The sequence below is a fragment of the Sceloporus occidentalis genome, unplaced genomic scaffold (genome assembly GCF_023333645.1).
Source record: "Sceloporus occidentalis isolate IW3139 unplaced genomic scaffold, rSceOcc1.0.p SCAF_222, whole genome shotgun sequence".
NCBI lineage: Eukaryota > Metazoa > Chordata > Lepidosauria > Squamata > Phrynosomatidae > Sceloporus > Sceloporus occidentalis.
Window position 1 is genome coordinate 525,680 of NW_028317202.1, and position 288,358 is coordinate 814,037.

The following is a 288,358-nucleotide window of genomic DNA, read 5'->3' on the forward strand; positions in this document are numbered from 1 at the left end:
AGCTACTGAATCTCCCCCTGGCGGCAATCCTGTTAATGGGATTAGTTTACACAATGGAGTTCCTGCCTGTGCTATCTTTCTTTGGCAGCCAGGCTGGAGCCATCTCTGACTACCTTGGGGCCCTGTATGACAGGTCATTCTGTCACACTAACCGTCAAACATTATGGTGGTAGTGTGATGGTCTGGGGTGCTTTGCTGTTTCAGTATCTGGGCAACCTGCCCTAATTGATGGAACCATGAATTTTGGTCTCTACCAGAAAAATCCTAAAGGAGAATGTCCAGCCAGCAGTTTGTGCCTTAAAGCTCAAGTGCAGTTGGGTTATGCAACCCAATGAGCCCAAGCCAACAAGCAAGTCCATCTCTGAATGGCTCAAAAGAAACAAAATAAAGTTTTTGGAGTGGTCTAGTCAAATGACTGACGTGAATTGGATTGAGATGCTGTGGCATGACCTTAAAAGGCAGTTCATGCTCAAAAATCCCTCCAGTGGGTCTAAATTCCTCCATAGCAAAAAATATAATTGCCAGTTATCACAAACATTTAATTGTAGTTAGGTTTAGGGGGATAATTACTTTCTCACAAGGGTGATATGGGTTTTTATTAACTCGTTACCCTCAATAAATGAAATGGTCATTTAAAAGCTGCATTTTGTGTTTACTCATGTTGTCTTTGTCATGTTAAAATTAGATGATCAGAAACATTCAACCCCTTAACGACCTATGACGGTCCAAGCACGTCACGCAAAAATTGACTGTTTTAACACTTTTGCGGTGCTCCTGTTTAGCTGTAATTTTCTCCTTACCCATTTAATTTAATGCCATGACGTGCCAGGCACGTCATTGGTTGTTAACGGACCATTTTTGCGTGACGTGCCTGGCACGTCATGGCATTAAACTAAATAGGTGAGAAGAAACTTACAGCTAAACACAAGCAGTGCAAAAGTGTTAAAACAGCCTTGGTCACAAAGGGTACAAAAAAAAAATAGCCTGGTCCTTAAGGAGTTAAATATGATAATAAGCAAAAATAGAATAAATCAGGAAGGGGCAAATTATTTTCCACAGCCCTGTGCACTCTTATGTGCAACCTTTTATGATAGTTATTGCTGCTACAGTGTAGCAGATGAAAAACTCTTATGTGCTGCTAACTTCTGGATCAAGAATAAGTGGTGTTTCTGTCCTTGGTGGACTGAGCATTAAAAAATAAAAAGAAAGGGTGGCATAATAGCATTTCATAATCGTTACCTGGGCACTTTAAATATCAGCTGAACTCATGACTCTTTAATCACCAATTAATAGTAAATCTCAATGGTGACTGAAACAGTTCTAATAATAGTCCTTATGAAAACTATTATTTACCAAGAGATATTTTGAGTTTAGTCCTTTTATATGACAGCAAGGATACCAGGGAAAAAAAATCTATTTTGGATACTCCAATATAATTAAACCAGAGTAGAATATAAAGAAACATGATCTAGACTTTGTGAATTTGAATAAACCACTTGTGTAAAACACTTTCATTTAGGATGCACATGCTTAGTATGTTAGTAGCAGCAACAACTAAAAGAAGTGGTACATTAAAATAAAAATGGCAATGTATGTAAGAATTAAAAGTATACATGACTCCTCCTGTAACCAATTAAATTATTAATGATATTAAGAGCAATAAAGGGCTATATAGAGCAATGGTAGATCTAGCTACCACAGAAGTTTAATGTATGCTGGTAAAAATGATAACCTAACAGACAGATAATACAAGCATAAGTGCTCTAGTTAATCTTTTAATTAATACATTAATTAGTTCATCTTGAAAACAGCAAGACTGATAGCAAGTAACATACAACAACTGATTTGTATGCTTTATTAATTAATGTACATTTCTTACAGTTAATAAGTCTGCTTTAGCTAGACAATATGTGATAATGGTTGAAACCATATGCTGGCATGAATCTTTGCTGCATTGTTGACCTTATGACAAATTCCAAATATTGTGTTTTGTCTTAATGCAAATGTAATATAATACATTTGTTACAAAAGGCTGTTAAAGGAGGGGGCAACTCTATAATGCCCATGGTTTTTAAATGTGATGTACAACAAGCTCCATGGGCGTAGGAACCGGGGGGGACAGATCCCCCCCAGTAACTCATGTGGGGGGGACCGATAATGAAGAAATCCCCCCCAGGGCCGTAGGAACCCCCCCAATAGAAAAGACCTCGAGGTGCGGCAGATGGCTGCCGATCTTACGCAGTCCGCACCTCGAGCCCTGCTACAACAAGAGCCCTGCTACTTACCTGTGGGAGGGTCTTCTGTACTGCACAGAGGAAGCGGAACCCAGCAGAGTTCACGTGACATCACATCATGCTTCCTCTGTGCAGTACCAGAGAACGCAGAGGGAGCGGCATCGAGGGGCTGCAGTGCAGGTAAGGGGGTGGGGCGGGTGTTTGAATCAGTATGCGTGATTGAGGGAATGAATCTGTGAAAGAATGAGTATATGAATGAATGAGTGTGTGTGTGATAGCATGGATGTGTAAGTGCTGTACTGGCTGACTTGGCATGATAGGAGTGTGATTGCTAACAGCAATCACAGTCCCATCATGCCTAGGTTCCAGCATTTACTGGTTGGATGTGTAAGTGCTGGAACCTAGGCATGATGGGACTGTGATTGCTGTTAGCAATCACACTCCTATCATGCCAAGTCAGCCAGTACATGCTGAAACCTAGCTAGCTGCCCTCCTTGTGTATTGATTCTGCCAGCAATATGGGGTCTGCACATCACTTACAGCCACCCTGTACCAGCATGTACTGGCTGCCTGGGTATGATAGGAGTGTGATTGCTTTTTGCAATCACACTCCTATCATGCCAAGTCATATTGCTATTTTTTTTGTCCAATTGTGGTGTGTTGCTTTTATTAAAACTCTGAGTTTTTATTATTATTTTTAAAGGTGGGGGGTTATTTTTGGTTTTGGCTAAGTGAACCGTGAATGTTTTGGTCCAGAATTTTCATTTTGGTGCATCCCTAGAATAAATAGAACTAGGGCTGCAACTAACGATTATTTTAATAATCGATTAGTTGGCCGATTATTTTTTCGATTTATCGGATAAAAAAAAACCAATATACAAACTTTTGTTTATTTAAAATTTAATGAACTGGATGTTAAAAAACAACTTAAAATTTACATTAACATTCGTATTTTGTTACGAGAACCCAAACACAATATTTATCAAACTAGTTTTAATACCTAAACCACTCACTTTGCCCCGGCACTTTGCACCCTGCACTTTGCACCCTGCACCCAGCACTTTGCACCCAGCACCCAACACTTTGCACCCAGCACTTTGCACCCAGCACCCAGCACCCAACACTTTGCACCCTGCACCCAGCACTTTGCACCCTGCACCCAACACTTTGCACCCTGCACCCAGCACTTTGCACCCAGCACCCAGTCTCCCACTCTACCCTGCACCCACACTCACACTCTGCCCTCCACCCCCACCCTGCACCTACACTCACACCCTGCCCTGCACCCACACTCACACCCTGCCCTGCACCCAGTCTCCCATTCTGCTCTGCACCCTGCCCTGCACCCAGTCTCCCACTCTGCTCTGCACCCACACTCGCACCCTGCCCTGCCCTGCACCCACACCCCACCCTGCACCCAGTCTCCCACTCTGCCCTGAACCCAGTCTCCCACTCTGCCCTGACCCCACACTCTGCCCTGCACCCCCACTCCCACCCAGCCCTGCACCCAGTCTCCCACTCTGACACTCTCACACATAGGCATTCACACATAGAGAATCACTTACCTCAGCTATGGACTCGTTCCATTTCCAATCTTCAAGAAGTCAAAAACTTCCGTTATCGATTATTATCGATTTTATCGATTCGTTGTTTCCGCCCTAAATAGAACTATTTCATTTTTAATTATCCTGAGACCTGAATTTGTAGTCACAAAACTTTCTAGGCCCAGAAATCAGTGAGAGGAAAAGTAAAGGTTTTGTGTCATTTACTTTATTTTAATCTGCATATTTTATTAAAGGCCATATTTTCTCACAGTGAAAAATAAGTGTGGCCCGCGCACGTATACAATTCTGATTAAGTGGCCCACTGCAGAAAAAACTTGGACACCCCTGGGGTAGACAGTGAGAAGGGGGGGTAGGGAGAGGGTAGCTAGTGAGAACGGGGTAGGGAGAGGGTAGCTAGTGAGAAGGGGGGGTAGGGAGAGGGTAGCTAGTGAGAAGGGGGGTAGGGAGAGGGTAGCTGGTGAGAAGAGGGGGTAGGGAGAGTGTAGCTAGTGTGAAGGGGCGTTAGGGAGAGGGTAGCTAGTGAGAGAGGGCGATAGGGAGAAGGTAGCTAGTGAAAAGGGAGGGTAGGGAGAGGGTAGCTAGTGAGAAGGGGGGTAGGGAGAGGGTAGATAGTGTGAGAAGGGGGGTAGGGAGAGGGTAGATAGTGTGAGAAGGGAGGGTAGGGAGAGGGTAGATAGTAAGAAAGTGTGAGAAGGTGGAGAGGGGGTAGATAGTGTGAGAGATGGGGAGAAAGTGGGGATCTGATGGGGGAAAATACTGCCCCCCCCCAGATTTTTAGGGGTTCCTACGCCCATGACAAGCTCATATAGGTGTTTGGTCAACATGTATTATTAAATTCCTACAAATTGGCACATTCTCTTAAACTGTGGCTGCAATTCTTTTTGTCATTGAGGGTTCATAGTCTGTTTAGTTGTTTTGGTTTGTTTTTGCTCTAACAAAGAATCTCTTTCCTCCTCTCTGCAAATTGCATGAGCATGGGCAACAATGCATCAGTGGATAGCCTGCAGCACTGCAGAACTCACTGGTGTCATAATGGCCTCTGTTTACAAGAGACCATGATTATGTAGGCTCTGTCTGAAGAAGTGATCAATGAAACCTTTCCTTGTTTTTATGGTCCCATTGGGCATATTCTTTCTGGAGTCATTACATAAAGGTACATTCTTTGTGTTCTATCTTTCTGACATTTTTTTTCTAGATGCTAAATCAGTGTAATGCCTTTTGCTTATGAATCCCTTTAGTAATATCCCTGTAATGCCTAAGGTAGATATCTATTATTGTGGTCCATTCTTATTCTGTTTTACCGTAGGTCAACATGTGAACTGCTCACCCACTTTTCTCATACACAACACATTTGCATTATTATTTTAGTAGTACAGTAAAGTATGTTTATGGACATAAAAATGTGCACATTTTGGATGCTTTAATGTATGTTTTATAACGCTATATACATTTATGCTTTCAATTTAGTCTGTAAATGTAAGAAAAACAGAATTTTTGGAGAGACTCATTATGCGAATATTTGGACACGACTCTTGGCTAAGACTAAATAGCAGTGGAAGGCATCAGACAGGACAAAATAATTTATTGCCGGACCACTTCAACAATTGTTATTTCATTCAGTGTCTCAGCCGGCTGTTATTAGCCTTGTTTTTCATCTCTGTGGATTAAATTTTTGCCCGTTCTTCTTGGCAGAATGGTTTTACTTAAGCCATATTACAGGGTTTTCAAGCATGAACTCTGCCTCTCCCTTTACGGTGATGCCACAGCATCTAAGTTGGAGTCAAGTCAGACCTTTGACTAGGCCGCTCCAACACCTTGATTTTGTTCCTTTTGAGCCATTCATAGGTGGCCTTGCTTGTGTTCTTTAAAATCATTGTCCTGCTGGATAACCCAGCTGTGCTTGACCTTTAGGTGACCAACTGCTGGCTGGACATTCTCCTTTAGGATTTTCTGGTAGAGAGCAAAATTCATTATACGCAATTATGACAGGTCCCCCATGTACTGAAGCAACCAGAATATCACACTACATTCACCATGTTTGTCTATTGGTATGATGTTCTTATTGTGGAATTCTGTGTTAGTTCTACTCCAAATCAGGGGGAGGACGTCACTGAAAGCACCATCATTTTGTCTTAACGTGAACTCAGGGCAATATGGTGGTCTGTCTAGTGATGGCCTCTTCCTGATCATCCAATCGTACTTCAAGTTATGGCAAAATGATTGGGGTATAGGATGCCACTTTTGTCACAAGTCAGTTTGTCAAATGTCTGCCCTGTTCGATCCTACCCCATCTACTGTAAGTCCTGTTTTTGTGAAGTGAAAGAGTTAAGGGATAACAGTGGAGCTGTATCATGTAGAGTGCTAAAAATCACCTTACGTCCACATATTTTTTGGTCATATAGTGTATATGCATTTATAAGAGTGTTTTAAACTGAGAGAAGGATAAACAGATAAATGAGACATAGCCCCAGTAGAAAATGTCAACAAATGAGCATAAGCGCTGTGGAAAAAAGCATAGGAAATTAATATTACAGCTAATTTTGGCAGAGATTGGTGGTCAAATGCTGCATGACAAATGTAAAAAAGCCTCTTGCAAAGTACAACCAATTCCAACATGAACTATGTCACTGAGACTTCATTATAGTCATTATAGAAATTGTGCAATAATGTTTAACTAACATTTATACTTAATTATTAATGTATTACTCATTCAGATTATCTGACGTTATTAAAGTAAACAAGGAGTTAATCACTCTAGTTGGGTCGACAATCATGTAATTGTTCTCATTGAATCAGGGAGTGTATCTCTGGTGAAGGGGCTTCATTAACAGTGGTCAATATCGTGATATTACCTAGGTCTCTGGTAGAAGACGTGCCAATTATAGTAGTTTAAAATTAAATATTAGAAAAGTAAAATCAGTCTCAGACCGGCACAATGAATGTATAAAGTCCAGTAATTCTAATTACATTGAATTACATATGGCCATTAGGCACACCTGTATCCAAGCATCGTCTCGGATTGCTGATTATTGCTGATTATTTCACCAATTGATCTCCTGAAGAAGCCCAAGAGGCGAAACGCGTTGAAAGATTCAATTGGACTTTATTACATCCTACCTTTTGGTGGACTTTTATACCAAACGCCTGCATATGCACTTGTGTGCATGAAAAATTGTGAGTGCATTCTTATTTTGTACACCTATACCTTGAGATATTGCACCATTTTTAGTTTGTTTTCTAGATTTATATGAAGAACATTAAAGATTTTACATAGTCCATGCTGATGAGTTTGAATCACCTTCTTTATTTGTGAGTGTAACATATCACTTCATCACTATATTGGACATACCATCTACACTATATTGTGTTGTTTCTTTTTTCCCTTTATATGTACCTGCGCCCCATACAATTTTGGTTCGTTTATACTTTTACACTGTGAGGAGAGTGTCTTCTGGGCAGCTGCGGTCATTTTTGGAAAGTATCATTTTGCATATTGATTTATTTATTATTCACCACATTTCACTATAGTAGCATGTCATTTTTGGTTTATTCACGGTGTTATTGCTAAGCAAATAGACCTGATCTAATTTATCATCTTACTATCATTTTATTTAATCACATAAAAAAAAAAAAACTTTTAAGAAGCCTTTTCAGTTTCTGACAACAGTTTCTCTGTGCCTGCTTTTGTGTCACATGAAAATTAAGTGTTCCTGTCCAAAATGATGAATGAGACCTTTAGGGAAAACCACCTCTTTAGTATAAGGTAGGGGTTTAGTTATAGTCTTAATTGTTAATTGTCCGGGGTCTTTTTTGTAATTTTTAAATTGCGCAGAGAAAGTGATGAAGTGTATATGGGGTGAGTATGCAGTCTGGGATATTCATGGGTTTAGCAGTGAGCATTAGGTATGCAAATACATCCCTAACCACCCTCTTCATTTCTTTCACGACTTGCCTCTCCCTTCTATTGTCATTACCTCTTCTCACTCCTGTACTTAGGATTTCATATGTGCTGTACTCCATCAGATCTTCTCCCTCCCAAAACCACTCTGAAAACCCACCTTTTTGACGTGAAGCATTCAACCTTTCTTCCTAACGCTCAGGCAGTATCCTAATTAAGCCATCTGAATAACCAACAACCTCTACAGATCGTCCTGACTCCATCAACTCATGCCAGTCCAAGCACTTTCATATTGTTTTGCTTGCCCCTCGATGACTAGATTGTAAGCTTGCAAGAACAGGGCCCTCTTCTCCTTTTGTACCAGTTTGTTATTGTGTGTGATTTCAAATTATTCCACTGACTGTAACAACGCTACGGAATCTGCTTGCACTATAAAAATAAATGTAATGTAATGTTATGGTAATGGTTAGTCTGTCGGGATTATTCATACTTATTATACCGCAATCAAAATATCTGTACTACAGGGCAGTGCACCAGGGAGCACAGGTGGGTGCACCAGGGAGCGGAGGAGAGGGTCGCTCATGAAAACAGTTTCAGCTGTTCGGCACCTCTCTGTCTCGTCCACTCCCTCCCACCAGCCGCCTTGTGCTGCACTAATTGTGGAAGCGTGAGGCCTCTGTCTCTGTGTCGGTGCATCATGCTGAGCACTGGAATATGACTGCGGCAACGCAGCGAGAAAGAGGCTTTGGGCTCCCACCGCAGGGCTTCAGCGCGGTAAGTGAATTACACAGGAGGGAGAAGGTGGTAGATAGTGACAAGGGGGGAGAGGGGGTTGATAGTGAGAAAAGGGGGGGCAATCTGGGTGCCACAGCTGGCCTTGGGTGTGCAACCATGAATACTAATGTATCTGTTTGGTTTTTTTATTCTTTATTAACACCATAAAAATTGAATTTGTAGTAGTTTCTTCTAGCTGGTCCTTTTTATATACTTAAACTGGCCCTTAATAATGTATCATTGTCGGACACAATACAGCTACTTGGTGTAAAAACTAGGAAAGCTCGAACCATTGGCCCAGCACACAAAATTACACAGTGATATTAATATACTGATGTGAAATTGGGAGTTATGCTGTACCACCGTCAGTATCTGGTTCATGATATAGTGATGGAAGCTTGGATGTATTACCGTCATTGTTTGGCTCGGTATATAGTGATGGGAGAAATGCCGTACCAGTGTCTATCTTGCTATAATGATAAGAGATATACTGTATTCCCCTCACCGTCTGGATCACTATATAAAATTGGAGTTATACTGTTTTGGTTGTGGTGATGAAAGTTGTACTGTACCACTGTCAGGATCAGTATATATTGATCAGAGGCTGCCACCCTCAAAATGAGAATAAATCACTGGAATGTTTTACTATTATTTGTTTTAACGTTTTGCAGTTCTAATATCATAAGTTTTCTTGTTATTTATTCATCTACTTTTCTCAAAATAACCTCTGTATAGATATAGTAGGGGCACAATTTTCCGTTCTTGCCTCAGACGCAAAAATAGCTAGCTTTACCCCTCTTACCCAGCTACTTCTTTAAAGTCAGAGCGACGGATGTCACTGACGCATTTAGTGTAATCCTGTTTTGGGGGTAAAGGTATCACTGACGACTTGTTTGGGCCCAAAATGGCACTGACAAGCTGTTTGGGGTCCAAGCTGGCACTGTGGGAAGTGAGTGACATGTTAGATGATGAAGTCAGGGGCCAAAAGAGGTGGAGAATGGGTGTGGTTAGAGGGCTTATGTTTGTTAAAGGGAGGGGTTAGCAATATAGCCACACCTACCTGGGGGCAGCAAAAAAATTGCACCCAGATGTCAGTGACCCTAGGCTCGGCCCTGGCAAACTACAAAGTTGAGTACACCAAAAAAATAGATCACTGCATCACACACCTTCCCCTTAAAAGGAAGCTTGTTCTTCCTAACAATCACTTCTGCACGATGACCTGCATTTTGGCGTTCCCTGCTGACCAATGCCTGATAGAGACTCAAAATGGTTGCAGAGGTAGATACTATCCAGTTATTCTAGCATGTTTATCTTGATCAAGGTCAGAGGACGATGATCGGTTACCAATATGAATTCCCTTCCCAGCAAATGGTATTGCAACACCTCCAATGCCCATTTAATTGCTAACCTTTCTCTCTGATTTAAGTACACATTATACATAGCTCTGCCTGGAGCAGAAACTCACTTGGGGGCTGACCTTTATAATGTGTATTGACGTGAAGGAGCTAAAATACAACTCTCCAACAAAGCCTTTTGTTAACCCTACCTTTGGTGACAAAATCATTGGGAGGTTTTATGAGTTTCATAATTATGAATAAGGTTTTTGCGTACAAAAATTCCTTGACCATCTAACTCAGGGGCGTCCAAGTTTTTTCTGCAGTGGGCCACTTCATCAGAATTGTATACGTGCGCGGGCCACACTCATTTTTCACTGTGAGAAAATATGGCCTTTAATAAGATATGCAGATTAAAAAAAAGTAAATGACACAAAGCCTTTACTTTTCCTCTCACTGATTTCTGGGCCTAGAAAGTTTTGTGACTACAAATTCAGGATTCTGGATAAGTAAAAATAAAATAGTTCTATTTATTTTAGCGATGCACTAAAATGAAAATTCTGGACCAAAACCGAAAATTCAGGTTCACTTAGCCGAAACTGAAAATGACCCCCCCCCCAACATACTTTTAATAAAAGTAAGTTGCACACCAAAATTGTATAAAAAATGATATATTATGGTTGTTAACAGCAATCTCAGGCATACCCAGATTCCAGCATGTACTGGTTGGCTGGGCATTGTACCGGTATTTTTTGTCCAATTTTAGTGTGTAACCATGCTTTTATTAAAAGTAACACACCACAATTGGACAAAAAAAATCAACAATATGACTTGGCATGATAGGAGTGTGATTGCTAACAGCAAACACACTCTTTTTATACCCAGGCAACCAGTAAATGCTGGAACCTAGGCATGATGGGACTGTGATTGCTGTTAGCAGATTGCTGTTAGCTGTTAGCAATCACACTCCTATCATCCCAAGTCAGCCAGTACACGCTGGTACAGGGTGGCTGTAAGTGCAGACCCCATACTGCTGGCAGCATCAATACACAAGGGGGGCAGCTAGCCAGGTTTCAGCATGTACTGGTTGACTTGGCATGATAGGAGTGGGATTGTTAACAGCAATCACAGTCCCATCATGCCTAGGTTCCAGCACTTACACATCCATGCTATCACACACACACACAAATTCATTCATTCACAGATTCATTCCCTCAATCACTGACAATCAGGCATACTCATTCAAACACCCTCCCCCACCCCCTTACCTGCACTACAGCTCTCTCAATGCCGATCACAGACTTCAGCAGGGGGCACGGCCTCCCTCGTTCTCCCCACAGAGGAGGCAGGACTGGAGCAGAGAATAGACCCTCCCACAAGTAAGCAGCAGGGCTCTTGTGATCCTGGCTGCCGATCTCACGCGAGGTCCCGCGGGCCAAATGTTGGACGCCCCTGATTTAACCGCTTACATGAGCAAATTACACAGTTTAAACCATTTGTGACATATGGGTACAATGCCTGTTTCCCAAAGTATGACAGCGTGAGACATGATCGCATTTCATAAATCCTTCAAGAAATTGTTTACGTATTTAATTATGACAAATACAACTTCATCAGTACTGCACAATTAAACTTCAAAACATGTCCATAACACAGCACAATTAATGAATAGAACATTTAAATTCCATAATGCGTGCAGCAGTACAATCTGCTATTGTCTGTGTTATGTAGTATGTATACATGGCATTGTGAAAATGTTTGTCCAAAGTATTTAGACTAAAGGTTCATAAATATATGAGCTGTCCTGTCCTGTTTGACACAACATTCTGTAATTACCATTAAAGAAACAAACTGTTTAGAAGTTTAGAAGGAACAACTAAAATAGTAATGAAATAGCGCAGTCAACGTTAAACTTTTCATTTCAGAAAAAATACCCGAATAAATTTGCTCAGTATCTTATTGACCTGAATAAAATACCTTCCTTCCTGTGTTTATCGACCAAAATAACTACAGCTACAATGTCAAAAACATCTTCAATTCTCATATTATCAGCCCCTTGGTTGTATGACCTACTTTCAGGCTTCGTGCAGCACATTGATTTTCATTAGCACACAGTTTTTTATTAAACGTCTATGCCTGTAAACCTCAGACATGATTGTATGAAACACTGCAATGATCATTTTTAAATACCGTATTGGCTCGAATATAGGCCGCACTTTTTCCCCCCACTTTAAGTCTTTAAAGTGGGGGTCCGGCCTATATTCGGGGTCTAGCGCCCGACGCCCGGGACATGCAGTCCCGGGCGCCGGGCAGGCAGCGGGGTTAGGATACAGATCCCCCGCAGCGGTGCAGGGGACCTGCATCCTACTCCCCGATATGCTCAGACAGCCTCCCCTGCCAGCACTTCCCACGGGAGGTTGTCTGAGCGCATCGTGCGGACCGTCCGCACAATGCGTTTTACCTCTGCCCCCCCCCCCGACTTACCGGAGCAGACTCCTGAGTGTCTTGCGGGGCCGGCGGGGGACATCTACGCAATACGCGTATACAACTTCCGGTGCTGGCACATCCGCTGGGTGCCGGCACCGGAAGTTGTATACGCGTATTGCGTAGATGTCCCCCGCCGGCCCCGCAAGACACCCGGGAGTCTGCTCCGGTAAGTCGGGGGGGGGGGGGCAGAGGAGGACAGTGGCAGCATATTCCGGGGGGGGGGGGGAGGACAGTGGCAGCATATCTCGGGGAGGGAGGACAGTGGCAGCATATCTCGGGGGGAGGACAGTGGCAGCATATCTCGGGGGGGGGGAGGAGGACAGTGGTAGCATATCTCGGGGGGGGAGGAGGACAGTGGTAGCATATCTCGGGGGGGGGAGGAGGACAGTGGCAGCATATCTTGGGGGGGGAGGACAGTGGCAGCATATCTCGGGGGGGGAGGACAGTGGTAGCATATCTCGGGGAGGGAGGACAGTGGCAGCATATCTCGGGGGGGGGGGGGACAGAATGGCAGCATGTTTTTTTTGGTGCTTTTTTAAAGAAAAAAACTTTTTCTTTAAAAAAGCACCAAACTTTTAGGGTGCGGCCTATATACGGGGGCGGCCTATATCCGAGCCAATACCGTATATAGGTGATTGTGTGATGCACATAAGTCAGCTATTACGGTATTCAGAGAAGCCACGTGACCTGCAGGCATGAAGTTTGCTTTGTATTTCAATACTAGTAGAGAAAATTCTCTGCTTTTATATGCTGCTGTGTTTCTGTCCACAGTACTTAATACGATAATGTGTATTACCTCTATTATCTCCAGGTTTGCTGCTGCTGTCCAGGATGGGTCTCAGTATTTTGTCCTCCTGATTATCACAGATGGTGTCATCTCTGACATGTCACAAACAAAAGAGGCCATTGTTAATGTGAGTACAAAAATGACACTGGTTAAAAAAAAAGTGTGGTATTCATGTAAGGGCAATCCATAAAGAGTGGCATTCTGCCATTGCTGCATGATTTAGAATTGGGTGCAGAGGGCTACTTCCATGTCAGATCTTGGTTGGGTTCTTGATTACTGACAATTATGTGGTCAGATAAAAAAAAATGTGGAATCCGATGTTGATCTCTTGTTTTAACTCTTACGCTTTCTTTTTTTTTTTGTCATGCAGGCAGCTAAACTACCGATGTCTATAATAATTGTTGGTGTAGGCCAAGCAGAGTTTGATGGTAAGGTGCTTACTAGTTAGTAAACATGGGCCGAGGTTTTTTCACTCTGTTCGAACTCCTCACTTTAATAATATTGCAGATATCACAGAAATACAGAATGATTGAACTTAAGGGACACCAGGGACCAGATTAATTGGAAGGCTTTAGATGTTTAGCAGGAGAGATGATTAAAAACCACATATTTAATGCCTGCTGGCTGGGGCAGCATCCCACACATGAGATAAAATGATTAGGAATGTAGAATATTTATCAAAATCAGTGAATTACTTGCACAGTACTTGTGAGGTTCTGTTGGATCTTTCCTATTCAAAAAATCAATCCTACTTAAAAAAAAACTTGCCTCACAACTTCCATAATTCCAAATTAAATCATTAAAAAAGAATGCCTTTTTGACATTTTCCAACAAAGCTTTTTTTAAATACAGTATTATATTATATAGTAATACAGAAAATCATTCAGACTTCTCGGTTTAATAGTCTTTCCTTCAGGATCACACATAAACACAAGTAGATAAGTTATGCGACAGGAGTCTGAGTCCCCATCAGTGGCATGGCTGCAAAGTATATATAATGAAGCCCAGATTGATCTATGGGATGGCATAGCTGTAACAGCTACTGGTTCTCATTGTTTTCATTCTTTTGTAGCCATGGTGGAATTAGATGGTGATGATATCAGAATCTCATCACGAGGAAAACTTGCAGAAAGAGATATTGTACAGGTATGTAGTTACAACTCTGTATAAATTATTGTGTGTTCTGCAGATGATTGATTGCTGTTTAGGGGTTATTAAGGGAAAAAAGCCCAAATCAAAAATTTTATATGTTATGTGACAGGAACCAGGGCTGCAATTTTTAAACCCTGGTTGTTATTGCTGGCTATCCCTCTTCAGTGGTTGCAGGGAAGCTCTGCTGCTGCCTGCTGCCTGCTGCTGCTGCGTAGAAGTAATATAGCTCTTTGTGAGTATTTGTATTGCGGTGCTAAAGGTCACTCACAAGATATGGTGGCACATTGATAGAAAATGTGCAAAAACACTTAGTTCAAGTTTCAAGGAAATGTGTTTCGCCGTTAAAATGCTCTGCAAAATCAGTGATTTTCATAGTGAGGAGGAGTAGTGTATCTGAAGACAGGGCTCAACAAAACCCTGGGCACCAGGTCACAGTGGTGACTAGAGACCACTTCCTGGTTTATAGGGACAAGGGATTAAAAACTGACCAGGGCTACCATTGTTGTGAATCTGGCACCCTGTGCTTTCCTGCGGGAGGGGGCATGGTAAAAGTGGGTGCCGTGCCGTCATGCACTTTATGTGACCCTGCTGGGCGTCTCATGGCCACAGGAGGCGGTGAAGAGGGTGCCGTGATTCACAATTGTACCCCTGGCCAGTATTTAACTCTTTATCCCTCAAAGTCCTGGGTCTCTAGTCCTGTGCCCAGGGTTTATCGAGCACTGTCTTATGCATATTCCTAGGAATCTTCTTGGCCTTGCACTTTATTTCTATCCCTTCTGGAAGGCTTTTGTGGAACAAGCACAGGTAGTAGTGAATACTAGACTTGGGCGCCGGCCAACTCTTTGTGTTCGTCTTCATGGGGGAAAAAATCTTGGTATTCCACGAATATTCGCCCGTTCCTGTGTTCGGTTTGGGCAAATATTCGTGTACATTCATTGTGTTCATTTTTTTTCGTTGTTTTCTGCCGTTTTTTGTAGAAGGGGCTAATACGGGGTTAACGTGGTACGCACTACGCAGCAGCTTTGGCGCCAAGATTTTAAATGTCCATACGAGCAACTCTATTGGTCAGCGGCAGGGGCCTCCTCTGCCATCAACTATGAAGTGCACCTGTACTTTATTGATTGATGGCAGACAAGCCCCCTGCTGGCGACCAATAGAGTCGCTCATACAGACTTTTAAAATCCTGGTGCCGCAACTTGGCCAGGAGAGACCACTGGTCTCCTCGCTCCAAGAGTTAAAGGTCCGTACGAACGACCAATAGAGTCGCTTGCACGGCCCTTTAACTCCTGACGGCGCAACTGGCCCTGCTCCTAAGCGAGTGCACCCCCCTGGTTAAGGCAACCTAGGTGGCTGTCTGGGTCATTTGGCACTAAAACCAGCTCTCGTGGTACCTAAGTGCACCATTCCCACCCACCATAGCACGGCCCTACCCTACACCCGCAACTACCGATTTCCTGGGATATGTATTGTATTAAGCGCTGTGTAAATTGTTGGCGCTATATAAATAAAAGATAATCATAATAATATATCCCGGGGCACTGAAAATACCGGCTCCCAAATCCCGGGACTGTCCCGAGAAAAACGAGCAGGATGAAGACGTAGGTTAGATATGCCAGCAGTACCTAACTAAATTACATATGGACTAGGGCCATTTAACAACAACGTTGGTAGGTGTCTTCATAATGTTGATGGAGGGGACACAAGTTGATGTTGGTGTGAGAGCATTCTAAGATGCAGATGAAGCCAACAGACCATTCAAGAAAGTTAGTCGGTATTCAAACCATGCAATGGCCCTTTTCTAAAGTCACCATGTGTTACAGCTGCCATAATAAGTTGACATCTATTAAAAACTATTGTACAATTTGCATATTCATAAGGGTATTGCATTTTTATCATTTTGCAAGCAGTGTGTGTGCAGTGTGTGCAGGGAATGCTGTGTCTAGGATTAGGCATCAGCTTTCTGACTGGATTCCAGCAGTGTTATTTAAGAGGCAGCTTTACCCATGTGCTTGTCAGTCCTGTAATAAAAATATCTTGGGTATGTTTGAATAATGCGGAAGGACCTTTTTGTAGTGGGATTCATCAGTAATGTGTTCTTTGCCATAATTATATAATCAGCTCCTTGTGCTTGGGTTGAAAAATGTTTATAAGAGAAATAAGTAACTGCATCATTATGGGGCATTAGTTTACATGAACAAACTGCATATTTTATTTATTTAATTTTATAAAAATAATGTTGAAATGTATGTAGTAACCTCATATAACTACCAATTGGCATTAAAAGTTGAACAATTAAATATAACTTGGAGAAATTAAACAAATCATCCCAGCGAATTATGTACTCGCACAAGCAGCAGCTTTGTTGGTGGCAAAATTATCCCTTAGAACACTTAGGTTCCCATAGCTCATGACTTTAGATTTAGGATTAGGATTTAGGTTCATTGCTCATGCAGGGTTATCAATAAAAGGTGATTGTCTCCACCTAATGTATCGGTTTGTCTTAGTCTGCCCATTCTCGTCTTGTCATACCCCTTGAATATATGTATTGTATTAAGCGCTGTGTAAATTGTCGGCACTATATAAATAAAAGATAATAATTACAATATTGGCTCGAATATAGGTTGCACTTTCCCCCCCCACTTTAAGTCTTTAAAATGGGGGTGTGGCCTATATTCGGGGTCTAGCGTCCGACGCCCGGGACATGCAGTTCCGGGCGCCGGGCAGGCAGCAGAGTTAGGATATAGATCCCCCGCAGCGGTGCAGGGGACCTGCATCCTACTCTCTGATACGCTCAGACAGCCTCCCCTGCCAGCACTTCCCACGGGGGGAGTGCCGGCACGGGAGGTTGTCTAAGCGCATCGTGCAGACGTTCACTGGCAGCAGCGATGCGCGTAAACAGCCTCCGCTGCCGGCACGTCTGCACAATGTGCTTTAACAATCTCCCTTGCCGGGAATTCGTCGGGGGGCACGACAGTGGCAGCATATCTCGGGGGGGGGGAGGGAGGAGGACAGTGGCAGCATATCTCGGGGGGAACAGTGGCAGCATATCTCGGGGGGAAAGAGTGGCAGCATATCTCGGGGAGGGGACAGAGTGGCAGCATGTCTATGAAAAAAACTTTTTCTTTAAAAAAGCACCAAACTTTTAGGGTGCGGCCTATATACGGGGGCGGCCTATATCCAAGCCAATACGGTATAATAATTGTGGCACAATGTTTGGTAAGCGGTCTTTTTACTGAATTGGATGATTCGAGCTATTGCTATGGTGCAACGCTTTCCAAACTTTATACCACAATCACTATTTTAGTTGCTATTTCAGTCAAGAACCAACTCTCTAAAAAAACTCTCCAGATATAACAAACAGATGTGACAATGTGGAAACCTTAGGAACCACCTATTAATTAACAACAAACTCAGTAAGAGGAGGAGACACAAGGAGCTTCACTTTGAGACCAATTGCTGGAGCAGCCCTTGAGATAAGATTCCAGAAAACAATTCCTGTCAAAAATTTCCTAGGTTTGCCCATTAGGAGGAAGGATAGAGACTATACCATTTCCTTGCTATAGCTAGCTTGGTAGCCAAGAAGAATTGCCTTAAGTAAGAAAAGGAATGGAGACCTACTAGTTAAGGCTGAGGCCTATAAGCAAGCAAAGTGTTTTGCACTAACGTGGTTATTCTTGCCCAGACTAACTGACTCTTAGGAATCAACCAACATAAATGCAGTCACATTTTTGTCTACAACCCCTTAAGCATTGACTTGAAGGCACCATAAAGATCACAGGCAATCTTTTTTGCAACTCAGTCCCTTTCATGTCACCCTTTTCATTTGTTCCCCTGCCTTATGCAACTGGTCAGAAGAGAGGATGGTACAGTGTAGGACACTCTCTCCTCACAAGAGAAAGCCCAATTGCTCTCAGAATAGTTCTTCACCCTCCAACTGATTGACCATTTTGGGTTCAAGCGGCCATATAACTTTCTGATGATCCTCCAAGACCAGAGACAAACTTGCCTCAGCAATTTCCTTGTCAAACAAGCTACAAACGGTGTTCCCTGTCAGAGACAATATATGTTGACAGGCCATGCAGACATTTTAGTTATGTGATTATCAATATGCCACTCTATTCTGCTATAACATTGGAAATGCAAACATCCATCCATCTTAGAGACATCAGCTATGGTTTGGAGCATGTAACTATGTGGTGAGATTTCCGAGCTGAAATAGAGGATGGAGATGAGCATGCTGCATGTATGCTGTGTAACATCACAAGTGAATTTGTGATATGTATTTCATAAAATACACAATGTGTATGGGTCAGCAGAAACTTAGATGCAGGAATAATGAGAGTTTAGCTTTGGAGGAAAAGTGAAATTCTGGTGCATGGAGATGAGTAAATTGTTTTAAAATCAGTTCTAGTTAACCCCCAATAATTTTCTCTATTTTCTACTTCTTGCCTGGTGTTTTCAATTAGCCTCAAGTAGCTCCTGCATGGTGGCTACGAAACTGCTTATCCAAGGTCCTAGGTCCAAAAGGCTTGTGCACCACGAGCATGGCCATACCTAAAACAACCAGAGCAACAACAGCCATAAACACGCCACAGCCAATATATGCAACCCTTCAAACCGCCATTGCTCTTTCAATTCCCGACTGCACCACCAGGGCCCAAATGTCCAGACAAATATCAGCCTCCAAATTCCTATGCCGGACTACAATACCCTCCTGAAAGACCAAGACCTCTGACTTAGTTATTCGGCCCCTAACCACAATCAATCCATCTTTATCACCCGCAGCCACGCATAAATGGGAACCTGGCATAAGTCATTAAAGGTGTACTACCAATGAAAAAGCAGATATATCCCAGTACCTCACTGTTAACTTAGCATCAATTAGGGGTGTGTTTTCCTGTAAGTGTTAAAAATAAATCAACACTACCAATACCTGGGGAACCCACGTGAATACCCGAAAAACATCCAAATTCCCTATGAAACTGATTCCATCGCTAAACCCATTCCAACTAACCGAAAACCACTCAGGATGAAAGTAAAGATACCACCCAATAAACACATGAGTTTATCACACGGACTAAACCTAAAATAACAAAAACAGCCAAATTTCACCAATTGAGACAAATAACACCACATTGCTACCACCAATATTCGTACAACAACTGTTCACGCACATAGATAAGAAACCTTGCTGATCCCATCTTCCTATCCCCCAAATGACAATATCCCCGGGACTCCTCAGTAGCTGCACCTATTAGAAAAAAATTGTATGGAATATCTTGGCAATTTCACAATATATAATTACATAATTTTATGGTTGGGGGTCACCACAACATGAGGCACTGTATTAAAGGGTTGCGGCATTAGGAAGGTTGAGAACCACTGATCTAGAGCATATGTCGTTTAATTTGCCTATATCTGTGGGAAGTTTCTCAACAACATTTCCAGCACCAAACACTTAATTTGTATGTATGACTAAATGTTTATAGAGTATAGAAGTACATGCATTTCTGTGATAGCTTGGACTACATGTGTGTGGTTAAAAGATTTGATCCCTTTTATAAACTGTCCAATCACTTTTAGTTCAGTTATGTATATGGATTCCTTGTGGACATGGTAACTCATGCGTGAGTGAGTGAATTTGAATTTATGCAAATTGGAATTACACACAGCTACTGCTCGCCATTATATAACAAATATGTTCATTAACATGATATAGGTACTCAGCATTTTTGTACTATGCACTGTAATCCGCACCAAGATACTCAGCTTGATTACATTGAACAGTGTTCATTAAGAGTGTTTGAATAAACTGAAACATTTTGGATGCTTAAACTCAGAAGTAGATACTTATCACCATTGTACAGTATGCTTTATCTGCCAATAGACACTCAGTGTAATTCCATGGCGCGGTGTGCTCATAACCTAATTAAAAATAATAATTGTACCAAGGAACGAAAAGAATTATAATTATGCTGAACAGTAACCAGTATTGTCCTTTTTCTTTCAGTTTGTGCCCTTCCGGGATTATGTTGACCGTACAGGGAATCATGTACTTAGCATGGCACGCCTTGCGAAAGATGTCCTTGCTGAAATCCCAGATCAGCTGATTTCTTATATGAAGAGTCGAGGTATCAAACCCAGTTCTGCCCCTCCTCCATACACTCCACCAGGACTTCAGTCTCAAATCTGATGGTGTGGGCAACTGAAGGAATCTACACATCATGGTGTACAACACTGAGCAGAAGCTGTGCCATTACGCTGAGTGGGACCCTGGGAAGAAATCCACATTTTCTGTCTGTCAGCTGGCTACCTCGGCGTTACCTTGCCTACATTTTGTCACTCTTTCTTATCCAGTTGATGGTGGGATACAGGGATAGAATGAATTGTCTTGTAGGCTTGAGGACAGAGAACTTCAAATATTAAACGGGTTAAGAACTGGTGGAGGACCTAATATCTTCCCTATTGTCATTACACAATGTTAGATTGTAATTAACAATATATTTTATTTGTAACTAATGAATTTTTTGCCCTAGGTAAGGTTATGATTTATTAAGACAGTTCTAACTTTTTAAAAGGATTTAATATACTATATGTGGGCAAAAATTCCATTATACTGTGGATGGTGTGACAGAAATTCAATATGGTCTTTGTTTTCAATACTTATCCATGAGATGATGTTATCAATTCATTAGCATATAACAATTCATAAACTTACAATGCAAGACTGGTCTTCCTAGTGGTTAGCATGACACTGTGCTGTGATTATGGGCCCCATGCATGCTGGCGCCACATCATGTGACCCACCATATTTGTTCTTTCTTATTTATTAAGGGTTGGTGGAAGACGATAGCCAAGATTTTTTACACAGTGATATTATGTTGATTTTATAAATGCAAGTGAACACTTATTTTTTAATGGGAGAAAACAGAAGACATAACCTGTTTTCCTACAGTATTTAATGAATACTACTCAATGTTTAGCTACAATGCTTCCTGTAATCTTTTCAAACACAAGAATATAGTCACTTTCGGGGAAATGTAAACATTTCAAGTTTAATATGTAACACAAAATAATTCTCAGTTCCTTGGGCCCCAGCACTAATGAAAAATAGAACAAGCTGTAGACCAATGACCCCAGTATCACCAGAATCGCTTTATGAAATATACATCATCAAAATCATACTCTGCAGAATACCTAATTAACTCGGTCTTCAAAGCAAGTTAGAAAACATGAGAGCAGCGTATTGCTCGTCTTTGTAGATCCTTACTTCAATCTCAATTGGGACGTGAAAAACATACTTTATCATTTACATCGAGAAGGTCCATTTGTAGTACATGCTTGGAGGTCTACATTAGGTTTATGGTATTATGACGCACTATATGGGTCATCCTTATTTGCATTGTGTCATTTTAAATTATAGTGTGCACATTCTAAATGCTTTGGTGCCAATGGAATTGTTCTATTTAGACTTTAAATTACTGTTCAAATTACATTGTAATATTTACAGTGTCTTATCACCCAAGATCCCATCTTAATTCTAAGGTCTCAGATGGTTCTTATTGTCTATCAACTTCTGTATTTGTATATCGGTAGAAATAATGCTTGAACTATGTACGTGACACAAGAATTCAGGCTATTTAGAATTTAAAGAAGTGCCATGTTTTCAGCATGCATTCATTTTTTAATGATCTTTTTTGTCAACAAGGAGACTATTACTATTACTAAAGTAGTAGCGCTACCTGTTCTCAGTCAGTGCTGACAGGAACATGCTGTGTCCCACCACAAATTTTTATGTACCTTTCCAATGCAATTTCATTATAACATGCACTTTGCTAAGAACATACCTGTAATATAACACACTGCATACTCTGCCGCTTGCTTTTGGGCTCATCATGGTGAACCCACGTTTTATCACCAGTGACTATCTTCTGAAGAAAATCATCACCTTCTTCAGGGCATAGGCAGATCCAACACTCACATTCATCTTTCCTGCACCTCTTCAACTGAGCACACATGCAAAGATTATTTTGTGCTCCTACACTCCTGCCCACAAAAACCGCATGACCGAAGGCTGTTCCTCTTTGGTGCAATTTATAGGTTTCGCAGCCATTTTCACCCCAGGGTCTGTCTGGCAAGCTGACTGCCCTTGTACAAAAATTCAAGGGCAGTCAGCTTGCCAGACAGAAGTAGTCATATGACATGCTAAGGCACGACCAATTACTACTACTCCCGCCTTCACCTTTTCCAACAAAAACATAAAAGTGCGGAAACATTTGAACGTCCCTCGTTTATGACAGAAAGTATGTAGACCTCCTAATTATTGAGTTTAGGTGTTTCAGCCAGACTCATTTCTAACAGTTATATAAAATCAAGTACATAGGCAGCTGTCTCCATAGACAGACATTGGCAGTAGAATCCTTTGTAGCTTTATTCACTACAGAGCTTTATTATTTTTTAATGGGAGAAAACAGAAGACATAACCTGTTTTCCTACAGTATTTAATGATTATTGTTAAAAACATACTACTCAATGTTTAGCTTAGATTTTTGCTACAACGCTTTCTGTAATCTCTTCAAACACGAGAATATAGTCACTCACTTTCGGGGAAGCAACATCAGCACAAGTACTGTGCGTTGGGGCCTTCGTGAAATGGGTTTCCATGGCTGAGCAGCCACTGTAAGTAATGCCAAGCGTTGGCTGGAGTGATATAAAGCACACTGCTGCTGCACTATGGAGTAGTTTAAAAGTTCTCTAGATTTATGAATCACTCTTGAATCAATCAATCTGGAAGTCTGATAGCAGAATCTGGGTTTTCCAACAAGCTAGAGTCAGGTAACCACATACCTAAAACACATAGTGTGTACATGAAAGGAATACATCGATGCTTACCGGTTCGGGTTTCACAGAGACCAGTTGAAATTCCTGCTGACTGATGTTCCACAAATGAGTATGTACAATATAGCAAAGCATACAGTAGAAAATGATTTCTCTCTCTCTTGACAAGGAATCATTAGGAGGGAAGCTTCTTAACATACCTTATTTGTATTTACTTAGCCTCGTTGATGGGGTTTATCTAAACAAATAATTAAGACTACTAAAAAGTACAGTATGGGTATATGTTAGGCCCCTATAAGATAATTCCAAACAACCATTTGAAAATGGCAAGATGTCTAGTCATAACGTTGTCCGAAAATCTGGTGTTTATTTAAAATTGTGTAAGTCTGTTGGACAAATCCAGGCACATTCTTCTCCATCTTCTCCATTGAGTAATTATAACTTGTATTGTACTCCATGATTTATATTTTCTCCACCCTTTTTTAAATTTTTATTCTCACTTGTGTACTGTTCTTTCAGGTTTATCCTGTTTCTGCTACCGATTTGATATTTCTCTGTATTTTACTATGTATAATCACTTCAATTTCTCTTGGGTATCCTTTCCAGACTCTTCCTCTACTTCTGCATGAGTCAAGTCTTCCTTACCATGTACTGATATACTATGCTGATATTTGAATTTTCCGAATTTTCTCTGACAGCCTTAAACTTCAGTAAACTCTTTTTTTGTGTAAGTTATGCATCTGAGTCATATATTATTGGATGAAGGATCTGTGTTATTTATTGGTACATTATTTTTTTCAATTACTAAGCATCTCATTATATAATTTATGTGTTGGATTTTGGGTATTGGTATATTTTTCATGAGCACTGTTCTGAAATCCAAATGTTCTTGTACATCTAGCTAACAAAAAAGCTTGTGATAAATATAAATTAAATGAAAATATATGACCATTTTATAAACAGATACCTGCAATCCTATATGTTTAATGTTTTTAGCATTTAACATTTGTTAATGTTTTTTTTTTTTTACAAAGGTTCTCTCTGCACCATTTTAGGGTAAACCATTGATTTATTTTATTTAGAGAAGAAATTCCAGAAGAACCAAAAATAGGGTACAGCGTAAAACACAGTTTATGGTCTGACCGAAGACATATAAAGTGACACGGATTAATCAAATTTGTAATGAAGGAGCTTGTAGAATCATATCCCAACCAATGATGCCTTTCACTGAGGGAGCTGATGTGTCAGAAATATCTATTAAATGTATCAGTCAAGAGTAGAGCTGCATGAAGGAATAGGGAAAAAAGTAAAAAAAGGAAGGAAGAAAAAACAAAAGAGAGAGGGGCTCAATGAGATTTAGGTGAAAGCCATAGGTCTCCCATTTTAGTCACTCGTCTGTAGAAGAGGGCTGACAGGAGGTCCAGCTGTAAATTCCAGCCAGTGGAACCAAGTGTTCTGGTACCCGTCGGCTGCTGTCTCAGCTGAGAGAATCAGCTCATCCAGCACACCCTTGTGCTGCACTCGAAGGACCCTAAGGGTGGGGGGGCTTGGTTGCCCCAATGTAAAAGGAGTAGAGCATTTGCTGCCATCAATAGGTGGCAGATTATTGATTTTTTTGTACCAAGAAATGTAAATGTAGTAGAAGGAACTCCAGCCTGAATGTTATAGTTTTATCTTTGAAATTGGTCCAGAACGGGACTATTCTAGATCAGTGCCACTGTAAGTGCAAGAGGGAGCCTGGGGTTGCCCCACATTCCCAGCATGTGTTTGTTGTGTCAAAATGATTAAGAAGGAGCTTATAAAGCAAGGATAAGCCGTGTGTTGGAAGCGAGGCAGAGGTGCAGAGGTTTTCAATGGATTTAAGGAAGTTATTTAGCCGAAGATGTCTAAAAGGCCTTAAAGGCCTGTTTAGGGCTCATTGGTCTAGTTGTTTGAGACCGTCTGCTGAGAGGAAGTGACGGACTTCAGAGCTCTCCGCCGAAGCAGATAAAAAAGGGTATTGTCCCCAGGCCTGTTGGGAAGTTAGGATCATCTCTGATAGGAGTGAGAGGAGACGGGAGTTCCTCAAACAAGATAGCGCAAAATTTGCAGGGTGAGTTGATGCCTGTCTCCTGGCAGTGCTTGCTGTAAGCCACGTGAGTGCCTGCATCTGGACTCCCACAAGATCTGTCTCCACTCCGATCCACTGCTTCTGTTGAAGATTGTGGGACCACTCCTATATATGGAACAAGTGGCAAACTCTATAATAAGTGCTTGGGCATGGTAACACAAGTCCCCCTTTAGGGTAAATAAATGTACTATATTTCGGGAGTTTGTGAGCCCCAAATAAAACGCAGGAATATTGAAAGAAGAGCAGAGAAAAAGGATAATATGATGTGTATAGGGAGGTTTTGGAACAAATACAAGAGACCAGGCGTTATGTTCACCATGATAGTGTTCTTCCTACCTGACCATGAGATTGCTAATTTGGACCAGGGGAACAGATCTGATTGCTGGGTGGCTAGAAGAGGGGAAAAGCTATATTGATAAAGGTGAGAGAGGTCAGCCATTAACCAAATGCCCAAACATTTCAATCTAGAGTGACACCAGGCAAAAGGAGAGGAGGCGGCTAACTGAGGGTAAGTTAATTAAGGATTTCCAATTTTGAAAAATTAATTTTAAAGTTCGAGAGATCTCTGTATATATGGAACTCTTGAAGGATTACCGGTAGGGTGGTTCTGGGGCATGTAATTGCGAACAAGAGGTCACCTGCGTAACCAAGAATCTGATGATGGATCCCTCCCATGTGAAGACCCACTATATCTTGGTTCAGTCTATTGGCTTGCATAAGTGGCCATGTGGATTTTCGGGATGTGGGTGGGCTTCCGTGATTGGCGGAGAGCTCACACCAGTATTTCCCTGGTTTGTCTGAGTGTTCATGGAACAGAACTTTAGTCCAGAAATAAGCTCTATGCATTTTTTTGTTGAGAATGAATGCTAGCCCCTGACAAAGTAAGATCACTTGTTGGAGGTCACGCTCGCTTAAGAAGATTTTGTGGGATTGTTTGGCAGCTGCTCTGCAGTTACATAGAAATTCCACTTCTCTGTTTTGTTTGGGAGCGTATTTTAATAAAGTGTCCCTGTAGCACGCACTTATGGGCTTCCCATGTTGTGAGCAAGGGTGTCAGGTGTAGAGTTCTCCTTGAAGTACAAGTCACCCCTTGTAGTGAGCGGGGTGGTAACTGAAACACGTCTAAAGCCGTAAATAAACAACAGTAAAAGAGTTAAAACATCTAAACAATCTGGGTGCCGTCACTCATGTTGGTAAAGAGCAACACTGAGTAGCAAGCAATTCAAAAAGAAGTAAATTTTGTTGGGGTTATGCCTAGCACAGGACTTGAACTTGTAACCTCAAATTTACAAGCGGGTCCTCCGTTTTATATGTTACTTGTCAAGCTGTGTGACTCAACCATTTTTTTTGAGGTTAACTACATACTCTCCTGTTTTGTTGTCTGCGCTCTGGATATTTCCACCTGAAGCCAAAGATAGCTGATTGGGGTAAATTTAATGGTGTTTATTCAGCAAAGTGGGGGTTGGCAGGGGGAGTTTTTAACTCAGGGAAAAAAAGCATTTGCCCAGGCTTTCCTTAAGGGCCGAGACAAACTGTTCCTTAACCCCCTCAACAACTTCAAGAAACTGAGGTTGAAAGTTTTCAAAGCACAATAAAGGTATATGGAGTCATCGGCAGAGTCATCTACTATTCTTCCCACCTGAGGGATAGATCAGTAGTGCACAAGCCTCCACTGCACTGTCCTACTATGGGTTCTGGAGCAGGTACGAACGACTATGTGTGGATCCAGTGGTGGATTTTTGCTGGAGGCCTGACAATTATTAAATATGGCCACTTTATCGAGCTACAGTGGTAAAACTTGGCAAGACTGGGACACTGGAGAATGGATACTGCGCATGTATCGAAATCTCGAAACCCACTTCAGAGAAGCATACAGTGTTTGCAGCTAGAACGTATATGCCACTAATACAACCACCACATCTATGGCACTATCTCTCCCCTTTCTCCATACCTTAAGTTTATCTATACCCAATCCCTCCTTAGTGCAAGATTGCAAACAGGGCCCTCTTTATCTAATGTATCGGTTTGTCTTAGTCTGTCAATTCTAGTATTTTCATACCCCTTGAATGTATTGTAAGAAGCGCTGTGCACAGTGTTGGCGCTGTATACATAAAAGATAATGCTAATAATAGAAATCATCACTGAATACCAGAGTAAATTTTTTCTAAACGATACTACTACACTAAAACTAATCCCGCTAATGCAACTCCTAAGAGTGAAGTTGACAGAGCACCATCAGGTGGTCAAGATTGGTACTGAAACTGCAATGTAGAGGGCTGCGCTTGCTAGAATTATCACACAATAATATTTTTTTATTTAACATGTAAGCGTTTGCCAACAACTAACACAATAATAAGTTATGTTGAAAGTACCCAGCAGCCCCAATGCTAGCTTAATTTAGTCTGTTGTGTTTCTAAGCTCCTATGATACTCTTGCTCCTTGTCATTTACAACACTGAGCATCATGGGAGATGTAGTATCATGATAACTGGTTTTGATGGCTGATGAACAGAATATTGCTCAGGTTTACAGCTAATACAAATGCACCATAAAGTGAATGTGATATTTGTTAGAGAAACAAAATATAACCCTTGGTAATTAGTATTACATGAACAAAATTCCGAAGAAGGGTATTTAACACTGTAAGAGCGAATATCAGATCTGAGTTTTTCATAGCATATAATGGTAATTTTTCAATGCAGCATCTGAAAAGCATTGCTATAGTAACTCAATGAGAATTATACCTAGATCCATTTTGTTTAATAGAGCATCTGCATTAAATCACACCACAGCAACCAGCCAAAGTGCCTCACATGCTCAAGGCACTTTCTAATGCTCAACACCACTTCTAGCCCATTCTGCTCTTAGCAATGAAGACAATAGTGATAACACCTATGAAGTGTGTATATGTTACATGATCAAAATAGGTTATAACATCCAGCCGCTACCAAGACCTAACAGGTATTAGCGGTGCAGTGACTTCATAATATTGTGAAATTGTTTTTTCTTCAATCACAACAGAAACACTTCTCATATCCAAAGACATATTGCTTTTTAATTGTATACCAGGAGTATCAAAGAGGGCATAAGAGAAGAGCTAACGATAGGGTGCATATCTTCAATGCATCCCTATTCTCACAGGACAGTTCTCAATTTTTGGACATTGTCCCTCATAGCTGCCCTGCTTTTGTCGACAGAAGGGATCAAGGGCTGTTTGGGGAGATCCTCTGATCTCTCGTGACTGGGCCACGGAGCTGTAAAATCAATGGTGGTCTGTGCTGTTGCAGGACTGGATAGTGCACATTGTGTTAGCGGCCAGATGTGTTTTTCACAACTTAACACTGAGCTACTCGGCTTGACTTATCACTGTCACTATTACGCTGGACTATTAAGGAAGGTCGTCCCCGCAGAAGTTCTTCTGCCCAAACTACTGCTACTGAGAGTGGAGTTCCCGGCAGCAGCAGTCCAGGACTTAGATGATCCCAACAGTGGCCAACCTCCCACCAGCTGGAGATAGGTACTGAGCGGCAGCAGCAGCAGCGGCAAGGCGCAGCACGAGACAGGAGCACAATGCGGGTAGTCAGCCGAGCCAGGGGTCTGATACACAGAGCGGATAGTCAGACGAGCCAGGGGTCAGATACACAGAGCGGGTAGTCAGCCGAGCCAGGGGTCAGATTCACGGAGCGGATATTCAGACGAGCCAGGAGTCAAAACCAGAAGTCACAGGCGAAGGTACAAAATCGTCGCGCAAAAGGGGTATCAGGCAAGCCAAAGGTCAAAACACGAAACTGGTAACACGAGCAGAAATCACTTTAAACTTGAAAGACCACAACAGGGTGTCTGTGAAAGGCACAGCCGGCTATTTAAAACTGGCGCCAATTCACAAGCCCCTCCCGGACCAGAACAAAGACCACGCCTCCCAGCCATCAATCAATCCCCAGACGAGCCGCGAGCCCGGGAGGTGGACCGACGACCGGAGGACGGGTAATCTCCCCCGACGCGTACCTCGGGCGGAGGTTTGTCTGCTGCCCGGGGAGATGTTCTCCCGGGAACCGCGGCTAACCCTCCACCCGCTACTAGCCCCTGTGCAGCGAGCAGAGGACCGCCCGGCTTCCCGAACGGCCGGCGTTCGAGAACCACGGCCGGTTCTCCTCCCGGTGGCGTCTGGAGCCGCCGGGACGGAGACACTGTGACGGTGACAGTCACCAAGCTGAATCGAGCATCTGCAACATGTTTGGCATGCAATTAATCATAATTATAGGACATGCTTATGAACCAATGTAATCATTTTAAGCTGGGTGAAATAGGGTAGCTTATCAAAAAATGCAATTAAAAAGAAAATAGTATCAGAGACTAGCTGATAATCAACATGCACATAATAATCAAAGGGGGGAAAAAACAATCAAATTTAAAGTCATTCACAAAAATATGATGCTCTGTTATGGATCTTGAGCACTCATCTAGTTGATCAACCCAACATCATGATGAAGCACAGGACTGTGAGGACAGTCAGTGTATCTCACAAACACTTCTCATACAATAGCATTCTGATAAGTAGAGCATCCAAATTCGGGAAGATAGAAGTGTAATAGTATACGATAAGATGGCAGTACTTTGCTTAACAGTTGAGCTAGGCTGGACTTTGATGAACACTTGGAGGCTAGGCTAAAAGGTATATTAGTGGTATAGATTCATGGAACTGATACACCAGATGGGTGCACTATTCCCACCTTCTCTCACTCTCTCTTCTTCTATTTGTAGAACACGTTGACAGCGTTCGTCCCTACCTACCACAAGATGCCACTAAGGCTCTTGTCCATGCCCTAATTATCTCCCACCTCAACTATTGTAACTCTGTCTTAGCTGGTCTCCTTCTAACCCACCTTGGCCCTCTAAAATCCACCATAAATGCTGCTGCCAGTAGTGATGTCCGGATCATGAACGAATCGTTCATTTGATCCGGTTCTTTTTAGTGATCCGGATGAATCGGTTCAGTAGACTGAACGATTCATTTGTAGCGGTTCAGTCTGTGAATCGTTCAGCTGTAACCTGATCCTAGAGCTGTGAGTCATCTGCAGAGCACTCAGACAGACTCATAGAGTCAGAGACTCGTTCAAAGATTCGAATGATCCGAAGACTCGAATGATCCGAAGACTCGAATGATTCAATGATTCAAATGATTTGAATCTTACAGGGATCCGGATCTTACAAGGATCCGAATCTTACAGAGATTCGAATCTTACAGAGAATATTACTGATACCATACTTTTATAAATAAATACATTAATAATGTTCACACTGCCCCCAGGATTTAGATTCCCCTAAGTTTGCCCCCCTTTACCTATAAGTGCACCTACAGTTAACTTTATTAAATTAATTAAATTAACCCTCAGTCATCAGCATAAAATTAACCCTTATACCCCATCAACCATAACTGCCCCTGAAATTAACCGTAAAGATCCCATTAACCATAACAGCCCCTGAAATTAACCCTAAAGACCCCATTAACCATAACGGCCCCTGAAATTAACCCTAAATACTCCATTAACCATAACTGCCCCTAAATTAATTGCATGTACTCCAGATAAATTACCTAATAAATTGGTATGGTTGATGGGGTCTTTAGTGTTAATTTACGGGCAGTTATGCTTAATGGGGTGTTTAGGGTTAATTTAGGGGCAGTTATGCTTAATGGGGTCTTTAGTGTTAATTTAGGGGCAGTTATGCTTAATAAGGTGTTTAGGGTTAATTTGGGGGCAGTTATGCTTAATGGGGTCTTTAGTGTTAATTTAGGGGCAGTTATGCTTAATGAGGTGTTTAGGGTTAATTTGGGGGCAGTTATGCTTAATGGGGTGTTTAGGGTTAATTTGGGGGCAGTTATGCTTAATGAGGTCTTTAGTGTTAATTTAGGGGCAGTTATGCTTAATGAGGTGTTTAGGGTTAATTTGGGGGCAGTTATGCTTAATGGGGTGTTTAGGGTTAATTTGGGGGCAGTTATGCTTAATGGGGTGTTAAAGTAATGATTTAAAAAAAAAGTAATGATGGTTTGATGGGGTAAATTGGAGTGGCTGTGCTCAAAGATAGGGCATAGGCATAGACTGATCAAAATAGCAGGGGGGGGGCGCACTTCCCAAATGTGGCCTTTTAACCCCAAACACCAGACAAACCCATGCATGGGGGGTATCACTGTACTCGGGAGATGTTGCTGAACACACATTGGGGTGTTGTTTGATAGTGACGTATACCTGGAGCTATAAATTTACCGTATTTGCTCGATTATAAGACGACCCCCAAAATCTTAATATTAAGAAAAAGAAAAAGCCTGAATATAAGACGAACCTATAGGAAAAAAGTTTTACCAGTAAATGTTAATTCATGTAAACTATGTGAACAATTATTTGTTAATAAAAGCTATGATTGAGAAAAATATTTTGTTTTTATTTCCTTTTTTACAACCTGGGGGGCAGTTATGCACATCTGCCCCCCAGGCTTGCCACTCTGCCCCAGAAATGCCTTATACCCCCTATATGCCACTGTGCCCCATGATATGCCTTTTAACCCTCTAAATGCCACTGTGCCCCATGATACGCCTTTTAACCCTCTATATGTCACTGTGCCCCATGATATGCCTTTTGACCCCATATGTGCCACTCTGCCTCCAGAATTGCCTTATACCCCTATATGCCACTCTGGCATTTAGGGGGTTAAAAGGCATATTATGGGGCAGAGTGGCATATAGGGAGGTATAAGGCATTTCAGGAGGCAGAGTGGCGTATAGAGGGTTAAAAGGCATTTCTGGAGGCAGAGTGGCATTAAGGGGGTTAAAAGGCATTTCACGGAGCACTCTGCCTCCAGAAATGCCTTATGCCCCTCCATTTAACACTCCCTCCCCCTCCCTTCTCCAAACTTACCGGTGCTTCTGAGTCCCCGGTGCTTAGTCCGGGCAGCGTGTAGAGCTCTACGTGATTCGCGTAGAGCTCTACACGCTGCCCAGACTAAGCACCGGGGACTCAGATGCACTGGTAAATTGGGGGGGCATAACACAGGAGGATCCAGGTCCCCTGCATCGCTGCGGGGGATCTGGATCTTAGTCTCATTCTAGTCTGATTATAAGAAGACCCCGATTATAAGACGAGGGGTATTTTTCAGAGCATTTGCTCTGGAAAAAACCTTGTCTTATAATCGAACAAATACGGTATACCCGAAGTACAATTTGTGTGGAAAAAAATACAAAAAAATTACCACAAACATTGGCAAAGGCTGGTGGTAGAATCTCATGCATGCAAAGGGTTAAAACACTAGCATTTGAAATACATTGGGGTGCCTAGTTTTTAAAAATATATGGGGAAAATTGAATTAGCTGGCTTAAAAGATGGCCCTATTAGGACATGGGGGCAGTAGGACCAGATGTAAAAGTTCCAAGTAAAAAAATGTGCACGTCCTAAATGTGGCGTTTTACCTCCCAAACAACCCGACAAACCCATGCATGGGGGGTATCACTGTACTCGGGAGAAATTGCTGAACACATATTGGGGTGTTGTGTGACATGCACCAGGAGCTGTAAATCCATACCTGAAGTGCAATTTTAGTGATAAAAAACCCCAAAATAAATTACTACCACAACGTTTGACAAAGAGTGGTAGTAGAATTAGTGCATGGAAAGGGTTAAAAAATCAGCATTTTAAATACCTTGAGGTGTCTAGTTTTCAAAAATATATGGTTTGATGGGGTAAATTGCATTGGCCGGCTTTAAAGATAACCGAAATAGAATATGGGGCAGAATGACCAGATTTTGAAATAGCAAAACACTACTTGTACTTATTGTACAATAACTTGCAGAAAAAAAGCAAAAAAAAACACAAAAACATTGGGTATTTCTGAACTCAGGATAAATAGTAGAATCTATTTAATAGGTTTTTTCATTAGCTTTTTTGGATGAGTAAAAGATTTTTCAGGTAAAAGTCAGAAAATGTGTTTTTTTTCAACTCAGTTCAATTTCATCATATTTTTTTTTAGGAAATTAGATAATATGAAGAAAGCCCTTCTTGTCCTGAAATAAACTATATACCGTATTGGTTCGGATATAGGCCGCACCCTAAAAGTTTGGTGCTTTTTTTTCTTTAAAAAATCACCAAAAAAACATGCTGCCACTCTGTCTCCCCCCCCGAGATATGCTGCCACTCCCCCCCCAAGATATGCTGCCACTGTCCTCCCCCCCCCGAGATATGCTGCCACTGTCCTCCTCCCCCCCCAGAGATATGCTGCCACTGTCCCCCCCCCGAGATATGCTGCCACTGTCGTCCTCCTCCCCCCCGAGATATGCTGCCACTCTGCGGATATGCCGGCACTGGAAGTTGTATACCCCCGCCGGCCCCGCAAGACACCCGGGAGTCTGCTCTGGTAAGTCTTGGGGGCAGAGGTAAAACGCATCGTGCGGACGGTCACCGGCTGCGGGTAAACAACCTCCGCAGCCGGTGACCGCCCGCACGATGCGCTTAGACAACCTCCCGTGCCGGCACCCCCCCGTGGAAAGTGCTGGCAGGGGAGGCTGTCTGAGCGTATCGGAGAGTAGGATGCAGGTCGGGCGCTAGACCCCGAATATAGGCCGCACCCCCACTTTAAAGACTTAAAGTGGGGGGGAAAAGTGAGGCCTATATTCGAGCCAATACGGTATATCTAATTTAGTGTGGGTACACTAAATTAGCGAGGAAAAAATTACATCTAAACACGAGCACCGCAAAAGTGTTAAACCAGCCTCAGTCCCAAAGGGTACAAAAGATAAAAAAACAGCCTGGTCCTTAAGGGGTTAATAATAATAATAGTAATTATGTTAGGTGCTGCCCTATCCCTATGGAAAGTGACCTCTTTGCTGTGCAATCAGTGAATGGCTGTCGGGTTTGCTTACCTGGTAGCAAGGACCTACAAGAGGCAAGCCCAGTTTGATAGCCCGGAGTATGTCCTGTGGGAAGCCACACAGGGTCTGTGCCCTGGCACCAGTTGATGAAGTTGAGTTGGAGGCCAATGCATTTTTCTGTGGTGCTGGGTCACCAGTTTTATCTTCTTTTTAGTTTTAATTCCCACTACACTTTCCTTTTTTTTTTTTTGCAGATGGGGCAGCCATTTCATAAACCCTAGGCTAATGGGAGTAGGGAGACCAGCATCTGAGAAAACTCAATGAGTTTGATTAGTGGCTGTAAAGAGGCAGCATTGATCCATGCTGCTGGAGACCCCCTGAACCATAGAAATATTGGCTGGATTGTTGACGAACCTGCGACATACAAGACACTCAAGTTTTTATTGTTTCCTCTTTTGTTTGACCCCAGTATTAACATGTTTGTAATGATGTCCTTCTCTGTAATCTCCCTATTGACTCCTTAATGACAGCCAAGACTTTTTGTAGAATGAAAGTAGAAAGAAACTCATGGATATGGAGGGGTAACGTGTGTTAATATAAGCATCTGAGGTACTACACCTAGGGCCTACACCCCAAACACACCCTCATACAATTATCATTTTCAGAAAGGTGCTTCATTGGTACCTTTTATGACCTGCCATTGACAGGCCTCACTTCAGTGGCTTATTATTTAGATATTAATGTTGGGTAAATACTGTGTCAGTAAAGGTATCCAAATATACCTTTGAGGTGTTTTTTTATGTACTGGTCTAAGAATTCGGATAGATACATTATGGGATGTTGTGATAAAACACATTTCATTAGTACAATCAAAATACCGTATTTGCTCGATTATAAGACGACCCCCCAAAATCAAAATATTAATTTAGGAAAAAAAACAAAAAGCCTGAATATAAGACGACCCTATAGGAAAAAAGTTTTACTAGTAAATATTAATTCATGTAGGGCTGCAAGTAACGATTATTTTCATAATCGATTAGTTGGCCGATTATTTTTTCGATTAATCGATTAATCGGATAAAAAAAATGAATGTAAATTTTTCATTTATTTAAAATAATTTAATAAACAAATGATGTTAAATACAAACAGCAGAATAAAAATAACTTTGATAAAATGCATTTCTTGTCTTTATTTCCCAACCAGCCCCCCCAATTTATGCACATTTGAGCCCAGGCTTGCCACGCTGCCTCCCACACACACCACTCCACGCTGCCCCCCACATATGCCACTCCACGCTGCCTCCCACATATACCACTCCACGCTGCCTCCCACATATGCCACTCCACGCTGCCTCCCACATATGCCACTCCACGCTGCCTCCCACATATGCCACTCCACGCTGCCTCCCACATATACCATTCCACGCTGCCTCCCACATATGCCACTCCACGCTGCTTCCCACATATACCATTCCACGCTGCCTCCCACATATGCCATTCCACGCTGCCTCCCACATATGCCACTCCCCGCTGCCTCCCACATATGCCACTCCCCGCTGCCTCCCACATATGCCACTCCACGCTGCTTCCCACATATACCATTCCACGCTGCCTCCCACATCTGCCACTCCACGCTGCCTCCCACATCTGCCACTCCACGCTGCCTCCCACATCTGCCACTCCACGCTGCCTCCCACATCTGCCACTCCACCCCCACATATGCCACTGTGCCTGATACACCTTATACCCCCTGATACACCACTCCATCCTCCCCAGACATGCCACACTACCTCCCAGACATGCCACGCTGCCCTCCCCACATATGCCACTCCAGTCTACCCCCAGATATGCCACTGTGGCCCCAGATATGCCTTATACACCCTGATACACCACTCCGTCCTCCCCAGACATGCCACACTGCCCTCCCCACATATGCCTTATTTAATGTATATGCCTTATACCCCCAGATATGTCACTCCGTCCTCCCCTGATATGCCTTATACCCCCCAGATATCTCATAGTCCCCTCATAGAGTCACAGACCCGTTCACAGCACACTGACACCATACTTTTTTAAATAAGTACTGGGTTAATCTTCACTGCCCCCAGGATTTAGATTCCCCTTAGTTTGCCCCCCTTTACCTCTAACTGCGCCTTAAGTTAACTTTATTAAATTAATCAAATTAACCCTCAGTCCTCATCATTAAATTAACCCTAAACACCCCATTAACCATAACTACCCCTAAATTAACTCTAAATACCCCATCAAAACAACTACCCTAAATTAACCCTAAACAAATTAACCATAACTGCCCCTAAATTAACCCTAAACACCCCATTAACCATAACTGCCCCTAAATTAACCCTAAACACCCCATTAACCACAGCATCCCCAAATTAACCCTAAAGACCCTGTCAACCACAACAGCCCCTAAATTAACCCTAAACATACCATTAACCACAACTGCCTCAAATTAACCCCAAACACCCCATTAACCACAGCTGCTCCTAAATTAACCCTAAACACCCCATTAACCATAGCTGCCCCTAAACACCCCATTAACCATAGCTGCCCCTAAATTAACCCTAAACACCCCATTAACCATAACTGCCCCTAAATTAACCCCCACCTCCCCTAACTTTCAGCAGCCCAAATATTAATTTTATACTTACAGTTAGATGAGTGTCACAGCCATGTGGTTCTGGCCTTCTGGGAGAAGGAAGGGGGCGGGGCCAGTTGTCACAATGATTACAGGGAGGGGCTGGTAAGTAGGAGCTGCTGCTGTGAGTCACTGAAACGGTTTATATAATGAGGGGTATTTTTCAGAGCGTTTGCTCTGAAAAAACCCTCATTTTATAATCGATTCAACTAATCGATAATGAAATTCGTTGGCAACGAATTTCATTATCGATTATTATCGATTTTATCGATTAGTTGTTGCAGCCCTAAATTCATGTAAACTAATTTTCATATTTAATAAAAGCTATGATTGAGAAAAATATATATTTTTTTATTTCCTTTTATTTGCCAACCTGCCCCCCCCAAGTTATGCACATCTGCCCCCAGGCTTGCCACTCTGCCCCAAGAAATGCCTTATACCCCCCTATTTGCCACTCTGCCCCATGATGTGCCTTTTAACCCTCTATATGCCACTCTGCCTCCAGAAATGTCTTATACCCTCCTATATGCCACTGTGCCCCATGATATGCCTTTTAACCCCCTATATGCCCCTCTGCCCCATGATATGCCTCATACCCCTATATGCCACTGGCATATAGGGGGTTAAAAGGCATTTCTGGAGGTATATATATATATATATATATATAACTGTTAACAGCAATCACACTCCTATCAACCCAAGGCAGCCAGTACATGCTGGAATCTGGGGATGATAGTAGTGTGAATACAGCCTCCCTTTACCATGCTACCAACCCCCTTACACATCCATGCTATCACACACACACATTCACAAACATTTAAATACTTATTCATTCCATTAATCACACATACTTCACACATTAATCACAAAAACCCTCCCCCACCCCCTTACCTGAACTGCAGATCTCTCACTCCAAGACTTCTGCAGGGGCCCGGCTGTGCGAGCAACTTCTCTGGCCCCGCCCCCAGAGGAAGGAGGTAGAGTTATGTGAGGACTTTGCTAGCTTCCTGTTCTCCTGCTGCTAATAGCTGAGACGCTGCTCGCAACCAAAGCGTGGTAAGCAGCCTGGCCCCAGCAGAATGAGGTCTGATTAGAAGACGACCTTGATTATAAGACGAATTTCATTATCGATTATTATCGATTTTATCGATTAGTTGTTGCAGCCCTAAATTCATGTAAACTAATTTTCATATTTAATAAAAGCTATGATTGAGAAAAATATATATTTTTTTATTTCCTTTTATTTGCCAACCTGCCCCCCCCAAGTTATGCACATCTGCCCCCAGGCTTGCCACTCTGCCCCAAGAAATGCCTTATACCCCCCTATTTGCCACTCTGCCCCATGATGTGCCTTTTAACCCTCTATATGCCACTCTGCCTCCAGAAATGTCTTATACCCTCCTATATGCCACTGTGCCCCATGATATGCCTTTTAACCCCCTATATGCCCCTCTGCCCCATGATATGCCTCATACCCCTATATGCCACTGGCATATAGGGGGTTAAAAGGCATTTCTGGAGGTATATATATATATATATATAACTGTTAACAGCAATCACACTCCTATCAACCCAAGGCAGCCAGTACATGCTGGAATCTGGGGATGATAGTAGTGTGAATACAGCCTCCCTTTACCATGCTACCAACCCCCTTACACATCCATGCTATCACACACACACATTCACAAACATTTAAATACTTATTCATTCCATTAATCACACATACTTCACACATTAATCACAAAAACCCTCCCCCACCCCCTTACCTGAACTGCAGATCTCTCACTCCAAGACTTCTGCAGGGGCCCGGCTGTGCGAGCAACTTCTCTGGCCCCGCCCCCAGAGGAAGGAGGTAGAGTTATGTGAGGACTTTGCTAGCTTCCTGTTCTCCTGCTGCTAATAGCTGAGATGCTGCTCACAACCAAAGCGTGGTAAGCAGCCTGGCCCCAGCAGAATGAGGTCTGATTAGAAGACGACCTTGATTATAAGACGAGGGGTATTTTTCAGAGCATTTGCTCTGGAAAAAAACTCATCTTATAATCGGGCAAATGCGGTATAAATATATTTTATTTCTTAGTTTGGCGAGTCGTATCTCATTTTTTATAGCTCGCCAAACTTGGGGTTTTTTGAGGTAGTGGCAGTATAAGCAATATTTGGCCACATAGTGTGATGGAATACCCAATATTTAAGACTTAGATATGTGTTTTTTGAATAGTATTCGCTGGGTATGTGCCAAATTCTTGCTTTGTTTTATTAGTACTATTTACCAATTAAGTAAGCATATATATATTCAACAGAAACATCTCGGGGGTGTGGAAGCTTTCCTTCTCCTGTCCTGCAGATTTATTAAAGGCCATGTTAAAAACTATTCACATACTCCCAATAGCTTTGCACTCCAATATAACCATAAACATTGTTGGTCCCAAGGCTCATATGGGTTTGAGGCTGGGTGATTGCTGTTCTAAATATAGAGGAGTGGAGAGCAGGCCATGGTTTCTTGAGGGTTAGACATTTTATAGCTGAGGTTAGGAGAGCATTAGCGGACTTTACCAGAATTCGAATTGGCATCTGCAAGATGACAGCATTTTACTTTTTGTAGTAAAAAAACCCTCATGGATATGGAAGGGTGTCAGGACTCGGGTAAGCAGGTAGGGTAAGAGCCCAGTTGCAGGGCATACTAGGGAGTCTGTCTGTACATCTTGCATCTTGGTAGGTAGGTACAGACAGGCACACAACAGTTCGAAACGCAGGACTGGATGGTAGCTCGGAAGTCCACTGGCGGGACGGATGGCAGGACGCAGGGCTCACGACTTGGACCTCTTAGCACATTGATACAGAGACATCTCCTCAACCAGCTCATGATCTTTACTGCCCACAGTGTATGAAAAATTGGGACAGTCCACCTTATAACATGACAATTTATATAGAAATAGTCATACATTTTCGATTATACCGTATATCTTCATCTGGGTTATCCTCATTGATATACTCTTTAATTATGAAGCTCCTTTTTTCTAATAACTATATGCAGGAAACACCTATTCCATGTTCCAATCATACACTTTTTCCTGTACCCATGCATATTAATGTTAAACACCATGGTATATTTTTATTTTCAACTTTATTGACACTTGAACATTTAACACCTCTCGACAAAATGTAGAAATTGTGCTTTAAATAAACTTATTTAACACTTTGTACAGAAAAAAATGTTCGTTCCAATATGTTTACTGCCAGAATAGCCCCCTTTTGATTTTTTTTATCCTAAGGACATGCAGAAAATGCTAAATGTAGCATCCTAACACCCAGGCCTAGAGGTAGCTTCTTCAGGGTTAAATATGAGGTTCTTGTTAAAGAGTATCTGTCATAGTTTCAAACTAATTCCAGGTCTTCCTACACATACAGCCTCTCAACCTATTTTTGAACAGTTCAGATGTGCTTCTGTGATAGACGCCACCTTTATAAGCTCAGTAAGTGTAGATATCTTTAACAGCCCTTTCTAGTGTCAGTAGGCAACATCTTGTGGATATGCATAGGCAAGATTAAATGTTATTGACTAATAAACAAAACAATGTGACATGCATTTTGAAGCTGCATGTGTTGGCAACTATCCCTGGGGGAAATGTGCAAAGGTGGTTAGACCTTCTGGATCATACGTTATTGAGAGTGTATCTATGTCCTTTACTTTCTATTGTCATAGATGCCAATCCCTCTGTTTATGGTCTATAAACATGTTCATTTAAGTCAGAATGCTAACCATGACAGATCCCCACTGAAATCATAACAATTATCCCTTTTCCGGGATCCATAGCAGGATAGAAGCAGAGTAGTTTTCTACTAGATTTCTAGTAGATCCTAGTGTATTGCTTAGGGCAGGGGCGTCCAACGTGCGGCCCTCCAGCTGCTGCAGGACTACATCTCCCATAATGCTCTTTTGGCTAAGGGGCTGGCTGAGGAGTATGGGAGATGTAGTCCTGCAGCAGCTGGAGGGCCGCACGTTGGACGGCCCTGGCTTAGGGGTTGGTGCATGAGTTGAGATGCACAGTAAGATTTGTTTGGCATCTGGCAGTATGGCGGGTGTGTGAAATTGGAGGTTTTAGAATTTTAAAGGGGACAGTAGAAGGGCAAGCATATGTAATGGGCAGTTCCTAGATGTGGCATGCTAGGACTTGGGCATTATAAAGGCAGCTGTAATTGTATCCAAAAGTTTTAAATAAATTAGGATGGGTCTCATCTTTTTCTCTCTTTGCATGCTTTTCCCCCACCCTCTATCCCACCTTTTCCTCAACTACTTAACGCATATCTTGTTTAGTTGCATTGGGCAGGTAGATCTGCTGTGACGGGGATAACCGGTTGGGTAAATAATGATTATTAAAAAAAAAGGCCCAAACAAGCAACCACCGGTGGATGTGAAGAAGCAAAAAGCTGGTCATGTTCTTCCACTGGACTGTCAGATCTTCCTAATGAGCCAGTGTCAGCCCCCTGGTTGTGCTTAAGGTTTAGGAGTTAAAGGGGTCATGTGATCCGGACAAGACCTCTTCTTCCACTCCACATCTTCACTGTGAGGTCACTGCAGGGTAATAAGTTATGAAATGTTTCTTGGTTTTTCAGTTTTTGTTATATCGTATTTTTGTGTGTGTGTATTTTTATGTCTATACACACACAAAAACACAACAAAAGCTAGGCATGTTTCTTTGTCTGTTATATAGTTACATAGAATGGTTGTTAGAAACTGCTGTTAAAAAGTTGGGGGTCAATTAGACATCTCTATGTTTTTGAAAGAAAAAAATGTTGGCTATTAAAATAAAATCAAATAGTTTAGACATTGTGATGTTGTAAATTACTATTGTATCTTTATAGGGGTAAAGAGGCCTTTTATCAGCAACCATCATTCCTGTGTTCCAATGGCACATTGTGTAAGCTAATCCAAGTATAAGCTTAAAAGGCTAATTGATCATTAGGAAAGCCTTTTGCATGAAAACAGCTCCAAAGTGACTCCAAACTTTTGAACAGTAGTGTATATATTTATGAATATTTATTTAATTGCATGAGTTGTTTTTTTTTAAATATAAATCTATATAAAGATCTATCTCACCTGTCAAATCTCAGTTTACATAGAGGAGAGTGTCCCATACCTCAAATGAAGGGGAACAGGGGTTGATCTTTATAATGGGGGTTGTTAGAGGAACAGTGGGGAGGTGAGAGATGAAGGGCACTATTATGGAAGGCTAGTGGCACGGCCCTTGATCGCCAGCACCCGTCGTGGGAGACATGGAGTAAGGCCAGGAACATACACCCACAGCTTGACCCGGCAGTCACTGAGAGAAAAAGGTAGGGGTACAATAGGAAAGGGGTTGGAAGGGATATTTGGACAGAAACAAAAGAGTGGATATAAGATAGGGGAAATGGGGTTAGAGGAAACAAAGATAGGCATGTTAGTAATAAAGACAGAACAGATAATAGACACAAAAAAACGAGAGGGAAAAATGAAAACAATAGACACCCAAAAACTAAAAATATCTTTCTTATGGTATTGTTCTAACAATCCCTTTGCTTACTGCATCATCCTTTGTCTACATGTCATCACTTCTCACCTGGATGCTGTGAAGACATGACGGCTGTTAGCACACATGGCATTGATGGGGCTTTCATGACCCTTGACTTCTCCAATAGGTGTGAAATTGTCCATATTCCAGACCTTCAGTATACCCCCACGGCAGCCGCTGAGCATCATGGAACGTCCAGGAACAAAGCCCAAAGCGCAAACCCAGTCTCGATGTGCATTAGGCACTTGCTGCACAGATATCACATATTAATTATGTGCACACAACAAAAAAAACACTTCACAAGTAATGCCAACAGGGCAATGGTCCCTCTAAATTGACACATAAAACATTAATAAAATATTTTTTAGCTTGTAATAAGTTCAGGGATAAATCAGCTTTTAAAGGAGACTCGGTTTGTGTTTAGAGTGCCCCATTTTTAGTTGCATTACACCTTTCTGAGCATGTATACATATTTAAAGTCAATTTATGTGTGATAATAAACTATAACTCTACTGTATAAAACATGGTTAGATTAGTGTACACACTTTAATTATTGTTAAATTAGAGATTTTAAGAACAACAAATGCCTGAATGAATTCATGCATATGTGAGATTAGGATATTACAATTATTAATAAGAGGCACAAAGCAATATGTAAGTTTATCAAAAGTATTTAGTCTCTTAGTCCTAAAACGATCACTAAACTAGGCATCTTGTAGTAATATAGCTCAGCTTATGTAGGAATTAATTAAAGAGTATGTAGTGTTTTTGATTAACCCAAATCTTTCTTGTGTACTCAAAAAGAGACCATAGCTGCTCCCTGATATCACTATGGACTACTCTTCTTACAGAGGAAAATCAATGGTGTCTGCCCTTGATAATGTAAAGTAACATCATGGAGTTGAAACACTCAGCTCTTTTTTACAGTCTTATAAAGCTCTGTGGCAGTGTGTGTTGATCTGATTCCGCATTATAAAGTGTTGTATCTAGGTAAACCATATAATCGTGTGGGCATGAATCTATACCTGCCACGTATCATCTCATTAGAAACCTATTGGAAGGAAATTAGAATCTGGCCTAGGAGCAAGGTTGGAACATTCTGCTGAGTTGGGGTAGTTACAGCCCTATTTGTGGTCATGATTGATAAGCTTGAGAAATTACCTGTATGAGTGCATGTTGCTGGAGGTCCCATTTTTTTATACCGTTATCACGGGAGCCACTACAGAGTATACCATTCTGCACAGCCAAGCACTCAATACCATCATAATGTGGAGGCTCAAGGTTATAGGTGGGGGGAACACTCCCTCCCCATCCCGAGTGGAGTTCAAACATCTTGAAATGGAAAGATGAAGGATTTATTATTATTATTATTATTTAAAGCGCCACTTTGCAAGGAAAAAAGAGATTGATGAAATGAATTAACCTAAGCAATTTTCAAAAAGAGAGAACAGTGAGGTAAGAATTAATTTAATATAAAATTTAATATAAAATGATATTAAATATAATTTAATATAAAACACATCAATTCAAAGAATAGATGAGTAAGAAAAAACCTTTCTACCCAGTGGTACAGACATTTTATTGTTTTGCATTTGGTTAAAAAAAATTCTTTTAACTAGTAGGGGCTTAATGGTAAGAAAGAAAAATGTAACACATGAGTGAATGGGATATACCGTATTGGCTCGAATATAGGCCGCACTTTTTCCCCCCACTTTAAGTCTTTAAAGTGGGGGTGCGGCCTATATTCGGGGTCTAGCGCCCGACGCCCGGGACATGCGTCCCGGGCGTCCAAACTTTTAGGGTGCGGCCTATATACGGGGGCGGCCTATATCCGAGCCAATACGGTATGTAGAGGCAGGTTAAATGGTAAATGCATTTGTTAATTAAAGCACATACATTATATAAAAAAGGGGTGAGTTCGGTACCTTGACATAATGGTTCTTGGATCCAGTGATTACAAGGTCTCGGCCACTCTGAGTTTTGCTGACAGTCAAACACATGACGGGAGCCATGTGACCTGTAAGCTTCCCAATAGGCTGCAACCTGTACGAGTATGAGAAACATGACCAAGGTTGCAACAGCCCTAGCATTTTAACAACATACTTATGTATGCTGAGAACGGCCATTTGTGGTAGTCAAATGACAAGAGGTAAAGGAAACTGATACATAAAAAAAAAAATATATATATATATATATTTATACCTGCTTAGCTCCCAAGCCCGTACTGCATTCCCAGCAGCGGTGTACAGGATTGTTCCATCCGGGTTAAGAGCAATCTGATTAACCTGCATTTCCCCCTGGGAGCTACTTGCAGAGCGGAGGCCCAATCCAGAGGAGGGGTCGCCTGATACTACCTGACCTGAAGACCTGAAGGTAAAGACAAGGGAAACAAGTATTGGATAAGAAAATAGAGAATTGTTTCCGATGGAGACGTTAATGGGAAAAACAGTTGATATAGTCTTTACTCACAACAGAGTCCGCACACATCGAGAAGGATCGCGGATATCCCAGACCCGTACACATGAAGCAGATGCAGTGAGCACAAGACCAGAGTTAGGACAATGCTTCAGAGACACCACATTATGGGGATGGCCACGGAGGGAGCCGATCTCTTGGCCTGACACCAAGTTCCACAGCTTGCAGGTACGATCTTGGAGAACAGAAAGAAAACAGAGACAAACACTACTAATAGATCTCTCAATATTTCACAAAACTAAGGGCAAGCGTGAGTGTGTATGGCGAGGCGTGTGTTAGGGCAAGTGTGTACTAGTCTAGTACTACTTCTGTTTTGGGCCTAAAGGTAATAGAATGATTAATTTGAACACATTTTAACCTAGGTAATTTATTAAGTATTGTTTAAATTAAAACAGTCATAGTATCCTTCACTGAATCTGGTAAAATGTCCGCCATGTACCATCTCTGGTCATTATGGTGCTAATGTCACTGTAAGTTTTTCAAATATATCTTTCTGTATGGGGGGAGGGCATTGTTAAAAAATTATTGGTCCCGTGGGGCAAATGCACTAGATACGCCACTGGTTCTTACCCTTTGATCCTGTGAACAGTAGTTCCTCTGTAGCATCCACACAGAGCACTGGCTTTGTATGCCCCTCTGCTATAGCCACACACTGCAAAGGGGCCATTCTAGCTCCTTTAACACCCCCTACAGGGCTAATCACACCCCTGTACAAAGAGAGTTATTTTACACAAATATATCTATATATATATATATATATATATATATATATATATATATATATATATACACACATATATAAACATACGCAAAGTTCTGCCCTTGTAACTTTACTAACTGTAAATATACATTGCCATGCTTGGAATTTACATGCAAATACAATATTTTGTCCATAAATTTACACATAACAATTTATCATGCTATACATGCATCCCCTCAATGTATCTGCACAGCGTAGAAAAGTGGGACGCAAGAGGTTCAAAGCAGTGCTGAGCATTCATATATTACATGATAATGATAGTGAATGTGGGGTTACTAAGTGAAATATGGTTATATGACAACAAATAACAATGAAGATAGGATGAAAAGATCTACAGAAAATCATTAAAGGGGAACTGTCACAGATTATAGCATAACTATAATTATGGCGGATTTTATTTTTTGTACCCTTCATTTTAACATTTCTGCGGTGCTCGTGTTTCTTTCCCGTTTACTGAAGCCACACAAGTTATATATTGGTTTTTTTTTCAGAACAAAATTGGCTTTCTTTAGATGTCATTATTTTGATTGTATCATATCATTTACTATAAAAAAAGTATAAAATATGGTGACAAATTGAAATAAAAGGACTTTTTTTTACTTTTACTTGAAAATTCTTTTACTTATCTATAAAAGCTAATGAAAAAAAACTGCTAAATAAATTCTACTATTTGTCCTGAGATTAGAAATACCCAATGTGTTTATGTTTTTTTGCTTTTTTCTGCACCTTATGGAGCAATAAGTACCAGTAGTGTTTTGATATTTCAAAAACATTTTTTCCAAATCTGGTAATTCTTCCCCCATGTGCCATTTCAGGTATCTTTGTAGCTGGCAAATGCAATTTACCCCATCAAACCATATGAAGACTAGACACCCCAGGGTATTTCAAATGCTGGTATTTAAACTCTTTGCATGCCCACGTTTTACAATCAGCCTTTGTCAAAGTTTGCAGTAGTATTTTTTTGTGTGTATTTTTCCCACACACGTTGTACTTCAGGTATGAATTTACAGCTCCTGGTATATGTCACTGTCACACAACACCACAATATGTGTTCAGCAAAATCTGAGTACAGTGAAGGAAACAAATATTTGAACCCCTGCTGATTTTGTAGGTTTGCCCACTGACAAAGACATGAGCAGTCTGTAATTTTAATGGTAGGTTTATTTGAACAGAATAACTCAAGATCAGCAGGGGATCAAGTATTTTTCCTTCACTGTATTATGGTGCTAATGTCACTTGATGCTGCGCTCTTTTTTAAATATTTCTTTCCATATGGGGGGAGGGCATTGTTAAAAAATGATTGGTCCCGTGGGGCAAATGCAAGAGATACGCCACTGGTTCTTAAATATTTTGATTTTTTTGCCCTTTTTTTTACATTTTTGGAACTGGAAGGTTCCCCTGATGGTGACATCAGTGGGAAATTATTTTTACATGTTCGCATTTTTTTTTTTTTTATCACATTGTGAAGAGAAAGCTGGGCTCCATTGACTTGCATGGTTGGATGCAGTACCTGCATTCAACCTGCAAGTGGAGCCAGAGTTCTCAGGAGGGTCTGAAGAGACCCTTTTGGAAAGTTTGCCAACTCTTTTATTTTTTTAAAGAACGCACCGCCATCTTGCAAGTGGCAAAATCACTGGGGTGGGTGTTCGGTGTCGCTGAATGCCTCGCATATACGTACAGTGTATGGCGGATGTTGATAATTTTGTAGATACTTGGTTTATATCTTAACCAAATGAAAAATCACAGGACCAGTATGTCTGGATGATTTCTTCCTTGTCCAGCAACTTATGAATAGGGCAGAAATGTAATAATGGGAGGACTAATCATGAAGATACAGTATCCTTCCTCATGATATGCACATTACATTACCTATGTAATGTTTGTTTTAATCTGTAACCTGTTAGCTAGGGTGATTTAGTATATAGCGGTGTAACATGTAGGATTTAGGAAAAGGGACAGATCTGTTTGAAAGCACTGAAGAATGGGAACAGGAAATGGAAAAGACAAATTAAAATGTTATAAGACAAAAGTATAAGACAGTATGTACAATGTAACCCTAAATGAGGAATTTTCAGCGAATTTACATTGTTTAGAGCAGGACATGCATGGGATGACATGGGAAGGTGGCACTACTTAGCACATGCTGGGATTGGTGTGGTACCTGAAGGCCTCGGAGAAAGAACTGTCACTCTCCTCACACCTGGAGAGAAAGTTTAAGATTAGAAAGAGAGAGGAAAATGTTACAAGATGGGTAGAAAGGGGGAGACACAAGTGGAGAAAAAACAGTATGACCTGAGAGAACTGGTTAGGAATTAATAGTGTGAAGACTCTTACTTATCTAATGTAGTTCCTGTGCTCTGATTGCTCGTCAGTCTGGAAAAAACATTTTTATCATTTCGGGGACGCATAGGGGGAGATGATGGGGGTGTCAGATTGGAATCCATGGTTCTGAATTGGAAGGACAAAAATAAAAGATATTTATGACAAGAACTGTCCAACATCCTCTCATTTTTTGCCCTATAACTATTTACCTTGAAAGATGCCTCCACCTCTAGTTAATTGTTTTGCTCCCACTGATTCCACCACAACAATAACCATTCCCATTGAATTATCTTCAGTGCTATTTACATACTTTACATACTTGTAAACAATACCTTAAATACGTATATGCTTTACTTACCTGGGTTGTCCTCTATCATAAGATTTTCTGCGTGTCAGGGGGGATGTGTTTGAACCACGTGACTGCCTTGGACTGAAGGGAAGAACAAGAATTGTTAGGTAAACATCAATCATTAATCATTAATTGTAATTCTGACACTGTGCTAAATAAAATATTTAAGTCCAGAAGAAAAGGGATAAATGTCCACAATATACAAAAATATACCTTAGGAAGAGTGATATATATATATATATCACAAAATAACCAAACAGCACTGATACCCATAGGGTGATCATAAAGGGTCAGAGAAACCCCAGAGGAAGTGCCGGCAGCAGCGGAGGTTGTCTGCACATTCACCGGCTGCCAGAGAGGAGTTTCCAGGTCCCCTGCAGCGCTGCGGGGGATCTGGATCTTAGTCTTGTAGTCAGATCTGAGGTCTGATTATAAGACGACCTCGAATATAAGACGATGCTTTTTTTTCAGAGCAAAAAATATGGAATATACTGGCACTCCATAAATAAAATGTTATATAATGTAATGTAGTGATATTTGTTGTGTGATGAATTCAAATATGGTTTTACTCTAGATATACAAATGTGTCAACATGATACAGTACATGTTTCAAAGCTTACTCATAAGCTTTTACAATGCTTGATAAGAAAGTGGTGCTCTTTATGTAGTATATATACACTTACAAAGTGTTTCCTCGGATTGGTAGGGTAAGGCTACGTGACCCCCTTCCCTGTAGAGCTCCACTGGAGAATCCTCCAACATCTTCAAGAATATCAGTCAATGATGCTAGGGATTTGGTGATGTTTTTGGTTGAGGCCTCTAATAATGGGCTCAGGGACTCAGCAGACACAGCCTTCACTTGCCAAGAAAGGCGGGGTTCCCCCTGCATCATTTGAAAGAAACAGCCATTTCAAATGTTGTGTGTGTTGAAGTATACCATGCACGTATAGTGTGCACTTGTATATCACTATGTATCTATTATAAACAACATATTAAAGAGAGGTCCGTTGATCATGGGCAAACATTTGTCCTTTTCAATTCTTAATTTTATCGACATCTTAGATTTTACTCTTGTGGGCAAGCAAATATATTTTTAGTATACAATATATATAGTTGAGTAATAGCCTGGTAAAGCTCTTTTAGTTTTGAGAATTGTTATATTTGGCATTTTTACTGTTAATATTATAATTGGTAGTATTTGTATTCTATTTTGTGATAAGGCTCATGGGTCTCTGAAGTGTCACCATAACTAAATACTTGACACTCCAGGAAAAATAAACAATATCCTGGGCCACATATTAACATACCTAAGACATCACTTACCCTCCACTTAAAGTCATCTTGACTGTTTGATCCTTTCATGCAAAAAGAGATGCTGGGAAAAGAATACACATATTACAACAGAATTAATTGGAAAAGTGAAATAGAAGGAGAAGTACATCATATTCTCACCTTCCATCAGATGCTTGGCTTATTTCTGAAACCTCTTCATCTGTGCTGGCATAGCCATTTTCTGGTAAGAGTGAATGGAGAAGAGTCAAGAGTTGCAGGGTACCATACATATAAATGAATGCAAACTTAAAATAACAATGATCCATGTCAATGTATTTTAGTTTTGGGTGCTTGTTCAGCAACTGTACATAACAATGGAATACTGTCCAGCTGAACAGGCTCATAACTCTTATGACTTATAACTGATAACACAATATCAGTAATGCTCATGCATATCTGTACAGATATGCACAAGCAATCAACTACCAAGTGGGGAAGAGGGACACTATTCAGCACAGCACTGAATTGCACTGCTTCCAAGCAAAGCTAGGCATTGGGTTTTAATTAGACTTGGGCACCAGGGGGCTCTTCGTGTTAGTCTTCGTGCTCGTCTTTGGGGGAAAAAAATCTTCGCATTCCGCGAATATTCGCCCGCTCCTGTCTTCTCTTCGGGCGAATATTCGTGGACATTCTTCGTGCTCGTTTCATCTTCGTTTTTCTCCCGGTTGCCTAGCAGGGGTTAATACGGGGTTAAGAACACATCGGAGCAGCAGCAGCTGCCGTGAAGGTACGTGTGTGCAACTCTATTGGTTGTTTTGGCAGGGGGCTGGTCTGGCATCAACGAATGAATTGCAGAACTGCAGAATGCACTTCATTTGTTGATGGCAGGCGAGCCCCCTGCCGAAAAGACCAATAGAGTGGCACACATGTACTGAGGTGTACTGTACACAATACACATTGCCCGAAACTGAGGGCCACGCTCCTCCGAGCAGTTGTCTTGTCTGAGACCTAGACAAATGCTCCAAGGAACTTGGCCTCCTTTTTATCATACACAGTCACACATCCATAGATGTTTAATAAAAGAATAGGGATTACTTTACATTTTTAAATCGATTTTAGACCACTTGTAATACATGCCTAACATTTGCTACCTATTTATAATGGCATACTTTGCAACAACCCAACTTTTACAGGACAGGACTGGAAAAAAGCAGGACTGTCCCTGAAAAAGTTGGGTCTGTTGGCAGGTATGCGGATGGAAAAATGTGGGACAAGAACTAAAAATAGCTTAGGGTTAATGTACGGTTATGATTAAGAGTAGTAGCAGTGCACTGGTTTGGTTAAAGATGTATTATGTCTAAATAATAATTTCATTTTAATTTTAATGGGTGTTAAAAAAAATAATTAGGGGTTTATTTAATTTTATTTTAAAGTTAGATTTATTATTTACTTTATTATATTTATTTAATGTTTATAGTGCTACCTACCCAGCTATACCTACCTACGTGCATTTGCATACCTAGTTTAGCTAAATTTGATGGGACAGGACTGGAACAAAGCAGTACTGTCCCTGAAAAAGTTGGGTCTGTTGGCAGGTATGTGGATGGAAAAATGTTATAGGGTGAAGTGTGAGTTATAGCGTTAATGTAATGCTAGTAGTGAGTGTAGAAGTGAAGGCCAGGGCAAATAACAGGAGGAAAGGTCCTTGTGATTTGTGCATTGTACGTGTGTGTGTTATGTCACTGTGCTATTGTGTTATGTGTTGTGTGTGTTATGTTTGGTTGGTTGTGTATCAGACGGAAAAAAATGAAATGGAAATGGAAAAGGAAATGGAAAAGGCGAATGAGTGGGCAATTGGCGACCCACTCACCTGTTTCACCCCAGGGCAAAGCATCCAAACAACTGTCAGTCCTAGACGTTTGGCAGCGGACTTCCAGAGCTCAGACACAAGGCCCTAGCGTAAGCTGGCTACTCCGGCAGAGGTAGCAGGCGTTGCCACACCGCAAACAGACGCAGCCAGGGGGGAGAATCTGCCCTTACCATTAGGGAAATTTTGGGCATGACTGTAGCCAGGAAGCGAACTGGCAGAGAAGAGACGCTGGCACCACCACCAGCAGCAGCTGCATTGGGAAAGGCGAATGAGTGGGCAATTGGCGACCCGCTCACCTGTTTCACCCCAGAGCAAAGCATCCAAACACTGTCAGTCCTTGGCGTTTGGGAGCAGACTTACAGAACTCAGACACAAGGCCCTAGCGTAAATTGGCTACACCGGCAGAGGTAGCAGGCGTTGCCACACCGCAAGCAAGTGCAACCAGGGAGAGAAACTACCCTTTTCATTAGGGAAAATTAACTTTCCAAGCTAAGAGCTGGGTAACCCAACTTGGGCAGATTGAATTTAAGAAAGGCAATCTGCTCCATCAGATGAGGTGCCATGCGTGAGCGCTGTGGACTCAGTATGTTTCCAGTCATAGAAAACACGCGCTCACTTTGAACAGTGGTTGGCGGACATGATAGTAGCTGCTGCGCAACCCATGAGAGTGCAGGCCACACACTCTTCTTTTCATCCCAGTAGCTCAGAGGATCAACATTAGGCGCAGAAGGAACTTCACAGAGGTAAAGCTTGACCATTTCGGCAGCACTACTCTCCTTTCTGCTGCTAGCTCTGTCAGATGGTCCAACTATACTCCCAAGTGCCTCTTCCCAAAACGCAGCTGCTCCACTCAGCTGTGTTGTGCTGCTTGTGGCACTGCTGCTGATGCTGCTGCTAGGAGTAGCAGACAACATCATCTCTTCCTCCTCCTGCACCTCTCTCTCCTCGGAAAGCATTCCCATTTCACACTGCCAGTCACGCACCTTCTTAACCAATTGCTCCCGGTAGCTACTGAGAACATTGAATTTCATTGCTAGCTTTCCCTTAATCCTTGGATCGCAAAGGCACGCTAGCATCATTTCGGGACTCTCTTCCATGCGTTTGCGAAGGTGTACTTTTAGCAGATCCTTCAGCTTCCTGACTATGGCTGCTACGTCAGGATGTAGAGTGCCACCTTGAACAGCCTCACGGTTTTCAAGGAACACATCCATCTTGCTGCCTAGATGGGAGAACACTGGGATTACCTCGGCCAGACTGGCAGTGTTTGAGCTTAAATAGTTAGTGGCATCCCTGAATGGTTTAAGGACTGCCACTAGCTGGGCGATCACTGTCCAATCCTCCCTATTCAATGGAGATGTAATCCCAATATTATGCTCTGAGGCAAGATTATGGATTGCCCTCTGCTGCTCCAAAATCCTCTCCAGCATCTCTAAAGTGGAGTTCCACCGCGTACTGACATCCTGTCGTAGGCAGTGTATGGGAAGACCTGCCCTCTCTTGCTCTTCCCTCAAAAGTTGGCTAGCCTTAACACTATGGTGAAAGTGCCCAGTGATCTTTCTGCAGCGGGACAGAACTACTGCTGCTATATTAGTTCCTTCTGACATTGCTGCCTTCACTACAAGATGGATGATGTGGGCTGCACAGCGCACACCATCAATATGACCATCTCGCAGCGCTTTCACCATATTGGCACCTCCGTCAGTTACCACAAGACCAACTTCAACATTGGTGCCCGCCTCTGCTCCCACCCAAAGGCTAAACATTTTCGTCATTGCATGCAGAATATTTTCGGAAGTGTGCTTTTCATCCATCACTTCTGCATGGAGAAGGAATGATCGGTAGCCTGCTGCAGCAGCTTCCTTAGACACACCGGGCTGCCACCAGTGTGCAGTCAAAGAAAGAAAGGCATGCTGGCCGCTAGGTGCACTCCACAAATCTGTTGTGAAATGAACACACTGAGCAGCAGCCTTGGAAAGCTCCGCTTTCACTGCTGAAACACAGGACCTATACAATGAGGGGACAATGTTCCTACTGAAAGTGGAATGTGACGGAACTGTGTATTGTGGAGCCACAGCCGCCATCAATTATTTGAAAGGCTCCCCTTTAATCATGGAGAAGGATGCCCCTCCAACAGCAATGAACTGAGAAATAAGTCGCGTTACTTTATTGGCCTGCTGTTTGGGCATTGTTCTCTTGGAGTGGAATGCCCCAAATTCTTCCAGGGTGGGCTGGGCATGTAGTGCTCCAACCTGCCTTGGTCTCTGGCTGCCAGCACTAGCTGCTGCTGCTATTGGCTCAGAAGCAGCTGTTGGGGTTTTTCCACTCTCTCTGGAGATGGTTCTAGTTGTTGTAGTACTACGGCCACCAGCTATGCTGCCTGCACTACGTTTTACTTCTGCATCTTTCCCCAATAGCACAGCGTTGTGTTGAGTGCTGAGATGATGCTTCATGCTAGCACTGGTAAAATGGCCAGACACTTTCCCTCTGCTTATTAGCTTCCCACAATGTTTGCACTTTCCATAGCGCCCTTCTTTAACATTTTCCAAGTGCTCCCAAATTGGGGCGCGCATAGCCTTGGGGTGTGCCTTGGGTGCTGCTTCTACTGCTCGGGGTGGATGAACAGCGGCAGAACTAGTGGTGGTGGCACTGGTGGTACTACCAGTACTGGCCATAGTGGGACTGCTAATTGCTTTAAGTCTAGCAGATTTGGTAGGTTTTGCTGCTGCTGGTGGTGGTGATGATCATAGCGGAGAAGGTGGAGGCTCAGGGGAAAATTGTGCACTAGTCATTTGTACACTGCTCCCTGAGGAATCTGATTCCTGACCACTCATCTCCTCTACTTCCTCTGGCTCATAGTCTAGTTCTTCATTAGCCAGACCAAATGGAATTCCTGCTAGGCTGGAGCTAAGACTGATATCGTGACTAGTAGTAGTGCGAGCAGGAAGAACAGACTCTGCACTTGGCCTCTCAGTCTTAGGCTCCTCTGGTACCTCGCTAGGTGGAGTTCCACTATGTGTAGCCATCTCTCTAACTCTCTTTACAAAAATATTGTAAGGACTTGGTGGCTTGCTACAGGTGCTAGGAGGACATGGCCTGGCGGTACCAGGGAGAACAGTAGGCGCAGCACTAGTGGTGGTAGAGGCGGTAGTGGTGGTTTTCCCTACGAAGGAATGAGATCGCTTTGGTTTGGGAAAACCCCTCTGAGTCTTGCTGCTAATTTGGCTCTGCTTGGTACCTTGCATGCTGCTCGTGGATGGGGAAGATGCTGCTTGGGGCAAAAGGCACTTCTTTTTACTCACTGGGCTAGTAGAAGTACTAGTTGTGCTACCCTTTAACTTTGAACGTGCTTCTGGTGCTTTAGGCTTTCCGTAAAAAAACATAGAGCTTGTGGGCCTAGCAGCCCTACTACTGCCTGCTTTTGGTGCCTTTCCTTTACTTGATGATCCTTCAAGCAATGCTTCCCCAAATGATAAGCGAGACCTTGGCCTACTTGGCCGACTAGACTGACGCAAAGGCTGCATCTTAGAACTGGTGGTGGTGCTGGTGGTGGTAGATGGAGCTTGTCCCTCCTTAGTCCCAAAAGGAGAATCTATTTCAAATTTTGTGTTGTGTGTGTAGTGTAGTGTTTAAAAAACTATAAAAAAAAAGTTCTCTTCAGTGCTACTGCTTAAAAAGTAAAACTATGCACAACTGCACTGTGCTGTTGTGTGCAATCTGCCAAAGTGCTAAAGCTATTTAAATTATTAACTCAAGATTAACTATTTATATAACTAGCAGTATTTTATTTTTAATTTGAATTTACACGGGCCTAAGAGCTTAGCCTACTACTATGCTAAATCTATATTTCCTTACTATAAGTCTACCTCTAGGCAGACGCTCTCAAGCCCACTAAGCTAAAGTGAGGTTAAATCAGATTCAGTATATGATTTATTAATTAATATTAAGGTATATAATATTAATATATTAGGAAGAATTACTTATATTATGGATTATAGATAGAAAAATATAGATTATGAATTAGAATTTAGAATTAGAATTACTTATATTATAGATTATGAATTAGAATTTATATTATATTATATATTTATAATATATTATAGATTAACCCCTTGATGACAATTGCCGGTCCGGGCACGTCACGGAAATTCAAGTCGATAACGACAAATGACGTGCCAGGACCGGCACGTCTTTGAACGGGTGCAGAAAGCGATCTATTTTCACTTTCTGCACCGAAACGGCGTTGCTGTAATGCCTTGACCTCTGGCCCCTGCCCGGGGCTTCAACATCCGCCATACTTTGAGGACGCCCGTTTTAAAAGCGTTTAGGAGGCGATCAACGATCAGGGGAAGCTTCAAGTTGAAAAAAAATGTTAAAAAAAGGCAAAAAAAAGGCAAAAAAAAAAATATATATATAAAAAATATATTTTTGTGAGCAAGTCCTAAAATTAGCATATTAGCTTAAAACAATTCTCGCATGGAAAGAGTTAAAATACTGGCATATTAAATGCCCATGGGGTGTCTACTTTTAAAAAATGTATGATTTGATGGGGTAAATTGAATTGGCCAGGTTCAACAAGGTCCCAATTAACACGGGGGGAAGGATGGCCACACATCTAATTTCCAATTAGAAAAATGCACACGTACCAAATGTGGCCTTTTAGTTCCCCCCAAAAATGACAAACCCATGCATGTGGGGTATCACTGTACTCCGGAGATGTTGCTGAACACATATTGGGGTGTCGTGTGACAGCGGCATATACCAGGAGCTGTAAATTCATACATAAAGTAGGTGTGTGTGGGAAAAATACACACACAAAAATACTACTGCGAACTTTGAAAAAATGCTGGTGGTAAAATGTGTGCATGCAAAGAGTTAAAATACCAGCATTTAAAATACCCTGTGGTGTCTAGTTTTCAAAAATATATGGTTTTGTTGGGCACACTGAAATGGCCCGGCTCAAAGATGTACCAAATAGGGGATGGGCAGTGGATCCCCAAATGCCAAAGTTCAACATTGAAAAATGTGCATGCCCCAAATGTGGCCCTTTTCCCCCCGAACAGCCAGGCAAAATCATTCATGTGGGGTATCACTGCGCTCAGGAGATGTTGCTGAACACATATTGAGGTGTTTTGTGATAGTGACATATACGAGAAATTTTTAATTCATACCTGAAGTAAAATGTGTGTGACAAAACAAATGCAAAAAAATGACTACCACAAAGTTTGACAAAGACTGGTGGTAGACATGGTGCATGGAAAGAGTTAAAATACTAGCATTTGAAATACCCTGGGGTGTCTAGTTTTCAAAAATATATGGCTTTATTGGGCACACTGAAATGGCCCGGCTCAAAGATGTACCAAATAGGGCATGGGCAGTGGATCCCCAAATGCCAAAGTTCAACATTGAAAATGTGCATGCCCCAAATGTGGCCCTTTTGCCCCCAAACAGCCAGGCAAAATCATTCATGTGAGGTATCGCTGTACTCAGGAGATGTTGCTAAACACATATTGGGGTGTTTTATGATAGTGACATATACCAGAACCTGTTTATTCATACCTAAAGTAAAATGTGTGTGAAACAACAAATGCAAAAAAATTACTACCATAAAGTTTGACAAAGGCTGATGGTAGAATAAGTGCTTGGAAAGGGTTAAAATACTAGCATTTGGAATACCCTGGGCTGTCTAGTTTTCAAAAATATATGATTTGATGGGGTAAATTGCATTGGCCGGGTTCAAAGATACCCGAAATGGCACATGGGGGGAAGAATTACCAGATTTGGAAAAAATGGCTTTGAAATAGCAAAACGCTACCTGTACTTATTGCTCCATAACGTGCAGAAAAAAGCAAAAAAACATAAAAACATTGGGTATTTCTAAACTCAGGACAAATAGTAGAATCTATTTAGCAGGTTTTTTTATTACCTTTTATAGATTAGTAAAAGATTTTTCAACTAAAAGTTAGAAACAGTCATTTTTTTCTAAATTTTTCACCATATTTTATACTTTTTTTAATAGTAAATAATATGATACAATCAAAACAATGTCATCTAAAGAAAGCCCTTCTTGTCCTGAAAAAAACAATATCTAATGTGTGTGGGTTCAGTAAACGGGAAAGAAGAAAATTACAGCTAAACACGAGCAGTGCAGAAATGTTAAAACGGCCATTGTCACGAAGGGTACAAAAAGTAAAATCAGCCTTTGTCATGAAGGGGTTAAGATTAAAGAAGATTAGAATTATTTTAGTACTACAGCTAGTACCTTGAAGCTTTGCTTAGTACAGTTGTTGTCGTCACACAGTCAATCTTTCTTGAAAAGAAATTAGAATAGAAAATAAAATGTAAGAGCAAAACAGTTAGCTTCACTGCTTGCTTAACAAAAACACACAGCACTTATGCGGCTGCACTCACTAGCCCAACAAGTTCACTTCACTGATGGACTGAGGTGAGCAAAACACTAAGGGTACTTTTAATAAAATTAAAATAAAATGTAAAATGAGAAAATCTTTGCAAAACAGTTAACTTCACTGCTTGCTGATCAAAAAAGAACACAGCACTTATGCGGCTGCACTCACTAGCCCAACAAGTTCACTTCACTGATGGACTGGTGAGCAAAACAAATGAAATAAAATTAAATATTATTAATTAAGAAAAATTTACTTGGTCTCTTGCTGTTGCTAAAACAAAGCACAAACTAAAGAGCTGCAGCACCAGTACTAATAAGATTAGCTGAACTATAAGCTAGTAGTAATTAATTTTATTTATAGCTAATTAATAAGCTAACTAAAATGGATTATATATTACTGATTTTAGATTAGACACTAGTAGATGTCTTGAATGTCTACAGTACACTCTACACTAGTATACTATAGTATATATAATATATATATGACTGACATATATAATATTATAATGTACTATTAAATTATTATTTATAAATTCTATTATTTAATTTATCTAAGTGAAGACAGGACAGGCAGTAGGCACTAGTGCCAGCCCAGGGCAAGGGCACCCCAGTGCCAGTGAGGCACTGGGTGCACTGTCAACTCAACAGCACTACACAGTTGATGACAGACAGAAGCACTGAAAAAAAATAAAATAAAAAAATGACTAAATTAATAAAATTATTAATTCAGTAGAACTGAAGTGAGGAAGAGTACACTGTGAGAAATGGCAAGCTGAAGCTCACACAGAACAGAACAATCTCTCTCTGTAATGCTCGGATGCAGCACAGCAGTGTTGCCAAAGCAGTCACAGCGAAAAATGAATGGATCTCTCAGGCAAGCTCTGGTCTTATAAAGGCGATTTCAGAATTAAAAAAACAGCAGCACAGGCATTCGATTCTTCGTGGTTGTGAGTCTTCGTCTTCGCCTATGTTTTGCCTGCACTGTATTCTGTTCTACGTTCCTTCGGAACGGACAAAAAAAGGTCCTCTTCGTGCTCGTTTTCATGTTCGTCCAAAGACGAATGCGCAAGTCTAGTTTTAATCGATGCCCAACTATGTTATTCCTTCGGGGTCATGTTTTCTGTACTTTATAAGGACATCACTATCATTATATGTTAAGGTGTCTGATCTTGGGGTGTATGGATCATTAGTGACATTACACAGAGATGCTGTGTTGTGTAACAAAGTATCAGGAAACCAAGGTCCATGATGAATGAGAGCCTGGTATTTTGAGTACCACTGAAATGCATGTTCTTGGCAGTTTGCATATCACAGAGACAAATTACTATTATTCCTTTTTATGTGCTGCTCACCATTCTGCAGTGTTTGACACTCAGATCTGTCCAATAACAGCTGAGATTGTGCCAAGCCAGCCATGTCTGTCTGTCGTAGGCGGGCTTCCAGAATCCGGATCTGTGCATCCTTCTGAGCTACCTGCAGGCCCTTTAGAAAATTAAGTGAATATCAGTAAGAACCAATTTTTTTCAGTAACACAAACAATTAAATTTCATCCTGTTATAGATAAAATTTTGTACTTCTATAAGGACCCATATGGTTTTGGATTGTCTCTTACCTTGTCTATAGAAGCCCGCAGGAAGTTATCAAGCAGATGCCGTGCTTCAGTAAGCGAGCAAGAGCTAATAACAACCGAGGTATCGGTAGGGTCTAAATCCTCCTACGGTAAATGGATATAAATCTTAATATACATTTTAATATCATTAAAAGCTTTGCAATGTATAGTATGTACCAGTTACAGAAATGTCATGGCTTTTCAAACCTGTTACTCTTGGAAGTGGCAGGTTACAGATGCTCTAGGAATTTTCTGGTTGCGTATGAACCTAGACTAAAACAATCATTTACATTTCCACTGATGTCTGGCTTTGGAGTCTCAGAAGCACCACCTACTAAACTATATTTTGTATACCCCAAACCAGGTATTAAAGAATTAGTCCACTCAGGCACTGTAGAGGAGGCAACAGCAATTGCGGTATATTTACCCAAAATCAAAACACCCACAGGTGCGATCACTCATCTCCTGGCTGAAAGAGCAATATTATACATTCCTCTATAATATTTACATGAGGACTGCCCTCTCCTCAGGACAGGTTGGGGCACGGGGACTCCATAAGTATCGTCAAGTGCTCTGTGGACCCAGCTCATCTCAGAAGATGAGGTTTTTTTAGCTATAAAATCTAAGCAAGCTGGGAAAGCCCTTGCCCAGATGGCTTTCCTTTGAAATATTATAAACTGATTGGTAAGCATCTAATTAAACCCCTTACCGAGATGCTAAATTCCACATGGCAGTGGTCTTTATTAGCACACACTGCTGGTGACAATGACGATGTTGCCAAACAAGGGGAAGCATCCTTTAAAATGCCAGAGACCTTTCTCTTTCCTGAATGTTGATCTCAAAAAATATTTTCCCCTGCTGAGTCATTCCAATCAGACGGGCTTGTGCCCATATAGGAGATTCACGATGGGACAATCAGGGCCTTTAACACCATCCCTGTCACTGTCTTTCATGAAGAGCATGAGATTTGGGGACATAATTAGATCTTGCATCCAGTCCCTGTATTCCTGTCTGTTGGCTAGAATGAAGTTGAATGGCACTCTTAAGGATGTGACTCGACAGAAATGTCCAGTGTTTCCTCTGCTCTTTGTTGTATCTCTAGAATCTCTGCTTCAGGCAATTAGAAACAACCCTGATATCCATGGTCTCTCCTGTAAAGGACATCCGTTTAAAGTTTCTCCTTCTCCTTGCAGTGTCCCAGCTGGCAGTCTCCCTGACAAACATGGGAAAGGACTTGAATGTCTATGGAACTTTTTCCAACTTAGCCCTCCACTAATATTGGCACCCTTCATAACATGAGCAAAGAAGGCTGTGATAATTAGTTTTTATTGTTTAACCTTTTGATCTCATGGATATTAAACAATGGCAAACACAACACAGGTTTATAAAACAATAAATGTTAAATCTATATGTGTGGCACAATTATTGGCACCCTTTTAGTCAACCTCCCTTTGCCAAGATAACAACTGAGTCTTCTATAATGCCTTATGAGTTTTGGAGAATACATGGCAAAGTATCTGAGACCATTCCTCCATACAAAATATACAGAATCCTTCAAGTTTCATGGTCGATGCTGGTGGACTCTCCTCTTCAGTTCATCCCACAGGTTTTCTATGGCGTTCAAGTCAGGGGACTGGGAGGGCCATAGTAGGACCTTGATTTTGTGGTCAGTAAAACATTTTTGTGTTGATTTTGATTGTTGTCCTGCTGGAAGATCCAGCCACGGCCCATTTTAATCTTTCTGGCAGAGGCTGATATTTGAGTCAATGGTGCCATGTATCCTAACAAAATGTCCAGGTCCTCTGGCAGAAAAATAGTCCCAAAACATTAAAGAGCCTCCATCATATTTAACCGTGGACCTGAAGTACTTTTCCATATAGCTAACTCTCTGTGTGCGCCAAACCCACCACTAGTGTTTATTGCCAAAAAGCTCTACTTTGGTTTCATCTGACCATAAAACCCAATCCAATTTGAAGTTCCAGTAGTGTCTGGCAAACTGAAGAAGGTTGTGTTTGGTTTTGAATGAGAGTAGAGGCTTTTTTTCTTGAAACCCTTTCAAACTACTTTTTGAGGTGCGGTAGGGGATGTTGGAATGAAGTTTAGAAGACTTTCTGACCCCAAGACGCAACTAATTTCTGCAATTCTCTAGTTGTGATCCTTGGAGATTCTCTTGCCACACGAACCATCCTCTTCACAGTGTCTTGAGGTAATATAGACACACGGTTGACTGGAACTGAAGGTGGAAATAGGCATTTTCAATGCTCTTGCTATTTCTTATAGCCACTTATAGCCACTCAACAACCTTTTGCTGCACATCACAGCTATATTCCTTGGTCTTACCCATTGTGATGAATGGCTAATGTGCTACCTAAAACTTATACCCCTGTGAAACAGGAAGTCATAGTTGAACAACTGCCTGTTCCTAGTCATCCAGGTGTACATGTATTTGTGTCATACATTTGATATCCATGATAGCAGAGTATTTTTGTGTATTATTTGAAAAAAAGATCAAAAGGTTAAACAATAAAGATAATTTTCACAGCCTTCTTTGTTCCTATTTACTAAGGGTGCCAATATTAGTGGAGGGTACTGTATCCCTTTCAAAGGTAGGGCAGATATAGACTTTTCCAACGGGTCGCATTAAATTCCTGGGTATTTCGATTAAAAGTGACTTCTCCTGGTTATACCGGAAAACTGCTCACTACGCTGCAAGCTGACATGAGCTTTTGGGTCTTGCTACATATTTCCTGGCAGGGAAGAATTAATGTGATTAATTAAGATGAACATTCCTCCTAGGGTACTATACTTGTCTTAGACAATGTCTTTCTTTCCCTGAGGTCTCCGGTCTTCAGATATGTGTGTGGGGGTTGGAGCCTGAGACTAAAACAGTCCCAGATGCCATTGACCCTGCACTCTGGTATATGGCTTAGGCCACAGTTGCTGGGAAATCTGTTGAGGCCGCACCCACTGGCTGAGGCCACAGTCCAGAGGTATGTGGGATTTGCTGTCCTCCTTCCATCTGCCACTGTTATATCTATTGGACAATTTTGACTTTCCCAATGGCAGGGGCAGCCTGGCCCTGGGTTTCCTCCCCTGTTAGGATATTTTGCCTGATGGAGGGGGGTGTGTGAAGCCTTTGCATCAAGTGAGACCAGGTGGTGTCTATACAGGGTTACATAGATTCTGGTATTTCCAAATAACCCACTATATCTCCTCTCCTCCTGGGAGACATAAACTTTCACAAGATCTTACGGACTTTGAGGAATTGTGCTCCCGAAAAACTTTGTCTAGGAGGGGATCTCTCTGTCTTACAAATTGCTTCTGGTGTACCTTGTTTCTGTTGTTCATGGGCAAATGGGACAATATGCTGGACTCATGCTCAATTGCATCTACAGAAAATAGCTTATAAGGTATTTAAGGTGTGGTGGTGATGTGGGCACCTTTCTCCACATTTTGTAGTGCCGTCCACCTATTTAGACCTTCTTAACCCCTTCCGTACCGGCGTTCTTGTACTGCGTCTTCCCTTGAAGACCGCAGTTTTATTTAAATATTTTAATTCTGTGCGCGTGATTCGATTCAAAGCCATCACGTGCACGGAATTGAGGGGGAGTGGCTGCTACGGATCGCTGGGGACACCCAGCAGTCAGTAGCAGCCGCCCCTCGCGTTTCCACCGTCCATAGCAACGCTGGACCGCGCATCATCGATGACGTACCTGATACGTCCCGGTCTGTGGGTGACACCCAACCAGGAAGTACCAGGTACGTCACCGGTACGGAAGAGGCTAAAATCAGTCCATTGGACTTTTCACCCTGGATGTAATGCTCCTACATAAGGCATGCAGGCCTATATAGATCTTCTATCTCAGAGACCTCCTTCTTCTCTTTGCTCTTAAACCAATACCCTTTTCACTCCCCCACTTTTTATTCTTCATTCATGGGGTCTGTTGGTTTCCACCAACATAAGCATAAGTGATACACAGGCTTCATCTTTTATTGGGCGGGTTCTCCCATTGCTTATTTCTGTACTACGTTTTGATTTACCAAAAAAAATTAGTCCACAGAGCACTCCAAATGTCAAATCAATAAAATGCAATCCATTTGAGTAGTAGAAGTAATGCACATTGTGTGGCCATTGATGTATCATATGATTAATTTGATATGCCCCTGTGCCAACTGAATCATCTGTGAACATGTTAGACACTTCCCTATACCCAATCATTGTGATAGCGCCTTAAACAACTCTAGTTTAAGAACTTATTTGAAAACTGTGGATTTTTAACTAGGGTCTGAATCCATTTTACAGCTCTCATATTTTATAGCTCACATACTGCATTGAACCTACAATTATAAATATCCATTACAAATTTCTGGCAATCATAGAGATACCTTAGTTTCTTCCATCTGTACAATCAAAGCTTGGCATTCCCGAATGCTGTCATTGATATAATCAATATTAGCTGTCAATGCCTCCAACTCTTCTGCGACATCCTGTTGCACTGCGTCTTCTCCACTGCTATCTTCTGGGGGGATAACTGTGCGGCTTAGTAATGCCTCTTGCAAGAGGGAGAGCTCTTCACGTTTCTAATAAAGGACAAAGATAACAGTGTGTGTTAGAAAAAGTACAAAAGTAGATGCTGAGATGTGGTGCCAAAACAGTATATGAACAAATACAGAAGAAAATTATATTCCAACATACTGGAAATATCTGGGGGAACAAAATTGGCTAGTTTTGGATTGTTGTTCCAAAACCAGACATATCGGATGGTCAATAACTGAAATCCACATTCTATATTATGGTGTTATATCATTTTAAACAAAATAGCACTTTGTTTATTTAATTGTTTCACATATGTAGTTACACCCTATCATCACACTTCACTCTATCATACCTTGACATTTCACAAAACGTTCACACCTCCACACATCTCTTTACAGTCTTTACTAACAAGAGCTCAGGCACGAAGATGTAGACCATGCGCATTCATAGTGCGGGACATTGATTGCATGATTGCTGAAGCGTGTAGTGTAAAAATCGCCTTTCCACCTATCGCCTTTCCACCTACTATAGGGTTCTAAATTGCCTCTGGTAGCAACATCAGCACCACAACAGTGCATGTGTCCGGAGCTTCCTGAAATGGGTTTCCCCAGCCAAACAGCTGAAGTAGTGGAAATGTACTCTCTAGATTTACGGAACAGGCTTCACTGGAAGCAGTCTGATGAGGTTATCTCGGTTTGGCTTATTCCAGGATAAAGATATCTACGGGGATGCATATTGCCTACTGTAAAAGCTTGGTAGAGGAGGGATAATGATGTAGAGATGTTATTTAATTTTGGGCTAGGCCCTTAGTTCCGGTGAAGGACAATAGCATACAAAGACATTTTAGACAATTTTATGAGTCCACCTTTGTGGCACCAGTTGGAAAGAAGCCCTTTTCTGTGCCTAAAGCAAGTTCCTGTACAAAGCCCTGACCTTAACCCCACTGAAAACCTTTGGGATGAATTGGAAGACCAACAGCGAAGGGCCGGGGCAAATTAAGAGTAGGAGCCAGACGAATGATTGTGAAAATAAAAAAATAAAAAAAAAGTTGTTTGAAGATAATTTTGGCACAGCCTGTCTTGCTGTATTTTAATACGAGTCAGTATTCCCGACAACATAATCACCATCTTCATACCCTTCCCTTAGCGCACACCCCTTCATATTCATACAAACATATTTCTCCCCTCACCTCCCCATCCTGGAGGTCTGCCAGTCTGCCAGTCTGCGGTGCGGTCTTGCTCTGACATCATATCCGTGCTTCAATCAGCACAAATTATCGCGCCCACACTGATAATTGGATGGTCGGCCTCAAGACGGGCCCCAGCGAAGGTAGCCTACAGGGAAATTTCCTGGTAACCCTGTAGGTCAGTCTGGCCCCGCTTACCTTTTGTGCACGCGCACGCAGTTTAGAGGGAACACTGGTTGTGTGTAGCCTATGGAAAAATGGTGGTATAGTAGTTGGCGTGCCTAATTCATCTCACCCGCAGCAGCCTTTCCATGTCATTCTCAAGGTTAAGAAGAGTGAGCCTCTGTAGAACAACTTCATGAACCCTCCTTTCCAGTGTCTGCCATTTCATTCGGGCAGCCTTGCTGAGTGGAAGCCCAGGTCGGACGACTTTTCTCCTGCCAGGCAAAAAGAAGGAATTACAATAGCTGAACAACAGCATCATTCTACCCTGTTTGTCTCAGATCATTTTTCAATTGAATGTGTCAATGTGAATTGTCCTTCTTCCATTATGTGACAGCATTGGTATCACACCTGAGGGAAATGTAGATATCCATGTCACTTATGAGGAAGTATATGTTTCAGTGCTTTTTCACATTGAAAGCACCTAGCTGAATCACCTTGGTGTACGAGTTCCATTAGTCACTGGTGTCGTGTCCATAGTTGCCTTTCTGTTCCACTGTCTGACAATGCTGGAGACAGAGCGTGTGCTGCTGTCTGGTTCTGAAGATGTTGTGCTAGTAGACATCTCTGCTCCAGAGTCTGGAAGGGAGGAAAGGCGGCTGACGGAACGATCAGGTGCTGGTCTAGAGAGCCGCCGTAAAGCAGAGACCTGAAAGGAAAAAGAATGCACAAAAAGGTGGTGGTAGCCGCGAAAAATGTATATCAATATGTTGGGGAAAGAGATATAAATAGCTATTAAATAGAAAATTAGAAAAATAGATTTTTAGGATTTACAACATATTACAAAACACACCCTTCTTGGCACAACTAACCTCCTGTGTCTTGCGCCTCAGCACAATCTCCTGCTGTCTCTTTTGAGATTCTAGTGCCCGGATTTGAAGCTGAGGATGAAAATATGTGGTTACATTGGAAAATCTTGGCATAGTGTCATATCGTAGATATATAAACACTATTATGACTTTTCCCTGCTACACAGTTGTCCTCACTTTAGTACAATACTATTCCTCACAATCAACCTTACCTCTTGTCTGCGCTGTTCTTTCTTCAGCTGAGCAATCTCTCGGTTCCTCTTAGACTCCACAAGTTTTCGCCGCTGTTGCTCCTCCCGCATCTGTTTCATTAGCACTGCCTGGAGAGAAAGGTTTGAGTCATGCAAGGGCTTTCGGTTTCAGGGTATTCAATTGTTTCATGAAAATTTTGTATTGTAGTGATATATCCCGACCTAGGCCAATGAGGCACAGGCCTAGTGCAGTAGTCCCCCTGGTACAAAATCGGGGGGAAGATTGCACTCTCGTGCGATCAAGCTCCCTGGTGCCCTGCTGCACATTGGGCAGGTTACAAGGGAGGTCTTTGATCTCCCCAACTGGCCTATTTACGCTACGGAGGCTGTGTCGGCTCAGCAAAGCCTCCATAGGATGTTTACTTTGTTGTGTGAGTGATTTTAGAATTTAACTATACTTCACAATAACTGTCAAACTCACCACTGCAATCACTGCAGTAGTAGACGAATAGCACCTCCTCTTTAAAGAATTTTAATTTCACTCATTGCTATTGCCACTGTCATTCTTCTATTCATTTACAAATTTGTTTCCCACTGTTCTTTACCTTTGCTTTCTTCATATCACTCAGCTCCCCCTGAAGTTTACGTAGCTCTCGTTCATATCGCGATTGGTTCTTTAACAGTCTCGCATGCTCTCTCTGGGCTAACTGAAGCTTCTGCAGGTCTCGATTCATTTCTCGTAAGCGTTTCTCATAATCTGCACGGATCTTGTTGGCTTTTTCCTCTGTATAACACTCCATAGAGCCTGCATGATGTTATATATATGCAATGTTATTTGGGCTAGCATAGCAATACATTGTAGTATGTTTAAAAGAAGGAATATGAGATAGAATAGCAAGAGGTAAACCAAAAAAAGGAGTGCCTGAGGAATTAGTTACATACTAAGCTCTCTGAGCACTCGATCCCTCTCCATTTGTGTATCACGGATCCGGCTCTGTAGCTGCTGGAGCTTCTCCTCATATTGGAGTTTGAGTGTCTGCAGCCGACGCTGACTCTGCTCCAGTTCTTCTATGAGACGCTGCTTTATTTCAATCTCACATGTTAAATCAGCCAGGTCTCCTCCGAGTGAGCCTGCGGTTGAAGAAAATTAGACAGATAGCTAGAAAAGGGTAAAGGGATGTTGCTTGGGACTTAAACTGTAACTTAAAATGTAATTATCTATGCACATTTAGGCACTAATATGATTTCCATATGTACAATAAAATCAAACATTAAATTCAATAATTTTACTATTTTTGAAACATTTGGTATTGTAGCTACATGGTTTCAAAAAATTGGTTATTAGAAGTGAGTTTATGGTGACAGGAGTACCTCTCCTGCTTCTGCTCTCATTTACCTTTTTCTTCAGGCTCTGAGTCTGTTTCTGCCTCACTCTCCCCACTTTCCTCACTCTCTTCCACATCACCCTCGCTCTCTTCGTGTTCATACTCCTTGGTTCCAAGACACAACACAAAAGAAAAGAGTTATTATATTTCTATGTCAAATAACCATACTATAAAAAAGGGCACCATACCTCCTATTTCCTCTAGCTCTTTTCCTAGTCTCTTAGATTTTCATCTTATCCTTTCCCTCCCTGCCTTCTATTCATCTTCCGCACCAGCTCAGTCTCTCTATTCCTTTTTGACTTCATGTCATGCTTGCCATTTTTTTACTGGCCTCTGACTTTCACTTTAACACCACATGCTTGTTTTTATATTTTCTTTAATACCTCTTCTGCTTCGTTCTCATCTGTTTCCTCACATTTTTCAAATTCATTTTTTGTTCTCTTTTTGTAGCTACCAACATCTGGGCTGTAAAGAGAGGAACAGTTAGTTAAAATACCAAAACATGAGGACTACATGTAGTGTTAAATGTTCGGGTGCAGGAAAAAAAGGAAACAGGAAGTTATAAAATGCTATTTTAAATTATACATGTTTATTTCTACATAGCTCATGTGTAAATCTGGTCATATCATGATTACAGTCAAAAAACAGTTTTCAACTTCTGCTGCAGGAAGAGCTTGGCTGGCCCCCGTATGATATTCAGTTAAACCCTTAATTTTTGTATCCTTCGTGACCATGGCTGTGTCAAAGTTGCTGTTGATCACTGATTACTTCCTAAGCTTGTTCAGGCAGCAGCATACAGCCTTTCAAAATGGCGAATGTGATCGCTCCGGAGAGTGATCACACTGCGCCCTGGAGTCTTTTTGGCATTGCAGCAACATCGGCTGAGCAGTGAAAACAATATTTGATCATTTTCTGCGCTCATTTAACCCCATCAATGGCATGTCAGTGGTCCTTAACGGCTTGTTTTTTTGTGTCGTGTCTGGCACATCATTGGTCGTTAAGGGGTTAAATCAGTGAGATTTCTTCAAAGTCTCCTTACACAAAGAGCAAAAAATGTATTAGTGGCAAACTTTTAAGAAAAGTCTAATACGTTAAGGAACTAAAAGAATATTTCCAATCACTGATTTACCAATAAACAAATGGCTTGAAATAGTCCCAGTATTTAATCAGTGGTGTCCCTCCTGTCGATCCCTCGACTTAGCTATGCAACCACTGTCCTCTCTGATGTCATATCCATCCGCTCCACCTTAAAAGGACCGATAGGGGCTATGCAAAAACAGGCTGCCTGATACTACATTAGGGCAATCTGACCCTTGTTTTTCAGCACAGGGGCTACCACCCCACTGACCTTCAATCCTTGGGTTTAGGCGGCTAAGGTCAGAGTACACCTCTGAGTTAAAATCAGGGCAGCACAACAGTCCATTTTAAAGACTTATAAAGACGATTTGCTTTGTGTGTTTTGTGTACAGTTTCCATATGCTCAGCTAGGTTTCGAGAGTAAAAGCAACTTTAAATAGCATTTGCACCCAGACTGGATCTTCTCTTTACTAGTATTGGGGTTTTCTGTGCAGTTCTTTTTTGTAAATGTATCTTGGACAGGACCAAATGCATTGAGGCATTGTAAGCCAAATATCTTTTTACTTTTCAATTTGACGCAAACTGTGAAATCTGAATCAACCAATATTGTGTTACAATACAGCTTTAGTACACTTTTCTGGATACGGGGTGTCACGGAGGGGGGAACGGGTGGATTCCTGGGGATACTCCTTACCTGCCTGCCCAGTCGCCTCTTATGTCTAAGTAACCCTGTGCTTATTAGGGGGCACAGGGTGAACAGGATACCCCGTCTGGTTTGCCCTAACCAGACTCCCATGAACTAGCCAGGAAACACTCAATACACCTGACCGCAAATTCATGGAACTGTATGGCAGTTAGGAACCACAGCGATGCCCGCCGACAATTGGAACTGCGTCGCTATGGACACCATTTGTCCCACCCCGTCGCTCTTACATTAAGCTTGTGGTGGGCAACACTTGGTGGTGGTTATGGAGAGGGAGCTCATTTGGGAACCCTGGTTCTATTACCAATCTTTAAGGCCGGGCTTTACCCAGCCCCAGCTATGGTACTCTGGCCAGCCTATTCCTGGGGAAGATTCTGACGCTGCCACTTATGGTAGGATCATGTTGCTTTTTTAACCATAACATCTTTGGACCCTGAGCTCTCCATTGGTACCCCGGGATTGACGCCGCTCCCTCGGGATCACCTCGAAAACAGTGACTCTTTGTCGGGTGGGCATTGCTGGCCTAGTGCTTGGGGGAATATGAAGGGTTAATCCCTTGAGCAATTGAGCTTTCAGCGGCAAGGAAGATCTCTATGGCGGAGCTACTCAGTCCGAGTACGGGTCTCCGTCACACGGGCCCCCAATTAAAATTTGCAATGTTTTTAAATGACAATATAGTCAAAATTAAATAAATCACAATAATGTTTAGCGATCCTTTTTAGGGAATTTGAATGTTCATTAGGTGTAGTTTTCGGCGGTGGGATAGAATGCATCTACCGACAGAAAATTCCTAATATTTTACAATGATATTGTCTTACCTAGCCTTTTGCCTCAGACTTTGTACCTCTTCCTTTGCTCTACGAACAACTGCATTGACCTCTGAGTCTAGTGTGGGAGTGGGCTGCGCAGGTCCGGAAACTGCAGTACGTGCATTGGCTCGAGAAAGACTCCGTCTCAACGATTCATTCATTGCCTCACTTTCCACCAACCGGGTCCTATGAATAAAAAGTGTGAAAGCTGACCATTCTTACAAACTCTCAATGGCCAAGAACGAAACACAGGCAAAGAACGAACGCTATTCTAATATGTAAAAACGTATTAAACACAGTGTAAAAAAAGTTTCAGCAAAGCATAAATGATTCAGTGATATGAATCTGACAAAATCCCAACTAATTAATGTAGAGTATAATTTAGGATCCTTGTAGGTTGACCCATTTATCCAACATAGTAAAATCTGTTAAAAGTTTCATTCCAACACAAATTACTTTTAATAAAGCCTAAATTACTTTTTTATTTCTTGATGCAGAAAATCTTTTTTATGAATGTTCTATTCACATCTCTATACATTTATTTTACATGTTATTAACCCTTTAAGGACAATGGGCGGTCCCTAAACCCATTGAAAAGAATGCATTTTGAGCCTGTACATGTACGGGCTTTGTCATTAAGGGGTTAAATATCATCAGGCTTATATAGCTGCACACAAAAGACTGGCTCCTTCCCCAATCTGTACACTCAGCTTTTGGACTTTACGCCATAAAGTCCACGCATACCTCAGCTCTTCAATTTCATGGATATAGTTTTGGATCAGAGCTTGGATTTCTTCGTTGCTTTCACCTACAATGGAAAAAAAGGATGTCAACAGGCAAGATAAAGATGATGAGGTAAAGAGTGTATTACAATTTAGATAGGAACATAAGTGTTGGAAAGCAAAGACATGTTAAAAGATTACGGTATGAACATTCACACATATAGATATACATGAAAGAACATGCTGGTCTTTACCAGCTCTCTGCAGAAGACGGGCTGCCTCTTGTCCGGCCATTCGGGTTACACGGGCGTTGATGGCCTTGATTGCTTCCTGCAAAGCAGTGACCCGAAGTCTCAGGGATGAGTTTTCACTGCGCAGCATGGACAGTTCCTCGCACATGTCGCTCAGTGCATCTGAGCCAGGGACACGGTGACCCTAAGGATACAACCTTAAATCAGAGGGAACCCATAGCATGGACACAGAAGGCTATGTAATGTCTACAGCCTGAGTTAAGGGTATGGTTACAGTGCAATGTTTGAAAGGTCTGAAATATATAATTAACCATATTAAGTGGAGTCATTTAAAATACTTTTTAGTGTTGTCTGATGGAGATTGCTGATATTGTTGATATAGTTGTGACTAAGATTTTATTGAAATGGTACCACCAAAAAATCTGAACTTTGATTTACTGTTTTAAAATTTTCAAAGGTTAAAAAGATAAGTATTAAAAATGAGTGTTTATTACCAGCAGCATTATCACAGTTTTGTTTTTCCACAATGATGTATTTTCATTTAGTGTCAAGTGAAAGCATGATCAGGGCCGGCCCGACAATGGAGCCAAGTGGGGCAGCTGCTCCAGGCGGCACTTTTGAAGGGGCGGCACTTTCCCGCCCCAAGCCCCTTTTTTTTCTTTTTTTTTTTTTTTAAAAGCGAAAGAGAGAGAAAGGGGCGCTGAGTGGTTTTCGCTTACCCGCTCGGCGCCCCTTTCTCTCTCCTCTGCGGCGAGTCTCCCTGTTCGGTCTCGGTGCCGGCTTGTAATGCTGAGTGCCGGAAGATTTCCTCAAACAGGGAGACTCGCCGCAGGACTGCTGAAAGGTAAGTACAAGGGGGGGGGGCGGAGGGAGAGGAAGGGTAGATAATGGGGGGAGGGAGAGGAAGGGTAGATAATGGGGGGGGGGGAGAGGAAGGGTAGATAGGGGGGGGGGGCGGCATTTTAAAATTCGCCCCAGGCGGCATTTTGCCTTGGGCCGGCCCTGAGCATGATGTTCCCCACACCCTATTTTGTACCCTTTTGGCATCCACTTTTTACTGTGGAGGGTTTTTCTTTGATTATTGCTATTTCTCCACTGTTCTTTTTAATATCAAACAAAATTTCCTAATTTCTTCTTTGTTGGTCTCCCTAGTAATTCACAATCCTCACATTTTAAGCTCAATAAGCCCCCCCCCCACACACACACTCTACTTTAGCTCTGCTGGACAGCAACATGTGAACATGATACTTGTCCTGGGGAAAAAAGGTCAATGTAATCACCCTACTGAGAAGAATAAACCAAATTGTGATCATATATGAAACAATCATATATGAACTGATTCGTGAATCATAAGGTTTCATATTGCTAAAACGCTCAGCAAGCCCACGATGGCATGATATTATTTTGTGATTGGATTTGAGATAAAATGATTTGCTACATTAATCTTTATCTTAGTATGTGCAACCTGGGCATGTGCAATATTAATGGGAACAAAAATGGTTAATAGACCCAAAGAGTGTTTTACAGAGAAACACCCTAAAGACCTAATTATGGTTAAAGCAGCTGCAGTTTTTAACCAAAAAACTATTGACATGGCAGTTAGAAGTGTTGCAAGATTACATTATACTCAGGTAAGTGAATTTCTACCAGTTTTATAGCAAGCAGGACAATGTAAAATGTTCTAGATGCAAGGATTAACCTCCCTCTCCTCTTTTTACTTTTCGACCTGAAATACTTATGCTACTATAACAAGCTACTATAAAATGTGTCAAACCTTCCTGGAATACATAGTCATTTGTTTGTGGCTTTACTGTTTCAAAGTTACATATGAATATAAGGACGTTATATTTTTTAATGTCCAATAAAACGTACAGATTTGTACTCCTGCAGTTCCAACCGTAGTCGTGCTAGCTCAGCTCTCAGTGCCTGCACTTGCTGGACACTCTGTTCCTGATTGGCTGTCACACGGTTCTTGATGTTCCGTGCTCGGTTAGCATATTTCAGAGTGTTCAAGGTTTCCATAAAATCACGATCAGATGGAGAGACACAAGCAATCATCATAGTCTGGCTGAAGAGGACAGAAAAAAATGACGGAATCAAGAAAAATAAGATAAGAAAAGGGGAGAATTTGGAGTTAAAAAAAAAAGTGTAACGGCAGCAGGAGAAGATTTGGAGACGCAGTGTGGAACGTTGAATAGGGCTGTGGAGAACAAAACCACAAAGTATGGACAGATAAGTGAAATAATGAAATATACAGATGATGCTGTCTGTTAGAAGGAAATGTGAGGTCTTCATGAAGAGTTTAAGTATAGTGAAATGTATGTAATAGAGAAGTAGTCCTACAGTACCTGTTACCACCAAGCGAGTCTTGCAGCAGACGGGTCAGTTTGGAATCTCTGTACGGAACATGGAGAATCTTCTTACTCTGATCTCCCAGTGCGCTGATCACATTCCCCAATGCCAGCTGCAGGGAGACACAGCTGCACTGCACGCTCTGCCAATTTACCACACACCCTAACAAATGCACGCGCTAGTAACAAACTTGCACACATTTAACAAACTAGACAACACCACACCTTTACTCCGATAGAATTGACAGCATAATGGTACATAAAGACATTCGTTGCTTGACATTCATTCACAATTTGTTAAAGATGCTTGGCTGCTTATTGTTAGGGTTCGATGTTGCTGCCAACTTAAAATGATTTAAAGAAAGTCATCCAAAATCCATGGGCACCTTTGTTTTAGAGGGGAGGGAGTCGTGGCTAGAGGGAAGGACTTTTTATTTGCAGTTCTGACCTATGTGTGGCCATTATAAGGTGTCCCTAACAATAATACATTTTAATTACACAATTTAATATATAAACGCATCTCCTGTTGTCCATAAACACGTTACTTTGAGTTTTAGAACTGCAGAATACTATGATATACTATATATATATATATTTATTCTATGTCTACCAAACATCCTGAGCTCTACAAAAGTACCCCAGGGCATGATAGGGGGATGTGGGTCTAAACACAGAGACACTTAGAAATTATTCAGCGAATGGGTGTCTGTCAGTGCTTTAATGTGCATTCTTCCAAAACAAAAACTATGGTGCAAATTTTTCTTTCTTCTATAATGATTCAAATTTTCATGCAACTGATTGGGTGCTTAGGCTACCAATCACTGGCAGTCAAGTACCTCCAATGAAATCAGTGGGAGTTTTTCTGTCGCTCATTGGCATCTTAAGCAGCCAATAGTGTTAAAACAAATGGGAAGGCTTTACACATGCTCATTGGGGTCTACACAGACTCCTGCATGCAGCATTCAACATATTACATATAGTGTAAGGTTTAGTTTGGTGGGTAAAGGAAATTCTTAACATTAGGGAAGGATGAAAAAATAAATAAACTATATTTGGACTTCCCTTCTCGTAAAAAGCCTGGCACAGTTACAGCTTTGAGTGATGGGGAGCTGCTAGCTCTACATTAGAAAGTGTGAGGCGTGAGCTGCCCGGAACAGAGACAGTTAATATAGGTGGAAACCCGGTATGCAGGTAACTACTTGGAGCACACCACGAAAAATAGGAACGTCAGGAATAGCCGGGGCCTGGTACACGAGAAGGCACGTCAGGAATAGCCGGGGTCTGGTACACGAGAAGGCACGTCAGGAAAAGCCGGGGTCTGGTACACGAAATAGCAGCAAGGGATAACAGAAATACAAGGTATAAGGCACAATAACTGAGCACTGAATGAGTTTCAGTGCTCAGTTTTTAAACTTCCCGCCAGTGATCGTCACGCCCATAGACGTGACGTCACTCGCGCGTGTTCCCCGCCGGCTGCTTAGGAATCATCAGCCGGCCGCGGGACCGTTTACCCGGAGCGGGTAAGTAAAGCCGGCGAGGACCCCGCTGAGGGTTCTGACAGTTCCCCCCCCCCCCAAGGAGAGGCCTCTGGACTCCCGGAGGACCTGGGCGACTAGGATGGTGACGATGAAAAGAGGACACAAGACGAGGAGCATGGACCTCGCAGGCAAACTCCCAAGAGTCTTCGTCAGGGCCATAATCTTTCCAGCAGATGAGATATTGTAAACGTCTCCGAAAAAGACAGGAATCCAAAATGTCCTCACGACGATGAAGGTTGGCAAACAATTTGTAACGGAGTTGGGCCCCACGTAAGGTATTGCGTAAGAGCAGGTAGGTTTTGGTAAGATTCTTGACATGGTCGGTGACTGATGGGACGGAACTGGGAAGTGGAGATCCAGGCAACATCGATGGGTGAAATCCATAGGTAGCATAGAAAGGTGACATCTTAATAGAACGGTGAAAATGGTTATTATAGGCGAATTCCGCCAAAGGTAGATAATGACTCCAGTCGTCTTGTAGGTATGTGGTATAGCAACGAAGATATTGTTCTAGTGTCTGATTAGTTTGTTCCGTCTGACCATTACTTTGTGGATGGAAGGCTGTCGACAAGGAACGTTGAATGCGTAATTGCTTGCAGAAAGCTTTCCAGAAATGTGAAGTGAACTGGGATCCACGGTCAGAAACAATATCTTCTGGTAACCCATGGAGTCGAAAAATGTCTTTAACAAAGGAATGTGCAGTTTCCGTAGCTGAGGGGAGATAATCAAAAGGAAGGAAATGAGCCATTTTAGTAAATCGATCTATTATGACTAATAGAGTGGTAAAACGATTAGATGGTGGGAGGTCTGTAATAAAGTCCATAGAGATACAGGACCACGGTCTAGTTGGGACCGGTAAGGGTTGTAACAGGCCTGCGGGTTTATGATGCGATTCCTTGGATCGTGCACACGTAGAGCAGGAGGATATGGAGTTTTTGACCCCTTCTGTCATATTAGGCCACCAAAAAGAACGTTGAATCAATTCCAGTGTTTGCTTCACCCCTCCGTGTCCAGCAAAAGGGGTGAGTCGTGACAAGCTTGCATAACCTGGATATGATTTTCCGGAGGAACAAATATACGATCTCGGTGATAATAAAATCCTTGTCGAATTTGTAATCCTGGAACATTAGGAGGAGTCATCCGACCGGTAGAATTCCGGAGTCCCATAGTGTATGTGTCCCTGCAATGAAGTGTTGGGATGATAAGACAGTGTCGTGATCCACCCCAGGTGCAGAGGAGTTCTCGTAGATCCCAGACAAGGTATCCGCTTTAGTATTGCGCGATCCCGGACGGTAAGTAATATGGAGTTGAAATCTTGTAAAAAATAGAGCCCATCTTGCCAACCTGGGTTGAAGTCTTTTTTCGGTACGTAAATATTCTAAATTTTTGTGATCAGTATATACCGTAATGGGGTACAAAGCCCCCTCGAGTAAATGTCGCCACTCCTCTAAGGCTAACTTTATCGCTAGTAATTCGCGTTCTCCGATACAATAATTCCTTTCTGCGGGGGATAGAGTCCGTGAAAAATAGGCAACCGGATGTAGGTGACCATCAGAATCTTGCCTTTGTGAAAGAATAGCACCCACAGCTGTGTCAGAAGCATCGACCTCGAGGATGTAAGGTTTGTGGGGAACAGGTAATTCGAGAATGGGTGCAGAAATAAATTTGTTCTTTAAAAATTCAAACGCCTTCTGTGCAGCTGTGGACCAACAAAATTTATTTTTAGTTGAAGTAAGGGCAGTGATAGGACGTATGTGCTTAGAAAAATCACGAATACATTTTCTACAGTAATTAGCGAATCCCATAAATCTTTGTACCCCTTTAGGATCAGTGGGTGGAGGCCAAAGGAGGATAGTGGAGATTTTGCGAGGGTCCATCTGTATACTGGTGGGAGAAAGTATGTATCCCAGGAACTCGACAGTTTGAACTTCAAAAACACATTTTTCCAATTTAGCATTTAATCCATTGGAACGTAGTCTGGATAACACTTGGCACACATGGTCTCGATGAGCCTCCAAAGAGGAAGAGAAAATTAAGATGTCATCTAGGTAGACAATTACAAAACGATCCAGGAAGTCACGAAAAATGTCATTGATAATATGTTGAAAGGTGGCGGGACCATTACATAACCCGAAAGGCATTACTAAGTACTCAAAGTGACCGTAACGGCATCTAAAAGCTGTCTTCCATTCATCCCCTTTTCTTATTCTAAGTTATAAGCACCACGTAAATCGATTTTCGGGAATATGGTGGCTGAACGTACATGATCCAATAATTCTGATATGAGTGGTAGGGGGTATCTGTTCTTAATAGTCACATTATTCAGTTCGCGATAATCAATACAGGGGCGAAGACCCCCATCCTTTTTGTTGACAAAAAATATTCCGGCCCCTGCTGGAGAAGTAGAAGGGCGGATAAACCCTTTAGAGAGGTTTTCATCGATGTATTCTTTAAGTGTAGCCAATTCAGGTTCAGCCAGGGGATATATCCTACCGAAAGGAATAGCAGAACCAGGGAGTAAGTCAATAGGACAGTCATATGGACGAGAAGGAGGAAGTCTATCTGCGCTTCTTTTTTCAAACACGTCTTTGAACCTCCTGTAAGGTATCGGAATATTGTCAGAAATGGAAGCGTCTTGAGGGAGACCAAGTAAAACAGTCTTTAGACAGGTCTGAGTACAGTGCACTGAAGAAAATTTAAAAACACCGGTCTCCCAGTTGATGACAGGATTGTGGATCCTCAACCAGGGGAGTCCGAGAATGATAGGGGATATAGGAGAGGGAACTACGTCGAATCGTAGGCTTTCAACATGGCTGGTTCCTATTCTGATTGTGAGGGTAGTAGTCTCTGTGCGGATTTCAGGGGACTGCCGTCTACCAGCTGTATAGCAACCGGATGTTTCTTGACGGGTAGAGATGAGTAGTGATTTGACGAGGTCAGAATCCATAAAATTGCCGCTGGCTCCGGGTCCTCATAAAGAGCGTCAAGTGCCTGACGAAACGAGGACCAGGAATCCAAGAGAGGGCTGTGACTATGTAACAAATTATGTGCCCATAGTTGAGGTTCGTCAGATAGTAGCGAAATTACAGCATGGACCTTGACATAGTCTGAGAAACAAGTCTGTGGTTTGAGATTAAATAAAATCTGACAAGCGGTGATGAATGTACGGTACTTCTTATACTCTCCAGAGAACCTATCAGGGAGAGGAACTTGAGGTTCCAGAGCAGAGGCCCCTTCCATAGCAGGTTCAGGGGCAGCAGCCGCTTGGTCAGAAGGAGCGTTCTGTTGCATTTGAAGGTGGTGAACTTGTTGCCTTAGTTGACTCTGGCTAGCATGCATCTCTTGCATAGATTGGTTCATCACCGCCATCTGTTGAGTCAGAGCCGTGATGGCTTCAGATAATGGGGCTCAGTTATTATGTGAGGCGTGAGCTGCCCGGAACAGAGACAGTTAATATAGGTGGAAACCCGGTATGCAGGTAACAACTTGGAGCACACCACAAAAAATAGGAACGTCAGGAATAGCCGGGGCCTGGTACACGAGAAGGCACGTCAGGAATAGCCGGGGCCTGGTACACGAGAAGGCACGTCAGGAATAGCCGGGGCCTGGTACACGAGAAGGCACGTCAGGAATAGCCGGGGTCTGGTACACGAGAAGGCACGTCAGGAAAAGCCGGGGTCTGGTACACGAAATAGCAGCAAGGGATAACAGGAATACAAGGTATAAGGCACAATAACTGAGCACTGAATGAGTTTCAGTGCTCAGTTTTTAAACTTTCCGACAGTTATCGACACGCCCATAGACGTGACGTCACTGCGACAGGGAACACAAAGTTTTGTGAGGGCGCGTGCGCGCGCTTAGGAACCACCACGCGGCCGGCTGAGGAGGACGGAACAGCCGCGGCGTGGGACCATTTACCCGGAGCGGGTAAGTAATGCCGGCGAGGACCCCGCCGAGGGTTCTGACAGAAAGATAGAAAAGACGTGTATGTTCTGTTGACCATTTACACTGTAGGGACAGTGACTTTAAGGGAAGGAGGTGATGCAGTCAGCAAACTATGCATCCTTGAATACAACAAATATACTTGGGAGAGGATTTGTCCGACAAGTTGCTATCCATTGGTATACAACGTTTATGTGCGATACAAAAAAGGTGTCACAGGACAAACATATTCTTTTTCCAAATTAAGTTTATTTCAAATTTTCTTCCTGAAACTTCTTACTGAAACTTATATACTTTTCAATCAGAAAATGCCTCGAGGCTTGTTGGCAGGTATTTTCCTAGCAGGATGCACCCCATTGCCTCCAAAAGATATATCTAGAAGGGGTACAAGGTGTGCACAAAACAGGATGTCAGGTACCCTTCTTGCCACTCTCTGCCAGGATTGTGCATTGGTAACGGTTTTAGTGACTTCCATACCAAATTGGAATATTAGGTTTCATTATTGGGCTTTTCTTTTTTTGTTAGCAGGAACTTTGAAAACTTTTAAAAATTAAAAAAAATACTTAGGGCTTACTTTCAAAAATATATACTATGCTGAGATTTGTGTCGCCACAGCTGATCAAACAATAGTTTTGAAAGAGATTTGCATGGCAAGTGTCCGGATGCACCTAAAAAAATACCATGGGTTGTCTGCTAACCAAAACTATTCATTTTTGTGGATATTTCATATATACTTTGCTTACTATTAAGGTTACAAAACCAGCATATCAAATGTATATAATAAGTATATAAAAATTATATGTAAATTGGGTATTTTCAAAATTAAAAGAAACATCCATTCTCCTTGTTTTTTCTGTTAGCCATTATCCCTAGGTTTAGATCTTATAAAGTGAGTGATAGAACTTTTAGGTGAGGGCAGATCTGTTGAGAATGAAAAATCAATTTGTGTTTTAATCTTTACTATTCAGCCCGTTTAGAAATCTTTTCCGTTTAAGTAATGTTGGAAAATATAATTGATTTAATAAACTTCATTCAATTATAACTTGATCGGTATACATATATTTCCCCACTTCAGGTTTTATGATTATAGAAGGCTAGAGATGCATTGTGTAATTATTCCTAGATGAAGCCAGATATTATTGAATGTGGTAACCTTGTTTCCTGGTGAGCCGACGGAAAACGCTGTGCAATGAATAAAGTGACTGGACAGTGAAGTAATAAATATTTCCCAATTATAATTTTGGTGTGGTATGCTGATGCTAGGCAATTCTAATATTGGTACCACCAACTCTTTTTTGACTGGGATTGGGCAATTCCAATATTGGTACTAATAACTGCCACTAATTGGGACCATGCAATAATAACTTTAGTGGTATTAACAGCTGTTTATTTAAATAGTGTGTTCCCAACTGTTATTAATTGCGTTGTTACCACTGGAATTAATTTGCCAGTGAAGGTGGATTATGTGTTGTAGAAAGTCCAGGCTGATTGCTTATTGCTAGGGATGGTTTTATGATTTTTATGTTTGTTATTGAATAAAGTGTAAAATGTTATTAACTCATATGTGAAAATAAGGTGGCCTCATGGAGTGTTGCCTTATATGAAAACGTTTTTTGTTCAAATAAATAAATATTTGTCTTATATTTAAGTTTCAAGAGTGCTAGTAAGGGACCTACTTAAAAGGAATGTCTTATCCTTCTTGATATGATATCATAATTAGTATCATAATCACCCATTTAGTGTGCTAGGTTTGTAACATGAATGTTAAACAAAGAACCCATAAAACACACATTAAAGTTTGTATTTCTATAAAAACCCAAGTGACAAGGCATCAGCATACCATTACTAGGCTATTTTTCTAGGATTATTCAGACACTTGTCATGCAGCCATTTGGCCACTTCTCACTGACGAAATTAGCCATAGTTAAAGCGTGTGTTTTGGCAGAGAAATCCAGCCAAACTTGTTCAGATGCATTTCCAGATTACAAAAGTACCCCACATGCATTGGTATTTTTTGGTTTTGTTGATATGACAAGGCACAAATTGGAACAAGCCTATATATCGAGTTAAGATGTTCTGTTTTTGTGTTGCTTAGTTTATACCCCACATTCATAGGATTTTTTTGGTTACATGGCACATAGTTGTTGACAGTTGCCTAGAATTTTTGAGTAGGTTATGTGTCCATTCCAAATACCCACACATTTCCCCCTTGTTTTTACAAGGCCCGTGACTTGGTTGCAACACCCCATCAGTTAACAGAAGAGAACAGAAAATTACGGTATATATATTAAAAAAAATCTAATAGTTCACTTTGATGTGAAAATCCATGACATAATTGTTGATGCTGGGTCCTGGTAGAGAGGGACAGAAAAGTAAGTAGTACCTAGGTACTCTAGAGTACTTCCTGACCCATTTTGTAAAGAAGATAGATTGTGGGAATGCGGAAGAAAGATGCCTGCCAGTTCCATATTTTCACGATTTGGGGGCTGCTCAAACAGGATGCCTCTCAAAAATCTAGTTGGGATCCTAAGAAAGAGAACATCTTTCATGTGCCATTTTTTATACAATGATGCACTGGAGCTGGTTCCCCACCTTCATCATGATGGAAAGAACATACACGTCCTTTTTATCGGTGTACCTAAGTGCAAGATGTTCCTGATTGTGCAAAGCATTTGTTGCGCTGTGTGTTTGCTTAGGATATTGCGATTGTTTGGGAATCCTCTTCTATTTTGTCTTATTGTGCCACAGGCTAGGGTGTCAAATAAGCATAAAGATCTAAATAGATCTGTCCATTCAGCCTTTATTCAGAACCGCCAATGGCAGCAAGAATGATTTAGCTGACTAACTTTCCCCTCATTGATCCTAGAGGACAGCATGTATCCTGTACTGCTTTCACACAGTTTGTAAAATTTGACCACTTAGAGTGAATGTGATGTCTGCTGCTGAAGAGCATAAGTGATTCATAAATGCAGGTATTCTGTTATGGAGTATAAATATTGGTATATATTTTTTGGGGGGGTGAGTTTTTATAGTCTGTCGAATTGTGGGTCACCTTTGGGGGCATTATCATTGAAATTAAGAAATCTGAACAGGTCCTCATATCTGATCTTACTCATGATATGGGGTAAAGGGGGTGTAATATGGGGTTTGTGCTCCAATATGATGGTAGATTATGTTACACTACCCATCATTATGCACAAGACCCCAAGGTCTGAACAGATCCCCACCTGCAGTGTTAGCTGAACTAGCAATGGAGCTAACTGGAAGTAAGTACATCATGTGCAAGGAGATTTGTTTGGTCGTACACATCTCCTTGCACAGAAACATAGCATTTGACGACAGCAGAGAACCATTTGGCCCATCTTGTCTGCCCATTTTTCCTTATGTAGAGACTCAGTCCTTAATCAGCCCTTGGTTTTGTCTTAGATTCAAGATAGCTTTATGCCTCACTTTATAAGTCTCTACTACTTATAAATGGAGAGGGGCTGTAACTTGCATACATTGCTGAAAATAGCTGGAGGGTGGGCAAAGGGTCAAATACATTTTCCTGGGGGAAACCACATAGCTATCATAGCCATTAAAGTGCAGCTCCCATCACAGAGACAACATATATATTTATAAGAAAAACAAACAATTCATGTTGTATCTTCCATATCTAGATCTGGTGGGGCCAGATTACAATATGTTACATCTTATCTTTCACAATCTGTTTCCAAATACTCAGAACTTACGCAGGTACGTAGGAAACCTGTGTTCTCTCTGGAGTATTCTGTGGGATCCAGTTACCAAAAGCTGAGGAACCATGTGCGTGAGGACTAGTTTGAAGACACTTGAAAGTTCAGCAGAATCTTTTCACTTTTTTGCTGCAGTTTTAGTACTCTGTACCATAAATGCTCCAGTTCTATTTAAATAAATATGACCACACAGTTGTTTGTAAACTGATACCTAAGTGAAACAAAACTTACACTAAGAATATATAATGTATAAATGTGTGTACCTGACCGTTGACAAAGTATATATTAAAGCTAGCAAACTGTGTTACTATCCACTGGACTCTCAGACACTCATCTGACACAAACTTAAGCACATACATGAAGTCTTACCAGGCCACAGTTAATAGATATCCCTTCTCTTGCTCTCTCCCCAGTTGCTCCTGTTCTTTTCAAACGCTCTGATCCAGCCAAATCCACAAAGTGAAACTTGGCAGTCAGTGTCTCATACTCCAAATTAGGGGCATCAATCTGCAGAGCATAGTTAGATTTTAGCAAAGAAAAACCTTAGAATGTCAGAGAATACAAACTCTGTTAGGGGTGACATATCATATGACAGAGACACAGCTGTGTCCATACACTATATGTATGTGTCCATACACTTTATTAGTATAGTATTGGGAAACCTGACCATTACACCAACAGGGACTAATGACACCACATTCTAAATACATAGACATTAATATGCATTTGGTTCCCATTTACAGCTGTAACAGCTTCCACTTTTCTGGGAAGGCTTTCCATAAGAGTTTGGAGTCTGTGGAATTTTTTGCCCATTAATTCAGTAGAGCATTTGTGAGGTTGGGCCTTGCAATCTCCACTCCAGTTCATCCCAAATGTGTTTGATGGGGTTGAGGTCAAGGCTCTGTGTGAGCATGTCAAGTTCTTCCACACCAAACTCATCCAACCATGTCTTTATGGACCTTCCTTTGTGCACTGGGGCACAATCATGCTGGAACAGAAAAGGGCCTTCCCCAAACTATTGTGAACAACCCATTTGTTCACATGTGTTTGTAAATATAGACTGCATGGCTAGGTGCTTGATTTTACAAGGCCTTTTTATTCCAGCATGATTGTGCAGAAATTCACCGAAACTGTGAGAATAAGTAAGCGTATGTTAGTATAAGTATGTGTATGTGTGTTAGTGCGTAAGTTTGTGTACATATGTGTGCCAGTGCATATGTGAGGGGGCAAGGCGGTGATGGGGTCACTTCGCTTTTTCCTTGGCCAGATAGTGCCAGCCCTTCCTTGCCTTTATATGCATTGTTTCTTTAGTGGGTTCCTAGGGACACTAAAATGTGCCTTTGATTATGAATTTTGGATGACACAGAAATTAACTATTTAATTAGGTACACCAGTCTAGTACTACTGCTTTAGCCCTATCTGCTTTAATGTTGTATGTGTTTTGAATTCAGAGATGCTCTTCAGCAGGTACTGCTGGTTGTTTGAGAACCTGTTATTTGAGTATTGTGGCCTTTCTGTCAGTTTCAACTAGCAACTCTTCCATGTATTATCTTAGTAACAATGTGTTTTGGCCCACAAACTGCTGCTTGGCGGATCTGTAGTACACCTTTCTCTGTATCCTGTCTACTGTAATGTGTAAAGATTTCAGGAGGCTGGCTCTTTCCGTGATGCTGAAACCACAGGATCTTGCACTTCACCCCAGTGAAAGTAACTTAGGTCACAAGTAATGACTAAACCTCTTGACAATATCTATATGCTTCATATACAATAACAAAGTGAGCACTGAGTATGGGTCTTGACTAAATGCTACCTCGCAAAGATAATGGATTAACACCCCAGGAAGTGGTAGTGTATGAACAAAACAAAAGTCATACTCACCGGACATGAATCTGAAACCCGTGTCTGGTGTAGATGGATTGTGAAGATGGCATGTGAGCGTGAACTCTGAGAGTTCATTTGTGTGCTGGCTGTGGTACGGGAAAGAGCTCCTTCCTTTAGAAGCTGTAACAGCTGAGAAAGAAGCAACATGTGATGTGAAATCTATATTCCAAAGTGAATTTGATGGTGAAACTATGAAATAACCATGAAGACAGGGGAGGTAAAAAAAGTATCAGAGCTTTTTTGAAGGCATGGTTAAAGGGACAGTGCCCAGGGCCCAAGTATTTCCCAAAAGCCCACAATAGAGGCTCCATAGGCCTATTTTACCATTGGCCTGTTAGTTTGTCTCTGTCTATAGAAGACGAGGAACACTAGGGTTGCCCTGGTGCCTCATGTAGACAGAAGGGCAGAAGTCCTCCCTCATTAATGTATAGATGATGGAGACAAGAGTCATAGAAGGTGGAAAAGGTACTGAATTATGCTGTCATCCATCTAACATTCCTCTACAGCACTTATATTACTGTCCTGTATGAACATCAATAAAATGACATAATTAATTTATTATGATTGAAGGGGATGGACAGACAATGATGCTGGTACAGTAAACTGGGATTTGATAATGCATGGCTGGCGAGGGGTTAACTGAAGGTAACCGGGTGTTTGCAAAGTATTTAATAAAGCTAGTAATTTATGTTGAAGATAGGGTGGGCTTTGTGGCAGCTGGAGCACATGAAAAGAGAACATCAAGTGCTACAGATATAACCTATTATATGCAAAATTAGGATGTTTAACTGGAAAGAATGGTTCTACTTAATTTAACTTGGGGGAAGAGGGGGAAAGTGGAGGAAAAGTGAGGGGAAATGGGAGAAGTGGAAAGGAGGTTACTAAGAGCGGTTGTGGAGGGACATACGTTGGAGAATGTAAAGAAGATTGATAGAATTGGCATACTGGAGCTTTAAGCCCTGTGAAGAGCCTGTAGAAAAGATTTGATAACTAAGATGTTTTATAAGATCTGAGATCATTGGCACGTAGTAAGGAAAGCAGAAAAATTTCCAAATAAGCAGTTCTTTGAAAGGATATTACCTGTAACGTTTGTCAACTTTAGAGAGATGGAGAGCAAAAAAATCCATTGGTGGCAACATAATTCTTTGCTTATTCCACAAATACATCATCAAACATATATATATAAATACACACACATTGCAATTAAAAACAGTGGAATTAAAAAACACCACATTATTAGTATTTATCTGGAAGATAACCCGCCGACACAAGGTATAAATGATAAACATCAGCAGGATAAAGGATGAAACACTAACACAATAGTTAAATGCCACATTTTACAGCTCAACATAAACACAAAATAAAAATACATTCATAAATTAGTCTAATTTAAATTACCATAATACTTTAGGAAAAAAACAGCAATACTCAATTCAGCACGTAGAATACAATAACTAAACATAAAAAACTAAATTTATCTAAATGAATAAATAAATAGATGAATCAATATGTACAATTAAATAATGTGAATAAATACATTCATGTACAGATGTAAATATACCAAATTAACGTCAAAGTAACATGGTACCTCATATTAAGAATTTGATCCCTGGACCTTGCCAGATACATACTCACAATGTGGCATTTTTCAATAAACTTCCACTGTTTTGTAATTTTTTTGCCCATTTTATTTTTTATGGTTGCATCAACAAATAACAATAAGTTAACAATATTACTGCTCATAACGAATACACAGGACAAGAGGTGATGTGGACCTTAAATGTTAAGATTCGTAAATATAATTTCTTAATTCCATTATTACCATAAGCATCGGTAGGAGAGGCAAAGTTACCAACTTACAAAAGATCTGATTTTATTATCAAGTTATCTGTACAGGGATTTCCGCTAATTGTCTTATCCATTGAGACCATAATGAACTGGACTTATTTAAATTTCCGGAAGACCTACATATTTTATATTCCATTCTAAATTGGAATAGTAATTGAGTATTTACTACGTTCCATATAGTTGTTTTTTTTTCCAGTTGCAAGCAATTATCATTTTAGTAGCTACTAGTATATGCTATATTAACAGTGAATTCAAATGCAGTAATACGGTTTCTGGAATTCTTTCCAACACTATTGATGTCAATTTATTTATTACCTCAAGGGTTTTACTTCATGTATCTTTGATATTTTTGCAGGACCATCATATGTAAAGGAAAGACACTTCTGAATCACCACATCTCCAGCAATTTTGGGGAAAATCGGCATACATCCTATTTATCCTAATAGGAACCAAGTACCATTGGATATTTTTTAGTTCTAAAACAAGCGGAATCCCATTGTTGCTTCTCAATATGACACTTCAGATCCTTTTCCCAACTAACAATAGCTTTGTTTATCAACTGTTTTTGTGTCAAATTTAGAATCTTCAAGCTCTTTGTCATAACTTTATTAGTATCCTTCTTATTAAACAGATTGACCAATTTCTTTATTGCAGTTGTGTATTCTATTAGTAAATACTAATTCAAAAAATGTTTAATTGATCATAATATTCTATTCTGGCTACTTTCCAATCCTTCAAAGATAAATCTATCATAAAGAACTCCAAAATTGTTCCCAAACTTCTAATATGTGTCCCATAGTATAAGCAAAGTTATCCAAATAATAGGACATTTTATGGTCTTGAGTATTCCAGATTAAATAAACTAAATCCTTAACTTTAGTTATATGTGTTTCTATTAAGTACCATCCTTTATTTTTTCTCACCTCCAATTGAATCCTATATACACTCACTGGCCACTTTATTAGGTACACTTGTTCAATTGTTTGTTAGGACAAATAGCTAATCAGCCAATCACATATGTGGGTCAGCACGTACAGCCACCCTGTACCAGCATGTACTGGCTGACTTGGGATGATAGGTGTGTGACTGCTAACAGCAATCACAGTCCCACCATGCCTAGGTTCCAGCATTTACTGGTTGCCTAGGTATGATAGGAGTGTAATTTTTTGGTGTGTTACTTACTTTTAATAAAAGTGTGGGATTTTTTAAATTATTTTTAAAGGTGGGGGGCCGTTTTCAGCTAAGTGAACCCTGAATTTTCGGTTTTGGTCCAGAATTTTCATTTTGGTGCATCCCTAGAATAAACTATTTCATTTTTACTTATCCAGAATCCGGAATCTTTAGTCACAAAACTTTCTAGTCCCAGAAATCAGTGAGAGGAAAGGTAAAGGTTTTGTGTCATTTACTTTATTTTAATCTGCATATTTTATTAAAGGCCATATTTTCTCACGGTGAAAAATGAGTGCCGCCCTCGCACGTATACAATTCTGATGAAAGTGGCCCACTGCAGAAAAAACTTGGACACCCCTGATCTATAGTCTTATGTTGCAGTTATTTCCAGTTGTGCAGAGATACAATTGTAGCAGCATATATCATAAATAAATAGCTATTTTAAGGCCCCCCTTAATTCATAATGCACCTTACTTATAGATATTCCCCTCTGCTCCCCTGATATGCCACTCTGCCCCCAGATATGTTTTATGCCCCCTAGAAATGTCACTCTGTCCCCCCAGATATGCCACTCTGCTCCCTAGAAATGCCAGTCTGTCCCCCACATATGCCACTCTGCCACCCAGATATGCCATTCTGCTCCCTAGATATGCCACCCCCCCAGACTTAAAAATACACCCCCAGACTCCCTGGTGTCTAGCGGGGCTGGCCGGTGGACGTCTGCTCGATGCGCGCAGACAACCTCCACTGCCGGCACTTCTGCCGGGGATTCTATGACGGAGAAGTGCCGGCAGCATAGGTTGTCTACGCGCATCGCCTCAGCTGCCACTTCCGCCGGAAGCCGTAGAGAAAGATCCAGGTACCCTGCAGCGCTGCGGGGGATCTGGATCCTAACCCTGCTGCTTCGTAAAAGAAAAAACACCCGCCCAGAACTGCATGTCCTGGGCGTCGGGCGATACGAATTGCGCATCCCTGCGCTAAAACCCCAAATATAGGCCACTTAAAGTGGGGGGAAGGTGCGGCCTATATTGGGGCAAATACGGTATATACAGTCTATGATTTACCATGGTATATAGTTTTTAGGTTACCATTAATAAAAGTTTTTTCATTGTAGAAATTGTGATTTTTAGTCTTGGGATTCAATTCCCTTTTTTCCTGTCTTGTTACAGTATAGGTGTATATTCTTGTTATGTGTTTTTCTGCTATTTTATTCCTACTCTTCCTAAAAACTTTTATATCAAAATATTACTGACTTCAATTTTTCCTAATTCAGTTTTTGTGAAAGCCACAAAAATTTGCTTTTTTGACAGTTAACTAGTTTCATACCACAATAACTACCACAAGATGAACACCAATTTTGAGAAGAGTTTAGATGAGGGCTTTTAAAATGGTAAATGGTTTGCAGGATAAAAATTCATCAGGCAAAGGATCTCAATATGTACAGCTTGGAGGAAAGAAGAGAGATGGGAGAATTATTGAAATACATAAAGAGACCATAAGTCTAAAACTGGAAGATCAGAGGTTTAGATGTATTGTAAGAAAGAGGATGGAAGATAAATGGAACAGTCTCCTGCCAGAGACTAATACAGTGAGGGAATTTGAACATGCATGGACTGGCATAAAACTACCCTGAATCCAAGACAACACCGAGGACTGGTTTGGGTGTAAGTCGCTACATCAGAAATACTAACTAATTGTAACTGAGATGAAAGATGAAGTAATAGGGACAACAGAAAGGAGACAGATTAGATTGCTGAGCTATATGGACTGTCACTAACCTCTGCATCTGAGCTCACACTACGGGTGCTAGCTCCGCTGACATAGATTCCACCACTGGCATCCTCGTGGATCCGGATATTGGATTTTCGATGGCGGGAGTCAGGGTCACGTGACACATCAAAGAGATCCAAAATCTCCTCATTGTAAAGCTAATGGGGAGGAGGACAAATACAGCAAAAATTAATTAGTGAAAGAGAGGACTACAAATGAGACAATACAATGGCATTTGAACATAGAGCCATACAATAATGTAGAAATGCAAAAGAAAACGGGAATCAGAAGTGAGACTGATGACATAAGGTCAAATATTGTGTTACTGTTTCCCAAGCACCTTGTATCAATATCCACCCCTTACCTCTAAGAACTGTGTGCTAACTTTAAAGCTGGGTTCTGGCCTTCCGCTCTCACTAGCAGCAGCTATGCGCTCCTGGATGGTACCAAAGAGTTGGCGGACTGCCCTAGGAATAATTCCTAGCTCTGCCTCTGTTACTGCCAGTTCAAATCCAGTCCCCATTGTGTGTGTTTTCCCTGCTCCAGTCTGTGATACAAGAAAAAAAGGTTAGGACATCTAGATGTGGAGCAGAAAAGGTAGCTAAAAACAGTAACAGCAGACAGAAGATGTCTTGCAGGAATCACAGAATCTGCACCTTATAGGATAACATGATTAGCATAAGTAGAAATAGACAAGGGAGACTATCAATACATGTGATGCCAGGGACAAACAGAAGTGACAAGAAACAAATGCAAACAGAACCTTATTTTCTATATAGCATTATGATAATATTGTCCAGCTTTTTAATGGTGGGTAGATGGACAGGATATGGGAAACAAAATCTAATCTAAATTATGAATGAGTGAATGAATGAGTAAGTGAGTGAGTGAGTGAATTAATGTATAGGTGTTTTGGGGCAGAGGTGGTACAGGCAGGCTGTTTAAGGGGCAGAGTATATAATGATGGGGGTTATGCTGCACTACCATCAATGTCTAGCTCAGTGTATAGTGATAGGATTTATTCTGCACCACATCTGTTCAGTAAATGTTATTTATTTTAACTCATTTAATTTATTTATTTTTAGTTTTTGTCCAGTTGACATGCAACTTACAAATATGTGAAAAAAATATTCTTACCAACATACATTTTTTGTGAATGTCTTTGCATTGAAAGTGTGTGGGGGGTACCAAATACCACCACAGGTGTCAAATACTCTAGATATGTCCTTGCCACCTGTAGAACAATGCTTTAAGGCTCTAAGCAATGTCATCAAAGTCCACCAATAGTACTTTTATCAGGCATTATGCAGTTTTTTTTTTATAAGAATATGGACAAAACCAAGACCATTCGTGGTTCTTGAGGTATGATCATTTTTAGGACCACTGTTAGAAGCATGTGGCTGTGCTTAATATTAACATTAACTACATGACATCTTTAACACTTGCTTTTCAAAGAATGTGTTTGTGTCTAGGATGGAAATCAGATGCAGAAAAACATAAAACATGGTTACATATGATGGGTAGGTGAGCATACCTGTCCATAGGCCAGAACAGTTGCATTGTAACCTTGGAAGCAGCCATCCACCAGCCCTCGTACACAAGTCTCGTATACTTTGATCTGCTCAGTGTCCATGTCAAACACATAATCGTATGTGAAAGCCTTATCCTTACCCAGAAGAACCTGGGGCTCTCCTGGGTATACCCCTGTACACACATGACATCCTTCAGCTTGTTCCTTACTGCTCTGAGGACGGATCCTGAGAAAGGGAATAGAAAAGAGGACATTGTATGTTAGAAAGTATTAGAAAGGGAAATAGCATAAAAGGTCATGTAGGGAACAATACAAATAAACACTGTTACGGCAGTAATAGTGGAATTGCTAATTTATGAAGTGATTGGCTTCCTATTAAGGGAAATGTATACAGGCGTTATTCATATAACTACAGTCATCTTTGTATCTCCCCCTTTTCTGACTTCTCAATGTCACTCTGTCTCCCATTCACTACGTTCCTCTCTCTTTATCTAACTCTTTCCCTTCTGTTTATTCATCTTTCTCCCTCTAAATCCAGCTGCCTCTTTTTTCTTTGTCTACTACCTCCTCTTCCTTCTTCTGCTCTGGTTTCCATGGAAACAGAGCGTCCGCCACTGGGCTCAGACAACTGGCATGGTATGGGCGAGATGAATAGACACCTTACTAAAGCAAAGAGTGGTATACTGTAGAGAACCCAAATAACAAATCCAATGCTCTCTCACACACACACACACACACAAAATGAAGGGGTCATGCTATATAATCAAAGTGAGATCTTTCTGAGACATATATGGGTTCCAAAGCATAGTTCCACTGCCAAATTTAACCCAAGCATCTGGTAGATAGGAGAAAGGCATATTAATAATCTGAGTGGCATAACAGTCTAATAACATGGACTGTTGATCAGCAACAATTGCTACAGGTTGCGTTATTATATAGAATGTTGCGTGATAATAAAGGATGCCTGTCGTTAACCTTTCTTCTACCAAGTCATGCCCTTTATATGCAGAGGCAATTGTGTAAGCACTGTGCCTTGCCCTTTTATATCTGTATTTCAAACACTTTTTCTGTCCCCTTTTTCTTTAATATTGCACCTATTTGGATTGAATTGTTGTCATTGTCAGCCGACACAACCTTGTTTCTAAAATGCTGCTCGTCTGGCACATTTGCTGAAACTCCATCCAATGGCCCTCGCTTGCTCTCAATAGGATTGAATGCCTCTTCAGAGACCGATTGGTAGCTCTTAATGTAACGCATTTCCTATATGCATATTTTATCTGTCTCAAGTATTACAGCCCCTTTCTCTTGCTCTTCTACATCGCTGACTCAGGAAGTCACACTTCCCATATAAAAACCTCACAGGAAATGGTCTCGCGCAACAGACAAAGACTTTGCGATAGCTCATCTAGCCAAAACAGTTTCTCTCTACCATGCTTCCTGACAGCGAATATTGCATCTTCAGTCCTATGTGCCCGAAAGCAGTATCTGCTGTTTTACCATGTAATCTGGAAACCTGTTCAGTGTATACACTACTTCCTCACTTTTGACCCTAAATCTAAACTTATCCGGTTTCAACAGGCATTATATTTTTTAAAACTTCTAAAAATAATCCTTGAGAACATTCCACACTGATAAAACAAAGTGGTTATTTTAACTGCAATTTATATATAATTATATTTTTATAATAATAATTGTATATATTCTTCTTCACCTTATCATACTTAACTCTTAATTATCTCACTCTGCTTAATTGTTGCAATTCATGAAACAATTATTTGTACTTTTTTTTTAATGGCAGTATATATATAAAAAAACAAATAATAATATTTATTTTAGCTTACTGTAATTGTTTGTTTATATTACACGCCATGTATTCTATTTCCATAGTGCCAACATATTTTGTTGTTCTGCATATTATTTTAACTATTAGTGTTATTATGTCCCACAGTTTTTTTGATATGTAATAATTATCGGCTATAGTAATTTAGTCTGTAAGGAAAACACATAACAGATGTTTTAATACGCATTCCAGTGGCAACTGACTTTCATCAATGGACAAAAGAGACACACAATATACTGTTAGCTGCTGTCCATGTGACATATGCATGTCATATGATGCCATGTGACCTACAGACACCCAACTAAATATATTGATGCATAACTATATCATGCATCAATATATTAGCCTTATTCGCAATTACTTAATGTCACAGTAGTCATTCCAGATGGGATGCATTAATATACTATCATACATAAACATTATCCTCACACCGACACAACATCCACATACCAGGACTGTGATAATGGCTCGCTGATTTACCAACAATTAAAGTCATACTGCGACAATATAAAAATGCATAGCACTGCTTTAAGTATATAGGGGAGACTACAGTCCTACTGACACTGCAGCGATATATATATATATGTATGTATATATATATATATATATATATATATATATATATATATATATATATATATATATATATATATATATATATATAACGATGTATAGACACACAAGCAGGCAGGGTCATATCCATCCTTGTGACACCGACGATGTTAATGTCACTCACCTCAGTGCCACCCTGACACTGCAGTCCCCTTGGCTGCCCATCATGCCGCTGCCTCCCTAGAGATCACGATGCTCCCTTACAACCCCCGGGTGTCCCAGGGGGTAACGTAGTATCGAGGGCATTTTTTTCCATCCTGACCCTCACCAGGGGAAGTTAACCAAACCCCCCGATCCGTCCTTCCCCCACATAAGGGTAGCTCGAGCCGCAGATTTCTGGCAGGAACAATAGGTAGGACAGGAGGGCAGAGAAAACCAATCACTGGCCAAAACTCTCGTGAGGAACGCCCACAGGTATAGCAGCTTCCAATGAGACGTAGGTGGGCGGTGTAAGTACGTTTAAATGGGGGCTTTATGGTCCTTATACATAAAATGATGGGAGACGGAGCGATGAGGAGAGGGAGATGATGCGGGATCAGGAGAGACAAAATTATAGCGGAAGATTAGGCTGGGAAAAGGGCACTGCAGCCCGGACAGAATTTGCGATCAAGCGATGGACAAAGCGAAAGCAACGAATGCTTACATTTCTAGGTATCAAAGCGGTGGGGGTTGGAAAGGAAGCAATAAAGATGGAAGGGGGGAGCGAGTGTTTATGCTTGGGGGGAGGGATACATTCAAAGAGGATAAGAGCCAGACAGGATGTAATAATTACACAGTAATTAACTTGCTTTTCCCCTAAGATCGCTACAGAAGACCCATAATGATAAATGATGATTAGATGAAATGCCAAATATATATATATATATATATATGTATGTACACACACATATATATATATATATATATACACACACACACACAGTGCTAAAAAAGTGAGTGAACCCTTTGGAATTTTCAGCATTTTTGTATAAATGTATTACCTATTATTATTATTTATTGTTTTATATAGCACCATCATAAATATGATCTTCATCTAAGTTACAATAATGAACATGCTGAAGCATCTGCTGATGTGAACCATGCATATAGTGTACTATAGTATAGTACAGGGGTGTCCAAGTTTTTTCTGCAGTGGGCCACTTCATCAGAAATGTATGTGTGCGTGGGCCAGAACAGGCTCTACCACAACAACACCCAAACACACACACACAAGGACAGGCTCTGCCACACTGACAGCCAAACAGACACACACACACCAGGACAGGCTCTGCCACACCGACACCCAAACACACACAGCAGGACAGGCTCTGCCACACCGACACCCAAACACACACACACCAGGAATGCCTCTATCCCACCAACACCCAAACACACACACACCAGGACAGACTCTGGCACACTGACACCCAAACACACACACACCAGGACAGGCTCTGCCACTCCGACACCCAAACACACACACCAGGACTGGCTCTGCCACACCGACACCCAAACACACACATCAGGACAGGCTTTGCCACACTGAAACCCAAACACACACACCAAAACAGGCTCTGACACCCAAACACACGCACACACCAGGACAGGCTCTACCACCCAAACACACACACACCAGGACAAGCTCTGCCACACTGACACCCAAACTCACACACACATCAGGACAGGCTCAGCCACATTGACACCCAAAATGTTCAGCCAATACAGCCCAGTGATCTTGTAAAACTCAAAATTGAGCTTCTGCCGCTGGAACCCCTGTGGAACTGGTTTCCTGAGGCCATAATTGGGGTTCGTATCCATGAACTGCTTTGAAAGGAGACATCCTCAGAGATTCATGAAATGAGCTATTGTAAGACCATTCAGCAAGATGTAATAATGTAGACCAATCTGACTGGTCTTCTGAGACATACATCCTAAGATACTGTTTCAGTACTTGGTTAGCTCTTTCTGCTTGTCCATTAGATTGCGGGTGGTGTGAAGAAGAGAAATGCAATTCGATACCCATGAGCTTACACATGGCCCTCCAAAACCTGGAAATGAATTGTGATCCTCTGTCGGAAATTATTCTTTGAGGTACACCGTGTAAACGTACGATCTCTTTCATGAAGATCTCGGCTAATGTACTGGCAGAGGGTAGTTTGGAGAGAGGGATGAAATGAGCTTGTTTGCTGAACAGATCAACTACAACCAAAATTGTCGTGTGGCCTTTGGAGAGAGGTAGATCTGTAACAAAATCCATGGCTATATGTTGCCATGGTTGTTCTGGAACGGGTAGTGGACATAGCAATCCTGCCGGTCTGATGCGGGGTATTTTATTATGACCACATACGTTACATGCTTGTACAAAGTCTATAATGTCCCGAGTCATAGAAGGCCACCAAAAATGTCTCTGGAGAAAAAATTTCACATTTCGAAATCCCCCGATGACCCGCTACTGGAGAAGCATGACCCCAAGATAAAACGGCTTTACGAAACCGCAGTTGAACATATAATCTCCCAGGAGGTGGTGTCAGTCCCTTGGGACAAGGTGTCTGTGATTTGGAGATGTGCCGCATGAGGGTGTTGTGAATGGTGGCAATGATTTTGGTAGGAGGAATGAGGGGTTTCAACATTAGGTGCTTCGTGTTTCCTGGACAATGCATCCGCGTTCTCTCCAGACCTCTGGCTTCTAACCGTAGGCATAGAGTAATTAAGTTCTCCAGATCATGAGGTAAATCACGATAGGTGAGGGCATCTTTCAAGGATTCATTCAGCCCCCTACGAAAAGCAGAAGTTAACGCTCTGATATTCCAGTCAGTTTCATATGCGAGTGTGCGGAATTCTACGGCATACTGAGCCACCGTTCTTCTTCCCTGTTGTATCTCCATAAGGTTGGATTCAGCTGCTTCACGTCTCCCTGGAGCATCAAATATGGCCCTGAATGAAGCAATAAAGGCGTCGGCGTTGTCCAAAATGGGAGAGTCTTGTTCCAATAATGACGAGGCCCATGCTAACGCTTCTCCTTTTAATAAATTGATGATAAAAGTCACTCTGTTGTTGTGGGAAGCGAAGGTGTGTGGATGTGCACGAAAGTGTAGAGTGCATTGATTCAGGAACCCTCTACACTCATGTGGGTTTCCAGAGTATTTTTCAGGTAGTGGCATCTTTGGTGCTTTAACGAAAGTGCCAATTCCAGGAGCAGGAGGTGAGGCGTCCGAAGATGCACCTCGGAAGTTGTAGGTGCAAGATTTGTGGCCATTGATCTGAGCATGTCAGCTACGTCATCCAACTTTTGTTCCAAGGATTGGAGCTGAGACGCATGAGCGGCTAGGACTTGATCTTGTCTTTCTTGATGGTTTGACATCCTTGCCAATTCTGCGGGATCCATATTGGGGCCTGTGTTAACTGTCACGACCGAGGTACGGGTTATGGAACCGCGCTGCAGAATCGGCGCCTCCTGGTGGAGAGAGGACGCACTGCCACCAGGGCACAGGAGATACTAGCCGTTCACCACCGAGAGTATAGAGTAGGTGAAACACAGGAACAGAAAATAAAAAATAATAACGGTATCCAAAGGGTCAGGCAAAAGAGTAGTTGGGGTCACACGCAAAGGTCAGGGCAGGCAGCAAAACAACGGAGGTCAGGTTCAAGCAGGAGTCAATATCAGAGAGACAATACAGGATTCAGAACGCTAGTGTAGGCAAAAAGGCACTAACACAGGCAAGGTTGTAGTGCCAAATTAGGGTTTAAATATCCCTCCAACAATGCAGATCCTCCTACCCTCCTAATTAGGGGGAGGAGGAAAAGTTATATCTGTCACTTTAAGAGTGACATGAATATTCATGAATTAAGCTCACACGAAGCAGAGGCGCGCCCCGTCACGATCACGCCTCGAAGGAGGACGGACCCGGTGGCAGCTCACCGCAACGGCGCGAACAGGGAGCCGACCGCGCGGGCTGCGTCTCGGCGTCCCTGCCGGCAACCCGACGGAAGAGGTAACACCGGCCTCCTTTAGTATTGATTAATGTGTCCCCCCACAACCTTTTGTGTTGCCCCCCTTTATTTATGCCTTCACACCCTTGTATATTGATTTAAGTGATGCCCCAGCTAATCTTGTGTATCAATGCCCCCACCCTTTTTATATTGGCTAATGTGATGCCCAACCACCCTCTTGTCTATTGATGCCCCCACTGCCATGTGTATTACCCCCAGCCACCCCCCCTATTGATTTTGTAATGCCATAACCCAGCCACCCCCCTTTTGTATTATTTATTTTTTGTCCCAAAGGAGTCCCCGCCCCCTTGAATATGGGTCCACTTTCCTATAACCTCCAACTTTTTTTTGTAATAATTATTTGGTGTTTTTTTCCCTGCTGTCTTCCGACGATCCTCGCCCACGCCACACATTTGGCCGGGGGGTGCACGTTGGACGCCTCTGCTATAGTAGGTTGAAAATAGACTTCAGTCCTTCAAGTTCAAGGTTCAATGCCTCACAAAAAAAGTAATCTTAGAAGACCTACAATGAAGAATGTTGATTTGCATAAAGTTAAAGGGTTGCAAAGTAATCTCAAAGAAGTTACATATTCATCAGTTCACAGTTTATAAATGGGGATGATTTTGTACTGTGGCTACTCTCCCTAGAAGTGGGTTGAATTAGGAAGAAAACCCAGCATTTTTTATGGGGTGAAAAAGGGCATCACGTACCCACATGAAAACATCATCCCAATGGTGATGTATGGTGGAAGAAGCGTCATGATGTATGGCTGCTTGCCATCATTGAGGGGACAATGAATTCCCAGGTTTATCAAGGTTTCATGCAGGTTAATTTCATGGTGACTCTCAGCCAGCTGAAGCTAAGTGGAAGTTGTGTAATGCAAGATGACAATAACATCAAAGTAAATCTACTTTTGGAGTGGCAAAGTAAGAGCCCAGACCCTAACTCATTAGAGGTGCTGTGGAATGACTTCAAGAGTGCCTTTCTCACCAGACGTTCTAGGAATATGGCTGAGCATAAGCAGTTCTGTAAGGAAGACTAGTCTAAAATTCCTCCTGAACATTGTCCGTCTACTGGAGGTGCTTGTTTGAGGTTATTGCTGCAAAGGAAGTTCAATTGTGAATATTTAATGAGTGTGTTCAATAAATACATGACATATTCTCATTGTTTCTATGTGATTAGCTTATTTGATTACCTTTATGTGTTATCATATATTATTAATTGATAAGTATTGGTGACAAAACCAAACATTTTACTGGGCTTGCACACATTGTGACTGTGTTTCAGCTGTTTACAATTTAAAACCTGTTCCTGAGTAGTTTAAGACAGTTCTATAATTTGTATAAAACGTAAAAAAATGTTATCTTTATATCTTATCATATTCACTTCATTAATAAATAATGGTGACAAAATCTGGTTGGGCAGAGCTGACAGCAGGCATGTACAAAAAAATAGTAGTCAGGTGACTCTTGGTATACCAATCCATAGTGGCAGAAGCCTTCTTGCTTGTAGTCCACAGCACCTCTCCTCAATCTACTACTAGTGCTAACATTTTGTCCACCCCACCTACCAACCAAGGACTCACTAAGGGGTCATATGCTGGTGACTTGGTGGGATAGCTTGTAAATTATTTAATTCTGAATACCAGCACTCCCCAGAGCAAAGATGGGCAGGCACTGAGGATACTGAGAAAGAAGAGGAAAGGTCTACTGTTGCAGCAGGAGTGGACTTTATACTGACTTCCCAGGTGAGAAAGGATATAGTCAACGACAATTTTGATGATGACGATAATCTGAATTTAGATTATAAACCAGACATGGAGGAGTAAATCAACATATCTTCTAGTAATAATTTCTCTGTTAAATGTGTTGCTCCTTCCACTCTGCAGAAGCAGCAGCATAGCTATGCCACGGGCAGAACAACCCCCACCACCATCAGAACTAACACAATTACTATTATGAAAAAAAACACTAGTACCACTCCTACCTGAGACTATAGGAGACGGCCGCCGTGGAAGGTACTGACATTTCACCATTTCTGATATTAATCAACACTTAAGTACACATCACAGTGCAGCTTTACTTCAGAGGGAAACTGGTGACATTGGTCAGAACAGCAAACCCACAATATCCCCCAGCAGCAGCTGGTGGTGCAAAAGGCATTGTATCTCACAATTCGTCCATTAGAAGGTGAACATTGGTAATGGAGGGGAGGTTCCTAGGGGCAGGCAGTCACTCACGGACAGTGCACCAGTTCCACCCAAGGGTTGATCGACTTCCACAGTGTGTGAAGACCTGGTACAAAATCCAAAGGGTTAATCCAGAAGCCAGATTAAAAATATGAAGGGTCAGGGCAGCTAGAGGTACACATAATCCATGCACAGGTTCGGTACATAGCAGGGACACCAGAAATCAAAAACAACCAATGTAAATTTTGCGCCTTCCACTGATGTCACTCTTGCGCAGTCGCAACTCCTGAGAAGCCAGCATCGACTGTGCAGGAGAACCAGGACGATTTGCAACTTTATTCGCCTCCGGATTACAGGAGGCAGAGTCAAGGTGGCGCTGTCATACAGGAGGAAGGTGAGCAGTGGAGGACGGACTTGTCAGGTTCTAGCAGGACTGGTTGGGAGCTTAAAGCAGGGTTGCCAAGTAGGAGGCCAAGGTCCAAAGCGAAGTCCAGGAGGTGAACCAGGATCAGGGCAGGCGGCGATGGTGCAACAACAGGTAACTAGCTGGGTCAAGAGAGGAGAGAAACACAAAGTCCAGTAAACGATGCAAAAGTCGGGTCCCGGGAAGTAGGGTAGCATAAGCTGAACACAGAAGGGACTGGGTCTGAGCAGAGCAAAGCTAACAAGAGGGCTCAATAACTAAGCACTGACTGAAGGGTGTGCAGGGTTTTTTTTAGAGCCCCTCCCTTAGGCTTTCGGGTACTCCTGCCCTCACCGGTAGTGCTATGCAATTCCCCTAAGGGATTGCCAGCCTCTCTCCCCGCCTCCTCTATCTCCACCAATGAGATAGGGTCCACCGATGCTGGGACACGCCCCCCACTGTCCCCAGCATGGAGGTGCTCATGGGAGGCAGCGGCAGAGTGGTGATGCGGTGTGTGCCGGAAACCGCTGGAAGAACCGGTGGTCGGGGACACAGCCCACTCCGTGACGGAGTGGTGGTGCAGTGGACGCCGTAGGTAAGGAGCGAGGTGAAGGTCCGGGAGCCTGACAGGACTGCTGTATTATGACAGCAGATGACTTCTCCTATCATTGGCAAATCCTGTACATTCGATCCCTTCTGTTCTAACAATTATAGAAATGTACTGTTATTTCCATTTTCTAACTATAAGATAAATCTTAACAATACACAAATTCCAACAGCCTTTTTGACAACTAAACAATTAGAAAAGCTTAAAAGTCAATATAATTTCAATTGGAATAAAGAATACATTGATTATCATTTAATAACTTAAATGGACTTCAATCATCTGGATTTATTACAGAAACTTAAAAAACATTTGGCCTCTTGGAAATGACTCGAAATATCTTGGCTTGTTGGAATTCATATTTAATACTTGCATAGAACTTTACCTTTTAGAGTCCATACAAGTATTCTTCAGCAACTTCAAAAATTATTTTCTGGGTATATTTGCTGAGGGGAAAAAAACAATTAAAAACAAAAGGTCCACATCTCTCCCTCCCTTTTGCCATAACATCACCTTAGCTCACATGCCCGTTTCTCCTTTCTTTTAACCCTGTAACCCTGGAGCACCATTCCCTGCACCTTCCATAGACACACAAAAAATGCAATCCTTCCAATCTCAAACCAGATCTTTGCATCTCTAACCAACTCAGCCTACTTGCACTCGGTAACCATGCGTTCGGTAACCGCACCGGCTGACCCCCGCTCTCTTGGAAGTCCCATCGGCCTGGAATCTACAGGGGACTCCCTCTCTGACCCATCCCTGGTCCGCACCCCACCACCCGCAGGCCAATTCCAAAAAATAGCGTTCTGGTGGAGTCAATGGTGTCCGTGTTATGAGGGGTTAAAGTCTGTGGGCAATTGCTCGGGTCCTAGCCGAGAAACTGATGCCCCATCCTCAGTTACTCCTTCTAAACTACCGTCAGAGGTATAGGTGCTAGTGAAACGATGGGAGAGGAAGATAACTCTGGCAGCAGCATTCATGGTGGATTATAGAGGGTTGAGATGGTTGAGTAGGGAGACCAGCTAAAACAGAATTACAATGATCAATGCGGGAGATAATAAGGGCATGGACAGGAGCCTTAGTGGCATCCTGTTTTAGGAAGAGACGGATGCGGGCAATGTTTTTAAGATGGAGATGGCAGTTTTTAGAGACCAAGTTTACTGCCTTGGTGTCACATTTGACTCTGCGTTCTCCTTCATCCCTTACTCCCTATTCCTCACAAAACCGTGCCGCATTCACTTCAAAAACATCTCCTGAATTCGCCCATTCCTCACACAAGAAACAACCAAAATATTACTCCACTCTCTTGTGGTATCACTTCTGGATTATTGCAACATCCTACTTAATGGTCTCCTACTCTTCTACCACTCTAGTCCTCCTTATACATTGCAGCTAGACTTATCTTTATCTGTCACCATTCCACATCTGGTGCTCCACTGTGCCAATCACTACATTGGTTCCCATGCCCTCCAGAATTAAATTTTAAGCTTTTGATCTGACCTACAACTCTACACCTCGCAACATCTCTACCCCCTTGTCCATGCACACCCCTAACCGCCCTCTTCATTCTCCTCATGATTTGCATCTTTCTTCTATGTCATTACCTCTTCCCACTACCACATTCAGGATTTCACACATCCCTTTCTCTGGAATTCTCAACCATATTCTGCCACCCTATGCGTGCCTTTCAAAAGCTCTTTCAAAAACACCCATCTGAATGACCAACAACCTCTACAGATCATCCTGACTCGATAAACTCATCCCTATGCAAGCCGTTGTCTGCTACTGTTTCACTTCCCCCTCAACCACTGACTAGATTGTAAGCTCACAAGAACAGGGCCCATCTTTTCCCTTTGTACCAGTTTGTTATTGTGTGAATTCATTAGACATGCACTTTTAACTACATAATATGTACTTATCTCTTTGAAGCAAAGACTGTGATTGAAATATGATTTCAAAATAACAGCTGAAATGGCAGTTTTTATTCTTTCATATTAGCCCCTGCTGTCAATATATAAATTACTATTAGACCCTGCTGCCAATTTATTTTATATTAAAAAAAATTGTACCCCAGGAAAGCATTTCCTGTAATGGCTGTAATTGATGCTCCCTAGCATGCAATCGCTCCCTCCGCTACCACACCAAAAACAAATATTTGCAACACTGGCCGCAGATTAGGGGAAGGCTGTGAGAGTCAGTGCAGTCTTCACTCCTTCTGACCCTAGCGTGACATTGAGAGGTCCTCTCCCTGTAATCATCACAAGAGTCCCTTTGTCCCCTCATTCACTAAGCCACACCTCTCTTTTACTTACTCCCTGTAGTTCGGATATAGATCAAATAAACAACACATGTAAACAGCACGTGCATGTATAGATCATACATATAGAACTAAATAAGACATAAAAACCCTGTAATATAGAACTAAATAAGACATAAAAACCCTGTAATACAATAATGTATGGAAACATAGCATAGCAGATATAGATCAACAGAATGACACAAAAACCCAGCTTTACAGATATAGATCAATTGGAATTCACATAAAATAGATATCTAAAAATAGATAAAACCCTCTAAATTACAGGCATAGATCACAGGTTGCACACCCCAAAGGCCAGCCTTGGCATCCACACTGCCCACATAGAACCTGACCAGCACCCAAATTACACACAAAGGACGTGCCATCTTTGTCCCCAAACAGCCCATCATGAGTCAACCTTTTCCCCAAACAGCCCAGCGTGCAACATCTTTGTCCCCAAACAGCCAAGCCTGTGCCATCTTGGTCCCCAAGGCTTAAACACCCTGCTTGTACCATCTTTGCTTTTCCACAAATTAATTATACATCTATGATACACACAGTTTTACAGTGACTCACTAATTCACACTTTCATTCACACAATCATTTATTCCTTCACTCTTTCACACAAATCAGTTACAATATTCATTAATGCATTCTCACAAATTAATTAATTCTCTCCCTCGTTCACACAGTTCATCCACACATTAATTTATTTATTCTCTCACTAATTCACACAATTCATTCACACATTAATTCATACTCACTCATTCACACAATTCATACACATATTAATTCATTCGTCTACCTCCTCTCCCCCTTATCACTATCTACCCTCTCCCCCTTTGTAGTTCACTTACCTTGCAGAAGTCCTGAGGTGGGAGCACAAGGCGTCTGTCTACCCCCTCTCCCCTTTTCTCATTATCTACCCCCTCCTCCGGCCCCCCCGCCGACGCCACTGGCAGCATTTTATCTGGGCTGGTCATCAATATGAAAAACGTATACATGTACTGGAAAACATGGCTGATGTGGTCACCCTGGATACAGGGTAAAATCGTGCGACTATCAGGCATTTTGAATCAAAGGAACATTTTCATAAGCTTTAATTTAAATTGAGAGTGCCGTATAGATATTTTAGTAAAAAAGGATCTGACAACTCAAACTATTTTAGACAGTCACATGATTGATGATTTTATAGCAACAAAAGGGTTTTTTTTTTATTAATAATGATTTTATAGCAACAAAATATCTCCTCTTTTGAAATGTGAAGTAGATATCAAGTCCTTTCCCTTTCGGCTGCTTTCAAGGTTCAATACTAGTTAGACAAGATTTAGACTTATGCATTCGGATATGAACTTGTTTTTTTTTAATGAAAATTGTCTGTTTCATGCATGCGATAAGTATGATTATCATTCAGTACTGTGCTATTGTTTCTTTTTGTATCACCTTGGCTTGCCTGACCTCATCTGCTAGTCTCCCCAGACTTCACTGCCGTCTGCCAGTCTCCCCAGACTCTGCTGCCATCTCCAGTCTTCCCAGACTGTCTGCCAGCCTCCCCAATCCGTCTGCTGCTGTCTGCCAGTTTCCTCAGCCATCTGCATCCAGTTGCATCTACACCCACCGGTCCCACACAGGATTCTGATCCCAGACCTGTCCCTGCACAAAGACTCTTACCAGACCTGGTACGGACAGTTGTGACCCCTCTTCTGCAAATCAAAAAATAATCGTGTGTAGGAATTGTTCCTAGGGGTAATATGTGATGTTTTATTTAAATACATACAAATACATCAATGCACTTGTTGTGTTCTGGTCTTGTTGTTACACCTACCCAAAGGACAATTTGTTGTCGTTATGGCATTATTGATGGAAATGTAAGATGATATAATAATTAAAAAAAATGGCCCGATATTTCAGCTTTCATCATTCCACTTGTGACTAAGTGGGTAATGAGCTGGGGTGCTGCAGATGGGGATTATTGATATCGATAATTAATGATTGTATCATTGAAAGGTACATTTTATTCAATAAATATTATTATTGTAATATCATATATCTCCACAGAAAAGACTCAGAATTATTTTCCAGGGTTGTTCTTCAAATGATAGAGATTTATACAGTATGTATAGGTTTTTTTGTTGGACAATCTATTAAAATCACATGTAGCCCACCTCAGCCAGTAGAGAGGCGCTATTGTAGTCCAAGTGAAGGATGGGAAACACAGGGGTGCTTCCCTTACTCCTGGCTGAAGGATGCTGGATATCAGATCCAGGTACACAAACTGGCCACGGAGGTCTCTGTCCTGACCCAATGGAGAGTAAAACACCACACATAAACCCCCTCCCAAAATGTAGGCAACCCAAATCTGTGTCCGAGCTCCACAGTCTTTAGAGTGTCTTGTACTTAGGGAAACATGGCACTCCGCACCAGGGCCCATAGTCTGTAGGAAGGATGCTGGCACTCAGTCCCCTCCAGGAGCCCATGGCACGGATGCTTCCGTGACACTTATATTAGGCGAAAATGTCATTGTAACAATTGGATGAGGAGGACCCTGGATGGCGGAGTGAGCCAGGCAAACAGGAACCAGGAGTAGCCAGGAGAGCTGGAACCGAGAATCAGTTCTGGTAACCGGTAAAGCAGGAAGCCGAATCAAATCCAGAAGAGCAGTCAAACAAGCCGAGTCAATACCAACAATCAGAGAACAGGAGCCAAATCAGAAAACAGGAGCAAAGTCAGCAAGCCAGGTCAAACAAAGAAATAGTCACAGCAAGTCACACAGGGAAACCACAGAATACACCAACCAAGGGTGACCCAGAAGAGGAAGTCCAGGTTTAAATAGGGACAAGTGGAGGTGTGTCCTGCATTAAGGAGGTCACCCGAGGTTATAAGAACACATTACAGATGTAACGTGTAATATTATGTTTTGACCACACAGTGGCGCTGTGCTACCTGTTTGGTGAAGACGCCGACCGGGTAGCGCTGGTACTCGCTGCCCGGGAAGCCGGCCGAGGAGGAAGCGTCACGGGACCGGCCACGGCGCGGGACCGGAGAGGCAGTTAAGTCCTTACAGTCGTGTTATTGAAGAAAGGCCTAATTCTATTGATATTCATTTAGGAGTAATCATAAGCCTGATATCACTGTATTGCAGATAGATGATCATAAAATACACAAAGAGAAGTCAGAAAATACCTGTCTGAGAGGTGATGTGTTAACTACAGCCTTGGCAAAAACACGGGGGACTCAAGATCCTCGCTCCCAGCTTCAGAGAACCGAAGAGGGCGCTGACTAGCGACAGTTGTGTGCAAAGGGCTTGCAGGTTCTGTGTGAAAGCTGTCCTCTTGACCAAACAGGCCACCTGTCCTCTGCAATGCAGCATCACATAGAAAGGAAACTGTTAGAACTTTGAATAAAACTGTCTGATACTGCTCTTTACTTTTGTAACATCCATGTTATTTTACTTGGTTTCCAAAGCTTAATTTCCTTTAATAATTATTGTTGAGTTAGATATTCCATTTAGATTGATGTTGCTTTTTCTGTCATTCGAATGATTATGTAAAGGCATATCAGTTTTCTGCATTTCTTGTAATTTAAGATCCTTCTGTTTTGCTGTTGCTTTGATACTGTCTTATGCTTTCTGTCAAGTAATCAAATGTCTTTTTGGTGTATCATTATGGTGTAAAGCTAAGCTTTATCACTGTTCCTTCATATATTTATTTGACAGTAAAGTAGCTCAACAACCAAGAGGCTTATGATGAAATGAGGAACTTCTGCTGCTCCTTACCCTATATATACCCTCCTCTATAGCCGCCTCAACCATCGCTCTCTCAAGTTCCTCTTCAGCTGTCAGATCACCAGAAATAGCACGGTGAAGATCACCTTCTCCTTCCTCTTCCACAGTTCGCAGGCCTGCCTGTAATGGGACATATCAAAAGTTACCATTGTTAGTAGTCGACTGAATTTGAGATGGGGTTTGCCAACCAAAATCACCTGGATGGTGAAAATATGCATTGTGAGCCAATCACTGGTTAGCAACCGATTATGGAATATACAAAGTATTCCTCCCAGACATGTTGATAGAAAAGTAGGGGCAAGTGTGGTAAACTGGTAAACTAAATCACCTGTATCTCTGCGTTACTTCTCTTGGGTCTATATCCATAATATTCTTCTTGACGCTTTTTAAACTTGCGGAAATGCTCTTGAATCAGGAAGATGGCGTAAAACTTCCCAACTGTGACCTCATCATCTTGGTTAGATTTAAATGAAAAATATGAAAACATTATAGGGGGCATAATAAAAGTGGAAATAATAAAATATTACTCATATAATACATTGCCACAAGACATTGCCTTATGGTTATACTTACCACCTATTGGTGGAATCACCTGATCCAGCAACTTCATGCTGGTTCTTTTCCAAATCTTCTTAATAATCATTCTCAGCTCTTCATTACTCTGTTCAAAGTTTCCTGGGTGATTAGAGTGCCCATGATTAGCACAACAGGACAGAGAGGGAAAGGACAAGATTGCATAAGCCAAAAACGTATTGCTTACCTTCAGTCTTGATCTTTAAAGCTGTCCTCACCAGTGAAAATAAAGTAGCGTTAAACGTGACTGTGCCATCACTGTTTAGAGGCATGTTCATACTAACCAACCTCTGCAAATCAATGATAAGCATTAAAGAAGAAAATGGGAAAATCAGTATTCCCAAAACAGCTCATGCCTTTCTGTTACCCTCCATCCCAACCTAAATCCGAACCCCAATCCAAGTGTCTCTCCCTTACTTTACAAGCCACTTTGTGCGGGCAGAATTTCCCAAAACCCAGTGGTGGTTGAATTCGTCGTAGAAGAGTGACAACGTCTAAATGTTTGATCCGTCCTCTGTAAAAAGCACATAGTGAAAAAGAAAGTACACCCTCTTTGAATTCTATGGTTTTACATATCAGGACATAATAACAATCATCTGTTCTTCAGATGAACAACAACACATGACATATTACACCGTGTCATGATTTATTTAACAAAAACAAAGCCAAAATGTATAAGTCATGTGTGAAAAACTAAGCGCACCCTTACTGCTTCCATAGGAATTAAGATGCTAAGTAGCACACAGCTGCTGCTAATCAAACACCCTTAATTAATTGAACATCAGCAAGTGTGACCACCTCTATAAAAGCTGACGTTTTAGCAGTTTGCAGGTCTGGAGAATGCAGGTGTGTGTTAACAATGCCATGGAGCAAAAAATCAGCAATGATCCTAGAGAAGCAATCGTTGCTGCCCATCAGTCTGGGAAGGATTTTAAGGCCATTTCCAAACAATTTAAAGTCCGGTATTGTCATCATTCTACAGTGAGAAAGATCTCAATTGGAAAACATTTAAGACGGTTGCCAATTTTCCCAGGAGTGGACGTCCCAGCAAATTCACCCCAAGGTCAGATCATGCAATGCTCAGAGAAATTGCAAAAAACCCAAGAGTTACATCTCAGACTCTATGGGCCTCAGTTAGCATGTTACATGTTAAACCTTTTACTTACTATTGAGCCAAACACACAGTGGTACCACAATCAGTGGCTGGCTCAGTATATACTACACTGTACACCTTAACTTCCATCACTTTATGCTGAGTCAGGCACTGATGGTGGTACACAATAACTACCGTCAGTGATGTCATCACACACATACTTCTTGGTTTCTCACAATGTTTCATTACCTCCTCCACATTTTCTTCTTCTGTCTTAGTATATTTTGACTCCTCCTCCTCTTCTTACTTTTCTGTCTTCTTTAATAAACAGCCTTCTGGTAAGGCAGTGGGCGTGGCTTCAGTGCTGAGCACAGTATAAAAAGCTGGCTCATTACAAGGGAGCATTATTCGGAGGTCTGTATAAATAGACCTCCCGCTCCCATGATTTTGGGCCAGTTAGCGTGAGATCCATGATCCTACTCCTGCAGACCCCCTAACCCTCGCAGGCCTGGGTCAGTCTGCATCTTCATGTGGTGTAGTAGTCAGCTCCAGCTCTAGCTCAAGGAATAATGCAGACGGGGTTTATTCAGACCCCTGTGTACTTAAAGTGTTCCCATTGATTTCAATATCATCAGACCATGGAGGTGAACTTGTATTTTTGCCTGGTGTAGGTTCTCTGTCCTGCAAGAAGGTGTTAAGAAACCCCTGATAAGTAGGTGATTCTTTTATGTTCTGTGATTAAATTCAGATCATGATAATTTCCTCACCATTCCTTATTTTATTTTGCCACAAAAAAACCCCAATATTCCTCTGTATTACTGCTTTGGAGGCCTCTTAACACGGTGTTTATCAAAGAGCATTGATTTCTGGTATGCAGTCAAGATCTAGGTTTTACCAACATATCTCCTGTGATCTTGTGATAGCCTCTCTGAGGTCCAAGCGAAGTGGTTTTACCAGGTGTCCTGGGTTGAAGAAGTCAAGCCTGAGCCCTATTGGCTGGCCTTGAAATATTCTTCAGATCAGTCCTAGGTGCCAGGTACCAATGTGGGAGGGCTGGCCCTGTAGTGGCAGCCAAGGATAAAAATAAACGCAGGCTCTGCACTCCAAAGATAAATATAAAGTGCTTTAATATGCAATAAATTGCCGGTATACATGCCTCTGGTAAGTATTTTATCCCAAAGAAAGGGGCATTACTCATCTATCTAGATACTCAATAGAGTCGATAAGATCCATGGGAATTATGGTTTCATCAAAAGAGTAGATAAGAAAGGAATATTAGATAATATTTGGTTGGACCATAACATGCTTCTGTTAGAAGTGAAAGAGGCAGATTACTTCTGGCAACCAACTACCTGGAGGCTGAATGACAACCAGCTATATAAAAGTGATAATATAGGGCATATCAGCAGAATTGAAGCCCAAGCAAACCTGCAATACCCACCTTCATGTTCCCCACAATCAACTGAAGCCCAAGCAAACCTGCATACCTTGCTACAAGCCCTCACAACCTGCAATACCCACCTTCATGTTCCCCACAATCAACTGAAGCCCAAGCAAACCTGCATACCTTGCTACAAGCCCTCACAACCTGCAATACCCACCTTCATGTTCCCCACAATCAACTGAAGCCCAAGCAAACCTGCATACCTTGCTATAAGCCCTCACAACCTGCAATACCCACCTTCATGTTCCCCACAATCAACTGAAGCCCAAGCAAACCTGCATACCTTGCTACAAGGTATACAGAGTGGATCAAGAGATCTCCTTTATTATCTGTTATTGTTTTCTGTATTGTTATTATCATTTTCCTGTTTCTGTGCCTGAATTGTCTATTACCCTTTTTTCTGTCTATCTATGCTTTATGGCCTAGGAATGCCCTTACTGGGAGTTGAAGCATTTTTCCACTGATTGTTTTATTTGTTTTTATTTGGTAAAATTTATGTCATGCCTGTCACTACTTAAGTGTGTTATATTTTACTTTCTATCTTTCTGCTCCACTAACCCCTTATCTCCTATATCTGCCCTCTTACTGCCCCCGTCCACTTTAACACTATTTAACACTCTCTATTACAGCCCTCACAACCTGCAATACCCACCTTCATGTTCCCCACAATCAACTGAGCGTTACTTCAGAAAATGCAAATCCAAAAAAGACTTTAATCACTATAAATTCATGCTCCACACCTACAACTCTGCCCTCTCTCTCACCAAACAGCTCTACTTCTCCACTCTTATATCCTCTCTTTCTTCCAACCCACGACGCCTTTTTTCTACTTTCAACTGCCTTCTCTGTCCCTCCACACCCACACCACAAACCTCTCTCACTGCCCAAGATCTTGCTACCCACTTCAAAGAGAAGATCGAGACTATTAGAAAAGACCTCTCTTCCTTACAACTCCCTCCTACACCACTCAACACCACTCTCTCCACTCCTACTATACTAACTGCCTTTTCCCCTACAACCGAAGAAGAGATAGCCACTCTTCTTTCTTCCTCTCACCCAACAACCTGTCCCCTCGACCCCATCCCTTCACACCTCACAAAGTCTCTATATCCATCCCTTGGTCCATCACTTGCCCACCTATTTAATCTTTCTCTATCATCTGGAACTGTACCATCTGCCTTCAAGCATGTGCTAATCACACCAATTCTAAAGAATCCTTCCTCAGATCCTGTCTGTTTGACTAACTACCGCCCTATCTCTCTGCTTCCTTTTATCTCTAAGCTGCTTGAACGGATTGTGTACAACCGCCTCATTAACTTCCTCTACTCTAATTCCCTCCTTGACCCTCTACAGTCTGGTTTCAAACCCCTTCACTCTACTGAAACAGCTCTAACAAAAGTTTCCAATGACTTGCTCTCTGCCAAAGCAAAAGGTCTATTCTAATTCTACTGGATCTCTCTGCTGCTTTCGATACTGTTGATCACCACCTTCTTCTAGACTCACTTGCTTCTATAGGCATTCGAGATACAACTCTCTCCTGGATCTCCTCATATCTGTCTAACCGTTCCTTCTCTGTCAACTTCTCTGGCAAGACATCATCACCCCTTCCACTTTCGGTTGGTGTCCCCCAAGGTTCAGTCCTTGGCCCTCTGCTGTTCTCTCTTTATACTTCCTCTCTTGGCAAACTAATCAACTCATTTGGCCTCCAGTATCACCTATATGCAGATGATACCCAAATCTACCTGTCTTCTCCTGATCTCTCTCCATCTCTCCTGTCCCGTATTACCAATTGCTTGTCTGCTATTTCTTCATGGATGTCACAACACTACCTGAAACTTAATCTTTCTAAAACTGAACTCATTATCTTCCCTCCCTCCATCTCCACTCCACTACCTGTATTCTCTATCACCATTAACAACACGACTATCTCTCCTACTAACCAGTCCCGATGCCTTGGGGTCATCCTTGACTCAAACCTCTCCTTCATACCTCACATTCAGTCCCTCGCCAAATCCTGCCGCTTGCACCTAAAAAAACATCTCTCGTATCCGCCCATTCCTCACCCAAGAATCCACAAAAACCCTGGTTCATTCCCTTATCATTTCCCGTCTTGACTACTGCAACACTCTTCTGGTTGGCACTCCACTGTCTCGACTCTCTCCTCTACAGTCTATCCTAAATGCCGCTGCTAGGCTCATCTTCCTTGCACGTCGCTCCTCTTCTGCTTCCCCCCCTCTGTGAAACCCTCCACTGGCTCCCAATTACCTTTAGAATTAAATTTAAGATCCTGGTACTGACATATAAGGCCATCCATAATACTGCTCCTCCGTACATTTCACCTCATTAGCAAATACTCTCCTACTCGATCCCTACGTTCCTCCCATGGGCTAAGGCTCTCCTCCTCACTCATCACCTCTTCCTTTTCCTGTCTACAAGATTTCCCTCGAGCTGCCCCATATCTCTGAAATCTACTCCCAAGGAACCTTCAGCATTCTCCCTCCCTCCCAACTTTCAAGAAACATCTAAAAACCCACTTCTTCAGAGAAGCATGCCAGCTTTGCTGCTAGAACTTCCTTGTCATCGATTCAACCCCCACAATACCTCTCACCCTTTCTCTATGCCTTATGTTTGTCACCCCATTTCCCTCTAGATTTCTACAATCTCTCTACTGAAAATAAAGTAAGCTCATCCTAAATAATGTGTTCAAAGTTTAATTAGAGGCTGATAATGTAAAATATGGGCTTCAGAAGGTAATAAAGCTGATAAAGCCTTAACGAATAAATTAAAACTGGTTGAGTGAGACAAAATAACTATAACTCCATATTCCAGGAGAGCGGAAAGTGTGCTAAGCAAACGGAAAAATTATCTCAAAATAAGCATCCCAGTCTCTGCATGAAGAAACTCATATAAGAAGGTGAACAAGACTATACACTGCCTGACGATAATGAATAGACGGTACTTTGCATCAGCTAAACTAGGAAGAATGTACCCGCAATGTTCCTCTCTATGATGGAATTGTGAGTCCGAGGAAGGTTAATTTCTCCACATCTGGTTTTGAGGGGTAAAACCTCTTTGGGATTTGGTCTTTAGATTTGTAGAAAATAAAGGACATATGAATTTGGAAAAGAAACCAGAGGTGGCAGTGGCATAACAACAGGGGTCGGTCACAGCTGTGACAGGCCCGGCCCTCTAGTAGGCCCGGTTCAACCACTGTGATTCCTTGTTCCTGTCTCCTCGTTCAAAATTATTAGCTTTTTGCTTTGTTTTCGTCTGATTCGTGGGGGTCTGGACTCGTTTTCGGGGGTACGTACCAATGGCAGAATTTACCAAAGTTCGGTAAAGTTGCAATCAATATAGATTTTAATGCACAAGTCTAATGAATACATTACATTATGCACAAATTAAAACTATAAAAAAAAACCAATTGTATAAAATGTTGGAAATCCCTTTTAAAGCAGGGAGATCTTGTCAAACCAACTGAAATATATGTTTTTCATTAAGTCTGGGCATGTAGTAGCCACAGCTTATCTACATTCTGGTAAGACATTTGAGAAGATTCATTAATAGCTTTGGGCATGGATTTTAAAACGGTTGAGTGTACTATACAACCTAATTTGTGTACAAGACAAATGTGGATCATAATGATAAGATGGTTATATACACATGTGTAAAAAATGTACACAGGAGAATTAAAGAGGATCAATAAAGAAGTAAAACATAATTTATTCTGAGTTTAACAAGGTGATGTTAACATACTTTATAACAATTCCACTGCTGGCATGGTCAATAATACATTCATAGCAGTGAATTATATCAAAGATGATAGATGAAGTATCTCAGCCTTGTTGCCTGAACGACCATCTCTTCCGGGTCATTGCATGAAGGATAAGATCTCTTTCCTGTTGCCCATCCTGTTGGAGTGGTGGGTAATATCCTGAGGAGAACAAGAATGTACTCTGAGTGCTTTTTAACTCACACCTTAAACATACAAACACTTCACAGCCCTACCCACTTGTTTGGAAAATGCCCATATAATGAAATCACAGCACGTTTATTTTCCACACCCAGTTGTTGTTGCCCTACAACACCACTCATCAATTATTCCCAGCCCTCCAGCAGATGAATGATGGTTATATTTGGAAAATAAACAACTGGAAATTGCTCTTCGCTGCTCCAAAAGAGATCACTCCAATACAGGTGTTGTAATGCAACCAACTTTCCTACCTCATGACTGGTCTCACTATTAGCATCCCAGTGTTCTTCATTTTGCAGTGCTCTTGCTGAATCTGGTGTAGTGAACCTGTTTACTTGTACCCTAAAAAGTCATTAAAAAAAATAAAACAAAAAAAAAACCAACAAGATTTATATGTTAAAATGCAGAATACTCAGACTAAGCTCCAAATAAATTGTCTCCTATTGTCACCATTTCACAAAAAATACATCTAAAGTAATAATCACCCACCCTGATACTGTACTGTTGTTGGTGTTGCGATTCCTCCTAGGGGGAGCAAAGAATACAGGCTCTGGCAAAAACACGGGGGACTCAAGATCCTCGCTCCCAGCTTCAGAGAACCGAAGAGGGCGCTGACTAGCGACAGTTGTGTGCAAAGGGCTTGCAGGTTCTGTGTGAAAGCTGTCCTCTTGACCAAACAGGCCACCTGTCCTCTGCAATGCAGCATCACATAGAAAGGAAACTGTTAGAACTTTGAATAAAACTGTCTGATACTGCTCTTTACTTTTGTAACATCCATGTTATTTTACTCGGTTTCCAAAGCTTAATTTCCTTTAATAATTATTGTTGAGTTAGATATTCCATTTAGATTGATGTTGCTTTTTCTGTCATTCGAATGATTATGTAAAGGCATATCAGTTTTCTGCATTTCTTGTAATTTAAGATCCTTCTGTTTTGCTGTTGCTTTGATACTGTCTTATGCTTTCTGTCAAGTAATCAAATGTCTTTTTGGTGTATCATTATGGTGTAAAGCTAAGCTTTATCACTGTTCCTTCATATATTTATTTGACAGTAAAGTAGCTCAACAACCAAGAGGCTTATGATGAAATGAGGAACTTCTGCTGCTCCTTACCCTATATATACCCTCCTCTATAGCCGCCTCAACCATCGCTCTCTCAAGTTCCTCTTCAGCTGTCAGATCACCAGAAATAGCACGGTGAAGATCACCTTCTCCTTCCTCTTCCACAGTTCGCAGGCCTGCCTGTAATGGGACATATCAAAAGTTACCATTGTTAGTAGTCGACTGAATTTGAGATGGGGTTTGCCAACCAAAATCACCTGGATGGTGAAAATATGCATTGTGAGCCAATCACTGGTTAGCAACCGATTATGGAATATACAAAGTATTCCTCCCAGACATGTTGATAGAAAAGTAGGGGCAAGTGTGGTAAACTGGTAAACTAAATCACCTGTATCTCTGCGTTACTTCTCTTGGGTCTATATCCATAATATTCTTCTTGACGCTTTTTAAACTTGCGGAAATGCTCTTGAATCAGGAAGATGGCGTAAAACTTCCCAACTGTGACCTCATCATCTTGGTTAGATTTAAATGAAAAATATGAAAACATTATAGGGGGCATAATAAAAGTGGAAATAATAAAATATTACTCATATAATACATTGCCACAAGACATTGCCTTATGGTTATACTTACCACCTATTGGTGGAATCACCTGATCCAGCAACTTCATGCTGGTTCTTTTCCAAATCTTCTTAATAATCATTCTCAGCTCTTCATTACTCTGTTCAAAGTTTCCTGGGTGATTAGAGTGCCCATGATTAGCACAACAGGACAGAGAGGGAAAGGACAAGATTGCATAAGCCAAAAACGTATTGCTTACCTTCAGTCTTGATCTTTAAAGCTGTCCTCACCAGTGAAAATAAAGTAGCGTTAAACGTGACTGTGCCATCACTGTTTAGAGGCATGTTCATACTAACCAACCTCTGCAAATCAATGATAAGCATTAAAGAAGAAAATGGGAAAATCAGTATTCCCAAAACAGCTCATGCCTTTCTGTTACCCTCCATCCCAACCTAAATCCGAACCCCAATCCAAGTGTCTCTCCCTTACTTTACAAGCCACTTTGTGCGGGCAGAATTTCCCAAAACCCAGTGGTGGTTGAATTCGTCGTAGAAGAGTGACAACGTCTAAATGTTTGATCCGTCCTCTGTAAAAAGCACATAGGATAACAAACTTATTATTACAACCCTTAGGGAGCTGATATCATACACTCCCAAACCTTCCAATAAACCTTGTGTCTTAAAATTATGATTAGAATATTTAGTTATTAGCTTATGAGAATGCAATATCACAATGCCAACCTTGTACAGATATGATCCAGACCTAGCCGTGGTTAGCAGCAGTAACAAACACATACAATGACCACAGATAACAGACAACACAAAAGCATTGTGCTTTGCCGGGCTGTTGTGTATATTCAACACGACACTATCTACGGAGCATTTCTCCTATAGATTTTTATAGCAAGGAGTAAAGGCATGTATATAAATATTGAAGAAAAAAAAACAGGTTACAATGTTCATTACACAGAATTATCAAAATGTTACAATGAATAAAATTCCGGACAATTTTTAAAGTGTTGCATGGTGCAGGCAGCCCATGAAGCGTATCAGGCTGCTTGATATATAAATGCCTATTAGGGTAAGTGTGCAGGGTCATGTGGCATCAGGTGGCCCGTTTCCCCCGCGCAAGCTTCTTTTCAGACAGCCCATTAAGCAGCACTTTAAGAGATCATCTTGGGGGGAGTAGCTTGAGGGCCTTCACCATCTTGCAGGGAGCCCCAGAACTTTTTGTTATGCCACTAAAAACCTGTATGGTTTCATGACAGTTGACACGTAGGCAAGCAAAGGGATGTACTGTGATGCATTCACCTCGTGGCTACCTATTTGCAATTTAGACTATAAGAGGTCCAAGAGGATTGAAGCTGCCACTTACTTTGCCTCAGGGTCATACTCAGCCCAGATCCTCTTAAATTCATCTAAATGATGTGGCCCCAGAATGGACCAATCACGGGTCAGGTAGTCAAAATTATCCATGATCACAGCTACAAAGAGGTTAATGATCTGTGGGGAAACAGCATACATTTAGCAATGCACAAGTTTTAGAGCTCATTTTGGATGGAAGATACCTGGAAAGTGTACATATAATACAATTTAAACACCAGAGTCTTTAATCTTACCAAGAAAGCGCAAAGCATGTAGAAGCTGATGAAGTAGACATATGCAAAACTGGTCCCACATGTGTACTCCTCGCCAGGCAGATAATCCGACTCTGGGTCACACAGCTTTCCGTATGAACATGCTAGAAGTATTTCCTGCCAAGCTTCTCCCGTTGCACACCTGATCAGCAAGGGGAAAAGAAACAATTGTGAATTGGTCCCACTTAATTATTAACTCAAAAAGGCAGTATTTGCCTGCACTGTGAGGTTGTATTGACAGTGTAGGTATTGCTTGCTGATAACAACATATTAGTCAGTATTTCAGGAAGGCAAATTTCTCATATAGATGACTATGACCTATTTACTTGCATAAAGGGCTGTAGACAAGGGCATCTTTAGGAGGTGAATATAATATATACAACTTATATACACTTAAGTTTTATCGACAGTGTAGACATTGGTTACTGATTTATTTTGAGGTTATGAGGTGTTGATTATTTCTAGCGGTTGTATATTATCCAGTTGCACAGAACTAAATAAGAGTTGGAGGAAAACCCCATAACACTGTAACTAGCCTAACCCCTAACAATGTATATTGTTGGCGTTTTGCAGACATTCAGTGTATCATTTCTACTATAACCTTATTTTGCCATGGGTTCTGCTACAACCCTTCAGCTCTTGACTTAAGGGTTGTCTCGCTATGATACAGAGTGTCATTGTGCAGATTTCAAATATGTTCCTTTAATATTTCGACTATCATACTGAAAAAAACACAAGGCACTGTCCAATGTATCACTCCTTAATACTGTTCAGAACATGATGCAAGTGCACAAATTCCAAAGCTTTAGTTTGATACTGTTTATACACGCTACCTGAACAATAAAAGTACAGCCTGAGGGAACGTCTGAAAATTGTTGTTCCGATTGATTTGGGTTCCATCTACCATTGCAATTTTCCCAAATACCTGAAAAAATACAACAGACACTAAATGACATGCAGCTTCCATAAAGCATGGTCTGCATCAGCACCAATTAGTTTTTTTTTTCCCTACAGCTATTTCTATGTAGAAAATCCCCAAGTAAATTGGGTAGAGAGCTAAACCCAAAAACAGTTACATCTATAAATGTACCTGCTGACAGCATTCGCAACATTCTCCCTCAAATACGCAGATCTGGTCACGTATTAGAAACATATTAATGCACAAATATTCATGTAAATCCCATTACTCACACTATCAATGCAACTGCAAAACAATGTTGCCAGCTTCATAAAATACCAGACAACAGGCCCAAACTGTTTTTACATCCACTAAAACAATACTAATGTATATATAAAAAAGTAATATAGTCAGAGTCAGCTTTCCCATCACAGAAATTCATGCCACATGTAAAACAAACAGCAATATTATCTTTCTCCTCTCCCTTACACCTACCTGCATTCCAATTACTGCGTAGATAAAGAATAACATTACAATGAGGAGCGCAACATATGGAAGAGCCTGAAAAAGAAAATATGGGTCAAAAACAAGGGAAAAGAGTATATTTGAGAATATCTGGTATATGTTTGACGGAGTACTACCTGAAAGGATTTAATGAAGGTCCAGAGGAGGGTCCTAACTCCCTCTCCACGGCTAAGTAACTTGACCAGACGCATAACCCGAAACAGCCGAAAAAATGTGATAGAGATCCGAGAAGAGTCTTCGGAGCCTGGGGTGGCAGGTATACCAGGTGTCTGGAAAGTAAAATAGGATGAGAACTGAATAGAACGACTAGCAACACCAATATATCTGGCACCACTAAGATTGGAAAGGGAATGATATGAGGTGTTGAAGGAATATTATTGTACACACTGAAATGGATGAACCTCTACTAAGGCCAAAATAACTGCAAAGTAAAGGACTTGTTGGAGATCTTCACAAAACTGAATAAAAGAGAAGTTACAATGTACTCATGTTTTAATCTTTTATAACTGTAGTTGTTAATTATATAATCCTAAGTAAATTCAATTGGTTAAATGACAACTTCCAAATCATGCAAATGTAGAAGTCACAATAATCTTCCCAAGAAGGTTATTAAAGGCTTAAACTTTGCTCAGCAGATATGGCAGGAGCAACACAAATTAACACAGAGCTAGATTGGTAGTAAAACGTGAATTTTACATGGGTTCATTAACAAAGAATAAAGTCAATATCACAGAGAGCCAAACACTCAAGTGTATATCGTCCATGGCAAAATACATCATAAATAAATCCAGGCATCTATTCAATACTTAAGATAACATTTATCGTGGCACTGTACTAAAATCTACAGTTTAACACCTAGTGCTACTTAAATACACTAAGAAACACTTATAAATCGGGGATGCAAATAAGATAAATCAGTGAAATGGTCCACAGGATAAGGATGCAACTTTCCCACAGTTCCTCTATCCGATTTAAAGTGATAATAATGTAATACTTTTAAGTGCTTTTCAGTTAAAACATTCTAGACTGGTGCACATGCACCAAAAACAAATGGACCAAAAATGAGATTACAAATTTTCCTGAATCATTTTTGGTCCATGTGCACAAGTCTTGAATGGACAATTAATTTGGTTTCCTGCCCTATTGGACAAAATTTGAGGGCTTTTACTCTAATTCACTCTCTCCCAATGTCTCCATATCTTTACCAACTGCTTCCACCTCCCCATCTCCATTTCTGCTGCTTCAGTCCTTGTCTTGACTCTTATTCTTTTGTATGCTTTCTTCGGTCTTCTTCCTTGATCTGCTTCTCCCAGCTATCTGCTGCGTTATTCAGGCCTCCTGGAGCGATTCTGCAAAATGGTGCAGCCTACTCATACTCTCCCGATTGGAGCAATGGGTGGAGGTTGTCCCAGTGGGGCACACCATGACACTCTTTTCCATAAATACTCCAAGAGACCAGAATAATGCAGATGGATCCACATTTCTACACTTCTCTTTCAAATCTTTCTGCATTATTATTTTCACAAAATGGCGGAAACACAGCGTGCACCAAAGGGAAATACTCTTCCCCATTCATCAAATTGGGGGTGAGGTTGTCCCATGGCTCTGCCATGTTGCGGAAGTCCTCCAGGAGACCTGGTTAACTGAGTGGATATTAGCGAGAAGCGGACCAAGAAAGAAAACATAATACAAAAAAACTAGAAGAGGCAAAACCAGAAGCCGAGCTGCAGAAAGGAGATGAGGACATGGAATCCATTGTCAGAGAAGGTAGGGAGACATTGAGAGAGAGTGTGAGTAAGAGTGAGTGGGTAAAAAGTCTCAGAGAAAATTCAGAGCTCTCTGTTGAGGGCCCTATTGATTTTCGCATAAATTAACAAAATTGGAAAATGTCATTAAAATTTAAGTTTGTAGGAATGTACGAAGTTTATGTTAAAAAATAGTATTTATTGCGCCAAAGTTTTGTCAGGGCAAAAAACTAAATTACAGGCAAAAAGATACACACCTAAAGATATACTTCCAAATCTCCCACACTTCAAGGTCAAAGAGTGATGAACACACCACGTTTATTCCACTTCATTTCCAAACTCAAGTTTGGGAATATATTAAGTTGCCATGGTAACCCATTTGTTATAATGGTATTCAGAAATGTCATAAATCAAAGAAGTGTTTTTTTGTGACCAGGGGGATGGCATAGAATGTTGTCTGTGCTATCACTCACTGCAACTACAGTGAGTCTGTAGTAGGTTTTCATATTAAATGATAACCTATGGAATATATGTAAAATAAAAATGTTCCTACTTGTCAACAATGAGAAAATGATGGATATGTGATCCACAAAAAATCCAAATGTAGTTTACTAATGCATTTTGCCACTTGGCAGCTACATCTCAACAGTTGCCTTGGTTCCCATAGTACATTCTAGTGTGATGCCAACAAAGAATTGTAGCAAACAGATTACACCCTTCTGTTAGGTAGACAATTTTAATCAGTATTAACCAAGTGTGTTAGGAAAGACACATCCTAAGGATGCTATAAAGCCAAAATTCAGGATTAGGAAATATATACTAAAGAATCGTATGGCATTGAGAAGACATTGAAGATGCATGACCTGGTAGAAAATGTATATTTGGGTATTACATCTAGCATTTCTCCAGACTGAATATCCAAAAAAGCTGGGCAATCCAGAAGCAAATTTACAATAATAATGTTAAAATTTTTTTATTGAATACACTGCTGATTAACTATAGTATCTGCTTCTTCCCCCACCCATGCCAACTCTTTCTTACTCAATCTCTCCTGTCTCTCTGACAGAGGATGGTTGGCTCAGGGGGCAGGCAGTGGGACAATTGCCCCCTGGTCTAGTCCAGAATTCCTCACAGACGGTCATGTAAAGGAAGGGAGCAACAATGATCCACTTTAATGCACATGATAGGTAGATGGTTCAATTTCAATTGGAGTTGTTTCCTTCCCCTGATTAGAGACTTCAATGAGCTAATCAGTTGCAAGAATGGTCAGGCCATGAAGGAAGAGGGCAGATGAAGCTCCAATCTCAGGTGTTTGAAGAATGCAGAATAAAGCACTCACACACTACTTTAATATGCATTATTCTTAAATGGAGCTGTCAGGGACAGTAAACTGTACTTTACTTTTCCGCTCTCTATCTTCTTTTGTAAACTTTTTAAGTGCTGTTCGCTTTACACGAAGCATTAACATATGATGCTAAACAAATTACCTTATCATATCTGTTTTTTCATTATTTACTACAAAGGTTAAATGACATGAAAACACAGAAAGTTTTAAAATCGTTTTCAGTTTTTATTGAAACAACCTACTGTATCTGTGTCTTTTTTGTCATATATGGCAAAAAAAAAAACTGAAATCCACACGATTAAATAATTATTTCTGGGAAATGTTTGACCGTTCAACAATAACAGTAGTCATGTTTTTAATGTTGTGATAAAATTCAGTTGGTGTAACAGCATCTTCAAACGACTCGTTTGACCACCCACTGTAATACCTGGGAACTTCTAAGTGTCGGTTACGTGGGACTCTCCATCTTTTGAGAGAGCTACTTCATACAGTGGCAAGGTTAGCCAAAGAGAGCCTTTAGTGAGAGGGAACTGGGTGGGGAGAAGAGGAAAGTGCGTGTGTAATACGTGGAGTGTAGGAGAGTGGGGAGAAGTTGAGTGACCAAATGGCCACATGTTGTTTCTTTTGATGTAGAAAGAAGAAACTGACCTGGAGACCTGAGAAGGTGTCTCCAGGTATGCCCTTTGTCCAGTCCGCTTCCTTATTTAATATTTTCATGTATTTTTTGCTCTGACCTAAGTTATACTATATTCTAGTGTCCCTGACACCTGTTTGGGCTGATGTCATTATAATTTCACCTTCATTTCTGATTTATTAAAGTGCCAGATAAGGGCACTATAAATGTAATTATAGTAACGTTTGATAGAAACACCTTTAACAAGAATAAACATTTAATACAATCTAAAAGGTTGTGTACTAACTTAAACTAAGATGTACCTTACTACCTGGATTGATATTTTAATTTAAGCCCTGTGCAGCCGCGCACCCCTAAGGCCGGCCCCCTAGAGTGGCGGACCCGGTCGCATTGAAAAAATTACATGTTATTGCACCCAGAAGTCCAGATAGAAGGTTCTACAGGAAAAAAGAGGATATCTGTGCAGTGGGAGAGCAATAGGCAACTACAACAAAAAATTTATATAACAATGTGAGAAACTGTATTTGAATTACATTAGATGATACACTGACATCAAACATTTTATTAAAATAATTATTGATTATTTTAAAAACAAAAAATGTTAAAGAATTGCAGAAACCAGACCAGAATTATTGCAGTCTCTTATTCAGTAAAAAAATGCACAACTAGACAACCTATGCTATCAAAGAAGTATCCATTCTGTGTGACTAAGAAATACACTATGGGCAGCTGTGTTAAATATGTTCAACAACAGGAATATAAACAAACAAGGAAAAGACATTAAAAGATAAAAAAAAACCACTAATACAGGTAGAAAGTTGTCAACGCAGTTACAGGACATCAAAACCTGGAGGTACTAAAGAACAAATACAAAGGAAACAAAAAAGGAAAGACGACATAGAGGTAGACGTGAAACAATCACAAAAATATCGAGAAACATGAATACCAGGGAAACCAGACCAGACAAAAAAAGACAGTAAGGTAAAGAAGAAAAGGGTCTTAAGACTTGGGGTCTATAGTTAACCCTTTTCATCCCAAGAGCCCCCATATTAGCCTACTGGCCCCGAATGAGATGTCAGGGCACAATGCACACAACAGAAAGACAAGTGTTGATAGACCGTTCCCACAGCAAGCGCATGCAGCTGATATTTACAACGCTGGACTTGCAACCACCACTGAGACAGAACAGCCCACCGCTGGGAGCAAGGACAGTCTGTGAATAGAAAAACACAGCAAAGCTTAACCCACTGAGATATATAGACAACGGTAGGAAGAGAAGAGCTTGTAAGAGAAGAAATAAAGAAAGTACATTAGAAAAAGAAACAAAAAATATAGCAAGCTGGCTGAAACAATAGCTGCAGGTCAGTAGAGAAAAAACATAACCACAAGAGGAAGAGGTGAACATGCAACTGCTGGAGGGAAGAAGAAACCGGGCATAAGAGACGCATAGTTGATCCAAGGTAGGAACTGTCGGCACCTGGCATTGGAACACACACATAAAAACAAAACGTACAACCTTAGTCCTAACCCCTTAAGGACACAGTTACAGTTTACACTATTTTACTCTTGAGGACACAAGGGTTTTCAGCATTTTTGCATGTCTTAATTTAATTTTCAACTTTCCACGAACCATATTTTGGTTTTTTTCAGGAAAACCAGAGTTATGTTTAGAAACATTCTCATTTCTATATTCTGTCGTTTAGTCAGAAAAAAACAAAAATGCAGGTAAAAAAAATGAAAATGCAGTATTGCAGTGGATGGCTTCAACAGAATATATTTAAATATAGAACAATATCTTAATTTGCATTCAACGTCATTTCCTAGATATAGCCAAGCCCCACATACATAGATATGTCATAGTTTTAAGATGTTAAGATTTGGAAATTCCATCTATTAGGCCCTTGTCTCATTTGAGGTGGCATGTTGTTCCCGTATTTTAACTTAACTCAAGAAAACTATATATTTTTGGAAACTAGACAACCCATTGGATACAAAAAAACCCTTAAAATTTGCATTCAGCAACATCCCCCAACTTTATAAATGTTTCACATGCATAGGATTGGCATGGTTATGGGACATTACACAATCTAAATTCAAACTTTAATTCACAATTTTGCTTTTCAAACTTGGAATTTGTGCTATTCAATTTACTGTGTGTATCTCTCATTTCAGGCAGTGTGGCAGTTTCACATTTTAATTTAACCCAAGGAAACTATATATTTGTGAAAACTGGACAACCTAGTGTATTTATCTAGTAGCATATAGGCATATTTATGTAGCTGTTTTCACACCAACATCTTCCAAAGTTGTGGGTAACAAAATATGCATTTTTTTAAATAAAATTGCAATTTCATCAACGTTTTGACTGTATATGTGTACATATCCGGCTTCCACTTCTCCAAAAAACCCACAGTGCTTGACTTACTAAACGAACCTACTTTTATTGTTTGTTAAGCTCTGGACAAAAAACAAGACTATTCCTAACTAACTAACTAACTAACTAACTAACCAGCCACCCACCAAATTATCTTTATACATAAAGTTCAATTAATTACATAAAATCCCCCGTTTACTATGAGTAGACAAACAAAACTTACTTAATACCCACCAAAAAACCTTATTACCAATTTAAAATAAAATTAATAAACATTAACATTTCCCATCAACAAGACTATCTCCTAATCTACCCACTCGCCTTACAAGCTAAAGAAACCCTACAGTTTCCACATAGTAACCCTAACCATAACATTTCTTGCTAAATAACCCTAACTTTATCTCCAATGAATAAAATAATTAATTACATTTTTAAAAGAAAAAAAAAGGCTAAAAAAATAACGCTTAAAGATCAAATATCAGTAGTGGAAATGCATAAATAAATACATAAACAAATAAAGAGTAAAAAAAAAGTGCTGTGTGTGCTTTTTTAAGAAACTATAATTTTCGCCAGAGAATGGAGACAAAATCAAGTGTGAATGCAAGGCTCCTATTTCTGGGAGAAGCACGAAAAAGAAATATGTTTTGGACAAAATACTTATACAGCTCAATTTTTGTACACTGTATTGATGATGTGCAAATGTCATGCTCGGAAAAACACCGGAAGGCCTGAAGCTGGGCCAGCATTAGCCGTGTAGCTGGAAGATCACAGCAGCGTGTTATGGTCTAGCTGCTTTTCTGCTGCATTGCTGGAGGCTTACAGCCTGGCTGGGTTGCCATGGCTACACTCCTGTCACGCCTGTGACTCAGCCCATTGTCCAGCCCACAGCCAGCCCCTTTTGGCTATTTAAGCAGCTAAACTTCACTTCCTCCTGGCCCTTGTGTTGTTTCCGGCTGCAAGTGCTATTGCTGTGTTCCTGTGTTCCTGAATTCCTGTGTATGACCTGGCTTTCTCTGACGTCCATCCCAGCTCCTGATTCCTGGCTTGTTCCTGACTTCGCTGATCTCTGTATTCCTGACCCCGGCTTGTCTGAGTACCCGTCTTGGTTCCTGACCCCGGCTTGTCTTTTGGTATATGCTTTTGGATCACGATTTGGCTTTGTTCACTATTGTCATTACAATAAAGGTGATTGCATTTTACGTTTTGTGTCCGTCTGGTTCCTGGTCCCTAACATTACACAAGGGCCATGAACCCAGAAGGGGCAGGCAATCCACCAAATGTTTTTACCAGGCTGGACCAGGTAGACCAGCGTATGGACCAATTTGCGCTAGCTCTCCAGACCTTGTTGCTCCGTACTTGTCACGATCCGTAAGTGAGCTGGTAAGCGAAAGGTTCCTAATCGCAAAAACACCAATCCACACAGGACAAAATCCAGACGAGGTACAATAGGGCATAAGCAGAGGCAGCGTCAAAAACAAGCAAGGGTCAAAGGCAGGCAGCAAAATAGATAATGGTCGGTAAGCGAGAATAGGAACTGGTACACGAAGGGTCAAAACACAGAGCACGCTTCAGTATAGGAAATAAACTTCAACTGATACTTCAGCAAAGGATACTGGGACTGAAGCGTCTAAATACGTTCAAATTTGGCGCCAAAATGACGTCAGTATTTGAAACGTGTTGCTATGGCAACGGTGGAGCGTGTCCTACGTTTAACTTGATTCTGCCGGCAGCTAGAGGGAGACGCGTCTCCCTGGCAACGGAGCGAGCGCCCCCTCCCTCCTGTTAACCTCCGGCTGCAGCTGCGTGGGAGTGTAGCTGGAGAGGCCCTGCTTGCTGCTGTGTCAGTAAGCCGGGAAGGAACGGAGACTTCAGCGTGGGAACGATGGCGGGGGTAAGTACTTGATTTATGACAGTACCCCCTCCCGAACGGTAACCTCCGGGAACCGATAGGACCAGGTTTAGAGGGGTAACTCCTGTGAAATCGACGAACCAAGGCAGGTGAGTGAACTAAAGAGGCCGGTTCCCAGGAACGGTCAGCAGGTCCGTAACCCTCCCAATCCACCAAATAATACAAACGGCCTCCCCTAAGACGGGAATCCAAAATGTCTTGAACGATATATTCAGGATAACCTTCAACAATGATAGGAGGAGGAGGTAAGGAAGACCGTGTGGCCAGTCTATTGGTAGTAACTGGTTTAAGCAGAGAGGTGTGGAAAACCGGATGGATTTTGACAGATGGCGGTAACGCAAGTCGATAAGTGACTGGGTTAATACGGTGAGTGATGGTATATGGACCAATAAATCGGGGTCCCAACTTTAAAGAGGGTATGGCTAGTTTCATATTTCGAGTAGACAACCATACTTTATCCCCGGGTTGATAGTCAGGGCCATTACGTCTATGTTTATCCGCTTGACCCTTATATCGTTGTTGAGCAATTGTCAGATTTTGTTTTGCCATGCGTAATGCTTTATGTATTATTCGTAGTCTTTTCGCCGCTTCGGGCACCATCACTGGGGTTATGGATATAGGCAAGTCAGGAGGATGGTAACCGTATAGCAGAAAGAACGGGGTTTCTTGTGTTGATGAGTTCTTAATATTATTGTGTGCAAATTCTGCCATAGGCAGCAAAGATGACCAGTCCGATTGGAGGTAAGATGTGAAACAACGAATATATTGTTCTAGACTTTGATTTATTCGCTCCGTCTGACCATTAGTTTGAGGGTGATAACCAGAAGATAGGGCTGGTTCAATCTTCAACCCTTTACAAAAAGACCTCCAGAATTTTGAAGTGAACTGAGAACCCCGGTCAGTCAGAATTTGAAGAGGAACTCCATGTAAGCGAACAATTTCTTTTATGAACATGTCGGCTGTCTCAGTTGCTGATGGGAGGTGTTTCAGTGGTATGAAATGTGCCATCTTGGTCAGTCTGTCTACAACAACCATGATGGTATTATATTCGTTAGATAAGGGTAATTCCACTATAAAGTCCATTGATACGGAGGACCATGGCGATTGGGGAGTGGGAATAATTTGTAACAATCCCGGAGGGCATTGGTGTGAGGTCTTGTTCCTTGCGCAAACTTGGCATGAATTCACATAGTCTTTTGCATTCATTGCCATGTTAGGCCACCAGAAACGACGGCGAAGCAAACTGAGCGTTCCTGAGATCCCTGGATGTCCTGCCAACGGAGCGTCATGGCAGATGCGGAGAGCGTCGGTCACAAAAGGTGGAGGTATTATCAATTTATTTTGATGATAAAAGAGTCCTCCTCTCCTCTGCAACGGCTGGACTGTAGGACGATGAACTCTGAATTTGAAGTAGTCCCTCAGGGAGCTAATAAAATCTTTCTTGGTGACCAAAAAATGTCTCGGGGGAATTATTGGTTGGGTGGTGTTGGGGTCATCCTGTTCATTGACATATTGGCGAGATAAAGCGTCAGCCTTGCCATTTTTACTTCCTGGTCTGTAAGTTATGTGAAAATTAAATCTTGTAAAAAAGAGAGACCAGCGCGCCTGACGAGGTCGTAGTCTCTTGGCTCGTTGAAGATACTCCAAATTGCGGTGGTCGGTAAAGATAACAAACGGATGTCGAGACCCCTCGAGATGATGTCTCCATTCCTCTAGTGCACACTTTATTGATAGCAATTCACGATCGCTTATGTCATAATTCTTTTCAGCCTGTGAGAGTTTGCGAGAGAAAAATGCTATAGGGTGAAGTAGATTTTTAGGTCCTTGTCTTTGAGAAAGGATAGCCCCCACCGCTACTGTAGAGGCGTCTACCTCCACAATGAAAGGCAGATCAGCATTGGGATGTACCAGTATAGGAGCAGAGGTAAATCTTTGTTTAAGCATTGCGAAAGCCTCCTCGGCCTTTGTGCTCCATAAAAACTTGGTAGTTTTGCATGTGAGGGTTGTGAGAGGAAGGACGACTCTGGAAAAATTATGAATGAAACGCCTATAGAAATTAGCAAATCCAAGGAATCGTTGCACATCTTTACGTGATTGAGGCTGTGGCCACTGTTCAATGGCCTTAACTTTAGTTTTGTCCATTTCGATGCCTTTGGATGAAATGTGAAATCCCAAGAAGTCTATATTATTAGTTTCAAACTTGCATTTTTCTATTTTGGCGAACAAACGGTGGGCACGAAGACGTGAAAGAACCTGGTGGACATGGCTGCGGTGCTCTTGGAGGGTAGTGGAAAAGATCAATATATCATCTAGATAGACGACCATGAACGTATCTAATAAATCCCGGAAAATATCGTTGACAAGGTTTTGAAAGGTAGCTGGAGCATTACATAGTCCATAGGGCATTACTAAATATTCGAAGTGTCCATAACGAGTGCGAAATGCAGTCTTCCACTCATGACCGTCTTTGATACGAACAAGGTTATATGCTCCTCGTAGGTCTAGTTTGGTAAATATAGCGGCTTGTTTTAAACGTTCGAATAATTCCGGGATGAGAGGAAGAGGGTAACGATTTTTTATGGTTATAGCGTTTAGTTCTCTGTAGTCCACACAGGGCCGTAAACCCCCATCCTTCTTTCCTACAAAGAATATCCCTGCCCCGGCTGGCGAGGTGGATGGACGAATAAAACCCTTGGCTAGGTGTTCGTCGAGGTAATCTCGTAGTACTTTCAATTCAGATTCCGACAAGGGATATATACGGCCGTAAGGAATTTTAGATCCAGGTATGAGATCTATAGGACAGTCGTATGAACGGTGTGGCGGAAGACAATCAACTCCCTTCTCATCAAACACGTCCTGGAATTCCATATAGCATGAAGGCAAACCCGGGATGGAGGTTCTGGATACAGTAGGGGAAGTTTGAAGAGTAATATGTGCAGTACTGAGACAATGGCGGATGCAGAACGGAGAGGAAAATGTAACTTGTCCTGTAGTCCAATGAATGACGGGATCATGTTGCTTGAGCCAGGGCAGGCCCAAGATTAATGGAAATAGAGGGGAATTGATGACATCAAAGGTTATTTTTTCTGTATGCCTATTCCCTATAGAACAGGTGAGTGGGACAGTCTCTAAATGCACTGGTCCGGAAGACACAGGTGAGCCATCAATGGTCTGGATAAATACCTCATGTTTCTTAGAAGAGGTAGGGATCTTCTGTTTGGCGAGGTATTCTTTATCAATTATATTGCTGCTTGCCCCGGAGTCGATGATGGCTTGGAGATGAAGTTGATGAGACCCCCACTGTAAACGCAGAGGAACAGATAGGTGAGTAGCGGTCTCCAGAAGTATGGACGAAATACAATACGATCTGTTTCTCGGCCCTACGTTCTCGCAATCTCCGATCAATAGAAAGAGCCAAAGCCATGAGAGGTTCAAGTGAATCGGGAACTTGGCCATGAGCCAATTCGTCACGCACAGCATCCGAAAGTCCTAAGCGAAATTGGTCAGCGAGGGCATAATCGTTCCATTTAGTATCCGCAGCGAGGCATCGGAACTCTGTAATGTACTCCTCCACTGGACGGCGGCCTTGCGATAGGGTACGGATAGCTGAACATGCCGAGGAGTGGAGGTGTGGGTCATCGTATAATGAGGACAAAGCAGCAATAAAGGAGGTATAATTATGAATAACAGGATCATTTGAAGATAATAAACGATGTGCCCAACTGGCAGGTTCACCCTCCATTAACAAAATTATTGAACGAATCTTCACTGAGTCAGAATTATAAGTACGTGGTTTAACAGAGAATATGAGTTCGCAATTCGTAATAAACGTACGGAAGGTCTTTCGGTCTCCGGAGAATTTGGTAGGTAAAGGAACTTGGGGTTCAAACGACGGTCCTGACTCAGGTGCTGCAACGGGGGGAGCAGGTGGTGGAGAAGGGTTAATAGGAGCAGCAACTTGGTTCTTTAGGTCCGCTACTTCATTATGAAGATTTCCATATTGAGCTTGCATGTCCATCATCATTTGGGCCAGCTTCTCCATCTTTTCGTTCATATCTGAAAGCGTGGCTTGGAGTCCTGCAGGAACCATAGTCATGGCTGAAGTATACTGTCACGATCCGTAAGTGAGCTGGTAAGCGAAAGGTTCCTAATCGCAAAAACACCAATCCACACAGGACAAAATCCAGACGAGGTACAATAGGGCATAAGCAGAGGCAGCGTCAAAAACAAGCAAGGGTCAAAGGCAGGCAGCAAAATAGATAATGGTCGGTAAGCGAGAATAGGAACTGGTACACGAAGGGTCAAAACACAGAGCACGCTTCAGTATAGGAAATAAACTTCAACTGATACTTCAGCAAAGGATACTGGGACTGAAGCGTCTAAATACGTTCAAATTTGGCGCCAAAATGACGTCAGTATTTGAAACGTGTTGCTATGGCAACGGTGGAGCGTGTCCTACGTTTAACTTGATTCTGCCGGCAGCTAGAGGGAGACGCGTCTCCCTGGCAACGGAGCGAGCGCCCCCTCCCTCCTGTTAACCTCCGGCTGCAGCTGCGTGGGAGTGTAGCTGGAGAGGCCCTGCTTGCTGCTGTGTCAGTAAGCCGGGAAGGAACGGAGACTTCAGCGTGGGAACGATGGCGGGGGTAAGTACTTGATTTATGACAGTACTGCACATCTGGTTCTGCCAGCTCAGGTCCCCACGGCACAGGCTGCCTCTACACCTGCTGCTGCTTCCGCTCCGTCTGCCACTGGTGATTTTAATACTGCCAGAGGCTTGACAGGGTCTGCCCCGCTTCCCGAACGTTATGGGGGCAACCCTAATTTGTGCAGAGGTTTCCTGAACCAGGTCAGTATCTATCTGGAGATGGTACCTCAGGCATTTCCGTCTGACAGGAGTAAGGTGGGCTTCGTGATTTCTTTACTCTCAGACAGGGCCTTGGCATGGGCGAATCCCCTTTGGGAGACACAGAAACCTTTAGTACACAATTACCCTGAGTTTGTTGCGTCTCTAAAACGGGTATTTGATGTACCGGCACGCTCTGCTTCGGCTGCCAAACGATTAATGTCCATTCGGCAGGGTACAAGGACGGTTTCGGACTATGCTATTGAGTTTCGCACCCTGGCCGCTGAGGTTGGTTGGAATAATGAGGCTCTCGTGGCTGCTTTTTCTAATGGGCTCACGGATATACTTAAGGATGAGATTGCGGCCCGGGACCTTCCCAGTGATTTGGAGGAATTGGTCTCTTTTTGTATCCTTATTGACTCACGAATCCGTGAGAGACCATCCTTCCGGGAGCGCCTGCGGAGGCCTCCTATACGTTTAGCCCCGAGCTTTTCATCCCCACCCGTACCTCCCTCTCCTCCCATGCCTCCTGGTCTCGACACTTCGGGCGTTGTGGAACCCATGCAGCTTGGATTTACTCGTCTCTCGGTTGAGGAGAGGGCCTTTAGGAGGAGGGAGGGTCTTTGTCTTTACTGTGGTAAAGCAGGGCACCTGCTGCGAACTTGCCCTACACGTCCGGGAAACGCCTGCACCTAAGGCTCCAGAGGGGACAGTCCTTAGGTGGCGTCTCGGCGTCCCCAGATATCCAGAAGGATAAACCTCTAGTCTCGGTGGGTCTCACTTGGGGCAAGATTTCCGTCATTTCAGAGGCACTCATTGACTCGGGGGCAGCGGGCCTCTTTATTGACAGCACCTTTGCTCAGAAGCACTCTATTCCGTTGCAGCTTCTGACTGCTCCACTTGCCATTGAGGCGATCGATGGCAGACCGTTACAGCCCCCGCAGGTCACCCATGAAACCGCTCCTTTGTCTATGGCTGTTGGGGCTCTCCATCATGAAATTATTCAACTCCAGGTGATACACTCTCCTCATTATCCTGTGGTTTTAGGATATCCATGGTTGCGCAAACATAATCCCGTGTTTGATTGGTTAAGGGCCGAAGTCTTGGCATGGTCGCCTAATTGTTCCAAAACATGCCTAGGGAGAGTGGTGAAGGTGCTAACCACTTCTCCGGTCTCTTTGTTGCCTGAGGAGTATCAAGAGTTTCATGATGTATTCGATAAGGGCCGGGCTGGTGAGCTCCCACCTCACCGCCCGTACGATTGCGCCATTGAGCTGCAAACTGGTGCCATACCCCCTCGAGGTCGAGTCTACCCATTATCTGTCGCAGAGAATAAGGCCATGGAGGAGTATGTTGCGGATGCTCTGTCCCGGGGGTTCATCCGTAAATCCTCTTCCCCTGCTGGGGCCGGATTCTTTTTTGTGAAAAAGAAGAGCGGCGAACTGAGACCCTGTATAGATTACAGGGGGCTCAACCGTATCACGGTTAAGAATGCCTACCCGATTCCACTCATTACCGAGTTATTCGATCGCTTAAAAGGGTCCAAGGTATTTACAAAGCTCGACCTGCGAGGGGCGTATAATTTAGTAAGGATTAAGGAGGGCCACGAATGGAAAACCGCGTTTAACACCAGGAGTGGGCATTATGAATACCTAGTTATGCCCTTCGGTCTCTGCAATGCCCCCGCGGTTTTCCAGGAATTCATGAATGATGTCCTAAGGGACATGCTCCAACAATGTGTGGTGGTATACCTAGATGATATTTTGATCCATTCCACCTCCATAGAAAGCCACCACACTGATGTAGCCCGAGTCCTACAGAGGTTACGAGAGAATAATCTCTTTTGCAAATTGGAGAAGTGCGAGTTCCATCGCAAGCAGGTCACCTTTCTGGGGTACGTAATTTCAGAGGTCGGTTTCGCTATGGATCCTGAAAAACTCTCGTCTGTTCTCGAGTGGCCACGACCTGTAGGTCTCCGCTCCCTTCAACGGTTCCTCGGCTTCGCTAACTATTATAGGAAATTCATTCGGAATTTTTCCTCTATTGTTAAGCCTCTTACAGACATGACCAAAAAAGATGGCAATGCCTCTCTTTGGTCCCCAGGGGCCATCAAAGCTTTTGAGTCATTGAAGGCCGCTTTTGCCGCAGCTCCTGTTTTGGTACACCCGAAACCCGAACTTCCATTCATACTTGAGGTCGATGCGTCTGAGACAGGGGTAGGCGCCCTCCTGTCTCAACGTCCTACTCCTGAGAGCCAGTTGCACCCATGTGGGTACTTCTCCAAGAAGCTAGGTGCTGCGGAATGCAACTATGAAATTGGTGACCGTGAGTTGCTTGCGATAATACTGGCTCTCAAAGAATGGAGGCATTTGCTTGAGGGAACTTCCGTACCAATCCTAATTCTCACAGATCATAAAAATCTCACCTACCTGTCCGAGGCTAAACGCTTAACTCCGAGGCAGGCCCGTTGGGCATTATTTTTATCCCGTTTTAATTATGTGGTCTCGTACCTGCCGGGGACCAAAAATGTCCGGGCCGATGCTCTCTCTAGACAGTTCTCGAAAGCTAAAGAGGAGTGTCCTCCTAGTCCGATTATTCCCCCAGACCGAGTACTGGCTACCATACGTACCAGCATAACATCTCCCCTCGGGGACAGAATAAGGGCCGCTCAGGTAGATGCACCTGCTGAAACCCCCTCAGGGCGATGTTTTGTACCTGTCAACCTGCGTACCAAGTTACTTTCCACCTATCATAATCCTAAATCAGCAGGTCATCCCGGGAGGAACCAACTTCTCTGGTCGGTTTCCCGTCTCTTCTGGTGGCCAGGAATTAACAAAGATATTGTTGCCTTCGTAGCAGCCTGTCCTGTCTGCGCGCAGACTAAATCACCCCGTCACCTTCCAGTGGGCCTTCTCCAACCCATACCTACTGGTGAGAGGCCATGGTCTCACCTTGCCATGGATTTCATAGTCGATCTTCCGCTGTCTAACGGTAACAGTTATCCTCATGGTTGTTGACCGGTTTTCTAAAATGATACACTGCATCCCATTCAAAAAGCTCCCTTCCGCTAAGGAGTTGGCTACAGTTTTTATCAAGGAGATCTATCGGCTACATGGGGTTCCCAAAGTCCTACTTTCTGACCGGGGTAGCCAGTTCGTCTCGAGATTTTGGAAGGCCTTCTGTGCGCAACTGGGTATCCAACTCTCCTTCTCCTCGGCCTACCACCCACAATCTAATGGGGCTGCGGAAAGGGCCAATCAGGGCTTGGAGCAATTCCTGCGGTGCTACATCTCGGACCACCAAAATAACTGGTCGGATCTGCTACCCTGGGCGGAATTTGCTCATAATAGTGCTGTTTCGGCCTCTACCCGGTTCTCCCCTTTCATGGTGAATTATGGGTATCAGCCCTCCATGATTCCTGATAATTTCACTTCCCAGGGGATTCCGGCACTGGAGGATCATCTCCAGCAGATCCGTTCCACATGGGTGCAGGTTCAGGAGGCACTTCAACGCTCACAACAGTGTCAGGAGCTCCAGGCTAATCGTAAACGCCTACCCGCGCCTTCCTATCAGGTCGGGGAGAGGGTCTGGTTATCCTCCAGAAATCTCCACCTCCGGGTGCCCTCCCAGAAACTGGCTCCCCGGTATGTGGGGCCCTTCCGTATCCTGCGACGGGTAAACCCTGTGGCCTATGCCCTGGATCTTCCTTCTAACATGCACATCCACAATGTGTTCCATGTCTCACTGTTGAAACCTCTGGTCTGTAATCGTTTTACTACAGTCACTCCTCGCCCCCGTTCGGTGACTGTAGACAATCATGAGGAGTTCGAGCTCCGCTCCATAGTCGACTCTCGTTGGTTCCGTGGGAGGCTCCAGTATTTGGTCCATTGGAAGGGGTACGGTCCCGAGGAGAGATCTTGGGTTCCAGCCTCAGATGTCCATGCTCCCGCTCTCCTTCGTGCCTTTCACTCGCGTTTTCCCCTCAAACCCGGCCCTGCTCCGCGGGGAGGGGGTCGTTGAGGAGGAGGTACTGTTATGGTCTAGCTGCTTTTCTGCTGCATTGCTGGAGGCTTACAGCCTGGCTGGGTTGCCATGGCTACACTCCTGTCACTCCTGTGACTCAGCCCATTGTCCAGCCCACAGCCAGCCCCTTTTGGCTATTTAAGCAGCTAAACTTCACTTCCTCCTGGCCCTTGTGTTGTTTCCGGCTGCAAGTGCTATTGCTGTGTTCCTGAATTCCTGTGTATGACCTGGCTTTCTCTGACGTCCATCCCAGCTCCTGATTCCTGGCTTGTTCCTGACTTCGCTGATCTCTGTATTCCTGACCCCGGCTTGTCTGAGTACCCGTCTTGGTTCCTGACCCCGGCTTGTCTTTTGGTATATGCTTTTGGATCACGATTTGGCTTTGTTCACTATTGTCATTACAATAAAGGTGATTGCATTTTACGTTTTGTGTCCGTCTGGTTCCTGGTCCCTAACACGGCGTTACTATTATGTCCTTGGTCCTCAGCGGTAAGGCACTGCAGGAGGTAATAGTACTGTTAAGGCTGTTCTAACTTACAGTTGGAATGTCAATCTATTAGTTTACCGTTTATTTTACCAATTGAAAAAGTTAGTTTGTGATGACCTTTTATCCTGTCAAAAATAGACCTATTAACGAGTAAGGCTAAATTCGTTAGACATGCTTATACTTTTTAACAGTTTGCAGTAGTATTTGGAAAGAAATTTTATAAGCACTGTAGCTTACATCAATCTCACTTAGGATGACATCTATTATACTGCCAATTACGATCAGGAAATCAAAGACATTCCAGGGATCTCCAAAGTAGCCCTATAAACAAAAACAAAAAACAGCAATGTTTAGAAACATAATTTACATAGTAAAAAATTGTACCTAATAAGGAGGTTCAGATTAGAGAATTATTTTCACATTTGTGGCTCATGGGCCGGATGTAGCTTTTCACCATGGGCATCCACTCATACAGACTAGAGGCGGCACTTTACTCTCCAAAGGACATATCCCCAATTAACATGTAGGACAATTGAAAATGTAAAAAGTGCCATTTATAATGAGGGAAGTATAGGAAATTAGGTGGCATGAAACAAAAGAAGGGGCATATAGCTATCAATGTTATCTTGTTTTGCCCTCCTTATCCCTAGGAAAATGTTTGGTTACATTCATTCCTGCCACATAATTTTTACCCTCCTCCACGCAACTGTCCTTTTTTTTTACTGTGCGTTGGAATATGACATCATATTCCAGAGCTTCCCTTTTAGAGGAAGCACAGCATAGAAGAACTGTACTGATTCAGCAAAGCTCTCTATTGTGTTAATAGGCCCGTTAAGGAGATCAGTGATCTCCCTCTTCACCACTCCACAGTCTAGGCCAGAATATGCCTCTGCCCTCATCCTATTTTTAAAGCTTTAATGTTCTATTGAATGGCTTAAAATGACAATCCAGTCATCATATGCACTTTAATGAATATGTTACCTGTGCGGTTCTTTTAAATTCTGGAGTGGTTTGCTTTGCAGATGCCAGGGGAATCTACAGAAGCCTCCCAAATGGATTTGCCCTTTTCCCCACCTCTAGCTAAATGCCCTGCATGAGATGCATTCAGCCAAGTGCATCAACAAGTGAGGCACACACCTTCGTTCAGCTCCTGCACTGGCTCTGCTGAACACTGTCTGCAGGGGTCTGCTTAGAGCTTAATGCACATTTGTGAAGACTTCCTGCTGATTGGCTGCTTAAGCTGTCAATCAGTGACAGGACATACTTACATTGAGTTCAAAGGAAGTACTTAAGCAGTCAATCAGTGGCAAGAAATTCCAGATCACGGAGAATCAAAGAAGATTTTGCAGCATGGCCAGGGGCATAATTAGAAACCTCAACTTCACAAAGTAACATGTTCAAAGTGCCATGTTTGCCCTCAAGCAGTTTATCAGTGCCATCCTATCCCCCATGCCATCCTAATCCCAGCTTGTCAGTGCCCCTAAACAGGTTATATGTGCTATCTGTGTCCTCAAACAGCTGGTCTGTGCCATCATTGCCCCAAACACCCGGTCTGTGCTTTCTTTGCCCTCCCTCCAACATATAGTCTGGCACACATATGTAACCACACTTGCATTAATTTGCACATGCTAACACACATACACAGGCTTACACATACTCAGGCCCGGACTGGCCATCGGGCACACCGGGCATTTTCCCGGTGGGCCAGGCGGCCTAGGGCCAGATTGACTTAGGGGCTGATGGAGCTGCAGCTCCAGGCCCCTACCTTAAAATAGGCTCAGTCAGGACCGGACTGACTGGGCCTATGCGGCCGCATTAACGCAGGGCATAAGGGGCATCTGCCCCTTAAGCCCGCAGCGACTGCGACCGGGTCCGCCACTCTAGGGGGCCGGCCTTAGGGGTGCGCGGCTGCACAGGGCTTAAATTAAAACATCAGGGGTTTTTTTTGTTTACTTTATTTAACATCCTTCATGTTAAATAAAGTGTGTTTAACTTTATTTAACATGGAGGATGTTAAATAAAGTAAAAAAAAAAACAACAAAAAAACCCCGATGTTTTAATTTAAGCCCTGTGCGGCCGCGCACCCCTAAGGCCGGCCCTGGTGGGGGCTGCCCGGCCCCCTAGAGTGGCGGACCCGGTCGCAGTTGCTGTTTACTCTGGCAACAAGGTAAGTAGGGTAAGGGAGGGGGGTGCAGTGAGAAGGGGCAGAGGGGTTAGATAGAAAGGGGTAGAGGGGATAGATAGTGAGAGGGGGTACATATTGAGAAATGGGGAAGGGGGTACATAGTGATAAGGGGGAACATAGTTATAAGGGGCAGGTAAGAAGGGGATGGGGAGAGGGGGTAGTGTGAATGCGTACGAGAATGAATGAATAAATGTGTGGATGAATTGTGTGAATGCGTATGAGAATTAATGAATTCATGTGTGGATGAATTGCTTGAATGATTTGTGAGACTGCATTAATGAATATGTGTTAATATTTTGTGTGAATGAGTGAGTAAGTGTTTGTGTCTATCATGAATGTTTAAGTGATTTGGGGAAATGCAAAGATGGTACATGAAGGGTGGGCTTTAACAATAAATAAATAAATAAATAAATAAAAATGGGCTGCTCAGTCTTAAATGCCCGGGCCTATTTTTTGTCCCAGTCCGGGCCTGCACATACTCCTAACACACAAGCACCCTCTCACACCATTTACATATACACACTAATGCACATACACAAACACGACACATACACATCCATGCTAACAAACACTTACACACTCATGCTAACATCTCACACCACTTACACATACATGCTCATACACACTTACATGTACACATCTATGACATCACACAAACGCTTACATGTTCATGCTTGGACATACAAACGCTTTCACCCACAAAGTATTGTGACAGTGTAAACCCCAGGGAGATGCTTAGTGTGGCATTTGGGTACAGGTGCTATCCAGATCATAAATATGGGTCCCTGGGGTGGAGCAATTGGAGAGCAGGGTGGGCCAATGCTCCGCTTCCCCATGCTGTGGAAATTCCATGCCGGGTTTTCCAGGAGGCAAGAAATCTGCAGGATCCGGTCCGGGATTCCTATGGGGCCGGCATCAGGCACAGGTGCTGGACATTAAAAACCCCTGGAGCTTGATACTCAGAGAGACTGTTGGGGGAAGAGGAAGTTCCCTGTGCTCCCAGGGCAAGGAGAGGCCCTGAAGAAGACAATCCCTGAGCCAAGTGAGGCAATACCTGCCTGGACATTTTGTGTGCTGTCTGGGGGAGGTTTTCCAAAGCCTGGCGTAGCTGGGTCTGGCTGGGAGGTTGAGGTAGTGGGTGATTAGGCTGGTCAGTCTGGACCAGCATAGTTCAGTTAGAGAGGGCTCCAATTGGGAGCTAGGTTTTCTTTTTATGATTTGGTGTTTGGGGTTTCAGGAATTAAAAATAAAGATCTGTTTTGTTACAAGTTGGTGTTTCCGAGAGTGACTGCCCTAGAGGACTGTGCTTAGGACCCCTAAAAGTGACATGTATGGCCCTTCTTCTACAGGGTTTGTCACAGTATTTAAGATGCCAGGGACACTGAACTGTCCTGTTAAAGATTTTAATGGCATTCCCCGTAGCTTATACATTTTGATGTGGACTAGTAGACAAAGCTTAGATGATGTGTTCAGTTGATATCCAGGTCTGTAGTTTCATACACATGCATTTTCCATTTTATATGGAGCATCGTAACCTACCTTGGCTTTGAAAGCTGCCAACTTAAGGACCATTTCTACAGTGAAGATGCCAGTAAAGGCCACATTTAGGATATCCGAGATGTGGCTAAACTCAGGTGTTTGCCCATAGTGCTGAAAAATAAATTATAAAAAGTGTCAAGGCTTGTAACGGGTTGTGTTTTGAAGATTGTGAAGAAAACTGACAAGGGCTATAGAAATCAGCAAACCGGATGTTGTAAACATGTTGCTCTACTTATCTAATGCAAATCATAAAGTCTTTGAAAAAATGTTTATACCTGTATTGCCATAAACACATTTTCCCTTTATGCTTTGTAAATGAGTGTGCAACATGCTAATAATATACTATAGAAAAAAACTATGCAGCCACGTACTACAGAATATTTGTGAACATTATTTTCAACAGCAGCACACCTTTGGCCAGGCACTTTATTCTAAGTAGCATTATGGTAACCCAGTCATCCATCACTGCAATGTCTACTTTTATGCCCCTATTATTTTTTTACTTTACAGAGAGGGTGGTAGATAAATGACTCCCATCACACATGGCAGAGGCCAATACAATGAGGGAATTTAAATATGCATCGCATAGGCATGAAGTGATCCTGAATCTAAGACAAGACCAAGGACTGATTAAGGTCTCTACATAAGAAAAAATGGACAAACTAGTTAGGCTGAACACTTATCTGTCTGCAAATTCTATGTTTCTAGTAACTGACTCATAATGCATTTAACATACCATTATAACTGAAATCCTCTGTAATGCATGCAATATGCTATGTGAACTGTCTAATGTAATAATATCCTAGTGCCATGCGCATTTTGTAGAACTTTGGCTCCTACCTGCATTCCAAGGCTGATTGTGTTCAACATGATAAGGGCAAACATTAGGTATTCGAAGTACGAGGAGGTAACAAGGTACCAGACCTTATACTGATATGGATTCTTTGGGATGTACCGTCGTAAGGGACGGGCCTTTAGAGCATACTGCACACATTGCCTCTGGAATGAATAAGTGAGAAAAGCAGATGGCAAAGTGATGTTAAAAGCAAAATCAATTTCTTACATCATTTACGGATAATAATACTTTTTACTGATGGTCACATATATAAGTAACAGTGGTTTAATACAAAATATCGAAAGATCTGGCAATTCTTTAACTTTTCCCAAGCCCTATATTTTATAATTGTAACCATTAAATAAACCTACATATTACTTATTAAAATAAGCAATATCCGTGTATTGGATTCCCACTTTATGTGTATACCATGGAGCCAGCTACCTTAACTCCCTACTATCTGCATAGTTATTGTTCTGCACTAATTTAGAAAACCTCAACTGAACCATACAGAGATAAAAATATCTGCTTCTCTGAAGTTAGCATTTAAAACTAAATATCAAAAATACAAACCAAAAAGCCCAAGCTATAGATTGTTTTAAGAAACAAATTTGTTTATCATAAATGCTATAAGAACAACAATGCCCCTTAAGCATGGGTGACTGGGCAGACAAGAAAGGGCACTTGCCCTTCCTGGAAATTGAAAGAGGCCCACTGGAGCAGAAGCAGGGGAAGGAGAAACAGTGGACTGGTTACAGTAGATTAACTAGACATAGAGAGCAGAAGAAACCCCTCTAGCTGGTCTCCTTGCCTTCACTCTGGCAGCTGCTCCTTTGCAGCCACAGAGTCCCTGCCTGGGCAAAAGGCAAACATGTATTGCAGCAGGGGTTAGTTAATACTACAGCTGTTGAGACTACATTTCCAATGACTCTCAACCAGGCTGGTATTTTAAGCATCATGGGAAACTGGAGTGCCAAAGGTTAGTTTTTATATCATTATGGATTGGTACTGCAGCTGCTCATGCACATCTCATGATTGTCAGTCATTAATTTGGTTGGCTGAACATCATGAGAAAAGCAACAACAGCACTTTGAGTTCCAAATGTTAGCCACAACTGCTGCAAAACTACAAACTGTCCCTTTTTGGTTCCAAGACTATATGCCCCTTTTTTACTCTCCTCTAACTACACTAATTTTGTAATATGTCAGAATGTTTGCTATGCATCACAAAGCTACACTACCAAACATCAACTTTTCTTGACAGCAACTCCAATGATGTTGAGCCAGCAACATTGCTAGTTGATTATTATGGGAATACTAGCTAGTAATAGTAAAAACACTAACTTATGTTGACTGTACCTAGAATAGTATGCAGCCAGCCATATTATTAGCTGAACTTCATGGGAACTATAATTATTTTTGTGTTGTTTTAGTTGTTGTCTGCAGTTCCCGTGATATACAGTCAGCCATTACTGGTTAAACATCATTGGAATTGTAGACTGGGGTAGTTGTAGCTAATCCTTACAACCTATTGTAAATTATAGTTCTCATGTTGAACATGTTGGTCTTTTAGCCACTACTACCATGGTCATTTATTGATGGGTAATTAACATTTGCATTCCACCAGGAAACCCCTATCCTGAGCAAATATAGGTAGACAATGGGGAGGAGGTAAGGCGGTATTTTGCCCCCCTACTGGAAAATATTCTGCAGACACCCATGCCCTTAATTGTTGCTATATTGAAGCCTCGTCACAATGTAGCTACGGCAAGACCCTAATAAGTAATGTAAAAATGTTATTAATGCTAGTTTATTACTGTTAGTTAATAATCAGTCCTCTGATTTTGCCTCATCCAGTAAAGTTGTGTATAATGAGGCTGATTGTTAACCGATTTGCACTGTACCTCGTGCAGTACTGGGTGCAGCATGGTAATAAACAGATGTGAACATGTGGATATATTGCAAGTAAAGAGAAATATATTTTTAATCCTGCTCTGCACACCCACTACCAGCCTTTTTTAAAGTCTATATGGAGCTAGGTCCATACCCAAGCATGGTTACCTACCTAGGGGAGCTTATGGCAGACAACTTTGAAAAGTTGTCAGGTATGATAAGGAATATTTCACAATTGCTCTACTGCTAAAAATCAATAAATAATAAAACTGCTCATAAAAGATTATGCAACATACCTGGTTCTTGTCTAACTCACAGTTTTTATACTCCTGTTCACCCTGCTCCTGGAAGGTTACGATGACAAAGCCAACAAAGATGTTCATCATGAAGAATGCAATCAGGATAATGTACACTATAAAGAAGACTGCAATCTCAATGCGATAATTGTAGATGGGCCCCATATCCACCGAGTGTGAGTCTATAGCTCTGTAAAGCAACCTGTTGAAACATATATTTGGACATATTAACGGTTATATGTGTACAATCAAACAGTCTGCCCATTATCCTCTGACATTTTCGTCCACACAACTGCCACTCATTGGATATTTTCTCTTTCTTGGACTATTCTCTGTAAGCCCTAGAGATGGTTGAAGTGGCCAGTGAGATATCACACAAATTAAAACACTGTGGAAAATTGAGAGGAGATCCAATTGTGGGTGACAAGAGCACAGAGTTTAAAAACTTGTATCACTGTGGCCCATGACATCATACAATGGATTGGGACCAAAACTGATTTGCTAAGCAGTCTGTAAAACAATGCAAATTCTTTAGATGTTAATGTGCAAAAGATTTATTAACCAATAATTAATTTTATAGCAGTCCTAATAACCCTTTAATGTTCAAAACATTTTTCTAAGCTGTATTGCAACAGTGCAAAAACATTTATGGGTCAAAATATGCAAATATCATGTCATAAAGTAGGACTGCCATCAGAACCACAAGGAAATATACAGCTCAACTGAATATCACTTGCAAACCATGCATTGTGTGTGTATAGATCAAATGAATATCACATGCAAACCCTACATTGTGTATATAGCCCAAATGAGACCCACATGGAAACAGAGATCAACTGAATAGTGTGTGCCCTTACACACACACATTGCCCTTTTACATGCCTGCCAATATACATACATACACTGTCCTTACACATACCTGCCCATACATACACATATATACTGCCTGTATATACCTCTGCCCATACACACATAGAAACACATTGGCGCTTGCCCATACAAACAAACATACTGGCACACATGTACATTAAGCTGTTCTCCCCATAATCTTGCCCCCTTTTTCTCCTCTTCATCTACCCTCCTTTCCTCCACCCCTGGTTCATCCTGAAGTGTTTACATAAGCTATTTATTTCATTATTACAGTTGTGCTTATTAAGATGTGCTTATACCATGCAAAGAGCCATTTTTACTTTTTCTTAGAATATGTATGTTTCTTGTCCTTTCCCAGTAATTTATCTTACCCCTAAGGCAACATTTATGAGGGTGGGCAGAGAAGCAACAGGACCTGAACACAGCAAAATTATGAAATAGTCCCTTATGTTTAAACCAAATATATGTTAAACAAGTTAAACTAACTGAAAAAAAAACACAAATTGCAGATTGCCTATGGAAGCTGGTGATTAAAATTGGATGAGATCTAGTGCTTTCAGGTTAGAATGACCATGGGCTCCTGTATGGCACCCGGTGATTCCAGTTGGTTGCCCATACTAGTACCAACCAGGCCTTAGCCTTAACCTGCTTTGTTTCTGAGATCAGATGAGCTTGACCTACGGCCATTCTAATATGAAAGCACCCAATCTTATCCAATCTCAGAAGCAAAGCAGGTGAAGGTCTGGTCAGTATCAGCAATTGTAGACAACATTAACACAATAACTATGTTATGATAAATCTGTAACATTACCAATTCCCCACACACAAAAATATATAATATCTCAAATGCTTTACATACTGTGGCCATCCCTCGAAGGTTGAAATGGTGAAAAGAGACATCATGCCAGAGAGGACATTATCAAAATGGAATTCACTGTGAAGCCACTCTCTTTTTTGAAGTTGAAGCTGTGTGGGATCTCCGTCCCTTGCTACAATAAAATAACCACTAGAAGAGAAAGAGAAATATGAGAGAATGGAAGAGCGTTGAGCCAAAGTAAAGAAAACAAAGGTAAAAATTGGGGCTCAGCAGCGTGTCAATAAGAACGCCAGAAGCATAGACTGAATTGAAGAGTGAGGCTGAAACACACCTATCATAGTTTAGTGAATCAGTCAAGGAGAATTAGATGTGATGGGGACAACAACAAACGGAACATACTTGCACTCATTATGTGTCATCTTGGTGGTATCAGTGCAGCTGTAGAATTTTCCCTGAAATAAAACATTAAACCGTGTAAGACACAAACAGTTATATCGGAATATAAATAAAAAGAGGTGTTTATGTAACACCTCTTTTTTTTTGCCATGCTGCTATATGTACAATTGTATTGTATTGTACAATGCCGCGGAATATGATGGTGCTATATAAAACAATAAATAATAATAATATTATGGAGCCAGCAATTTTGGCTCTTGCTGACAGGGAGACTCCGGGAAAAGAAAAAATGTCGGTGCACTAAGCTAGTCTCAGGCTCAAATAATATAAATGTATAACATGATGCCTACCAAACAGTGTGAGCATGCTGCAAATACAGTGTGTTGGCTGTACAATGTATACAAAAAACAAAAACTGTCTGCGCTTCTCACCCTAATAAAGTTGGCAACAAATATATAAACATTTTGTTTATATATTTGTTGCCAACTTTATTAGGTTTTTCTTTTTTGTGACAGGGAGACTCCAATGTACTGGTGGTTAAAAGTCCTATACTATTACATCCCAGTTGTCATGTACCATACAATTCTTAGGACATAATAATAGGACATTTGCTTGTTTATAAGAGCCTTCGTTTCACTTTACTGCATCCTAGTTGGAGCATATTAGTCTCCCACGTCTTTTGGTCTCTACTGAAATCAGCAAGCACTCATCTGTACACTTCTTGCACATACTCACTAGCACCTGTATTTGAAGTCGCCAAAGCTTCGGCCACTCTCAGTATTCAGATAGCTTACATGTAATTGGCTACAGCCACTCCCTTGATTTGAGTGGGAGCTCAGCTCCCATTGACTAGAATGGGAGTTTTACTGAGCATGTTCCAGAGGTATTCTGCCGAACTCTCTCAAATGCCAAATAACCTAAATAGAAAATGCTTCCATCGATTTGCAGTAAAATACACTGGAGTCCATTCATAATGGACTGTAATATGCATTTACCAGGAAACAGGGCTTCAGTGATCCTTTAAAGCAGGCATGTCCAAACTTTTTTTCGAAGAGTGCCAGATTTGATGAAGTGAACATGTGCGAGGGCCGACCATTTTGCCTGACATTCTAAGAGCCATTAAAATTAAATGCAAATTAACTATTTAATGCAAAGTTTATTGAAAAGGGCATACTTTTCATTTTGTGACTTGGATGACAAATCTAATCTAATCTAATATAAAAAAAAACAGATCTATATTTATCTGTGGGGCCTTATCACTCCGGAACGCAGGCCGCAATTGGCCCTCGGGCCGGACTTTGGACATGCCTGCTTTAAAGTATCAACTTAAAACAAGTTTTCAAATGCATTATGTTATCTGTTTTAAAACAATTGTTGTTTTTGCATAATTTAATATTTTCAAGTGGAAGCATATCAGTCATACATATGCAGTATTTAACACTTTATTCATTGGAGTTTCTTTTGCTTGATGCCTAAACCAATATATATTTACCTTAAAGAGCTGAACTCCAATACAGGAGAACATGAACTGTAAGAGTGTGGTGACCAGGACAATATTTCCAATGGTTTTTATGGCCACAAAAACACACTGAACCACGTGCTGGATAAAAAAAAAAAAAACAAGAAAAAGAGTTTATTAAAAAAATTGCTAAGGCTGCGAATGTCTCAGATTGTGAGGTACAATGCAGATGCAAGATGGAATAGAAAGTTTCCTCCCATTACCTTCAAACCTTTTGCTCGATTTATGGCTCTGAGAGGACGCAATACCCTGAGAACCCTCAAAATCTTCACCACAGAAATGGCGTTGGACCTGTGAAACAAAAATATTAGAAGGCTAAACGAGTGAATACAAATGATGTGTGAGTATTAGAAACATGAAGAATAAGTATTAGATATGTAACTACATAGCTTTTGTGAAAGTATAAAGTGTACAGAAATATACCAAAAAATTCATAACCTGCGAGAACATTAAACATGTTGCTCCAGGCACTTGCCACTGACCACCTAGGTCCCAGGCCTCCTTAACATATGTATATTGAACTGGTTCATCCTTAAAAGGTGAGACAAGGTGTCCTTTTAGCAGTGGCAGAGACATCAGTCTGCCTCTGCACTTGAGATGTCTAATGACAGCCTGGACACTCCCCTGTCAACATATTGAGTGTACTGATTTGGTGCAAGCTCTCACACACCATTCTAACCTGAATGCCTGGTTGTGTGATCAGGTATTGCTTTCCTGTAGGTGTTACTGCTGACACTTGCTGGAAGGAATTTGAAGGAAGAAAAAAAAGGTCTGTCCAGATCCTGCTGGGATCTTTGATCACTCCCCTTGCTGGTTGCTTGCACAACTAATCAACTATGCCACCCTATGGAGCCACGTTTGCTGATCACAGCATGAAAAGTGCAGGGGAGATCACTCTGATCTCCCCTGCACTTTTCATGCTGTGATCAGCAAACGTGCCTCCATAGGGTGGCATAGTTGATTAGTGAAAGAAAGTGAGAAACAAAGTTCTCCTCTTGCCCTAGCACTGCAAGTAAAAAACTATTTTACAAAAAATTATTTACTACCCAGAAACCCAATAATTCAGGGGTATTTAAAATAATTTACTACAGGGTAATATGTAAGGGATGGATGTGGCCCTCTAGAACTTAAAAAAATATACAGTATGTGGGGTATAACTGTAATCAGGGGATGTTGCCAAACGTAAATTCAGTCATCGTTCAGCAATGGGTGCCACTACTGCATAGAAGAAATCCTAAGAGAAATTGCAAAACTTTTTTTTCTTCTATTTTACAATTTTTTTTTTATAATTATGTTTTCTGTGTTGAATTCTGATTAAACCAACATATGGTAAAAATGGCAAAAACTACAGTATTTATGGTACTGAAAGGGGTTAATACATATAATAGCTGGGTGCAGCCTTTGGTCCTTTGAGTGCTGGGGTTGGGGCACATTTTTCCCCACCAGGTCAAGAGCAGTTTTATGAGCTTGGCTATGGTTACATTTAAGTGAAAATCCTACACACAGCTTACACATTAACATCAAGGAAACCTTGGTATTTTTTTAATTTTTTTTAAGGCCAAGCTTTTCATAGATACCTAGTTTCAGGTAAATTGTGCATCCCATCACATGATATACAGGTAAAAAGAAAACAAAATGTAAAAAAATATATATACCGGTAATTCTCCATCCCACAAGTAAATGTATCTAATAAATGAAGTGGCATATACATGTAGATTGGACATGCACCTAGTGATGGTAGAGTACACATTATATTGCAGGGAAGGGGTTCAATTCCATAATTGAGAATTACAGAGAGAGGTATGCATTGAGGTAAATGCATATCCTGCTCATTAATGTGCAGGGGATACTTAACACTAGCCAGCTCTAGCACTTGCTAGCATGACAGTTCCAGGGGTGTAATGAGACCCTGTGCATGCATGAGCAGAAAGCGATCCCGCTAATTTCAATGAGAGCACTTTCCTTTCAGCAGTAACATAATGATCTTGACCCCAGCCACCGTCTTCTTTGCTGAGCACCGGGTTATGACATCATATCTCCGTGCTCTGTTTCTTAAAGGTGCACAACTCCTTAACACAGTCCTCCAAACGTTATATGAGCTCTCCCTGCCTATTGATAAGAGGCTCACCACTATGCTCCAGTTCATGGTGCAGATGACCAATAACATCCTTTCTAGGTCATGTGATCAATATGATCACCACTTACAGCAGTCTCACTTGGGTGCGAAGAAGGTATGTTGAGACAAGGCTTATTACCTTGGTCAATCCAATATAATGAACATGATATATATTAACAACATGAGGTGACGATTTTCATTAATCGTGCTCTCCTGTTCGACAGAACAAAAGCAACGTACATGTTACAGATTCATTATTCCAAAGTTATTAATATGTGAGTGATATTTAAGACCTTAAGAGGATATGAACATCACAAATAAACGTATGTTTTTCTTTTGTGAAAGTTGTCACAGCAGTGCTGGGTGTCGGGATATGACATCATATCATGGTGCTCCATCTCTTAAAGGGTGGAGGTTTTGCATTATATTGAGGTTTTGTGGCACAGTCGTCAGTCATAGTCCCTACACAGTTTCCTTGTGATGCCCTGAAGTGTTCTGCCAGCCACAACCCTGTCTACCTCCAACTGCGCCCTGAATATGGGCGACTGAAATGATGGGTATGTTACAGAAAAGGGATTTTATGTGATGGAAAGAAGAATTTGAGTCCCAGTGACTTTAGGGGGTATGGTATAATATATGTTTTGAGATTATCATTAAGTGAGGATTAGAGATGTTAAGAGGGAAATTGTGAGAGAGTGGTGCTGAGATGTGGAAATAATGTCTGATGAAAGTGCTATTAATTGTGAAAAATAGATAAAAAGGAAAAAAATATTAAAAGGCAAAATATATACCAAACTGAAAGAAAAGTTTAACTCACTGGATACCAGCAGAAATGAGAGAAACTCCAACAACCAAAAGGTCAAGAATGTTAAAATAGTTTCTGCAGAATGAGCCTTTGTGAAGGAAGGCACCATAAGCAGTCATCTGCAAGAGACAGAGATTAAGAGAAGTGATAGAATGGTTGAGAAGACAGCAAGAAGAGATGCAAGGGACAAATAAGCACAAAAAAAGTTAAAGCTAACAAGCAGATGGAGTAAAGAGTGCAAATAAGTGCTATAGCATCTTAGGAGTCATTACTACCTGGCATTTCGCTATTTGTCTCTAATGCTGCATCATAACTATGCTCGTCAATAGGTACTTTTCATGAACGTATATACATAATCAAGCACACTTTGTTGAGGGATGTTGGGAACATTTTCATAGCTTTGATAAAAGTTATAGTTAGGTAAAAAATCTTATAAACAGCTTACACTTTTCCTAGGAAAACCTGATTTTTTTTTTCAGAACCATTTAAGCTATTCGTGGAAGCTTAGTTTTGGACAAACTTTGCACCCCACCATGATATAATGATAAACATATTTTAAAAAAATAAACAAAAAAAATAAACAAAAAAACCCCCCAAATAGTAAATGTAATAGAAACAAATTACTTTTCCACAAAAGATTTGGTTGTACACACATTCCAATGAAATTCCATAATTGTGGGGCAAAAACAAAATATAGGTATAAGTATTAGGATCCCTGCTGCGTGGACTGAACGCTGCCCAAAAGCAGCAATTGGTTACTAACTTTACTTTTTTAAATTGATCTGCAGCATGTACTTCTATTCAGTGCCTTTAACATTAAACAAGCAGCTTCCCTTTTTAACGTTATCCTCACATATACTGTTAAATGTACAAGACTTCTGCCTAGGAAAGTAAAATTATGGATTATGTATATTTCGCAACAGGTCTGAAGAAACCTAAACTTTAACACCAAGAAGGGCATTTTAAACGTGGGTTTTCATGTGCTAAATCACTACTTGTACAAACATAAAGAACAAATATAGAGAAGAAAACATACACTGTACATACATTAATGTCTACCACTAGTGTTTTACCTTCAAAACGATTTCTGTGGTAAATATGACCGTGAAAACGATATCAAAATAGGAAAGAATCTGAAAAGCAATATAAAAGAATGATAAAATAGTCACATTTTCTTATTGCATAGCTCTGTAACTGTTACCTATAGGATTTCCAACTGTAAATGAATACTGTCCTGATGGACACCAAAAACGTTTATCCCTTCTTAATCGTATTATTGATATATTGATAAGAACTATACGAGATGGTTCTCACATTTCATAAGTGGGCCACAACGGTAAATTTTGTTAGCATTTCACCTGCACCCCCAATACATTTGACATTTAAGATATTGTAACCTGAAATCGAAAACAGCAGCCAAAGCCACCCAAGCCTTGTTCTATCATGCAACCGTCTTCAAGAAATATTTAGACTGACCCAAACAAAGAATGGCCTGACTTGCATCTTAACTTATGTATGCACAATTACTGGAGCATCTTCCATTATATAAAATCTATTCAATTTCTATCGATCAATAGGAAACCTCTTCCTACAAGCCACTTTCTAATCACCTTGTTGCGGAAGGATTCTGGTCGGATAGGATCCTCAGCAGCCAGCGAAATACTACTTAACAGGATGAAGAGTAGGATGAAATTGGTAAATGTGGTGGCATTAATAATACGGTGGCAAAGAACCCGGATCCTGCACAACAAGAAATATAGAAGACATTTTAAAAAAATGTTACTGTTTTCTTACATGGCAAATCATTTGGTCCCTAATAATTCCTTAATGGATTTAAGATTTTTTACACAAGCAGGGTTACTTTACTTTGTCCAGTTGAATGGGAGGATGTGTTTTCAATAAGTTCCTTTTTCCCTTATAAGCTCAGCTAGTAAGCTGCTCTTACTTGTTTGTAGGACTGAAGATGAAGAAGGAACTGGCATCAGGCATAGGCACTGCTTTCTCCTTGAGCTGGAGCTCTGCCAGGGGTCGAGGGCGAGGACTGAGGGGTATGTCTGGCTCTTCCTCTTCGTCATCACCTAAGAGAGAGAAGTAGCATAGTAATAGTGGGTTAGAGGAAGAGAATGGCAGTGAAGGGTGTACTTTCAAATTGGTTACAGCCAATTGTCACTATGTTACTGCTGTTTTGATAAAACCATATGAATATTTTTTTATTAGTAATTTTAGTTGTAATATCAGTGTTCTTATTCTCTGAACCTTTAAAGGTGCCTTTTCACTGCTGAATATAACTATATCTACTAATTATAGCATTGTAACAAGCTTGTCTAAAATATCTGTTTGATCAAATCTTGCCCTAAATTAATTATTTAATAATGCATTTTTGTGTGGCCAATTTTCTCTCATAAAATGAGTGTGAAAGAAAATAATGAGCAAAATGTAGTCTTGGAGTCTACGGTGGTTAATAGAGCTGGAGAGTTGCAGGAGAGTTGTGGTTTTAACTCCGTAACTTCAATATATATATTATGAAGGTCCAACACTAGAAAGTCAATGTGTAAGGAGTCTTTGACTTGGAGAAATCTCACTTGTTTAACCGTACATTATATAGGGCTAACCAAGCTCCATCCCCACCCCATAACTAAATGCATGCAGATACTAACTTGCTGTAACACTCACCCACTCTAACACCATATACACATACTCTGACATGACTTGCTGACACACACGCTAATGCCATCCAGTAACACACACACACTCACACACATTGCCATGATACAGGTTCACTTTGCACGTGTTACATGACCCCACTGGGTGCTTTAGATACCGGGGCACCTATGGCACCCACCTTACCATGCCCCTGCTCAAGGAGCTGAAACCCGACCATCCAACAAACTCTTCTTTCAACTCTCCCGTCATTCAATAAACACCATGTTTCTGACTGTAGTCACCAAAATATGTTTAAACAACACAAGGCAAATGCCCCCATCACAGAGCACAACATAAATGTTACTTGTACAGAACAATTAGCTTTTGTTTATTAAGGGTGTACTGAATAAGGTATATCTGTGCTATCCAAATGTAAGATTGATCAAGCTTCTGGAAGATGTACAAATATGAAAGAGTTGAGAAATACACGGTAGCATGAATTGGTTAAGTTTACTTTCAGGTGAATTCAAGTTTGGCTCTTATATCTGTGGTTTTGTTCAGCTCTTTTCAACTTGGATGCTTTTTAAAGCTCTTAAAAGCTCCTTGTGTCATGGATAACTAAAGCACCACTCGTGTCAATGTGTTTCCAATATGTCATATAGCTTTTAAAAATGCAATATTGAGAGTGGAATTGGAAACTAACTATTAGTTTTATGCATGAGGGAAAACATGGGGAGACTGTAATGAATAAGCAACACAAATGCATACCTGGGAAGTCTGCAGAAGGATAAGGATCCTTAATTTCATTCACATTAGACTCAAATTCATCTATCTTTAGCTATTGAGAGACAGAAAAGTATGGAATTAGTGTTAGGTCATACAGTAGGCAGCATTCTGGTTTCACAACAGGATAAACTCAGTGGTCACCAGAACTGTGTGATGTACATCTCCAATGTCTACTTTTTCATTGCATGTGTCCCAGGCATTTATCACACATTTTCTTACCTTAGCAGTTGTGGGTATTCCTTCTCCTTTAGCTTTCTGTTCAAGTTTCTTTGCCAAAAGCAACTTTTCCTCCTCTGATTTGTCAGGGTTTGCTCTAAGTGGACAATAAAAAAATGATATCTCACGAGAACCTTATGTTCGTTAAACATTGATTGCTATGTTTCGTATAAGACAAGTGTTCTACTCTCACCTTGCCAACTTCTTGCGTTTGCGTTCCTCTGCTTTTGCTTTTTGTGCAGAAGTCAGGCTTTCAGCTTCTGCCAAATTATCAACTGCGATGGCAAGGAAAACATTTAGTAGTATATCTGCATCATGATAAGGAAACAATGCCAGCAGCTCATTGCAAATTAGGACCACTGATTCTTACGATCGCTCACAACATACATTTCTCTTCCCCATTACGTTCTCTTTCTCCTATTGTTAGGTTGCTCATTGTTGTTGATTGGTTCAGACAGCCTTTGTAAGACAGATCATGTCAGGAGAAGAAACTGATTAGATATGGCAGCTGTGGCACTTTCTGCCACAGATGTCTGCTTTTTTGGGGGGTAAACTAAATATCTCTAACAAAAAAAGCATTATATATGAAAATTATATTAATTTATTTATTTATAGTGCTACAATAATCTGTAGTGCTGTTTATGAACAAAAAGATTAAAACATGTTAAAACATATTGGCACAGAATGAGAAGAGGGCCCTGCTCTTGTGAGCTTACAATCTTTTTGGTTTTTGAGGGGGAAATGAGACAGTAGCAGAGGGACTGCTTGGGTAATGATGACTATGGAGAACTCAATGGTGTTGAGACTTTGCTGGTAGGGATGCCCCCCCTCTGCCCCTAACCCTTTGGCTTGCATGGGATACTGTATGTTCACCAATATGAATGAGCATTAAGTATTATGTTTGCCAGATATTTTATACTCAACACAGTCAGCTTCAGACTTGGCTCAGTAAGGGTTCTAGAGGGTTCCAAGCAATGATTCAGCTTCAAGTCTTTACATTAAAAAACAGAAAGACTAAATGAGCCAGAACTAAATAGGTCTTATCTTCCATTAAAATCTGCGTTTCTATGACAAATAGTTTCTTCAGGATACAGTTGAGAATATAAGGGGGAAGGTTCTATGCTTCTCCGAAATGGTGGCTTTTTAGTAAGTACTTAAATTTACAGTAAGCAGGAGAGAATCTGGCAGATTGTGTAAGGAATTCCAGAGAATGGATACAGAACAAGTGAAATTCTGGATGTACAAGTGGGAAGAGGTAATAACAATAAAAGAGAGAATGAAGAATTCAGGAAAGTATTTTGGAGATAAATAAGTCACAGTTTAAATTAGAGGAAAAAGGCTGACAGCAGGAGTGAGAATCACTCGGTCCAGACTCATAGGTTAAGTGTAATGGCACTCTCATTGTGAGTTCTGTTTATACTTGTATAACAAAGAAAGCCCAAACAGAAGACTGGAGACTCTTTCCCGGGGTGTCAAACAATCAGAGCAAAAGACTTCCCAGACCCTTCTGGGACCTCTGATCCCCCACCCCAACAGGCTGCAATGGGGATAAAAGGGAAAAGGGGAGACACAGTTTATCTCTCTTCAAATATAGAAAATAAATAATAACAAAAAAATAAAAGAATAGCTTAAAAACTATAAAGAAATACAATTAGAAAACACTAACTAAAATTACAGAGTGTACATAAAAAGGTGGCATCAAAAGAAAGCCCTATTTGTTCTAGAACAAAGATACGGTAAGAATGGCAAATAGTTAGGTTACTAAGGGGAGCAAACCACTTATCATAAAGGGGTGATTAAGTAAAAAAAAATGTCCTGTGACAAACAATTATGTCACTAGTTAATACAGTTTTTTGTCTTAAGAAAAAATGTTTCTCCCTATAATTCTGTTTGTGACAGCACGTAAACATAAAGTTCAACAGAATATCAAAATGCTGCACTGCACCTCATCATGCATAACAAGGGCCTATCTCTTCAAAAAAAATTCAATATTCAACATCTGGCTTATTGTTACTAAAAGGAAAAAAGAAGGAACATGAGGATTCTAAAGCAGCATCAGATATAAAGAAGCATGAACTGGTTATTGGTTATTTTTGTGCTTTGAAAACTAGGAGGTCTACCTTGTCATCCTCATATGTTACAAACGTATTATTAGGAAGAAATGTGTAAAAGACAAGGCAAACATCAGTAATGAATGCCATTAAAGTAATAATAAGGAATCTATAATCAGATGCATAAATCATACTTTAAAATATATATATATATATGTAATTTCAATGGGTAGCAAAAGAAAAAGGTTGAAAATTATATAGCAGTATCTTTTATTCAGATAAAGGACTATGGTTATATAAAATAAATGATGAAGAAAAGTAGGCACTTTCCTCATTGGCCATCTTTTCTCAGCCTGGGTGGTGTGCAATAACAGACCCTACCCTTGAGTGGTAGTTCTGTGTAAATGCTCATTACCCATTAGTTTGTCACCAGATTTTAAAGAGCTCCTTGTTTTGATCTGCCATTTGCTCAACACAGCATAAAAGCTATGTCCCTTCCCTAATAAATACCAAATATCTTCTACACTCTGTACTTGCGGTTGCTTTACTGAGTGTAAAAAGCAGGAAATGTGTCCACAAAGATTTAGAAAAGGAGTGCCGGTTGTCCCAGAGCTAATGTTTCCAGTAGGGGTTTCCTGAAGAACCTCAGAAAAATACTAGCAGTTACAACAAGAGTATCACCAATATAGACCACTACTTTTTAAGTGTCCAAAAACAAGGAAAAAACTTTTTACTGTAGAAAAAAAATACATACTGTATATCACACAGCTCAGCTCAGTCGAGGTCAGGCTTCATTGTCCGCCTCTTTTATCATGCAACAAGTAGGTTTTTTGAAGGAATGAACCATGTTTTATTTTATTTTGTAAGCATTGCTCTCCAATCTCTAGTACTTGACAAATTATTTGCAAAAGGATACAATTTCCGCAAACAAACAAGATGATAAAGTAGATACAAACGAACATCCCAGGGAATGATGGACCCCCGTAAGCCATGATACCATTATACATGACCGAATTCCAATCTTCTCCAGTTAGGACCTAAGGTGAAAAGAACAGGAGCTCCTTAAAAAATGTTTAGACTGTGTGAATGTTTCAACATGGCACTACATGCTATACTAGCATAAATAGCCCTGATAATCCAGGAATAACATATACTGGGTTTCTTCACTTAACTACCGTATCTGAAAGTTACTAAATATCTTCCACCAACTGAATACAACAATATGATTCCATTACTACCCTTTAACATTCTAATCACTCACAATAAGTAAATCCAATAATAAGAATAATTATTACCACATAAATGGTACCTGGAAAACAGTGATCAGTGCTTGTGGGAAATTATCAAATGTGCTCCTCCGAATCTCTAGGTCTTCAAAATCAAACCTGCCACCAAACATTTGCATCCCAAGGAGAGCAAAAATGATCATGAAGAGGAAAAGCAGCAATAGCAGAGATGCAATGGAGCGGACAGAATTCAAGAGAGAAGCCACCAGGTTATTTAAAGATGTCCAGTAGCTGCAAGTCAAGAAGCAAATTATTATGTCACTTCCTTTCTGTGGCAAACTATGACACAGGGTTACATGATTTCATTGGTTACAGAAGATGGCAAGCTATGTTAGTCCACACATCATCATTTTCTTCTCACCGTGTAATCTTGAAGATCCGCAGGAGCCTTATACACCGCAGGACAGATATTCCAAGTGGAGATATAATGTTGCTGAGAACTAACAGGACCTCCAGAAGACCAGTACATACCACAAAGCAGTCAAACCGGTTAAAAAGTGACATAAAATATGCTTGGAATCCTAGTGCATACATCTTCACGATCATCTCTAGCGTGAACATTGCCAGCAGGACTTGGTTCGCTATGTCTGTAAGTGAAGAGAGAACCTTTAATATAAAACATTGAATAAATGCATATAAAAATTTTCCATGATCCTGCGAAGAAGACTGTTACAATTCTCAGTCCTACCAACAGATTATGTAGAAAGTTGTAAAAATATGCTTGCAAAGTTCTAATCATGCAGTTGTGAGAGGTGTACAGCCCCCTTATATTATGTGAAGCAGCAATAAGATGGAAATTATCATATTTAGAACATAAAATTAATTTATGTTTAAAATTCTACTAAAATTAATATGTACAATTAATTTGTATGAATGTGTAAAAAAAGTAGTCATTACTCACCTTGAGCCCCTGTTAACCAATCAGGCTGATTATGATGCTCGGTTGCTATAGTAATTGTGTTTAAAAAGATAATGATGATAACAAACCAATAGAAAAATCTTGACTTTACAAGTTCACGACACTTCCTGCGGAGAAGGCGGTTCCATTGACGCCACTGGCGGCTAAAATAAAACAAATTAAAAGGTGAAATACATTAAAGGATGTATGTTTAAAGATAAGGGATTCTGTGGTGAGCAATACTCCTCTCCACGTGCCGTCAAAGGAATAACCACTAAAGCAGAAGGATGTCATGTCCTGGCAACTTTCATTTTGATTTAATGTTATTAAAAGCTGTATTTGTGTAGATAGAGGGGATCATATACCATTTTTTTTTTAAAATATCTAGTCTGTGTATATTCTTGTTTCCACATGTGGAAGTATTTGGGATCACACAAAGCATGTTTACCTCAGAGTATTTGTCAGGCATATGCGATGGCTACCATGAATATCCAAATGGGGAGGTTGAAACCAAGATCAAAAGTTATTTTTTTACTCCCTTAATTTCAAAAAAATCTTGCCCCTACCTGCCATTCAAGTGTATACATTAAGTATTTAATTACCTAAGTACATAGTGTACATGTTTTGTTTTTTTTTTTTACTCACAAGAAGCTGATACACTTGTTGATTCCTTCCATTTCATATAGACTGGCTGTTTCTGAGCAACCTTCTTCCAACTGTGAGAATCCTACACAGAAAAATATAATAGTGAATAAAGTGATAAGCAGTTACATTATGTTTTGTTTGACAATGGGTGTAGTTGGTTATATTTGGTTTAAAATGTCTCCAAAACAAGCAATAGGCCGGCAATTTTCAGCAGCCCAGATAGTTAACGTCCACTGCAAGCAGTCGTTTCCCACCGAGTGCAGCACAATGCGGTGTCTCCTTCCACTATAATAGACGCTTCATTTTATTACCACATGATAAAATCATGATTTAGTTTCATCTTAGCAGGCTTAATCGTAGACCATAATTGACAATAAGTGTAGTTGGTTATATTTCATTTAAGATGAATTGTACGAGAAATCTTAACAGGGGGATAATCACTTAATCTTGACTGCACCCAAAGTAAACTGTTGTAATATTTGATGTATAGACATATGTATTTAAAACTGTATCCATGGTGTATTTACTGTGCTGAACTGTACAATACATTTTTGGGCATAAAGATATTATCTTTAATGTTTCTTCTCTATATACCCTGCCCACATTCTCACCTTCTCCTGGCTCCATGTCTGGATCCATAACTTCTGCATGCGTGATCCAGTCCAAGTATCCCCGGAGATCTTCATCCATGGCTTGCTGTTCCCTTAGTTTTTGGAAAGCGCCACGTGATTTAGCTTTCTCACGTTCCTTTGTGAACTCTCTACAAGGGAATCATCAAACAAAATAGCTAAACACCAGAAATACATTACTTGGGGTTATATAAATAATGTATTTAGTCATAATACAGAAATCCTACATTATAACAGAAAAGTCACTACATACTACACTGTATACTATAAATGATGGAGAGAGAAAAAAAAATAAAGCAAAGTAAAGTCTTTTTATAGAAAAGAGTACCCGAGTTCTGTAACATCTATATACATATCTACAAATAATTAGATTTTAGGCAGAATGTCACCTTTAAAAATTACAATGTATGGCAATGGCAAACATGAATAAGAAAGTAAATGATCATTTATTGCAAAGAGAAAATATAAAGTTAAGGTTCGTACCCACTCAGGACTCCCAGTACCAGGTTAAGCACAAAGAATGAGCCTAAGAGAATCAGGCTGACAAAATATATCCAGGGCCATTCATTACCAATGGCATCATTAACCTGAAATAAAAAAATGGCTTTGAAACGCAAACCAAGGGTGGGGATATCAGACAACCGTAATATCCTTATCATCAGAGCTTAATCTGCAACCCTTCACACTTCTTCTATCAAAACAACACTGATTTATACAATCTATATTTAAATACCAGCTCTTCACACTTTAAGATGGATTCTGTGAACAGCACACCTTAAATCACTAAAATGTCTCACCCATGTCTTTAGTGTACAGTACTATACAATCAGACTGTGGTGTCCAAACAGAAAATGTAATTTTTTTTTAAATATAGTTGTGCAGAATTAACAACACCAATAGGTAATAGTGTTGGTCCAGTACTATGTATATATATATATATATATATATATATATATGTATATATATATATATATATATATATATATATATATAATGGAACTCACCCAATACAGCACCTCTGTCCATCCCTCCATGGTTATACATTGATAAACAGTCAGCATGGCAAATCCAAAGTTGTCAAAGTGGGTGATACCATTGTTGGGTCCTGGCCACCAACCCCTGCACTCTGTCCCATTCATGGTGCATTGACGGCCCTGGCCGGATGTACTACATGGGGCTGGTTTCTCATCATCCACTGTGGCATAGACATCTGTGAGCGAGAACATCATGGGATGAATTTTATGGGGAAAAGGTGTACCTAGTACTAAGAATCACTACATCACACAGTTGAGGCTGAAAGTTTACATACACCTAGGCTAAATACATTCAAACTCAAGTTTTCACAACTCAACCGTAACTTGAAAAAAAAATACTGTATGTTCATTTTTTGAAGGCTGTAGTTTATTTACTATAAAGAGCAAATGTCATTAGTATTACTATGTGAATCTTGGGTTACTCATGCTTGTTATATGGTAATAATAGATATTAGTTCATGTAAAGTAAAAGCACTCATTAACAAAACTAATTGTAACTGAAAAAATGGCATTAAGGGCTTTATAGTTGAAACAGCTATAAACATATCATATTCATACCTGTTCCTGTGTAGTAACATGTCTTATGCATCTTCCCAGAAAACAGCTCTAATCCAACAATAGCATATATGATAATCATAAAGAGGACAAGTAAAGCAATGTGGAGCAGGGGAATCATTGCCTTTATGATTGAGTTCAGTACCACTTGCAGACCTGTATAGGAAACAGCACATATATTTTATCTCAGCCAATTATATACTCTCAAATTATTGTTGACCAATATATATATATATATAAAATACACCCTCAAGAAGTTCCATGTAAACAGACTTTACATGTTATATATATATATATATATATACACACACACACACGTGTATATGTTGGAGAGAATTGAGACTTTTTAACATATACTGTTTTTAAATTACAGAATTGTTAGCTTCTGACTTACTGGGAACCCCTGATACCAGCCGAAGAGGTCTCAGAACGCGGAAAGCTCTCAGTGCCTTGACATTGAAACCGCTTCCTCCTGGGGCAGTGACACCCTGAAGTTTGTTAATTTGTTCCAGGCCTATTGCAAAAAGTCTGTAATCAGACAGAGACTTAAATTGATTAATTACATACATTATGTAATACAATTTAATTGATTACATAGCATGATAGAAATAATTTAAATATATATATATATATCACGCTTGAATATTTCTGAATTAACGTCATACCTGATTCAAGCTTGAATACCCGAGGTTTGTGCAATAAATTAAATACATTTCAACGTATAGCTACAACATCCATTGGATGAAGGACGATAGCAGAGAAGCAGGTTGGAGATGAAGGAAAGAGGAATATGGGAATAATGGCAGGCAATGGATTCTACTTCCAGCCTTTTTATGTGTTTGGTTTATAATTCCACATATAGTGACCACTGGGTGTAGATTAACATCTACACAGGCAACATTTACATCTCTATTGGATCTTATTGTACTCATTTCATGGGTTTTATGCATTCCATTTCAGCAGGGGCGGGCTGGGCCGGGGGGCAATTGCCCCCCAGGCCGCCCTAAATCCGGGCCGGTGGGCCGGACGGACGACCGGCAGACGAGCATTCAATGCGGCTGCGGCCGCAAAGTTAAAAACTAAGCGGCCGCGAGCAGGATTGAATGCGGCCGTCATGCGGGCGGGGGAGGGGGGCGGTCCGCCTCGGCTGCCGCTCATCTGAGGGGTGCCACCATGCCGGCACGGCTCCAGAAACGATGCGCGCGGCAACTGTGGCTGTGCGCCGGGACTTGATGTGAAATCCCGGCGCACAACACTGAAGCCACGCCCACCGTCTTCCGCGCTCAGTACACCGGCAGGACAGGAAGAAGTAGAAGAAGAAGAGGAGGAGGAGGAAAAGTGAGAGTGAAAGAAGAAAAGGTAGGAGAGAGTGGATTAGTAAGTGTGTGAGAGTGATGGGTGTTATGCTGAATGTAAGTGTGTGAGAGTGATGGGTGTTATGCTGAATGTAAGTGTGTGAGAGTGATGGGTGTTATGCTGAATGTTTGTGAATGAGGGTTCCAGATAGCATGGATGTGTACGTGTTGGGGGATAGCTTGGCATAGGGAGTCCGTAATCACATTCCTTTCATGCCCAGATTCCAGCATGTAGTGGCTGCCTAGGCATGATAGGAGTGTGATTGCTGTTATAAATTATTTTTTGGTCCAACTTCGGTGTGTTAACACTTTTATTGGACAGAATAATTCAATGACAGTATTAATATATATATATATATATATATATATAAAATTGCAAACAGCAATCACACTCCTATCATGCTAAGTCAGCCAGCACATGCTAGAACCTGGGCATGATTGGATTGTGATTGTTGTTATATATGTGTGTATATATATATATATATATATATATATGTTAATATTGTTGTTGATTTTTTTGTCTAATTTTGGTGTTACTTTTAATAAAGTATTTTAAAGTTTTTTTTTTCAGTTTTGGCCAAGTGAATGCTGAATTTTTAGTTTCAGTCCAGAATTTTCATTTCGGTGCATCCCTACTATATACTATGCCAGTCACTAAAGTGGTAAGCCTACACCACATCAATGTTTGGCTTAGTATATAGTGATAGGGGTTGTCAGTGTCTGGCTCAATGTATAGGCACACATTGACGGTGGTACCGCGTAATCCCTAAGCATATAATGATAACAAATATGCTGTACCCCTGTCAATGTTTGCCTAACCATAGAAACTATGCAGTTTTAAAGTGTGTGTGGGGGGGTGCCACATACAGGGTCTGCCACAGGTGCCAAATACTCTAGGTACGCCCCTGCATCATGCGGCAGTCAGACCCAACGGCCATGCCTCAGCTCCTCTTCCCACGTCTTAAAAGGGGTGTGATGAAGAGCTGAGGCATGCGGTGCGTGCACGCCACTTTAATTTCATTAGGCGCTGGTGGTGTGACTGCCGCACGACGGCCGCTTTCAATGTCGCTCGCAGCCGCTTTGATGGTGCAATGGGCCAGTTGACTAGACTTGCCCCCCAGGCCTTAGGCTGCCAGCCCTCCCCTGCATTTCAGTAAATGTGAACATTGATATATGTGCTGACATATGTGCTGCTTTACTACTGGGCTACTCAGCTGGACTTGCTGCAAGGGCTGAAAGGAGCCAGTCTAACCCCTGAAAAAGAACATGACAGAGGAAGCTGATGATACAAACAGGGCAAAGTGCATTTATGACCATATGATTGAATTATATGAGAGGACAGAAGTCAGCAAACTGAACACAGTAAAGTCAAAAAAAGCATACCCTTGGATTGAGTATGACAGCTGTTTGAGGACATGTTGGATGTACTTTATGCCACTACTAAATCCTCACCCATATCTTACTTTCATTGGTCTAAGCGAAGTAACCCCAATACATTCTCTTTACAGTGAAATGTAGAATACTAATACCAATACTAATTGTGGAAGTGTGTGGATTAACGAAATTTAAAACAAAGCAATGTCTACACAATCTCTACTCATTAAAGCTATAGTGATGCTTTGACATTAGTGAATTTTATGAAAGCTGCCTCACAAATGGTCTTTTTAGAAAGATTGCATTGGCGGCAACTCCTTCACATTCTACTCTGATTTAATGTTACCTGATCATGTCAGTGTTACTCTTCACACAATAGAATTGGTTTCCATTCTCACATATTACAATTATAATCTGTTTGATGGAGGAGTGCTAACTGGAGCTGAGCCAGTTAATACATTGTCTTCTTCAATTTTTAAGTCTTCATATTTATGTGGACACTCACAAGGTCCTCATGTCGTCAATATTCTCAGCGCTGGCTTAGCTCCTGCTGTGCTACCATCCAGTATACCCCCTCTACCATAAACAAAGCAAATTGCTCACAAACCTACACCATGTTTTTAGCATTTTTTTTCGCGCACGACGCGTAGGCCAAATAATGTTGGATAACAGGTTAATTTGACTTTTATTCATTTTGGTAATAGATTTTATTATAATAAAAAAAATTCTACCAAATATGTTTCATATTTACACACAATAACAAATATATATATATATATATATATACTTACACTTATTTTTTGTATATATGTACTTACCCCACAGACACAATGGTGAAGTCCAAGATATTCCAGGCATTTCTCAGATATGCATCCGTATGCAAAATGAATCCATATGCTACAATCTTGAGAAATGCTTCAATGGTGAAGATAAATAGGAAGACGTATTCAACTTTCTCCTAGTAAGATATAATATATATCCAAATCAAAAAATATAATTGATAGGGGAAGTATATTTGTAAAATACAGCCGTTCATAACAGCATTCAAAGAAACACTTCTGTCCCTCAAATAGTAATTTTGTTATTGTATATTGGAGTTATTTTTGCATTGACACCAATGCATTTTATTACATGCAAATCAGATTTTATATATATATATATATATATATATATATATATATATATATATATATATATATATATATATATATATATATATATATATGCGCATTTACTGAAATAATGGTATGGTCCTTAGATTTGATTTTGTTACTCAAAACATTGGAAATGCAGTCCAAACAGCATATTTATTTGACCATAACTAACAGTGTATGTATTTTCTTTTTTCAATGTCCAGGTGTATTAAGATAATAACACAACATAACTGCAGTGTACTTTTATATACTCTTTTAAAAAATGTAATGTCATCAAAAGTAACAACTAAGATGAAAATGTCTATGCCTTAACATAAGCCTTATTTTAAGGGGTTATGGATATGTTCATCTAAATATGGATTTCCAGGTATACTAGAAACCATTACTCAAAGCTGTTCCTCATGTTCCATATTTCTTAAAACTGCTCTTATTCCTTGATGTAATTGTTTAGCCAACAATGCAAACTACTACTCAAATCAGAAAACATACACATGAAACAGAGAGACACAGATATATTTACCAGGACAGCGTTGGATGAGTTGGTATCATCTTCTGGCATGGGCAGGTAGACAGCAAGGGCCACACAGTTGGCAAATATGGTGAGGAGGATAATTATCTCAAATGGTCTGATTGTCCAAAAGTCAAGGAAAACATATAACAAACTGACTATGAACTAGTGTTAGTGATACTAAGCGAAGAAAAAAAACATGTAAATAAATATGTTTGAAAACACTGGAAGTGAGTTTAACTCTTGACAAACTGTATTAAAGTTAAGTGATACTGAATGAGTTATCTACTTAATCAGATGTTTGTAAGGCATTTTTATTTTATGCATTGTAAAGAGCTAACCCCAGTGAAAGTCTCATGCAAGAGCAAAACTGGCGATGTATAATGCATAACTACCACATAAGAAATCTTTACCCATTAAACTATGCATTATGCAGCATAAACTCAATACTTGTTGCCAAACTAACTCCATGGGGTTGGTTCTTTGTTCAAATATTCAACACCAGATGGCAGCAGCAGAATATTTCACTGTTTAGCAAATCAACCTATATAGCAGTGGTTTCCAGACTATTTGGGTATGAGGACCACTTTTCTTCTGAGGTCAATAAATGAGTACCATTCATTGGGTCATAATAACAACTACTATTCACCTGCCAATTCACTTCATTCGGAGAGCATGTGCTTTGAATCCCAAAGGGAGAAAGGTGCTATATAAATAATAGTTGCTATGTTTATACTAATACATAACATGTAATGATAACAGCAGATACTTAACATGTTCAGGATCTCCTTGCACAAGCATGAATGGCTGTCCCATTAAAATCCCAGACTGTTGGGAGGTACGCTATTGTATGTGTGTACCTATAAGCGCATGGAGATCACCCAGATGCCACACAGCTTTATTGTCACTTCCCTAGCCCTTTTGGCCCTGGTGAGGAAAACATTTTTCTACCGGCTGAAGGGCTGGGCCCTTATATGCCACTCTTTTTCCACTTTACCTCAATATTGCACTTGTGCATGTTTGCCTATGATTTTTGTAGTTTTTGTGTGATTTTTTTTTTAGTGGAAGATGCAGTACAGAGCTAAACGAATATGGACACTGATTCACAGATTGTGAACATTGGAAATGCCACAGTGGAGCATTTTGGAGGGAGAGACGGTTGATGCCTTGTGGCACTCGTCCAATCTTCTTGGAGGTTATAGTGGTCCAAAAAGATCCGGCCCTCCTTCGGGCTAATGTCTGGGAGAGAAGGAAGAGGAGGGGTAACTCCACGGGGAGAGCCTCCTCAGAAAATGTTGGAGTTCTAGCTTCTGTCACAGCTCTTAAAATTGAGCACAAGGAGCACCCTCACACATTATTCACAGCAAAGCACTTGCACCTAGGGCTTAAAAAAAATAAAATTGTATGTGCATACCTATTATATTTTATATTTAATATATATATATATATATATAGCTAAATGCCTTGCAGGAGATGCACTTATTATTATTTATTGTTTTATATAGCGCCACCAAATTCCATAGCGCTGTACAATGGGTAGACAGCACATAACAAGTAGTATGTAAAGTAACAAATTGACTTACATAGACAGGTGAGGAGCACTTGGTCAAATACATTTCCTAGCATGTAATGTATTCACTTCCAGTTAGATCCAGTGCTGGTTCTGCTGAACACTACATGCAATGGCTGCAAATTCAGTGTGTTTTAGTTTATTTTTTGGAAGAATGTATATTAATGTACTCACAGAGTACTTTAATATGAATTTTTCCATAGTAGGTGTGTCAGGGACATTAAAACACAAAGTGTGTGATTGCCCCTGGGGATCGCTTGTGTTTAATTGCAATTAAACAAATGGGACAGACTGTTTGATCTCAGGTTCATGTGCTTTGCCAAAACATCTGTGGATGCCATATCATTAAATAATGTTTCTTCGTTCTTGGAAGCCGCATTTGATTCTGCACAGCACGCACTCTTGTCCCCTTGTCAACTCCTTTGTGATAATGGCTGATGGCCATTTTAATGGCTATTTTAATATGTCTGCGGTGTTTAGCTGTAATTTTCTTCTTTCCCATTTACTGAACCAACACAAATTATATATTGTTTATTTTAAGGGCTTTCTTTAGATGTCCTTATTTTGATTGTATCTATACCTGGGAACTTCTGGGCTCCAGCACTGCCCACTAACGTCAGTGGGAGTTCCCCCTGCTGATGTCAGTGGGAGTCCCGCTGATGTTGGGGGCGTTCCAGCTGACGGCAGAGGGAAACACCCCCATTTAAAGGGAAAATGGGCGGGGAGCGGGGCATGTCACCCCGCTCCTGCAACCCGGAGGATTCAGGTCTTGACCCGGAGAACCGGTGCTTCACCCGGAAATCTCTGGGTCAAACCTGGAGAGTTCCCAGGTATGATTGTATCATATTTACTAAAAAAAAGTGTAAAAATCGACCAAAAAAGGACTTTTAGTGAATTTTACTTGAAAATAAACGTTAAAACCTGCTAAATAGATTCTACTATTTGTCCTGAGTTTAGAAATACCAAATGTTTTTTTGCTTTTTTCTGCACATTATGAGGCAATATTTACAAGTAGCGTTTTGCAATTTCAAAACCATTTTTCAAAATCTGTTAATTCTGCCCCCACATGCTATTTGGAACATCTTTGAAGCCGGCCAATGCAATTTACCTCATCAAACTATATATTCTTAAAGACAAGACACCCCAGGGTATTTCAAATGCTAGTATTTTCACTTTTTCAATGCACTAATTCTAGCACCAGTCTTTGTCACATATTTTACTTTAGGTCTGAATTCACAGCTCCTGTATACAGTGATACCACCCATACATGGGTTTGCCTGGCTGTTTGGGGGCAAAATGGCCACATTTGGGGCATGCGTATAAAACAATATATTTTTGACACCTCAGGGTATTTCAAATGCTGGTATTTTAACTCTTTCCATGCACACATTTTACCACCAGCTTTTGTCAAAGTTTGCAGCAGTATTTTGTGTGTGTGTTTTTCTCCATACACATTCTACTTCACGTATTACAGCTCCTGGTAACTGTCAAACGACCTAATATCTGTTCAGCAGCAACTCCTGAGTACAGTTATACTATCATGCATTGAATACACACATCATTTGATTTTTTTCTCCTGAAGAAGCCAACAGACTATTGGCGAAACGCGTAGAGAGAGCTTCATCATCATCACAGCAGCTGACTTGGGACTGTCTCTGTTTACATTGCGTTTTTACAGACTATTTATATATAGCTGTGCCTTCTCCAACTGTAAGTGTAACCAGACCTCCTGACTCTGAATTCTGCAGATTTTCTACTGAACCCTTGATGAGCCTGCTTTATCCAACTTGTTTGTGAGTGGATTTGATACTCAATTCATTCTTTAATTGGGTGTACATACTGCACTATTATTGTTGTTTTTTTCTCTCCCCATATATATGCGCTCCATGGTTGTTGTATTGGGTTTGTTGGTGTAAGGTCCTGGGTCAGTGGTCAGACCCAGAGCACCCCAAAGATGGTGTGCAGGGGTTATTGCGCAGAAGCGGAGTGGTCAGGGCCTGATGCAGGGCGCTGAGCACCCAGGGTGGTGCAGCCACATACCAGCACCCTGACATAGCAGCGTATGTTGTCCAGTTCAAAACAAAGTAATAACCTGCAGGTACCCTGGAGCAGGTATGAGACATAACAGAACATAGAAATGGGTAGGATGCTGCAGGCTGGGAGTAGGGAAGCTAAGCAGAGTACAGGAGAAACATAGCAAGCAAGGGGGACAGAGCGAGCAAGGGGTACAGAGCAAGGAGCAAGGGACAGGGAGACCAAACAAGAAACATAACCAGACAAGACATACATGATACGGGGCACAACAAAGGACAGGGAACAGGGCAAGGAACACAGGGGATGGAGTAAGGAGCCAGAATCCTCGGGCGCTTCATCGCGCAGACCTTCTCCAACTGTCAGAGAGGAGAGTTCCGGTGCAGGGAATTCTCTCTGACAGTCGGGGAAGGTCTGCACGATGGACAGACAACCCCCGCTGCTAACCGCACCTCCTTCCGGCTGCAGCGGAAGTTGCCTACGCAAATTGCGTAGACGTCTACCTGCTGCCCCGGCTACACAGCAGGGAGTCGGAAGCACCGGTAAGTGTGTGTGTGTGTGTAAGGTAGAGTGTTAAATGGCGGGCATAAGGCATTTCTGTGCTCTATGAAATGCCTTTTAACCCCCTTAATGCCACTCTGCCTACAGAAATGCCTTTTAACCCTCTATACGCCACTCTGCCTCCTGAAATACCTTATACCTCCCTATATGCCACTCTGCTCCATAATATGCCTTTTAACCCCCTAAATGCCAGAGTGGCATTTCTGGAGGCAGAGTGGCACATAGGGGGTAAAAAGGCATATCATGGGCACAGTGGCATATAGAGGGTTAAAAGTCATATCATGGGGCACAGTGGCATTTAGAGGGTTAAAAGGCATATTATGGGGCACAGTGGCAAATAGGAGTGGCAAGCCTGGGGACAGATGTGCATAACTGGGTGGCAGGTTGGAAAATAAAAGGAAATAAAAACAAAAAAATATATTTTTCTCAATCATAGTTTACATGAATTAACATTTACTAGTAAAACTTTTTTCCTATAGGGTCATCTTACATTCAGGCTTTTTCTTTTTTTCCTAAATTAATATTCAGATTTTGGGGGGTCGTCTTATAATCAGGGTCATTTTATAATAGAGCAAATACGGTACTACCACAAAGTTTGATAAAGGCTGGTAGTAGAATTTGAAGCATTTGAAATATCCTGGGTTGTCTAGCTTTCAAACATACACTCACTGGCCACTTTATTAAGTATACCTTGCTAGTACTGGATTGGACCCCCTTTGCCTTCAGAGATGCCCTTATCCTTTCATACTTTCTACAAGGTGCTGGAAACTGGTACTAAGGGGCCCAAAGTGTGCCAAGAAAATGTTCCCCACACAATTAAACCACCACGACCAGCCTGAAACATTGATACAAGGCAGGATGGATCCATGCTTTCATGTTGTTTAATCCTGACGCTGCCATCTGAATGTCGCAGCTGGAATCGAGACTCATCAGACCTGACAACGTTCTTCCAGTGGTTATTTGAGTTACTGTTGCCTTTCTGTCATCTTGAACCAGCCTGCCCATTGTCCTCTGACATCAACAAGGCATTGAACTTCAGCAAGTTGTCTTGACCACATCTACATGCCTAAATGCATTGAGTTGCTGCCATGTGATTGGCTGATTAGCTATTTGTGTTAACAAGCAATTGAACAGGTGTTCCTAATAAAATTGCCAGTGAGTGTATATGTTTGATAGGGGTAAGTAAACATAAAAACATTGGGTGTTTCCAAACTTAGGACAAATAGTACTGGAATCTATTTAGCATGTTTTTTTATTAGCTTTTGTAGATTAAAAGAGTAAAATATTTTTCAAATAAAAATAAGAAAAAGTGCTTTTTAGAATTTTCACCATATTTTAGATTTTTTTAATAGAAAATTAGATGATATGATCAAAATAATAATCTAAAGAAAGACCATTTTGTCGTGAAAAAACAATATCTATCTTGTGCGGGTTCACTAAATGAGAGAGAAGAAAATTAAAGCTAAACACAAACACCGCAGAATTGTCACAAAGGGTACAAAAAAAACCCAGCTCTGTCCTTAAGGGGTTAATCAACTGTCTTAAAATAACCTCTGAAGTGAGCAGAGTAAATGCCTTAATTTACTTGCCAAAAGAATGTATAGTAATATGAAATGTGTAGAGTACATAGATACTGTATATGTAAACTTTTGGCCCCAATATGATGTCATCCAAATCACCACTAGCTCACAAGGTACAAAGCCTACATACGCAGTAAAATGGAGATAGCTCCAAGCTATAAGTTCATAGTGACTATTTATGGTGGGAGTGGCAGGGTTGTAAAGCAAGGTTCGTTTTACAATTCTGCACGTCAGGCATTCTTAAATATTCTAAGATGACAAAATGTGTTCTGGGTATTGAAATAGCTTTGACTGTTTCACATTGCTTTCTAACTGCATTACTCATCTTGTTGAGCACTGGGCAAAGAGCATATTTAAGTCCTGCTTACTTACTCCAAAGCAATTTTAGCAAGCACACTGGAATACGAAATATTACGTTGTACTGTGTATCTATAGAAATTTGAAAACTATGTTTGAGGATAAGCAATTACGTGACAAAATGGGATGGAAATAATTAAGAAAAGGACATTTAGATAATCTATTTCTCAAATGTTCCCCTAGACCCCTGGAAAACATAGCAAACAGGTGGAGATATTTAAGGAACAGTAAACATTATAAATAAGCCTCTCATTTAAAGACAAGCATGATTGGCAGCTAAAGCTGTATAATTGTATCTATCCTTTTAGTCAGTGAAAGATACACTCACTAAAATATATTTTAACAATCGTTATTATATATTTTTTTAAAACACAAATAACTGAACAATAGATTCCATGAAAGTTGTTATACATGCTACTTATCCAGTGATGATGGAATACAGCACAAGTTAAATGCTTCTTCTCCCACAAAAAAGACACCATGTGGAGAAGTCATATTAACGGGCTAAGTAGGTTACTATTCTTGTCTCAATTGGGAATAAAAGGAGAGATCATTAATCCTTGTGAATGCTGAAACAGATTCAACATACAGTATACACAGCTGAAAGTGATTTGACTTAACAGCCATCATATTCACTTTAATAAATGTTATAGGTGTGTGATCTTTTTTTGAAAATGTATTTGCCTCTTTTCTACCCAATGCATCTCCCTGCGCATTATATTGGAAGTGAGTACTTCCAATCAGCTCTGGTGAACACTGCATGCGTGGGGTCTGTTTATGTATGACGTCTTTATTGGAAGTACCGTATTTGCTCGATTAGAAGACGAGGTTTTTTTCAGAGCAAATGCTCTGAAAAACACCCCTCGTCTTATAATCGAGGTCGTCTTCTAATCAGACCTCAAAAAAATGTCCGCTGGGGCCAGGCTGCTTACCGGTGCTTTGGTCGCGAGCAGCGTCTCTTCTACTAGCAGCAGGAGAACAGGAAGCTAGCAGAGTGTCACAAAACTCTGGGGGCAGAATGGCACCCCTGGGGCAGATGTGCATAACTGGGGGGGCAGGTTGGCAAATAAAAGTAAATAAAAAAATATATATTTTTCTCAATCATAGCTTTTATTAAATATGAAAAAATTGTTTCATGAATTAATATTTACTAGTAAAACTTTTTTTCCTATAGGGTAGTCTTATATTCAGGCTTTTTGTTTTTTTCCTAAATTAATATTTAGATTTTGGGGGGTCGTCTTATAATCAGGGTCGTCTATAATCGAGCAAATACGGTACTTTTCTGACGCTGGTCTTACTGAGCAGCCAATCAGTGGCAAGAAATATTGGAACGTGGAGGAAGAAGAAATATTTTTGCAGCATGGCTGCAAATTCTGTGTCATGTCAGTTCGTTATATTTTTCCATTTTCAAAGAATGCATAACCCCTTTTTTTGCCATTTTTAGCATATCTTTGTTTAACTATGGTTCCCCTTTCCCATGTTTTGTGTACCCACACAAGTTATATATTGTTTCAAGGACAGATCGGGCTTTCTCTTTATACCACTTTTTTAATTGTCTTTTTTAATATTTTCTAAACTTTTTTTAAAATAAATATTTAATGTTTTTCCCTGTTTCTCCATTTCTTCATTTTGATCCCTATTGCTTGTGATCACAGATCTCCACTCCACAGGCACGTCAGGATATCCCAGTGCTCAGCATAAATTGCCGGCACACATGAAGAGGGAGCACTCACACTGAGGTCTGTAGGAACACACCTTGCACTACCTTGGTTTTTTGGTCCAGTTAAGAAAGAGCTGACAGGGTGATTGACACCTTGTTGACCACTGGAGGTCACAAAAAAGCCCTGTGTACAGTAATATAAATACCATATTGTCCACTAATATCTAGCAAAATGTCAAAGATCCAACAACTCATTCATCAGCTTGGGTGATTAGTTCCCTCACATGGTAGTTAAGATTTCTCAGCAAGGTTACGTTGAATGATAAATTGAAGAACAAAGAGATACCTGAAAAATGCTGTTTCGCTTTAAAGGGGGAGACCTCTGTATCTGATATGTATGGAATCCAAGTATGCAAATCAATGCCAAACAATATCAATATACTCCACAGCCACTACTATAGGATACTTCCATTCCACAATGTTTATGCAGCTTTTCCTGAATGGATTTTGGAGTCCAAGGCAAAACAGAGAGCGAGGGGGACGGGGAGACGGTGGCACTAGAGGCTTTTTCTTTTTCTTCTGAGCTCCTTCTTCCACTGCTATTCCACCTGGATCCATTTTGAGCAAGTAGTACTGTCTGAACCTTTATTTTCTTACACAGCCAGCTCCTAAAATGCAGAAGAAAATCACAGTTGTTATGGTTAAGCCTTTGAATGCCAGGCATTGCACAAATCTCTATGTCATGGTGGCTGCTAGGGGGTGTAAGGGTAATTTTGTCAAATATATTATAGTAACATTTTATAGTATACAACAAACTTATTTAAAAAAACCTTACTTAAAATACATGTTTGCTTCAGTGCCTCAGATTAGATTACACAATGTCACAAATTCAGTAAATAAATAAATATACTTTGCCATTACTTCCAATATATATAACAGACCAAATAATCAATGTAAAAAAAGGAAATATTGTTCTTAAAAGCCCAGACCCCATTTAGTAAATTTACCACATATAAATGTGCACCTTTACATTGAGCGCCAAACAAGTGTAACACGCACAACATATTGCAGGACACTAAAGGGTGATCTGAAAAATGTATATAAAAATGTATATAAAAAACAGACTACTGTTTCTGTAAATTATGTATATCAGGTATGAATACATTAATTAATATTAAATTAAAATTGGTTAATTATTAACTAAGTAGATGGCTGTTGTATGAATCAAAGTGACAGTAGTATGCAGTCTTGGAGATTGTTAAAGGGATAGTTTCATGTCCCATACAACACCGCTAATGAAGACTGCCTATAAAGTTTTTATATGTATTCCTTAACATCTGAGAGACAAAAGATGTATTATATCAAGTAAAGGTCCCTGACAATTAAAATAAGATTTTATAACAAATACACTTTGTACTGTATTTAAAGAGTAGTTATGTCTGGCAATCATCGGGAACTTTCTTATGTTGATTTCACCACTTTCCACTTAATGTGCCCTTTATGTGTAACCCTTATTTGTTCTGTGCTAATATAGTAAAATGTACTTTGGAGTCAACTTTACAAGGACTCCAAATAGGGTGACCACACTGCATTTATTACATTTCTTGACATGGTCCTAGAACAGGATTGCCTGACATACAGTACATCTCATTTTGTTAAGGTATTGTCAGTGTAACTGGTTCACCAAGAGAGCTGTAGTAACTCCCAGAGATCACCCAGTATCCTCCTGTTGTCCCCAGAATAACTTCCAGCACCAGTCAACGTGCACACCTTGGAACCCTGCTATGTGTACCCAATAAGTAGACACAACTACCTTGAATTGAGTACAGCAGGAATGAACAGTTTATTGTTGTAAAACAGACTCATATATCCACAGAACTTCATTAACATAAATTAACATTGATAAATAGGTGCATGTAGACAACCCAACCATTAATCCCCTGGCAGCAATCTTATTGATGAGATTAATTAAACAATGGAGTTCCTACCTGTGCTATCTTTGACAGCCAGGCTGGAGCCATCTCTGAGTGCCTTGGGGCCCTGTATGACAGGTCATTCTGTCACAGTCAGTCTTTAGACATATGGTCCCCTGGGAACTTTCTGGCTCCAGCTCCAGCTATTGCTGTTCTTAACCCCTTAATGACAATTGCCGGTCCTGGCACGGCACGGAAAAGCATGTGCTTTACGACAATTGACGTGCCAGGACCGGCACGTCTTTAAACGGGTGCAGAAAGCGATCTACTATCGCTTTCTGCACCCAAAAAGCGTTGCTGAATGCCTCGACCTCGAGGCATTCAGCAACGCCGCGATCGGCACGAAGGGGCCATCTCTGGCCCCTCCACGGGGCGTCAACATCCGCCATACTTTGTATGGCGGCGGACGCCCGTTTTAAAAGCGTTTAGGAGGCGATCGACGATCGCCTCCTAAACTTAAATGGTGTCGCTGGAATGCCTCGATCAGGAGGCATCCAGCGACACCAAACACTAACCTTTTGATGGGCTGTGACCGCTCCGGAGAGCGGTCACAGCCGCAGCTGCCGGCAATCTTCGCCATCAAGGAAGATGGCCGCCGTCCTGTAACAGGAACCACAAATTTTAAAAGTTCGCTAGATAGTCCAGACCATCTAGAGAACTTTGGCTCCACTTGCAGGTTGAATACAGGTACTGCATTCACCATGCAAGTCAATGGAGCCCAGCTTTCTAATCACAGTGTGATTAGTAAAAATAAATTAAAAAATAAAATAAAATTAATAATAATTAGAAAAAAATAGTAAAAAAACAGTAAAATGTAAAAATCATTTCCCACTGATGTCACTATCAGGGGAACCTCCAAGTTGAAAAAAAATGTTACATTTTTTTTTAAAAAAAAAATATATATATATATAAAAAATATATTTTTGTGAGCAAGTCCTAAAATTAGCATATTAGCTTAAAACAATTCTCGCATGGAAAGAGTTAAAATACTGGCATATTAAATGCCCGTGGGGTGTCTACTTTTAAAAAATGTATGATTTGATGGGGTAAATTGAATGGGCCGGGTTCAACAACGTCCCAATTAACACGGGGGGAAGGATGGCCACACATCTAATTTCCAATTAGAAAAATGCACACGTACCAAATGTGGCCTTTTAGTTCCCCCAAAAAATGACACACCCATGCATGTGGGGTATCACTGCACTCAGGAGATGTTGCTGAACACATTATGGGGTGTCGTGTGACAGCGGCATATACCAGGAGCTGTAAATTCATACATAAAGTAGGTGTGTGTGGGAAAAATACACACACAAAAATATTACTGCAAACTTTGAAAAAATGCTGGTGGTAAAATATGTGCATGCAAAGAGTTAAAATACCAGCATTTAAAATACCCTGTGGTGTCTAGTTTTGAAAAATATATGGTTTTGTTGGGCACACTGAAATGGCCTGGCTCAAAGATGTACCAAATAGGGCATGGGCAGTGGATCCCAAATGCCAAAGTTCAACATTGAAAAAAGCGCATGCCCCAAATGTGGCCCTTTTGCCCCAAAACAGCCAGGCAAAATCATTCATGTGAGGTATCGCTGTACTCAGGAGATGTTGCTGAACACATATTGGGGTGTTTTGTGATAGTGACATATACGAGAACATTTTAATTCATACCTGAATTAAAATGTGTGTGGAAAACCAAATGCAAAAAAATGACTACCACAAAGTTTGACAAAGACTGGTGGTAGATATGGTGCATGGAAAGAGTTAAAATACTAGCATTTGAAATACCCTGGGGTGTCTAGTTTTCAAAAATATATGGGTTTATTGGGCACACTGAAATGGCCCGGCTCAAAGATGTACCAAATAGGGCATGGGCAGTGGATCCCCAAATGCCAAAGTTCAACATTGAAAAATGCGCATGCCCCAAATGTGGCCCTTTTGCCCCCAAACAGCCAGGCAAAATCATTCATGTGGGGTATCGCTGCGCTCAGGAGATGTTGCTGAACACATATTGGGGTGTTTTGTGATAGTGACATAAACTAGAACATTTTAATTCATACCTGAAGTAAAATGTGTATGACAAAACAAATGCAAAAAAATGACTACCATAAAGTTTGACAAAGACTGGTGGTAGATATGGTGCATGGAAAGAGTTAAAATACTAGCATTTGGAATACCCTGGGCTGTCTAGTTTTCAAAAATATATGACTTGATGGGGTAAATTGCATTGGCCGGGTTCAAAGATACCCGAAATGGCACATGGGGGGAAGAATTACCAGATTTGGAAAAAATGGCTTTGAAATAGCAAAACGCTACCTGTACTTATTGCCCCATAATGGGTAGAAAAAAGCAAAAAAACATAAAAACATTGGGTATTTCTAAACTCAGGACAAATAGTAGAATCTATTTAGCAGGTTTTTTCATTACCTTTTATAGATGAGTAAAAGATTTTTCAACTAAAAGTTAGAAACAGTCATTTTTTTCTAAATTTTTCACCATATTTTATAATTTTTTTAATAGTAAATAATATGATACAATCAAAACAATGTCATCTAAAGAAAGCCCTTCTTGTCCTGAAAAAAACAATATCTAATGTGTGTGGGTTCAGTAAACGGGAAAGAAGAAAATTACAGCTAAACACAAGCAGCGCAGAAATGTTAAAAAGGCCATTGTCACAAAGGGTACAAAAAGTAAAATCAGCCTTTGTCTCGAAGGGGTTAAAGAAGGGCTAAGCACACTTACACTTACACTTACACACATGCATACTTATACTTGAGATAAGGCACCCAAGACCTGGAAGGATCCCAGGGGGAGTATCTGTTGTTCCACATAATACCGTATTTGCTGATTATAAGACGACCCCCAAAATCTGAATATTAATTTAGGAAAAAAGAAAAAGCCTGAATATAAGACGACCCTATAGGAAAAAAGTTTTACCAGTAAATATTTTGGTTTTATTTCCTTCTATTTTCCAACCTGCCCCCCCCCCCCGTTATGCACATCTGCTCCAGAAATGCCTTATATCCCCTATATGCCACTGTGCCTCATGATATGCCTTTTAACCCTCTAAATGCCTCTGTGCCCCATGATATGCCTTTTAACCCTATATGCCACTGTGCCCCATGATATGCCTTTTGACCCCCTATGTGCCACTCTGCCTCCAGAAATACCTTATACCCCTATATGCCACTCTGGCATATAGAGGGTTAAAGGGCATATTATGGGGTAGAGTGGCATATAGGGAGGTTTAAGACATTTCAGGAGGCAGAGTGGCGTATAGAGGGTTAAAAAGGCATTTCTGGAGGCAGAGCGGCATTAAGGGGGTTAAAAGGCATTTCACAGAGCCTTATGCATTGTCTGCGGGAGGAGGTGCGGCTAGCAGCGGGGGTTGTCTGCGTCCATCGCGCAGACCTTCCCCGACTGTCAGAGAGAATTCACCGCACCGCACCGGTGCGGGGAACTCTGATCTCTGACAGCCGGGGAAGGTCTGCGCGATGGACGCAGACAACCCCCGCTGCTAGCTGCACCTCCTCCCGGCTGCAGCGGAAGTTGTGTATGCGAATCGCGTAGAGCTCTACACACTGCCCGGTGCATAATCTACACGCTACCCCAGTTACACACCGGGGACTCAGAAGCACCGGTAAGTGGGGCGGGGGTCGGAGGATCCAGGTCCCCTGCAGCTCTGCGGGGAATCTGGATCTTAGTCGTCTCATAAGATAGACCTATTTGAGGTCTGATTTTAAGACGACACCGATTATAAGACAAGGGGTATTTTTCAGAGCATTTGCTCTGAAAAAGACCTCGTCTTATAATCGAGCAAATACGGTTATATGTTTATATATGGCCCCCGGGGTGGAGCATACGGAGAGTAGGGCGGGCCGGTGCTCCACCCCGCAGTTTACATACACCTGGACTGAAACAGAATCCAGGCCAGGAATTCAGGTTGACTCCAAAGCACTGGTCAGCTGCAAGTAGTTAGCTGCAGTGACTGCAATAAAGCCTTGGCTGATGGACAGAAGAGGAGAGTTTTGTTTAAGGGCTGGAAGCAGCACGGCTTGCTATTCATTAAAGAGACAGTCTAAAAGGTTGGTGAGCCTACAAGGGATGTTTTGGGATGTATGGTTCTGTTACTAACTGCTGATGTGGATTAACAATAAACTGTGGCTGATTAATTCATTAAGACTGTGGCTTTAACACCCTAGAGGACCGGGCTGTTTGCAAGGAATTGGTCCACTGTGTGGGGGCAGGATCACAATACATATATATATATATATATATATATATATATATATATTCCCATGACAAGTACAGAAACAACTTTTACAAATACAATAATTTCCCACATGACATCCCCTTAACGTCCATTGACAGGTCAGGCACGTCATGAAAAAACGTCCCTGTAAAGGTTAAATACAATGAGCTCCAGGACTTCAGCTCTGCTGAATTATTATAGTTCCAGGAAGGATTTCGACACTTTAGCCTCTAGATAATTTAGATTTTAATATCTATTTTAGAATATATTAAGGGGTGTTTTGTGGTCACAGTGTAGGCTCCAGGTGCAATGCCTTAAATTTTTCTAAATTGATAGTGAAACCCATTACCTCTCCAAGCACTCTGACTACTTCCAATATGGCTTGGCTTGAAGACCCATGGTTTGATATAAAAAGGAAGATGTCATCGGCAAATGCTGTAATTTTATTTCTCTGCTAACATTTCTAATTCCAGTAAGTTCTGGGCTGCACTCCAGCACCCTGAAAATGGGATCAATCGACAAATTAAATAACAGGGAGACAATGTATAACCCTGGTTAGACCCCTTTCCAATAACCGCGAACACAAACTTCAATCTCAAAAAAACGGAATAGCAGGACTACAACAGGGTGCCTGTGCTGAGAAGTTACATATTTTTAAATCCAGCGCCCAGCAAGAGGCACCTCCAGCCGCACATCACTGGCACACCTCATGCTTCGAGTCACTGGCACCCCTGGAGTCTTTTTTAGCCTGTGGAGACATGTGGACAGCTGTGATCGCACAGTCATCTGGACCCAGGTGAATACACTCGCTCAGGACCTCTGTCCTGGCAGGCAGCTGCCTGACTGCAGGCAACAGGCCTTGGTGACATGACAGGCTGATGGTACAACTTTCTGACTACATCCAAGAAGGGTCCAGGCGACGTGATAGGCTGATGGTACAACTTTCTGGCTAAATCCAAGAAGGGTCCAGGCGACGTGGCAGGCTGATGGTACAACTTTCTGGCTAAATCCAAGAAGGGTCCAGGCGATGTGGCAGGCTGATGGTCCAACTTTCTGGTTAAATCCAAGAAGGGTTGTCCAAAGTAGCATAATTCTTTTTTTTCTTCTTTAAAGTTTTTATTGAAACAATTTTGAAAACATAATGACAAGGTGGAGGTATATATTCCACCAATGTCCAATACACAAGATATCAGCAAACTCTCACAACAAAAGTAGTCTGTACCAGTATCAAGCAAGACAAGTGGTAAGGCAGACAGGAGCCACAAAGCTCAATGACATGCGGATATAAATGCAAAACATTGTCTCATTTTTCTATTATACAGAAAAATAAATAGTAAACATAAGTAGAATGAACAAAGAAATCATTGAAAGTCTTGCCACCTAACTCATCGCCCTCTCTTAAAAGGTCATGTTATGATTAAGTGAGAGTGTGCATTTGTGCTATGTGGGGAGTCTGATTGGGGGACCACCAGCCATGACTCTTTGGCAATACCAGCTTGTGTGGTAAAAGGCATCTCAGATTTGAATCTGGGTTGCAACGGGAAGAAGGCCTATAAACCGGGCCCACAATCGAAAGAATTTGGGGGTTCTCTTCTCTTTATCAAAGCTTGTCTCCAGCCAATCCGTTCTAATTAAGTCTGTCATCTTAACCTTAAAAATGCTTAGTGTTGGTGGGGAGGCCTTAACCAATTGCTGTAGCACGGATTTCCGTGCTGCTGACATACATATGTGGAGCATGGTTTTCGTTACCCTTATAATTACCGTCAACTACCCCTAAGATCGCCAGCTCTGGGGTAACAGTGTGTATCGGTAAATCGAAACGATTACAGAACCTCCAGATCTCCTCCCAAAACCTCACAATTTTTCACACTCCCAAAAACAATGAAACAAATCAGCTCACCCACCACCACATTTTAGATACCTGTCATCCTCCTTATATCCCATCAAGAACAATCTTACTGGGGAGTAATACGCATGGTACAACACCTTGATTGACAAGTGTAGAGAGCTGCCGATATAGACTTACCGTATTTGCTCGATTATAAGACGACCCTGATTATAAGACGACCCCCCAAAATCTGAATATTAACTTAGGAAAAAAAGAAAAAGCCTGAATATAATACGACCCTAAAGGAAAAAAGTTTTACCAGTAAATGTTAATTCATGTAAACTATTTTTTTAAATAAAAGCTATGATTGAGAAAAATATTTTTTTTGTTTTTATTTCCTTGTATTTTCCAACCTGTCCCCCAGTTACGCACATCTGCCCCCAGGCTTGCCACACCAATATGGCACTGTGGCCCATGATATGCTTTTTAACCCTCTATATGCCACTGTGCCGCATGGTATGCCTTTTGACCCCCTATGTGCCACTCTGCCTCCAGAAATGCCTTATACCCCTATATCCCATTCTGGCATTTAGGGGGTTAAAATGCATATTATGGGGCAGAGTGGCATATAGGGAGGTATGAGGCATTCCAGGAGGCAGAGTGGCATTAAGGGAGTTAAAAGGCATTGTATAGAGCACTCTGCCTCCAGAAATGCCTTATACCCCTATATGCCACTCTGGCATTTAGGGGGTTAAAAGGCATATTATGGGGCAGAGTGGCATATAGGGAGGTATAAGGCATTTCAGGAGGCAGAGTACTCTATTAAATGCCCCCTTAACGCCACTCTGCCTCCTGAAATGCCTTATACCTCCCTATATGCCACTTTGCCCCATAATATGCCTTTTAACCCCCTAAGTGCCAGAGTGGCATATAGGGGTATAAGGCATTCCAGAAATGCCCTATGCCCCCATTTAACACACACGCGCACACACCGGTACTTCCAATTTCCTGCTGTATTGCCGGGGCAGCGGGTTGACGTCTCCTTCCGCTGCAGCCGGAAGGAGGTGGAGTTGGCAGCGGGGGTTTGTCTGCGTCCGTCGCGGATACCTTCCCCGGTTGTCAGAGATCAGAGTTCCCCGCACCGGTGCAGCGAACTCTGATCTCTGACAGTCGGGGAAGGTATCCGCGACGGACGCAGACAACCCCCGCTGCTAGCCACACCTCCTTCCGGCTGCAGCGGACGTTGTCTACGCGGATCGCGTAGACGTTAACCTGCTGCCCCGGCAATACAGCAGCAAGCACCGGTAAGTGTGTGTGTGTGGGGGGGGAGACAGGAGGATCCAGGTCCCGTGCAGCGGTGCGGGGGATCTGGATCTTAGTCTCATAATCTGTCAGGCTGGAGGAAGCGAGGAGAGGAACCCAGTACGCAGGCTACCTTCCAGGAGATGAGGGAAGGTTAAATGATAAGCAAATCAGAGACGGTCCAAAGGTCAGGGTAGGAGAGATCAGCGTAGTCCGAAAGACGAGCCAAAATTCAGGGTTGGAGAGATCAGGACAAACGAAGTACAAAGCCAAGGGTCAAACCAGAAATCACGAAATCGGGAGCGCAAACTAAATAGCTCTGTCTGGGAAAATAACTGAGCACTGAATGAAACTCAGTGCCAGTTTTTAAATCCTCCACTAGATGTCGCCCCTCCTCCTTGCGTGGTGCCGTTGACGTGCCTTCCCCAGGCTACGTTGTGCAGGAAACTAGAAGAGGCAGGAGGGGGCGCGCGCGCGCGCCTAACACAGTCAGAAGGAGCTGGTTCCGGGAAGATGGAGGATGCGGCGTGGGAGACAGTACCTGCTATCGGCGGATTCTCTTGCCGTGGACCCTGACAGTACCCCCTCCTGAGGGGAGGCCTTCCGACTCTAGCGAGATCGGGACGACCAGGATGGCGTTGGTGAAAGTCTGATATTAACTCAGGGGCATGAATGCCACTGGCAGGTTCCCATGAATCCTCTTCCGGCCCGTAACCTTTCCAGCGAATGAGGTATTGTAAGCGGCCCCTGTGACGCCGGGAATCCAGTACGTTTTCAACTTCATATTCTTCGACATCATTAACTAGGACGGGCGCTGGCGGATTAAGGGATCGACCCGGATAAGGGTTGGCAAACCATGGTTTAAGGAGGGAAACGTGGAATACAGGATGAATCTTCATGGTGTTAGGTAGGTGGAGCTCAACTGCCACGGGAGAAATGAGACGGGAGATAGGAAAGGGTCCTAAGAATTTTGGGCCCAATTTCTTGGTGGGGCAATCCAACCGGAGATGTTTAGTTGATAGCCAAACCTTGTCGCCGGGTTTAAACGTGGGAGCTTCAGCACGGTGTCTATCAGCAAAAAACTTGTGTCTTAATTGGGTCTTTCTGAGGGTCTCTCGTAGCATATTGTAGGTAGAAGTCAGTTCTCTGATGTGTTCAGAAACTGATGGCACTTCACATGAACCCGGGGAACCTGGGAGCATAATGGGGTGATAGCCATAGTTGGCGTAGAAAGGAGACGTATTAATGGACTGATGGAGGTGATTATTGTAGGCGAATTCCGCCAAAGGTAAGTAGCTATCCCAGTCATCCTGTAGATATGTAGTGAAGCAGCGTAGGTATTGTTCAAGTGTCTGATTCGTCCTTTCTGTCTGCCCATTACTCTGTGGGTGAAAGGCCGTGGAGAGTGATCGTTGAACATGCAATTGTGTACAGAAAGCCCTCCAAAACCGGGAGGTGAATTGGGAGCCGCGGTCCGAGATTATGTTAACTAGGAGTCCGTGTAGGCGAAATATCTCTCGTATAAACAGGGAAGCAGTTTCGGGAGCGGAAGGAAGGCGGTTGATAGGAATAAAATGCGCCATCTTTGTAAAGCGGTCAACCACTACCATTATAGTAGATTGATTATGAGATGGAGGCAAGTCCGTAATAAAATCCATCGTAATGTCAGTCCAGGGTTTAGCAGGTACCGGAAGGGGTTGCAGTAGCCCAGCTGGTCTGCTGTGAGTAGTCTTGGAGCGAGCACAGGTGACACATGAAGACACAAAAGTTGTCACATCTTTCTTCATCTCCGGCCACCAGAAAGAACGTTGAATAAGTTCAAGTGTTTGTTTGACCCCTCCATGACCCGCAGCTGGTGTATCATGGAAGGATTGGAGAGTCTGAAGGCGATCCTCTGGTGGAACGAAAATCAAGTCGTTATGGTAATAATAACCGTTACGATAACATAACCCGGGGATGTCAGGGGGGCAAGTCTCTTTAGAATGTGTCTGCACTGAGTCCCATACCGAGATGGTCCCCGCCAGGAAGTGAGAAGGTGAGAGGATCGTATCCTGGTCAGATGAGTTTGACGAGGTTGCTTCGTACATGCGGGACAGAGCATCAGCTTTGGAGTTACGGGAGCCAGGACGGTAAGTGATGTGTAACGGGAATCTGGTAAAAAATAGCGACCAACGTGCCAAGCGAGGTTGTAGTCGTCTAGCAGTACGTAAATATTCAAGGTTTTTATGGTCGGTCAGAACGGTGGTAGGATGTAAGGTGCCCTCCAGGAGGTGTCGCCATTCTTCAAGGGCTAATTTTATGGCTAATAGCTCTCGTTCACCTATGCAGTAGTTTCTCTCCGCAGCAGTGAGGGTTCTAGAGAAGAAGGCCACAGGATGGAGTTGATTATCAGAATCCTGTCTTTGTGAGAGGATCGCGCCTACCGCCGTATCCGATGCGTCAACCTCGAGAGTATATGGCTTTTGGGGAACCGGAAGTTGGAGGATGGGAGCAGAAGCAAATTTGTTTTTGAGAAAATTAAATGCCTTCTGGGCTGCCTCAGTCCACATGAATCTTTGTTTCTTGGAGGTGAGATTAGTAATGGGTTGAATTATTTTGGAGAAATCACGTATGAATTTACGGTAAAAATTAGCAAACCCGACGAATCGTTGTACTGCTTTACGATCAACAGGTGTGGGCCAGTTGAGAATAGTTGTCACTTTCCTAGGATCCATTTCAATGCTGGTTGGGGATAGGATATATCCTAGAAATTCTACTCTTTGTACTTCGAATAAACATTTTTCAAGCTTGACGTACAGATTGTTGTCTCTTAGACGTTCTAGCACTTGACATACATGCACACGATGATCTTCCAGGGTTGAGGAAAAAATTAGAATATCATCCAGGTATACGATGACGTAGTGGTCTAAGATATCATGAAACACCTCATTAACAAAATGCTGAAAAGTCGCGGGAGCATTACATAATCCGAATGGCATGACGAGGTATTCAAAATGTCCATACCGACATCGAAAAGCTGTTTTCCACTCATGGCCCTTACGGATCCGAACCAGATTGTAAGCGCCACGTAGGTCAAGTTTGGTAAATATCTTGGCGGATCGAGCATGTTCAAGTAACTCAGGGATAAGTGGTAACGGGTAACGGTTCTTTATTGTAATATTATTCAGTTCACGGTAATCAATACAAGGCCTTAGCCCCCCATCTTTTTTATGCACAAAGAAAGTACCGGCCCCAGCAGGAGAAGTTGAAGGCCGAATGAATCCTTTCGTCAGATTCTCTTCGATATAATCTTTGAGGGTGGCGAGTTCGGGTTCGGAGAGCGGATAAATGCGACCAAAGGGAATGGCGGCACTAGGTAGGAGGTCAATAGGACAATCATAAGGCCTGGAAGGGGGTAAATTGTCGGCACTCTTCTTTTCGAAAACGTCTCTGAATTGACGGTAAGGAGGAGGAATCTCCTGCGGCGAGACAGTCTGAGCGAGACAGAGGGATTCAAGCTTGAGGCAGTTTATAGTACAGAAAGAAGATGAAAATTGAAGCACTCCCGTCTCCCAGTTGATGAGAGGATTATGTTTTCTGAGCCATGGTAGGCCTAGGATGAGAGGTGATACCGGAGAATGAACAACATCAAACCGGATGGTTTCAATATGGCCCTCTCCTATTTTGAGAGTTAGTGGAACAGTCTCCCTTGTAATAGGACCTGTCTTAAGGGGGCTTCCGTCCACCAGTTGAATAGCCACCGGGTTCTTTTTAAGACATGAGGGGATCCTCAGGGCGTGCAGAGTGTCACAATCGATCAAATTCCCGCTTGCTCCGGAGTCTACCATGGCTGAAAGGTGTGCGGAATCTTTAGTCCACTGTAATGAGACAGAAACAGATAAGTGAGGAGATAAGCAGGGGCGTCTTCCAGGACGTGTATATAGTAGAGGAATAGGATCCTTACTCTGTTTATAACGGGCACGGGCTCTACAGTCCTGGTAGTGGTGGCCTGCCTTGCCACAGTACATGCATAGATTTAAAGTTCTACGACGCTGTCTCTCTTCAGTTGAGAGAGGGCCTCGAACAATACCTATTTGCATAGGTTCTTCATTGGGAGACGGAGCTGAGGGTCTTTGAGGTTCACTTGCTGGAGTCCAGCTGGGACTGGAAGTCTGGCGTTCACACCGCCTTTCACGTAGTCTCCGGTCAATTTGTGTTACTAGGCGTATGAATTCCTCTAGAGATGAAGGAATAGAAGTTCGTGATAGTTCATCTTTGACGGCCTCAGACAGGCCCCAGCGAAATTGATCATGAAGGGCTGGCTCGTTCCAATTGGACTCCAGAGCCAGGCGTCTGAACTCCGTGACATATTCCTCCACGGGACGCCGACCTTGTTTTAGAGTACGTAGGGTGGTTGCTGCAGAGGTGACCCTGTAGGGATCTTCGTAAAGAGAGTCTAATGCCTCCCGAAAGGATCTCCAAGAGTCTAATACGCTGTTATTGCTGTGCAATAAATGGTGTGCCCAGAGTTGGGGTTCTCCCGAGAGCAAGGAGATAACTGTGTGCACTTTCACATAGTCTGTAGCATAAGTACGAGGTCGCAGGCGAAACAGGATCTCGCAGGAGGTAACAAACGTACGATACTGGCTCCGATCCCCAGCGAAACGTTCAGGTAAAGGAACTTGTGGTTCTAAAGCTGGAGCGCCTTCCATAACAGGTGGGACGGCAGCAGGTGTGACAGTAGGAGCTTGGTCAGTAGAAGCATTAAGTTGCATTTGCAGGTGGTGTACCTGTTGCCTCAGATGATGTTGTTCAGCCTGGATCTCCTGCAGCGTGTGTTGAACATTAGACAACTGCTGGGTAAGGGCAGCAGTCATGTCGGTCGAACCTGCGGGTTCCATATTAGGCTCAGTTATTATGTCAGGCTGGAGGAAGCGAGGAGAGGAACCCAGTACGCAGGCTACCTTCCAGGAGATGAGGGAAGGTTAAATGATAAGCAAATCAGAGACGGTCCAAAGGTCAGGGTAGGAGAGATCAGCGTAGTCCGAAAGACGAGCCAAAATTCAGGGTTGGAGAGATCAGGACAAACGAAGTACAAAGCCAAGGGTCAAACCAGAAATCACGAAATCGGGAGCGCAAACTAAATAGCTCTGTCTGGGAAAATAACTGAGCACTGAATGAAACTCAGTGCCAGTTTTTAAATCCTCCACTAGATGTCGCCCCTCCTCCTTGCGTGGTGCCGTTGACGTGCCTTCCCCAGGCTACGTCGTGCAGGAAACTAGAAGAGGCAGGAGGGGGCGCGCGCGCGCGCCTAACACAGTCAGAAGGAGCTGGTTCCGGGAAGATGGAGGATGCGGCGTGGGAGACAGTACCTGCTATCGGCGGGTACTCGGGTGAGTTGCTGCGGTGAGGATTCTCTTGCCGTGGACCCTGACATAATCAGACCTCTATTTGAGGTCTGATTAGAAGACGACCCCGATTAGAAGACGAGGGGTATTTTTCAGAGCATTTGCTCTGAAAAAAACCTTGTCTTATAATCGAGCAAATACGGTATTATAGTATGGGCCCTATAGATCTCCTCCAGTGATACATGTGGCATATGTCCCAACCAGTTTTTGGCCCCACCCCCAAGGTCCACCTGATACTCTCCCCTGTGTAGTATAGAATAAAGTGTCTTAGTCGAGTAAATTTGACCTGAGGATGTCCTTAGCAAGTTATCCAAAGGATTACATCAGAGAACTCACGGATCTGGGAGTGGATATAGCACCTAGCTTGGAAGTAGGCGAACAGTGGGATGGATAAATCCCGGAATCTAATATTGGTGTCCTGTAAAGACAATATCCTCCTACGACCATGATCCAGAAAGGGGTCTAGCTTTGTGACACCGAAGGCACGCCAGGCAGAATAGGGGCCACACGCTCCACCACCATGGAAAGATGGGTTCTGCAGTCAATGCTGAAAAGGGGACCTGCCCCTCAGAACCTTTCACGCCTTAATAACTGGAAATAGCCGAGGGTTAAGCACAACCTCCTCCAGCAAATTATTTCTGGGCATATGCAGTAACGCCTTCAGCGAATAACCTGGGTAAGTGGATTGGTCCAAAAGACAATCCTCTATCTAATCCATAGCATATCTAGACACGGCAGCCAGAGCATAATCCATGGGTACGGGTACCTGAAGCCCACCAGCTGACCTAGCCCGTTGCAAACATGTCAGGCTTTTCCTAGGTTGCTAGGGAGAGCAGAACCGGGAGCATCTGGAGCCAATAAAGTAACCGGGGGAAGCTTATCAGCTTGATAAGCGCGGCCCAGCCCAAGAAAGTTAAGTGTAGATGCCCCCACGCAAAGTAGCAGAATTTTAACACTCTTATAAGGTGTGGCCAGGCCATCGTGTCTATTGCCTTCTCAACATTAAAGCTCAGCAACACCTGCCGGGGCCAGACTGGAGCCATTTAGCATTCACCACAGCTGCCAATGAAAGATGTTTACAAAAGCTGATGACGTGTTAGAAGGGTCAGCAACAATTGCTGCAATCTATCCACCATAGGTTTGGGCAAAAGTTCAACATCTTGGTTTAGCAGTGTTATGGGACAATAGAACTAGACCTTGTCTGGATTCGTGTTGGGTTATGAGATCAATATTGTCCTAGCTGTCATCAGGGAGTCAATTGGAACATTGTGTAGAAGGAGATCATTGAACAATAAGGTTGATGCTGGGTCAGCTGTCCCTTCAACAATTTATAGTATTCAGCCAGCTGTTCATCTGCCCCTTGCTTTTTGTGAGGTTAAAAAGCTAATAGTTCTCTTGATCTCTTCCACTCAGGAAATTAAGTATTTCCCTCTGCATGTTAGTTAACCTAGGTTAAAGTATGCCTGAAAAGTTGTAGACAGCTGTTCCTCAGTAGTAAGGAAGGAATTGTCATCTACTACGATCCTCCTAATATTATGTTCTGAAGATTTGGCCATAAGGGCTATAAATCTACCAATGTATTACTTCAGTGAAACATGTATTTCTAGAATAGATCACTTTTGTGCCTTTTCCTGTAGGTAAGTATCCAAGAGGTCTCAGGATGTAACATACATACACACTGTTGCTTGTTGTCCTGAGATGGAGACCGCACATAAAGCTTAGTTGCTTTTTTAAGGCTATCATTAAGGAATTTAACCCACCACACTCTAGTTTGTTTAGCTGTAAAAGAGATTATATTACCCCTCATAACTGCTTTGTACACCTCCCAGAATAGGAGATGTTCATCTACAGTATGTGAATTAAGTTATCATTTGGATAGTTGGCCCAAGCAGTTTCTAGTACTATAAGTAACAAATCTTTATTTGTTTTTATCGCTACAAAATATGGCGTTGCTGGTAACGTAAGTGTACTATTGAAACTCATAAATTGTAAAAAAAAAAGCCTTGTTCTAACATTTTTACTTTTTTAATACAAACCTCACTCCTCTACTTAACTATATATATATATATATATATATATATATATATATATATATATATATATATATATATATATATATATATATGAATGACACATAAGGTGGCATCTCCTTCAACGCTGCCTTAGGCTTAAGCCAGGGCAAACCAACCATCCTGCTGAGTGCTGTGATATATGATGTCATATCTATAACTATGGATGCTCTGCTGACACTGCACAGTCCTGCATGAAGTTAATAGGCCGGTTGAGGAGATCAGTGATCTCCCTTTTAACTGGCCTGTTCAACAATGGTCCTACAGGTAGCCTGATTGTTCGAGAGGGCAAATTGCTCCCTTTTACACCACACATAGCTGCACCGCTATGGACATGCCACCTTAGGCCCAGTCAACTCCACACATCAAGAACATCTGCTTGTGTTCTTTCTAAAAAAAATAGTGTTCAGATTGTTGCTATTTGTACATTAGAACAGCGAGTTTTCAGCCATCAAACATTGACCTTAAGAACATGGCAAATGTGAACCACAGCAATGCATTAACTTTTACAACATAATTCAATATTGAGCTTTCTTCTCCTTTTTAAAATGTCACAGATGGACTAAAGATTGAATGTTCATTTCCCACAATAAATAAAGTAAACCATAAACAGTTAAGTAATACAATATTTAATATAGACCCTTAATCTCTAAAATATCACTTTAATCATGGGATTTTTTAGTTGTTGTAATCAAATACCCCAGTAGTTTAGTGTCATCTTCAGACACATCCCTACACTTGGTAATCTCCTCTAGTCAATCGTATAAGCATTGGCTAGTTCTACACCAGGATCAAATAAATGTTGACCCTGAGAGTTTAAAACAGACACATACAGGCATATATATTTATAACGTAACATATAATGTACATATGTACAGGCTGTGATATACATAACTATACCTGCATGGAGACTACAATGTACGTAACGTTACCAAACATGTACTGTACTTCACTAGCTATGTCCATATACACCTGATTGTATATATATATATATATATATATATATATATATATATATATATATATATATAATGTGTGTGGGTTTGTTTAAATTTTCAGCAGTTTGCTTCATTTTTATCCATTTAAATGGATATACAGGTTAATATTACCTTAGTATTTTCTTTAAATCCGAATTGGAGTTTTCTTCCTTGTTATCTTCTAATGTTAAGAATATCCTTTTTAAACTTTATATCCTTTGGATTCTTCTTCTTTTACCATAGAGGGCACTAAGTTTGGTAAAATAGCAGCTATATTTCTATCCGAACATGAAGAATCTGTAGCACTGAAGTAGGAGATATTTTTACTTGTAAAGATTTGTTTTAGAGGGGGTAAAAGTGGGATCTCATCGCTGCCTTGTTGCCCCGGTGTCCCTGCCTCTCCGGGTGTGGAGCGAGGTCAGTGAAGCGTTAGACACAGTCTCATGATTAAATTTAGACCCGAAAACATCTTCTCTTTGCAACAGCTGCAGAGCTCAAATTCTCTATGGGGGGAGGAGAGAGAATTTAGCCAAGCAAAAACTTGCTGCCTTGTTTGACTGGTTAATTCTTATTCTGTTAGCATGTTAACTATTACCACATTAAATATTTAATTGGAAAAATGTATATATATATATATATATATATATATATATATATATATATATATATATATATATATATATATATATAATGTTTCGCAATATACTGTCATAGTTCAGAAATAGCCAAAAAGGGTAATAATGTTAACTGAATAGTTTATTTTTTCCTAATTGTCACTCTAAACATTTAAAATTAATTTGATGCTCCATAGCATTTTTTTTAAATTAATGCTTTGTTCACAACTCAAAAAAGCAATACAACAATGCATTATTGGTCCGCAAACTTTTTATATAGGTGCCAGAAATCATGTTTGGACACTATAGTAAATTTTTAAGGAAACGTTTACATACACGCCATGCTTTTTTGTATTTGTTTCGAACAAGCACTACACTGTTACATGTGGGTAAATCTCCTAGGTTTCTGGGTGGTACAAAACAATTTGGTTATACTGTATAATAACCTATTTATCCATTAACGAGTGTAAGTGTACTTTTAGTGCAGAAAAATTACTGGGGTGTTTTATTTAATAATTGATTATTGTATGACTCTTTTTTTTATTTTAAAATTAGAAGCCATTCCTTCAAATATTGCTCCTGAGTTGTGTCGCTTTCAGTAATACTCTTACACTGCTAGCTAAATCTCATATTTCTGTAAAACACAAAATAAATAAGAAAATATTCACAAATTCGGCAAGCAGGCCAGGTCAGGAGACTGTGCATACGCACTGTGTCATGTCTTAAATTACTGACCCTGGGTTGTGTTTCATTAATACTTACGCTACCAGCAAAGCCTCATATTTTTGTAATGCATTAAATAAATTAGGCAGGCCAGGACAGAAGATGTTTGTGCAGTGTTGCATTTCTTGAGATACTGAACCTGGGTTGTGTTTCAGTAGTACACTTACACTACCAGCAAGGCCTCTTATTTTTGTAGAGCACAAACTAAATTTGTTCCATTTATAGTTTGCTTCAGAAAACCCTTCCATAATAAAAAATACTGAAAATGAACACCCAAATATACAGTTGTGTGAAAAAGGAAAGTACACCCTCTTCTCTGGTTTTACCTATCAGGACATCTGTCCCTTGGCAGGTCTAAAAATTACAACCTCAGATAAAACAACAACACATGACATTACATTACATCGTGTTATTCAACAAAAATAAAACCAAAAGCACTCACCTTCACGGCCACTGTCTACCATGCTGAGTGCTGGGATTTGGTGCCATATCCCAGTTGACCTAGATGAGAATACACTAATGCTCTTTATCTATTTAGTCTCCTCTCAATGTCCCAACTGGGCTAACAACATTGGAAGAAGCCTGCTCTCCATCTTCATCAGAGCCGATATGAGGGCTGGCTTCTTTAATTCACCACCCTCCCAATTGTTGACTAGGGCCGTGGGTTTCCTGGACTTTATCATTGGTTACAAGAGAAAAATGTGAAAGAATACACAATAAATAAATCAGTGCCAAGTAAATAGTATATACCAATTTGTTAAATAAAAATATAGGCGTTATCACTTGATAACACAATGAGAATCATTATAACCTAATAACATAATAACAGTTTAACCTCCGCAGAGGGGGCGATCCGGATGTGAGAGTGCAGGGGAGTCTGCCTTGGCTGGAAAAACAAGCTGCACAGGACTGGCTGGAGCGGCAAGGGGTGCCAGTGGGATAAAGCATCACGGTTGGGATGATTTGATGGTTCTGAGTTAGTGGAACTCTTTGGGGAGGAACGTAGGACTGATGGAGAGTTTGAGAGCCTTGATTGACACATGGTGGGGTGGGGGTGGGCCACATTTGGGTTCCACCAGGTAGGGCATCTAGGGTAGGTGCAGGCCTCCGGGGAGTTGAGGTGCAGGATGTCGAAGGGAGCATTAAGTCAGCAGCACAGGGGGAGCCTAGGGGAGTAGGTAGTTGGAGGAGGTAATTGAGGGTAGCAGTGAAAGGGGCGGAGTTGTTGGTTACTGTTCCCGGTGGAGCCCGCCAGAATGCATATGTTTCATTTGCGGGGCCCTTAGGGGTGCATGTTAAAATAAAAGTGAAGGAGAAGATCTGGAAAGGGGAGTTTGTGGAGATATTTTCTCTGCTGCCTATGAAGGATTATATTGATTAATTAATTAATATGTGTAAATGCTTTGTGGGAATGAGTGAGAGAATAAATGATTGTGTGAATTAATTATGTGAATAAGTGAGTGAATATAAATATATTTGTATGTATCATAGATGTGTAACTGACTTGTAGAAAGGCAACAATGGCACAAAAGATGGCATAGGATGGCTGCTTGGAGACAACGTTGACTAATGCTGGGCTGTTTGGGGACACAGATGGCAAGTCTTATGTGTGTTATCTGGGTGCTGGTCAGGTTCTATGTGGGCAGTGTGGACGCCAGGGCTGGCTTTGGGGCGTGCAACCTGTGATTTATGGCTGTAATTTAGGGGGACTTTATACCTTTAATGCTGAGTTTTTATGTGAATTCCAATTGATTTATAGCTGCAAAGCTGGGTTTTGTGTGTTATTCTGTTGACCTATATCTGCTATGTGTCCATACATTATTTATGTATACCTGCAAATACAGGGTTTGTATGTCTTATTAAGTTGATCAATACCTGCAATGTTGTTTCTATGTGATGTGTTTTGGGGATGACATTGTAAAGAAGAATCGGTGAGATTCCAGTGCTATTTGCGCCCAGAGCTCTTGTTATAGTGGATTGTACTGTTTAACCTCTTAAGGACAATAGGGGTTCTTACTCGTAGTATATTGTGGGACAATGGCTCTTTTAAAATTTTTCGGTGTTGCTGTTTAGCTGTGATTTTCTTCTTTCTCATTTCATGCTCCCACACATATTGTATATTGTTTTTTTTTCAGGACAAACAGGGCTTTCTTTAGATACAATTAATTTTATCATATCTAATTTACTATAAAAAATGATAATATGGGTATTTTTTGTTAAAAAAATACTTTTTCTCACTTTTTAAACAAAAAACTTTTACTCATCTGCAAAAACTAATGAAAAAACCTGCTAAAAAGATTCTACTATTTGTCCTGAGTTTAGAAATACCCAATGTTTTTATGTTTTTTTGCTTTTTTCTGCACGTTATGGGGCAATAAGTACAGGTAGCGTTTTGCTATTTCAAAACCATTTTTTCCAAATCTGGTAATTCTTCACCCCATGTACCATTTCGGGTATCTTTGAAGCCGGCCAATGCAATTTACCCCATCAAGTCATTTTAAAAACTAGACACCCCAAGGTATTTGAAATGCTGGTATTTCCAAATTGAAAAAAAATAATCCAAAAGTGTATTTAGGTATTTGTCCTTTTTTTGGAAACACCACATATGCCTATTATTTACATTTATTTTGGTACTTGCAGGGTTAAATATGAATGATGCGCATCGCTGTTTCTAAACAAGATTTTTTTTTAAATGTGGTATGCTGGGAGTTGCACCCCAATAGCGGCCAGAAAAAGAACAACTGCTAAACAAAAGTATATATTTTTTGAAAGCTGACATCCCAAAGTATTTTACTTGGGTCATTTTAACAATTTTGATTTATCCATTTTTGTGCCAGTCTGTCCTAAACATTGCAGTAACATTTCATTTTTTTTTTTCATTTTTAACAAACCCATTCTATCCAAACACAGTAGTTCAGTATTTTTTCCCCTGGGAATGTGAAATTACTGAAACAACTTGTGATTTGTATTCATTTACACCCCCCGAGTACAGGAATACCCCATATACAGGGGTAGGGTATGTCTCTTTGGCACTACGGGTTCAAAATTGGAACATGTGCATTACAGTTTTCAAACATGGAATTTTGACAGATCAGTTTGTTGGCCCCAGGTCTCATTTGAGACACAGTAGATGTCCCATATTTAATTTTAACCCCCCTAAAACTATATATTTCCAAACACTAAACAGCTCAAGGAATCTAGTTAGGGGTATATTGGCCTGTCCCATGCAACTGATTCCACACCAGTGCCTTCCAAAGCTAGTCTAACAAAAAAAGAAAAAAAAAATCACATCCACTTTCACCATGTTTAAGAACATGTGAAAGAACAAAATAGGTCTTGATTTGCATTCAGCAACACCCCTCGAGTACAGCAATACCCCAAATGTTTCTCAGATATTGTGGAATCAAAACTGGAAGATGAACATTTCAATTTTTAAACTTTTTCAATCAATAATCAGTGACTTAAAATGTCACTGACAAATGATGAGGTAATAATTATGTAATTATTTTTAACAATTTGTGTGTTTTTTTCATTATTACCCTAGATGATCACTCTCTCTTTTCAGGGCAGGGTCATCCAGGGGCTGCCATAATGATTAGATCACTCCTATTGGCCAGGAGTGATCTGATCATCATCAGCCCTCTTTTGATTGGTTCTGCAGCAGTTTACTAAACTCACAACTGACCTGTAAGCACTCTGGACTTTCAGGTCAGTGTTGTTATTTTTTATTTAACTCTTTGTGTTTCTGATTTGGTTGATGGGCATGAAATAGACGATTTCTCAGTCATGTATGTGTAACAGATGCATCAATAACAAAAAAATGTTTAAACTTCTGCCAAAGCAGCGGCAGTGGATGCATTTGTTCGGACAACTTTTGCTGAATTTGTTATAGACAAGAGGCTTCTCTTGTTAAATCTTTTTCTACTATACCACAGCAACCAATAGTATTTTCATTGGAAATCTTACAAAACAAAAAAAGATAATAATATATGCATACTAATAACTATTTGAAGCCTCACAAATACACTCCAAAGTTTAAATTCCCAGTAATTTTGTTTCAAGTTTTCCTTTTTAGCTGATCCAATAACAAGGCATTACTTTAAAATCATGGAATTAAATTGATCAAAACTTCCATAAAAGGAACCCAGTAATGAAGGGAAGGAATACAACTAGGGCTGCAACAACTAATCGATAAAATCGATAATAATCGATAATGAAAATCGTTGCCAACGAATTTCATTATCGATTAGTTGAATCGATTTTTATTGATTATTAAATGAGGGTTTTTTCAGAGCAAACGCTCTGAAAAATACCCCTCATTATATAATCCGTTTAGTCTGACTCACAGCAGCAGCTCCTACTTACCAGCCCCTCCCTGTAATCACTGTGACAACTGGCCCCCCCCCCTTCCTTCTCCCAGAAGGCCAGAACCACATGGCTGTGACACTCATCTAACTGTAAGTATAAAATTAATATTTGGGCTGCTGAAAGTTAGGGGAGGTGGGAGTTAATTTAGGGGCAGTTATGGTTAATGGGGTGTTTAGGGTTAATTTAGGGACAGTTATGGTTAATAGGGTGTTTAGGGTTAATTTAGGGGCAGCTATGGTTAATAGGGTGTTTAGGGTTAATTTAGGGGCAGCTATGGTTAATGGTGTGTTTAGGGTTAATTTAGGAGCAGCTGTGGTTAATGGGGTGTTTGGGGTTAATTTGAGGCAGTTTTGGTTAATGGTATGTTTAGGGTTAATTTAGGGGCTGTTGTGGTTCATGGGGTCTTTAGGGTTAATTTAGGGGATGCTGTGGTTGATGGGGTCTTTAGGGTTAATTTAGGGGCAGTTATGGTTAATGGGGTGTTTAGGGTTAATTTAGGGGCTGTTGTGGTTCATGGGGTCTTTAGGGTTAATTTAGGGGATACTGTGGTTGATGGGGTGTTTAGGGTTAATTTAATGAGGACTGAGGGTTAATTGTATTAATTTATTAAAGTTAACTTAAGGTGCAGTTAGAGATAAAGGGGGGCAAACTAAGGGGAATCTAAATCCTGGGGGCAGTAAAGATTAACCCAGTACTTATTTATAAAAGTATGGTCTGTGACTCTATGAGGGGACTATGAGATATCTGGGGGGTATAAGGCATATCTGGGGAGGACGGAGTGACATATCTGGGGGTATAAGGCATATAGGGTATATAAGGCATATGTGGGGAGGGCAGTGTGGCATGTCTGGGGAGGACAGAGTGGTGTGTCAGGGTGTATAAGGCAGATCTGGGGCCACAGTGGCATATCTGGGGGTAGAGTGGAGTGGCATATGTGGGGAGGGCAGTGTGGCATGTCTGGGAGGCAGTGTGGCATGTCTAGGGAGTATGGAGTGGTGTATCGGGGTATAAGGTGTATCAGGCACAGTGGCATATGTGGGGGTAGAGTGGAGTGACATATGTGGGAGGCAGAGTGGAGTGGCATATGTGGGAGGCAGAGTGGAGTGACATATGTGGGAGGCAGCGTGGAGTGGCATATGTGGGAGGCAGCGTGGAGTGGCATAGGTGGGAGGCAGCGTGGAGTGGCATATGTGAGAGGCAGAGTGGAGTGGCATATGTGGGAGGCAGAGTGGAGTGGCGTATGTGGGAGGCAGAGTGGAGTGGCGTATGTGGGAGGCAGAGTGGCATATGTGGGAGGCAGAGTGACATATGTGGGAGGCAGCGTGGAGTGGCATATGTGGGAGGCAGCGTGGAGTGGCATATGTGGGAGGCAGCGTGGAGTGACATATGTGGGAGGCAGCGTGGAGTGGCATATGTGGGAGGCAGCGTGGAGTGGCATATGTGGGAGGCAGAGTGGAGTGGCATATGTGGGGGGCAGCGTGGAGTGGCATATGTGGGAGGCAGCGTGGCATGTCTGGGAGGCAGCGTGGCATGTCTGGGAGGCAGCGTGGCAAGCCTGGGCTCAAACGTGCATAAATTGGGGGGGGCTGGTTGCGAAATAAAGGCAAGAAATGCATTTTATCAAAGTTTTTTTATTATGCTGTTTGTATTTAATATAATTTGTTTATTACATTATTTTAAATAAATGAAAAATTTACATTCATTTTTTTTATCCGATTAATCGATTAATCGAAAAAATAATCGGCCAACTAATTGATTATGAAAATAATCGTTAGTTGCAGCCCTAAATACAACTACCCATTAAATTGAAAGAGGCAAAAGCCCAATATTGTTCCTTTGGACAGTTCAAATATACTATTTGGATGCAGATTCTAAGTTAACTGTAAATGTTTTTTTTTGTCTTAAGTTAGGTACAAACAAAAATGCATCTCTTCATTGTGCTGACACTATATTTTTTATTTTACTACTTCATATGATCGATTATGAGTTTGATAGACAACTTTTAGATTATGGACATATAGGTATATCCACAAAAGATGTGCCAGGATTATCTGTTGGACGTACCGGTACGTCCTGCAGAAAATCCAGCAATGTGCTTCAGCCAGCTAATTCTTACTGCACTGGGCCACCTTGCAACCAAGGCAGTCCTGTGAGAATCAAGAAGTTGATGGAACAGTTATGTAATCACTCTGATGACCAATCACAGCAATAATATTCACAGCAGTAATTGGTGGCCAAACAGCTGTATGAAAATGGTAGACCCTTGCCTGCCTGGTCCCCTCTTATCTGCCCCCCTGTGCTCATTGGGGGGCCAGGAAAACCCCATCTAGTCTGCACTAGACTTCTATGGACTAGCCAGCTATGGTGGCTCTACATGGCTAGAACTGTTTGCACCCTACACTAAGTCTCGAGTAGTGATTGGGTGAACACAAAGGGTTAATCCCTTGAGCAGTTGAGCTGTCAGCAGCAAGGAAGATCTCTACAGCATAGCTACTCAGTCAGAGTACAGGTCTCCATCACAACCCCTTATTTTAGTCAGTTTAATATAAAATTTTTGACAATATTACGTTAGTTCAGAAAGTCGATAAGCAATACTGTGACGCTTTCCGTAAGCTGAAGTCGTACGATGCACGTTACCGTACGACTTCAGCTTACGGAAAGCTCAGTAATATACAGTATAAGCAGTGTACAATTACCATTCCAGACATGGCACATATAGAGAAATGGGATGGTCGGGGTGGGCAAGGGGTACAGTAAATAGGGGTCGAGGCAGATGGGGCTAGTCTTCAGCCTCTAGACTGTCCTTAAGAGAGTAGTCTCTCAACAGGCTGTGGATAAGCCTGCAGCAGTCAAGGACTGTGACCTGCTCCCTCCTCAACACCAGGCGGTTCCAGGCAAACCATACACAGCACATGAGACGCCAAGCATCGTCAATGGCGCTCTCTGTGTTCCTGGAAAAAGTCCGTAAAGTACAGAGTGGTAGGACAGGTACTTTCTCTTGATAGAGTCCTTGAGATCCAGCTCCAGGGCTCTGAACAAAGCCTGTTCAAACGGGCACTGCCAGAACAAGTGAAGGAAGTCTCCTCCTCCACAATGCACTGTGGGCAGTGTCTATGTCTGCACAGCCCCCTGGCATGCATAAATGTACTTAGGGGGTGGCCTCCCTGAATGGCCATCCATGGTCTTTATGCCTGTTGGTTAGCCTGCTCGATGCCACATTAGCCCAAACAGTCCTGGCTGTGGCGGCAGGGAGCCCTGGGATGTTCTCGATAGTGTCTTTGGTTCTGATGAGCTTGTGGATCACACGGGGTGACCACAGGTCTGGTTTCACTCCTTCCAGTTGGTGCTCCCTTACAAATTAAGAACAAGGGCATAGTCCAATTATAAGGGATTGAGCTGTCCCACTTTTCCCACTTGAGCTGCCTCCACAGGGGCAGTAGGAGGAAGCGAGACATGGAGTTTCCAGCAGAGCCTTTCACTACGTCTCTGAGAGTCCTGCGCACGCAGTTGCACACAGAGAAAGCCCTCAGCATGGTAGGGATGTCAGGCACGCCTTTGCCTCCCTTGCCGGGTTCCTTGTACATCACTGCGCCCTTTACTCTGTCCATTTTGGAGCCCCAGATGAAGTGGAAAACTGCTTGGTTGATGGCTCGGTGAATGGTGACCAGCAAGGGCCAGGCCTGAGCCACGTACTGCAGCATGGGAAGTATCTTGTTGCGCAGCACCAAGCAATCCTCTCCTAATGTTTTACTTGCCCCTCAACAACAGACTAGATTGGAACTTGCAAGAGCAGTGCTTCTTATCCTTTTGTTCCAGTTTGTTATTATGCGTGATTTTAAATAAAATTCTGTTGGCGATATATAAATAAATGTAATGTAATTAACACATATAGAAATTAATGAGATTAAAGAGATTTACAGCGATAAAGCCTTAAAGACTCCAGTTACTACAAAGGGACACACTTTTGAGAGACGAGTCCACTGATTTTCCTTTGCATGCCAATGAATAGGGGAGTTCTGTGACCCCGTCTTAAGTCACGATTTGCCAGAGAACCCCCAGATTTTAAAAGGGCCAGAAATATAGCAAGATTTTTTTCCCCCCAGTAATTTAAGGGACAGAGTGAAAAAAAACAAGGTTGGGTATAAGGTCTTGGAGCGTTCACTGTTGTGGTAGGTGTAAAACCACACTGTTATCTTGGAGCTTTCACTGTTAAGGAGAGACCAGAAACAAACGGGTACACAACGGGTAAGATAGTTTATTAATTGCAAAAAGAGGGAATAGGACCAGATAGCCTTGTCAGCAAGAAAACAAGGAATATTTCATCAGAAAACACTGACCCCTAGTGGCTTAAATATAGATTTTGAAAGATATATTTTCTATATTTATATATATATTTTACTGGTTGGTATCTGTCCATTGCACACCATTCCAAATTTCCCAAGCCTGGTGCTAGTAACCAGCAGTTTCCATACAAAGCACTTTCAAAAGATGGTCAGCACTTGTTTAAATTAACAATTTCTCTTTATTCAAAGTCAAGTCGACATTTCAGTCATTGCTGACTTTCCTCAGGACATATACAAAACTCATTTTTTGGATATTAAGAGGTGTCTTCAGATCGATCCAGTAGGATTCTGATTGTACAATTACTTTTATTTTGACATCCATTGCGCATGGACCATATTTTTCCTTTGTATGCATTGTTTGTTACTGTCAAGTGTGTGGACCCCAGTGGCATTACTTTTTATTTGTGTTTGTATTTTTATTACTTTTGTTCTACAGCAGTTTTAACCTGAAAATGTCCAATCAAAAACAAGGCCGGTTAAGGCCTGGTCGGTACAAGTATGCACAAGCAAAGGGGATCACCAGGGTAAAATCAAAATTCAAGAGACTCAGGGTAATATTAAATGTATGCTTGCTAATGCATGGAGCCTAAATAACAAAATGGGAGAACTGGAGGCAATAGCATACACTAAGCAATATGATATAATAGGCATAACAGAAACATGGTGGGATGAGACCCATGACTGGGCAGTTAACTTAAAAGGTTATACGTTATATAGGAAGGACAGAAAAAGCAGGAAGGGAGGAGGAGTATGCTTGTATGTTAACAACGAGCTAAAGTCAAACATTAAGCATCTTGAAGGCGACAAGGGATTTTTGAAGCTTTATGGGTAGATATCAACTTGGGGCAAAAAAAGGAAAAGAACTACTGGTTGGGATATGTTATAAACCACCTAATGTTAATAATGATGAGGAAGAGCAGCTGTTAGAGCAAATAGAGAAAGCTGCACATCTGGGTAACACGTTAATTATTGGAGATTTTAATTACCCGGATTCAGGTTTTTGAACCTGTTAAATGACACATTCATGTCACAACTGGTACAAGCACCAACTAGAAAGGATACTTGTTTGGATCTGGTGATAACAAACAATGTTTATCTTGTGTCTATCATTCAAGTGGGGGAGCACTTGGGTAATAGTGATCACAATATGGTCTCTTTTGAAATAAACTCAAAAAAGAAATCGCCCATGGGGAATACTAAAACATATAATTTTAAGAAGGCCAATTTCAATAAGATAAGGGCAGCTTTACAACTTATTGTTATCTTCAGGGATAAAAATACTGAGGAAAAATGGAGTATTTTCAAACAAATATTAGCAGGTTACACTTCTCAGTATGTACCACTAGGAAACAAATATAAAAGAAACAAATTGAAACCGATGTGGCTTAGTGGGGAGGTTAAGCAGAAAATAAGAAAATAAGAAAATGGCTTTTACAGCATTTAAAGCAGACGAATCAGAGGCATCCTATATAAGATATAAGGAAGCCAATAAAGCATGCAAAAAGGTGATTAGATGGGCTAAACTAGAAAATGAGAGGGTGATTGCCAAAGAGAGCTAACCCCAAAAAATTATTTAAGTACATAAATTCTAAAAAACAGGGAGTGTTGGTTAAGGAGGACCAGGAAAAAGCAGAAACTTTAAATTACTATTTTTCCTCAGTATATATTAAGGAGGAACCTATGGCAATGGATATACATAGGACCACTGAGAAAAAATTTCAGTCAAACTGTGAGTGGATGGCTCAGGACAAGGTGCTGCAGCAACTAAAGAAAATTAATGTTAACAAAGCTCCGGGGCCTGACGGTATTCACCCACGAGTACTTAAGGAGCTGAGTCAGGAAATAAGTGAACCACTGTTCTCTCTAATCTTTCGGGATTTTTTTCTTTCAGGAATTGTACCAGAGGATTGGAGGAAGGCGAATGTGGTTCCTATTTTCAAAAAGGGTTCAAACTCTGTGCCCGGAAATTATAGACCTGTGAGCTTAACTTTCGTGGCTGGGAAAGTATTTGAAGGGCTGTTTAGGGATAATATTCAAGAATTCCTCGGGAAGAACAGTATTATTAGCAAAAATCAGCATGGTTTTATGAAACATAGGTCCTGTCAAACTAATTTAATTGCATTCTATGAAGAAGTAAGTAGAAGATTTTGCCAAGGCGTTTGACACGGTTCCACACAATAGGTTAGTATTCAAACTGAAGGAAATTGGTCTAGATGCAAATTCTTGTTCTTGGGTAGAACATTGGCTTAGAGATAGAGAACAGAGAGTTGTTATAAAAGGTAAATTTTCAAGCTGGTCAAAAGTAGTAAGTGGTGTCCCTCAGGGTTCTGTTCTGGGACCAATTTTATTCAACATAATTATTAATGACCTGGCAGTAGGTGTTGAAAGTCATATTTCTGTGTTTGCAGATGACACTAAACTAGGTAAAGTTATACAGGGCGAGCAGGATATTACTGTGCTGCAGAGGGATCTAGATAGACTGGGGGACTGGGCACACAAATGGCAGATGAAATTCAATGTAGATAAATGTAAAGTTATGCAATTCGGGGTAGTGAATGCACAAGCAACCTATACCCTAAACGGTAGTGAATTAGGGGTAACAACAAATGAGAAGGATTTGGGAATTGTTATAGACAACAAACTAGGCAACAATGTGCAATAGGGCTGAAACAACTAATCGATAAAATCGATAATAATCGATAATGAAAATCGTCAACGATTTTCATTATCGATTAATCGAATCGATTTTTATCGATTATAAAAATTATAATCCGACCTCAAACAGAGATCGGATTATAACACTAGAATCCAGATCCCCCGCAACGCTGCAGGGGACCTGGATTCCCCTCACTGTCGGCCGGTCTCTCACTTCCGTCTCTCTCCCCCCTCCCATACACCCCTCTGACTCCTCCCCCCTCCCATACATCACTCTGCCTCTCTACCCGGCTCCGTTACTATGAAGCTGCAGTGAAAGTTCCTGTCAGTAACGGAGCCGTGTAGAGAGACAGAGCGGTGTATGGGAGGGGGGAGGAGGCAGAGTGGAGTATGGGAGGAGGCAAAGTGATGTATGGGAGGGGGAGGAGCCAAAGTGATGTATGGGAGGGGGAGGAGGCAGAGTGGTGTATGGGAGGAGGCAGAGTGGTGTATGGGAGGGGGGAGGAGGCAGAGTGGAGTATGGGAGGGGGGAGGAGGCAGAGTGGAGTATGTGAGGGGGAGGAGCCAAAGTGATGTATGGGGGGAGGGGCCAGAGTGGTGTATGGGAGGGGGAGGAGCCAGAGTGGTGTATGGGTGAGTTATAGTGGTGTATGGGGGGTATTCAGGGCATATAGGAGGTATAAGGCATATCGATATTAGGCATATCAGGGGGGCATAAAACATATCTCGGGGTAAAAGGTATATCAGGGGGCTCAGTGGCATATAGGGGGTATAAGGCATATCGATATTAGGCATATCAGGGGGGCATAAAACATATCTGGGGGTAAAAGGTATATCAGGGGGCTCAGTTGCATATCACTGGCATATAAGAGGTATAAGGCATATATGGGGGCAGAGTGGCAAGCTGGGGGTCAGATGTGCATAACCGGGGGCAGTTTGGTAAATAAAAAAATGTAAACAAGGCTTTTTTCTCATAGTTTTTATTAAATATGAAAAATAGTTAACATATGAATTAATATTTACTAATAACTTTGTATTAAAACCTAGTTTGAGAAACACTGTGTTTGGGTTCTTGTAGCTTTTATTATTATGTCAGTAAAATAAGAAGGTGAATAGAGAGAGAGAAGCCATTGCAATAAAGAGATGAAAGTGTAAATTGTACGTTTTTTATTACATTATTTTAAATTGAAAAGAAATTAATTTTTTTATCCGATTAATCGATTAATCGAAAAAATAATCGGCCAACTAATCGATTATTAAAATAATCGTTAGTTGCAGCCCTAATGTGCAATATCAGTCTGCGGTTGCTAAGGCCAGTAATGTATTGTCGTGTATAAAAAGGGGCACCAAGTCGCGGGATAAAGATATAATTTTGCCTCTGTATAAATCAATGGTAAGGCCGCACCTTGAATATGCTGTGCAATTTTGGGCACCTATTCTAAAGAAGGATATCATAGCACTAGAAAGGGTGCAGAGGCGGGCTACAAAATTAATAAAAGGAATGGAGCACTATATTTATGAAGAAAGGTTAACTAATTTAAATCTGTTTAGTCGCCTCAGAGGGGATATAATAACATTATATAAATACATTTGGGGCCAATACAAACCATTGTGTCATGAGTTCAGACTGGAAGAAAGGAGATTTAGACTAAAGCAGAGGAAAGGGTTTTTTACAGTAAGGACAATAAGGATGTGGAATTCTCTGCCTGCAGAGGTAGTTTTATCGGAGTCTGTACAGACGTTTAAACTGCAACTGGATGGATACCTGGAAAAACATAATATTCAGGGATATAATCTTTAATTATGGGGAAACAGCTTATTGATCCAAGGAGAAATTTGACTGCCATTTTGGGGTCAAGAAGGAATTTTTTTCCCTGGTTAGTGCAAAATTGGAAAGAGCGAAACCGGGGTTTTTTTTGCCTTCTTTTGGATCAACAGCAACAAATTAACAGATATAGGAAAGGCTGAACTTGATGGACGCATGTCTTTTTTCAGCCTATGTAACTATAAGGCAGGTTAAGACTTGGTCACAACCAGTATGAGAAACCGACTGGGATCCCCAGGTGCTGTTCTCTGTGGCTGGTTCTTGTTATTCCTCCCCATTTTCTTCCCTTAGTACCTTGTGCCCCCATGCATAGCAAGCACTATGGGGCTTCTTTGGCCGTGGGGCTCATGCGGCTGTTCAAACCTGAAAGCACCCCAATTTCAGAAGCAGAGCAGGTTAAAGGCAGGTTAGTGGTGGAATGAGCCTATACAAATTAGGTTCCTCATTAAATACCATATTTTCTCGATTATAAGATGACCCTGATTATAAGGCGACCCTCTCAGAATATGAATATTAATTTAGGAAAAAAAGAAAAAGCCTGAATATAAGACTTCCCTAAAGGAAAACATTTTTACTAGTAAATATTAATTCACATGTAAACTATTTTTTCATATTTAACAAAAACTATGAAAAATGCATTTTTGATTTTTATTTGCCAACCTGCCCCAGTTATGCACATCTGACCCCCAGATATGCCTTATACCCCCTTATATGCCACTCTGCCTATCAGAATGCATTATACCCCCTATATGCCACTCTGCCTCTCAGAAATGCATTATACCCCACTATATGCCACTCTGCCTCCCTGATATGCTTCTTGACCCCTATTTGCCACTCTGCCCCCCACATATGCCACTCTGCCTCCCAGATGTGCCTTTAAACCTCCCTATATGCCACTCTGCCTAGATATGCCTTATACCCCTATATACCACTCTGCCTCCCAGATATGCCTTTTAACCCCCCTATATGGCACTTTGCCTCCCAGATATGCCTTTTAACCCCCCTATATGCCGCTATGCATCCTTGATATTCCTTTTTACCCCCTATATGCCACTCTACCTCACTGATATGTCTTTTAACCCCCTATATGCCACTCTGCCTCCCTGATATTCTTTTTAACCCCCTATAAGCCACCCTGCCTCCCTGATATTCTTTTTATCCCCCTATAAGCCACTCTGCTTCCCTGATATTCTTTTTAACCCCTATAAGCCACTCTGCCTCCAGAAAGCCCTTATACCCCCATATGCCACCTGTACCCTCCCCCCAACTTACCGATGCTTTCCTGCAGGTCCCCTGCATCACTGCAGGGGACCTGGATCCTCCTCTCCAGCAGCCGGTGGAGGTCTGTGTGATGCGTGCAGACAACCTCCGCTGCTGCTGCCGGAACTTCCGCCGGGGCTTCTATGAATGAGCACCGGAAGGTCATGTGACGCTGGCGCGCCCTCATAGAAGGCTCGGCAGAGGTGCCTGCAGCAGCGGAGGTTGCCTGTGTCCATCACACAGACCTCCACCGGCTGCTGGAGAGGAGGATCCAGGCCCCCTGCAGTGATGCAGGGGGTCTGGATCTTAGTCTTTGAGGTCTGATTAGAAGACAACCTTGAATATAAGACGATGGAAAAAAACCTTGTATCGAGCAAATACGGTATATTAAAAACTTAGTCAACTCCTTTTTAGTAAAAATGTGGCCTGTGCCAAAGTCAGTGCAGATATAGCAGATGGCTGCTTGTTTAATATGTGCCTGTTGATTTTATTTCAAGACACGGAGACTCATATTGTGCATTTAACCCTTTCTTTACTCCCAACAGCAGCAAAGAAAAAAACAACATTTGATAGAAAAAAATTCAATAGGAGTGTACAACATAACCCCTCCCACATAGCAACCATCACACATAAAAAGGCTGACACATCCCACAATCCTCCTCTTTCTTTGCTGCTCCCAGACAGCAGATAAGTATTTTTCCTTACCTTACTATATTCCAATTTTTTGCATAATTTCGTCTAGTTTTATTATTTTACCCATTGTCTTAATTCATTTCGTATATTTCCTGTTATTTTTTGCCCCTTATATTTCCTCTGTTCCTTGTATTTTACCTATGTTTAGTCCTTTTGCCGTGCTGCCGTTTTCTGTCTTACCATTTCTGTTGAGCCTTCATAGTGCCTGTGTGCTCTCCGTGCTTCTTGCGCCCCCTTTTAGGTGTCCGTGTATTCTCCTTCCCGTTTTTTCTGTTCCGTCTCGCCGTTTCTACCTCCGCTTTGTGCCTCGTTCTTACGCCGCGCTGTTTTGGTTTTCCTGACGTCGCGGCTGCATGATTTTCTCTCTGCAGCCAACGTCCATTGATTTATCTTCTCGTACGTCGCGGACGTCAGCGCCCGCACGCTCGTCGGCTCCTGTCCCTCGGGACAAGCAACCGGTGTTATCGGTACTGCGGTACTTTATCCTTCACTTTTCTGCTTATTTCTCCTTTACAGCTCTAGGTTGTAAATTCGTTTTCTTAAAGGGGCATATCCCTATTTTATTTCATTCACATTTTTCATTATGGCTGGGCACCAGTCTCCCTCTTGGGGATTATCTGACAATGAATCCTCTTTAAGAGAGGATCTCTCTACTGATATTCCAATATTTGACCCTTTAAAGGAATTAAACAATTCGGTTTCCCCTGCTATTGCCTCAGCTATGTCATCAATGACTTCAGCTTTGTCTGCCTCTTTGACCCAAGCCATTCAAAAATCTATACCTGTACCATTACAGACTTCTGAACCCCCATCTGACCCCGTTCCTAAGACACCTGGGGGAAAGAAAGTTACGTTTAAATCACACCACACTCGTGTGACAGCCTCCAGAATTCCTTTGACTGATGAGGTTAATCTCACTCTTGACAGCGTTCCACCCAAATGCAAAAGAGCCCTTACTCGCCAGGCAGAACAGGCGAGAAAATGGAGGTGCGCTAAAGCGCAATCCTCTACTTCGTCCGATTCGGACCTAGAATCCGTAGAGGAGGCTTGGGATATATCTGACTCTGACTCCAATATGGAGGAGCAGATAGACAATGATGCAGTTAATCCCTCTGAAATAGCTGCGCAGGCAGGGTCCTCCCAGGCAGACCAAAACCCTAAGCTATCAGACTCTGCAGTTCTGGATCAATTTGTGGAACCATTTTTTGATCCAGAGGAATTACACCACCCTCGGTCTGCCGAGTGGTTACCCTCTGACCATGTGGCCTGCTATCTGCAGTTTAGGATTCGTAAACCCTAAAGTAAAAGCTTGTGCAGTAAACTACGCGAAGAATGTCCCCAACCTATCGTCCCAGGTAAGGTTTGTGAAACTCCTGTGGTTGACCCAGAAATGGTCCAGTTCCTAGCCAAATCAGGCTGGAATCCCCGTAGGGTCTGGAGTCCGCTCTTAAAGCCACGCAGGACAAACATCTCGACATTTTTGGTCCCCTGACCAAAATGTTTCAAATTATCGAGGACTGGGTGGAATCAGGATCCCCTCCTGATCCCATGGTCCTTCGGGGCTGGATGCAACGAGCGATTTGCATCGCCGGCAATACTAACACCTCTCTTTCTATTGAACGGCGCAAAGCCATTTTGTTCAAGATTGAACCCAAATTGGCCAATTTGGCCCTTACGGAGATGGGTAGCGAGGCCCAAGGACTATTATTTGGAGATTTTTTTATCAAGGATCTCGGTCGTTATGCAGGAGCTTTCACCGCGCTGGATAAGGCGCAATCCTCTATGAGGAAAGTTTTCAACCCTCGGGTTTCCACCAAGGCTGGCAGAGGCAGGGGCCGTCTGTCTGGCCGTACTTTCCAAGGCTCATCTCGTTTGGGCCGAGGCTCCTACTCACAATTCCAGTTCCAACGTCCTACTTTCCAGGACTCCTATGCCAACAGACAACCGTTCTTCCCTCAACGAGGGCGCCCATGGAGAACGAGAGGACAACGCGGATCCCAATTTGTACGCAGACCTACCGGTAAGTCATTTTTACTCTCACCTTTCTTCCCAGTATCCTGTAGGGAGCAGACTCACCCATTTTTTACAGGTCTGCCGGTCCATAACTTCCGACGCATGGATCCTCCAAACGGTGAGAGGCTATGTCATAGAGTTAGTCGGTTATCCTCTGTCTTCTCCCCCTCTGAAACCCTTCAGTTTTTCTCAGCACGACGCAGATCTAGAACGCGATAGAGCGGGTTCCCCCAGTTACCCCAGGCTTCCTCAGCAACATCTTCCTTGTACACAAGAAAGGGAGTGGCCTTTGTCCAGTTATCAACCTCCGGCACCTCAACGGTTACGTCCGATATCGTCATTTCAAGATGGAAGGGATCCATCTTTTGCGGGATCTACTCTTGACAGACGATTGGATGGTGAAGATAGACTTCAAGGACGCTTATCTCACAGTTCCCGTAGCGGACAAGTCCAGGAACCTTCTTCATTTCCGGTGGCGCAACATGTTCTGGCGCTTCACTTGCCTTTCTTTCGGGCTCTCTTCAGCGCCTTGGTGCTTCACCAAGCTTCTCAAGCGGGTAGTAGCGCTTCTATGTTCCCGTGGCGTCCGACTGATCATCTATTTGGACGACATGCTCCTCATGGCTCAGGACAAGGGGATCTTACACCTACACATTCAGTGGACGTTGGATTTGGTTCATCGCCTTGGCTTCCCCATAAACGAGGAAAAGTCCCAACTTACCCCATCCAGACGATTGGAGTTCTTGGGGTTCGTCGTGGACTCCACAGAAGGTGTTCTCTGCTTGCCAACCTCCAAGAGCCACTCAATCAAGAAGGAAATTCGGAAGGTCCTCTGTTCACGAGTAATTTTGCTGCGTCATCTGGCGCGTATTATCGGCTTATTGGCGGCCTCCATCCAGGCAATTTTTCCGGGTCCTCTTCATTACAGGGCTCTCCAGCGCCTAAAAATCTATCATCTTCGCCATGGTGCGTCCTATGCAGACATGATCAGCCTGGACGATCAGACCATAGCGGAACTACGATGGTGGCTGGCCAACATGTCTGCTTGGAACGGCAAGGCTATCTTCGGTATGACGCCAGATCTTTCCATAGATTCCGACCCAGCCTCCACGGTTGGGGTGCGAGATGTGGCGAGATTTCCACGGGAGGCCCTTGGTCCCAGACTGGCCTTCACATCAATTGCCTGGAACTCCTGGCGGGCTCTTTCGCTATCAGGAGTTTTTCCAAGGATTGCATCAATTCTTGCATCAAGTTACGCATGGACAATGTCTCTGCAGTACGTTACGTCAATTGCCTTTGGGAATCTGGCCAAAGACCTCTGTTCTTTCTGTCTGGAACGCAACATCATGGTGTAGGCAGAATACATCCCTGGCCTTTCCAACACGGTGGCAGACTGGAATTCGCGCTACCTTATGGATGCCAGCGATTGGACCCTAGCGAGGTGCGTTTTCTCATCTATTATGGATCTGTGGGGCCCGCTCCACATAGATCTCTTTGCATCTCGTCTGAACTCTCGTCTCCCACTTTTTTACAGTTGGCGGCCCGACCCAGATGCTCTGGCGGTAGACACTTTCCTGCAGGACTGGTCCGGAGGGCGTCAGTACGCTTTCCCCCCCTTTGCAGTGATTCCCAGGATCCGCCGCCAACAGGCCTCCTAGGTCCTTGTAGTCCCGTTTTGGACGTCCCGGTCTTGGTTTCCCACTCTTCTGGACCTGCTAGTGGCTCGTTTGCTCCATTCGCCGAGCCCTCTACTTCGAGATCCCTCAGGAGCTCCTCATCCTCTCATCCAGGACGGCAGCCTTTCTCTCCTGGCCTGTTTGGTTTCCGGGAGTCCGGGAGAGTCTCAAGCCTTTCGGTCTCAGCTCAACGGCTCTTGGCGAGAGCTTGGGCTCCAGGTACCCACAGATCTTACCGTGCAGCCTGGCAAGCTTGGGCTTCTTGGTGCCTGGAACGGGACCTGGATCCCTTTTCAGCCCCTTTGAACTCCATCATTCACTTCCTTACCTTTTCGATCTGGGCCGCGCTTACAGGACCATCAACCTATACCGTTTTGCCATCTACACGGCGCATCAGGGTTTTGACGGTGTTCCTGACGGTCAACATCCCGTGATTTGCCGCCTTCTTAAGGGGATCCGCCTATCTAGGCCACCTCGACCACGGTACGCCTCCGCTTGGGACGTTTCAATGGTGTTGAATATGTTCCTATCTTGGCCTTCGAATTCGGAGCTTTCCTTGCGCCAGTTGTCGGCTAAGCTGGTTATATTATTCTGTCTCATTTCTTGCAAACGCGTTTCAGACGTGCAAGCTCTTGGCTGGAATGCCAGGTCCTTCGTACCGGAGGGGGTACGTTTTGATATCTCGGGGCGTACTAAGACGGCGATTTGATCTGTTACTTACCCTGCTTTCCCAGCTAATGTGGCTCTGTGTTCTGTCGCTTGCCTCCGGGAGTACGAGGCCCGCACTTTGAGGTTTCGAACTGGGGATTCCCCTCACCTGTTTCTGTGCCTGCGCTTCCCTCATCCTCCTATTTCATCGACAACGCTGGCGTGCTGGATTAAATGGGTCATGGGCCTTGCTGGTGTGGACACCTCTAGGTTTGGGGCTCATTCTGCTAGGAGTGCCGCGGCGTCCAAAACCTTGATGTTGGGGGGACGCTTGGAGGATATTCTTCGTGCGGCGGATTGGTCTACGGAATCCACCTTTCGGGAATTCTATTTTAAAACCATTGAACATGTTTTCTCTCCAGTAATTACTAAGCTTTAAACTTGCACAATATGAGCCTCGTGTCTTGAAATAAAATTAGTGGATTTTACTAAAACATGACGTAAAGTCATGATTTTATGAAAGACACGGAGGCGAATATTGTTCCCACCCGTTTTTTTTTTTTATTGTTTATGGGTTTTTCCATTTATTATGTTTCCCTCCCCCTTTTCTCTTCTTCCTTTGGTGATTGATGATTGTGGATTTTTGCTTAGTTCTGTACTTTGTGGCTCTATTTTTATATGTGTTTTTCGTTTGTTCTTCTTTATGTGTGGGCTACAATCAGTGTTATCATCCTGTTTTTCCTCAGGATTGTTAGTTTTATTTGCCATTACGGTTTCCGTTATTTTTTATGTTTTGCAAGTTGACCTTCCCCATGCACAGCTGCAGTTTAGCGGATCGGTTGGAGTGGTTAGTTTCTTCCTGCCTCGGGCGTTTGGTTCGATTGTTCCTGTGTTGATGTCGCCTCGGGTCCTATGCTGTTTGTTCTCTCCATTTTTTTGATGAGTCAAGTTGCCGTCGCAGCCAAGAAAGCGGAGGATTGTGGGATGTGTCAGCCCTTTTATGTGTGATGGTTGCTATGTGGGAGGGGTTATGTTGTACACTCCTATTTAATTTTTTCTATCAAATGTTGTTTTTTCTTTGCTGCTGTTGGGAGTAAAGAAAGGGTTAAATGCACAATATTCGCCTCCGTGTCTTTCATAAAATCATGACTTTACGTCATGTTTTAGTAAAATCCACTAATTAATTGCCAAACAATAAAATCACAAATACCTCTGGAAAGATTGGGATAATATGCAACCTAAAAAATGTCAGTCATGATGTAGATGATAAGCAGACAAAAACGCAAAATGTGGAATACCTAAATATTTCATTAAACAGCACATCCAGCAATGATGCAGCAACACCCAAATAAGCGTTCCTCCAACACTTAATAATCTATACAACTCTTCCAAATGGGGCGCACATCCACATAGGGGAAAAAAAAGATTTTTGACAAAAAATAGTGTAACTCTGTATGCAAATGAAGCTTAGCAGTATTGCAGGCAAGTAATGCACTCACATTTCCAAGGACATAAATGAGCTCATCATAAAATATTCTTTAATTCTTCGTAGCTAAAAAATATATAAAAACACAGCAGCAATGGCACAGTATCACTTAGTTATGTGGATAAGGTAAAGTATTGCACTTACTAGCATTTGAAATATCCTGGTCTGTTAATTTTTCTAAAATATTTGGTTTGATGGAGTAAATTGAAGTTTTCAGTTTTAAAGATGTCCCAAATAGGGCATTGGAGCAAACTGACCAAATGTTAAAAAAATGTGCGCCTCCCAATTGTGAATTTTTAGACCCCAAACAAATCTATGCATGGGTGGTATTGCTGTAATCAGGAGATGTTTCTGAACACATATCGGGGTGTTGTTTGACAGTGACATATACCAGGAGCTATAAATCCATACCTGAAGTACTATGTGTGTGTGGAAAAACACCACAAATTACTACCGCAAAATGAGGGCATGGAAAGTGTTAAAACACTAGCATTTGAAATACCCTGTGGTGTCTAGTTTTCAAAAACATATGGTTTGATGGGGATAAATTGAACTGACTGGCTTCAAAGATGTCCCAAATAGGGCATAGGCACAGGATGACCAAATGTAAAAGTTCAAATTGAAAAATGTGCACCTCCTAAATGTTTCCCTTTGGCCACCAAGCAGGAAAACCTATGTATGGGTGGTATCACTGTACTCAGGATATGTTGCTGAATACATATTGGGGAGATGTTTTACAGTGACATGTACCAGGACCTGTATATTCATACCTGAATACCAATGTTTGTGGAAAAAGCACAAGATAAACTGTTACCACAGACTTTGACAAAGGCTAGTAGTAGAATTAGTGCATGGGGTGAGTAAAAATACCAGCATTTGAAATACCCTGTTATTTTTCATGGTGTGGAAGAATATGACTGGCCTGCACAGAGCCCTGACTTCAACCATATTGAACAACTATGGGATGTACTGGTTCAGAGATTGCGAGTCAGCCCTTCTCGTCCAACATCAATGCTTGATATCACAAATTCTCTACTGGATGAATGGGCAAAACTTCCCACAGGAACACAATACAATCTTGAAGAAAGAGGAGTAGTAATTGGTCATGTCTTAGCATGTCATGTGACTAGTTCTGTTTGGCAAGCTGGCTGACCTTGCAGTTTCACCATGGGGTGAAGATGGCTGTGAAACTTGCATGAAAGAGGAACAGCGTTCTGTCATACGCTTTGTGAGCAGAAGATGTGCCGGGAGCACAAATTCATCTTCGCATGTGTGCTCAGTTGAAGAGGTTGCGGGAAAGCTGAATGTGAGTGTTGGATCTGTCTATGCCCTGATTCATGACAGCCTTAAGTTCAGTAAAGTGTGTGCCAGGTGGGTGCCTAAGCAGCTGACAGAAGAGCATAAGTGCAAGCGCTTAGATGTTTGTTCCCAACACATGGCCCGTTATAATGAAGAAGCCTGAAAGCAAGCGGCAGAGAATGCAGTGGAAGCATTCATCATGATGATGATGTGAAAGCAGCAGTGTATCAGTGGCTACGTGTTCAACGTTTTTTGCTGATGGCATTAAAAAGTTGGTACGACATCGCAAAGGAAGGTGACTATGTAGAAAAGTGTTGTAATATGTTTTTGCTGTAACTTGTTTTGAAATAAAGAGTTTTAAAAAAAAGTGTGGAAACTTTTTAAACATCCCTCGTAGGAAGCAAGAAGGGACAGGGCCAGACTGGGCATTAAAGCCAGCCCTGGAAAGAGTTGAATACCAACCTCTTATTTCATGGGGCAATTCTTGGACATACCGTAGATGTCGGTTCTGGCCCAAATATGTCTATGCATGTATGTTTATTTGTGTAACCGCATGATGTTAGAGTTGCTATGTATGTATACATGTGTAAGTGATACAGTTGTATGTTTAAATATGTAAGTGTATGGTGTTAGGGTGTATATATGTGTAGAGTTGCCCCAGACTATCACCATACCTCTAAATCCCTAATTAATTCCAATCCCTCATCACAATCATTATCTCCCAACCACCAAATTCATCCCACCCCTTATTATTTTCCACCCACCATCTCCATCCCCTACCATTATCACTCCATATTTCACCAAAATCATCCTCCTCCATTTTCATGCCCCCTAACATAACATCATCTCTATACCAACTCATTATTCCCCCATCATATTTATACCCCTCCCTTAACATGCCCCCTCCATATACAGTACAATTCAACATATTTCTTATCTCCCTCCCCTAGGAGACCTGTTCTCCAGGACTGGCCAGCTAATTATACATGTGGCTATGGCCGACAATGCAGGTGCCAGACACACAATTTGATGGAAGGCTTGATCAAGACTGGCCCTTGGAGAGGGGGCCTACTGGGAAAAAGGGGAAGGGAATAGGTAGCCAAAAACGGAAGGGTCCTTTTCTGATCTTACCCAAGGGGAGTGATTTGCCAGCCCTTTACATTTTGTAAGAATTTTGGTGTAGTGTTTGTAGGGTTCTTGGTGGTGGTTATGTTGGTATTTGTTTGGTTTACTGCAACGCAGTTTAGCTGGTGTAGGTTGTGGCTAGGTGACTGGAGAGAAAGCTGAGGATTTGAGGCAAGCTTGGTGGTGTCAGACACAATTTATTCAGAGCAGCAAAAGTGCTGTTCATATTTTTGGATGTTGGTTTGTCAGTAAATGCTGTGACACTTCCAAATTGCTACACATTATGTCGTTATTTGGGGTGTGGGGTTTTGGGGGGGAATAGGAAGGGGATGATACATGCCATGTGCACAATAATAACACAATGAAATATGGGTCTAGCCTTCAGTAATTTCAGGGCTGGTTTTATTTCATGTTATAAACTTAAAACCTATAAAAAATAGAGTATAATTAAATGTTAGCACATGAGAGGTTCACTTCTGATCCATCCCCATATCTTTATGTGAGGGAAACCGTATTGGCATGAAGTGTAGTTTTGTGGTCAAGCAAATCTTCTTGGGGTTTTGGAACAGCCTCCTACCCTTTTTCACAGGGCCAAATTATTACTCTCTGTCAGGACCCTACCGGTCGTCGGCGGGGGCTCTCGCCCGGCGGCGACACCGCTGGGCGCCCGCGTCCTCGGCCATGTGTCCGTCGGGTCCCAACCCTTCGGCGATGGAGGTCCTCACCCGGTGGAGTCCCCGCCGAGCAACTACATCCTCGGCCGCACGGCACGGCATCTCCGTGCCGCGGGCCGCGTCCCCGGTCTCCGTTGCGGCGGCTGCCGCACGCAACAGACGCCAGGACTAGTAGTATGGCGGGGGGGCGGGTCCTGCGGTCCCAGACCGCTGCTGGCAGCCAGGGGGGGCGTGTCCTGCAGTCCCAAACCTCTACTGACAGCCAGGAGAGGCGTGTCCTTCGGTCTAACCGCAGAGGGGAGGGATTAGGGACTAATTGACAGCCACAGAGAGAGGAGGGGTTAGAGGAGGAGTAACAATTAGGCGGGCTATTTAAACCTGCAACCCTGTACCTTCAGTACTTGGTTGTTCAAGTTCCCTACCGGATTCCTATACCCTGTTGCTGTTTCTGCTCTATTTGGATTATACGGACTTTTGACCATCGGCTGGATTTCTGGACTTTGTTTTTGGATTACCCTTGTTGTACTGCGAACCTTCTGATTCGATTACATGGACTTTTGACCCTTGGCTATATACTGGACTTTGTGTGTTGGATTACCCTTTACTTCACTCCCTTGCACCCGGTGTCTCTCTGCGCTGCGCTCCGATCCCAACTCAGCTTTGACACTCTCCCAGCTTTGATTGATTGAGAATGTTACTCAAGTATGTTTGTTGTTCCAAGAAAATAGCTTATCCTGTTCTTAGAGTAACTTGTCAGTCATAAATTTAAAGAGGAATTAAATCTTTGTATATTTACAGTGCATCATCCTAATAAACACCACCCACATTTTGAAAAATATTTTTTCTATGCTTCGCCTATATATTTGTCAGTTACTCACTGTGATATGTATGCAGCGGCGTCTCCAGCTTTCATATTTAGGGGGGCATAATCTGTACTAGTAAAGACCTTGAACTGGCAGTTGTTTTCCATTCTTTAATATTAGACCCTGCTGCCTATATATATTAATATTGGCCTCTGTTGCCAATAAATATAAATATATATTAGACCCTGTTGCCAATAAATTTAATATTGAACAAAATTGGACCCTAGGATGGCATTTCTTTGGGCCCTGCTCCATGCGCCCTAGCATGCAAGCACTTCCCACACTGACTGCAGTCTTCCCTCCACCTGACCCTACTGTGACATTGAAAGGTCCTCTCCCCTGTACTCATCCCCAGAGTCCCTTTGCCCCTCATTCACTAAGCCATACCTCTCCTTTAATTAATCCCTGCAGTTCAGGTATAGATCAAATAAACACGTCAACAGCATGTGCATGTATAAATCAACTGAATAAGATATAAAAACTCTGTATTTGCAGGTATACACAATGTATGGAAACATAACGTAGCAGGTATAGATCAATAGAACACACAAACCCAGCATTGCTGGTATAGATCAACTGGAAATCACATGTAAACTCAGCACTGAGGGTATAGATCAAATATACAATACATGAAAACAGCTTTGCAGATATCCATCAACCGAATAAGACAAACAAGTCCAGTATTTGCAGGTATACATAAATAAAAGCATAGCAGATATAGATAAACAGAATAACACAAAAAGCCACCTTTGCAGGTGTAGATCAATTGGAATGCACACAAAATCTCTGCATTAAAGGTATTGATAAAACTCCCTAAATTTCAGGCATAGATCACAGGTTGCACACCCCAAAGCCAGCCCTGGCGTCCACACTGCCCACATAGAACCTGACCAGCACGCAGATAACACACATAGGATTTACAATCTTTGTCCCCAAACAGCCCACCCTGTACCATCTTTGTCCCATAAACACGCTACCTGTGCCACCTTTTATCCCATAAACACCCTGCCGGGTCATCTTTGCCTTTCCAAAAATCACTAATTCACACAATCATTAATTCAGTCTCACAAATTCATTAATTCTTCAACTCATTTCCACAATTCATACACAAATTTGTTCATTCTCTCTCATTCTGACTTTTTTCAATATTCTTATTACCCTCTTTTCTCACTATCTTCCCCCTCTCCCCCTCCTTCTCACTATCTACCCCCTCTCCTTCTTACAATCAACCCCCCTCTCCCTCTCCTTCTTACTATCTACCCTCTCCCTCATCCCCCTTTGTAGTTCACTTACCTTCAGACATCCTGTGGTGGGAGCGCGAGGCTTCTGTCTTCAGTGTCGTCGTGGTGTGCTCTGCTTCACTGCTGAGCGCCGGAATATGACATCATATTCCGGCACTCAGCATGAATCGCTGGCACCGCGACAGAAGCCTTGCGGAGGAGAGTGCTGGGTGCTGAGCAGTTGCTGAAAACTTGAGCGACCTCTTAGCTCCCCTCTCTCTCTGCATCTAGCGCTTCCTCCGGGCTGTTTTAATTGGGGGAGCACAGCATGATGTGGGAGGGGGGCATGAAAAAAAGGGGATCTATGGCTTAAAAGACTTGGGAGGAATGCCAAGAATTGCCATTAAAATCAGTTTGCATCTGGTTATTTGATAGTGGAAGGATTGCAGCTGGATTTTATTTACATGTCTTATGCAGCTGGTTAAATATATTGATAATTACATTTACCATATAGCTAAAATGAAATCGGCTTTGAATAGTTTACTATCCCTGGCAGACATGCTATAGAAGAGTGGATATTATAGTACCCTTTGAGTAATTTAATATGCGTTCTTAAAAAGGCTAAACAAGGCACTTACCTGATAAAGAAACTTCAGCTCTACAGCTTCACCCCATGCTCCTTGGTCTGATAATTCTTGATACAAGCAGCCAGGAAAGCACTTCCTATAAAATTGCATAGAGGTCTAAATAGATTCCTGCCCACACAGTTTGCAGTCATGCATATTAAAAATAACCAACACATTGAATTGAATTCCCATGAGGCTCAGCCAGACATACTACTTCCATGATGCTGGCTGAGCGTCATGGGAAGTGCAGCAACAGTAAAGCTGCAGATGCTAGCTGTGAACAAAAATTCCCATGATTCTCAGCCAGCCAGGTGTCCACCATAATGCTGGCAGAGTATCATTGGAAGAGTAGTCCACAGCAGCAGAGATGTTTTTTAAATGAAAAAAAACTAATGTTACCCTCCCTCCAAGGACCCTTACACACACCTGCCCATAAACACACATATACACATACACTGCCTTTACACATACACATATACTGCCCTTACACACACATACACGTACACTGCCCTTACACACACCTGCCCATAAAAACACATATACACATACACTGCCTTTACACACACACACTGCCCTTACACACACATATATACACGTTCACTGCCCTTACACACACACACACACATATACACATACACTGCCCTTACACGCACACATAAACACATACACGTACACTGCCCTTACACACATATACACATACACTGCCTTTACACACCAGCTAACAAATTCCAATACTGCTCTTACACACACGGGCCCATACACACACACAAGCTTACAGACACATACATACACATACACTGTCCTTACACCCACCGTGCTCCCTAATGTTGCGCCGACTAGAGGAAGATTGCAATCTCCCAGCTAGTCTGCAGGCTGCTGATCAGGCAGCTGTGCGCCCCCCCCAGCTGCACCTGAAACGGGACAGAGGAAGGGATAGGCGGGACAGCAGGACAGAGATCCAAAATGGGGACTGTCCTGCGTAAGTCGGGACAGTTGTGGGGCATGTAATAGAGTATCCACCAATTTTTTTAGCTGTAGAAAACTCAACACAATATTTGTCAACAAGTTTCAGTTGTTCACAAGATGAAAACCACAAAAATGTGTGGGACCACACAGTGATTATATGCATTAAAGAGATATTTTTCATTTAGACAAAGCTTTTTTGTGCTCAGACGATGTGTTATTTTAGTTTTTTAAAGACATTTTGAAGTCCTTTCTGCTCTTTTGGCTAGAAACGCATGGGCACACTGGGCAGTTGATTCTGAAGAGGAGTGTCCACCAGTGTGGTCCTCAAAATTTGAAGGATCTGGAGCAATTCCAGCCTCATCAGGCATTATAGAAGAAGACTCAGAGCTGTTATCATGGCAAAGAGAGGTAGCAAAAAGTATTGATTAAAAAGGTGCAAATAATTGTGGCACACATACATTCAACAATTTTTTTTTAAAACCTGTGTTGTGTTTGCAATTGTTTGGCACCCATGAGAGCAGAGTATTTTGTGTGTTGTTAAACAATAATGGCCATATTTTCACAGTCTTTGTTGCTTATTTACCAATGGTGCCAATATTTGTGGACAGTACTGTATATAATTTTAGGTGGAAAGCCAGCAGGAGAAAACTGGCAAGGAGGACAATTTGCCTTCAGCGGGTCTAAAATTCTGCAAACAGTTCTTCAATGTTACATAACCATGCAGTAATAGAGCAGCCTCTTGCACAGTATGCGATCAACCATAAAGAAAGTCTCCAGGAAAGTTACGGCTATGATGGCGTGGAGATGTGAAGTAGTGCAGGTGTGATAGTGAGGATGTTTTTGTGTAAATGTGTGTGCTAGCATGTAAGTTAGCTACTGGGCCAGGGTGCTAGTTGGCTTTACCAGCCTTACGGGCCAGAAACAGTCATACCCATTTGTAGACCTCATATATGCAATAGTACTAATAATTAAACTGGCTTCAGTCAACATATGTTTAAAATAGAATGGCTACAAACATATTCACCCCACAGAATTCCAGACCTTGTATGGTTTATTTTACAAGTGCTTCTGATAACAAGAGTCTCAGCAACATGAGGTCAGGCAGACAAAGAGATCAGGAGGGCTGTTAAACATGTATTTATATACATTACACAAAGGTCTCTTAATCCTCAGACACATAATATATTTTCAGTAGGATAACTGAAATATTTTGTTAATGGCCTTCATGAAGTACATTTTTGAGTGATAATGCATACTGTAGGGACTGGGTCAGAAGCTGTAAGGCAGAAAGTGTAGACACCCAATAGCGGGCTGTCCAAATCAATAAACAGATAATAATCAGTCCAGAAGGTCAAGGGCAGGTGTTAGAAAAATGTTTATGTTATCGTAAATATTATTGCTGTCAAAGACAAAAGAAAGCAGGGAATGTCTAGTCTAGGATATATGGACGAGTTCACGCCGACATGTCTACTCTATGTTCTATATATATATGTGCAAAGGGTCAAGTCAAGGCCATTCTTAATTATGCAGCTTAAAGAGGTGTAACTTGCTTGAAAAGTAACCAATCATAATAATGCATGCTATTAGAAGTAGATAAGATGCTATATAAACCATGTAATTCAAACATGTAATCAGACAACGCTTCGACTTTTGTGTGTTGTGTGCCTTGTCTCGATTATGCGCATGATCTAATTAAAGGAAACTCTTTCTGAGGAGAATTCGACCATTATTTCAACCAACATTTTGGTGCCCCGTGTGAGGAGGTCCTGACCGAGACAGGGACGACGGTCCTGAGGAACTGAACCTCAAGAATCTGCATCTGAGGTAATATAAGTCCTCCAGCTAAGATTGCTGTTAACCAGAGGCACTTTGCGACATCGTCCCTGAAACCGGCAGCATCCTCCCGAAGATTTATTACGGTCTTCTCTTCAGAAATGTGAGTAAGAAAAATATTTCTGGGAAATATTATAAGAGGTCAAAGTCTGTCAGGGACTACTGAAATAAATAACTGCGTATGCATTCGATAATAAGGAATAGTACTTGGAGTACTGAGGCTGATCAGAAGAAATGTGCACAGGTAGTTAGTCATTATTTTTGTGATAGCGAATTGTTGTTTGTAATTGTGACAATACTGTTGATGTTGGTTGCGGCTTGTATTATTGTGAAAGAGTATCACAAGACCTTAAAGAGAAGAGCTCTTATGGTCCAGGGACAGCTATACCAACCCATGTCACAAATCTTGTCTGAATGAATCTGTGTGAATGACTGTTCAGGAGTCCTTTACGGCGAACGAACAGTTAATAAGGTTGTTGTTAATACGCCCCCCGGCATTTGTGAGAAGCTCTCTGTGATCAAGTGCTGGGATTGCAAGTGAACAACTTCGCTGCGGGAGTGATTTTCCTGCCTTTACTGTCTAGGAACGGTATCTTATAAATACCAAGAGCTCTTTGTTTAACCCTGTCTAGACGTGGTATCTTATAAATACCAAGAACTCTCTGTTTAACCCTGTCCAGACGTGGTATCTTATAAATACCAAAAGATTTTCCTTGTTTTCTGCTTTGCGGTGAGATTGTATCATGGGGAAATCCCACAGTAAGGGAAAGAAACAAAAGGATGAAAGTGTTTTCTTGTGGATAAAGAAGAAACCACTGAAAGAAGACAAACAGTTTATGTATAAACTTAATCAAGAAAATGTTTAGGCATAAATTCACATTGTTCAGGTATAGTGCACTTAAAAATAGAGGGTGAATCCCTCAGGTTTCGGATGGTTGGACCATCCTGGTAGAATCTAGACTCGGAGTGGTTGGACCACTCGGTGAATGTGTGGATTTAGAAGAAACTACGTAGTGACTAAATTATAACATTCCAAATTCTATACCATGTTTCCAGCTGGTTCCAGAATCTGTTAAATGTATGTCTTGTCTGTTATCTGTGATCGATCATAAATTATATGTAGAGTCGACATTAGAAAAGCCTTTTGTATCTTTTTATTCTAATGCTTTTATGCTTTTTCCAGAATTAATTTAAATAAGGGTTAATAATTTAAAAGCTAAAATTTATAATTAGCACATATTTTGTTTTTAAGGTAATAAGATATCCTGTATACCTGTCTGTGGTTTTTATGATATATATTCTTGTTTTATTTTTTGTTCAAATTAATATGCTTAAAGTAACATTATAAGTAACGCACCTCCTTATGGAGTAATCAAGGTCAGATATAGCCGTTAACCATGTGGGTACATAGAACATGAACAGAGGAGGATATTAAAAAAGCTACTGAGCATGTTAAAAATCCAAAAGAGGATCCCCAACGGTTTGAGACTGATATCCGAGGGCTCTGTACAAGTTACCGATTAAATGGTGAAGAAATAGAAAGAGCGTGTCGAAGGGTTTTGGGATCAGATTGGAGTTCAGTAGAACGAAGTTGGAATGGGTACGATAATGTGGGGCAACCACTCCCATGGGGTCATGTTGATCTAATTAACCGTTTAAACACTTTCATAACTGCTTGTACGACCAGATGGGCTCGTAGAACAAATTGGATGGAGATAAATAGATGTACACAGAAGGATGGGGAGGATGTGGATCAATATTTTTATCGGCTGAAAAAGGTCTTTGATATCTATAGTGGTTTAACCCCACCTCCCGATCCAGATCCAAATTCTGCTTATGAGCAGCAATTAAAAATGTGTTTGTGTCTGGGACGCGTAAAGAGATAAATGCGAATGTCAGTTAACATATGGTGAACCTCTGTACTGCGACGTTGAATGATGTGTTGGAATATGTTAAGCATTCTGAAAAGTGGCACAAAGAATGGGAGAAAAAGAAAGTGAGAGTAATGTTAGCAGGAGAGGTGTATGAAGGAATGTTGTATGAAGGAATGTTGACAGGGAATAACAAAAGAGTGAGAGAGAGATTTCGAGGTCGTACCGAGGTAGAAGAGGTAGAGGTGATAGATGGTCACAAGGATGTTATAATTGTGGAAAGGAAGGTCATTGGGCAAAAGAGTGTCCCGAGCCAGACAAGAGAAAGCAGAATTCCCCAGAACAATGACTAATACAGGAAAAAGAGACATTGGATCTCAGTAATGTTCATGATGTGTTGTTATTGTCAAACTTGCCTGAAATTGATTTAATTGTAAATAACAAACGTGTAACATTTTTGGTTGATTCAGGGGCTTCGCGAACCCTATTGAATCATCCCACCTGCACGGGCATACAGAAAGGGACTGGTAAAATTCACATAAAGGGAGTAAATGGGAGGACACATACCGAAAGCTTATCTGTTCCCCTCCAAATACAACATCCAGAGTCTGGAAAAATAATTACCGCCAGTGTAATATTATCTGAGGTATGTCCCGTAAATCTTCTAGGAAGAGATCTGATTAGAGAGTTGGGAGTGCACATTGCACCCGTGGGAGACAAGTTTGATGTTACAGTGGGGGGAAGAAGAAATAACTATCAAGGACGGCATGATCATTACTACTATGCTTTAAACATAGATTTTACTGAAAATAAGGGAAATATAATACAGGCTTTAGAACTTGTACATAAAACATTGGAGATCTGTGATCATTTACAAGTTCAGCATTCAAATGATTTTCATTGTACAATGTATGTTAAGAAAACAGCAGGAGGAGACGAGTATTATGAATCTAAAAGATGAACAAAGTACTGTAATACAGACAGAATACTTTTACTGGACAAAGGACAGGGGGCATTATCTGGTATATTAACACCCCGAATAACCACACTTTTTGTCTCTGTGTAAACACTACATTTGTCTCTGTGTAAACAGCAAACTGATCAGTAGAAGTCTGTGGGAGATATGGTGTTGCGATGTGAGATTAATCACTCGTGGAAAAGAGATAAAGGAGATATTCAATGCAATACTGAAGTAAGAGAGGTAAATTATCTAATCATTTATTAGCCCAGGCGGCTGAGTTAACGGCTCTCATAGAGGCATGCAAATGGGCAGTAGACAAACGGGTAAATATCTATACCGACAGTCAATATGTATTTTCTACTATACATGTGTTTGCACAACAATGGAAAAAAAAAAGGTATGATTACCTCCACAGGGAAACCAATAAATCATAAAGCCTTGATTGAAGAACTATTAACAGTTATAAATCTACCAAAGGAAGTAGCTGTAATAAAGTGTGCAGCCCATACCAACAGCAAGGATCCTGTAGCATTAGGCAATAACTGTGCAGATATTGAAGCAAAAAGAATTGCTCAAGAGATGTTTGCCATAATCACTAACGAGATACAAATTAATCACCAGGTTCTGTATGATATGCAGCAGGCTGCCCCTATGTCTGAAAAACGATATTGGTGGTCTAAAAAAGCGACTCTATGTAACAAAATGTTTCACATTAACAACAAACCAATATTGCCAAAATCATTATTTCGCTTTGCAGCCTTATTGAGTCATGGGCTGAGCCATGTCTCAACAGGAGGGATGGTAATAGATAGATAGATAAGGTGTTCCAAAATTACTCTAAAAAAAAAAAAAATTTTGTGTGCTAATTGTCTTCATGATAAAAGAAATCATTCCTAGATTTGGAACACCAGAAAGAATATACAGTCATTTTGTCAATCAACTAATCTCCAGATTTGCACAAGTATTTGGTATACAATTAAAGAATCATTGTGCCTATCATCCTCAGTCAGCAGGGTTGGTAGAAAGAAACAATGGAACAATAAATAATAAATTAAAAAAGACCATGGCAGAAACCGGGAAGAATTGGGTTTCTTGCCTACCTATGGTAAAATTGAGTATGCGTATTACACCCAACAAGCAGGGTCTCACCCCATTTGAAGTAATGTACGGGAGACCCTATAGTTTGCCGCAGATAAAGGTAAAAGAGGCAAGTAATGAAAAAGAATTAACCCTAGCAGAATATATGGCAAAAATGTTGAACACCAGATCAATACAAACTGTTAATTCTCTTCCAGAAGCACAAGAGCCAATTCCTGAGAAATTGAGTGTTGGAGATTGGGTACTAATAAGGATAATCAAATGAAAGAATTGGTCATCACCGAGGTGGGAAGGATCGTACCAAGTACTACTAACCACCCCCACGGCATGTAAGATAGCTGAGAGGAGTTGTTGGATACATCAGTCGCACTGTAAGAAGGTAACACCACTTGCTGGTAGTCACTCATTAAGTCTGGGTACAAAGGGGGGTCCAGACGATAGGTTGGACTCGTCTCAAGCCAGTGAAGAAATCCATTCCCCGAACCCTGAGTTGACGGCCAGGTAGGATGAAGGGGTGGTGCCTGCTTATAGTTTATTGGGTAGTGACTGATGCTTTTACAATAATTCCTTATTCTAATGCTAATGCTAAGTGGGATCAAATGGGAAGATACCAAAGCACAAAATCTGACTTTTTCATTAGCAGGAGATAGTTCCATTGTCATTGATCTGTGTAAACTGATCCATTGTGAAAATATTGGGCAAGCAAGAAAATACGCTAAGGCCGATGTATATGTATGCTGGATGCCCGAAAAGCCCCCTGGAAAACGAAGTATAACATCATGTCTTGGTTGGGATTATGCTATGTGGACAACAGCTAGTCGAGATTGGGGATATGATACCCGGGGCAAGAGCGAGTAAAATCAAAACGAGATTATCTGTAAAAAGATTACAATCTGAATGTACCACCTATGATAATTGTAATAAATTACTATTTACTTTAAAAGAACCTATGAAGACGGATGAAAGACTATATACCATAGGCGCGTAGGTTTCTGATAATAAAGCTGTTAGATAAGACTTATACCCCACCTGGAAACGGAACTTGTCATATATTGGACTTGTTTCCCAAGGTTAAGAGACCTGAATTACCTCTAACAGTGCAAATATATGGGGGAAATTACACCTGTATGAAACTTCAGGGTAATAGCAGCTATTTTGATTATAAAGATTTGTCTAAATTCACTGTGTGTCGAGACTTTTTCCACAGGACTGAGACAGCCAACCCAGATGAGAGCAGATATTTGGTGGTTGTGCGGAGACCAAAGCCCTTGAAGGACTAACATCCTTATCAAATGAACTTGCCGAGAATGCAGGAATACATAATGTGTTCACCTCTTGGTTAGAAGGATGGTTCGGGCGATGGTCGGGAATGATAATGTCCGGAATAATTACTATCACTATAGTATCCGCAGTATTGATATTCGGAGGATGCTGTTTTATTCCATGTTGACGAGGACTTTTGAATAAGACAATTGATAAAGCTGTAAATCAGACTATGTACTCCCTGATCGACAAAGAAGAATGTGATCAATTATTAAAAGTATCTGAGACTCTACATATTAATGACGTTATTGACATGAAAGATGAATTATCAGTGCTAATGACGGATACTGAAGATGAAGAGTCTGATATTGAATAATATTTTGATAAACAGGAGGGAAATGTTAGAAAAATGTTTATGTTATCGTAAATATTATTGCTGTCAAAGACAAAAGAAAGCAGGGAATGTCTAGTCTAGGATATATGGACGAGTTCACGCCGACATGTCTACTCTATGTTCTATATATATATGTGCAAAGGGTCAAGTCAAGGCCATTCTTAATTATGCAGCTTAAAGAGGTGTAACTTGCTTGAAAAGTAACCAATCATAATAATGCATGCTATTAGAAGTAGATAAGATGCTATATAAACCATGTAATTCAAACATGTAATCAGACAACGCTTCGACTTTTGTGTGTTGTGTGCCTTGTCTCGATTATGCGCATGATCTAATTAAAGGAAACTCTTTCTGAGGAGAATTCGACCATTATTTCAACCAACAGCAGGCAGTACAGGATACCAGCTGAAGCTGGACACAGCATGCAACATACTCAAGGCCAGGGATATGGCTTGTTCTGTATCAGCGGCGCCGTACGTGACGTGAGTGGAACTGGAGACAGTGAATGTGACCTATTCCAGAATCGTGCCGCTGAGCGCGTTGTGTGCAGTACTAAAGGACAGGGATGGAGGGAGTGGGTCTGGAAGAGGCAGCCTGGGGTAGGTGATCCTTAGGGTTTGACAGAGCCCCCTTTTATATGTAAACTCTGGGCACATTCAGGACCTAGAAGATCTGAATGTACTCTATGGAATGGACAAATCATAACAGGGGCATTGGAGACAGGTTCCCAGCAGCTCCCTTCGGGTCCAAGACGTCCATTGCAGATCCAAGAGTTCAGGATTACCTCCACTTCATACTCATTAGAGCCATGTACTGAGACAGGAGGTAGAAGAGGTTGACGCCTGTCCAGGTGTCGGATACCCTTTTCTTGAACAAGGATACACGGAATGTGGGATGGATGAGAATCTGAATCTGGTTCACCCTCTCCGTCTGACTATTGGCTTGCAGATAATATGATGAGAACAATAAGTGTTTATCTTGAGTCTTTGACTCAAGAACCAAAATCTAGGCAGACCAAAATCTAGGTGTAAATTGGATTCTGTCTGACAGAACTGCGAACAGTTCTGTGGTTTCAGAGGGTAAAAGGTAGGTGGAAAACTGTGATAAAGTAAGCCATCTTGGATAGACAATTAAAAACCACCACGATGGTATTGTGGTGTAGAGAGGCATAGATCAAGTATGAAGTTGACTGTGGTTGTTATGGGACAGGAAATGGTTGTAGGAGTCTCGTGGGTCTGGAGATCTGCGGGCACATCACAGGAGCGTATGTAGGGGTGTATCTCCTCTCTCATATCAGGCCACCAGAAATACTGACCTCCATGTCCCAATAAAGGATGATCACGTAGAGGTTGGAGAACAACGTACCTAGCTTTGTTTGGTACAAACAGCCGGCTGTCTTTATATAGCATTTCTCGTAAGATAAAAATTGAATTTCAGTGGTTTTAGTGTGGTCTCGGCTGTGATTACGGAGCCAGGGGAGAGGTAAAGGTGACAAGGAAATGTCCTGTCTGTAAAATGGTATCCTCAGGAAAAGCAGTTCCTACCTGAGGTTCACGTAAGCAAGACAAGCGCGTCAGCCTTCCCATTTGGAGAACCAGGATGGAACGTGATGTGAAGTTGCAGTCTGGTAGAGGACCCATCTAGTACTAAACCCCTTCCAGCAAGTGGCACCCATCTCGTAGGGTCATCCTGATGGCCAGTAATTCACGGCTGCCTACACTATAATTGCATTCAGCAGGGGTGAGGCATTTCAAGAACAAGGACAAAGGGCAAAGGAGTTATTTATCACCCTTGTTGTTTAGATAAGATATACCCCATTGCCAGCTCCAGGCCAAGACTTAATGCCGCCTGGGGCGAAGTTAAAAATGCCGCCCCCCCCCTGCCGATGCCGGGGGGGCCGTATTTTAAACTTCGCCAATGCCATTATCTACCCTCCCTATTATCTACCCTCCCTATTATCTACCCTAACCCCCCCTTTGTACTTACCTTTAAACAGTCCTGGGGCGAGTCTCCCTGCTCTGCCACGGTGCCGGCTTGTAATGCTGAGCGCCGGAAATTGACGTCACTTCCTTCACTCAGCATTACAAGCCAGCACAGAGACCGAGCAGGGGCTCGCAGAGCAGAGAGAGGGGCGCCGAGCGGGTAAACGAAAACCACTCGGTGCCCCTCTCTCTCCTCCGCTTTAAAAAAAAAAAAAAAAGCGCTTGGGGCGCCAAAGTGACGCCTGGGGCAATTGCCTCACTCAGCTCCATTGTAGGGCCGGCCCTGCCCATTGCATTTTCTGAAGCATCCAACACCAAAAAAAAATGTTTTTTTTTAGGATCTGGCAAGACAAGCACACGTGTGCTGGTAAATTTTTGTTTCAAGTCCCCAAAGCGTGCATTTCTTTTTGTAAGCTGTGTAATGGGTTGTATTATTCATGAGAAGCCATGGATGGCTGTAAAAGTTAGCGAACCCCATAAATCTCTGAACTGCTTTGACTGTAATAGGTGTTGGCCACTGGAGTATTGCGGAAACTTTCTACAGGTCCATTTCAATGTGGCCAGGAGTGACATACCCCCAAAAAACTCCACAGTAGTGGTTTTAAACATGCACTTCTCTGGTTTGGTGTAGAGGTGAAGTTGTAGATAAGTGAGGACTTGAGCCATATGTTTTTGGTGCTCAGAATAGGGAGTAGACACATATGTTGTCCAGATATACTGTACCACACAAAGGAATTCAACATATTGTAGAACATGTCATGCAGGAAATGTTGGAACGTGGCTGGGTCATTGCAAAGGCCAAAGGGCATGAATAGCTATTCAAAGTGGCTATGCCGAGAACAGTGTTCACGGTACTTGAGGGCGGGCATGCAGCCTAGAGAGAGAGTGGGTCTGGAGGAGGGAGCCTGGGGTACGTGATCGGACCTCAGGGCCTGAGGCATTTTCACAAAAAATACTTACCCGTGCACCCGCTGCTTGATGCATCCTTTTCCTCCTAGCAGAAGAGCTCCCTGCCGGGGACCAATAGATTCGCTTGCACAGACCTTTAACTGCTGGAAACCTCCCCAGGCCAAGTTTCGCCATCAGGAGTTAAGGTCCCTACGAGCGACTCCATTGGTCACTCGTACAGACCTTTAACTCCGGGAGCGATGCCGAGTTTCAGCGCCAGGATTTTAAAAGTCAGTACAAGCGACTCTATTGGTCACTGGCAGGGGGCTCGTCTGACATCAACCAATGAAGAGCAGCTGCTCGTACGGTTGCAATAGAGTTGCTCGTACGGACCTTTAAAATCCTCACGCCAAAGCTGCTGCGTACGGTTACCGAGTTATCCCCGTATCAACCCCGTCTAAAAAAAAAACTACAAAAAACAAAGAAAAAAAACAACACGAAGAATGTACACGAATATTCGCCTGAACCGAACATGGGAACGGGCAAATACTCGTGGAACACAATTATTTTTTCCCCCCATGAAGACGAAGACTAGCACGAAGAGTTGGCCGGCGCCCAAGTCTAATTTTCATCATAGTTTTCGTCCTATTAAGTTAGGTTTTTATTTAGTTATTATTTAGTTTTCTTCATGGAAAACATGCAGCTGACGAAAACTATGACGAAAACTTTTCATCAAGGAAATTAACACTGGTACCCTCCAGTTTCTGACTCGGATTTGGATCTTGACTTCATTTGCCGCTTAATCCTTGGTCTGCTGCTTCGGTATACCTGTGGACTACTCTGCTACTACAGTGTGCCTGTTGTCTGACATCCTGCTCGGTGCCTCTGTTTAACCTTTTATCTGCTGGTACACTCCCTGTGTAACATGAGTGTGCCGTGCGCTTACTTGTGTCCGGTTTGAGGTCCTTAGGTGTAGACAGTTGCTGACAATATTGGGCATTCTGCTTTGGGTCAAGAGCGTAAATGGTCCTTTTTTAACACAGATCAGACAGTAATTACTCATGTGGTACAATGTTTTCAAGAATTCCAATCCTTTTTGGGTCTCCCAGCAGTGATGAACGGCCAATCATTTTGTAATTGTTACAACATAGGAACCCAATGTACTTGCTCTCCAGGCCAGGAGCTGCCAGCCCTATGATACTCTATTTTATTTATACAGGTGTGGGGTAATGCTATAGGGGCAGGGTCAATAATATTGCCTTGCATACCTATGGTGATGCACAAAATAAATCCTGTACAGAGATGCCAGTAACACAAATAATTATACAATTCATTAGCTGCAGATGTTATTAATGTCAGCATCAATTATCAACTTATGCAGAATAGACCTGTCCATTTGGATTTGTCGGAATTGCAAATTTTACAAAATTTTCCAAATTTGTCAATTCATACAAACCTCTGAAAACAAGGTCAGACTCCACACGTCAGACGCTCACTCTGGAAATGCCTTCCTACCTTCCCTGCCGACCACTTCCATGTCTCTCCGCTCCGCTTCTGTCTCTTCTTTCATTGTCTGCATCTCTGCTGACATAACCTCCTGGGGGAAAACTCCGCCAAAATGGCAGAGCTTTCTGTGATGTCCTCCCCCATGATTCTCCAATCTGGGAGAGCACGTCACCGGAAGCTCTGCCAATTTACGCTATGAATAACCTCGGCCAAAATAGTAGAGCTTCCTGTAACTTCCTCTCTCCTTGGTTGGAGGATCGGGATGAGGATGTCCCTGGAAGCTCCATCCTTTTGCCCACAGGCCTATGTTATGCTCTTGGGTTGCTGCTTCTGTCAAGGAGTGCAGGGTGGGGTAATTGATTATCCAGTAAAAATGTAAGCTACTAGTGTAGATTTTGGATCCAAATTGGCATCTTGAATGTCTGCTGCACTTTGTGAACATTGCAATTATTGTCATGTAGCCAACTCGAGTTTAATTTATGAAAATCTGTTTTCTACTGCTCTCTTTTTACTTAGCAAATATACTTTATTTGTGGATAGTGAGAATGTATTGAATAAACACTTTTGGTCCATATTGGCAGTAAAATAAAATAAGTTTTTGTTTCGTGTTATCTTGATTTATTGAATCAAGAATAGTTAGGGAATTTTAATTAAATGTGTAAGCAACTTCAAAAGTTATTACTGTGAATATTTTTCAGTTTGGCCTTCCAAAGTCAGCTGTTAAAAGGTGATTCATTCACACTTTTAGAGAGTCTCCTATCCCCAAGACTGTTCAGTAATAGATTGTCTTTTTATATCCTCTCCTATTCTCACTGAATGCCATTGTATATTCCAATCTTACTCACTGTTTCTCCCACACCCTCTTTTACACTGTCTTGTTATTTCCCTTGTTTCAATTTGTCTAAGGGCAAAATGCTTTGAATAAACCCACCACTAAAGGAATCAGAATGATGATCCAATTAGACAGCTAGGTGTGGTTTTATGAATTGGTCATATGCACTTCTCCCCAGTCCCACACCCTACCTCTGTAGCCAGGTGTCAATGCAGATTGTCAATGAAGACATAATTTTAAATATTTTTTTTATCAAAATCTTGCAAGAGTATTAAACACTTTTGTTAACCCACTTCTCTCCAAAAGACCTGCCATACAAGAACATTCCTTATTTTCTTATTAATACTTGTGGTACCAAAAACACAATGGTCTCTACCCCACCCAGTTCTACCTGGCACTGCATATGTTAATGTTTAATGCCAAAACTGAGAAGCACCCACGGAGTACACCTATTCACTTATATAAGCGTCTGATTTAGGGTGAGTCCCAGGGTTCCTCCCCACACACCCCTGTCATTACTATTTATCCTTGGAACATTAGTGGCTTGGCAGGTTTTACATATAATGCCAGCTCTGTGTTAACCTGTTAGGTATAGGTGAGAACCCCACTTACGCTTTTCATCTACATTCAATTACACACAAATGTTTGGTTTCGTGCATGGAACTACCTTGCTCAATTCTTTTAACACTGTGTATTTGTATCTTCTTGTATGGCAAGCTGTTCAAGGTCAGTCCTACTGTTTTGCCTAAAACATCCCACTATCATTAATAAGCCATTGTAAGAAGAGGTGACACGTTATAAGTAGAAAGGAAAGCCAAATTCAAAAAGTCAAAGTAAACTAAAAAGAAACAATGAACGAGTGGAGTGAGAAGAAGAAGCTGTGTATGGCACAAATAATTCTCAGGGACTCAGCATCTTTTATCTGTCTCTGCAGCAAACATGTTGAATCCTGTGGGTGGATAGGATTCACACACTCAGAAAACAACTCCACCCTGCTGTGTCATTGCACCCCCACCCTCTAGCTCTCTAGAACTGCACTTCATTTACACAGAGTAATCATTAGTCTTTTGCCAGGTCTGTTTTTCCTACTTCTTAGCTTATCCCAAAAAATCTCCACCATTTATTGTCCACACATAGCATAGATATAACCCCTGTACTGTCACATTAAATTGCCCCTTTAATTTTTCCTATGTTCCCCCTTGAAAAAGCATGGGGAGATTCAGCAGAATCCCACATATGCATATTGCATTTCCCCCCATCATACAGCCCCTAGAGTTGGGGAAAATGTGTCTGACTGAACACATTTCCTGCTGCCTGTGCCCACCTGGTATACTCACAGTCCGTCAGCTCCAGCAATGGCTCAGCAAGCATTCTAGGGCTCTTTAAAGACTCCCTAGATCACATCTGCAGAAACCACCCCTTGATTTCAATTTCATTTTCTTGCCACTGTGTGGGCTCTGCAGGCTGGCTCGGGAGCACAGGTCAAATTGCTTACAAGGGGCTGGACTGGGTTGGCTTTGTGAACAATTTCGGACAAGCACAGGGAGGCAGGAACACAGCAGGGTTACATCACTCAAGGTTATGTGCCCTCATGGTAAGAGTGAGGCATAGCATGTGAGTAGCCAGAGTAGAAAGCAGGCAGTGAGGTAAGGGGTACGAGAGGTAAGTAGGGATTAAGCGAGTTATAAGGTAAATGAGTGAGTATGTATATATATTAGCATAAGAATGTCCCTGCTGAGGTGGGTGCACAGGGTGCAAAGCCCCCAGGCAGCAGGGAGAGCGGAGGAGAGGGGTGCTAAACTTTCACTGACAAGAAGTTTGTAGGCAAAGATGGCACAGACAAGGTGTTTGGTGACACAGATGGCACTTACAAGCTGTTTAGGTCACAAGAATTGCACTTACAAGTGGTTTGGGGCAAAGATGGTACTGACAACCTGTTTGGTAGCAAACATGGCACTGACAAGCTGTTTGTGGACAAAGATGGCACTATTACTTTTTTGAGGACAAAGATGCCACTGGTAAATTGCTTGGGTGCCATGATGGCATTGGTAAGGTATTTGAGGGCAACGATAGCACGGACAAGCTGTTTGTGGGCAAAGCTAACACTATGAGAAATTAGTGACTTTATACTTTGTGAATCAGATGGCCCAAAGAGGTGAAGTGGTTGCCAGAAACACAATACAGTAACACCCATGCACATGGTAATGGCACATACACACATGCTTACAGCAGACACTAACATACACATGTAGACCATACATCATATCTGTAAATTCTCTGGGTTTTGCCCAGAGATGGGTGAAGTAGGTGAAGTCTCAGGTCACTATAAGGGAAACTCCAGGACACCGGAGCGTTGTTGCACCACTCGCTCACCGATGGCAGCGGGGCCTACTGGGGATGTCATTGGGATCACCTACCCACATACCGCAAGGGTTGTGCTAAAGGAAGCCGAAGCCATAAAGTTCCCAGGTATGCATACAACAAAACATGACATGACATGACATCATACAGTAACACACACATATCCTAAAAGCATAGACTCACACACAATCTAATAAGATTAGAGAGATACCTGGGAGCATGTCAAGTGGGAGCACAAGGGCCCTCTTGAGCATGGTTTTATGGGAAGGATGGCCTTGCCTCTACCCCCTCTCACACTTTCTTACTATCTACCCCCTCCCTACCCTCCCTTCTCACACTATCTACCCTCTCCCTACCCCCCTTCTCACTAGCTACCCTCTCCCTACCCTCCCTTCTCACCAGCTACCCTCTCCCTATCATCCCCTTCTCACTAGCTACCCTCTCCCTACCGCCCCTTCACACTAGCTACTGTTAGAAGAAAGCTTATGTGATCGTAAATATTATTCCTGACAAAGACATAAGAAAGCAGGGAATGTCTAGTCAATGATATATGGACGAGTTCCCGCCAACACGTCTACTCTAAGTTGTTCTATATATATATGTGCAAAGGGTCAAGTCTAGGCCATTCTTAATTATGCAGCTTAAAGAGGTGTAACTTGCTTGAAAAGTAACCAATCATAATAATGCATGCTATTAGAAGTAGATAAGATGCTATATAAACCTTGTAATTCAAACATGTAATCAGACAACGCTTCGACTTTTGTGTGTTGTGTGCCTTGTCTCGATTATGCGCATGATCTAATTAAAGGAAACTCTTTCTGAGGAGAATTCGACCATTAATTCAACCAACAGCTACCCTCTCCCTACCCCTCCTTCTCACCAGCTACCCTCTCTCTACCCCTCCTTCTCACTAGCTACCCTCTCCCTACCCCCCTTCTCACTAGCTACCCTCTCCCTACCCCCCCTTCTCACTGTCTACCCCAGGGGTGTCCAAGTTTTTTCTGCAGTGGGCCACTTCATCAGAATTGTATACGTACGCGGGACGCACTCATTTTTCACTGTGAGAAAATATGGCCTTTAATAAAATATGCAGATTAAAATAAAGTAAATGACACAAAACCTTTGCTTTTCCTCTCACTGATTTCTGGGCCTACAAAGTGTTGTGACTACAAATCCAGGACTCAGGATAATTAAAAATGAAATAGTTCTATTTATTCTAGGGATGCACCAAAATGAAAATTCTGGACCAAAACATTCACGGTTCACTTATCCACAACCGAAAATGACCCCCCACCTTTAAAAATAATAATAAAAACTCACATCTTTTATAAAAGTAGGTAACACACCACAATTGGACAAAAAAAATAGCAATATGACTTGGCATGATAGGAGTGTGATTGCTAACAGCAATCACACTCCTATCATACCCAGGCAGCCAGTACATGCTGGTACAGGGTGGCTGTGAGTGATGTGCAGACCCCATATTGCTGGCAGCATCAATACACAAGGGGGGCAGCTAGCTAGGTTTCAGCATGTACTGGCTGACTTGGTATGATAGGAGTGTGATTGCTAACAGCAATCACAGTCCCATCATGTCTAGGTTCCAGCATTTACTGGTTGGATGTGTAAGTGCTGGAACCTAGGCATGATGGGACTGTGATTGCTGTTAGCAATCACACTCATATCATGCCAAGTCAGCCAGTACATGCTGAAACCTAGATAGCTGCCCCCCTTGTGTATTGATGCTGCCAGCAATATGGGGTCTGCACATCACTTGGAGCCACCCTGTACCAGCATCTACTGGCTGACTTGGCATGATAGGAGTGTGATTGCTAACAGCAATCACAGTCCCATCATGTCTAGGTTCCAGCATTTACTGGTTGGATGTGTAAGTGCTGGAACCTAGGCATGATGGGACTGTGATTGCTGTTAGCAATCACACTCATACCATGCCAAGTCAGCCAGTACATGCTGAAACCTAGATAGCTGCCCCCCTTGTGTATTGATGCTGCCAGCAATATGGGGTCTGCACATCACTTGGAGCCACCCTGTACCAGCATCTACTGGCTGACTTGGCATGATAGGAGTGTGATTGCTAACATCAATCACAGTCCCATCATGTCTAGGTTCCAGCATTTACTGGTTGGATGTGTAAGTGCTGGAACCTAGGCATGATGGGACTGTGATTGCTGTTAGCAATCACACTCATATCATGCCAAGTCAGCCAGTACATGCTGAAACCTAGATAGCTGCTCCCCTTGTGTATTGATGCTGCCAGCAATATGGGGTCTGCACATCACTTACAGCCACCCTGTACCAGCATCTACTGGCTGACTTGGCATGATAGGAGTGTGATTGCTAACATCAATCACAGTCCCATCATGTCTAGGTTCCAGCATTTACTGGTTGGATGTGTAAGTGCTGGAACCTAGGCATGATGGGACTGTGATTGCTGTTAGCAATCACACTCATATCATGCCAAGTCAGCCAGTACATGCTGAAACCTAGATAGCTGCTCCCCTTGTGTATTGATGCTGCCAGCAATATGGGGTCTGCACATCACTCACAGCCACCCTGTACCAGCATGTACTGGCTGCCTGGGTATGATAGGAGTGTGATTGCTGTTAGCAATCACACTCCTATCATGCCAAGTAATATTGCTATTTTTTTTGTCCAATTGTGGTGTGTTACCTACTTTTCTAAAAGATGTGAGTTTTTATTATTATTTTTAAAGGTGGGGGGTCATTTTTGGTTTTGGCTAAGTGAACCGTGAATGTTTTGGTCCAGAATTTTCATTTTGGTGCATCCCTAGAATAAATAGAACTATTTGATTTTTAATTATCCTGAGTCCTGAATTTGTAGTCACAACACTTTGTAGGCCCAGAAATCAGTGAGAGGAAAAGCAAAGGTTTTGTGTCATTTACTTTATTTTAATCTGTATATTTTATTAAAGGCCATATTTTCTCACAGTGAAAAATGAGTGCGGCCCGCGCACGTATACAATTCTGATGAAGTGGCCCACTGCAGAAAAAACTTGGACACCCCTGGGGTAGACAGTGGGGTGGGGAGAGGGTAGCTAGTGAGAAGGGGGGTAGGGAGAGGGTAGCTAGTGAGAAGGAGGGGTAGAGAGAGGGTAGCTGGTGAGAAGGGGGGGTAGGGAGAGGGTAGCTAGTGTGAAGGGGGCGGTAGGGAGAGGGTAGCTAGTGAGAAGGGGACGATAGGGAGAGGGTAGCTGGTGAGAAAGGAGGGTAGGGAGAGTGTAGCTAGTGAGAAGGGGGGTAGGGAGAGGGTAGGTAGTGTGAGAAGGGAGGGGGTAGATAGTGTGAGAAGGGAGGGTAGGGAGGGGGTAGATAGTAAGAAAGTGGGAGAGGGGGTAGATAGTGTGAGAAGGGGGAGAGGGGGGTAGATAGTGTGAGAGATAGGGAGAAAGTGGGGATCTGTTGGGGGAAAATGCTGTCCCCCCCAGATGTTTAGGGGTTCTTATGCCCATGCGCATGAGTTACTGGGGGGGATCTCTCCCCCCCTTCCCCCCCGGTTCCTACGCCCATGTGTAGAGGGCCTACGACGTATTGTAGCTTTCTTAATGGTCTGTAGAATTGGGTCATACATCATGATATATGAGTTTTGTTAATATTTCATATATTTAAAAATATTTAATATAAATATTTTCATTCTCATAATGCAAATATGCAATGCATAATGAAGTGAACAAATATATACCACCAATTGAGAAACAGATAATTGTAATGCTGACTGAGAAGCCCACCCTGTATGATAGTGAGAAAGACCATGCTGTGGGGCAGTACCCATGTTAATTTGACAATAAAATGCTACTTAGAGATTCAATCTAGTGTGTACCACTCATCCTAAAAAAAAGGCTGTGATTAATCTTTTAATGTTAATAACTACTAGAACAAAAATATGTTTAAATGTTAACTTAGTCACAGCACCTAATGTCTGTAATAGCTGTAATTGCCCATATGATGCTTGACTAACTGCTGACATGCGGATCTGATGTAGCCATGGATTCTGTTGTATTTCATCATTAATTTAATTGGGTATGTGTCTGGAACGAGGTACACCCTATTTCCCACCATTAAAAAGCTAAACAACTGACCTAAATAATCAACGGAATATACAGCACCAAATATTACATTTTCCACTATGAAGACTTTAACCTTTCTTTGTTTTCTACTAGGTTCTATGAATTCTCACCATTCCTCTATACAAACCTAAGTCTTCTGACTTAAGATGAGGGCCACTAAAAGCACAATTAGCGCTAACAGACCGAGCTGAGCTAATTTTAAAGAAATATCTCCTTTGCTGCTCTCACTTTACTGCCTAAAACAGTGCTCTCCAAAAGGCAGTTCACATGCTATAGGTAGCTCTGTAGCTACCACGATAAGCTTGTCCTAACTTCCACCCTTATACAGAGAGCATTTCTGGAGGAGAAGACTGTATTTGTGAGACCTAAATAATTAGTGAATATTTTCATTTGATACATTGTCATATGTCTTGTCCTTAATTTTAGCTATCAAGAGTTCTCATTAAACATGTGAAGCTTGTTGGGATGTGGATTCCATTATGTCTTGATGTTGGGACACCCGCTGATAAATATAAGTGCTCATCTTGACTAGATTCTAAGCTCGGAAGAGCAGGGCCCTCTTCTCTTATTGTACAAGTTTGTTATCGTTTGTGAGTATTAGTAGTACTGAATCTGCTGTCTCTGTACAAATAAATGAAATGTAAGTAATATGTGCTTTTGTTGTGAGAAGGTCATTGTAACTGAACCATTCTCATTTAATACATGTTAGTTGATTATATATTTCTGACAGTGCTTGTGATGCAAGAGATAATAACAATGACAGAGTGGAATGATTGGTGTGACGGTGGAATTATTTCCCAGACACCTCTTTTCTCACCTCTTACATAATACACACCTTTCATCATCAAACAGGCCATTATTACCTTAATATGAGTGTGCATCCTTTTAGATATATATATATATATATATATATATAACATCTATCTGAATACAATAAAAACACACCAATGCTATAAATAACTTTTGGCACTGGAATCTATGCTTAAAGGGATGGTTTATATGATGTCTTTTAGAATTCTTGCACAACTGCATTTTATTTGTACATAGTGGCCTTGATTAGAGAGTACAGGATGACCCTTCCCTGGAAGGGGGAGCAATTGTGCAAACTGAACCATCTGTTTCTTGGTAGACGGATCTGAGTCTTTACATCAAGAAACGTACAGTTCCATCTTGGGCAACAAGTTAGATCCCAGTCCCCTCTTATGTCTAAGTCACCCTGTGCTCCTTGGGGGCACAGAATGAACGGGAAACCCCAGCAATGGAGTCTCTAAAAGCCCGGAAATGCTCAATGCGCCTGACCGGGACCTAGCCGCAAATTCATGGAACTGTACGGCGGCTGGGAACTGTGGCGATGCTCACTGACAATTGGAACTGTCGCTACAGGCACCCTCTGTGCCACTGGGATTGACGCTGCTCGCTCTGGATCACACCAAAATTGTGACTCTTTGTCAGGTGGGCATTTCTGGTCATAGAACTGTATGGAGGCACCGGGCTGGTGGTTGGTGAGATTATCCCCCTAATGCTATTATGTTTTGTGTCTAAGTATCTGTGCTGTCCTCAATAAACTCAGTTCTGTTTGTACCCTACACTAAGTCTCGGCTGGTGCTTGGGTGAATATGAAGGGTTTAATCCCTTGAGCAATTGAGCTTTTAGTGGCAAGGAAGATCTCTACGGCAGAGCTACTCAGTTGTACGGTTCTCCGTGACTAGCCGGCTATGGGGACTCTACATGGCTGGAAACGCTCAATGCGCCTGACCAGGAACTAGCCGCAAATCCATAGACTGTTCGGCAGCTAGGAAGCGTGGCTATCCCCGCCGACATTTGCAGCTGAGTTGCTACAGATGTCTGTTGCCCTACCACAACGCTTTTTTGGGGTTATACTGTGCTGAGAGGGAGCTCATTTGGGAAACCCAGTTTTATTACCCACCCTCAGTACCGGGATTTACCCAGCCACAGCTCTGAAACTTTGGCTTGGCTACTGTATGGACTATTTCTGCTGTCACTTAGGGTCTCAGTGATGGATCAAGTCGCTTTTTTTTGAACAAAACATCATTGGTTAACCGTGAAGTCTCATACCACAGGATGCACGATCTGGCGGGTCTACAGGTTGAGATACAGGCCATCCTGTCACAGCTAATATTCCCATAATAATCCACTAGAAATGTTGCATGTTCAATATCATGGGAGTTGCAGTCAAGAAAAGTTAATGTTGTATAATGTAACTCTGTGATGCACAGCAAACATTATAGTGTGGAACAAACAAGAAACAACTGGACAATTGCAGCAGTTGTGGCTAACATTTGGCACTCAATCTTCTGTTCAGCCAACAGGGGCATCGCTAGTGGGGGCTACTGGATTTGAAGCCCCAAGTCTCTACATCATAGTGCCGACTGGAGACTCTGGAGCTAAAGCATACTTTGGCCCCAGAGTCTCTGTTAGGGGCTATGGTCCTAAGAGAGATCTCCTTCTAACCAGCCCAAAACTAATGAAGACTGCCAGGGTATATTTTTGTTATTATTTATTGTTTTATATAGCGCCATCAAATTCCATAGCACTGTACAATGGGTAGACAAGACATAACAAGTAGCATGTAACATAATAAATTGACTAACAGAGACAACAGGAGGACCCTGCTCACGCCATATCTCAGCAACAGTGATATACGTGTGTGTGGGGGGGTTTCTCGAAATAAACACAACAGGATAAAACCAGAAATGGAAAAGATAGATGGGAGAGCTAAAGCGAAGGTGAGATATAAAGAAAAAGAGAAAAATGAGACATAGAAAATGAAGAGATAAAGGGAAAGAAAATGAGAGCTAAAGAGCAAAAGGCAGAGCTGACACAAAGAGAAATGGAAGAGATACAGAGAAAAGGGGAGAATCAAGAGGAGACCTGAGGGGAGACCACTGAGGGTGCAATCTAGGTGAGGGGTAAGTCCTGTGGATGGAATTTGGGCAATTCCTGTGGTTGCAATCAGGGTGCTGGGGCAAGTCCTTATTTACGTGCAAAACAAAATAGTTAAAATTAAATGTCTAAAGCAAATAGACTTGGTTGCATATTTCACAGAGGTTGCTGGAAATGAAGAAATCGGAATTTTGCAGGAAATGGCAGGGATACGGACACAGTTATCAGAGAAGATAGGAAGACGGTGTGAGAGAACGTGAGTTATAGTGAGAGTGTAAGAGAGCGTGAGTGAGACTGCAAGAGAGCACTAGAGTGAATGTATTAATCCTTATATAAGATAATGGATGTGGATGTGATTTTGTTCTCTGTAGAGAAAGATTGCATGCTGGGCCAGTCTAGCATCTATGCTTGCTCCCAGGAAGTCCCTCGTTATTTTCTTAGATGTCATGACATAAGTTGGCCATTACTCACAATTAGTGTACTTCAAGTAACGTCATTGTGCCTTTCTTTAGTAACTAATTTAATTTCTTTTTTTTCTTTTTGTAAAGTTTAATAACTTGTGTTCCTTTGTCATCCCATCAATATACTTCACAAGAGGGTGTATCTGTTTGAAGATGCTTAACATGTATTAAACAAAAACATGCATCATGTTATACATTTGTATAATTTCAGTAGATCCAGTGATTAATCAGATTGCGATTTTGAAGTCTATAAAGAAATTTTGTCTTTTTTGGAGGCAATTGGCAATTACTTTACTGTAGGGTCTAATTACTAAAATATATGTGCCCATGTTTTTAAACAAATTTACTATAAAATACACAATACCGTAACTTTTTATTTTGAAAATGCTATAGGAATAAAATAGTGATTAAGGCATTACAACATAGAAAACACAATAAGAGTACAAAATAATACTGACTAATAAATTCTAGCATAGTAACACACATACACACAAACATTTTTGCATTGGCTGTGTCCCCTTTGGGATAGGGTTTTTGTTATGCACCTAAATGTGACAAAGTTAAGTACTGTGAAAAAACACAGTGAAGTACTGTAAAAAAAACCACAAAAGTAACCTTCATCATCATCATCTGCTTCACCTGCAAAAAAAACCCCATAAAACTGCTAGGCTTAGTTTCTCCAGATTGTATACACAAAGTTCAAGATGCCAATGTAGGGGCACACTAAAGCAGGTGCATCCCACTCAAACGCATCAGTAACCAACATTATGTGACTCTAAATGTGCCAACATGGTAGTTTCCATTTTCCTTAAAGTTCACAGATGAAGAATTATCTGTTGGATAGACTTTACCATAAGGTTATTATTTTATGTATTGTATACATTGTTAATTATTAAACGATTATTCATCTTGAGTATATGCTGAGGCAGCCTAAACTGCATAAAGAAGAACAAATCCAAAATCTCAATAAGCGAAGCGTAATATTAGCAACAACTATGAAACACCTTATAGTGAAATGGTACCGCAAAAAACACAAGGACAGACTCCCCAAATGTCCCAAAAAGACAATCCAACAAAACAAAATAGTGTCTGCACACCCACAAATAGTAATATAACAGTGAACCACACAGAATACAAATTAATCAGGTATTATTAATCAAGTTTTTGCAAGTATTTATCCTATTGTTGTTTAACCATCTGGACAGACTCTGATAAAACTACCTCTGCAGACAGAGAATTCCACATCCTTATTGTCCTAACTGTAAAGAAAACCCTTTCTTCCAGTCTAAATGTGTGACCAAGTGTCCTATGCATAGTCCTGTATATGAATAGATTTCCACACAATGGTTTGTATTGGCCCCGAATATATTTATATAATGCTATAATATCCCCTCTGAGGTGCCGTTTTTCGAAACTAAACAGATTTAAATGAATTAACCTTTCTTCATAACTATAGTGCTCCATTCCTTTTCTTAATTTTGTAGCCCGCCTCTGCACCTTTTCCAGTGCTATAATATCCTTCTTTAGAATAGGTGCCCAAAATTGCAAGGTGTGGTCTTACCATTGATTTATAAAGGGGCAAAATTATATTTTTATCCTGCGAATTGATGCCCCTTTTAATACATGACAATATCTTACTGGCCTTAGCAACTGCTGACTGACATTGCACATTGTTGCCTAGTTTGTTGTCTATAACAATTCCCAAATCCTTCTCATTTGTTGTTATCCCTAATTCACTACCATTTAGGGTATAAGTTGCTTGTGCATTTCTTACCCCGAAGTGCATAGCTTTGCATTTATCTACATTAAATTTCATCATTGTGTGCCCAGTCTGCCAATCTAAATCCCTCTGCAGCAAAGTAATATCCTGCTCGCATTGTATTACTTTACAGAGTTTAGTGTCATCTTGACTGGCCCACACAGAGCCCTGACCTCAACCCCATTGAACACCTTTGGGATGAACTGGAATGGAGATTGCGAGCCAGGCCTTCTCATCCAAAATCAGTGCCTGACCTCACAAATGCTCTACTGGATGAATGGGCAAAAACTCCCACAGAAACACTCTAGAAGAGTGGAAGCTGTTATTGCTGCAACGGGGAGACAAATTACATATTACCGTCTATGTATTTAGAATGCAATATCATAAAGGTCTGTGTTGGTGCTATGGTCAGTTGTCCCAATACTTTTGTCCGTATAGTGTAATTTACCCCATTTGGTGGGCCCCTTCCCCTCTCTTATAAGGGGTGTCTTTTTTTTCCCCCTTCCCCTAATTTCATCTCACATACATTATCTGAGTTATCTGAAATTGGATTCCTCCATATCCTCCGCACACATCCCAGCAAATATGCTACAAACGATGCAGGGGGGTGTCTCTGGCGCTTCAGGACTTGGGGGACTGCTTGAGGACTCCGCACACAGACGATAGGTATTCTACATATTATTCCCCGTAGCACAGCTCTTACTCCCATGTTTACTACCTTTTCATCTCCCACCAGGACTTGGATACCGCAAAAAGTGTAGCAATTAGACTGATGATAGGGAGAGATCATTGCCAGGTGCTGATGAAACTGGACCTGCTCCTACTGTGCCCCAGGCAACAGATAGACCCACAAATACTCACAGACACAACTGACGTCTTACAGACATACTTTCAAGACAATGTCACGCCAGGTATAGCGTCGCCCACAGTTTGGGAGATCCCTTAAGCAGTGGTCCAAGGGGAACTTTATCAAACAAGGGACAGCTCACAAGTAACAACATACACACTAGATCAACTTACTCACAGAGGAGATACTACACTTAGAGTGCACAAGGGGAGCGCAATCTTATACCAGGAGCTGCTATCCTCAGCACTAGAGACATGCTTTTCGACCTTGCAGAACCAGCCTTCATGGAACACTTCCACTTCCACAAGCAATGCCATACAAACATGTCAGATTTCATGACCATACCCCTTTGAAAAGTTCTGCACGGAGGACACCCCACCCCTGTATGGCATCTCACTTTTACACTCCCTATTGTTGACAGACTCCTTATCTGCACTTCCTTTGTAGGCAAATGGGAGACATTTGTACATTGAACATTGACCCCTCCAGTGGGAAAAGATCTTTTACTTAACCCACCACATCTCCATTTCTAGTAAACATCATGAAGCGGCCTACAAGGTGCTAGCATTTTGGAATGTGATACCAGACAGGCTGCAGAGGATTTTTCCACAACATGATGGCTTGTAAACACACAAGCTCTCTTCTCCTCCTGTGGTGGACCTGCAAGCTCATACAGCCATTATGGAGACAGGTGCACAATGTAATTACACAGCTGACTGATCGACCACCATGGTTTTCTCCAGAGTGTATGCTGCTACATTGTACACCGCTGCCGAGGACAGAGTACAAAAAAAGTTATAGTATCACGATTGCTTACAGCGGCAAACACGCTCATACCTCTGCTCTGGAGGACTCAGTCTCCTCCGTCTCTGCAGGTGTGGGTGGAACAGGTGGAGGAGATCCGTAGTATAGTGGAATCAGCCGACAAAACCCCTGAACAAATTAGTAAACATACAGAGGTCTTGTTTTATTGGGTGCAGAGAACAGTGTCTGCTTATTGTGGTGGTACTATCACCTATGATCTGGTGGAACCCTTGATTTGTAAGAGTTGTCTTGACAGGGTTCAGTAGGAGAGAAATGGGTGGCCGCAGATTTGTTGTCCAGGCTGGGATGTCTCGGCTGCCGCCCCTGCCTCCTAGTAGAGCAGGCTGGTGGGTGTTATGACTGGAAAGTATGATCTAAGGTCTAAGCGTGTATAACAGCATATGTATTACTGTAACAGGTGTATTGCCTTCTCTTACTATTATTATTTTTGTAAAAAATGCTATTTTGATAGCTAACAACTGTTCATTTCAAGCATATGTGATTAGTGAGATGAAGTGTTGGAGAGTGGTTGGTGGTTTCCTTTTTTCTCTTACTCTCATTTACCTTGTTACGTTTTGTATAACTGTGTAGATTATAGTCTATACACATTCATACTACCCTGTACCTTATGTTAGTTTGAATCAGAATTTATTGGATAGGATCACTGTGTATGTTTAGTATGTATGTGCATATGGTAGCGTGACTTCCTATAGCATAGTATACATGTGTGTGTAGCTTAGTGCCACTGTGAATTATTTTGAAATGCATGAGTATAGGATAGTGTGACTGTGTAGAGGGTAGTAAGCATGATTATAGAGTAGGATCACTGTTTATTGTTTAGTATGGTTGTATCTAGGGTAGTATGGCATCAGTGTGTAGTATGCATGTGTATAGTGTAGTGTTTCTGTGTATAGGTTAGTAAGCATGTGTATAGGGTAGGCTCACTCTATTGTTTAAAATGCTTGTGTGTAGGGTAGGTTGACTTCATTGTGTAGTTTGCATGTGTCAGGGTTGGCCCAAGACATTGTGCTGTTTGGATAAAAAGATGAAATGCTGCCTCCCAACCATGCCCACAAAAACCACGCCCACTTCGATTATGTTATAAAATGATTAATAAATTCACTCTCCCACTCTCACTTATGCTCTTCCCAATGTCTTCCTACTATATCTGTCAACTGCTTCTGTGTCCCTGTCTCCTTTTCCACAGCTCCATTTCATCTCTTGCCTCTTCTTGTTCTCCTTTCTTCTCTCTTCTTTCTTTGTCCTCTTCTCCCCGTATGTTCGTTGAGAACCTGGCCTCCCGTATTCTATATTTTGGCATCCACCTTGCCCCCCAGTAACTCACATACACTATGTAAGAGAGGATAAATCACAGCTTGCAGGAAGACCCCATCACTGAATAAATCTATATTGGGGTTATTATAGTATATTTCTATTACCACCGCATACCTCTAATCCATAAATAAAAAATAACTCACTTTTGTACATTTTACAAAAAATCGTAAGGGCTTGTGCTTAAAGTAAGCATCCTGTTCAAATTAAGGTAAGCTTGCAGTAACATTTTGCACTGTTACTTACTATGCTAACCAAGAGGTTACATCAACTGATACAGACAGAACATCGTTTTACAAATATATATTTCAGTAGGGTACTCATTAGCTTTTATTTTGCTTTACTCTGCACCAACTGATATACTGTACAATTCAGTTATACAATACAATGTTGGAATTGTGGAACGCAAATGCCACAGTCTTTTCATTATTGTTTATCACGTATATCTGATATTCTGTTTTAAATTTACTACTGTTTTGTTGCAGGAAAGCACACATTTGTGTCTGTTCTTTGTTAGACCAGGTCAGCTAACATACGTGATTGGTATGTAATACCTGTGTAAGAACAGAAATGACTAAACTAACATAATATGATTAAATGATAAACTAAACCATTAGCACAACTAAACAAAACAGATAAATTTGACTAACTTTAAGATGCATTTGTCAGATAATATGCATACTGGCAATATAAGTTATAGAAAAAGGAAACATTAACCTTGTTAAGAATCAAAGCTGCATTCGCCCAAATCTGTGTCTGTATTTACATTTTACGCTAAGCTCAGAATCAATAGTCCGTCAATACTCTGAGTGGCAAGATGGAGAATGCAGAGTGCCTGTGGTCTGTGTTGTGTCTAATGTTGAGGGTGTGTCAGGGTGAGTATGCGTGTGTGTGTGACAGAGAGAGAAAGAAGCATTGCTGTGTGGGTGTGTTTCTGCTTAGCACAGCGTGTGTCCACAATAATATGACACAAAGTGAATGGACTGTGCTTTCTTTACATAACTTAATAAAAGTTTATTAATAATTGTTAATACTAAGATGTTGCATAACAATAATAATAATAATGTTTTTTTTTAGCCTATATATTTGCATTGGTATTGCCACCTAAACATGTCATGTTACTGATATTGATATTTTTTTAAAGGGACACTCCACTATCCCAGGCAGGATATTCAACAAAGAATGTACATTAAAATAGTTTGTAAGTACTCAGATAGGGGACAGGCGCCTCGGACTCAGATAGGGGACAGGCGCCTCGGACTCAGATAGGGGACAGGCGCCTCGGACACAGATAGGGGACAGGCGCCTCGGACCCAGATAGGGGACAGGGAACCGGACTGTTACCATTTGTGCTTAGATGTTACCGTATGGTATTAGTGTATGTCTACATATGTAATTGTTTTCTTAGAGTGTGTATATGTATTGTGTATGAGTGTATGTGTATACGACAGTAGAGTGCATGTGTTTTAGTGTATGATGTTAGCGCAAGTGTGTGTTAGCATAAGTTGTTTGAACATTTGTGTGTATGTAAGTGTATGGTGTTAAGTGTGTATTGTAGTATTTGATGTCAGCATGTGTGTGTTAGTGTAGAATGTTAGTGTGTTTATATATGTGTAAGCGTAGAATGTTAGAGTGAGTTGGTGTTACAGCGTTTTAGTATGTGTGCGAGTTTTAGTTACAGGGGAAGGGGGCGCTGAACAAATACTGCACCCAGGCACCACTAACCCTAGGCTCAACCCTGGTTTCCAAAAGTACCATCCATACATTAATAGCATTTTAGTTGGAATTCCAGCATTATGTCAGATATGTCGGAAGTGACATCCTGACCTCAGACCAGCTGACTTTTTCACATCACCATTGATAACCACTATATTAAAATTCTGATCATACAGATCGAGTCACCTTACAAAACACCCACTGTTGTGTGGAATTATGACATTACTATTTCCATTGGTTGAGGTTCACATATAAGTGTACCTTTGTGGCTGATCCACAGGACTGTAGTAACCTCTGATGATGTTTCCAGATAAAAGTGACAAAAATGGTGTGACTGACTGTATTTTTTATTCAAAGTGCCTTTCATGAAAAACAATACAAGAAATAATGCTGATTTGTTTGATGAGTTGTGTAATTTAACCCTTTTTGTGGCTTAGTCACATTCTCCCCATGGAAGGCTGGGTCAGCTTTCGTAGTTTTGCTATTGTTACATTTAGGGGACAATCTTAGAAACAGCTTACATTTTTTTCCCCATGACAAGTAAAGCTAGTCATAGATACAGGCCTGGGGGGGGTCTGCTAGCTCATAAGGCTGAATGCTTGCCGATGCTTCCGGTCAAGCAGTAGATTGGGACCTGTGAGACTGCAATAATTGATGGTATTTACTACACCAAAAAATAGCATTTACTATGTAAGCAGCTTAAGCAACTGTTCGTAGATATAATATTATTTACTATAATGCTTTTAAACAAACTCATGTGTACAAGCATACTGGATCACTTTATTTGTACATGATAAAATATAAAATACAAGATATACAAATTCTGATCTGCGCAAACTATAACTTGTTCACCAGAAAAGAATAACCCTTCAAAAGACACTTGAAACACTCGGGAGGGAATATGGCATGCACCGAATAAGTAAAATGTATGATATACGTATTTAAGTACCAACAAGCTAACAAAAAAGTTAAAGCCCCACAATAAATCAGTGGCTGGATCCTGTTACCCACTGGGCTCCATGATGAAGCCACTTTTCAACATGGTGTAATACATGTGGGGCTATAGGGCAAAGTTGTTTGTTGTTTTGGGTATAATGGTATTAATAAATGGAGTCGTTAGCAGGTTCCAGCCACTAAGTTAAACAAAGTTAATGGGAAAGACTGGTAGTTAAGGGTAGGACAAGCCGGGTCAAATTTGCAGTAATCGGTACTTAATCGGTAGTTAGGCACCTGTTAATAAACTTTATTAACCATTTTAACTAAATGTAAGTAAATGTGAATATTTACTTATCCAAATGCATTCCCTCCTCACAAATTTTAAATACACAATTAAATGTATTACTCAGTACAACTAGTCAGGCAGTTCTTTTTGCTTTGGGCCCTAAGAACCTTAAACCCAAACTGCAGGAAAGTATTGTAGTATTACCAGTGGGATGAAGTCCTATGTTAGAACTGCAGCTTTTCACTTGGAATACTGCTAGAGTAGTTATCATCGTTTTAGTACATGTAGCTTTGGAGAGTTTAGCATTCATGCAACTAGCGCTTGGTTGAGATTCTGACATTAGTGTACCCAGAACAGGAGTGAAATCTTGACATGTGCACTCACTACTGTTTCTAAAATCGTGAGTGGGTTAAGCCTCAACTGAGGTGTGGCTTTAAGATCAGCATCATTGTAGTCAGCACTGAGGTGTGTCTGACAAAGACGCCTCTCGAAACCTGTACAGACTCCACTCTTGAGAAAATTGTCAGAATAAGAGTTGCTGCGTCTGGAATACAGAGAAGCACACGGCCCATTTCTCATATCTGGGATTTAAAAAAAAAACTTTTTAAGCCAAATTGATATATATATAATTATATATATATTGTACATATTTACATATACATACGAGCACAAGCATCAGCCATGCTGGCTTCACCATCCCCACTGAAAACAGCCCTGGCATCAGAGGTGTTCCAGTGGCAGAATGAATCTTCCTTGGCTGTCCCATCGGACAATCGCCTACGAAGTGGAGCATCTGGGGACCAACGTGTTAAGGAACAGGTGATGATGACCGTGAGGAGGCAGAAGCCAAGGACATCATCATCGACTCTGAGTTATGGCAACAAAGGTAAGTTTCAAAGATTTTGAGAAAGGGAATGGAGCTGACAAGGAAAGTAAAATGTAGCATTTTGAAAAATGTATAAAAGTGTATAAAATCTATTAGGTTAACATGTTGTCCAGACTGGCCAAGACTTTAGGAAATAAAGACTTGAGACATTATTATTAAGTTAGTGGATATGTTGGTGTAAAATTCAAATTCTACCAAGTAATCTAAAGCAAATTGTTGGGTATGTGTATGTTTTCATATGCCATTGCAACTAGTCCTATTTTTTATTTTATTTTATGACCATACTATGTTATTATTTAACTATGAACTGGCGCAGATGATTTATTTCTGGTTAGCTCTTTGTTCCCTTGGCATCTTCATTCTTCTTCTATGGAGAGATGGAACAGGGAGAGATTTAAATTGGGCTGTTTATCCAATATGCAGGGAGAAAAAGAAAAAGCATAGTATATTGTAATAAAGATGAATAAATACATGCTGTGCTCAGCTATAATCAAAACAACATATAGTGGTGTAAGGGGAAATGCACTTAGTAGGACAATGAGGGCAATAACAGTGTCCCTTGTGTTAATTAATCTTGCTTCCTAACGCTTTCCACTGCTCTTAATGACCTAAAGCTAGAAATATTTGCTTTCATCTATAAGTTGAGTTTTTGGCACCCAATACATTTTTGGTTAAACACAACGTTGTTAGCTAGGAATTGTGTTAAGATTTTTTATGTTTTTCCTTAATTGTCAAAACATGTTTTCTTCTCTTTCCCCACTAATATACAATCATCCTCTGCTTTAACTTTCATTCTAGTATATACAGTATGGCCAAGCCAACTGTGGCCCCTGTACGGTAAATTAAGTGTAATGATGCAAACATGGGGGCTCTAATTAGGTACTTTGGCTGCAATTGCATAGAAATGTTAACATTCATGTATATTGTGAATACACATACATTAAAATGTTTGGGCAAATCTACACATGTTTTCTCACGGGCTAAATTCTTTTTTTTTTTTTTTTTACCTGACCAACTATGCTAGCTATGTAACATTTAAACAGCAAATGTTAAACTGGTTTAAAACCTGTACTATATACACTCATGGCACAACAGCTATATGCATATTACGCATAGCAATGCAATACATGGGGGTGATTTTATTTTATTAGGGGTGCAGAAAGCATTCATACCTCCTTATTCTGTTACAAAATAAAAAGGAACTGTAGGCAGTGATGGAATCTGTAACTGCACCACAGGCACACTCTGTTTATTGCCTAAATTTAGACACACATATTTGGAATTATTGCGTGTTATCTGTATGCTCAAGTAATGACATAAACACACACACATGTTTTTCATTCTTCTATGTTTCACGCTTCCCTACTCACTTGCACTTATCTGCAGTTCCCCATAGCTAAAGTGGTTATCATCTATAACAAAGTTCAGATATTATATACAACATTCTAAATATTGTACTTAAGAATAAAATATAAAGCCCAAAAATGATAGCAGTAAAAAGAGCAAAATCCGCAATGTTTAAAAACAAAAAATGTTTTGCATTTTGAGCCCGTACATGTACGGGCTTTGTCATTAAGGGGTTAAGGTAGGGGCATTTAAAAAACAAAACAGAGAGACGTGATGAACTTGCTGAACATGGATGTGGACAGCAGTTTTACTAATCCAGGGATTTGAGGATAGTGTTCAAAGAATGTCTACCAAGTTCCAACCAAAATCATACTATGAATGAGTCAACTATGGTTACTCAGGGACTTCCTCTACTACTACTTTTTTTGTATTGACAATAGATCAATCACTAGCCACATGTATTACACATACTTACATGCCTTACTGCTATGCACAAAGGTGTCTATTCACTAAGAAGTTGAGTGGCCAGTCAAGTTAACTCAACTGACCATATTGGACTGAGGTTTCATGTCCTCACAAGCTAACACTCACAAAACAAATTCACTTACAGTAATTTGCATTTTTCAGTTCGCATACACTCTACTCTCCTGCAGGGGGTGGTTGTAATGTGGATTTCTGAGTGGACTTTTGTCCAATTTGTGTAACTTTGCTGCTTCAAACTTTACTGCCCACTAACTACCTGCAGTGTAGCAAACCTCTTTGAAATCCCAGTTGAAGTTTGAAACACACACTGCACTTGAGCCACCATGGTACTTGGCAGGGCTAGGCAGCCACATTGTTTGTGAAGGGCATTTGACTAAATGCCCTGTAAGCAACAATGACTTCCAAAAACCTAACCATTGTACTTGGATCCACATACTCAAAATATGTGTTGCTTCACTCATTCAGATCCAGCCCCAACTGCCCCTGGCACTCCACTCCCTTTTTCTGTTGAAAATGTACATAAGCTGCCAGAATGAATCATAAGAAACCAATAAAGTTGGTCGGGCTTCATTTAGTTGGTTAATATTTGAAGACTGTAGGGTGTAGATTCTCATCATACTCACAGACCTACCACCTCACAAAACGTTCCAATTTATCTGGCACAATGCATACACAATTTCTAAAACAATATAAAAATTACTCAGTGAGTCAATTTTACCTTATTAATGTATGATTAGTAGTCCACGCCGTATTGGAAGATATTCTGCTAGGCTATCAATGGTTACAGCTATATAATGATGATGATGCCTGTAGAGATGATGAGAGCTCTCACATATAAATCCATACGCTTTTGTTGTTTAAAGTTTGGAAATAAAATAAAAATCAATTTTCTTCTGCTTCTTTTAGCAGGCTCAGCGTATGAGTCTCTGGCAGATAATTACAACCTAAATCGGAACAGCACTGGGAATCATTATGCAAAGTACCAGAGTGGTACTCTGGGTTATCAGGTAAGTACTTTCTATGGGATTTATGGTACCTCTATGGATAGTCAGAAGTTAAAAGCATAGTTCTGGTCTATAACACACATAAAATTGAGATATTTAAAATTGTAGGGTTGGTATAGAAAGTGTTTAGCTCAGTTGGACCTCTTCTTTTTTTATATATATATATGGAGGAGAAATCAGCCCATTCAAAATTGGATGACTAACTTGAGTTGAACTGAAGCCCGTTTATCTAGTAAAAGCTCTGTAATGGCATGTAGTGGTATAATTGTATATTCTATTTGCAGAAGAATTAACCTGATTATATAAGAGCTTGTTAAGTTCATACTGGGAGTGCATAAATATGTCTTTAAAGGGCCAATGTGATCTGTTATATTAATGACTCCTAAATACTGGAAATCCTGAACAAGTACGCAGTGCAATGGGCCAAATTTTATGTGTCATTATATGACCAGTCAATTATCTGGTAATGTTAACGCAGGGCTTTGCATTCCTAGACACAATGACTAATAGTGTCTCATACCACCTTAAAAAGTTTTAAAAAAATGTATGTGAATGTGGGAACTGGAAAAGCCATGGGCTAAAATAGTAGGAATGTGACTGTGATTGTGCAAAGAAATTTGCTCTCTGTCTCTTAAAACACCTACCTAAGAGGGTTTCAGGGTCTTACATGAATGGATTATGCCTCATAGAGCCTGTCATGGATAACAGAATATATAGGGATATGACTTACAGAGCCTAATAGCTTTGCTAAGGCCTACGGCATGAGTAATCATTCACACACAATTTTACTGTAGTAAATGAGCCCCATAAGACTTACTCTACATACTCCAGTAGATGCAATTATTTACATAAATATCATGTCAAGCATGTACTCATTACTGTGTAAAATATATGGATTCAAGCCTTACGTAGATTCCTGTGAGGAGCTTGGGACTTGCCATTATGTAACAACAAGTCATCACTTACTGTTGCAGATAAAAACAATAATTATCTGTGATTAGTGTTATGCAAAAACAAAACTCTTATTGGTTACTACATGTGTACTACCAAAAATACAAGACATTCAATGCGGGATTCTTTTTTACTCTTAATAGCTAGATGGATAGATAGATAGATAGACATACATTCATAGATAATTATAAATGGAGGAGTTAAAGTACATGGAGAGAGGGCTGGATAGAGAAAAGAGTGAATGCAAATATGAAATACAGGAGGAGGAAGTTGAGAGAGCGAAGAAAGAAGGTCTAAGATACAAAACAATACACACACATATATATATATATATATATATATATATATATATATATATATGTGAAATACGTGTATATAAATAAATGTGTGACACTATACTTTTAGAGTATATGGATACTATGTCATCTCCAAAAAGGGCACACGTAATTTTGGCTGTCAATCATTCTTTTAACTTTAGCAGGCAAAGGGACAATGACAACGTTAGGTCAAGTAAATGTTTATTTACCATATTCCATGACTATTGTTATTTCCACCTCATTCACGCAAGCCATCTTGGATTTCCCTCCCTGACTGTGCTGTTTATGAACTAGTTTATTGTTTGGAAACACATAAAATCCTTTACTGTAGTCTGCTCAAGCTACATTTACTGCCCCACCCCACATCATTAAAATGTATCCGATATGGTCCTCCTGTGTTTAAGCCATACTTGTTCGGTGCCGATGAATCATAAGACTTTATAGAAAAAAAGTTAAACATTGACATAGGAAATAAAACCACCTATTAACATTTTGGTGTATGGTAACATCACATTAACAGATATTATCATATCATTATTGACATATTAACCACATATTAAGAGTAACCTAGTTTACCTGATTTCTTAAAGGTAAATCTGAAGAGGTACTATGCTTATCCAGTATCCTTAATGTTTGCTCCCAGATTAACCAAACTACAAGTAGCAGTACATTATGTACAAAACCACAAGATTACATTTAAATTATTTAGTATTAGTTGTTCTACAAGTTGTATCCATGCCAAAATACACAGAGAGGTTAAAATACAGAGCTGGACATATCTATGTAGAATTTAGAAGCCGGGTTATTTTTTAAGAACAAAAAAGACTGTATTTGTAGAGATTAACATTACAGCAATGAATATAAAGAAATGATAACGAGAAAGAGAAGAACGAGCAGGTGATATAGGGACAGTTGTTGTTATCTCAAAATCTTTATTTAGTGATATTGTAAAAAAAAAAAAAGGGATGGTTTTGAGGCTGCTGCTGCTTCTGAGAAATGCTAAAACCAGCTATGGGAATAATGTGGTGTCAGTCAAAACTCTGCTATGGGGCTAGTGCAGGGAAAGCATAAATTGTGTTCTAGAAATGCATTCGAAAGAAGAACTTCATACTTTGTACACATCCACCTTCAAACTAATTTATGATGTGGTGGTGCAAATACATGTTGTATTAGATGTACGTATGAAGTCACTAACAAACATCTAATGCAACAACATCTAGGTGCTCCAGTAGGAGCCACGTTAAATATTCCCTTACGAAAAATTACTGCAGTTTTTTCTGAAGTAATACTGCAGTTTTTTGGACATGAAAAAACTGCAATACTGCACTTTTACTGCAGTATTACTGCACATTTACTGCAGTTTTACTGCATTTGTACTTCACTGTACTGCAGTTTTACTGCAGTTATTTTTGTAAGGAAGTACAAATGCAATAAAGCTACAGTGCATTGAAGTACAACCGTAGGTTTGCAATATAATGACGTACAAGTGCAGTAAATGTGCAGTAGTACTGCAGTAAAAGTGCAGTATTGCAGTTTTTCATGTCCAAAAAACTGCAGTATTACTTCAGAAAAAACTGCAGTAATTTTTCGTTAGAGTTAGCTTGAATAAAATTTAGCATAAAGAGTAATGCAGGGCAAAGCACTCATACTGTGTACTTAGACATTATTGTTCCACAGTATTTTTATCTTGCCAAATATATATATATTTGATAATTTTTATAAATGCTTGTTATCATAAAGCAGCACCAAATATTTCTCTTTAGCAGGTATTGTAATAGTAATAATAACAATATCCTTGGGGTGTTTAGGGTGAGGTATGTTAATACGCCCTTTCTCTTTGTAGCTTCTCCTGTTTTTCTCCTATTTTCATTGGTGTTCCCACAGCAACAGACAGGGGGGTAGAGAGAGAACCCCTCCTGCGCCTGGGGCCACTGGGGCCACACCTACATTGCAGCTTAATCAGAGAATTGCAAAGTATTAACTCTGTACTTGCAGAATGGTGCATAATATATAGTTCTTAGCGAAAAACAAATGAATGAGGGTGAACATGGTGATGTTTTCAAAATAAAGGCATAGGTTGCATAAGTCAAATGTTACCCATTCCATTTTTTTTGTGTGCAGATTGTTTTATTGAACTGTAATTTTTAGTTGTACTTGTTTTATAAGAATTTTATAACAATTAAGAAGTTCCATTTAGAAGGCACTTTCTGAAATGTTTATACCTTTAAAATAAAGCTGCTAAGTAGAAAATGACCAATGCAGATTATTTTCCTGCACCAAAGGGCACTCTTTTGTTTAATACTATAATTCATCAAAATAATTCTGCAAACATTATCAAAATTCTATTATTTTACATAACATATCTTTTAACAACTCGCCAGCTACAGAGCCTTATAACCAAGCAGGTAGTTCCTGCACACATGTGACCAAGAGTTCCAGTACATCCAATGCCATAAACCATGGACACTTGTTCCCAGGCCCTTCTGGGTGAGCTCCTGGACAGAGGCAACACTTCCACAGTGACTCAGAATGAGTGCTGACAAAACTGTTTATGATCCAAAGCACACTTCAAATTTCATCAGCAGAGAACCACCCTAAACCAACAGCCATCCCTGCACCAATGGCTCCTGTCTGCTTAATAGCTGGATAACAGATGCACTGGACAAAACTGCCACCAGTCACATGGGGAAACCACACGAGTCTCTACACCCTGCTAGTCAGTCTTGGTATTGACCACCATCTCAATTGTACCAGAACCCACCATAACCCCGAACACAACCAATGGTTTGAAAGTTCAGTGCCCCACCACTCAATGGCCTCTACAAAAGTCACGGAGCACCGAATTCTGAGTTCTAGATCAGCCCACTTAGCTGCACACCATTGACCCCCAAAGTCAGTGGCAGAGGGACGTGGAGCCCTTTCATCAGTAAATAACTCAGTATCTCCGTATACCAGCACATTTGCCCATTGTATTGATACAAATACAATTAAAAGACATACACCATTTTCAGTCCTGCTGTTGTTCCACTCAGGGTACAGGCCGTCATAAGAAACAACCAAAGATTGCCATTCTGCATTTCAAACTGAAGCCCCACTGCTGGTCATATTTGAACCAGAATTGACCTCCATAAACCTTGTAAGCATCCCAAATCAATTCCAGATAGGCAAGCAAAGTTCCACTTCATTCTGGAACCTGCTAAAGCAAAGGTAGCCGCACATATTGCAGCCAATTTCCAAAGCTATGGGGTAGCAGATGTCAACCTCTTGCCCTTCACTCCTAGGCCTTGAGTCCATATACTGAGAAACCAGAGATAACATTTCAGTTTCTCCAGAGACTTAGAAGGCACATGCATTCCTAGCAAGGACAAGTCTAGCGAAGGGGACACCAAGGAAACAGTCACCATTGCTGTTCTAACAATAAGAGACTGACCCATGTTGGACCTGTCATCAGCCTTACCAGGCTGCAGAAAAGAGCAGCAAAGCTTGAGCTGTATCAAAATTCCATATGGGAAAGATGTTGCATACAATCCCCAAAAGGAAAGAGAGAAATGCTGACAGGCAGCTTAAAGCCTTGAGAAACACTCATGCCCCCCTCCTTCCCTACTGGTCCAGGGGGCCTTTATCAGCATAAACAGTCAAGCTAAGCATGCCTTCATAACAAGATGAGTCAACATGACACACTACCCTTCACACCCATTCATCCCCAAACCACATGAGTCATTTTGGCGGACTTTTCGTGCTAATTCAGCTGTAAAATGAAGCTCTAGAATTTCACGTAACCTGTTTTTCCTTCCTTGGGATTTAATGATATAGCTAGAGTGTCATTCTATAAAATCCAGTTGATGAAATTTAGCAATTTGAAAACATGCAGAGATGATTGTAATTTTCTATTCCTTGTTCACAACAGAGCCATAAAAACTACTAGAACTACTAATGGCCAATTGTAGTAAATTAAGAAATGTGAATATTGTCATTAAGCACATGAATATTCAAGGGCTTCCCATTAGTGCCTTTGGAGTATTTACTGCAATGCCCCACACAAGGCCTGTTGCTACCTACCCCTGGTTACATTCAAATTGTGTGTGAACGAAAGACAGTAAACATATTTTGTGCCCCCCCCCTTTTTGAAAATATAAAAGATAAGACCCACTTCTTTATTACTACTGTCACATTTTAAAAAAATCTTTTGAAAACAGTGTTTTCAGGTATGTTATCTTTGGCCAATCTACTCGCCATAATCCCCCATCATGCTGCCATGAGATAAACAATCAGTCTTAACAATCAGCAGGGACCTTCAGACTCATGTCTATGGCATGGAAAATCAGAATATCATGTCTGTCCATAATGGCAACGTCAGACATTTTAATTAACATTTTAATGTGTTATTATTTGCCATATTCCCTACTAATAATCCCATTTGTGTCACACAGATTGCAGTGACAAAGCGGGTGTTGGAGTGTGTGGCATCTCCAAGGGTATAAAAATGGAAGCAGCTGCACATACATCTTTTAGCGTCCACAGTCATTAAAGTGCTAGGGATGCTTTTCATCCCCAGTGCAGCCCTGGTTACTGGTTATATTCCATACCATATCATTTGGACATTTCATAGCTTGTGAGGGAGAAGTCATCATTTTATTAACGACAAGAGGCAAATATTTTACTGCTTATCTCTCTTTACACTCCCAGTAGCAAAGTGTTAACATAGGAAAATTTGGAACAGCAATCAACTCAACATAATAAAGACACAAACACTGCTCTTCAAAATCTTCAGCAAACCTGGAAAAGGGTCTGAAGAGGAGATGAAATTCGAATAACCATAACCTGAAAAAACACAAGTTCACACATAGCAATAGGTAAATTCCGATTCGGAATCATAGGGCGGGAAAATATTCGCCTCCTGTCTTTAATAAAATCATGACTTTTCCGTCACAAGCTAGGAAAATCTCAGAATTTTATGGTAGACAGGAGTCTTCATATATTGCTGCAAGTTTAAAGCTACATAGCAACCAACAAACAACCAACAAATAGTAACTAGGCAATGAATCCATATATGTAACAAAAATAAAAAAAATAATAAGGATACTACGAATATGTATGTTAGATAGAGAGGATGTTTATTAAAGAAAAAACTAGTACAGTCAAAGCTATGGGAGGTGATGGATGGAAATAGATGGTTTTGACCAATCTGGTTTGAAGAATATCAGAGAGTCAGCCACCTGCTAGGTACAGGTATAACACAAAACAAATTTAGTCTACTGAGGTACTGTTGGTAAATATGCCAAGTTATTAAAAAGAAAAACTTAAGAAAATACTAATCAGTATGATAAAAAATTACTATTTTTGCTGGCATACCTAGTTTATTTTACATAAGGCATTAATATATAAGGCACTATTAGACTTTGCGCACCTTGTGTTTTATTACTTAGGCTTTCCGATTAAAATGATGAGACCAATAATAAGTGTCTGTAAAACACTAGATTCATGATACATATCACTAAAACCACGTCTTTCATAAAACCTTGATATAAAAACAGGAGAGACTCAATGACACAACCTGAGACTCAGACAGTATGAGATAATAGTTTCTTATATTCCATGTATGTACAGAATACTATGACATCAGAAGGACCCAGTTGTATAGACTTATACCTGCAAAGCATAATGCCTTCTCTCAGATTCTACAGCCTGATGATCTTTATTAGGTTTCCTCCTCTGCGTCCTGACTCAATAAACAGGGTGTGTTTTGGGAGGGTGAAGTAAATGCCCCATTTTATGCTGATGTGGTAATCTCCCATGGAATTAATATTTAATTACCTTTTTTTTTAAAGTATTTATTTATGAGAATTAAGATATTCATAGAATTTATACAACTGCACTCAAGTTATTTACGGTAGTTTAAGTCAGTAACCAGAGTAATGCAAATTCCTGAAAATTTTGGTCTGTAATCAATGAAAGAGAAAAGCTTGAATTGTGGACTCGCACGTAATTTAATACCTATTATTCCACAAATGGCGCAATGGAAGAATAAGGGTTCAATTACTAATAGGTATTTGGCTCCTGCTTTTGTTTGTTGTTAAATCCAGCCCATTATGTCTTAATAGTAGCCTCGTCAAAGGTATTCTTTCTCAAACAATACAAAAATAAAAATACGAAGAATTGTTAGATAAAGATGTTAACGATATGCTATGCTGTTCTGCTTTGGGAAACCACAAAAAGTTCCTTTATTGAACTTGAAGTTAAAAATCTTTCTATACGATATAATTCAACATGAGTAGTCTTATGAAGTATGATAAGTTTTACTTAGTTTTTGTAGCTACCAGAAATACATATTTTGTGAGTGATGTAAACCATTGGAAACTGGATTTCAACATTGGGGCAAAAGGGGCAATTGATCCACTTGCTACTAACATGTTTTTTTGTCGTATATATATTTGCTGTACTGCATAGCAGAAATACAGTGTTGTTGGGGCTCAGATGGGGGTTCACATGTTCCTGCAGCAGGGTTATGTGCAGAGAGAAGGACAGGTTCCATTGCTGGAGCATAATTAGTGGTGCTAGAAGGAGCTTCTCTTCCCATCATGTGACAGGATCATCCAGATAGAAGTTGTTTTTGTAGTCAGTAAGAGCGAAAGCTGTGTGGCCCTCTGTTTGAAAGGAAAAGGCAATGCTAAGAAAGAATCAGGAGTCAGGATCCCCAGCCAGCAGTCACAGGAGCAGAGATACCCTGTGCAGGTAGGAGCTTGAATCTATGTATTCACTTGTTGTTCGAGTCTTCCTTGTTGATTATTTTTCTCTATGACAAGATGTGAATTATAATGGTTCATAAAATAGAGATATTAATATATTAGGTTGGGAAACTGTACCATATCATTAGAGTCTGCAGGGTGTATTCATTAATCCATAGAACGGGGCAATCTGGCTTGCAGACTGGTCAGGGATGCCAAGACATTCAGTCTTTAGTCTATATATATATGCAGCAAATTGCCTGGAGTAGAAAGGGTGTTTCCAAGCTAACACCAGCGACGCAGATAAATGAGGGAAAAACTGCACTCTTTGCTTAAATTATTAAATGCCATGAAATCCCGCATAACTGGAACCAAACAGGAAAGGCACAGATCGGATAAAAGCTTAACACGTTTCATGCTCACATTAGTGCTTAACTGCGATAAAGTGCTGTAATCTCACCTCAACTTCTCAATGCTTTACTAATTCATGGTTTATCAAGCGTCACTTGCATTCTCTCCGATGCCAGAACAGAAAATGAAGCTCTCATGGAAAATTGTTTTGTTCAACCTGCCAGGTTGGCCTCTGAACATTTTAACGAATATCATGACATGACAATTTTCATCTCATGACAATAGTTGAGTCAATTGGGCCATTAGTGGATGCAAGCCTACGTAGAGTAACCTATGGGACAAAATTGGCCAAACGACAGTTTTTCAAGTGTTGGAGAATTGGAAATACATTGATGTTCAATAAAATATAGTGATTGCTGGTACTTGTACTTCCGCAACTGCTAGGAGGTTGACTTTTTTGAGTCTGTTTTACAAGTATTCCCGTTTATAATCAATTGTCTATAGCAACACTAAGCAATACTAATTGTATGTGTGTATATCGCAGCTTAAGAACATTTTTACATTTTAGCAATAGTAACTATGTTTAGAACAATACAAATATATTAAATGTAGCCCTATAATCATTTACATACCAATCACCACCACTGTTATGCATGCTATGTTAATGCTCACTCTTAAAAAGTGGTGAACCATCCTGTTTGAGCTAAAGCCCAAAAAGGCAGAAACAGCTAGAGATTTCCCATTCTTCCTGCATTTGGCCTTGATGTCAGAAGAATGCTCTGAAGGACCTGTGCCTCAAGAGTGAGTCGGCTCTATAGCTGAGCTAAGGTCTGGCACAGCCAGACATCCAAACAAAGTTTATCAGTGCACTGTTCCAATTACAAATATTATTTCTTAGGAGGATGGATCAGCGTATTATTATTATTTATTGTTTTATATAGCACCATCATATTCCGTAGGCCAATGGGTAGACAGGAAATAACAAGTAATAAATGGCATAATTTGTCTTACAACAGGTGAAGAGGGCTCTGCTCAAATGAGCTAAAAATCTAGAGGGTACCAAGGCAGGCTGTAGTTGCAAACATTGTCTAGAGTTGCTTACACACGTTTTCTGTAAGGTACGCATCTAGGTCTAATCATAGTCTGTTGACTGTGAGCTTTTTTGGCCTTGTTCCACTGGTTACAGACATGGCTGCTGATTCATGTAGTGTCTTGTCAAGGGCATTGTTCTTTACAACAAAAAGAAAAACAATAGTTTTAACTTGGTCATTCTCTTTGCAATATGAAAAAAATAAGAGCATAGACCCACATTAAGACTCCATGGGAACTGAGAACTTTGTAAATTATCCCTTTTAAGGTTCCTAAGAGGTATTTCAATGAAGAAACTACCTAATGGTTTTAATAATGGTATCTATAAAACCAGGAGTCAACCAGGACATAAAAGCATCAATTTTGATGGTTGGATATTATCGTCAGGGTAAAACATAACGTGAGATGCAGATGGACACTTAAATATTTTGCCCTTTTATAAAGAAAAACCTTAAGGCTCAGGGCTCCACATGTCTTGTGCAGGTGAAAATGATATCAAATCCTGTTGTGTTGCATTGTAATTAAGTTATTTTGGCCAAGTGCCATGGGAATAGGTTCATGCTTGTGCGTTTCATTAATTAAATACTTTTCTTCTCTTTTGCTTGTGCAGCCTCAATACAATGGAACATTGAAAAAGGATAATCGCCGCTTCAGCTCATACAGTCAAGTTGATACTTGGGGTCGTCAGCAGTACATGTCTGTAGGGGCTCCTGTTAGCCCCGGGAGTGATTTCAACTACATGCACACCCTCAAAAGTAGCCGGAGTGAGCCAGACCTGACAGGCCCTGATGGGAGGGCTACGCTGAGGCGCCAGAACCAGTACAATCATATGAACAACTACAATTACCAACAGCAGCAACAACAGCAACAACAACAACAACAGCAGCGATCTGGGAGAAGTGCTGTCCACAACTCTAGCTTCTACAGTCACCAAAGCAACCAGCAGAGGAAGAGAGGAACTCTGCCACCCGCTCGCACGCCCTCCTCTATTTCAGCTGTGCAACAGCAACAACAGCATGCGGTCTATTCACAAGTGCAAAAGAATGATCTACAAAAGCTGGATCCCTATGGGACTATGACTATACCATCCAGGTGAGACAACTGACTGAAGAGGAATATGTGCGGAATTCACTTTTTTCATCTAGTTCACAGGCATGCTTTATAACGGATTCTTTGTAGTGCAGTTTCTAACTTGTTTAGCCAGACAGACTCTAAGTGTTTTAGTTCATGCTTGTTAAACAGGTTCCATATTATGTATTTTTGTGTTTTTTGTTTTTGTTTTTTTTTTAAATTCTTGCTCTTGTCCCCAACTCTATTCTAGATCGCTTGTAGGCTATTGTTCTTCAAACTGTGCCATTTTTTAAATGTATTACTCTCTTTTTTCATAGGCTGGACTCTCGAGATGATTATGATGGAGGGATAATGACCATAGAGAAAGCGGTGGAACAGCTTTCAAGTCCAAATGACAAATATCAGACATCTGGAGCTAATTATATACAGCATACATGTTACCAGGATGAGAATTCAAAAAACCTGGTAAAACCCAATGTTTTATCCTATATTATTGCTTCTCCTATGTTCTTACTTCTTCATAATGCATTTCCTTGCTTATAAATATAAAGTCAGAATATTTGTCTGAATCTCATCCATTATGTCAATTTTAATGGAATCAATTATGTTTTTTTGCCTAAGCAACTAGTCCTTTTTGGTTACTTTCTGCTGTTTAATACCTAACTATATTAAACTTTTAAATATTTGTAATGCCATATATTCTATACCTGTCCTGTTCTACATTTCTCCTGGATACATACATTCTCTCTTTTAAGCCATTTCATTACTTGTTCCACAGACATTTCTCCAAGGCCAATATTTTGTGTTACACATACATGATAGCTTCAACCAGTTTGTCTAGGATTCATTTGCCACACGTATAACGTATATACACAAGAAGCATTATATTGCATGTACTTTATCCGTGTGCTCAATGAGAACTCAATGAGAACAATTATTTATACAATAACACTGTTATAACACTGTTATACTTTCTCTCAATTTTCTAGGTATATCAATACAATGGAATCGCAAAACTTATCAGTCTACTCCAGAGTCCCAATCAAAATGTGCAGCTAGCAGGGGCTGGAGCCTTGAGGAATCTTGTCTTCAAAAATACCCCAAATAAGATTGAAACAAGTCGCCAGGGAGGTGTGAGGGAGGCTGTCAACCTCTTGAGAAGGACCTCTAACTCTGAGATTAAGAAACAACTGACAGGTCAGAGACTTGGGCTCATTATGTTATGATTTAAAGGACTTCCTTCTGAAAATAAAAGACTGTCAGACCCTTGAATGCACAAGGGTTCTAAATTTCTACAGCAATGCAGTATCAGTTTCCAGACTTTAAATAAAGGTTCATTATTTGTAATAATATATGGATAATATGGATATTTAATCATGTTATTAATATTAATCTCTTAATACTCGTAATACTTTGATTTCTACAGGTTTGCTCTGGAATTTGTCCTCAACAGACCATCTGAAGGAGGAACTTGTTAGGGAAGCTTTGCCTGTACTCAATGAGTCTGTTGTGATCCCAAATTCTGGTTGGTCAGAGAGTTCAATGTCTGGTCCGAGATGTTTGATTGACCCAGAGGTTTTCTTCAATGCCACTGGATGCTTACGGTGAGTTATCACTATGTGATACTATATTCCTATGTGTAAAGATAAGTCCTCCTATCTGCTTCTAACCACACATTATTAATTAAGAGATTTCAAACCAGGCTAAATAAATGTTCTATATAAGTAGTAGAATCAGAAGATTTTAAAGATATATTTATTGTGTTACGAAAAATAGATTTAGTATGTATCTTGCGGAGGTAGTTTACAGCACACCTAGGCAGGAGCCCCACTTGACAGCGACCGCTTATTACAAAGCATTATTCTCTGTAGAGAAAAACGTGTATTTCTTTAATTGTATTTTTTAGAAACTTAAGCTCTGCAGATGTTGGCCGTCAGGCAATGCGTAACTGCCCAGGACTTGTGGACTCCCTGATGCATTACATTCAGTATTGCGTGGCCAACAATTGCCCTGATGATAAGGTAATTATATTTAGGAGTCATTGTTGTGGCACTGCATGCTTTTTCTGTGTGCTTTGTTGTCTCTGAATTTTTTACAATGTCCATTTACAGTCAGTGGAAAACTGTGCCTGTATCCTGCACAATCTATCATACCACCTGGATTCCGAAGTCCCAAATAAATATTCTCAGTTGAATGAGCAACTCTCTCGCAACCAGCAAACTGACAAGACTTCTACAGGCTGCTTCAGTAACAAGAGTGATAAAGTTCAGGTGAATGCCTTTTACTCAGACGCCACTGATTATATTTGCAACTTTATTTCTTTATACCATAGTCATAGATATAGCCATAGACATTGTTATTCCACTACAGACACCTTACGAGGTTGATGGGATTAATAAAACATAAGTGGCTGCTCATTGCATCAAAATACTTTGACATGAGCAATCCTGATGAAATCATGTTCCATAAATCACAGTACACACTGTTTCCCATTTGAAACCTGTTAGCCACAAAACATGTTGGAAATATATTCTGAAGTTATGTACTGTATATTTTGTTCTCACCCCTTTTGTTCTTGATGATCTTGCCTCTAAAATGTATGTCGCTCATCTCTTTTTTTACCACTTGGATCTGTAGAATAATAACTTTGAGCTGCCTCTGCCAGAAGAAGATGCCAATCCAAGAGGTGCTAGCCTCCTTTCTCACTCGAATGCTATAAAGACGTACCTGGCCCTCCTTGGGCAGAGCAAGAAGGACTCAACACTGGAGGCATGTGCAGGAGCACTGCAAAATCTGACTGCCAGCAAGGGACAGGTAAGCAGCCTACAACACAGGATAGGTCATACAGAGACTCTGAGCTAGGCATTGAGCTAAGCAAGTTAAATAAAAATGTATGTGACAATTCTTAAAGTCCACAGAGACAAACTGATTCAGGAGTACTGCTTCAAAGCAAAATAATTATCCAATTATTAATTATCATTAATTATTACAAAATTACCAATGATTTCAGCCATCAAGATGTCTTGCGTAACACCAAGGGACAGAGTAACTGATAGACAGGGGTTAGTCTTACTTATTAAACGTTTCATGCCATGTTTCATTTCCCAGATGTCGAATGGGATGAGTCAGATCATTGGCCTGAAAGAGAAAGGGCTTCCACAGATAACCAGCCTTCTCCAGTCTGGAAATGCTGACGTGGTTAAAACAGGAACATCTCTGCTAAGCAACATGTCTCGTCACCCAGCACTTCACAAAACCATGGGTTAGAATAACAATGTAGATACTGTATATGCTTTTCTGTATTATTCAGTCCTTCTCAATATCACCTTTTCACTAATAATTATGTTTGGTACGTCTGTATCATAGGATCTCAAGTTCTTCCTGATGTCTCCCGTCTGCTATCCCAAACCTCTGGGACATCAGCAAACTCGGAAGACATTCTGTCTTCAGCATGCTACACAATGAGAAATCTTGTGCTGGCTGAGCCTCAGCTTGCAAAGCAGAATCTTTCTGCAAATCTAATCAGCAACCTGGTTAATATGGGCAAGAGTGGGTGAGTTCCTTCACTACTGACCTGATAAATGTTATACGAATGATAACTGCTTATGTCCCAAAAAAAGAATGATCTGTAAACCCTTAAACATACGCATCGTGTTCCTAAAATCTAGAGGTGGATTTTGACGCATTTTACATAGGGCAGTTCACTTATTATGTAATCTATTTTTAGAGCGTCCCCTAAAGTGGCAGAGGCTGCACGACTCTTCCTGACAGACATGTGGGCTCAGAAGGAGCTTCAGGGGCTCCTAAAACAGGTAAACTTTGCTGCCGATTTATATATAGCTACGGTTCAGTTATCCAGCAGACACTCATTGTCAAGCAGATGGATAGCATAGAGTTTGCGTTCTCTATCTTTTACCCCAATAATAAATCACCATTCACCCCTTTTACCCTGTAAAGTGCATGGAAATGATATTTTTTCGAATTTTCTGTATTTACAGCAAGGACTTGATAAAAGCATTATGGGATCCTTAGCAAGCACTGCACTCCGGAATACAGTGTCACGAGTCTTGTAAAATCCTACTCAATGGAGACATTTTTGGGTGAGGCAATATTTTATACTCTGCTGCCTACTGTCATCTTTATGAGTTATCATATCTTCAGTACTTGGTAGCTGAAGAGAGCTATTTCATCCATGTAAAATCTGCATTTACCAGGAATCAAGTAATATATGGACTGGTTATGAGCAGGGTGGGAATCATGTGTGGGACACCATGATTTTGAAAGCCAACTGGCTCTCCATCACAGATTTTACCAAATTCATACCTCTTTAAGATCGAAATACCACTGCCCCTCTTTCTGTTCCTGATGTCAGTCATTTTTCATACCTCTTTCGGATCCAAATAACTCTAGCCCTCTTTCTCCCCCTGATGTCAGTCTTTTGTTGGAGATCAGAATGTTTGTAAGCCTTAAAGTCAAAACTATAACATAAGTGTTTTGCATCTAACATCAGTCTTCCAAATGTCTTACCCTATTGCACGAATAGCAATCAATATGTCACAGTGTGACATAAAAAGTCCTGGTCTGCCTCCCAACCGAATCTCAAAACACACCACCTAAAACCATGAAATATTGGGGGATATGCAAGTTTTTTTTTTTAAATGACGTTTGCTACATGCTTTAATTCTGTATGGTGATATCCCATTAAAACAATTTTCATCTCTTTTTCAGGATCCATGCCCACCTTCCCTTTCTCTGTTCTGAGATGCTGGTGCCTGCCGTATGACTCTCCTCTAAATGCACAAGATCATCTTGTCTGGTGGATGGGCATGAAGAGCATTTTTTGGTGGGGAATCAGGAGGGTTCACCCAGAAATTGTTAGGTCATTGCACATATATTACATTTTAGGATTATATTTTTTTAAATGTTTTTAAATGCCACTTTCCTCCTTGAGAGCTGAGTTCACTTCCAGAACTGTCCCAGACCAAACCCTCCAATTAATAGCCACAGTAATGCAGGATGTGTTCTGCTGGTAACTCAACTCCCAAGGTGCCCTAATGCTAAACATATGCTATTTTAAAATTGCTTATAAAAAGAGAAAGAAACTGGGTGTGCTCCATATGAAAATACAGGCTTTTGGATTTTATTTTTTTGCACAAATGCTTTTCTGAATTCTCTATACTAAATGTTTGCACGCTTTATAAAAACAGAATGCCATGCTTCATATAGTTTTTTAGTATTCAGTTGAGTTTTCTTCTTTCATGCACCTTGTTATTGCTTGATATACTAGACTTCCTTCGAGTATAATAATAAAAGATAGTGCCCACTCCCTATAGTGTATTGCATATTTAGAAGGGGTCATTCCAAGAGCTAAAAGTCTATATTTCGCATTTCTGTCATTTACTATTCCTGTAAGGGCAATTTAAAGATTAATTATTTGTAAATAGTTCCATTGTTTGTATGTTTTAATCAATTGAAAGAGGAAGGTCATTCTAAGCTTTATGTTGGATCCTAGTAGTAGGAGTCTTTTTTTTAAGCTCTTTTAAGCAAAAATATGTCTGTTCTTTTAAAAAAAGCACTTATGTTCGGACTTTCCCACTATTCATGCAATTGCATAATAATTACTTGTTTTATGCAATAGTTGTAATTTATGGCTATTTTAAGCAGCAGGTGAGATATTTAGGTGCATGGTATGTTACTTAAATATGTGTGCCTTCAAAATACCCACAGAATGGTTATATTTTTGCTCATTAAAAGACGCCTTTCATAAACTAAATACATTAATGCACCCTCTTTTTTAAAGAAATACATAAAATATACATCTCACTTAAATGAAATAAGGCTAACAAAAACAATTTTAATACACCCTACGTTTAAACTAAAAATACCATCATTGCGTTACTAAATACTAATAATAGACCTTTGAGGCTCGCACCCTTAGCAATATTTTTATATAACGCTAGCTTCATTACATATACCTGGAGATGCAGCAAGTTACCGCTTCCTATAGTTTAGATATTCTAGTGTTACAGTAATAGTGCAAATCTTCAAACTCTGAGATGCTTACAACTTGGTTACATTAACTCATAAAACCAAAATAAAAATAAATGTTAAAAAAAATCTTCAAACTCTACGCTCTTTTATTATTGTGAACATAATGTATGTGTTTAAAACATTATTACCAAAAGGGCACTTTTTCAGGAAGGTTTAAAGCACATTAATGACAATTATTTGTGTTGCTTGAAAAAACTATTTATCGTTAGAAACTTTTCCCAATTTCATGAAGGCACGATAATAATAAAGCCAATTAACATTATATATCAAATACCTCCATCAGATAAAATCAGAACCCTTTGCGAAAATATCTAAGCTCTGCCATCACATCAGACTTTATTTTCCATAGATAAAAGCCCTACAATAATAAATGCTGTTTTACATTCTCCTTAATTAAAATCATCAATAATTTCCCATTTTTAAAAGGACACTTATTTTGCACTTTAACAGGGGAATTTGAGTGTTGGCTAAGAGCCTCTTTTTGGGCAAAAACAGATTAAATAATTGATGGGCCTGAAATCACAAAGACTAGTGTTGTGGTGTGATCTCACTGAACCGCTCAGTAAAACTTGCTTGGTTCTGAAGATGACTACCCCAAGAAGGAGGTATTTGCCCCTTGAACTTGTGTGCTTAATGCACTTAGATTCTATTTTTTGTCTTTTCTGCAACGCGGCTCTTAACCCCTTAAGGACAGTGGGCGGTTCCTAAACCCATTGAAAACCATGCATTTTGAGCCCATAAATATACGGGCTTTGTCATTAAGGGGTTAAAAAATGTTGTGCTTAATAATTTGATTTATTGTGTTGACAGTGCTGCCTTTCTTTGGGCCCTCTTCAATTGAATCATGATAACCTTTTGCTAAGTATGTAATTCGGAATTTATAATGATAAATGTCTTTTTAAAGTGAAAAAGTGATTTTGATGGTAACTTTAGTTACTAATATGCTCTCCAGGACTGCTTTGCACTGCACTTTGTGCACCCACACGCTGTCCAGATACTTAATAAACTATGAATTAAAAAAAAAGTCTCCATCTATCCAAATCTTTATTTCGTACATCCCACTGACAGCTTGTTTATTTGTGAGTCTGGAATCTATCACTTCAGAAGAGACTGGATATAGTCAATCGATTTATGCATCAGTTACTCTTAAACAGTCACCACTTATTAAACACTCATTGGGAACCATGTGATACACATAAGTTTATTAGCGCACTACAATTAAACTCTCAGCATACAAGCTTCATGTTCAGACAAGATACATAATTAGATGTGAACTAATAATTAGATGCAGCATAGGATACCAAGAGCTTATGATGCCAAACACATCTGGAGGCTTATGGAGATTGCCATGCACACCTGATGTAGGCAGTACTGCTATTTAGTGTCTTTTTTTGAGTAACATGGGAAGTGGGTAATAAGGCAACTCGTTCCCCTCATTCTCTCATGGGTGAAATATTTTATTGTAAATATAATGTCTAAACATAAAAGATTGTTTTTAGGTGAATATCCTTAAATATGTCCAGATATGGTCTTTATGGTGTGTTCGGTGAGTGTACAAGAGCATACATGTACAATTATAATACAGGTCGTCTGCACAACACAGTTTAAAGGAGCAGTAGTTGTTTGGCATGGACCAGTGAAGCAAGCTTTCCATGCTACACTGATCCCAGTATTACCACTAAACAAATAATGTATCTGTTAAAAACACAGCTTGTTTATTGTCCTGGCAGCTGCTCCTTTATTCCAGTCAGACAGGGTATAATGCACTCCCATTGCCTAGTTAGTGCAAGGGTGTCCAACCTGCGGCCCTCCAGCTGCTGCAGGACTACATCTCCCATTCTCCTCTGGCAGCCACTGAAAGAGCATTATGGGAGATGCAGTCCTGCAGCAGCTGGAGGGCCGCAGGTTGGACACCCCTCGCCTAGTGGGATAGTTCAGTGTGTGCCAATGGCACATGACCCTGCTTTAATACATACATGTACACAATGAATAGAGGAGTGTATAATCATGGGCATGGGTGTGCATGTCAGTTGTAGCCACATGGCATTTACATGTGTGTTGTTTATGCGCGTGTATAAGTAGATTCCAGACGGTGTGCTTTTCTCCTGATTTGCCAGGTTTTCTTCATTTCCATCTTCCTCCCAGTATACCCTTCCCAGCTCGAGGACCCTTGGAGCTGCAAAGTGAAAACATCAGAATGCATTAAAATACATATAACACTTTTTGTATAAACGATTTCTAACCGTACATCAAAAAGTGATATCTAAACCTGCCAAATAATACCTTAATAACCAGTAAGAGTCTCATAGCTGTATTTGTGAATGCATAGTTGGCAGTGGTACATCCTGGCCTACATATCAAACTCTATATTCATAGAGTATATAATTGTGACGCAAGTTGTTTAATAGTCATAAAATGTTATTTCAGTGTATAATACATACACACCCACTCTTAAAGTTACATAATATGTATGCACTAATAGTATGTATGCACTCTTTTATTGTCTTTTGGAAACCACCTGAACTTACTATAGCTTAGACTGGTTTCCCAGTAAGTGCTGATAATGTTGGGTGGATGTTTTATAATTTTGTTAAAAGTGGAATTGCTCCCATAGTTTTTTCTTCACTTGCATCACTTCAAAAGCAACTTAAACATAAAAACAGTTTTTATACAATACATTGTTTTTACCAACTGTTTATCTGGTACATATGTACATCTCCAAGCCCAGTCTACTAGACAATCACACCAAGCCCTTATCATACTGCTTCTTAATGAACCATAGAAAGGCTTAATCACCCAACATTACTATCTGACTCAATACAATTTAATGGGTTAAATTACTTCATTGGCACAAGCCACCAGTTAAGTGGGATGCTTTTGTAGGGAATGTCACCCAAAATCATATCGCTACTTACAAAACAGTATGCCTGCAGGTAACTTTTGCTTGGTGCTAAACTACATTTTCACACTTCATGCAATGATAAAAAAATCTTGCCATTTAAGTAATATACAGGAAATCTTACAATATCTCACAATATGTTGCAGATTCATAGATGTATGGCTGTTGCTACAGTCACTCACCTCTTACTGCATATTTCATCATTTACAAAACAGGTACAGTTGATCAGCAGTAAAAAAAAGGAAAAGAGACAGTTTAGGCTTATTTTCTTCTTCAATAAATGACAATAGATGCATACAATGCTGAGGAATCAGAAACAAATAGGTATAAATAATAATAGGGTGGTGTGAATAGGGGAATAGGAAGAGTCACAGGAAGATTGTAAACCAAACCACTCACAGCTTCTGGTGATCAGTAACACGATTCCGCAAGACATTAATCTGCAAGAGTCAGAGAGATAATTTTGAACAGGAAAAGGTCTGCTACAAACTGGAGAGGCATACAATTATCTGTAAATAGCATTACACTTCACTGGAACTAAGGGGCCTAGTCCAGACCATTTTCCATCCTCCACCAAAATTTCAAGTAGGCATTATGCATTCAGGTAGCAAGCTTTCTCCTGGCATCTGCCAAACCCAGATATATCCATCAGACTTCCAGACAGTGATGAGAGAACACATTTCCACTGCTCCAGAATTCAGTGGTGATGTGCTTTACATCACTCCAGCTGAAGCTTGGCATTGTGGATAATGATTTTTGGCTTGTGTGTAGTTGCTCCAATACACACAGGCACATTACAGTATATGCCCTACTTGTTTCAACACTGCTCTGCGACTGTGCATGGCCTACCACTTCGTAGCTGAGCTGTTTTTACTCCTATACACTTCCCAATAATAACACTTACAGTAGACTTGGGCAGATCTAGTAAGGCAGACATTTCACCAACTGACTTGTGGCAAAGATGGAATCCTATGACACTGCCATGTTTAAAGTCATTGAGCAATTCAGTACGACCCATTCTACTGCCAATGCTTGCCTATGGAGAAGGCTGCCCATGTGCTTGATTTTATACACCTGTTAGCAATGACTGAAACACGTAAACTCAATAATTAGGAGAGGTGTCCACATACTTTTGGTCATATAGTGTACTTAAAGGAATTACCTCATATTTCTGCTTCTTGAATTTCTCCTGCAGATCAAACTTTTCAGCCTCTAGTTGATAGATCCTGTTAAACAATCGCTGAGCTTCTGCCCTGTTCATATATGAATATATATTATTTTATTTCTACATAACTACTATATTGAAAACCACATTTAATACAATTTTTACACTGATTAAAAACCAAAGTGCATTTGGTGCTTCACACTTTATTTTTTCCAAGCACTCAGTGTAGTAATATCACATATACTCATTGCCCCATTCATGTCTTCACATGGGGTGAGCAGTTAACTACAGACCAAGCCCAGCCAAGTGCTCCAATATTAAAGTGACCATTAAAAAAATTGGGTGTCTGGTGCTTAACTAGTTCAGCTTCATGGTTGTGCCATATCTGAATTTACATACAATTATGAAACATAATTATAAAACAATGACAACATACCTTAATCACTCACACATTACACAACTGGCAACATAAATAAAACCATTCAGCAGTACTTCAGAAATATTCTGTAACTTCTTTGTGTATACTAATTACAATCCAGCCAGGGACAGTGCACAAAAAAATTGCACTTTAAATTTTGCAGAATTCTCAAATTACTAAGAACTCGGCATTAAATTGCGTTTTAACCACAGTAATTTAGCATTTTTTGGTGTGTACAGGTTAGATCCTTAAATGTCCGGTAAGATTGTTTTTGTTATAATTGTTTTATTAATTTAGCGTGCACAATAATTCAATTATGTCCTATACATACTTGTTTATTATTTATTCTGTTTTTTAAGGTTTGTTAATTACACACTATGACCTACCTATCCTGGGATAATTATGATAATTGACATTCCTCCTCTTTTTAAATAGTTTTTTGAATCATGCACATGTTGCAAAGTGTCACCAATACAAAACACTGGATTGTTGGAATAAATCTCATTGGACATTCATAGAATGCTTAGGCTGGATTATATGGTCTGGATTATATTAATTATATGAGCCCAGAGATAGGTATTATTTGCTACTGTAGCTTCTATGGCCCATAATTCTAATGACGCTATGTCAGGCCTTTGACAAAAGACTGACAGTTTTATAAAACATACGCTTTGATGGCAGATAAGAAGCATTTGGCCCATCTAGTCTGCCTATTTTGCATGATGTAAGACTTTTAATCAGTTCTAGATCTTATCTGAGATTCAGGACAGCTTTATGCCCATCCCATGCATGTTCCCTTAAAACATTAGCATCTACTACTTTTTTAATGGGCAAATTATAAATTGTATGTGTATTGCTTTCCACTCTATTCCATGCATAAAATATACCTCACTTTGTCTTCACTTAGATTGTCAATATTCAGAGATTGCCTCCTCTCTGTCAGTATCATTTTTTTCTTTTCTCGTTCAGTTTGTTTCTTTCCTCCTCTTCTCTCTGTCTAGAAAAACACCACACTCCTTTAGAGCAAGTTCCAAAACACATCTTTAACTCATTTTGCTTCCCCCTCCCTCTCTGTAAATTGAAATTTGGATGTACGGAAATTCACCTTATTATCAAGAATTAAATGCAGGAAAACATTTTGTTGAGTTACAGTACATGTTGGGACAAGGCTTGCATGGATTCGTCTTGCTGGGAAAGTCTGCATGTGCCAATTATGTTAACTGGGACCTGTTCCCATTCTGTAAGGCTTACATAGGAGCATTGTGTAGACAAAATATAAGACTTGCTATCATTTTAAAACAAGACACAAGTGGTAAAAACTGGCAACACCCTAGTATTATTCTTGCCGGTTGCTCCGTGTTTTCTACTTTGCACAGGATTTGCTCTTTATACTTAACCCCTTACTATTTGTGCAAACTTCGAAAAGTTGAAGTAAACACAGAGCTATATTGACCAACGTTCCTCCATATGAATATGTAATGGTAACTGATATATGACACTGCACTCCACTTTTTAATTTTCCAAAACTGGTAAGGGTCGACAAGTGAAGGTTGGGCAATTGTCTCACAAGCTTAACTGCTTTGAGGATTTGTTGACACTGGCAGGCGCTGTTTCCATTTTTTGTGGACATTTCCACCATAAAAGCTGTCAATGTTTTTTTTTTGTTACCCAATGGTAAACTGGAAGCTATAGCAATCCACATATAACATGCCTTGTTATTATTTTTATTATAATAATAATTATTATTATCTTTTTTTTATATAGCGCCAACAGTTTACGCAGCGCTTAATACAATACATAAATTCTAGGGGTATGACAAGACTAAGACTAAAACAAATCGATACATTAGGTTGCAGCTTATGGTAGTTTCTCTAAGTATGGGTGACAGTATGTAATACACAAGATAAATAAAGACACAAGATATACTTTTTGCAGATATCCTCCAAAGTGCATCATGTTGGATAAAGCTTTCTTTTTCTTTTTATCTTCCTCTGCTCTCTTTCGGTTTTCCTCCTCCTCTTTGCGCGCACGTTCCTCCTGAGATGTAAAAAAAGCAATACAAGGTGCTTGAAAACAGTAAACGATAAGTCATCTAGGGGTTAGAGAAAACAGAGCTTACAGAAAAAAGGAATATAACATACCAATGTCCTTAAAGACATGCCATGAGTACGTACATTACCCTAATAAACAAACAGTATATTTAGGTTTGGTTATTTTTGAGGGGATGACCCTTCCCCTGGATCAGGAGATCAGAATTCATGGATTCATACGTATTTGTTTTAATGTGGCGTCTATATTCAACTCCAAGTTTTGTCTTAAGCTGTTATATTAATGCCAGCTAATTGTGGCAGGGTGCATTGAGCTGATTCACTCGGTTTTGCTTCACATCAATAGATCCCACTGCATTTTTTAATTACGTAAGTGTTTTGGGCTCTGACTTTTATGGCTCGAATTGTATTTATTTGAACGTTCCGCAGCAACGATAATGCTGGCACTGCATTTGGTATACTCACTGCCGCTCTGGTCTGCCTCTCTTTTTCTCTTTCGTTTCGTATTCTCAGCTTTTCAGCTCGTTCAGACCTTCTCTTTTCCTAGATCGCATAGTAGAAAGCAACCGGTGATAAATGATTACAAAAAATAATAATTTACCGGTAAGGATATGTGCTGGATTAACCTTTAATAAGATTTTTTTAGGCTGTGAACCCAAAGTGCGCATCACTCCAAAACATCAGCAGTCTTCATTGTATTTTAAACATGTGAAGGCAGGGCCGGCCCTACCATGGAGCAGAATGGGGCAATTGCTCCAGGTGGCACTTTTGAAGTTGTCAGTACCCGCTCGGCGCCCCTCTCTTTCCTCTGCGAGCCCTCTAGCTCGGTCTCGGTGCCGGCTTGTAATGCTGAGCGCCGGAAGATGACGTCATTTCCGGCGCTCAGCATTACAAGCCGGCACTGAGACCGAGCAGGGAGACTCGCCACAGGACTGCTGAAAGGTAAGTACAAAGGGGGGGGGTGTAGATAATAGGGAGGGAGAGGAAGGGTAGATAATGTGGGGGGGGATTTTAAAGCTCACCCCAGGCGGCATTATGTCTTCGGCTGGCCCTGTGTGAAGTGGCTGTTAGCTAAATTGTGTTCAAGGAGGGATGAGCTGACCCTGCATGCTTCAGTCAGTGTGGTGACTTTCAGGAAATGTTACTGATTTAAATATGTTTACTACAGAATCATGGGAGCTATTCTTGGTGCCCAATCTCAACGGGGTTAACTTCATAATAGTGAAGTCATGGAGATAAATGAAGGCAAACAAGCATCATATGGGATTGCTATGTCTTGGTTACCTCTATGCTGTCATGAAAATACCATACACCTAGATTGTTTAAAGCCTGAATCCACCCCTACCTTATTTAATGCGTGCAACCATATCTGATGGAAACGCAGCTACCTTCACTTAAGCAAGTGAGAATGTAGGAGAACAAATGGGTTATAGTGATAATTATTACTTCTAATAAAGTGAATAGTTGGCAGGCAAAATATTAGGGGATGCCACAGAGCTGGTTTTATAGTCTTACTTCTTGTGCTGATATTATGCACCACATTTTTATATTTGTGTGGTTCTGTTAAATTAACTATGTGTTTTCTTCTCTATTCAGTCTTGTAGTCTTTTATCTTTAGGTGTGCAACCATACCATGCGTTCAGTCAACTCCAGTAGCTCCTCCTCTTCTTTTTTACGATTCTCAAAATGAGCTTCGATAAGAGTTTGCAGTTCTGTAAGATCCTTCTCCATACGCTTTCTATGTATATCCTATGGCAATGAGGAGGCAAGAAGGGATGACAAAAAAGTGGACTAATGCAGTTTGATTCAGATTCTTGGAAACATGTATATTAATGTGTGATCTATTATAAATTCTATTGCTGCACATATGAAATGTATACTTTTTTTCTTACATCAAAATCCACTTTTTCTCCATCAGGTATTTTCAGTGGTATCAAATTGGGCATGAAGAGCCTAATAAAAAGTTTAAAAAAGTTATCACTCAGTAGCTGTTATCATCTATTCTGTTTAGCCCCCCCACCTCCCCCACCAACCTCAATAAGGCCGACTTACTTGGGTTTAGGTTTTGATTCCTCTGGTTCCATAATTGCCATATATAAAATAAAAAAAAGATAAAATGAAGAACAATAAAAATCCAGAAGTGACACCCTGTGCATTGCAACAGCCTTTGTATGGACAAGAGTCTCAAATGATTATTATTTGATTGCTATAAAGCTACCCATTGTACAGCGCTACAGAATTTGATGGCGCTATATAAAACAATAAATAATAATAATCATATATCACAACACTCTACAACACGTAAAATTACCGTATTGGCTCGAATATAGGCCGCACTTTTTTCCCCCACTTTAAGTCTTTAAAGTGGGGGTGCGGCCTATATTCGGGGTCTAGCGCCCGACGCCCAGGACATGCAGTCCCGGGTGCCGGGCAGGCAGCGGGGTTAGGATACAGATCCCCTGCAGCGGTGCAGGGGACCTGCATCTCACTCTCTGATTCGCTCAGACAGCCTCCCCTGCCAGCACTTTCCACAGGGGGGGGTGCCGGCACGGGAGGTTGTCTAAGCGTATCGTGCGGATGGTAACCGGCTGCGGAAGTTGTTTACCCGCATCGCCGCAGCCGGTGACCGTCCACCCGATGCGTTTTACCTCTGCCCCCAAGACTTACCAGAGCAGACTCCCGGGTGTCTTGCGGGGCCGGCGGGGGACATCTACGCAATACGCGTATACAACTTCCGGTGCCGGCACATCCGCTGAGTGGGAGGAGGAGGACAGTGGCAGCATATCTCGGGGGGGAGGAGGACAGTGGCAGCATATCTCGGGGGGGAGGACAGTGGCAGCATATCTCGGGGGGGAGACAGAGTGGCAGCATGTTTTTTTCTTTAAAAAAGCACCAAACTTTTAGGGTGCGGCCTATATACGGGGGCGGCCTATATCCGAGCCAATACGGTAATTGAAATACTTTTATAAGTGATGTCATGTCTTTTCCAGCTTTATTGTTACATTGTATAGTAGCTATTTACTGTCAGTGCTCTGGTGGGTATTGGCAAAGATAAAATCTAGCCATCATTAGTATTTTGGGGGGACTTTCAACCACAACACAGTAGCATGCCTGTGTATAGAACTGGTGTCCACACTGGGTAGCTCACCTTCCTCTTCCTCGTGTGCTTCATTATCTGCTTCTTCATTATCTGCAACTACAAGTAAATAAATTTAGTGTAAAAAAGTGGCAAGCGCTACCAGATAATTATTATATAACTAATGTGAAACTAAAACAGGCTACTCAACAAGAAAGCAACTCTTTTACTGTACTTAAGAAAATAAAATACAGCGAACAAAAGAACTTGGACCACCCCTGTGCAAAAACATATCAATGGTGAAATATTAATCAAATGAATCAAACTTATTTTTGCACTGGGATGCTCCAAGCTTTATTATTCATTAATATACACTATATGACCAAAAGTATGTGGACACCCCTCCTAATTATTGAGTTTAGGTAAATTAGCCATACCCATTGATATCACAGGTGATAAAAGAAAGGCATGCTACATCCATAAACAAACATTGCCAGTAGAATGGATTATACTGAAGAGCTCATTGACTTAGGTGTCATGACATTTCTGCCCTGCTTGATCTGTCCTGGTGTACTGTGCTATTATTGTGGAGTGGATGCATCTAGTAACAACACAGTGCTGAAGTGCATAACAGATACAAATTGCCAGTGCTCTGTAGCATCACTCACTAAAGAATTCTAAACTGCCCTGAAAAGAACATCAACCCAAGCACGACGACAAATGGGTTTCATGGCTGACCAGGTGCATGCAGTGCCAATTGTTGGTTTTAGTGGTGTAAAACATATCACCACTGGACTCTAGAGCAGTGGAGTCGTGTTCTCTGGAAGTTGGATGGACAAATCTGGATTTGGCGGATAAGAGGAAAGAGCTATTAACGGAATGCATAGTGCCCTCAAGATTGTAAGCTTGCGAGCAGGGCTCTCTCCACCTAATGTATCGGTTTGTCTTAGTCTGTCAATTATAATCTTGTCATACCCCTTGAATATATGTATTGTATTAAGAGCTGCGTAAATTGTTGGTGCTATATAAATAAAATATAATAATAATAATAATTTTGTAATGTTTTGGTGAGGATGGATAATGGTAAATGTTTTTTTAGTTCCAGTGAATGGTAATGTTAATGCTACAGTATAGAAAGACATTTAGACAATTCAATTCTTCCAACTTTGTCACACCAGTTTCTGGAAGGTCCATAAACACACCAAGAATTTTGGCGTGGAGAAGCTTAAATTGCCTGCCCACAGCCCTTGCTTTAACCCCACTGAACACCTTTAGGATGAATTGGAACACAAAGTGACATGAAGAGCTTCTTGTCCAACATCAGTGACTGACCTTATAAATGCTATTTTGCCTAAATGGGAAAAAATTTCCACGGACACACTCCAAAATGTTGTTGGAAGCCTTCTCAAAAGAGTGAAGGCTGTTATAGCCGCAGAAGGCATAACAACTCTATATTAATGCCCATGGTTTAGGAATGGTAGCCCAACAAGTTCATATAAATGTGATGGTCAGGTCTCCACATATTTTTAGTCGTACAGTTTAGTAGTGTACATATCTATCAATCTATTGCACATATCTATTCATCTACATAACTTGCAACGTCTACTCACCATTTTCTTCTGTCTCCTCCTCTCCTGCTTCTGTTTCTTGCACTGAAAATTATTACAGTATACTGCCATTAAACATCATTAAAACTGATACAAGCTATTATTTTTAGTGAAAATAATTTCATGGGATATGATGTAATCGAATAATAAAGTAAACTTTACGGAGGAGATACTTATAATATTTCACATATGTGTGAGCATGGATGTTTATATGAGTATATGAGCATGAATGAGTAAAAGTCTGTGTGTGAGCATGTATGTGTTAATTGTGGTTGACCATGGATGTGTATATATAAGTGAGTGTTCATGAGTATGTGTGTTGGCATGAGTGTGTATGTCTGTGCAAGTGTGTGTAAAAATGTGTGCCACTGCGTATGTAAGTTACAAGGGAAAGATGAGAAAGTCTCTAGGGGGCCCGGTGTAACCCCCTGCGACCCCTTCTTCCTGTCTCTTCATACCGGTCTAAAATTGATTAGAAAGGGCCCTTCCGACCTGCACTGCACCAATCCAGGTCGAAAAGGCCCTTTCTAAACTATTTTGAACTGGCACGGGGAGACAGGAATGTATTGGGGTCACGTTTCCCCACTGGGAAAAGAGGCTGCCCGCATGCTGGGCGAGCAGCCGGAGGGAAAGCTGCAGGAGTGAGTAAGTTTGTGTAATTTGTGTGTGTTTAAATATGTTGTATGTTGGAAGGGGGGCAAAGAAGGCACAGACCAGTTGTATGGGGGCAATAGTAGCACAGACTAACTGTTGATGTTTGGGGGCCCCAGGGTAATTGAAAACAGAAAAGAGACGAGAAGGGAGAAGAAAGAAGATGAAGAAGAAGTTGTTTGGCAGAGAAGGTAGGGAAACATTTAGAGAGCCTAAAAAAGAGAGTAAACGTGAATGAGAGTGTGAGAGAGAGTGAGAGTGTGCAAGAGTGTGTGTGCATGTGAGTGAATGTGGTCCCACGTAATTTGATGGAAATTGAGCTTTTTGCTTAGATTTCATCTGCTTTGTGTGGATCTGCTCTCGTTTTGGTAGCTATGTAAGAATCCCAGAATTTACCAAAATTCTGTAAATTGCAATTCGTACAAATCCGAATGCACAGGTCAAGTGTTTATGCATTCCCCTTTTTTTGTGTTTTAGATCATTAACAAAAGATAATTAACAATGGGCACTTTTGTCTTTCAAATGTGCTTTAGGATACTTCATAACTGAGCCTACTCCAGGAATAACGTTCTTCTTTTATTTGTGTTTGATCCAATCTAGAGAATGGTTCCAAAAATAACCAGTTATCACTTATGTTAAAGTATATTTGCAAGTTCTCTCATCAATAATTAATGTTACAAACAACAAGAGAAAAATGTCACCTTCTTCCTCTTCTTCTTCTCTGTAGTAAGAAAACAAAATATAATTAGAGCAAAATGACAGTAAAAAAAACTGTGACTTATGGATGATGATGCAATTGACTGGTTTTGTACCCTTAGAAATGGGGTATGAGTATCAGAATAGGTATGGGGCCTATTGTGCAGCAGGGTAGCATGAGACATGTAGTGCAAAGATAATTAATTTTAAGGAAAGACTACAATGTGTTCATTAAACTTCAAGTTCATCCAAGTTGCTATAATAAATAATTATAACTTACTATAGAATGATTTACTTGAAATTTAAGACAGATGTGAGAAAAATAACAATAACATTTCCGAATTTTTGTTTCAGTCAAGATGAATTAAGCTGTTTAACCTTGGGTAAAAACTTGTACTTAGCCACTGCTACCAAAAAATAGAAATTCCAGAACGTGGTTATCAAATCCCCAAAATTCACATATAACCTATATTTTGACACTATTAATCTTTAATTCTTAGGGATTTTTATTTTCTATGTTTGATTAAGTAACAGGTTTTATGAGGGCTTCTGGTTTTCGAAGCCAAAGTCCATTTAATATAACTTCAATTCAAAATGTTTTCTTTTTTAACCAAGCTGCCATAATTGTTAACAAGGTTGAGGTGTCCCAATTAAAAATGAGCCCTATGCCTATTCCAATCATCTTGAAAGTACAATAAAAAAGATGTATGGCTTTGCAAACTAAAATTCTTGTGTTTTATTATAGTTATAGTTGACAGCAGCTCAAATGCACCTATTATACAGTCCATATGCTATTTGTTCAGACATTTTTTTAATTTAAAGTTTACTCACTCGTATTCCTCGATGATGTCCTCTGTGTCTGACATTATGTGAGCTGGATCTAAAGGGTTAAAATTATTAGCAGGTGCATTAAACATGTAATGTTAGCGTATTAATATGCCCTTTTGATTAGTGCACTATGTCTCAGGCTGATCAATTGAATAGAAAAACATGTCACTAATTCATTGCTTTTTTATATCTACATAACAATGACCTTAAAGGGGAACCGTTGTCATTTTAGCATGATTAAATTCACCAATTAAAAACTACCTATTGCTTTCTAGTTTTGACTGGCATAAATATTTTGTTTAAACATTCAGCTTTGTTTGTCAGAATGTCAGAGCATTATTAAATTAATATAATGTTCTTAAGTTCTCTCCAATCTCCTCACCATCTACTTACAAAGGCTGCCAGAACTAATTAACAACAATCAGCAACTTAACAGCTAGGGAGAAGTAACAATGTGGAAGAACAATCACACAGAACATGCAAAGTAGAATTTAAATGGGGAATCAAATGTCCTATATAGCACCATCAATAAAGAATGCATATTAATGTGTATATTTGTATAATTTCTGCAAAAAATAAATGCCTACATCCCTTTTGTAGAAGCAACCAACCACTGGCAGGAAAGCTCTACCATTAGAATCATTTATTTTACACTATGATATTCAGGAATGCTTTATCTCTTATCTATGGGAGCACTTTCTGAGCATGTATAAATGGGTTTTTTTCAAACCCCTTCATGACCCTTAGGATGTACTATTATGTTCTCAAAAAACATATCAGGGTGTCATTAGACAGGTTGGGGTCTATCCATCAGCAGGAGCTAGCATTGCCCACTGATCTGATGTAATGATGCTCAGCTTGAGCACCGATGACATTAGAATAGAGGAGAATGCCCGATCATTAAAGTGAATATAATGGCTGGCGAATCCCTTTAAGATTCTTTTCACTGTGGTTTACACATACAGTGAATTTTTAATTCACACATATATATATATATATATATATATATATATATATATATATATATATACACATCTGTAAACATAGTTACTTGGGTTTATTCAATATATAGGACTGTAAAATGTATGATTTTAAGAAAAGTGCCTTTCTAGTCTATGAACAACTTAAATTTTTGCTGTGTAGTTAAGAACATTTTACCAATTAAATGTAAGAGTAATATTTTTTCCAAGCAATGTGAGTCTGCTTCTAGCTTCCTGTGTGAGCTCTTTACATCCAAGTCTAGTGGTAGGTTGAGAAATAGTCAAAGTGAGAAATAAAAAAAAATGAATTAAATATTTAGATTTAGATTAGATTTTAGAATACACCGTTTAGATTTTAGTGACTTTGGCTGGAAACCTTGTTATCATTGTTAATATTCTCAGTTTGGGATTTAGAGCATTATGTTTGGCATCTGTACACTCAGATCCTCAATTATCAGAGAGCTTTCTTATCAGGCCTTTCTGACATCTCCATGTATGGCTGTCCTGTTAGATGGCTATTACCTCTGCGGTTGATAACTGACATTCCTGATGTCTGTTCCTTCTCTGTTGGGATCAGCGTTAAGTTAACACTATCGCTGCCTGGATAGGTAGCTATTTAGACATAAACTGTCAGTTCTTTCCAACATGCCATGTAGTTAATTGTTACCTTATTTAATGTTGCATTACATATCCCATAATACATAACAGATACTGGGCATTCCTATCATTGGGAATTGTAGTTTAACAGCATCTTGAGGGTTATCTGTTGTTGGCTGCGCCTGATAATGGCTGGTAGAATCCACGCAAACTACTAGGAGTCTACTTGATTGGCATCAATGTTGAGTAATTCAATTATACCTTTTTTACTATAATGGATCAGCACAATGTGCCAATTATTTCTCATCTGTCAACACACTCTCTGTTTAGTCTTCCTCCCCATTCTTGCATACCAACATGCAGCACCCCACCCTATACCTGTTTGTCAACTTTTAGACTTCTCTCTGAATTATAGAAACATAGATTATGAAAGCTAACATTAATTGGGACCAAATAGTTTGCCTATTGCCTCTATATTAGCAGCTCATATATTATTATTGCTTCAATTTTCCTTCCATTTTAATTAATTGTTACCACTTCCTCCATACATTCTTTTCTTTCTGATTGGTTACTTATATATATATATAGAAAGAGGGGGGGTTAAACAAGGCATAACCTTTTTTTCTTAATATATATAAATATAGTATTAGCTACTCTTTTCTTGTTTCTTTATCATATTACTCTCTCTATTACTTTATTTACATTCACACATACAATATAAAGTCTAATTGCTACATGTATACATTCTTGATCATTGCAGAATGTTATTCTGTTGGTAATGGTTTGTATTTGGTACAAAATACAGTTTAGTCTTTTAGCATAAATGTTTGAAAAACATGCATAAAATATTACAAGATATTATTTCAACTTTTATCTGTTCATCTGATGCTTCAATTTGAGGTACTGGCATATAACGTATTCTTTATGTGAAAGTTGTCATAATGTCTCCCTCTATCTAAATCAAGACGTGTTTACAGAATATAAGCTTTCCATACAGCAATTATTCATATAGCAATTAAAATAAAATAGCAGTAAGGGAGTCTCTTACCTGATGGTTATGCAGTGAACTAGATCTGAAGGTGAAAAAAGAACTCTAGAAAGAGGATATCCAGACTTTATATCACCTCTCTAGACAAGGAGATAAGGATAGTAGGGGGTAAGACGCACTACATGTATGAGAAAGATTTGGACAGGGGGATGGAGAATGACTCCAGAGGGAGGTTCTTATGATACTATTCTTGGTTATCAAAGAACCACTTTAGATATTGTGCTCCACCATATAAGAACATATGTCCTCTACACAGAAGGTGAGATTCTGTATAATATCCTTTAAATTAAATAAACCTAAAGGAAATATGTACGTAAGGCTTCATTCATTCGCGTTTTAATGCAATTACAGCACTACTGGAGGAATGAAACTTAAACACAGTATTTGCACAATCACTCCTTGCTTTTCTATCTTTAACCACAAGCAAAATACACTCTGGTTTTAAGCATCATCTATGGCTGACACTTTATATGGCCATAGTAGTAAGCCTGCTAAACGTTACTATTGTAGCCTAAAAGAAACAACTCAGTGCTTACTATCCAGTTCTGTCCAAAAAGCAGTATCAAAATGGCTTGGGACACACACACATTTTTATTGCGACAAAATCATGTAGTTGAGGGCCAATAGACTCACCTTTATGGCTTTTAAGCCCTCTAGATCCTCTAGGGCAATAAGGCTCAGGAACAGCAGTATTCTGATGAAGTGTGATTTTATTTACAAGTGAACACAACATAAATCAAATCAACGGAGGAGAGAAGGGATCGCGTATCCCTTTTTGTATAAAACAATACTGTATTTCCAAAATATTATGCAGACATGTAGGAAAATAGACAACCAACAGACTCGTCTTATGTGTTCTGTGCTATGCAGCCCTCAATCATAGGCTTAACACAACATATATATCCGCAAAACAAAATTCTAAAATAAAAGCCTAGCTCCTAATTGGAGCCCTCTCTGGCCATGGGGGTCCGGGGGTGGCAAGCAGCCCCTCCATGGAAATTGAAAGAGGTCCACTGTTAGCTGTTTCAAGTAGATTAACTAGACATAGAGGCAGAAAAAACACTCGGCAGCTGACAAAAAAACTTTGAAATCTGTACACCCCTCTGCTGTTTGAGTGGTTTGGTCTGCTCTCTTCATACCCCTCTAGCTGTTCTTCTTCTCTTCACTGTAGCTGCAGCTTCATAGACATGGAGACCCTCCCTTGTCAGAGACACAGTTTGCATGCTGCAGACAGAAGGTAGTTTTATTTCAAACATGTAAGCGCGCAGAATGATTTACCCCTTACTGACCCTGAGACAATGGGTTTAGCCTTTTCATAGTAAATTTAGTGATCTACTTCAACTCACTGTAACCCTAATACACACACACATAGGGTAAATAAACCCTGAACAATATAGATGAAACTACCACTTCAAACATTATCAATGAAAATGTGTTTAGTTATGGAATAAAAAGTAAAATAGAAAACACTTGCATACACAAGTGTGCTGCTTTTTTGATATTTGCCAAGAAGCATTGATTTAAAACACTCCACATAATGAGTGCTGTCCACTATTGCGGGGTCATTGATTACTGTGGTGATGACTACTTTTCAACTTCCATAATTCTTAACACAGGGCAGAGGTGCAGGTGCCTTCGGTCCAGGCTTGCCTTAAGGGGCCACAAGAGGTCTTTTGGGACCCATCAACAGGGCCGGCCCTACTTGTGCCACGGGGCATCAGCATGAGCTTCTGGCAGTAGGTATGGCCAGGCTGGAGGGACAGGTATGGCCAGGCTGGCCCAGATGGCCCTGTGTGGTTTTTTTTCAGAGACAATGTACTGTATAGGAATGAAAATAAAACATTTAGAAGTGTACAATATATATTAAAAATACAGAGGTTGTATAAATGTTTGTGAAAATAGAGCTCTATAATTTTGACAATTCATAAGAATTTACCACAGAAAATATAGTAATGATGACTATGAGCCAATGAACCAACAAACCTTATTTAGCCCATCTGGTCTGCTGTAAAGACTTAATCAGTCCTTGGTCTCGTTATAGATTCAGGATGTGACAGACATGTGATTATCCCACGTATGTTTAAATTCCCTTACTGTGTTAACCTCTCACTTCTGCTGGGAGGCTGTATTAGTTATCTACAACCTAATCAGGGTATAAACTATAATTCTGGTAGAATTGGTAAAGCAATGGTGTTGAAAAATGACAGTCATCCATTTAAGGAGCCCTAACACTCCTAACAGCTTATAACGTATGTCACGGAGCTGGCTAGTCCGACAGACTACCTCCACTGTCTTGTGCTCCCTTAGCCTGGGACACCACACGTTCCCCAGTCACTAGCCGAGACTCAGTGTAGGGTAAAACCAAACGAAGACTGATTTATTTCTCACACACAGAGCTGGATATATCCAGCAAAACACACATTGACATAAAACAAGATATTGGGACACAAACCGCCCCCTTAATCTGCCTCCCAGAGACAACAGGGGCAGTAACGAGATTAACAATACAATAGGGGGGAGACTGATTTATATAACATTAAACTGAAACAATGGTGGTCTCTCCCTGGTTGCAGATCCTGGCTGTCTGCTGGAGATAATCCCCTCAGCCAGTGATGAGATGATACTGCTGGGGGTAGCCACAGAAGTCTTTACAAACCCAGGGCCCATAGTCAATAGGGAGGAGGCTGGCAGTCAGGCCTCTCCAGTGGTCCCAGTGATGGAGGCTTCCGTCACAACGTAGGTTATATGTTAATGTACAAAGATTCACTAGCCTCCAGTTCATTTTGCTGAGTATATTTAATGTCATGTTACTTGACAGTGTAGCATGGAGAATAATATTTTGAACGTATGTTGCTAAGTTTTTCCTTTTTTGTTTTGTGTATTTTTCCTTATTTTTAAGCCCTTTTTATTGCGTATATGTAGCCTGCTCATTAATATGGTGGCAACTGTGTTTACTCATTTATGAGGTGAGGGCTAAATCAATTTGCCAGGGACATTTTTTGTTATTATTAGCAACAGTTGTTATCACCACAGCTATGTGGTCTTTGTTATACGGTATTATGTTTACCACTATTTGTGTGTTGTATTATGAAAGTGTGCCACTAGGTGTCACTGTGGTGATGTGTTTCTGGTGC

General features: G+C 41.1%; 5 protein-coding genes across 9 annotated transcripts in view; 2 read left to right on the forward strand and 3 right to left on the reverse strand.

Moving 5' to 3' along the window:
- Positions 1–20,424, forward strand: part of LOC149276978 (copine-5-like) — an 89,244-nt gene extending 68,820 nt beyond the window's left edge. For all 3 annotated transcript variants that reach the window (XM_089503178.1, XM_089503179.1, XM_089503181.1), the window contains 4 exons: positions 13,104–13,206; positions 13,450–13,507; positions 14,152–14,225; positions 20,242–20,424. In XM_089503178.1, coding sequence (XP_089359304.1) covers positions 13,104–13,206; positions 13,450–13,507; positions 14,152–14,225; positions 20,242–20,424 — 418 coding nt within the window. The remainder of the gene's footprint in view (positions 1–13,103; positions 13,207–13,449; positions 13,508–14,151; positions 14,226–20,241) is intronic.
- A 21,484-nt stretch (positions 20,425–41,908) lies between these two features.
- LOC149276981 (kinesin-like protein KIF21B) lies at positions 41,909–93,573 on the reverse strand. Of its 3 annotated transcripts, XM_089503203.1 has the most exons (39): positions 93,530–93,570; positions 90,957–91,179; positions 89,787–89,969; positions 89,431–89,580; positions 84,650–84,763; positions 83,581–83,604; positions 83,427–83,453; positions 83,123–83,260; positions 73,537–73,652; positions 73,061–73,256; positions 71,192–71,372; positions 70,960–71,023; positions 70,225–70,401; positions 69,859–69,878; positions 68,010–68,086; positions 67,638–67,731; positions 67,184–67,372; positions 66,847–67,046; positions 66,263–66,370; positions 66,054–66,122; positions 65,679–65,890; positions 65,315–65,456; positions 63,683–63,877; positions 59,300–59,401; positions 59,058–59,169; positions 53,862–53,880; positions 49,595–49,690; positions 49,466–49,517; positions 48,826–49,025; positions 48,152–48,223; positions 47,806–47,919; positions 47,633–47,671; positions 45,282–45,418; positions 44,706–44,886; positions 44,439–44,603; positions 44,162–44,279; positions 43,398–43,568; positions 42,285–42,484; positions 41,909–42,008 (listed from the first exon to the last, which is right to left on the reverse strand). In XM_089503203.1, exons 1-39 carry the CDS (start codon positions 93,568–93,570, stop codon positions 41,909–41,911), a joined length of 4,818 nt encoding a protein of 1,605 aa, XP_089359329.1. The 3 variants fall into 3 exon arrangements, with proteins under 3 accessions (XP_089359329.1, XP_089359330.1, XP_089359331.1); XM_089503204.1 differs by lacking the exons at positions 83,427–83,453; positions 83,581–83,604 and adding an exon at positions 83,347–83,356 and having other exon boundaries at positions 83,123–83,295; XM_089503205.1 differs by lacking the exons at positions 83,427–83,453; positions 83,581–83,604 and having other exon boundaries at positions 84,632–84,763; positions 93,530–93,573.
- A 12,501-nt stretch (positions 93,574–106,074) lies between these two features.
- LOC149276982 (voltage-dependent L-type calcium channel subunit alpha-1S) lies at positions 106,075–172,556 on the reverse strand. Its single transcript, XM_089503195.1, has 45 exons — positions 172,405–172,556; positions 164,192–164,297; positions 163,336–163,475; positions 160,183–160,316; positions 159,792–159,944; positions 159,204–159,409; positions 158,683–158,786; positions 158,182–158,330; positions 157,571–157,652; positions 156,929–157,089; positions 156,389–156,614; positions 156,051–156,258; positions 155,658–155,778; positions 152,884–152,998; positions 152,694–152,787; positions 152,457–152,526; positions 150,991–151,123; positions 150,656–150,785; positions 150,119–150,178; positions 149,058–149,164; positions 146,328–146,415; positions 146,098–146,205; positions 144,609–144,661; positions 144,252–144,398; positions 142,523–142,724; positions 140,340–140,498; positions 139,500–139,610; positions 136,013–136,096; positions 118,532–118,684; positions 118,386–118,451; positions 117,826–117,917; positions 116,975–117,134; positions 116,731–116,858; positions 115,846–115,942; positions 115,616–115,718; positions 115,429–115,530; positions 115,184–115,308; positions 114,847–114,975; positions 114,225–114,427; positions 113,987–114,077; positions 107,413–107,515; positions 107,226–107,327; positions 106,981–107,105; positions 106,644–106,772; positions 106,075–106,224 (listed from the first exon to the last, which is right to left on the reverse strand). Exons 1-45 carry the CDS (start codon positions 172,554–172,556, stop codon positions 106,075–106,077), a joined length of 5,661 nt encoding a protein of 1,886 aa, XP_089359321.1.
- Positions 172,557–249,617: 77,061 nt separating this feature from the next.
- LOC149276983 (plakophilin-1-like) lies at positions 249,618–267,233 on the forward strand. The gene is made up of 14 exons (XM_089503196.1): positions 249,618–249,822; positions 252,562–252,659; positions 260,426–260,431; positions 262,700–263,181; positions 263,478–263,625; positions 264,150–264,357; positions 264,587–264,764; positions 265,067–265,181; positions 265,272–265,430; positions 265,798–265,974; positions 266,269–266,422; positions 266,527–266,713; positions 266,888–266,972; positions 267,159–267,233. Exons 1-14 carry the CDS (start codon positions 249,618–249,620, stop codon positions 267,231–267,233), a joined length of 2,277 nt encoding a protein of 758 aa, XP_089359322.1.
- A 5,272-nt stretch (positions 267,234–272,505) lies between these two features.
- LOC149276984 (troponin T, cardiac muscle isoforms-like) lies at positions 272,506–281,790 on the reverse strand. The gene is made up of 11 exons (XM_089503197.1): positions 281,777–281,790; positions 280,428–280,469; positions 278,890–278,937; positions 277,794–277,815; positions 277,634–277,694; positions 277,374–277,490; positions 276,207–276,284; positions 275,620–275,730; positions 274,581–274,690; positions 273,273–273,363; positions 272,506–272,550 (listed from the first exon to the last, which is right to left on the reverse strand). Exons 5-11 carry the CDS (start codon positions 277,685–277,687, stop codon positions 272,506–272,508), a joined length of 606 nt encoding a protein of 201 aa, XP_089359323.1. The 5' UTR covers positions 277,688–277,694; positions 277,794–277,815; positions 278,890–278,937; positions 280,428–280,469; positions 281,777–281,790.
- Between the last annotated feature and the right edge of the window lie 6,568 nt (positions 281,791–288,358).

What these genes read in the sequence shown, in the direction of transcription:
- LOC149276981 (XM_089503203.1), bottom strand. Translation starts at nt 93,570, where the DNA reads ATGGGCAGCCAAGGGGACTGCAGTGTCAGGGTGGCACTGAG. An exon ending in ATGAGAACGAAGCAGAAGAG is followed by an intron (nt 67,732 to 68,009) that starts GTATTAAAGAAA and finishes CTTGGAACCAAG; the next exon opens with GAGTATGAACACGAAGAGAG. An exon ending in TACAGATGGAAGAAACTAAG is followed by an intron (nt 59,402 to 63,682) that starts GTATCTCTATGA and finishes CATTTACCGTAG; the next exon opens with GAGGATTTAGACCCTACCGA.
- LOC149276982 (XM_089503195.1), bottom strand. Translation starts at nt 172,556, where the DNA reads ATGGATCCAGGTGGAATAGCAGTGGAAGAAGGAGCTCAGAAGAAAAAG. An exon ending in GAAGTAACGCAGAGATACAG is followed by an intron (nt 114,976 to 115,183) that starts GTGATTTAGTTT and finishes GTCCCATTACAG; the next exon opens with GCAGGCCTGCGAACTGTGGA. An exon ending in ATAGTGAGACCAGTCATGAG is followed by an intron (nt 107,516 to 113,986) that starts GTAGGAAAGTTG and finishes ATTGATTTGCAG; the next exon opens with AGGTTGGTTAGTATGAACAT.
- LOC149276983 (XM_089503196.1), top strand. Translation starts at nt 249,618, where the DNA reads ATGCTGGCTTCACCATCCCCACTGAAAACAGCCCTGGCATCAGAGGTG. An exon ending in AATGCCACTGGATGCTTACG is followed by an intron (nt 264,765 to 265,066) that starts GTGAGTTATCAC and finishes TGTATTTTTTAG; the next exon opens with AAACTTAAGCTCTGCAGATG. An exon ending in ACAATTGCCCTGATGATAAG is followed by an intron (nt 265,182 to 265,271) that starts GTAATTATATTT and finishes GTCCATTTACAG; the next exon opens with TCAGTGGAAAACTGTGCCTG.
- LOC149276984 (XM_089503197.1), bottom strand. Translation starts at nt 277,687, where the DNA reads ATGCCCAATTTGATACCACTGAAAATACCTGATGGAGAAAAAGTGGAT. An exon ending in TGGAGTTGACTGAACGCATG is followed by an intron (nt 276,285 to 277,373) that starts GTATGGTTGCAC and finishes TATGCGATCTAG; the next exon opens with GAAAAGAGAAGGTCTGAACG. An exon ending in TTGGAGGATATCTGCAAAAA is followed by an intron (nt 274,691 to 275,619) that starts GTATATCTTGTG and finishes GTGTTTTTCTAG; the next exon opens with ACAGAGAGAAGAGGAGGAAA.